General features: G+C 39.5%; 1 protein-coding gene and 1 long non-coding RNA gene across 9 annotated transcripts; one reads left to right on the top strand and one right to left on the bottom strand.

Moving 5' to 3' along the window:
• Positions 1-23,796: 23,796 nt before the first annotated feature.
• PHF14 (PHD finger protein 14) lies at positions 23,797-200,891 on the bottom strand. 8 transcript variants are annotated; one of them, XR_012088290.2, is made up of 21 exons: positions 200,642-200,891; positions 200,015-200,125; positions 189,548-190,230; positions 184,529-184,673; positions 181,936-182,095; positions 175,677-175,788; positions 174,358-174,495; positions 173,899-174,045; positions 171,029-171,299; positions 169,911-170,017; positions 168,594-168,689; positions 164,455-164,558; positions 161,703-161,834; positions 154,922-155,090; positions 128,099-128,149; positions 127,847-127,968; positions 90,787-90,904; positions 83,392-83,424; positions 64,635-64,748; positions 63,926-64,088; positions 23,797-24,695 (listed from the first exon to the last, which is right to left on the bottom strand). XR_012088290.2 is itself a non-coding variant. In XM_020781667.3 (20 exons), exons 1-20 carry the CDS (start codon positions 200,670-200,672, stop codon positions 24,621-24,623), a joined length of 2,919 nt encoding a protein of 972 aa, XP_020637326.3. In that variant the 5' UTR covers positions 200,673-200,891; the 3' UTR covers positions 23,797-24,620. The 8 variants fall into 8 exon arrangements, 7 of the variants coding, with proteins under 7 accessions (XP_020637326.3, XP_020637332.3, XP_020637339.3 ...); XM_020781667.3 differs by lacking the exon at positions 63,926-64,088; XM_020781673.3 differs by lacking the exon at positions 63,926-64,088 and having other exon boundaries at positions 200,646-200,891.
• A 369-nt stretch (positions 200,892-201,260) lies between these two features.
• On the top strand, positions 201,261-213,594 carry LOC140708132 (uncharacterized). The gene is made up of 2 exons (XR_013537190.1): positions 201,261-202,560; positions 204,992-213,594. It is a non-coding gene; the product is annotated as an uncharacterized LOC140708132 (long non-coding RNA).
• Positions 213,595-236,527: the final 22,933 nt, after the last annotated feature.

Below are 236,527 nucleotides of genomic sequence, written 5' to 3'. Positions count from 1 at the left end.
CTCATCAAAGCTGAACCGCCGTTAAAGAAATACATTCTGTCCTTCATAAGACAAATGTTAAATACTCTTCGCTCTTCTCAGAATCATCCCTTTAAATAGCATAACTATGATCTCTAATATCTCTCTGCCAGATGTTTCCCAGTTGGAGAGGAAGGTTTTGATACAGAGCTTCATTGCCTTAATCAATCTTTAAGGACGCTTCCGGTGCTTCCAGGATGTTGCAAATTATATTTCAACTAATTCCAAGAGTACATTTTTCTCTCTGATCATTATTTGTACACATAGCAAAAGAGTTTTCTAAATTTTCTTTTTTCATCTGGTTCGGTTTTGTTTTGACTTGTCTCCAAGCAAGGAACAGAAAAATTGTGCATCTGGTATGTATATTTCAGACTGATACATTCGTTCTTAAAGACAAGACTGATGCTCGTGCCAAATTATTTTGGTCTTTGAGTAGATTCTACAAGCATATTCATATCTGAAGAGAACTTTTTTTAAAAAAATCTAACATTGATAATCCAAGCCAACCGCATTGACTGTTAGCTAATACTGAGACATGATCAAGGTTTTGTTGTTGATTAACGTGGTGGTGCTGTGGGCTAAACCACAGAAGCCTGTGCTGCAGGGTCAGAAGATCCGGCAGTCGTAAGATCGAATCCACGCAACGGAATGAGCACCCGTCACTTGTCCCAGCTCCCGCCAACCTAGCGGTTCGAAAGCATGCAAATGCGAGTAGATAAATAGGGACCACCTCGGTGGGAAGGTAAACAGCGTTCCGTGTCTAAATCACACTGGCCATGTGACCACGGAAAGATTGTCTTCGGACAAAACGCTGGCTCTATGGCTTGAAGAGTGGGATGAGCGCCGCCCCCTAGAGTCGGACACGACTGGACAAAAATTGTCAAGGGGAACCTTTACCTTTACCTAACACAACTTTAAAGACCTTGAAGCCAGTATTCCTGGCAGACCACCTCCCCTCTATACAAGCCCTGGAATCATATCTTGTAACTGTCCAGGATAATGGTGACTGGTGGCTGTAAGATATCTGAACATAACCAGTACATCTGCATTCTCTATTCTGTCACCACCACCGCCACTTCTACATACAAGCCTATTTTACTCTTTAAAGCAGGCTCTCAACAAGTGACCCACATAACACTGGTAGTGTGCAGAAGCCATCTAGATGGGACACAGGATTCTCATTTCCTTCAAGCTCCACAGCCTCACTAACGGAATTATTATCCATTCTGGTAATGAGATTAGTTGAAACATATTATTAAATATGTTTATTTGTCTTCCCTCCCAGCAATGCTATAGCATTTTTAATATATTTAGAACTTACTGTAAATGAGAAATACGATATCAGAATGCCTGTACAAGTATTAACATCCTTCTCAGAAAAAGTGGCGCTTTTGATTCTATCGTAGTGGGGCCCAGGTTGTTTTGAAGGAATGACTGGTGAGATGTAAGATGCCAGAGGTTGAGAACCACTGCTTTTCAAGCATATCAATAATGTGATCGGTAGGTAGAAAATGTATTCTGTTTTTCCAATATTCATTAAAAGCCATCGGTTTTCTACAAGGAGCTACAAAATTATGTTCCTTCTTTTACATGTAAATAACTGATGAATGTAGCAGACACAGCAAGGTCATGCACCCCGTTTCTCCATTCTCCAGTGCAGTCTCATGTCAGAATTATGACAGATGGTTGTACTTACAGCCAGCTACAAGAGAAAGGTCAAAGGAAAGAATGCAGCACTTGTTTCTTCTGTTTTCACAAGATTTAAGCCGAGTTCAAGTGTTCAGCCTGGAAGTGTGCAGAACTCAAGAAGTGTTAGAGATGGGATCATGCATGTAGGACCTTCCCCCCACATTGCCACCCCACAGTAAACCCATGCCAAGTTCAGCACAAAAAGTCTGCATAGATGTTTTAAGCAGGTTGAACTAAACTTATCTGTAGTGTTTTTGTGATTGGAAGCTCTGACAAGAAAAGGACTGCTGATTACAGAAACTGTGTCAGTGGGCATGCTTACAGCTCTTAGGCAGACTTTCATGGCAAACATGAGAAAGTCTATAGGACTTCTGGGTGGGATGGACATGTGACAATGCAGAGCTCACCTGCATTCTGGCCATGGGCCCCTGTTGGGAGTAGGACACAGAAGCAAAGATTCCAATATCACACCTGTCTAACATTCCATATGCTGTCTGGCTAGCTGTGCCATCTAGCATTCAGTTATCAGCTGCAATGCATGGATGAATTGTCCTGCATGTTGCAGGAACAAATAACATTTTCAACTGGCAATGTGTTTCATCTGCTGCAGAAATTAGTAATGACCTTCTCTAACCCCCTCTCTGTCTTCTTCATTTCTTACAGCTGTGTGGTATTTTAAAGGAACCAACTTTCCTGTAGTTTATGTTTTGCCAACTTTGGCCCATTTATACACTTACTGGCCTATTATGATGCCTGAGAAATCGCATAATTTAAATGCTTTATCAACAGATGATAGATCTTTCGTACACAAAAAGAAACCCTGCGGCTTGATTACAGTGACCTAACAGTTCCCCTAATCTCAATTCTTGCATAAAAATGTAATTTTGCAAGATCAGTCCTGCTGGGTCTTAATGAAGGCGTATATTTTATTTTAGCTTTCCAAAATCCTCAGTTGTCGGACATAAAGGCGCAATGTGAAAATCGGAATGGTAGGAAAATGAATCCATAAGCTAAGACTGCCTACCGCAGAGCTTGAGCTAAACACTGCAATGGGTGATGAGACTCAATGGGTGGTCAACCAAAATTGCCTTTTGAATTAAATGGGGGGAGGGGAGAGAAAGACTCTGATATCTATTTAATGATCATGTCATTATGTGCCTGTTAAAGCCTCCAGTCAAGAAAGCACATGTGGAATGACATCAGTTTGCAGTCAGTAACCCAGAAATGAGTTTCTTTTTAAAAGAGGGACAAAAATTGAGGGTTGTCTGATTGCCTACTGGTGGCAAAAAACCCCAATGATCTGTTTTATAAAGGTGTGTGCCCCTTTTTCTTACCTTCTGATTATTCACTTGGAGTAAGGAAGAAGAGAGATGACGCTGAATTGGATATGCACGATATTCTGTTCAGAAAAAACTAGTTACTATTACTGAGCATTTGCATAAATTCGGACAGAGCATGTGCTGCTCTGAACAGCACCCTGCTAGAAAAAAAGAGAACAGTATTTTGCAAGGCTGTATGGTTCATACACATAAATGTTTTGCAGCCAGATTTCCCAACCTTAGGTTCAGACTTGACTCAACCACAAATGTGGTCATGTCCACTTGATCTCGGGTCTCTACCCTGTACAAACAAGAATTCTGTACCTACAGGAAAAAGGAGCCCAAGACTTGTAAGTTACATAACATATATGACAAATTACAAAATAACTATGATTTGCTGTGAATGCCCTCTTTATGCCTGTCCATTATGTGGAGACACGGGCAAAGGCTTTCTCAGTTTTAGCATCCAGGCTGTAGGATGCCTCCCCTTGGAGGCTTAACTGGTGCTGACACTGGGATCATTTCAGTGGCAAGTCAAAGCATCATTTAATACGGGCCATTCTTTTGCATGCAGAAAATTCCAGGTTTGATCCTGACCTCTCAAGAGAGGACCACGTGGCAGGTAATGAGAAAGACTCATTCAGGACCACAAAATGCAGTATTCACACCAGAATCAAAGAACATGAGAGACACTGCAGATTAAAACAACCGGAAAAATCAGCAGTAGCTGAACATGCCCTTAAACAAGCTGGATATGAAATTCTGTTTCAAAATACTGAAGTACTGGACAACACCAGCAATCTGTATGTTAGACTGCACAGGGAAGCCATTGAAATCCATAAACATAGACAAAACTTCAACAGGAAAGAAGAAGGCCTGAAACTAAACACGGCCTGGAGCCCCATTCTGAAAAATACAACCTGTAAAAGGTCAACGAACTCTTACCCAGCCATAAGGGCCAGAAATCATTGCACAAAAAAGAACAGCTAAGGATACCCATCAATCACAGTGACAGATAATCTCTCCTTCTCCCCCCTCTCTCATCACAACAAAAACATGCTGATCACCCTATCTCCTGAAAAAAGACAAAAAGCCGTTCCCACAGCTATAAATACTATCCAACAAACACCAAAAGAGCATGGACAGAGCTCTTACTCCAGTCCTCTGAAGATGCCGGCCACAGAGACTGGTGAAACGTCAGGAAGAACAACCTTCAGAACATGGTCAAAGAGCCCGAAAAACCCACAACAACCAAAAAGACTATTGCTTGAAAAAAACCACAGACAATCGTAGGTTGTGAGTAGGTGTACAAACCTTGTGATGCTCCATAAAACAGCTCCCTATGTTTTTGAAGAAGAAAAAATGTTGCTGTCTCAAATCTTTGGCCCAAATCCTCTTGCAAAAACCAACACAGCATAGAGCAAATGATGTCATCTATAGTGGAGTGACATGGAACCCATGAACACTCTTTCATTAGTGACTTCTGATTAGTCCTCACTGTTAAACCTCAGTGTAGCGTTCTCCATTTTTTTAGATCTATGGTTCTTGTTGTATTAAGTAATGGTTTATGAATATTCATATTGCTGAAAGGCGGAGCCGGGACAGGTGCTATAAGAGGCGGAGCCTGAGTCAACTAGGGCAGTTCAAGTCAGTGTGTGTGTATTAAGAGAGACTGAGTCAGTTAGAGAAATGTAAGAGTCAGGCAGAAGAGAAAAGCCAGACTGAGTAATAGAGTGTGTAGTTTGGGAAATGTAAATGTGATTAGCTACTGAAGATACTTATGGATCTATGTAATCAATAAACCAAAGTTTTATTTTAAAGAACTTGAAGTGTGGACCTGAACCTTTCAGAAGTAATGGTGATTTAGAGATCACCTGGTGGCAGCAAGTGTAAAAGAAGCGAGTGCTTGCCTTCGTGTGCTCGGGGGCTTGAAGGTCAAGCAAAGGGGCACGAGGGTGGACGTCACACTCAGAATTCCTAATTAGCAGCCTCTAATGAAAGCGTTGACCCCTTGAATTCTTGGCTATGCTTCTGCAAGGTGATGCTGTTTGCCTTTCTTGATACAAGTTTACACAAGGGGATTTGGGCTACTGTGTAGTGTTTGGCTCAGTCCCAGCCTACCAGCTCCTTTTGGCCTGATGTGAAACCACATCTGCCACACAACAAACTTGCCTTTCAGACCTTTCCCATCACTCTTCTTTTCCCTATATGTCAGTGGTGTCGAACTGTGGCCCTCCAGATGTTCTTGGACTTCAACTCCCAGAAGCCTTCACCACCACCTCTGCTGGCCAGGATTTCTGGGAGTTGAAGGCCAAGAATATCTGGAGGGCCACAGTTCGACACCACTGCTATATGTCATACTAAAGCTTTGTAGAAAGGCTCTTCCTTGTTGGTCTCTGTTTGTCAAAGCTTTGTGCTTTTCTGTTATTCATACAGTTGTTCAGTGTCGTCCTAACCAGCAGCAGTACGTCTGTCTGTCTGTCTGTCTGTGTTGTGCATGTGTTGAAGAGACGGAGAGAAAGAAAAAGAAGAAGAAGAGTGAAGGTTAGCTAGCAACAGACACTTCTTAATCTATTTTTGGATTTCTTAAACTTTCCCAGTATATATATTTTATATTAAAAAAACCCACACTGAGGTTACTTGAATCCTCACAAAGCTACCCATGCTCAAGTTTTCAAAAGCCATGTGATCATGCTTTGCATGTTAGAGAGATCAAATATTTTTAATTTCTTAGCACAGACTTTTCCTTAGTTAAAAGTCCTAGGCAGACCAATTTAGTTAAAGAGCCTCATATGGAGGGCCAGGAAGAGGTCATTAAAAATGCATAGACTGGCTCAGCACCCAGTAAGTCTTTCTTCTTTTTTGCAAAAACAAAGGAAGCCCATTTCTTTTGACCTTTCATCTTTTTGAAATGATTAATCTCTACAGTAAAATTGTTCTTAATCACATCTTTAATGCTAATCACAGAAAATGACTCCCCAACTTTTAGAGGCTTAATTTGGAATAATTTCTTTTTTCAAGACCTCTTTTTGAAACAGATAGATTTAAAAGTACAAATTGTTTCTGTTGGGGACACAATTTCTAGAAGGTCAAAAAAAGTGCTATTTCTACTCACCTTCTATTAGAAGATCTATCAAACTACCCATGAACGCTCATACGATATATTGTTGAACATTAATGGACCCAATGACCTGTGGAGGACAAGGTTATTGAGCAACCTTATTAGACAGGCTGACAAAAATACAATATTTGGGTCACATTATGCAACTTAAAAACAATTACTATAGAAATGTTCCACTGGGACAGCTTAAAGATACAACTCACAAAACAAATGAACTTAGTACCAAAGACCTTTGAATTCATTACATCTGGAGGTGACACAGATGGATATATGGATCCTATGAGCAGCCAAAAAAAGTTACTAGAAGTTAGGCGTCCCCAATCTGGTGCCCTCCAAGTGCATAGGATTATAGCTTCCACTATCCTTATCCATCATGGTTGCTTGTATGTTCTCAAGATGATTCTCAAGTTCTTTGTATGTTCTCAAGATTATTGGAATCATGGTTACTTTATTCTTACTTGAATAAACTTTTTCACCTATAGTTTGAGAGCCACTTTAGGTACATTGAAGAGGCAAGACATGATCGTATTTGCCCCAAACATGCACATATGCTCTCATATTTCAGAGTCAAAACTGGACATCCCCTGGGATGTTGCCTTTCCAATCCCACTCATCATAGGAACATAAGCTGCTATCCAGTTCATCCAACAGCAGCTGCCCACACCTATCTGGGCAAACAGGTCTTATAGAACTGGGAGGAATGCAGGTATTTTCCACTGTGTTTATCAGTTGATTTGATGGGTTGGAAGAAATCTTGGGAACCTCTTCTTTCTTTATCTCCCTGTTTTCAGAAACAAAGCATTAAATACCCCTTTTGGGAACCCCTTCCCCTTGGGTAATTGTTAAAAAAGAAAAATATTTTTTAAAAGGAGAATTAATTGAACAGAAAGGGCTTGATTTGAACACCCCCAGTACATTTTGCAAGTTGTTAAAAGAGAATACAAGTCATAAAAGAGAGCACCTTGGTATTACCTTACCACAAGAAACTGTTTCAGATGAAGCAAAAACCATTGAAGGCCTTGGAAAATAAGCTCATTGCCAGAAAAAGTAGAAAACAAGGGCCAGCCAAAAAGTAACCCAGACAGATTGTTCTTTATCAGTCAAACTAAGTGTGGCAGGTAGATACTGTGGAATGGTACCCTTTCTGGGAAATAGCTCCAGGAAGATGGCTGAAGGATAGACCTCTCTCCCTTAATGTCTTTTCAACACAAGGAAAGACTTCTTCACACCAGGCCTTCTAGTCTGCTCTAAATCCAATAAATGTAATCTTCAGAACTTGTTTCTGGGCTGCTTGTCAATGTTTATTGATGGGCTGTTTTATTTTATGTTTTCCATTTTCTTTCATTCTTATTCTAATCCATGCTGCAGACTTGGGATGTTTCCAGAAGGACAGCTTAGTGTGGAATTAGTGTGGGACACCTTGTTTACTCTGTTTTACAGTGGGAAAGGCAAATGGCAGGAAGCCTCCCTAGTTTTCACCCCCCTTTTTTTAATCCTCCCCCTCCTGCCCCACAATATCCAACTCCTTGCGTAAGGAATAGAACAGAAAAAACGGTTTTCTCAGATGAAGAAAAAGAAGAGGAACAATGGAAGCAGGAAGAACGGAAAGGGTTTAGGGATGACATCCATGTTTTCAGTGCTATTCTGCGGCGTCTGTTCCTCCATTACTTTTCCATGCCAGCTTAGAGAAAGTGCTGAAAGCAGAAGAGCTGCCAAAACATTTCAGCATGGCGAGTGTGGGTATTTTAAAATGCTCTTTTGGCAAACAGTGCCCAGGCCCTTTTCCAAGAAAAGGCCTGCGTGACATGCTGTTTATAAACAGTGATTGCGATTTTCTCTAACTATTTATGAGTAGGATTATTTGCATACAAATTTGTATTAGCCAAATCTGATGCACTTTCTTCACATGAATGTGAGTATGCAAATATCTCTATCTTTATCTACAGCTGTATCCACATCTCTTGCTGAGTCCGTAACTTCATAAAAGAACAATATTCCTGTTCTGCTCTGGGACTGTTTTTCTCTGCAGGTGCCAGTCCTTGAAACTGTGAGAATATGTTGTAGACTTTTCAATTTCTGATAAAATTCCCCTTTTACAGAGATCCACAGAGGAGAATAGCTACAAGTTCCCCAGAGTCTGCCTCTTCCCTTTAACTGGCACTTCACGTCTCAGTTACTCAGTTTGAGACATTTATAGGAGGAAGAATAAAAAATGTATTTACTTATAGTTGCTTGAAATTACAGACTAGTGTATGCTACTTTCTTTACTGCACACATACTAGCAACCAACTGAACAGATCAATAGCAACAAACAACTGTCACCAATAGATGAAAGAGAGGGATAGAACACTAAGCAGAAAGGCAGGGCCCTCTTTGACTTTCAAAAGCTGGAAGGAACACTTGGTTAGTAGTGGATAGATAGTCAATCGCCCAGAAATGTCTTTCCCAGTAACTCAAACTACAGACAGCGTGAGAGGTTGTAAATAAAACTCCAATAAAATAGTGGGAGAAATAAAGTCAGATCGCAAGCCCTGTTCCAGAATTTTTTAAAAAATGTCCACTAAGAGGTTTTTTTTCTGAAAAGGAAAGGAGATGTTGGCATAAGAGTGCTATAATTAATGTTTTCGAATGTTTGATTAAAGTGTTCCCTTCTCATGTTACTTAAAGGAAGGGAATCTGTCACCATCTACACACTGTGAGGCAAAGACATTGCAAAACTAAATGGTGTCATTTTCAAAGTCGTGTGGAACCTCCATTTTAATTCCCCTTCCTGAACTGATAGCATAACAACAACATTTGGGCAGAATTCAAGATGACTGGACTGTGTTCCCGCTGCAGTCTTCTGACCTCTGTTGGGCGTCCACTTGGAAGCAATGTCCTGGCTTCTCTGCTTTGCCTTTTCCAGGTGCTGCCTCTGAATGGGCACCCACTGGAAGAGGCAGGGCAGCGAAACATGGAGCACCTAATCAAACCGACACAAACCGCTGAACTGACAGTCCGTGCCCATCTCTAGTTATACAGTAAATCAAAGCAATAGACATTAAATACATTAAAACATTATCCTAATTTCCTTCCCCTTGTAGTCCTCTATGCTGTATGAAAACAGGCTTTGTTGGTCTTCTGTGTCCCAATGGATCCTGGATTATTTAGTCTCTGAACCTTCAAGCACTTCCCTTCTCAGTGCATTATCACTGTGCAAAGATACATGCAATAGCACATGAACAAAATATATTCTCTAATTTTCAAATTCTACCTCCACAAATACTTCCACTCACTCCCACCTCCCCTTCTCTCTTTTCCATTTATTTCCTTTGGTGCCTTCTTTTATAATCTCATTTTCTTCTAGAAAACTTTAGACTTTAGTTAAGATAAGCTTCAGGGGAACAGTAACAGTAATTAGCACATACAAGAGCACGTTCCTGGGGGGATTTTAAAGTAAGAGCTTTTCCTACTGAGATAAATAGTGGCAATGTGGAAATCAAAATGTTTTGGTAGCACTTGATAGAGCCTCAAAGACCCTCTAGTGAATTTTATCACATGACAATGAATGCTTATTTGGTGCTCCGCATAATAAAGAAATGTCTAATGTCAAAACAATTGCCTCAGAAACTTTAAGATAAGCCCTTTTGAGAAGTATAAAATCTTGCCACAAAAGAAAGGCCTGCCAGTTCTCTGACTGACTAAACAAATTGAAATAGGCAAGTTTTAAAAATATAATCTTTCTCTCTCTCTGATAAGTTAATTTCTTATGGGGGGTCCTAAATGTGTGCTCATGAGCAATTGTGGAAAACAAGAAATGTCAGATAACATTCTGTGTATTTATTGTTCCAGCTCCTTGCCTTTTAACTATTACACAGTTCCATTTCCCTTTCAGCAATTTTGGGAACAGTTTAAGTACAACTTGCCCTCTTCTTACACGGTGGTGACCCTATTATTCTATTATACAAATGTAGGATAGGGTAATAAAAGAGACATCCACAATCATTAATGCATGGCAATATATTCTCCCTTTAATCTTCCAGCATCTCTTTGCCTCTGTATGTGTAATTAAATGTACAGAGATAGACTGCTTTTTGGTTATGTTTGATTTATGCAATGTGGTGTAATTATAAATAAATTCAATCAACAAATATTGAATAAATCAGTTTCTTCCAAGAGAAAATTGAAACCGGTGGCCTTTTGTACAACAAAATCACTCTTTCAGTTTTGTTTTTTATGGTTGTCCTTTGATAGCTGTTAAACTTTCACTTTGTAAACATTTCTTTATAAATTAGCTGACAAGATGGAAATGTTCTTTATTCTCTAAAAAGCATACATAAACTGTTGTCGTCTCTTGCATGCATATAGTTAACAAACATAAATAATGGCACAATAAGCCTTTTAGAGCTTGCTGCTGTACTAAATGTAATTATAGTATTATTTTTTAAAAAAGAAATCTACCACTGTGGGCACCTCGTATAGTTTGCTGATGGAATGCGGGAACTGTAAAGGAAGGGGAAATTGAACAAGAAAATTGTGAAGTATGTTGCTTTTCATTAATACCAACCTATTAAAAAGTGAGAGCTGGACCATAAGGAAGGCTGACTGGCAAAGAACTGATGCTTTTGAATTGTGGTGCTGGAGGAAGCTCTTGGGAGTCCCCTGGACTGCAAGGAGAACAAACCTATCCATTCAACTTCCTACTCAGATATGGACACTCACTTAAGGATGGTGATAGTAAATGAGTTTGGGAGAGGATGTCTGGAACTTTGGAGTTCAGTCCCATCAATATGCTGATGACATCTAATTTTATCTCATCTTTTGACTTAATTCCTAGGACTAGGCCTATGCCAGTGTCTTTTGTCAGGAGGGGAGGTCTTAGCCCTTGTACTTCTGTCTTCAGAAATGGACCAACAAGTGCAATCCATTACATGCCTGCTCGAAGGGAAATCTCACTGATCTCATTGTGGTTGATCCTTCACTTAAGTGAATGCAAGTTCAGAGTCAAAATCTTCCAAAATTAAATGTAACAGTTTCTAGATCATGCATTGGAGACCTGTGTTACTAGGAAATGAATTATATCTTTGCAGTCTGTATCTGCTGTCTTAGCAAAGATTTGCCTTAAAAGGCACTTGTTTGTTTGTGCTTTTAGGTGTGTGTGTGCGCGTGTGCATGCACACGTGTGCCTTTTGTGTGTCTGTGTAATCTGGACATGATTTGGGAGACAATTATGAATGTCTCTAATTAACTGGAAAAGACCGATCTTGCAGATCAGGATTTGGATGAGAAATCAATGAGATCGGTTGAAGACACTGAATTTGTATTATCTAGGGAGAGAATGGAAAATAAATTCTTTTACTGAATTTATTTGTGGTGGGAAATTAATTGACTTATTTCTGTAAAGTTGTAGTTCTAATAATTGTTTCTAAATTTGCATATCTACATATAAATTAACATAAGAATTGTGATTAAAATTTTTGCTTTCTCTTTTGTTAGTCTGTCTCTTTAATGATGTATAAGTAGCCACTATAATAAAATCTCATTTGATCTCTCCATAGTGTAGTGATGTTATGAAGGGTTTGAATAATGAAGGAAAATTTGATGCCTTAATAAAATCCAAAGCACCTGAGCCCTACGGATTTTCCTTGAAACTTGCCAAATCTTTATTCAGATCTTCTTTAGCTGAAAAGGTGCTCATAGACGTAAAAGGGCTGCCTTAGTTGCCTTTCTGGTTGAACAACTTCCAACAACTGAGGGGGCACATCTTGATGACTGAGATCTAATTTTATGTGATATAACATTATATTCACAAATTTTACACCTGGTCTCTGCATCCTTTATGCCTTATATTTGCATCTAGAAGCACAAAAAACCGGATGTTTCAGTTGAACTTCAATAAAGTTTCAAGTCCACAGAAACGCAGCTACTCTCCTTAGCTGAGATTAGAAAAGAGCTTTGCTACCTAAAGGCATGGGGGAAAAAAAGACATATGACCCCCACAATTTTTAGAACTGCTCTGCCTTGGTGATACACTTGCCATGTCACAATAAATCTGCTTGCTCACAAAGCATAGGTGCAGAATAATTTAGACGGGGAAAACAAGAGAGTCATATAATAATCTGTCATTGGAATGGGGCTGGTGCTTGCCTTACTGGACTAGGTCACTCTTTAATGAGCACTTGGTCTTTCTAATTCTGCAGTCCCCCTGTTTTAGCTTTTATTTTCTTTAATCAAAGAGCTTCTCCAGTTATCTAATGGCTGCTGTAGCTTATCTTTTTTTTGTGGCTTCCCTCCCTCCCTCCCTCTCGCCATCCCATCCCACAATCACTTCTATTACCTGTTCTGACATAAATCACCTTGCTCCCGACAATGGGCTAAGAATGTAGAGCCTCCTCCTCATGAGGTAATCAATACACTCCCGAGATAAGCTAGCCATCCAAAGGTGGCAGGAAAGTGTCATCTCCCTGTCCCCTCAAGGAACTCCACATATGTTACCTTGGCAGTACACTTCTTTCCAATTTGAGGAAACAACAACATGAGGAAACAGCAGCAGCAGCAGCAGCAGCAACAGTAGAAACAACAAAGGAGACCCCTCAGAATGGAAGTTGAAGAGGTTAAAAGTGAAGGTTGTTATAGAAACCCTTTCTGCTGAAGAATTAGTGCCTCTTTTACTGCTTTATGGGAAAACAATGTGTTTTTTATGGTGTTATGTGCCTCTGACACCGAAGCTTGATAAGGACAGCTGCACCTATAGTCATAACAAATAATGTATGGATAGGCTCCCTCCTATACAAGAAAATACATGTATATTTAAGCAGTTGGACAAACTCATTAAGAAACGAACAAGGGTTGTAGTGTTGCTGCTTCTGTATACAGTATTTCATTCTAGAGGAGTGAATTGAAGACACTACTGACTTTGGTCTGACATACACATATAACAACATAAGGTAAGACTCAGATGCCAAGGTCTTGAGAATGTAGGATGGACTATGATGGCTTAAAACTACAATTGAAGCATTGTATTTTGAACATTCCCCTGTGAGAGAAAAACTCTACTTCCTGAAAACAGACAATTCACAAGAAACTGAAATGCTAAGGGGGAAGTGCACTGCCTGCTATTAACCTATTTTCCTTCCCATTATAGGATTTATACCAAGATCCACATCTCAGAAATCAGATATTGTGAATTTGGCTGATATTTTTTTTCCGGCCAAAATGTGCTAACTATGAGGCTTGTGGTGGTGGGGAAGTTATGTACTGTGGCATGCAGATGTCTCGACAGAACACCTCTTCTTTAAAATGTAGTAAACGTATTGTCTAGTTCACTGGTTCTTAACCTTGGGTTACTCAGGAGTTTTGGACTGCAACTCCCAGAAGCCTTCACCACCAACTGTGCTGGCTGGGGTTTCTGGGAGTTGCAGTTCAAAAACATCCAAGTAACAAAGGTTAAGAACCGCTGGTCTAGTTTGATCCTAGTACATCTGGTAGTGGTTTGAGCCTTCAGCTTTTTCCATGTATGGTATTTCTGGAGGATAAGCAGGTTAAACAGCCAAAACTTCCATCTACTTGCAGTCCAAAGTGGTACAGCTTATTTTAGCACACTACCATCTCTTTGCCAGATACCTCTTCTTTCTGTACATCAGATAGCTAAGTGGGTTTCTCGTTACTTGAATGAGAGTAGGAAGTCCCAAGTTCATATACTCCCTTCTTGTCTTGGCTGTGAGATCAGAAGTTTTAACTTCAATTTTACACATATACCACAATTCTCCGCAATATCGAAGCCATGAACAAATCAGAATTAGAAACTTTTGTCCCACTAGTTTCCACTAGTTTAACGAAACAGTTTTGAAACCAGATGGAACAGAAAACCATAGTTTAAAACTAGAAGTAGGGACCTTTGCTCTTTACTTCTGGCTCGGGAAAAAGGAGAGAACACTGGGATGTGTGAAGTGCATGAGCCCAAAGCTCACCATGCCTGGTAGCAGAAATAGTTTCTTGTTAGGCCCGAACTGAGCAATACATTCAAGAAGAGACAAGGCAGACCAAATGGAAAGAAACAAAGAAAGAAGCAGGCAGATTTGAAAGGAAAGCAGAGATGAGGCATCCTTCCTTTTTACTTACTTTTCTTTTGCAAATGATAATCTTAATTTGAACCCAACAGGCATGGAACCAGAAGCATATGGCTGGGGGAGATGCCAAAGTTCAAGTCAAAACCCTTGCTAATAAAAGAAATTCACAGGTAAAGTGTCCCACAGCAATGGCCTTCCAACTTCTGTTTAAAAACCTCCCACAAAGGAGAATCTACTCCTTTGTGGGAGGCCAGATTTCTAACTGGGGTGAAAAGGTACCAACATATTTCCCCCACGCTGGCCGCCTTGCATTGCTTGCCCATTCATTTCCGCATTGATTTCAAAGTTCTTACGATGACATATAAAGCCCTAAATGGTTTAGGACCTCTATATGTGGCAGAGCATCTTCTCCCACCCAGTTCTGCCAGAGTCACTCGTTCTAGCCAGGCTGGGCGGCTGAGGGGCCTAACGCTGAGGGAGGTCTGGAAGGAAAGAACACGGAACCGGGCCTTCTCGGCAGTGGCCCCTCGCCTCTGGAACAACTTGCTCATGGAGATCCACCTGGATCCCTCTCTGGGTGTCTTCAGAAGTAAACTTAAAAGATGGCTATTTGGGCAGGCTTTCCTTCCCGCTGTATCTTAAATTCACATTTTAGCATTTATTGCATGTTTGTTGGTTTTATTGTTTTTAAATTTGTAATGCCGCCCAGAGTAGACCTTTGGTCTAGATGGGCGGAGTATAAATCTAATAAAATAAATAAATAAATACTACTTTGTGAGATACTGTTGTAGGGAAATGCAAGATGATTCAAATGACTCTTCAAATGTAGATTCAAGATGATTCCAGGGAATAAGCGGAGAAGGTGTTTTTAAAAGCCACTTGAAAACATGGTTTTTCAGGCAGGCTTTCCCTCCAGTCAATTAAACTGTTTTTACTTTTTCTTTACTTTTTAAAAATCTTTCCATCTTGGTAAGGTTTTATATAAATTTATATAATTTTTATATAATTGTTAAATTTTTTTGATAATTTAATGTTTTAAGATACTGTTTGTTGTGTTTTATGTATGTAAGCCGCCCCGAGTAGACCTGGTCTAGAATGGCAGGGTATAAATCAAATTAAATTAAAGTAAGGTAAAGGTGTCCCCGCCCTGTAATATCATCCTTTCCTATAGACCCAAAGAAATCTGTGCAGAGATACAACATGGCTATCACCACAGAACAAAAATTCTCCATACTTCGGTCTCCTCATTTACACATATTTTAATAAGGCAGTGATATTAATTCTTTAAGGACTACCAATAGTGGTAGAAGAAGATAAGGGACAAGGAAGATAACTGTTTCTAACCAAATATATGGTAATTAATTCCAACATGTCGGCATACTACAGGTTAACGTCCTGGTAATAAATCTAAACTACTCCTCACTGCTTGCCATTATATATGCGTATTATAGACTGTTGGAGGAATGTATAGGTTTCTCACCCTCTAAGAGTTTAGTATACGAGTTGTTAAATCTATATTGTTAATTAATTGATACATACCATTTGAGAACTAGCTGAACATGCATTCTGACATGTTTAAATTCGAAAGTGTCAGTAAAAAAATAAAGGGCTCTAGTGCAAAGCTTTATTAAAATTAAAAGTGGTTTTATCAGAGGCAGATACTGGTCAGCTGTTTTTCCCCATAGTATAGATAAACTGCTGCCGCCAAAATAAATAACTAAATAAATGTAACTTGGATGCAAGTCATAAGGGAATGCTAAGTCACCACAGGTAAATTAATTTGTCTTTCTGATGGCTTTGTGTTCCTGATGAGAAAATAAATGTTAAAATCAAGAGATTCTGAAAGCAACGCTCAATCATGTTTTCCCTACAAGGCCATCTTAGGTGGGCAGCAATGCACGGCAACCCAAAGTGCTAATTAAGGTATCCAGGCAACTCTTCAATGTCAGCCTTTTTAAACACACTAAGTTAACCATTTAATTTTTAGAACTAATAAGCATGAAGTGCAGTGACATTTCTAATTGCTGATATTCAGGACTTGCTGAGCTGTTCTGGTACATTTGTAATTTACTGAAAAGCTTACTGCCAAGCAAACAGCACTTCTTGAATGAGAATTTCCTCAGACAAACAGGCAGCGCTGCAGCCAAATATCACTGAATGAGTATACATCTCCGGCATGGTGGTGATGCTGCAACCAAAGTTTTTACCAGAGTGAAATCTTGATCTGGAACCATGGCACCTGTTTATTATTGTCCTTCACGAAAAAGGTAACTGTCAAAGCAATCCATCTTGAGAGGCCAGATATGAAAAAAGACACAGCAGGTTTTGGCCATCAGTACTTGTCAGGGGTGTTGTTGTTTAGTCGTTAAGTTGTGTCCGACTCTTCGTGACCCCATGGACACAGTTCAAAAGCATCAATTCTTCGGCAGTCAGCTTTCTTTATGGTCCAGCTCTCACTTCCATACATCACTACTGGAAAAACCATAGCTTTGACTATGCAGACCTTTGTTGGCAAGGTGATGTCTCTGCTTTTTAAGATGCTGTCTAGGTTTGTCATTGCTTTCCTCCCAAGAAGCAGGCATCTTTTAACTTTGTGGCTGCTGTCACCATCTGCAGTGATCATGGAGCGCAAGAAAGTAAAATCTGTCACTGCCTCCATATCTTCCCCTTCTATATCCCAGGTGATGGGACCAGTGGCCATGATCTTAGATTTTTTTTGATGTTGAGCTTCAGACCGTTTTTTGCACTCTCCTCTTTCACAAGGTTCCTTAATTCCTTCTCACTTTCTGCCATCAGAGTGGTATCATCTGCATATCGGAGGTTGTTGATATTTCTTCCCGCAATCTTAAATCTGGCTTGGAATTCCTCCAGTCTGGCCTTTTGCATGATGTATTCTGCATATAAGTTGAATAAGTAGGGAGACAATATACAGCCTTGTCGTACTCCTTTCCCAATTTTGAACCAATCAGTTGTTCCATATCCTGTTCTAACTGTTGCTTCCTGTCCCAGGTATAGGCTTCTCAGGAGATAGATAAGATGGTGAGGTACTCCCATTTCTTTAAGGACTTGCCATAGTTTGCTGTGGTCCACACAGTCAAAGGCTTTTGCATAGTCAATGAAGCAGAAGTAGATGTTTTTCTGGAACTCTCTGGCTTTCTCCATAATCCAATGCATGTTAGCAATTTGGTCTCTGGTTCCTCTGCTCCTTTGGAATCCAGCTTGTACTTCTGGGAGTTCTCGGTCCACATACTGCTGAAGCCTACCTTGTAGGATTTTGAGCATAACTTTGCTAGCGTGTGAAATGTGGTTTAGGTCAATGTAAATGTACATCTATGTAAAATGTGCAAGACTGTAGCTTTAGTGAGACTCTGGGAAATAAAGTGCTTTATACATTTGAATAGTACTTCAACATTTTAGGTTTTAAGTTTCAGATTTCAGTGTAATATTGAAAGTCATTTCATTTGATCATCACAGATAATACTGTGCAATTTAAATTAATGAAGATTCTGTGTTTTGTCTTCATTTTTACTGCTTCACATTCATGCTAACATTCCAGTCCCCTAAAATTACCCCTTTCTCTTTTTAAATTGTTCAGTTTTCTGTGCTGCCATTTTAATTTGATTTGATTTCAGAAAGAGATTCCCTGCTCCCATAGACTTCTGCGTACTTCCCCCTTTCACACTTTTCTAAATGGCTGTTCTGCAGATGAAGGTAGAAAGACAAATTATACTCAAGGCACAGTTTCTCTGTCAGCAATTTGTGCAGTGAATCCTGCTTACAACTGCTTGTGATTAATGTTAAATGCAGACATGGCATTATAAAAGTAAAATAAAAGAGGAAGTAATTACTAGAAGCAGTCCTTGGAGATGCAAAGACTACATTTGTATCTCTGCACATTTAACTGGCAAGACTGGGCATTTTATCACATTTAGTTCATACCCTTAAAACAATGTCACAGTGAATCTATGTTTGGTTCAAACTCTAAGTCAGAAGGAATGAGCATGGAGGCATAAACTAATCTGAGCAATTTATAAACTGTAAAAAGAAAAAGAAATCTGAAAAGAAAAACAAAGAACAGCCTCACATATGATTTTGTTTCTTCTTAATAAGCATTTAAATTAACTGATTTTCAAAGAGCACCCAACTCCCTACAGAATTATACAATCAGGATCATCTGACAAAGCCCTAAAAAAGGATAGATGTGGTTGGAGTAAAATGTGAACGGACTCCATTTGCTCTCCATGATTGCTTACCAAGTGCTAGCATTACACCTGATATACAGTGTTACTTTCAACCCCCACAGTCTATGAAGTAAAGATTCAAAGTTGGATTTTGCTGAAGGCTGAATTGGTACACAAGCAGATTTGTGAAGGGATTCTGCGGGCAACAGTGGAGATAGGTGGGTGAGGCTTTCAAATCAAAGGGGGCAATTGCATATGTTGAATTCCTGGTCAGGCTTGCCAAGGGCAAAGTTGTGCTTTTCACACACACATCCTTCAAAAGAGACAGCTTAAAGTTGCCCTTATCGCTGCTGAGTTAGCACCAGGGCTGGAGAGAGGGAAGGAGTTAGCAGCAACGAAGGACATAATAATAATAATAATGTGGCATCAAGTCAGGTCTGACTTATGGTGACCGTTTTCAAGGTTTTCCAGGAAGAGAATACTCAGAAGTGGTTTACCATTCCCTTATTCTGGTGGGTGTTGTGGGACCTTGTAGCTTGTCGAAGACCACACAGGCTGGCTGTACTCATAGGAGGAACAGTGGGAAATCAAGCTCCCAACAACTGCAGCCAGATATCTAAACCACAGAACTATCCAGCCAGCTAAGGAAGGCCATAGCAGCTATTATATCGCAGAAATAAATTCTCATCCTCAAGATGTTTCCTTTATTAACCTCTGTCTCCTCATGCCACTGCTACAAAAGAGAGAGTAGAACATTGCAATGAAACCAGGACTGAGCCAGGATACTGAATATGAATGCAATGATGAAACACAGGGAAGCCCAGATTCATAGGCTGTGTTCATACTCTGGTTTCTGATTAGAGTTCTCTGTCACAAACAAGCCATTGTTAGTGATCCTAAGCTGTAACAGGAGCCAGGATTAAAAAAAGCATCCACAGGTTAACATCACATGCAAAGAAGTCCAGTGTATCCTCTTCATTTCATTGCAGTTTAAGGATTTTTGCATGGCTTTGGACTTATTTTATGAGATGGTTGGTTTAATTGGCACTTTGAGTGGTATTTTGTATTTTTAATAGCTTCCACCTTGAGAATTCCTTTACTGAAGAGCAGAATAAGAAGAACTTGAGCCTTGACTGTCTGTTTATTTCTAAGTGCCACCTTTGAGAAATTCTGGCAGATGTAATATTTTTTGTGTGTGTGTGATGACCTTTACCTCAGTTGTAGAGGTACTTCTTGTGACCATCAGTGATCAGGATCTCCCTCCTTTAAGATATGCAATGTGTGAATGGGGCCTTAGAGACCATAAACAGTGATAAAGATGATGAACAACACTTTTTGTTTTGTTTTGGACAAAGATGAAGAACATAAAACTAAGAGGATGTAAATAAAAATGAAAGACCCTAAGTGGAAGAGTATATAGTCTAAGGAAGGGGTGTCCAACCTTTCACCTTTCCTGGGCCACATTAGAAGATGAATATTTGGTTTGGGCCCCATGGGGGGGGCAGCCCTAGCCGTCCTCCACAGCCCCACTCCAAGTGCGCTTACCGGCAGCTGCGATCTCAGACAGCAGAGGCTGCCAGCTTCGACTCTGGTGGCTTTATGGGGCAGGGAAGGGGTCCACCTATTGACGGGGATGGCACAATGCAGTCACGCAGCCCCCCTCCCCTCCCCTTCCCTCCCGCTCCTTCCTCCCTTCCCTCTCTCCCCCCCCCCCTACCATTGTGACATGCCCCAGCTACATTCCAGCCACAAGTGCCAGCAGTGTAACTTGAAACTTTGGAATTTCTTTTAAAATAAAAAATTGCACTGGGCCGCATTATGAGCCGACCTGGGCCGCATGCGACCCTCGGGCCACAGGTTGGACAAGCCTGGTCTAAGGGAAGGGTTAAAGCTGTAGAATGTTCGCAAGAGTGTCTGTGTAGGCACAGAAGTAGCATCTGTGTGAACCATGCAGACCACAAAGAACCAATAGCTAGCAACCTATAGCAGTTCCTGGGCTAGAATTTTTGTGACTGGCTGACTGCATTTGTGTGTTTGTGTATCTGTGTATAACACAGACACGTATAGGCTTAAGGAATCTTATTCCTTAAAAATATTCTTTTAAATTGCTAGATGAGCCTTTTACCATTTCAATACCATCATAAAGAATATTTGTCATTGAGTTATATTTGTTTGTCTAGCCGTGGTGGAAGAACATCTCTCGACTTGCTAGATATACTGAATTTTTTAAATTCAATATTTTGGGAGTGGGTATTTGATAAAAAATAGGGTAAGTCAGAGATTTGAAATGCCACTTTTTAGACTGTAACTCCCAGAATCTCCCAGTCAGTGGCCAAGTAAACTGGAAGACCCTGGGAGGTCTAGCTCTGGTTCAAATAGATGTTAAAATGTGACTTTTGATGGTAGGAAATTCCAACATTTGAAAAATATTTTGCCAAGGAATCCCACCTGATTTAATGAAAGTAACTTAATTTATTTTCATGTATTTTCCTGTTTATTCTGTATAAAAATTAGTAAGCATGTCAATTTTATTTTGCGATGTGCTGGAAGATGAAGAATTTTGTTCAACCTCTTATGATGTGTCAAGTTGCAGAATGTGCCCTGATTGTTGTTGTCGTCATCTTTATTTATTGCAGTCTTGAATCAATCCCCATTTATTGTCATGAAATAGAATGAGGGTTTGTTGTTGTTTTTTTTTTGCGGGGAAGGGGCGGTTAGCAAAATCAAATCTATACTGATTATTCATTTGAATTATATTTCAAGTGATAGCAGCAGCCACATCAACACGTGCCAAATGAAATGTTTTAAATCATGGTATTTGACAGAAGTTTGAACAGTGGCCATAACACTTGCACTATTTCATCAGATTATCAAGAGGAAAAAGAACAGTCATCTGTCACAGGGCAATCTGTGACTTTTGGCTGGTTAAATGAATAATTAAAATTATGTAAGGATGGAAAGTTACTTACGGCAGTTGCTTAATCAAATTTTGGTGTATGTCATTCAAATATGTAAGCTTTTGGTACTTAACAACTGGCTGTAATATTAGTAAGGCTAAGTTAACTATATGAGTACAATTGTGCCCAGGAACCTGTGTTATCCACTTAGAAAGTGACAGATATAAATCTTGAATTCTCAGTCTTTATAAATGTTCATAAAACACACACTTACACAATCCTTTGAATTTATTAATTAGGAAATTTGTATAACTAAGTGGGAAGGAAATCATTTATTTATTCAAAGTCATACTGTGAACAGACTTTCAGGGAGTCAATTGTTTCGCTATTTCACTGCCCCACAAACAAACCACAACTACATGCAGTATTACATTAGAACTGCACAAAGTCTTAAACGTGTAGAGAGCAATTCAAGATCCCACCTGAGATCTTTTTTTTTTTTTGGCCTGGAAGAAGACTGGTAGATTTTGAAATAAAACTGGGTGGGTAGAAAGACTTAAACTTTCTTATCAATTTGATGGTTCCAATCTGGCCATTTCTTTTACTTTACCGTAAAATGAGATAAGGACAAATAAATTTTAAACGGTATGAAGCTGTCATTAGAATATGCCTATGATGTATACAACTGCCATTGTGCATGATCCAAGACGATCTATTCTGTCTTAGGAAGTGACATACTCAATGTACCCTTTTCTACACTGATTGCTATTTATTGGTTTAATTTTATGAAAATATTAAGACAAAACAAGGAAAAAACTGTCTTAAGCTTTAGGTCTATTCTTTGCTCAATAGCACAGCTTTTAATGTTATACTATAAGCTATCTTTTTTTTAAAAAAATCCAGCTGTTTAGTATTCTGGAGGTGTAAATAGGAGTTTTAAACTAAGTATCAACCATGAACCTTTTCAGACATTATGTGGTGATAGCTGTGTTGTTATGAGCCTAATGATATCTACTCCACACAAGAATACATAGGTGTCATGCTGAGAAACCAATGATCTGGCTCTCATTTTGACTGCAGGCAAAGAATATCTCATCAAAGCTATAAATTTCATGAGTCTGTTCCCAAATTTAAAACCCTCAAGGAAATGGCTTTTATGGTTCAATGGTTTTAAAGGGTTGTTCATACTTGGCTTTGTAACAAGGAAATTAATCGTTCTAAAACAAATCAGAATTACAGCATAGTTGCATGCATTTTCATGCAGTTGCCTTTAGCATTTTGCTTCTTTTCTCATAGAACATAGTAGCTATGGAAGGCACACTGAACTCACCACAGGGAAATATTATCTGTGATGATGTCACACCAGAGGTATTTGGGTAGGCAACAGAACCTGCTCCCTCATTGGTACATAAAAATTGTTTTCTTTAGGTCATGTGAAATGGAATCAGTTTCTAATCAACTTCACTTTTCGTAGCACGAAACCTATTCAGGCCAGTGTCAGGGAGAGTTAGTCTCCTTCAGTCTTGATGCAAAAGTAAGCTGGAAGCAGTAGAAATAGGATACAGTTTTGGCAGTGAGCCAGAATAAAGATAGAAGACACAATAAAAATGCAGATCATTCATTCTCTCTTAGCACTCAAAGCCATTTGTGAAATAACCCACGTGATTGTGAAAGACACTGATGTAACTTGAACTTGGCTATTTCATTAAAAATAAATATAACGAATGCAGTGTAATTAGTAGCACTTATGCATCATTTCTATCTCCTGGAATCCTAAAATAAGGTTATTCTGAAGACCTTTTTAGGTTTCAGAGAAAGAACAGAACCCATATTCACGTAATAACACTCACCAGGCAAAACATTTTGAACAAAGTGGCAAGAAATTATTTATATAGTAAACTGACATCTGGAGGAGAATAGTGTACACACTTGAACTTCTATACTATTTAACTGTCTTCCAACAGGTTGAGAGAATACACCTAGAGATTACCAGAGCAATGCTAGGCTGGGAAGGAAAAGAGTGGGAGGTCTACTACTGCATCTCAAGCCCTGTTGGTTTCTTGTGGCCAGAGTGCAATGTCTTGGGGTGCATGTGCAATATCAGGCTATTTAGCCCAGTAGGTCCTTGCAGTTTAGGCTTCCTCACTAGCATGGAGTTGGCAGGTCTGATCATGTAGTAAAAAAGGGATTGTTAGGAGATAGAATCTTCATGTATAGAGGCTAATCTTCCTTCTAATTTTCAGCCCTGCTGGGTGGGGCTCTGCCCCCCCCATGGGGTTCTATTGTGTCCGGAACCAAAGAGGCTGGAAACACTCGCCGTGGGTGCATGGAGGAGGAAAGCTGTGCAGAAGGGGTGGAAGCACTCATGCAGCTGCACGCCTTAGAGGGAACTTTGATAGAGCTAATATGCTTCTTAACCACCAACTGATGGTGAGAAATGGGATGACAGAAACATGAACTATAAGTGAAGATGGATGTGGATGCTATCAATATGATACATAACTTAAAAGAGAAGGAGAATAGTTTTATGGGTATGAATGTTTAATCAATAATCTAAAACAGATTAAAGTCAGATGATTAATCAATTACAATCTCTTTACAGTGAGTTACATCCCTGCTAAAAAAGCTGCACAAAGGAGATTCAGGATGTTTTGCAGACCTTGTTTTCCTTACATACATCATGGCTAAGTAAGATCAAAAGATATTTTCAAACCAGAGACAAAAAAAAAAATCTTAAGTAGCGCATTTCGAAATTTGAAGAAAAAAGTAAGCATCAAGGTCCCATTAAAAAGTGACTTCTCCACCATGGAGGATCTGCCTCATGCTGTGAAAATGCTATTTGGACTATCTCAACAAGGTTGTAGATTTGTAGGTAAATTTCCCCCAACACAATTAAAAGAATTTTATTTCATATAACTCTGTGTACTGTGCAGTCACAAATTTATTCAAATTCATAAGTATCAACAACCAACCATGCATCAATGTAGAGAAATAAAAGACATTCAGAGTGGTATATTAAGCCTTCCAGGATTCACATTAAATAATGTAATGAAGAATGTCAACACTTTGCATGGCAAAAATTAGCAGTAACGAGGACCACATTGCCCTTCTGTCCATAACTTTATACCTTTTCCACAATAAACAGATGCCGTTCTTGTTTCTGAGTGCTGGAAATTCATATTTTTATATAACCATGAATATCATCAAAAGCCAATTAAACGATTTTTCAATGCAACGTACATTTTAATTTCCAAGGACTTTTATTGATCATGTTCTATATTTTTTTTACAACAAGACACATTAATCACTGTAGTACTACTTGAAAATCTATCAGAAGAAAGTAATCTCTATTTTTTTGAATTTTTCTGTTCCACAATTGGCTCTTTAAGCAGGGTTTTGCCTTCTGCTTCACTGTTATCCTCCTGTAAAATAAACAAAAGAGAAATGTTTTATGGGTCTTTAGAAGACATATGCACATGTACATGCAAAGCCTTCCTGAGCAACTGTCTGACTTCTTTATTATATTACTCTGATCTATAGGGCAACTGTCCTAGTTCATCATTTCCAAAGCAATGTAGAGAACAAGTTAAATTATCAACATGAAATAACTATTAAAAAACAACCAACATTACAAAATCACAATGAACCTGGCATGAGAAGAATATTTCTACTGTGTTACAAAGGAACAAATGTTGCAGGTTGCATAAAAGGAGTAGCTACCATCAAGAATGTGTTATTCATACGAGGGATTAATCTGCCCTTGGAACCTGTAAATGGACCTCATCGAGATATTTGTCACAGCAGAGAGTTGCAAGAGAGAAAGTATTCCCTCAAGCAAATGATATTACAACCAGCACCTTGCATTTAGCTGGGAATTATTACAAACCTGTGAAGCCCTGGTAGAAATTAATCATCATCATCATCATCATCTTAGAACTGCAGAGTTGGAAGAGACTCTACAGTTCATCAAGTCCAGCCCTTGCTAAGGAGGCACAGTGGGCGATTGAATTCCAAACTTCTGGCTCTGCAGCCAGATACCTAAACCACCAAGTTATCCAGCAGTTCTCAGGTTATACTATATATAGTGACTGCATTTTAGACTAACTTTTGTGCATTATAGTTGGCACAAAAATGATACCAAGGCAAGCAATACAAGAAACAAGTACCTTTTCATACAAAAAGAACAAAGCTACCAAAATGTTCAAAGCTGTGAAAAATATTCCTGAGCATTCTGGAGCAAGGATGAGCAAATGGCTCTGTCCAGTTTTCCAAAACTCTCAATCAGCAATTTGTACATTTGGATTGAATGCTTCAACCCTTCCCCGGCTCCTATTGTTGTCCTTTGTATTGGAGAAGGGGTAACAGGTGGTGGAGCATTCTGGCACAGATGGCAGAGGCTCAGCATCCTCTCCTTCAGAGAAGTGGCACTCATAACAATTTTGCCGCTGGGAATCATGTGTCTTGTGATTCATGCTCATGAACTCTCATAGCATAAGATGCTTCCAAGTGCCATGTAATAAAAAAGAGACCCATATAACATTATATAGAATAACAGAAGAACTACTATGAATTGCAAGTACGTAAAAGGGAGAATCTTCCTACTCTCTGTAAATCAATAGTAGATCATCTGGGGAAATGCTAGGGAGGTGAGCTGGGAAAGTTACCTGGAGACCTGTAAGAGCTACAGCCTGGTAATAGACTCCTAGAATGGCATACCTTTTCCTTCAGATTTGTGTAGCCCCAGCAAGAACAGGTAGAACCAAAGCTTTTTTTTACCTCCAACCACAAGCAAGTCAGATGGGCTGAGTTTCAGTTTATTAACCTTCAAACAATCTATTACTGACTCTAGAAAGAACTGAGATACCTTAATGCTACATGTGTGACTAATGAAAAGAGAAAATGTTAGATATCATCAATACATTGTTGGCATCTCAGTGGTCATCAGTACATTGCCCAACTCTCAGTGGTCTCATGCTCATTTTCAACATAATAGGGAATACAGTGAATCCTCTGGCACACCCTGCCTCAATTTAAAACACTACTTCTTCACCACATCCTGGAAAACTTCCTTTAATGTAAAAGCAGATGTTATTGTTATGCGCTGTCAAGTCAGAACCAACTTATAATACCCCTAATAGGGCTTTTAAACCAAATTAGATATTTAACGATATTTTCATAGTTCCACACCCCCAGTGAGCTTTCTTGGGGACTCAAACCCAGTGGGGACTCAAACTCAGGCGTCCTAGCATTCTATCCATTTACAACACACTGGGTATCAGAAGTAGCATCACAGCAATAAAATTTATTCTACATGCAACATCTACATGTGCTTTAAAAGATAATATGATTGTTTGTTAGTACTGAAAGCTTATGGCAGGTACATAATGGGATCATACTGACCCCATCTCTTTCCCAGTAAAGAGTCCTCTAAGATGATCAAAGCAATGAGATAAAAAATCTGGTTGGAAACTAGTTTACAATGGATCCAGCAAATCCATAAGATGAGAAGTGGGTTATAGTGATTCAAACCAAAAAAGTCTGGAAAAGTTTGAAAACATGAGCCAGAATTCCCTTTGGCAGTTAAATGCACGCAACTGTCCATATTATGAGCACCTAGACTTTTTCAAAGAATGTGCAATGAGGTATCCATTAGCTCCTTGTGCAAGTGTACACCCTTTTAGCTTCAATGGGGCAATTCCCAGCTCATGTAATGGTTAACTGGAGATCTTGCAGGGCACTATGCTGATGGGAGTTATGTTCAATAACTACCGTATTTTTTGCACCATAAGACGCACTTTCCCCCCTCCAAAATGTGGGTGGGGAAGTCAGTGCGTCTAATGGTGTGAATGCAGCAATTTCGTCGCTGCTGGCCCCGTGGGGGGGAGCGTCGCAAGGGTCCGGGTGAGCCTTCCAGGACCCTTGCGAGGCTCCCCCACGCCCCCACGGGGCCAGCACCGGCGAAATCGCCAGCTTCCAGGTGGGGGGAACATCGCAAGGGTCCTGGGAGCTCACTCAGATCCTTGCGACGCTCCTCCCACCCACGCACCGGCCAGCACTGGCAAAATCGCCAGGTTCTGGGAGTGTTTTGAGGCTTCCCAAGCCTCAAAACACTCCCAGAACCTGGCGATTTTACCCCCCCCTGGTCCCATGGGGGGGTGGGTGGAGGGTGGCAAGGGTCCAAGGGAGCCTCCCAGGACCCTTGCCACCCTCCCCCCACCCCCCCACGGGGCCAGCCCTGGCGAAATCGCCAGGTTCTGGGAGTGTTTGGAAGCTTGATAAGCCTCCAAACACACTCAGAAGCTGGCGATTTTAAACCCCCCCCGCTCCGTGGGGGTGGGTGGGTGGAGGGTGGCAAGGGTCCAAGGGACCCTCCCTTGGACCCATGTCACCCTCCCCCCACCCACCCCCACGGGGCCAGGGGGGGTAAAATCGCCAGCTTCTGGGAGTGTTTGGAGGCTTGGGGAGCCTCCAAACACTCCCAGAACCTGGCGATTTTACCCCCCCCTGGTCCCATGGGGGGGTGGAGGGTGGCAAGGGTCCAAGAGAGCCTCCCAGGACCCTTGCCAGGCTCCCTCCCACCCACCCCCATGGGGCCAGGGAGGTTAAAATCGCCAGCTTCTGGGAGTGTTTGGAGGCTTGGGGAGCCTCCAAACACTCCCAGAACCTGGCAATTTTACCCCCCCCCGGGTCCCATGGGGGGTGGGTGGAGGGTGGCAAGGGTCCAAGGGACCCTCCCTTGGACCCATGCCACCCTCCCCCCCACCCACCCCCACGTGGCCAGGGGGGGTAAAATCGGGAGCTGGCGATTTTACCCCCCCTGGTCCCATGGGGGGGGTGGGAGGCTCCCTTGGACCCTTGCCAGGCTCCCACCCACCCACCCCCACGGGGACAGCGGGGGCAAAATCGGGAGCTTCCAGGACCTTTTCTGAGCCTGGAAAGGCTCAGAAAAGATCCTGGAAGCTGCCTATTTTGCCCCCTCTGTCGCCCGGGGGAGGCAGGGTGAGTCTCCAAAGGGTCCTAGGGTGTGTTCTAGGACTCTTTGGAGACTGACCCTGCCTCCCCTGGGGGCCAGAGGGGATGAAATCACCACCTTTGGGGGCTCTTCTGAGGCTTGGGAAACTTCAGAAGAGCCCCAGAAGGTGGCGATTTCACCCCCTCTCACCCCCAAGGGAGGCAGGGGGAGGCTCCAAAGGGTCCTGGAACACACCCTAGGACCCTAGGGTGTGTTCCATAAGATGGACCTCTCCATAAGGCTCACCAAATTTTAGGAGAAGAAAGCAGATAATTTTTTCCTGTTTTCTTCTCCTAAAAATTTGGTGCGTCTTATGGAAAGGTGCGTCTTATGGAGCGAAAAATACGGTATAAACAATATACTGGCCAAACAACCTTATAGTAACTCTTCTCAATGTAGATGAATATTGTCCCTCTGTCAAGGAGACATTTACACCTAGGGTTCTCACTCATGGCAAAGAGCTAGGAAAACTAGGATAGATAGGGAATGAGCAAGTACAGACTCTACTGGAAAGTGTACATATATTAATAATATTAATGACTGACTCTCCATGTAAGAAAATGTAATTGCTAATATTTAAGATGTACGTACATGTTAGTCTCCCAAGTAATTTAATTATTTCAATTTCTGTTTATGTTTAACTCATTTACTACTTGTTTTCAGAAATTTCAAAAAGAAAAAAGAAAAAAAGAGGGGGGGGGAAGACTGGCAAAACAGCAAATATAAAAAAACATTAGCATATTTCCCTAAACACTGAACTGTTGTTAAAATGCAAAACAAAACAAACAACAGCAAAACACACAAACACATACACAAAACCCCGATCATTCTACTTAAAATGTACTTTTGAACATCATCTGCCACTTAGGAAATAACTGGTTCTTTCTTTCTTTCTTTCTTTCTTTCTTTCTTTCTTTCTTTCTTTCTTTCTTTCTTTCTTTCTTTCTTTCTTTCTGAGACCTGATACGTTCTCTTCACTATTTGATAAAAGACAATAAATTTAACTTTCTAGACACTTTATGTGCTGCCGCATCATATTTTTGTCCCATCTAGCAAGGTTTCATGACAGGTCTGCCAATTTTCCAATTACTTGTATCGCCATATGTTATCTGAAGATCAGTCAGGTCTAAAATAGGAAACATGAGCATGTCAGGCAACAGCATGCTTACAATATTCTACAGCTTCAGCTCTAGGAGTCAGGCTCATAATTCATGACAAGCTTCTTTGGAACACCCTGAATAAATGAAGTGACATCACAATGCCAACAGCCATAGGAACATATAGTACCTTCTGTCCAATGCAAAACTGTGACCTCCAAAGAATTAATTATGGAAGCCAGAGTACAAAATTCAGGCCGCTTCTCATAAATACTCTCACTGTAAAGATACCTTTGCTGCATTAACTGTGTACAGAGTTTGAATCTAATGGTTGAAATTCTTTCAAAGTTTACAAATGCTTATTTCACTGCTACAATCTGATATGATACAAACTGGTCATGCTAAGCCAACATAGACTAAACAGTAAATCAAAGTATTTGATATTTCATCACCTGCAAAATTAGAATAAAACAGCTGTAAAAAGTAAGCAACTGATATTTTCCATGGAGAATCATAAAGGCTATGAAGCCTTTGTTTAGTATTGCTTTACAATCCCAATAAATTTCCAGTTCAAAATTTAAGATGAAGTGTGATACATCTGTGTAGATCTGCAATCTAAGAGTTTAAGTTGATAATACTTGCCATTCTACTTTAGAAAGTATTTGTTCTTTTGTGTATAAAATATTTAACTAATGCTGCTTCTGAAGTCATTAGCAATGTTTGAACTCTTCGCTAAATGGGCTGTTTAGGCTAATTATCAAGGAATGATGATGAACAGACTCAAGTTTAAATATGTTTAATGTATTTGCTTTACTAATTGCCATCTACATTCAATATAGCTTCACATCCTAAAAGAATTTAAAATGATATGGATTTCATATGTTGCACTGCTCACTCCCATGGCTGTATCAAGTGTAAAATAAATTTTGCCAGGGTAATACTATTACTATTTACTTAGGGAATGTACACAGGAAATCCTCTATGGAAGAACACTAATACTAGGGGAGGGGAGTTCCCAATTCGGATGACATAAAATCCAAACTAAACTCGAGAAAGGCTAGCTGGGGTATGTCATATACCATCCAACATATAACAATAAGTGGTGAAGCTCACTTATGACTGGTTCCCAGTGCATGTACACACACATGCGCATAAACACATATACGTACATGATGTTAAAGTAACACAACAAATCACTGATGTTGTCAGTAGTATTTTCTGTACTTGCAGCTGCCACTTGGGCCCTTAAAAATGGGCAGAGAATAGGCAGTATCATATATGGAGTATGTTCAATATTACTGAATAATATATATAAAGGTTAATGTATGAAACACACTGAGGTTAGAGTTTGCTGGTTAAATCACATTATGACATTCATAAGACCCTTTACAAAAAAGAGTGCAAGAGTGCCGCCTCATTCCTACCACCACTGTCACTTTGAGAATGATGGGGAATCATCCCTTCATGCCTCATCTATAAGCAAACCTGGTCTTTCAACCCACTAAGCAGCCCACCAAATATTGGAAGTTGCTTCATAGTGAGAGAGGGAATATTGGGCCATCTAGCTTCACATCATGGACAGTGATTGGTAAAGTTTCTCCAGGGTTTCAAGCAGTAATGTTCACTTCTGTACCTGGAAATGCCAGCTGTGTAATGAACTTGTGCTGTGCTTTTTTTTTTGTCTTGAGTATTCAGTTGATGTACTGTACCTCAAATTGTTTTTCATTCAATAGTTTTTAATATTTTGGTTAGCTCAATTACATTTTAACATGATAAATGTTTCTGTTTTTATCTGTATCTGGTTTGATCTTGTTGTGAGCCAGCTTGGGTTCCATCAACTGCTGCACCCACTGCCTTGTGGGTAGGACAAGGGCCATAGCTAAGGGAAGGAAAACCCTGATAGAAAACCATTGGTAACATTTGATCTGGAATGGATGATTGTCAATGGTGTTCGTTCCCAGGTTACAGGTCACTGTGTTTGGTATCTGGCTGTAAATAATAAATAACAACCTGCTTATGCACTCAATTTCAGTATTAAGTATACTGGCTTGGCTGTTATCTGGCTTAAGGGCTACATTCATGGCTTAAGAGGTAGGACATGTTCAAAAAGTTATTTGTTGTTCTCCCTGCCCTTTCATCCTCTGTCTGGAGATCTCACTGAAAGGCAAAAGATCTTTCACACAATGTATATGGATGATACTAGGTTATTAGGATATGGGCCAGAATCCAGTTGCCTAGTATAGCAAAGATAGACCCATTGACTCAATGGGGATTTGGTGATTTAACTCCTCCATATATTGCACTGATTCAACAAGCCTACTCTAGTGTAAGTTACTGTACTAAGCAACAGGATTCTGGCCACTAAGTTGTTTACAAGCTCTCCTGATAAACTGAACAGGTTCTTAAACATTGTTGAGATATCATTGTTGAAGTACAGATATTAAAATGAACTTTGGTATTGATAAATGTGCAAATATCAGAGGACAGTACTGTAACTATAAGGTTACTAATGGTAAAAGCTATAAATATCAAGGCATCCATGACAATCTCAGAATAAATAATGAGGAACTTAAGTTATTCAGGAGCAAGTACTTTGAGAGAGTGAAGGCAGTAGTCAAAACAGAGCTTGATGCGAAAGAAAAAATTATCAGTACCTTGGTAACCCCAATAGTAAATTTTTTGGGGGAACTGTGGACTAGATATACAGTGATCTTGATGATTTAGATAGTAAAACCCAATCCCTCCTGTCAAAATACTGGTGCCATCATCCAAAGTTGTATATTTATTTGCCACAGAACATGGGTGAGTGCTTGTCATCCTCAAGAATTCCTGTACGGGTCAAATAGTCAACCTTTGAAACTGCCTCCACAGGAGCACAGTTCCACATCAGGTGATAGTAGAAAGAGACAAAGGACTAACAATATTACAACTTGCAAGGGAGCACAACCTATGCTGATCCCATAGTGTAGGGATGCATGAGATGAGAAATCATTAAATAGAGAGCACCACAGTAACCTACTAGATAATGCCAAAAAGCAACAATTGAACCTGTGGTTTAAATTATGCTGAAATTGAGGGTTTCATAGACACAATCCAAGACCAAGATATCTGTACTAGATACTCAGAAAATAACTATAAACATAAAGCCATATTGCAAAGATTATCTAGCAGTTGGCTAAATCTTATAGACCAGTGGTTCCCAACTTTTTTAACACCGTGGATTGGTTGGGGAAGTGGGGCACCCCCCGGCTCGCACGCATGTGCGAAGGAGCAGGGGGGCAATCACGCAGGCACGCATACACTTGTGTGAATGCGTGAAGGTGTTGTGTGTGTGGGAGTGTGTGTGGGGTGGGTGATCTGTCTCCACGGCCCGTTATAAATCGCTCACATCTTTTTCTCTATATTATGAATTCCAGCCACCTCCAGTTTTAGAAATCAAAACAAGCAAGTTAACATGGATAAAACAGTTGATTTTAATAAGTTGGACATTATATTTCTGAATAAGCAACAAAGAAAAGTTCCAACAAATAACCTCAAAAACACAGAGATATGTTAGGTCAGAAAATCTTGAACACCCTTCCTAAGAGCGGTGTAGACCTAAAGGCTTCTAGAAAAAATCATTATAACTGATTTTATCCCTATTAGCACTTCTTTTAGAGCGAACCACATATAAATTTTGCACCCCGTACAATTAACTCTCTTCTCTTTAATATCCTTTAAGTTTCTTGCCCCATGCAAAATAGACAAACTAAATGTATTTCTCCCTTTGTATCAGATTACAATATGGGATATTGAAGAAAGGATATCAGATATTGAAGAAAGGAGTAGTAGGTAATTATTAACTCCACAGGAACTGAGAAAGAATTCTGTATGTACATAGATCATACAAAATCAATTCATAATGATAATACAAACAAAATTATAAAGATTTTTTATAATAAACCATATCCATTATTTGCTCCTATGTGTTAATCAGCATAAGGGACATATCACAGAATGCACATAACCACAAATATTAAGTGCTATTGCTTATTTAGACATATAGTGAAAGGAAAAGGTGCAGTCCAATCTATATTTCTTCCATATAACAAAAGGCAGAGATTTATGATGTGAGACCTTAATAGGGAAATTATCTACCTCTCTGTCCATCCATCTGAAAACTGGGACTCAATGGCCAGAATCCAGTTTGTCACTTTGTAATGTAAATTTATACAGGCATAATTGTCAGGCATTATGCCCAGGCAATGCAGACTGCAATTCAACTGAGGCATTGATTGCTTGGTACCTGTTGCAACAGACTGTGCAAGCCCTGGCAGAAGTGCTTCATGGGTACCATTTACACCTTGGTGCAATTGTATCTACCACTGGCGTAATGTTGAGTTATGCCCATGTAGCTATGCAACAGGATTTCAGCCACTATTAAGCTAGAAGATAGGTAACAGGACCCAACAGATGAGCACACTGTGAAAAATTGCAGAATTCTTTCATAGATTTCTCTAATCATACATATTAGCCACAATGCTTTTCCTGCAATAAAAGATCTCTTAGGCCACATAAGCTTCCACTTGTTGCTTCAGGACTTTTCTAAGTATATGATACTAGATGTTACCATACAACCATCATACAACAGACACAAATATGGTAGATATACAATGGACTTGAGGGGGTACAATAGAACCCCCCATCCCACTTTTCCTGTTCAGCTTTCATGTCTCAAAATGTAAAGACTATTAAAAGTAACAAATCAACTTCAATGGTTAAAATAAAGGCACAACTCAGAAGACAATCTGCATACCACATCTGATAGGCAAGTAGGTAGGCAGGCAGATATCTATACATGTTTTAGTAGGTTACTATCACACTATCTGGGGTAAAAAGTGTGGGGAGAAAGACATATGCTACACTATTGAGGACTCAATCTGAATAGGTTCTTAGGAATTGGAATTGTTGAAAGCCAACATGAGCATGCCATTAAGGTGATAAATTGTAGACATTTGAGTTCACTAAGGAGCTTCTTCCAATGGCTGCTGGAAAGGTTAGACCTATCCAAGGCTTGAAGCCTGCCAGCTGGACATTCTCTATAGGTAATCTCAGTTCAGGTGTCATACCTAGAAAGACACTAGCAGGTGGGACTCTCAATAGTCCAAATAATCCAAAATGCACATCAGTAGCGTCTGTAATGACACCTCAGAAATGTAAAATTTGAGAGACCGGTAGAGATGCTGAACCCTGAAGAATGACAGGTGAGGAGACAAAATTTTTCAGAAACATTCTGTGAAACATTCTGTGATTCTTTTTCTTAATCTCTGAGAAACAGAAGGCCAGTTTGCAGAATTCTTTCCAAAATACGTCCATCCTATTTTGTTGGCTGCCATCCCATCACTACTACGAGAATGCCACAGAATGACATTCAGTAAAAGGCATTATAGAGGATACAAAATGGCAACCAGGCTGGCAGCACATTTTCTATTGTGAATATTGCAAAAAACAAACATGCTTTGGGGGAAGCTGTGCTAGAACCACCATTAATGATTAACTTTATCATTAAGAATGCCTCCATCTCCCAGAGAAAACGATTCCCCAGTTTTTCTTCCTAGAAATAGGGTGGAGAATTTCAAGAGCCATCTGCGCATAGCAATAATTTGCTGCCACTGAATTCTATAATACATTTCAGTAGTTGTGCAACCACACTACAGACATCATCCTGTTAAAAACTTTGCTAAGTGTCTGCTCAGAGGACAAGGATCTTGCATTCTGTGCTGTTGTTGTTTCCTCCCTTCTCTGTCTGCCAACTTACCTGTTCAATGTTACATGACATGTTTGAAGGAAAAGGTGCTCAAGATCCAGAAATAAATCAGTCCAATAGTTTAAATCAATGAGGAAAGCACACTGAACTCTCAAAGCACACAAGTGTCTTCATGTTGTCTTCTTCAAAATGTGCTCCTGACAAACCTTATAAAGAAGCACAGAATAGGCATATGCAGCATGTCTGGAACTGTTCTTTAGAACTAGGTATTACAAGCAAATATAAATTTCTTGTGATAGATGGCAGGTTCCTGTCACTGCATCTATTTAGCGATAAGGCAGCTGTTTGTTTCCCAAGGAAAGAAGACCCTCGCTACATGGATCATTTTCATAGTGACAAGCTTGACAAGTTTGACATTTACTTCATGAAATATTCTGAACCAGCCATCAAGAAAATGTACCCTCTGGGGCCACTAGGAAACTTGACAATCTCTCCTTCCAGTGTGCATCTCCATTATTTTCTACTGTCAAAACACAGCCAATTTCCTATCGACAGCACTTCCTAGTCCTGAGGCTTTCTAATGTGGAGACTATGAATGGAACAACCTTTTAGTACAAGTAAGAATTGGCTTCAATTAAGAGATTGCTGCCACACACCTTCATTTCATTGAAGAAGGACCCAGCCTCAACTAGGAAAGGAAGCCTGAAGGGAGCATTTAAAATATGCAGTACTGATGAAGTCCTCCAGATGGCAATGTAACACTGTATCATGTTAATATTTTCAGAGTGACAAAGAACCTTTTTAGGGTCTATAAACACCTGCATGTTTATCTCAAAGCAAACTCCTTTAATTTGTACTGATACGAAAAATTGAAGGACTTTAAAAAAGAGGGGCCTGCCAGATTCTGTATTTTCAATTTCCTTGCTTCCAATGCTGATAAAAGGGATATGTGCACCGTAGAAGACTCCTCAAAGCCAAATTTCATTTACTGCTCACTACAGTGCTAGGATTTTATGCCAACTCTCAAAGTCTCCATCTGTTTCCCCCTCCTCCTGAGCTTAGGAGGAAGCCTCTCCACAGAGCAGCCCTTTTGGCTGTCTGCCACTGCAGTTGTCGTTTTTCAGCTGGGCAGTTGGTGCCTGGAACCAAGCGTTAAGTTCTGCCTTACAAACACAGCCGAATTTTGCCTTACAGAAAGAAATGCAACTTTTTTTAAAACAGGTGTTTCAGAAAACATATGCACTTGATTCACTTCTGAAACCATTATGTAAGAATATTTGTGATGATGGTACAGGAAGCCTGAAAGTCTCATAGAAGCTCCTTCCAGCATCGTAACCCTTGTGCCCTGAGACAGGAAGACAGATTAAGGCACACCAGACCAGATTTATTCAGAGGTTTAAAAAGAAGCCATATTCAAGTGAAACAACACACTGCCATCATCTTAGTTAGGCATCCTTCAGTCTTGAAAGACTATGGTAACGTGCTCTGTATGGAGGACTTGGAACAGCATCTAGTGTGGCTGAAAAGGCCAATTTGAGAGTGACAGTCCCTTCCACACTGAAGACAAATGCAATCTGTCCCCCGTCCAGCTTCCTGATTTTGTTGCTTTCGTGACTGCCTCTTTGCCTCGGCCTGCTGGACAAGGGTCTCTTCAAATTGGGAGAGGCCGTGATGCACCGCCTGCCTCCAGGCTGAACGCTCAGATGTCAAGGTTTCCCATCTATTGAGGTCCATTCCTAAGGCCTTCAGATCCAGCTTGCAGATGTCCTTGTATCACAGCTGTTGTCTCCCTCTGGGGCGATTTCCCTGCACTAATTCTCCATACAGGAGATCTTTTGGAATCCGACCATCAGCTATTCTCATAACATGCCCAAGCCAACGTAGACGTCACTCATCTTATATCCCCATAAAATATGTGTCAAGTATAAACAACATAAATGCTGTACTGCATGTACATATGAATTACAGTGGTGCCTCGCTTAGCGATGTTAATTGGTTAAAAAACCATCGCTATGGGAAATCATCGCTAAGAGAAACACCATTTCCCATAGGAATGCATTGAAAACCGGATAATCCGTTCCAATGGGAATGGATTACTGTCCTTAAGTGAAAACGCCATAGGAAACATCGCTAAGCGGAACGCGGTCCCCCCATTGGAATGCATTGAATAGGTTTCAATGCATTTCAATGGTTTTGACAGGTCTGTTTTCGCTATTTTTAAAGTGTCTTAAAATGTTCAAAAACTGTTTAAAATGCTTGGAATCGTTAGTGCACCCTGTAAAACCTTTGCAAACTTAATTTGGCTTTGTTCTGAGTCTTCGTTAATTTTTGGTGAATTTCCCCCCCATTGGAATGCATTGAACTGTAGGTTTTACAGTTGCACACAACTCCACCCTTCTGTGGGGTTCCACCACGGTCTGAACCTCAGGGCTGGAAATATTCACTGTGGGTGCCTGGAGAAGGAACACTGCATGGAGGAGTGTTGCAACTGGGCAGCTGCACACCTTAGAGGGAGCCTTGCAACAGACACTGTTTTTCATTTCAGAAGACAGAGTGGAACCAAGACCTTTCTCCACAGGAAAGAGTTCAGTGATACTGAAATAACTTACTCCAGCTCTGAAGGAGCCCCTGAAAAACAAAACATTTGAGTTTCACCTGCAGTAACATTACATTAAGAGGATTATTGAAAAGCAAATACTAGCATGAAAACTCAAGGGAGTAAGCAAACATAAGTTGTGCTAGCTGCTGTCCAACAGTGCAGGGTGCTGGTATTCAACCGGAAGACTTGTGCTTCATTCTTCAAGTGAACTAAAATCCTTATGAATGTCCTCCTGCAACTATACTGGAATGCCTGATTTCATTTACTGTATGCCTTCTGGATCACCATCACATTTAACTATTTGTTGTCTGTATTTTCTCAGTCATGGTTAGAGATGATGAACACCTTCAATGCTTATCAAAAATAGTAGCCTATGGGACTATACTGAAACTCTTGTTTCAAATAATAAAAAAGGCCATCATAGTATAACAAGGGCAAATTCCTCTCAGTGAAAATGTTGGCGATACTGGGTGAAAAAAATAATTTAGATAAAATATGCCCAATGCATGCTTATAACGAAAATTAATTAGAATTTTAATGTTTTACAATTCCACCATAATTCTTGAAATGGTGCATTTGTTTCACAGCAATAAGCACTCAGATCATTAAGTAAAGTTCAAAATCTGTGTTACGTGCTCCATTTAGCAACCTTTGGCCACTTTCTTCTGTCTTTCTTGATTCACTTTTCCAATGCATTGGATAAGCAATTGAGAAACACAATTAAATTTCCTGATGCTGCATATTTGGAATTCTTATTTCATTTAGTATAAAGGGCAATTAATTTATGATTCTACACTGAATTCCCACTTTGGTGGGCAATGATAAATACCGAAATGAACTTACAGGAAATGCTTCATTAAGTTTACTGTTAAAAAAATGAAGGGGGGGTTGTACCAGTGGGGGGAAAATCATATTTAATGAGATAAAGGTTGAAGATGTACTATAAATTTAGAGCAACTGAGAGATTATTAGCAAATCCATGAACCTGACAGCACAGCACAGATTATAAAAGACAGAAGGCGACACCAAGTATTATACATAAGCATACACAAAATCTCAGGACATGTTCCATTGTACACAAAAGCAAACACATGAAACAGTTTCTTAAAAAGTATCTAGGAATACAGCCTGCTCATGTAGAATGCAGGCAGGAGATTAAAAAACAATGTGATCAAGCTTGAACACTGAAAAATACTGAAAATCTCCAACCCAGTATATCTATTAATGCTGACTGCAAAAAGCCCACCCAAATTGATGTACCTTAAATAGTAAGAAGAAGGAAGAAACAGAACAGACAGATCTTGAGAATTAAAATTCTTTCCCCACAAACTGGAGCTTCTGTTCAGTAATCCAGTTCTTTTTTAAAAAAATGTTAGTTATAATTTCTGTTCTTCCCACTGTACCTTCTTCCACACTGAGTTACTACTATAAAGAGAATGAATTTTCAGTTATTTCTTGAAACAGACAGACCCCTTTGGAATGGGAGACTTGGTAAAATGTACAAAAATACAACAAACCCTATGGCAAGATGTGTGGTCAAAGGACCAACATACACATTGCCCTATGAGATATCTTGGAACACCTTAATCTAAGAAGTCTAGTCTGCAAAAAATATGTCACATACTGCAAAGTCAAAATAGGTAAAGGAAATGAAAGAATGGAAAGACTGCAGAGCTGTGAGGAACTGCCATTCTATAGCAGGGATTTACTGTCTCACCACAGTGTGGCAACTAACAACACAAGTGAACAGGAATAACTGATTTTGTACTCATCATTAGCTATACATTCTGTGCATGTTCACTTAGAAGTAAGTCCAAATGCATCTGAGGGTTTTTATTGCAAAAAAAAACAAACCCCACACATATACAGGATTGTCCTTTAAACCAAGATGAACTCTGAAAGTGATAACCCAAACCCTAGTAAAACAGAAAGAAATGAGGAAGAAGTAGGATCAGACTGAGATTGCTGATTTTACAGAATGACAAAAGCTGACTGCATTGATAAAATCAAAGTGAAGGCTTCTCATATTGGGATGTATTCAGCTGGCTCTTTAACCCAGAGGTGTAGTGGAGTGTGTCACAATCTTGGGTCCCCAGGTATTCTTGGAGGAAAAGCCCCAGAAGGCTGTACATGTTAGGTTAGAAAAGTAATCATGAGTACAAATCTGTAATAGAAACATGTGTGTGAAATGGCGGTCAAGGGAGGGAGGGAGGTTGGGAGGGGGAGAGAGAGAAAAAAAAACCAAAGAAAAATTCTAGTGTTAACATTTTCCCTTCTGAGGTTCTTAAGGGACGATATGCTCGGGTACCCTTTGAGCAAAGAATTTGCAACCTCTGTGTTTTAGAGCCTGACTCAGTTACACACATTCTCTATTACTGTCCTGAGTTTAAAGATCTTTGAGTTTGTACCTTAGGCCCAATTATCTCAGGCCTTTCCGGCCCTCCCCAGCTTCTGACAGGTTTCCTCCTCCGCGACTACTCACAAGAAACAACGACCTTAGTAGCCGAGTTCCTTGCAAAGGTTCTTTCCTCCCAGGTTTCTAAAAATTAACCAGATTGTCCTAAGTACCTCCTGTTGTGTTTCTTGTTACATTTCTTACATTTCTAGCTGTGTAACTATTATGCTTATGTCTATTTATTATTATTTTATTAATTTTTCTATTTGCATGCTTTTAACTTTCCTATGTCAATAAAGGTTACTTACAACAACAACTAGAATTTAATGGAATAATGTAAATATGCAAACCTTTAAAAACAGTTAGAGCCACATTTTGCAATATGTGAATAATAACTGTATGCACGCTGAAAAGACTCAGCAAGGAATTAGTACAGTAGAGAATTGTCACAGTTCCAGAGACTTCTGCCAGCATCAAAACTGAGTACAAGAGACCTGTAAGTGACCTAGGGCCAATACACACAAATGTACATTGACAAAACTGACATGGCACAGGGAGAAGTGCTTGAATAAGGCAACAACTTGAGAGTGTGGAGATGTAATGTAGCTTGATTATATTTCCACAGTATAGATTGTCACCTATAATGAGAGGGTTACTATTGATATTTTGGAAAATAAATATCAATATTTTTAAAAAATGTTCAGATTAATCAGTTATTTAAATTCTCTCTGAGTGCAGTTAAAGTTAGAATTAAATAAAATTTTGGATTTCTTATACAATATGCTTCCTCTGCGACATCCTAGAAACTTAAGTATTTCTTTTCCCTTGCTTCCTATAGCTTGAGTTTCAACAGAATATTTCACTAGACTGTCGTATAAGAATGTGTACACGTCAACCAAATGAATAGTGATCTATGAAAGAACCAAGCTCTTGTAAGCATTCTATTTTTGAAAGTGATCTCAACAATATCAAAAGTATGATGTTTATGTCAATTGATAGTGAAAAAGATGTGATCGCTAAAGGAAAAGGAAAAGAACAGAGACAGCATCTGGGTTACACAGAATTTCTTGTAGTCTAATAAATATGCATTACCTTAACCTTCAGATTATCTGATAAACGTTGTCATTCAATTTTTAAATCACAGTTGGTCATTTACAATTCTGGCTCTGATACAGTCAAGAATGTCAACACAAATTAAGATTTGCTGCATACAATGACCATCCTTTGTAATATATGATGCAACTCAATGCATTTCATGCTATGACTACCAAGTCAGTTAAAAGTCATGTAGAATAGATACCACTTGTATAATATATTACAAAAAATCAACAAAAAAGACAGGTTACTGTAACCATGGTTCTTCAAATGGACCTCTATGAATACACACCAAAGGGTAACACAGGCACTGTTCTACCCATTGGTGTGGATTCATAGAGGCCACGCTGAAGAAACAACCCTTAGTGGGTTTTCTGGCCTTCCTGGTCTCCAGGCAAAAACACTAAGGGAATCCCCTCACATTATCTATGACATAATTACTAAGAGGTTCACTGAATTTTAGACTGTTTTTCATACTCATATATCAGAACAAGAGCAAGTCAATCCACTGACAAAAATAAACATTCCAAATGTAACAGACATCTTAATTTCATTTTTATCCTACACTCCAAAATAATTTTTTTTTATGTTAGATTTCATAGGTTGCTCTTGTCCCAAACAGTGACAAAACAGATGTCGTTTGAAAAGGTCCAATTTTACTGACTATCTAGCCTATTGTTTTACAAAATCATATAATGTATAGTTCAGTTTAATCAACGGAATAAAGTTGATTTCATTCATCTTATGCCATCCTTACTAGATTGCTTTACTGGTTCCACTACTTTTCAGACTTTATTACTGTAACATTTTATATGATCTTATTATATTGTATTACTGTGCACTGTGAGCCCTCTTGGGAAGATAATCAGTCTTGCAAAATGGCTTAAAAACCACTGAATGATAACTAATTAATTCATTCACTGATTGAGTACATCATCTTATTCCTCCTATGTCAATGGTATGTTCACATACAGACATTAAGAGGAGAATTAGTGGCTCAAAAATGTTCCATTTGCATGAAAACTGTCCCAAACTGAAGTTTGCCAGTACTTCAACATCATATTTAATTTTTTAACACAAATTCAACATGCTTCCCTCCAATGCAAACTCAATATTCTAACTCTGCAAAACAAACAATGAACACATCCATCTACATGTGGGAAAAGGCCACAAGAAAGAATATACAACCCCAGAGGTATCTGTAGAGGAAAAAAAAATGGAATTTGTGCTAGCTTTCCCTTTTTCTACAGATGAGATTATGTCCCAGAATCTTGTCCATCATGGCATTCTGAAAAATGCTCCAGAGAGCAAATTGTTCAAGATGAAGAAGCCACTAAATGTGTTCTAATAAAATTTGAGTGCAATCAAACAATTCTGATTAATGGTGAATTTTTTCAGGGTTTTCTAGATAGAGAGCACTGAGAGATGGTTTACTGTTTGTTTCTTCAGGGGCATCCTGGAACCATGCAGGTTGCCCAAGGCCACACAAGCCTGGCTCCCCTGGGATGCCCAGTGGGTAATCAAACTCCCAGCCTCTGACTCCACAACTAGATACCTATCTCACTGAGCTATACTGAAGGAAGACGTCACTGTTTGTCAGTCTACTCGTGAGACTGTGAGGGGAAAAAAAGTCTGGTTGTGTAACTGAATGCAATGTGTGTATCTGTAACCAACTATACATGATATAATTATACTTTTTGCACAAGTCACTGAGTTGCAGAAATACAATGATGGAAAAATATAAAGTGTTGCATACCTACAAATTGTTAACTTTGGGAAAAATCCACCCAAGGGCTACCTTGGATTTAACTTGGAAGACAGGCCTCCTGCTGAAATGTCAAAGCCAAAGAGCAGACATTGATCTAGTCCAGACACTGGCTATGACCCAGTAAGTGAGCACTGCCAAGTACAGCTAGTGCTTTCCCACTGTTAGTAATTCAATGGCTTGTGCATGCAGCTTTTGGATTTCAATAGTAGCCAGTGAGACCTGGCTACACACAGTGTTCTCTGGCCTGCAGCCACAACAATAAACATGGCTATTTACTTTTTTACAGTTTTGAGTAAAGACGTGCAGGCATCAGCAGGCTAGTTATCAAAATTACATACTCTGGTGACTGATCATGCAGTCTAAAGTATTTGGACATAAATTCTAAATAATGCATTTTCTTTTGAATTGGAGTTATATACTTCTATAATTGAAAAACGAGAAAGAATCAGAAAGAGGGCTGGGTGACATCTGAGAATCCAGAAACCTTTTGGCTTTCTCTTGCCCTTGACAGGCTGCCTATCTCCCAAATCTTGGGCAAAGTTTTTCGCCTTGAATGACAAATCATACCACAAGAAACTTTATTGATTGAATGATTTATTTCATGTTCTTGTATACTGCCCAGTTAGTGTCAGGCACTAATCTGGATGGTTTGTAATCAATAAGAAATCGAAACAATATAATAGCAGGTCATCAGTAATAAAATACAATAAAAATAACCAAAATCTCAAAAGAGGATGTCCTTAAAAGCTTCTGTAAACAGTTCTGTCTAGAGATCCTCTTAAAAGCTTGGAGGGAGGGGATGTATTTGGCCTTGGGGAAGTATTTGTCATTTCAAAGTTATTCTGCATCCCATTGATTGTCTTAACTAAGCACAAAGGGGCTTTTTTAGCAGCAGAAAGTGCTCACCCCTCAGTTCTGTTTTTTTTTAAAAAGACATTTAAGTTGTTCCCATGTAGATTAGGTCTTGATGGACCACAATGGGGAAGGGGCCTTTGGTACACCCAGTATGTTGGTTACAGGCCCATCCCTGTGATATACAATAAAATTCCAGAAAATGAATTAAGGGAACAGTTGTTGTACTGGAGAAGGTAGCTGGTTGCATTCTGCTGAAGGCCACCATGGCCAAAATCAGCACTTTTGTCATTTACTGAAAATTAAATAATGGGGATACAAATTATGATGAGAACATGTATTCTAAAGCAGTGGTCCCCAACCTGGGGCCTCCAGATGTTCTTGGACTACAACTCCCAGAAGCCTTCACCACCACCTCTGCTGGCCAGGATTTCTGGGAGTTGAAGTCCAAGAACATCTGGAGGCCCAAGGTTGGGGACCACTGTTCTAAAGGACTAATGTATCATGAATAGGACTAATGTATTTCTACATTTTATATTTACTGTACTTCTTCATGTTTTGTTGCAGTAGGTGTATTTTCCATGTTTTTAAAAATAAATACTGACCTAAGAATTAAAAATAAACCCAAGCAACAGGGCCCATGTATTCCAAATAACATGATTAATCTGTTAATATCCAAGACTATCAAGAAGACATGCTTACTAGCGTGTTATATTGTTTGTTTTTTTGTTGCTTGTATGCATTTCCAATTCATCTAGTATTAAAAAAATAAGAGCAACAACAAATGCAGCAACAGGGCTCACACTATATTTAGTTTTTAAGTCGATAATTCTCATTGTTGTAGATCTTGATAGGCTTTAACTAACCATTATACAACTGCAGGAGGTGCCACTAAAGAGAAACATTAATTGCTTATGTCTAAAAGTTTGAAGTTTACATAATTTAAAGAGTCTAAACTATTTCGTATGAAACCTGTTCAAACCTTGTTTGTATTATAGTATGATTGTAAGCTTTAACCATCAGCAGGTAGCATTATTATTCCACTGAGCTGATACAAGAATCTTAGGGCCACATAAATTAATATTATTTGTGAAGTAATACAGCCTTCCAATGTTAATGTATATCCAGAAGTTTCAAATGGAAAGTTTGCTTGTTGGAGATTGGCTCCATGCCAGAATTACATTCCCCTAAAATAGGACCTAACCTGAAAATAAGACCTAGTATGATATTTCAGGATGCTTGTAATATAAGCCCTATCCCCAAAACAAGAGGGACGTGGTGGCACTGCGGGCTAAACTGCAGAAGCCTTTGTGTGCTGCAGGGTCAGAAGACCAGCAGTCGTAAGATCGAATCCACGCAACGGAGTGAGCTCCCGTCGCTTTGTCCCAGCTCCTTGCCAACCTAGCAGTTCGAAAGCATGTAAATGCGAGTAGATAAATAGGTACCACCTCAGTGGGAAGGTAAACAGCGTTATGTGTATAGCCGCGCTGGCCACGTGACAACGGAAACTGTCTTCGGACAAACGCTGGCTCTGCGGCTTGGAAACAGGGATGAGCACCGCCCCCTAGAGTCGAACATGACTGACTAAAATGTCAAGGGGAACCTTTACCTTTAACCCCAAAACAAGCCCCAGTTAAGTGAAACCCAGCCCTCCACCACTGTGCAGAAACCAGATGAAGATGACATGACTGTATTTGAATAAACGTAGATTGTTGTACATGAAAAAAATTAAAACATTCCCTGAAAATAAGCCCTAATGCTTTTTTGGAGCAAAAATTAATATAAGACCCTGTCTTGTTTTCTGGAAAACAGGTTATAAGGCTGACATAAAAAGGCAGAAGCATATTCTCCAAGTTGTAAGCTTTACATGCAGGAATGTAACGTTCATAAGGACCTCCATCAATCAAGCAACCACACAAGCATAGTCCCAGCTGACTGAGCACTCTATCCCACATTAGAAAATAGGAATCTGAATTAGCCTTATAATTTCCTTCTCTAAAGGGTATTATCCACATGGTGCACATTACCAAATAAACAACCAAATTAAAGCAATTTTTTTGCTTACAGGTTTTATGTTAGTATTACTTCAACAATCAAATGTTTGTATTTATACTCAGATATTTACTTGCTTAATTGTTAAACATAATTACTAAAATCAAAGAGGCTCAAACATATTTTGTCCATATAAAACCACTAAGTTAAGAGTACGGCCAAAGATCTGAATAGGTGTTTCCAATTTCATTTTCAGTGAAGAATAGCTAATGGTATATCGCCCTAAAATGTATTTATTCACAGTTACACAAACACTAACACAATGCTTATTTTGTCACAAAGAGAACTAAAAAAAATGTGTGCTGAGCAATTTAAGCGACTGATAACGTTCTATTAAATAAGTCCCATTGTTTTATCATACTAATTAATTTTTCTGTACCACATTAATTGTATTCTTATCATTATGGAAATGCTAATGCAATTTGAAAACAGAAACTAGCACATGATCTGTTATATTATTCTTGACACTGAAGAAACTGAACTTCATTTGCTAAATTACAGTGGAACTGGTGTCATTATATTAGCACCATAGCTCTGGATAGTTCAGTGGTTTACTATATACATGTGGAACCAGAGTTTGGGAGTTCAATTCCTCACTGTGCCACCTGTGAGTAAAGCCAGCCTGTGTGGCCTTGGGCAAGCAGAACTGTTCCATGGTGCTCTCAGACGAAGGGAATGGTAAACCCTGAAAAAGGTTGCCATGAATCAGAACTGACTTGATGGCTCATCATCATCATCATCATCATCATCATCATCATCATCATCATCATCATCATTATTATTATTATTATTATTATTATTATTATTATTAAAGTTTAAGAAATATCTTCCTGAACACTTTAGTGGGGCAGAAGGCCAATTGTAAAATTGGTCAGCAGCCTGAGGACAACATTCTGAAAGTGGCAGGGATAAAATGGGAGGGGAATAGTTGAAGAGGGTAATGTGCATATTTCAGTTTTTTAATAAAAGACAGTTGAAAGTAGCCATTTATAACCATTTGTAGAATATGTAAACATTTTATATAAATAATGTTCCCCTTAATAAAATGATTACAATTCCTAATTAAACCCTCCCTTCAAAATATACTCACAAGACACTAAGAAGCAAAGGATATAAAATTTGACATTTTATAAAACATTGTTTATTTCTGATAAATTAAATCTATTCACAATTCCTCAAAGTTAGTTTAAATGTGTTTTCAAAACTGTCAGTGTTTGCAATTTCTTTGCTAGCCACAGGGAAGAACCATCCATACAGCAGTAGTTTCAGATAACCCCAGCTCTGTGATTCTCTAATGCCCAAAGAGACCAAGTTAGTAAGACTAGGAGGGGAAAATGAGCAGATGTACCTCAATAAAGAGGAAGAAAGGCTCAGTCAAGTGAGACTGAAAACTTCCTTGGCTAATTAAGGCAACTTGTTTACTTTTCAGAATGTTTAAGAAACAAACACAAAAAACTTCAAACATCTAAAAACAAAATAATTTTCTAAACTGTAGCAGATGGCGAAAAATCCCAGTACACTGTGCTGTGGTGGTCCAAACCACCAATTTTCAGGTGTGATTTTTATTATTTTTACTTTTCTGGGCTTTTCAGGAGGGTGTGCAAAAACAGTGGGGAGGAGGCTCCATGTAAATCCAAATCATACACAGTCCAAGAATGCTAATTACAGTGGTGCCTCGCTAGACGATTGCCTTGTGGGATGAAAAACCCGCAAGACGATTGGTTTTTGCAATCACTATGGTGCCTCACAAGACTTTTTTTCTATGACCGTGCTTCGCAAGACTTTTTCTTTTTGAGACCGATGCTTCACAAGACTTTTTCTTTTTTGAGAATGATGCATAGGGAACCTCGCAAGATGATTTTTTCACGATGATTTTTGCGGAACGAATTAAAATAGTTTTGCAAGGCACCACTGTATATTGGTACCTTTCAGTAAAAGAAGATTTAATTATTTCAATACATAGAGGTTCAAGCATTGCCAAAATGCATTAAAAGAAGGTACAGTTTTATTAAACTAGCTAAAAAAAAATCTTAGGAGAACACTGTAAGAAAGAGGAAAATTTAAAACCATGAAACAACTCAACTGTTCTAACCCAACTTTCTTAAAATAAGAAAGCATTTTCTTATCTAGCCATTCATATAATGCACCCATGAAAATCATGCCTTAAATGTCTGGCTGGGTAATGTCTGACCCTTGGGTGTACCTATCTGAACTCGTTAAATGCCAGCCAGTGAAACGTATCAAAAACAGAAGAAAATCTAAGCATAATTAAGTGAAACATCACATCTTCAATCACCCACAGTTAAATTAAAATAAAATAATGATGCTAAGGCAGCTTATGACGCAGCTTAGAACACAGAACATGCTCTACAGCTAAACTGTAGCTAGATCCCATATCGGGACATTGAATATTTAATCTCATAAAACATATCCACTAAAATCGTAAGAGAAGAAGGCAACATATGTGAGCTTTATACAGAGCTGGTCACAATTTCCAACAAATTTCTTGTTCTGCCCTCATGGGATGTAATCAACAACTTCCCAGGTTTGCCAAAGCCTCGCTGCTGAGTCTAGCTGTTCTTTCAAATGAATTATGTTCGTTTTGCTATGTTTCATCAGTATTTATGCCACTCATCCTCTTTGTTTCCTTTCTAACTGGGCATACACTTCTCATCTGGGCGAGGACTGTTGCCTGTTGTGTTATATGCCTCTTTTCAGATGCCAATGAAGGTTCTTGACTTGACTTGAGTACTATAGCACTCCCTCACTACTAAACTACTGGGATCAGCCTTTAGACATAAAGAATTAGAAGACAGGGCTCCAGGATGACAATTTTGAGTCAGACTTTAGCACTGAAGTACTTTATTGTGAAAATTCAATGCTGGGGAAAAAAAGGGCTTTTAACCCTGAAGAAGCTGGTGTGCTGCCAGAAATACATCAAACTTTCCTTATCATGGCTAAGGAAAGGAATTCATGCTTCAGGTATTTAGTTTTTACTAACCCCCGTAAATGCAAATTTTAGCTGGATTTGGTATATTATTTTAACATAGCAACTGGAAATTCAACTATAAATCTACCTCAACTTTCATTTGACCTTTCTTTTAAAGCTATATACAGATTCGTTACCAACAAAACACATATGTGGCAATGGTGGGGTTAAACTTGTCAGAGACATTTTAATATAGATTTCATTTAATTTATGGCAGATATATTTTCAAGGAAGAAAATGCTGATGCTATCTTGGTTATAAGCTTGCCACTGAAATGATTTAGATTTTTTCCTGTCTTTCAGTGCAGTATCAGAATAAGGCTGTTCTTTGTGAGCAATGAATTATAGCTGACACTTCAAACCAATTTTGTCTGTATCTTCTACTTCAGAAAAAGGAGAAAACATAAATATTTATTCTATATACAGTATATAAAAGAAACGTAATACACTGATAAAAATGATTCATTATAAGATGATGAGTAATTGTTACCTATGCCATTGTCAGAATCACAAAGAATGTGAAACAGTTACCTGTTTTTAATTGCAGGTTACTAAAGGTTATTGAAAAACAAAACAGTAATAATTTTATAATACTGGAACGATAACTATCACATTGAATCTCAAGAAATCAGGACACATAGTTACATAATGAACATGCTGAGCAAATGACAAAGGGCAGAACACATTACAGAATAGAAAAAAAATACTGCTAGGGAATACTCTTGTGTACCAGAATATCTAGATACAGACCATTAACAGCAGTATTTATTATGAAGCATCAAGGGTAAAAATGTTACAAAACAATGTTCTTGCAATGTATTTATTTATTACATTTCCATCCCACGTTCCCAGTAAATAATACTTAAGATGACTTATAAATATAATTAAAAATAAATTAAAAACAAGTTGTACAATAAAACTGTCAAAATATCATAGTACAGTGGTGCCTCGCATAACGAGCACACCGTTTAACGATGAATTCGCATAGCGATCCGTTTTTTGGGATCGCTAATGTGATCGCATACCGATGCCTAGATAGGCAAAAACTCGCTTTGTGATGATCGGTAAGCGTTTTGCTTACCGATCTTCGCATAGCGTTTTTAAAAATCAGCTGATCGGCGGTTAGATGCAATTTGCTGTGACTAAAGGTGGCTTATTGACGAGATGCCAGGGCACGTCTTCCTCACACACAGAGACTACACAAGTGACAAGCACCCTGGCTGTGTCAAGTTACAAAGAGTGGAAAAAGATCTCACCAGACACATATGAAAAGCTCTTTCATAAAAGGTAAAAGATTTATACAATCTGAAGAGAAACCAAAGTATGAGACATATATGAAAATTTGCTACATTTATGATGACTTTTTTCCCCCTGATTTTCTCTTGTTTTTATTCATAGAAAGAGTTTTCGTCTTTGGTTTGGGGATGCTTACATTTCAGAGGCTCAGTGACTGTCAAACTAGAGATAAGATTTTGGTTGGCTTGGAGTTGCTCTTATTTCCTCACCTCTTTCACACTACCATTTCTTTGAAAGCTTCTGAAGACTAACCATCATCATCATCATCATCTTAGAACTGCAGAGCTGGAAGGGACTCTATGGATAATCGAGTCCAGCCCCTGTCAGGAGACACGATGGGGAATCAGACCTCCGGATCCACAACCAGAGACCTAAACCGCTACTGGGCTATCTTTTGCTCACAAACCTTTAACTGATTATCACATCTGCAATACTGCCCCAGGCAAGGGCTAGCTGGTAGCACCTTTGTTGACCTTCCTCTGCCAAGTGTAGCCTGGCTCATACTGTACTCTTATAGTTTTTAATGCATACACTGTGCAACGATCTTTCTACCACACATCTGTGTCCAAGTAAATCACGAATTGCATCTCCCAGCACAATTATAAAAATCTTCCACTAGAAATCAGCTCATATTTCTGCCAAGAGTGTTCCTTCTCTTCTAGTTAGCTACTAGTTAGGGAGGGGTAGAGTGTAAAGGTGGCAATAGAAAGAGAAAAAGGGTGACTTACATAATTTTGCCTTTAGCCCAGACTGCCAATAGTTTTCACCCTGCCCACTACTGACATATAACCCTCAAATGTATTACCCATGAAGATCTTTATAGTAAAAAAAGGGTATTCATATAAGTAAGTGAACAGAATTTATAATGAATAGCAGTCATGTATATCAATTCATAACTACTAAATTCATGACTACTAAAGCACAGAAGCATATACAATATATTATTAATGGAACAAACTATCACAGTACATTAAATCTTTCACCCCTAACCTAAGAACTCTCATTCCTGGGTCCCCATATGCTGAACTACAATTTTTGATCATTAGGCATGGTGGCTGGGCCTTCTGGGAGCTGAAGTCCAACAGCATCTAGAAATAAACGTTTGGGAACCGCTATCTATACAACAACACTAAAAGGACCATCAATTAGTAATCCTAAATAGAGAAGAAACAACAACAGAAAGTGTGGCATCTAACGTCTGGACTACTGGTCTCCAAACTAGGCACTGTGTGTCCCTGAGGTGTGTGATGGAATTGGGGGAAGAGACCAAGATTTTCATGCAGGAGAATATTTTCAGCAGCGCAAGCAAATTTATGTATTAGATATTGTTACTAAAACTTTAGAATTCCTTAAGGAAAAACTATTTCTGCTTGTTTTTAATAAAAATAATTTTAATTATTTTTGTCCAACAAAAAAGGAGAAAGCTGTGTGGTCCATGTACACAATCCAAAGGCAAGGGTGGATGAGTGGCTTTTTTAGACCACTAAAAACGTCATAAACAGAAGCTAGCTGTTGTCCAAGTACTTTTAATATGGCTTACCTAGAGCAGTGGTTCCCACCTTTGGTTTCCCAGATGTTTTAGGACTACAGGTTCCAGAAATCCTGGCAAGCACAGCCAATGATGGCTAACTGGAGCTAGGTAAATTGCATATAGCTGTGGTTCTCAATCTTAGGTAACTCAGGTGTTCTTGGATTGCAATTCCCAGAAGCCTTTACAACAAGCTGTGCCGGCAACGGTTTATGGGAATTTTAGTTCAAGAACACCTAAGGTTGGGAACCACTGATCTACTGTATCAAATATATCCGACTTCTGTGATATGGGGTTTGGTACGACTCTGTGTGCCATTTTTCACTGTGAAAAAGGAACCATGTGTTTCAGTGTAAAGAAATAATGCTGATTGTCCTGAGTGACTGGCAGCTCTTTGTCTACTAAGGGAAGAAGATTCTAATCTAATTTTTGCATAATTTTTTAGTGGTCTAATAAAAGACATTGCCTACTCTTGTATTTGTGTAATCCTTAGAAGTGAAATCTTAAACCTCTGACCTGCAGCCCCCATTTCGAACCTGCTTTAAACAGAGGAGCCCACCACACACACCAAATCATGATATTTGTAATGTTTATGCTTCTTCTGCTCTACCCCTAGCTTTTTAATGCCCAGCCTGATGGGGGCTCCAACAGGTTTCAAAAGGTACCTTCTCTTTGTGATATTTTTGTGGCCAAATAAAAATGTATCACCCACCTTTGTTTTTGGATGAATTTTTGGGTTTAATTTTAAATTATGAATTGACTTCTTTTTCAAAGAGGGTGTATGAGATATTAAAGCAGAGATGGGGGTATGATGCTGTAATCTTTGGAAATGAGACTAATATGGACTAATATACTTCCCCAACATCACTGCCATCAATTGACAGCCCTATGTTCTTTGAATTATTTCAGGCATTACAGGATGCTAGAGGACAACCCATGATATGTTGGTCATGATGTCTACATTATTTCCAGTATGAGAGGCAGTATTTCTTTCAATGTTGGGGCATGAGCTTTCTATTGTGCTCATATCCTGCTTATGTGGTTCCCTACAAGCATCTGGCGGCACACCGTGGAAAAGAATACTAGTGTGTTTGTATGTTTATACAAATTACAGGCAGACCTACATTGAGGTCTCTACATTTACTGTAGTAATTAGTCAAAACAATAAAGAGCCTTGTGGTACCTCAAAATCTAACCTGTTTTATTTTATGACCCGTTTTTTGATTATAGTCCACTTCAACAAATGAATTGGGCTGCAGTCTAGCAAGACATGATCAATGGAATCAAGACCCTTTGTTTACAACTTTTAATGACAGCAAGACATGACCACAGTAAGGGCTCAGCAGCATCGGCCACCTTTTCTAGCATCCTGTTTTTCACCGCAGCCAGTCACTGGCTCCCAGAAGGCAGTACATAAGGGCAACATGTTTCTGCTCTCCAGTGACCAATACTTAGAGACGCCATAATGGATGGGAGATTCTGGGATTTATAGTAAAAAAAAATAACATTACCAAGCTCTGTCACAGATATATTGCCACTGAATTTGGGGATTCAAAATAATCTATCATGACTGACAGTCACAGATAAACCTAACCTCCATAAATAGTTGAATCCCTTTTTAAAGACATCCAAGCTAGGTGCCATCAGTTCTTCCTTCACCAATGAGATGCAAACATTAATTCAATAAGTATGCAGAAACCGTGTTTTCTCTGTCCTGCATCTCCTGAGAGTCAGTTTCATTGAACAACCCTGATTGTTAATATCATGAAAAACAAAACATTCTTTATATTGATTTTCTTCTCCTCATGCATAATTTTCAATGCTTCTTACAGCATTCCAGAAGATTTGATGGAATTGCAACAATAGTAATAGACTCAGAGGCAGCACAAGGGAGTGTGTTTGTGTGTGGGGAGGGGATGAGAACTTGTTTTACACTGAACAGCTACAAAGCTTTGATAGGCATGTGCTTGGACTGGACTGGCTAGGCAGAATGTGCATATGTCTGTGTGGAGCCCATGCACACAACAGGTTTTGAAAAGTGCAGGAAGCCAAATAAAACTTGGATTGTTATCTAAATTCTCCCATTACCAGGCTTGACATAAGTAACGGCAAGATATGACTTGCAACCTTAGCGCAACATTTTCAAAACGTATTTTCATCTTATCTTGAGTAGTTTGATAAATTATGCATCAGTATAAAGAAAACAAAATTTTAGCATTTTAATTGTAATTTAGTTGTTATACAGTAGATGCTTATGTCATCTAAATAGAACATGTTATAAAATTCCATAAAATATGATTTCTAACCAATTTCTATTTGCCTTTAATTTCTTTTCAATACTAAATTCGTCAGAGTGTGACAATTAATTAACTTAATTAAGCTAACAATTATGCTCTTTCATAGGTCAATATGTAGAGTTCCACAGATTAATAGCATAGCTTGTAAAGTTAATCTTCTTGTATAATGTAAATGACACTAAGTCATGTATTAAATACCTTCTTGAGTAACAGAAAAAATAGGAGTAAATGTATTTTAAAGAAAGGCATGGACTGTGAAAAGGTCAAATAAAGAGAAATGCCTTAGATTTGTGAAAATATTTTAACTGAAGTAATTCATATTTAAACTAGCAGTCTTGTAATTCAGCTACTTCAGTTTAATAAATTAGCTTGAAAGGCAGTATTGTTTTTCTTGCTTTTTCACAATTTTTGTTATTAAATGTCTGGTATAAAACAATTGCCAGCAGCTTTTATTCATTTAAAAAGAACACAACATGACAAACGGGGAAAAGGAAAACTGATTTTTTAAGACGATATGTACAACTAATTTTCCAGGTTTTGGGGGGTGGGGAATCAAAGACATAATCTCATTAGTTACAGGCAGATGCGGGAATTATGAGATGCAAGGGGAAATGGCACACTTTCGGTAACTCATCTTTAGTCCCATCCTGCACAAAAATACCACAAGGCATGCAGTGCTGAAAAAATCGGCTTTGCTGGAAGAGAGAAAGCTATCTTTACTCATCTTACTTCATTATTTTCAAAATATATTTGCAACTTTATCAGAGTGGCCTGAAAACAAATGTACATAAGAAAAATGCTCTGATTTTAAAATCTGATTTCCATTGATGGAACACATGTGCTTGGAAGATTTATTTTGTAGCTACTAAGTTATAGTGTCATCTGAACTCAAAGATATGTCATCTTTAAAGGTTAGGATTCTGCTGGATTTCAGAGACCTTCTGATGGACTGAACTATCAATAAAAGGGCTTTGCAGGCTAAGATGCACTGGTAGAAGAGATGAAAAGTGGTTGGGGTGGGATAGACTGAAAGAAAGCCTGAGTTATGCCAGGTCCTCAGATTCTACAACTCAGGGACTATGCTGGCACAAAGTTTGGCAAAGTTGATAGTTGTCCTATGTAATTTTGGATGTCCCTACACTAGAAAGAACTTCAAAAGGACTAGTATCAGTTCGGCCAGCCCTTGGCTATTTTGGCCAGTTAGGATTGCACTGTTAGTCTTCTAGGTATGTAAAAGGTTGCAAACTATCTATTTTACTTATTTTATTTAAAATACTTCTACCCCACCTTTCCCCATGAAAAGGATCCAAGGAGGCTTACAACAATGAATGACAATATTTAAAGTTGGAAACAATGAGTATTTAATGGTAGTTAACATACAGTAATTAATCATTAATCAGACTGATTATGTTCTCTGCAGCCAAAGATGGAGAAGCTCTATACAGTCAGCAAAAACAAGACCTGGAGCTGATTGTGGCTCTGATCATCAGCTTCTAATACCAAAATTCAAGCTTAAACTGAAAAATGTAGGAAAACCACTGGGCTAGTCAGGTATAATCTAAATCAAATCCCTTATGAATACACAGTGGACGTGAAGAACAGATTTAAGGAACTAGATTTGGTGGACAGAGTGCCGGAAGAACTATGGATGGAGGCTCATGACATTGTACAGGAGGCAGCAACAAAAACCATACCAAAGAAAAAGAAAAGCAAGAAAGCAAAGTGGCTATCCAACGAGGCCTTACAAATAGCTGAAAAGGGAAACAAAATGCAAGGGAGATAGGGAAAGTTACAGAAAATTGAATGGAGACTTCCAAAGAATAGCAAGGAGAGACAAGAGGGCCTTCTTAAATGAACAGTGCAAAGGAATAGAGGAAAATAATAGAAAGCGAAAAACCAGAGATCTGTTCAAGAAAATTGGAACTATTAAAGGAACATTTTGTGCAAAGATAGACATGATAAAGGAGAAAAATGGTAGGGACATAACAGAAGCAGAAGACATCGAGAAGAGGTGGCAAGAATACACAGAGGAATAATACCAGAAAGATTTGGATGTCCCAGACAACCCAGATAGTGTGGTTGCTAATCTTGAGCCAGACATCCTGGAGAGTGAAGTCAAGTGGGCCTTAGAAAGCATGGCTAACAACAAGGCCAGTGAAGGTGATGGCATTCCAGTTGAACTATTTAAAATCTTAAAAGATGACGCTGTGAATGTGCTATACTCAATATGGCAGTAGGTTTGGAAAACTCAGTAGTAGCCAGAGGATTGGAAAAGATCAGTCTACATCCCAATCACAAAGAAGGGCAGTGCCAAAGAATGCTCCAACTACTGTACAATCGTACTCATTTCACACGCTAGCAAGGTTATGCTCAAAATCCTACAAGATAGCCTTCAGCAGTATGTGCACTGAGAACTCCCAGAAGTACAAGCTGGATTTCGAAGGGGCAGAGGAACTTGAGACCAAATTGCTAACATGCGCTGGATTATGGAGAAAGCCAGAGAGTTCCAGAAAAACATCGACTTCTGCTTCACTGACTACGCAAAAGCTTTGACTGTGTGGACCACAGCAAACTATGGCAAGTCCTTAAAGAAATGAGAGTGCCTGACCACCTTATCTATCTCCTGAGAAATCTATACGTGGGACAGGAAGCAATAGTTAGAACTGGATATGGAACAACTGATTGGTTCAAAATTGGGAAAGGAGCATGACAAGGCTATATATTTTCCCCCTGCTTATTTAACTTATATGCAGAATACATCATGCGAAAGGCTGGACTGGAGGAATCCCAAACCGGAATTAAGATTGTCGGAAGAAATATCAACAACCTCACATATGCAGATGATACCGCTCTCATGGCAGAAAGTGAGGAGGAATTAAAGAACCTCTTAATGAGGGTGAAAGAGGAGAGCGCAAAAAACGGTCTGAAGCTCAACATAAAAAAAACCCCTAAGATCATGGCCACTGGTCCCATCACCTCCTCGGAAATAGAAGGGGAAGATATGGCGGTAGTGAAAGATTTTACTTTCCTGGGCTCCATGATCAATGCAGATGGTGACAGCAGCCACGAAATTAAAAGACGCCTGCTTCTTGGGAGGAAAGCAAAGACAAACCCAGAAGTTTTCAAAAGCCAACTTGAGACCTGGCTATTCAGACAGGCCTTCCCTCCGTGTACCACTTAATTTTTCTGATTCTCCATCTTGAATGATTATTAATTGTTGTAAATTGTGGTAACATTGTCTTACATGTCAATTGTTTTTACTTTGATTGTTGTGAGCTACCCAGAGTAGACCAAGTCTAGATGGGCGGCATATAAGTCAAATAAATAAATAAATAAATAAATAAATAAATAAATAAATAAATAAATAAATAAATAAAAACCTAGAAAGCATCTTAGAAAGCACAGACGTCACCTTGCCGACAAAGGTCTGCATAGTCAAAGCTATAGTTTTTCCAGTAGCAATGTATGGATATGAGAGCTGGACCATAAAGCAGGCTGACAGCCAAATAATTGAAGCTTTTGAATTGTGGTGCTGGAGGAGACTCTTGAGAGTCCCTGGACTGCAAGGAGAACAAGCCTATCAATTTTGAAGGAAATCAACCCTGAGTGCTCACTGGAAGGACAGATCCTGAAGCTGAGGCTCCAATACTTTGGCCATCTCATGAGAAGAGAAGACTCCCTGGAAAAGACCCTGATGTTGGTTGGGAAAGTGTGAGGGCAAGAGGAGAAGGGGATGTCAGAGGATGAGATGGTTGGACAGTGTCATCAAAGCTACTAACATGAATTTGAACATACTCCAGAAGTAAGTGGAAGACAGGTGGTGGGACTGAGAGAAAGCCCTCTCCTGATTATCTTAACACTCAAGCTGGCTCATAATGGGAGATTGAGATAGTTTGGACCCAAGCCATTTACGGCTTTATAGGTTAAAACCAGCACTTTAAATTTTGACCAGTAACTGGTCAGCAGCCAGTGGAGCTGCTGTAACGGGGGTGGGTGGGTTATGTGATCTATCATTACCTATTACTTATCAAACAACTTACTAGGCACATTGTAGAGTTTTATCATTCTAACATAGATTAATGGCAAGCATCATTCTAATTAATGAAGGAAGTTTTGACTTCTCAGACAAAACATACCAAATACAAATTTCTTAGACAAGCCCTCCTTAAGAGCTTCCAGAAAACAAATGGCACAAATGCAGTGTAAAACATATTGGCTGAAAGGGAGAGAAAAGCAAAAGCGGGCAGCAATGAAGTAGTCTCCTAAAAGAGATATCATATTGTATAGCATGTATTACAGTAGACACTTATGTTGTATTAAAGATAAAATCAGATAATTGTGCGTTGCAATCCTATAAACACTTCCTTTGAGGAAAGTCGAGTTGAAATGCTTTTGACTTATTTCTTAGAAAACATGCGTAGGATTGTGCTATCATCTTTCTTTTTCATCTGTTCTTTGATCTATATACTGTATTATTAGCAACATCAAAGTTGGGTCTGCCTAATCTTTTTTGGGTACTTACCATGTATGGTTGCAGCTGCTTAGACATTATGGGATATGGTTACAGAAATTTAAAAGAGTATTAAATCCAGAACACATGTACCCTGTTTCCCTGAAAATAAGACCTAACCTGAAAATAAACCCTAGTAGGATTTTTCAGGATGCTCATAATATAAGCCCTACTCCAAAAATAAGCCCCAGTTAAGGGAAACCCCACCCTCCACTATTGTGCAGCACTGTGCAGCAACCAGAAGAAGATAACATGCCTGTATATCAATACATGTAGATTGTTGTACATTAAAAAGCATAAAACATCCTTGAAAATAAGCCATAATGAACTTTTGGAGCAAAAATTCATATGACCCTGTCTTTTTTTGGGGGGGGGGGAACATGGATATGCAGAAAAAGGGTGGCATGTTTTTCCTGAAATCAGATAAAGTTGAAAAAGAGGAAGTGCAAAAAAAAAAACGTAAGATAAACTCAGGGTCTTTGAAAACTCAAGTAGCTGTGAGAACTTTGTTGGGTTGCTACTGAACTGCAAGTGTCATATAAGTTTAGTAATGATTTATTAAGTTTATTAATGATTTGTATTTTTGTACTGTCTGCTTGAGGGCTAAAATGATAATATTCTGAATGAAATTTGTCTTCACTACCCATTGTCTCATCTCATTAAATACTACAGAATGATTGTAATTCCAATGACTGCTAAGAAATGTTTTTAAAAACTCAGTAGTTAGCATGGGAAAAAAGAAGGTGCGTGCTGTTGAAACGATACAGCTAGAGCAAGTAACAGAGAATACTACAGAACTGTTAAAGATACATGGCATATTTATGGCAGTGATGTGTGAATAATACTTGTGAGTGGTGTCTCAGTACATATTGAGAACCTGCAGATACTTAAAAATTACATCTGTGTGCATCCACATTTCCAGTTATATTTGCAAAATTATGCAGGTAGAACATTGCATGCTCTATCATCATTACTGAGTCTGCAAAAAAAAAGGGTCATATTTAGAATTTCACAGTAAAATCAAGTGTGGAAATACATTTTTTTTTCTTGCTTGACCATTCATTTCTGAAGACACAGAATCCCAGTGTTAATATTGGCACCAGAAATGTAATATTGGCACCAACAATCGTAAGCACCAACAGAATGTAGTGTTAGCTGCCAAACCCATAAATTTAGGCATACTTATTAGAGTGTGAAACAACAGCATAGTTTTTATGAAATGAGGTATCATGGAGTACAGAACACAAACGACACTGCTTACAGAACACACCCTTAGCATTATATTTATACACTAGTCTTTCCCAATACAATCCTTTCCTGTATCACTGCCAGCCAGCAATTTCCTTTTCTAGCTGTCTAATCTAGACCAGTGGTTCTTAACCTTTTTGAAAGAAACGCCCCCTTGAGCCATTGAGGAAGTTATCATCGCCCCCTCCCTGAGGTGATATCTTACCTCCCTCCCTCCCCACCCGGGTGCGAGGCAGCGCTTCATGGGGTGAGGATGAGGACCCAAGAGACCTTTTCCTTCCACCCGATCCACACTCAGTGCTCCCATAAAGGAGAAAGGCGAGATGTGGCAGGTAGAAAGAGCTGGATCATCTGGCGGCAGCAGCAGCACCAGATCTACTGCTAGCACTGCGGCTGCAGTCACCTTCTCCAGTGCCCCCCTACCGCCCCCTTCTGTTCTTTTGCCCCCACACCACCCCTTTTTGTTCTACCGCCCCCCTGAAAAATGAAATCGCCCCCTGGGGAGCATTATTGCCCACGTTAAGAACCACTGATCTAGACAATGAAATAACAAGTGCAAATATTTTAATCTGGCATTAGGAGTGGCTTGTTCTTAGTTATGAGGGACGTGGTGGTGCTGCGGGTTAAACCGCAGAAGCCTCTGTGCTGCCAGGTCAGAAGACCAGCAGTCATAAGATCAAATCCACGCAATGGAGTGAGCCCCCGTCGCTTTGTCCCAGCTCCTGCCAACCTAGCAGTTCGAAAGCATGCAAATGCGAGTAAATAGGTACCACCACAGTGGGAATGTAACAACGTTCCATGTCTAGTTGCGCTGGCCATGTGACCATGGAAACTGTCTTCGGACAAACACTGGCTCTATGGCTTGGAAATGGGCATGAGCACCGCCCCCTAGAGTCAGACATGGCTGGACTAAATATCAAGGGGAATCTTTACCTTTTTTAAGATAATGGATGATTACATGATTAAAGAAGTTCACTCATACATCAATTTCTTCACTGTCTATCTACTGCACTAATGTTTTTTAATACTGTCTCTCACTTTGAAGGAACAGAACAAAGTGACAGGACTATAATATGGAAGAAAGATCTACCCATCTCATAGAATGGATGAAACACAGGAAAGTCTAGCTCCCAGTCACACAGAGAACTGGGTCAACTAGAAGTTATTTAGTAGGCTACAGACTGGATTTGGTAGAATCATGGCTAACCTAAGAAATTAGGGCTTTTGCACCAACCCAATTCTTTGCGGGTATGGAAAAGAACAGGCTACTTCACGTCTATGTACATGTAACTCTATACCCCTCAGCATGCACTGTGGAAAATTTGATGGTAGCTGCTCCAAACGTCTGTTACTGGGGAAAAATCTATCTATATTTATCAAAACTTATTGATATTTATCAATTTTACTGTTGTTCTTCTGACACAAAGAAAGACTCTGAGAAGACTTGGCATAAACACTATGTGTAAATACTTGAATAGCTGAGGTAAAAAAATTTCTGGGCTTAGTAGATAATTTCTTGGTCATATCTGGATGCCTCTGCCATTCAGATTTCTTTTGCTTCAAGTTCTTCGGGAGGGGGTTTATCTTTCTTGTACTAGGTCTTTTTGGTACTGATCCTTTCACAGCAAAAATAATCCAGGAGAGGGAAGTGGGGGGGGGTAAATATAGACCCCCTCTCCACAAAAAAGGCAAAAAAGGACTCACAGGCATATACAGAGAGGAAATTCAAGATGGAGGGCACCAAGGGGATCAGCAGCATGCAGATGCCACTCACAACGAAAAGCCCACTGCAACAAAGGAACATTTGTAACTGGGTTCCATAACCAATCCAGTTCTATTTGCAACTAAAATCACACACACCCATGTTCTGATTGGCTGCTGACAGCTGTGCTTGCAGTGCTTTCAGACACTTCCTGGGCAAATTGATATATGAGGAGAAGGAAAGGACAAATGAAAAAAAGGAAAAGAGAAATAAGCTTCCATGATTCTCTCTTTTGTTAAAATTAAGCATTCAGATTTCAGAGGCTCACTTTCAGAATAAAACAGACAAAAAACAAAAATGAAAGTAAGGGCTACTTTCAGGGCTTGAAAATTTTTAGAATGTCTCACCAGTCAGTCAAAAATTTCACTATTCAGCATGACCAGACTATAGCCTTGCAATTTATGTTAACAAATTTAAACTAGGCACTTGGTCACTTTTATTTCTACATAACAATGCATATAAACCCAAAAATAAATTGTAATACGTACACGGGAATCACTGATTTATACCCTCAGACTTGGGTTGCTTTTATTACCTGCATGACTGTGGGGTCTTGAAGCTTGTATTTTGAATGCCTTTCTTTTGAATGTCTCCAGCAAAAATAAAACTGAAAGCAAAAGTGCCCGGTCTCTTAAGGTTCCCTCCCACCCCAGGATGTGTCTTTGTTCGGTTGAAATTGGGAGCAAGGAGTCTCCATATTCTCCAGCATGGGACTACTCTACATTATCCTGCAGAGCTATATCTCTATGTGCCGCTCAAACTCTCTTCTCACCAGAAGAGGACATTTTTTCCTTTTGCAATAGGAGGGTGGAGGGGAGGACTGCAGGATTAGAAAGAGACAGAGCTGTGATGAGAAGAACATAGCTCGGAAAATTTTGTGATGTTGCTGTGAAATTCCAGCAGTTGTCTTCCATAACAGTAACATTTCCAAGCTATGAACAATGATCTCATATTGAACCCCCATGAAAAGATGATAGCAGTAATTGCATTTGAGTGGCTTTATTTTATACAGAGCAATCCATGGCTCTAGCAGTAATAGAAAGACGTCAAGGATGACGTGGTCAACTTTGCTTGCCAGATATCTACAGAAGAAATTTATTTGGCATACTTGAGAATACTTGTATGCTCAAACACTTGCAGACCCATTAAAAAAAGTAATTTGAGCTCCAACATCCCAACAAAGATGTATCCAGTTAACCCATTCTAACCTAAAACACTAGATAAGTTTAAACTTCTGCAATTTCTTGCAATAGTTTATAGATGCACAGGGTTTTTCTTCATTAGCTGTCAAATATGGGTATTAATAGGTTCAAAGATACACATCAATACAATTTCTCCCACTATTCCTACTTCCAGTTTCTCTACCTGATAATATGTATATTCAGACAATCAGCAAAGGTTACTTCTATACCCAGAATGGACAGAGTGGATATGTAAGAATAAAAACAACACTGAGACAAAAGTTTTATATTGTAGGTGAGTTAACTAACTCAAGATGTTAGGTGAATTAAACTGGATATCATTGGGAATCAAGCTCTGGCCAACTGCCTCAATGATTTATTTATTTTATTTATTTATTCCATTTATACCCTGCCTATCTGGTCATTATGACCACTCTACTTGGGATGTGGAAGGCTTCTGAAGGCATGCTAGATGCTATGTCCTCAAGAGACCTTACAGAGGCTCCCAAGTGGGAGAGGATGAGACCACTCCACTTACCCTCTACTAAAGATCTTGCCTTCAATGCCACCCATAAGAGTTGTTCCAGGAAAAACAATTAAAGTATTGCTATGGGAAATGAAAGTCTGGGTGCTTCACTACACCAGTTATTTCCCAACTGTAAGTGATAATTGATTGCATCTATACCAAGGTGTCTTATAACTGCAGAAAACCAAGGGTTGTGGTTGTACTCAAAGATTAAAGTGGCACTAAATGGGGGCCATATTGTCAGGATTTGTTCCTAACATGTGAACAAGGGGTTAAATTTATTGTTGTAGAGAGAATGTAAAATGGATAACAAATGTAAAGTCATGCCTCTAAAGTCAAAGTGAAATGGTTGACTGATGACATGCAGCTGGAACAAGCTTAGGCCGTGCTTGTTAACCATGTTCAGCTGCATGGTCTACAGTGATAGGCTGCTCTCACTATATAAAAAGAGGAGTGAGAAGAGCACTTTGCCACTCAGTTGTGAGTCTGGTGGTCTTTACTTCTTTAAATATCTGTGTTGCTCTAAGTGATTTATGCACAAGCTATTGTATAATGCCATGTACATATGTATGATCTATGCTGATATATGAAGTCTGAGTATCTCATGTCATAAGTTTCTTATCAAACTCTCTCTGTGTTTTTCCTAAACCCTCTGCGTCTTTATTCTGCTTACGTATTAAAAGGGAGGATTTGAAGCTACCTGATAAGAGACTCTGCATAACTTGTTATCTTGGGCTCCAAGGTTTCTTTTCACCAACAGAGTGCTCTTGTAGCTTCAATATCCAAACACTGACTCCAAGCTTCTGGAGAGGCAAATGTCATGTCGTTGTTTGGAGTTGGCACCCAGCCAACACATATTTGTACTGCAGAATAAAAAAGGGAAGCCACACACCCAAGGAAATGCTGTGGTCACATGACTCTTTCCTTTTTGTTTGTGGTAACATACATAACCCATAATATTTGGATTCCTACTGAGCACTGCCTAGATAATGTAAAATTCTCTTAAGAAGCAGCATTGCATGACATCTTATCTGCACATAACTCGATTTCTCAAGTCACAATACTGCATGAATGAATTTGTGTCACCACAGTGCTCAAATAATGCTGTAGAATACAGCATTTTTGAATACAATATTATACACTATCAGATACTGGAAATTAGAATATCTGAGAAGAAAAAATAAAGAGAAAAAGAATCGTCTTAAAAGATGGAATATAAATACTAGTAACTGCAGCTTATTAACTTGGTGTAGTTTAAAAATAAATTTTGGTTGGGGTGACCAGTAATTTTAGCATTACTCTTTCTTGAACTAAAATAAATCAGTATCAAGAACAAATAATCAAATAAAACCTGAGAGCCCAACCATCAGTTTAATGACAGATGCAGTAACAGACACACAATGTCCTACCTCTTTTGGATGTTTCTGTGCCATCGGAATCAGCTGTTCAGAGCTACTTCTTGAGGTAGAGGGTACAACATTAGTTGAGGCCTCTAAGACCACCTCAATTGACGGCTCCAAGTCCTGAGGGCAACAGAGACAAATATACCCCTCAGTAGTGTGCTGAAGTGGTCCTCCATGAGAATGTTTTAACAACGCAGTATGATCTGACTGAAGGTATTGATTGACACAAGGCATCTTTGGTTTCCAAAATTTGTTTTGTGTTCTTGAAACTGAAGTCATTGAAACTCTGTTACTCAGTGGGTCAAGTATTTGACTGTGGAGCTAGAGATTGGAAGTTCAAATCCCCACTATGCTTCTGAGAAGAGTCAGCCTCTGTTGCCTTGGGCAAACTGCACAGCCCCAACATGCCCCACCATGGAATAGAAAACCACTTCTGAGTACTCTCTACCTAGAAAACCCTGAAAGAGTCGGCATAAGTCAGAAATAACTTGACAGCACATAACTATTATTATTACTGTATAGCATGCAATGGTTGAAATCTTGTTCATAGTGCAAGTCAAATTGTAACATTCCATCCATTCCTCCTTGCTGCGATTTGTGGGGGACATCCGCACACACATCAAACCAGTGTGTGTGTGCACCACTGAGAATCATGGCAAGGGCAAGGGAAAAACGTATGGCGTGTATTACAATGTTAACCCATGTTAAAACCTGTATTAATCCAGAATCACATCCACATATAAAACTAAAAAGTTAAATAAACGAATCATAAAGTGATATTAAGCCATCAAGCTATCAAAATAGGTGCCTTCAAGATTAGAAAAAGTATCCACAATAGCCTCGTCACCTCTATACATGTTAAAGTAGCAAATTCATAGTGAGAAGTAGACCTATAACAAGAAATCTAATAATGTGGAGGTGTAAAGTCATGAAACAGCCACATCCTAAATATAAAATTAAAGTTATGGAATTTATTAATGTAATTCAGTTTAGGAATGTACATTGTGTAAGGATGAATCTTCAAAAAGTATATTAAATATCCGTATACTGTCAAGGATAGTCTTGCAAACAAGCAGAAAATCTGAAATAAAATGCTACAAAATTTCTATCCATGTTCACACCCATATTTAAATATCATATGAAACATACAACTAAATAACAGGAAAATTCTTTCTCCAACATGATACATTTGAATATACTCTACTAACTTTATCAGTTTTCATACATCATCCTTTATCCTGGATTCAGCTGAACATTATGCAGGCCATAAATTAGCTTTAAACAAGCTTTGAATCAGGCTGAAGCTAGTTTTCAAATTAAAAAGCCGTCAGTATATTACAAGGTGCTGTCATTTTATTACTGCAATCAATTCCTTGTGGCCTGAGGTATAAGGAAAATGGATGCTGTCTTCATTCGCAAAGGGTTTATCTCCTGCACCAGGCTATGAACTACTTGACTACAGTAATGAATTTGGAGCCAAAGTTACTAACCAAGACTTTTAAACAGTGAAGCTGAAGACAGTAGTTCGTTCTTAGAACTCCATAATGGGGGATACAAAGTCCTTTTTTGAAAGAAAAGAAATGAAGCTATTTCTTATAAAGTGGATAGATTATGAAAAAAAAGAACTACCAATTTCTTCCTCATATTATTTCTCATTGCTGCTAGTAAGTGGCCTACATTTGAAAGGCATACATAAAAAAAATCCTTTCCTATCCGACAGCAGTATAAAATTGTTCAGACCAAAGCTTTGGTTTTCTTATATAAAGGGATGTGTAACAAAAAAGTAAGCTTCTAAGTAACATTCAGCTTAACGAGAATAATGGTACTTTCTGATTTTGGAATAAATTATCTACAGATGCATAGACTTACATTTTCTGTATTTCTACAGTCCTGACCCAAATAGTTTTTCTAAGGAGAAGTGTGTAACCTCTGTGTTTGTATAAAGCTTACATGTTATCCCAGGAATAGCCTAATATAAAACATTAAAAGTATTCAAAGATGTCTTAGTCATGCTTGTACTCGAATATATGCTAATCATCAATCTATTTTCCACCCTAAACAAATTTCTTTGGATGTTCCTTCAAGTCAGGAGAAGGGTTGTAGGTAAGTGACAGATCACCGGCAGTGTCTGAGCAGGTTCAGTACTTTAGTAAGACTGCAAAAGGCTGCTGTCAGAAATCTTGGGAGAGTGCCATCTGTAGTCAATGTTGACAATATGGATGCATGGTCTGATTCAACATAAGACATCTTTCTATATATATTTGAGCATGTATGTACAGGCTTAAAGCCATAGCTTTGAAAAATAATCTTTATCTGTAAGATAATCATTACTTTTAAACTTAATGCAAAGTTGCAGATTTAAAAGGATTTTTTCATGTCTGTTGTCAGATGATGCTGATTGCTATTACTACCACTACTACTAGTACTAAGAATGTCATGGATTAAATCATCTAAAATTTACTAAGTAAGATACTCAGCTACAATTAATTTGTATTAGAAGACTACTACTGATAAGTATATTGTGGTGCATGGAGTGAAATCAAATGTCTATCAAGTGTTGTATCCAGATATCTACAATTTTCTAGATCTTTGATTAGTTATGGATGGCCAACAAATATTGCACCATCATGTTTCATCTAAGAATTGCTTCATCATGCACTGTCTTGTTCACCAGGTGGTTGCCCATAAAGTACAGGACATGTACATATGTAATAACAATAGTAGTAAACATAAAGTGTAGTAAACACTTAAACAGCAAATACTGTGAAACTGAAAGCAGGACTTCATCTTAACCCTTTTGGCCATTGCCGACAATTCAAATACTTGTCATTCAGCTTAACATTGTACATTTTGACTATGCCTTATTGACAAAAGGAAAGGAAGAGCAACAATTTAATCTCAAAATTTATCTTTTCACCCAGAAGTAGTTTGGTGGTTGTTTTATTGTCACACTAATTGTCACATTAATTTGTGAAATCAAGCACTAAAAACAAGCACTGAAAATAAATGCTCTCTTTGTGAATAGGTTTTATAAAACATACCACTCATATCCTTTGTTTCAAACTCATTTAAAAGCAGGCTTGCCCTATAAGGTTGAAAAGTATCAGGTGTGAGTCAAGAGAAAGCCATCTTGCTATAAAATTGATTTAATGCAAGCTAGTTGAATTTTCCAATGCCATTTAGTTGTACACTGCTAATACAGATCCTATTATTAATATAGAGGAAGCCTAACACAAAGAAGATTTTATTACATCTAAGTCAGCAGCATTAAAATTGGGCCTGCTTATTAAAAAGGAATGAACAGCCCAGCTACCACAGTTTAAGGGGCAAAATTAATCAACAACCTTTTGCTGAGCTCACAGTAACTGAAAGGTCAAAACTAGTGCTGCTTCAAAAGCTGGGATATTCTTCAGTCTTCGTAAATTAAAGACATGAAGACTGTGCAGAGCATTACTCTGTTAAAGTCACTAGAGTATTTTTTAAGATGGGCTCTCCTCCCTTCATACACACATTACAGTATATAGGGTTATATCTGTGAATTAACATGCATAGTCACTTTCTTCTCTTTTCCTCTCGCTCTCCCCACCCTCCACTAGTACTCATTATCATAAATTTAAATGTGTTGTTTGCACCATTCCACTGATGCTGTTCAAGGACAGCTTTGTATTCTGTACACAAAACAGAAACAATTTCCACAACTGGCATTCTCGCAATGGCACAAAACTGTGGGCATGATCACAAGGCACTGGAGGAAAGAGCTGCCCAACATAATAACATGGGGTTCTTGCTTTCGAGAAATGTGTTTTGTTTGTTTGACTCACATATTTTGTAAAAGGTTCCTATCTCTAACAGACATGATAGTACTTACCAGATGCTCTGAATCTACACACAGGTTCTAACCAATGAAAGGGGCAAGAGCACACAAGAGCTTGAGAAGATTCCATGCTTTAGTCATATGTCCAGGACAGCACAGAGCCCACAAAGAGATGGCAATGATTCAAGTAATTAATCATTTTCCATGACATTTCTTTTATGCACCATTCTAGAATTCATCCACCTCTCCCCTCATTTCCACCTCTGAGTAAATCTTTGTCAAACTTTTTGCAGTTTATAACCTTTTCCCATTTTTAATTTGGTGCCTTTTGTTGAAATCCATCTCAGAAGTAATTCATTCAGTATAAGACTGTGGCTGAAATCCTGTTCCTTTTCACATAATCTAAAGTCATGCCAGTGTAAGCATGCCAGGCATTACAACCAGGCAGTCTGGATCGCCTAATCAGATTGTATAATTCTTTTTTAAAAAAACAAATTTTCTTTCTTATTTTTTGTTAGAACAAGGAAGACAAGTGAGCAGAGTAAAAGGGCAAGATGAATAGCTGGCCCCCATGAAGCTACTTGGCCACTACCAAGACTTGAGCATCTGGGCTCAGGGATGAATCCAAGAGAACACTGAAACTGTGAATCTGTGTTTTCAAGGAGGAGTATAACCCTACCCAGCACAGGTTGAAACTCTATTCCTTGATATTCCCCTTGGCTGACCAGGAATGCCTCTGTCTTGTTTGGATTTAGCTTCAGTTTATTCACCATCATGAAGTCCCTTATATACACCAGACACTGATTAAAAATCAAAATAATTCCCTTTGCATAAAATGGAAAAGAAAGATAGGGTTTGGTATAATTCACATATTGATTAATTTTAAGTGCCAAACCCTGGAAACCTCTCCCAGTGGTTTCATATATCAATGTGAAATAGTTTGTACTCTGGGAGACACAGCAGGTCAATGATCAGGAAGTTGAGCAGGGGTTTGCTAGGACCATCTTCTGAGTTTTCACCTCCAGGAAGGCCTAGAGCCACTGTAGAAAAATGCCTCCAAGTCCCATCCCAGAGAGACAGGATACCACAGCTGATCATATCAAAAGCTGCAGAAAGTTCCAACAAAATTAACAGAGACATGCTCTCCCTGTCCTGTTCCCGGTGGAAACCAAAACAGTCTCTGTCCCACAACTAGGCCTGAAGCCAGATTGAAATGCATATAGGTAATCCAACTCATCCAGAAATTCACGCTCCTAAACTGTGCTCTATTTTTACATAATATTATTTTCTAACTCAATTTAAAGCCAGATTTTGTTTTATTAATCCACATTTTAACCGAAGCTCTTTATCTCATGTTCCAGTCTTGTCTAAAGTGCCAAAAATATGCTGAAATTCCATTGCACAATGTAGCAATGCATAGGGCTGATTATGGCTTCAGTTATGGTGATTTTTCAGAAATTAAACATTTCTGTTCCTCCTTGTGTACTGGGAGAAGTTTTTAATTTCTAGAGATTCCTGTTGCTGGTAAAATCATTGTGGCAGCAGCAATTTTCAGAAAGTAAATACTCCCCCTTGACCTACCATGCCCAATGGCTTCCTCACAATGAAAGGGATCACAAGGAAGTCTCAAGACTTTTGCAAAGGTTTGCAATTCATTTTCTAACATTTAATTTCAAGAAAACTAGCACACTTTGCTGGTTTGCCACTGTTCCTCTTCAGCAGTTGCATCAAATACAAGCGTCTTTTCTATAGTATGGAAGCCCTATGCTTTGTATCTACTCTTTCCTAATGATGTCCTTCTATTGTTTATCACCAAACCTGAATCATCTGTACCAGAGGTAATAAAACTAAGCAACAGTTTTGGGGGCCTCTTTGGCTATTCAATTGATGGGTCTATATCTGAGGTTACACCACTTGGAGTTAGTACCTCAACTAGATTGTTCAACAAGTGGCAATTTTGCTGATGTCCAGATGCTATTAAATAAGACATAATGATTCCTTGAGATATTCTCAACTCAATAACATGAGCCTTTCAGTATTGTTGACTGAAATATTTCTTGATAAGCCAGGCGTTATTTTAATTAACTATCTGGTATAAAGTGAATATAATTACAACTAAAGTTATTAACTATAGATACTATAAGTTCATTGTGTCATCCCATTCTAATTCCTCAAGGTAATTTTCAGAAAATTTATGTCATATTAAAGAAATGTATATTTTGGCACCTACAAATAACTGACACAATCATGCCAATTCATGGACAGTCATGGAATCAATCTATTCGACCCCACTTTTTTGCTGGATTGCTTTAGGTTCTGTCCATGTAGTAGTGAAGTTATCCTCCCAAAATTTCAGCAGCCAGGCTGCCACAATGTATTCAGCTACAATTTAACAGATACACACATGATAAATTAGCTCTGCGAGACAATCCTGATTGCAAGACAGTGATTTTAATGGGGGGAAAATGGGCTGTGGGTTATACACCTTAGACCAATTGATAAAACCAGATCACACATTTTTTACCATTTTCAGTGCTACAAGCTATATATGACCTAACTTCTAGAGTAGCACTCATTATATCTGCAATTACAACATATTTTGTCATGCATATACGGACCACTGGCCTTGAGTGCCTTGGCAATCCTTGCTGCTTTAGAAACATTAATTGTATCTTTAGAGAAATTGAGACCAACAACCGTAGTTTACAGATGCCTATTAGAAAACACACAATTTGATGTTCATAAAGTTAGAATGGAGTGGAACAAAGAACTGGACTACCCAATGCAAATTAACTAATGGAAATCTGCCCTAGCTTTCATACCTAAAATTACTTTTATACATATATATGTGCTCTGGTCCATGGGGTCACGAAGATTCGAATTTCTCTGTACATATGTAAACCACGCTGAATTATATGACTCTCCTTTCTGGAAAACATAATTTTGATTAAAGAGATAAGCAATACCTACTTGTACCTAGCAGGATTTTGTTTTTATATGTTTGGCTTGACTTGATTGTCACTATGCTTCAACTATCCTTTTTAGGTCCCTTTAACACTTAATGTCACTAAAACAAATACAGTAGCTACAGCACACAATACAGAGTATACCTCACTTTGATTATTGCAGGCAATCATGAAGGGTTAGATCTCAAATATCTATTGCTTCAAGTGCATGTAAAAGTTAGCTAAGCTTGAAATTCCACTCTAAATTAAGCAAAAGCAAAATTGGCTAAATTTGTTTATAATGCTCTTATACTCAAGTAATTTATATATGGGCATATAATAAATTACTCAGATTTTTTAACATACTGTATATTTATAAATGTCTAGTTGCTGAAGCCCTTGTTGCTTCAAGCTGGTGCTCCAGTTATGATTTAAGGAAGTAGCTGCTAAGTTGGCAATTTCTGGTAAATAAACATTTTAAAGTGTATGCAGTTAAGGTAGCTTCTAATATTGTTCATTGCATGTACAGTTTTCAAGGCAGAAGATGCAAAATATGCAAGACTCTCAAAACATACCCAAAGGAATTTTCAAACCAGTGAACCACATAATCACTTTCATCCTTTACCAAATATATGTTTAGTGAAAAGCTAGAGATAAATTTAATTGCTGGCAGAATTTAACAATGCAATGTACGTCTTCAGGATTTAGGGAAGATATTTTTAAAGCCAGCTACAAAATCACAAAATATTTGTGCAATCTCTTGGGAGAGTTAATTATAATGCACTTAAAATTATATTCACATATTAACTATTTGAAGAAGCAATGTTAAGAAAGAAGAAACTTCTAGAAGTCATATTATTGGGGTGTCTTCCCATTCACACACTGATAGTAAAACACCACTGTCTTTAGCAGAGATGTTGAAAAAGATGCTGCCACTGAAATCCACAAATATCAGCACAGTTTCAACAAAAAAGAAGAAATTCTAAAAATCAACAAAGCCTGGCTGCCAGCACTGAAAAATACAGCTTGCAGAAAGGTCAGCAAACTCTACCCAGCCACAAGGACCAGTGATCACTGCACACAAAAGACCAGTTAACAACACCCATCAATCACAGTGACAGATCATCTCCCCCCTTATCACAACAATACACCCATAACAAAAAAACACCCCGATCACCATAATCACCCAATCTCCTGAAAAGAACAAAAAGCTAATCCCACAGCTACAAATACTCAACTAACACACACACTACATCCAGAACACAGACAGAGTTCTAACTCCTGTCCTCTGAAGATGCCAGCCACAGGGACTGGTGAAACATTAGGAAAACCTTCAGAACACATCCAAACAGCCCAAAAACCTACAACAACCATTGGATCACGGCCATGAAAGCCTTCAAGAATGGGAAGATGTTAAACATTGTTCTATTCTTTATTATCAACTGCAATGCTCAAATTTCACAATGACCCAAAATCATTATGAAAAGGCATATTTTCCAAATAAATAGATAAAGTGTTTAGTGGTTTGAGTCTTAAATTCAACATTAAGAAAACCAAGTTAATGACAGTAAACAGCAAGCAGCCCAAGGAAAACATTTAAAGACCCAAAATGAAAGTATGACAAACAGAAATACCTTAGAATTTGGATGAATTGACAAGCACAATATAGCCATACAACCGAAGTCAGAATAATATATTCGCGAAGTCAGAACAGATGACTCGGAAGAGTATCAATTCCTTAAGACCGAGAATTATTCATGAAAATCAAAATTTTCAATGGTTGTGTGAATGTTCATTATATAGTGCCATGTTTTCAGTTCAAATATATATAGCACACAACCATATGCAAGTGTAGCATTCACCCCGATTTATGCTTTGCAAGTTATGCATTATTCATGTTATATGTTAATGTGGTTAAGAGGCGGGGCCGAAAAAGATGCTTAAAAGGCGGAGCCTGAGAGAGGAGCCAGTCAGTCTGAGTCTGGAATCAGAGAAAGGATAGTTTGGGGGGGGGGGGGTCTGAGGAGTAATTAGTTAGAGTGTAACCTGTGATAATAAATATAGGTTAATATTGATGACTGATGAATCTTGAAGAATGTGCTTATGAATTATTCCAGAAACCTTCTGTAAGTAATAAACTTCTTCTGTTTTTTTTAATTTTAATTTTAATTTTTAACAAAGGGTGACAAAAAGGGAAAAGGGAGTTAAGAGGGAAGAGGAGAAACAATAACATACTAACATCCATCCTATACATATTGCCATATCAAAATTCCAAATTACTCTTTTTACTGTTTTCTGCCTTCCAGATTTAAGTTCTCATTTCAATGTATGCTCTTCATACGCTGTCTGTTAACTCAATCCATTTATAGAATAAGTCCCATTTTTCAGTTGCCTTTTGTAAAGGACAGTCCTTCATCACTTCTGATAAAATGTCCATTTCCGCTGTTTCCCGTATCTTCTCTATGGGATCTTCTTGTTTTGGTACGGTCAGACTTTTCCAATTTTTGGCATAAAGAATTCTGGCTGCAGTGACTATGTATATAACTATATACAGTGGTGCCTCACATTACGATGTTAATTTGTTCCAACGAAATCACTGTAGAACAAAAACATCGTAAAGCGAAATTAAAAAGCCCATAGAAACGCATTAAAACCCGATTAATGCGTTCCATGGGCTTGAAACTCACCATCCAGTGAAGATCCTCCATAGCGCGGCCATTTTTGCTGCCTGTGCAGCGAGGAATCCGTCCCAGAAAAGAGCGGGGAGCCATTTTTTTTTACCCGTTGGCCATTTTGAAACCGCCAATCAGCTGTAGGAAAATCGTTGTTTTGCGAGAATCGGTTCCCAGAGCAGGGAATCGATCATCGCAAAGCGAAATTTCCCCATAGGAAACATCATTTTGCGATCGCTCTTGCGATTGCAAAAACTTGTCGTTATGCAATTTTGACGTAAAACGGAGCGCTCTTCTTGCGAGGCACCACTGTACTCCTTTGTCTTATCTATGTTATCAGGTATCATACTCAATAAAAACAGTTCTGGGGTTAATGGCACCTTACAAAGCAATATTTGTTGCAATACAGCATGTACTCTTTTCCAATACTGTTTCGCTACTCTACATGACCACCACATAATAATAATTTATTGTCATCGTAAGTATATACACATACAACGAAATTCACATATGATAATCGCTTCCCACATGTGCTTCACATTTCCAACACACATTTGATACATCTGTATATAACTTCGACAATTTTTCTGGAGTCATATGCCACCTATAAAACATCTTCTATATATTCTCCTTAATATATGATCTTGTAAGCTTTATATTATTTTGCCATATTTTCAACCATTGATCAATATCAACATTATGCCCTATGTTTTGTGCCCACTTAATCATACATTGTTTAACCATTTCGTCTTGCATTTTGATTTCTAACAGATACATTTTCTTAACTATTTTATCTTTTGAACCTAATAAAAGCTTATCAACCATCATTTGTTCTGAGTAGAAACCTTCTATTTTGTCTTTTATATATCTAGATTCCAGCTGTGCTCTGGACCACCAGTCTATATAAATATTCTGTGTCTCTAGCTCTTCTTTAGAACTTAATTCACCATCCTTTTTTTAAATAAATCTTGATATCTTAAAAGAGTAATAAACTTCTTCTGTTGAAATGTCAGTAATGGATGGACCTTCACCTTTTCGAAGTAAACCAAGTTGATAAAAGAGATCAACTGGTGGCAGCGTATCAGAGGGTGTGCTGAGATACCTAGTGAGCTCTGTATTTGGGGAAACAAGCAGGGGCCACGGGGGCGATCGCCACAGCAAGCAACTTACAAAGAGAAGCATTTAAGATGTGGATTTTTGTGGATGCTAAGAATTTCTTGGATTGGAAAGATGTCTAGTAAAGAATTTAAGTGAATATATACGTATAAAGAAGAAGCAAATTACAGCTCTTCCTTCACTGCCTAGTAAGATGTCTGTCTTAAGAAGTGGCAGATTATTATGACAACTCTAAAATAAACATGCTTTTTAAGTTCTGTACAATAATGCCAAGTGTTGAACTGATTATCACTGAGTACCACTCTGTCCCAGTAACATGATTTGTTATTTAAACAAGAATAAAAATTGGAGATACAGCTGTACACAAACTATAGGCTCAAACTAGTGGTGGACACTTCCATAAAGCAAAATGTCACAAAACTCAACATGATGTTACTGCAAGAAATAATTGTCACTGGAAAACTTTCCTATGAATAACTACTTGAGGTAACATAGCAGAGGCCATTATATTTCATGCAAATAGAAGATCCATTTATTAAATATAATAATAGTTTTAGCTGAACAATAAATTCAACTTTTAGATCACCTGGTGTTTCAGACAGGCAGAAAAAGTAAAGGTAAAGGTTCCCCTTGACATTTAGTTCAGTCGTGTCTGACTCTAGGGTGCGGTGCTCATCCCCACCTCTAAGCCATAGAGCCAGCATTTGTCCGTAGACAGTTTCCGTGGTCATGTGGCCAGCACGACTAGACACGGAACTTCGTTACCTTCCCACCGTGGTGGTACCCATTTATCTACTCACATTTAAATGCTTTCGAACTGCTAAGTTGGCAGGAACTGGGACAAGTGACAGGAGCTCACTCGATCGCATGGATTCAATTTTACGACTGCTGGTCTTCTGACCTTGCAGCACAGAGGCTTCTGCGGTTTAACCCGCAGTGCTACCATGTCCCTTAACAGGTAGAGGGAAGTAGCAAATCCGGCCTGGATTGTTTAAAAAAAAACATATTTTATTCAGATATAACAAACATGAATTATTTATGAGCAAGTAAAGCAAGGGCCCTCCAATTCACAATCATTCAATCAGCCTGCTCTATTAAGGCTGAAGAACTGAATTTAGCCCCTAGATCAGTGGTTCTTAACCTTGGTTAAGAATTGTGACTCCCAGAAACCCCGGCCAGCACAGCTGGTGGTGAAGGCTTCTGGGAGTTGCAGTTCAAAAACACCTGAGTAACCCAAGGTTAATAGTTATTTATTTATTTATTTATTTATTTATTCAATTTCCCCCCCTCTAGACAACGTCTACTCAGGGCGGCTTACATCAGTTAAAACCACTGCCCTAGATCACTCCTCTGTATAATTTTGAATAAACAAATGGTTGAGCTCTCTGGAACAATGGATTCTCAGTCTACAGTTCTGACTGTAAACAGACAGAATCTAGTGTTATCTCCTATAGCAATGGTTCTCAACTCTGGGTAACCCAGGTATTATTGGATTCAATTCCCAGAAGCCTTCACCACCATCTGTGCTGGCAGAGGTTTCTGGGAGATGAAGTCCAAGAATACGTCAGTAACTCAAGGTTGGGAACCACTGTCCTATCCTTCCTGACATGACTCAGATATGTGAAATGGCATGAAAATACAAGTATAGTCCAAGACTGTGCTCACTCACTCAAGCATATTGTGCCCCATGCTGTTGGCACAGTTACCACCCACTCACCACAAGCTCTATGCTGCTCCAATCTGCAAGCCAGTGCTGCTCAGGGTATTTGTCCATTCCCCAGTGTGACTTCTGCTTCCTTAATGCTGCTGTCATTTCCTGCTGGCCTTCCCACTGTCCAGGGTTCAATCTGTATGCCTGTTACAATAATTTCCTAGGTATCCCTGGCAGTGGTGTGCACTCTTTTTGTTTGGCACAATCACTTGGAAGATGGTTAGAGGACCTAGGGAAATCCTTTAAAAATATTTTGCCTGCATGTGTTTATTTCAAAGGGGAAAATAATAGATATATAGCATTCATATCGAGTGTAACAAAGTTCCAGATATCCAGAAATTCTGGATTCTAAAATTCCAAATTCTGAATCCATATTCCGCATCTGAATTTTGGTGCTGATGCATATCCCTATTAAAAATGTACACAAACAATTATAGTACATGGCAGATAACTTTTGAAATAAAAGAAAACCAAAGAGTGCTAGATTTCTACATGGATACAGTTAAAATGTACACACATGTAACATTATTTCTTTGGGGAAATATCATGAATAAATTGTTCATGGCATGCATTTTGCTGGCTAAAACTTTGGAAACACCAGAACAGCGTATTTGTCTCTAGCTATTTCCCCCCCAAGTACCTGAATTCTTAAAAGCTCTCTCTCTAAATATATTTCAGCAAGTACACAAAGTTTTGTACCTATTAACAGTTTATTAGGAGGGCTGTAAGTGAAAGAGCAATATCTATTTTCCCAATAATCTTGTTCTATTAAAGTCTATATGGGTTCTTGTAATTAAGTAAATAATAACCAAACTTTGCAATCATGATATGTTAATAGAAAGTACTAATAGAGAACTACATTCTGCTAGCAAATTTCCATATAATTCTATTGTCAGCATGAGACCTTAATTATTAGTACACTAATCTAAAAGCATGGAGTCTAAAGAATCTTATGAATCCCATTAGATTAAAGAAGTGAATCAAAATGTATTTTATAACTATCAGACTTTATAAATGAAAGCCTGTTAAAGGTGCTGCTGTCTTGAGGACATTGACTTCTTTAAGTATATGACCACAGTAAAGCTCTGTTGACCACGGATTACAGAAAACTGTTCTCCACTCCCCACTGCCAATTTTTATAGACAATGACATTTCAGATAAAATAAAGATCTTACGGGAAGACAAACGGAGCCCTGTCCCATCGTCCCTCCATTGCCCAAAGAGAAAATGAGAGCCTGCTGGCCAGAGTAAAAATCCCTTCATATCCATTTGGAATTTTATACATGTCCAGCACAGTGGGAACTGAATGCAGGAAAAACTCCATGTTTGGGGGACAGAACAGGGTGCTTTCTGATGAATTCTTTCTTACCCCCAAGAGGCTTATGTGGCAGCAGACAGCAGTACAGTGGTGCCTCGCACAACGGTCGCTCCGTAGAGCGACGAATCCGCGCAACGATGCCGTTTTTGCGATCGCAAATGCGATCGCAAAACGGCACCTACATAGGGGAAAATTCACAGAGCAAAGGTCGGTAAGCGCTTCGCTTACCGACCTTCGCTTTGCGACCCGCCGATCAGCTGTTCCGAAAACCATTTTGGGGCTTCCGGCAGCGTTTTTGCACGCTCCCCTTGCTTACCAAGGGCGCGAAAACGCTGCGCCCTGCCATTTCGGCTGTTCCGGCGGCCATTTTGGACCCGCCGGACAGCTGATCGCAGCGTTTTCACGCCCTCGTTCAGCGAGGGGAGGGCGCGAAAATGGCTGCCGGCTATACCGGAACATCGCACAACGGTGAGTATTCGGCCAAATTGGAACACATTAAACCATGTTTAATGCGTTCCAATGGCTTTTTACTTTCCGTAGTGCGATGTTTCACACAGCGAGGGTTAATCCGGAACGGATTAACCTCGCTGTGCGAGGCACCACTGTATAATTTAGAGTCACTTCAATGACATCTCAATGATGTTTTCAAGCTGCCTGGTGCTAGGGATAAGGGCAAGGCAGACATTTGCACAGTGCCATCAAGTGCCAGAGAATCTGAATACTGATAAAAGGTCCGCTTAGGGTCTACCATACTTTCTCTAGAGGTCTTCTTATTTGAATTGTATGTGACACCCACAACTTCTCCAGTGGAAAAGGGAGCACTGGATTATGTCATTAGTTTAATAAAAATCAGAAAGGTAACATGAACCCGTAGAAATAGTTCAATTTACATTTATAAAGCTTGTAATAATGTTCATTTTTAAATCAGAGCAATTCATACAACTTTTCAGTTAAGTCTCATGTGGTGAGTGATTTTAAGAATATAGTACATTTTGGAATAGTTATTTTTTATTCAATCTGGAGAACGATTTGGCTCTTTTCAGAGTGGCCAACCCCTTCCTCAGATAGGACAGAGGTTGCTTTTAGAAGTAAAATTAAGAACTTTTTGTATATGTTTTGATAGTTTATCTATAAGATGGTCTTGATTTTTTTCTAGTTAAAGCAATTTTAAGAGAAGTTTATGTTCCAAGTTGTGAACCAATCACAATCATAAATCTTATATTGGTTTTATTTGTTATTCACTTTATCGTATTGGTTACTATGTGTTTGTTTACTCTACTTGATTAACAAAAACAGGAAAATATGCCCATTCATTTTTTTAACAACTCTACTTAAACAAAACTGCAATATGCACTTGCTGACTAGTCAGCTAATACCCCTGTATAACATGCAGCTTCTCTGCTCCCCCCCCCCTTTGGTAAGGAGCATAATTCTTTACCAAAAGAGCCAAGAACTTTATGTGCAACATAATGGCACTTACATACACAAAGAATATTTGGCATTTTGGCCATGATACAAACTCTTCTAATACTAGATTTCTTCACTGGTGCCCTCTCATTCAATATCACAGTTCCTAATGGTTCTTGAACCCTAGTGTTCTAATAATAAAACTTTTCAAGCACTTTTCATTTTGACAAAAGGGGTATTTTGCATACAAAGGCTGAGTTCTGGCTGCTTAGCATAGTAAGTCACAATGAAAGTAAGCCACTGAATCAAGGAAACATCCAAAGAGATAACTTGAGAAGAACAAGCCTTGCTGAGGAAAAATCAGCACGGCTTCTGTAAACCTTTTAGAATTCTTTGAAAAGGTCAACTGGTGTGTGGATGCGGGTGAATCAGTGGTTATTGTCTATCTGGATTTTCAGAAGGCTTTTGACATGGTCTTTCACCAAAGGCTGCTGAGAAAACTCTGAGGTCAGGGGATAAGAGAACAGGTCCTCTGGATTGAGAATTGGTTGAGAACCAGGAAACAGAGAGTAGGTGTCAATGGGCAATTTTCACAATGGAGAGAGGCGAAAAGTGGTGTGTCCCAGGGATCTGTCCTCAGACCAGTGTTTTTCAACCTGTTCATAAATGAACTGGAGACAAGGATAAGCAGTGAGGTGGCCAAGTCTGCAGATGACATGAAACCTTTTTGGGTGGTGAAGACCAGAAGGGATTGTGAAGAGTTCCAGAAGTATATCTCCAAACTGAGAGAATGGGCAGCAAAATGGCAAATGTGTTTCAATATAGGAAAATGTAAAGTAATGCACATTGGGGCAAAAAAAAAAAATCCAAAACTTTAGTTATCAGTTAATGGGTTCTGAGCTGTCCATGACGGATCAGGAAAGAGATCTTGGTATGCTGGTGGACAGCTCGATAAAAGTGCCAACCCAGTGTGCGGTGGCAGTGAAGAAGGCAAATTCCATGTTAGGTATCATTAAAAGGGGGATTAAAAATAAAACAGCCAACACTGTAATGCCATTGTACAAAATGCTGCTAAGGCCACACCTGTAGTATTGCGTACAGTTCTGGTCGCTGCACCTCAGAAAAGACATACTGGAACTGGAAAAGGTGCAGAAGAGAGTGACTAAAATGATGACTGGGCTAGGGCACCTCCCTTATGAGGAAAGGCTACAGTGTTGGGGCTCTTTAGACTAGAGAAAAGGTGCCAGATGGGGGACATGATGATGTATAAAATTATGCAGGGGATGGATAAAGTTGATAAGGAGAAGCTCTTTTCCTTCTCACACAATACTAGAAGCAGGGGACATCTACTTAAATTGAGTGTTGGGAGAGTGAGAAAAGACAAAATAAATTATTTCTTTACCCAGTGTGTTGTTAGTCTGTGGAACTCCTTGCCAAAGGATGTGGTGATGGCATCTGGCCTAGATGCCTTTAAAAGAGGATTGGACAGATTTCTGGAGGAAAAGTCCATCACAGTTTATAAGCCATGATGGGGATGTACAATCTCCAGGCTTAGAAGGAAGGTATCTCCAAATGCCAGATGCAGGGGAGGGGTATCAGGAGATAGCTATCTAGTTTTCTCGGGTGCTGCAAGAGGCATCTGGTGGGGCAACTCTGCGATACAGGGAGCTGGACTAGATGGGCCCTTGGTCTGATCCAGCAGGGCTCTTCTTGTGTTCTTATGTAACTCCCTAAGTCTCTGCTGATTCAATGGTGCCCATTCTCGTTGCAATTTACTGTGCTAAGCAATAGGATTTCAAGAATTACATTGCTTACTGATAGTTGCACATATCGGTTGATAATAATCCTCCTTGTTATATAAAATATTGCATAAAATATCTCAAATGCTAAATATTTCACATTTCAAATTCACATTGTAAAACAAAGACAGAGAATGGAAGGCTATTGCAGTGTTGCCTCAACAACAGTTGCATCTATGCCATTAGTATGCTTTAAGCACAATAATGGAAGTTTTAGAGCTTGGAAAGTTGCTTTAAAAAGTAATTAGTAGCAGTTATAGTTTTACATAAACACACTGACAGACACTTATTATTATAGCTGCAGTTTAAAAAATTAACGCTCAATTTTCTCCACTTCTCAAAAACACCTAAAGGAGAGCATAAGGCAACAGTACAAGGCATGGTATGAGCCAGCACTTGACTCCTTATTTCTCTTGCACTGTTTAGTGTAACTGCACACCTATTACTATAAAACTAACCAAGAAGTTTATGTTTATATTACAAAAGTAAACTTATTTTTTTGCCAACTGTAAGAACAGATTGTTCTGTATGTAAATTCGCTGAGTGAAGTTATCAATGCATTCACACTAACAGACTTACGCCTACAAAGAACCATCTGTGCACATATACAGATCCACTACTGTAACTGCACAAAGACCACAAACTAGAATTACGTTACATAGTTTTACCTCCATTATTGGAACAAACAAATTACAATTAATTAGACTTAACTAGTTATTTGAAACTTATAATTCCCAAGCTTGGAAATGTTTCCCTATGAATGTGCAACACAGCTGAATGCCTCTCCAACTGTCTCCTGCCATTAATTTCACAGTCTTCTCCATAGCAATGAACTCCCAAGCCTGGAAAAAAGACAAGTTAATTCACTGTTCTTAAGGCTCTTGAATGAACAGCAAAAGTGATCTAAATATTGTTAACTCTGGTATGATCCATTTGCTGTGTGTTTTGTTTTGAAAGCCTGAGCAATTTTTGCAACACTTAGTTGGAATGTTGACCAAGAGTAGGAAACACATAATCCATGTGTGCCCCCTCACCAGCAGTCATTTCTCTATTACTGGGTCTCTGCTGGCACTGAAGGTTCAGCCACTGCCCAAATCCTAGTGATTCTTTTGGAAAATAGTGGCATGTGGGCAGCAGGCACAAAAGAATCTTGCTCCACAAAAGAATCTTGCTCCCACAGTTCTGGGATGTACCTGTAGCAACTTTCTTCCCAGATCTCAATGTACACTTTGGAGTACATGAGACAATGGTGCATAATTCCCAGCTAAAGTTTATAAAACATGATGCCATATCATAATGCTGTTAAAGTGATTAGGTGATTCAGTGAAGGCGCCATCATCAGCAGGCTCTGAAGTGACACAAACTATACAGACACATAAGTACACATCTTTGGGGTACAGGGAATTACATCCAGTTGAAGAAACTGAGCTCATGGTTACAAGTGTGCTTTGGGACTTGGCCTGCTTTAGAGGTAGGACTGGACTAGTTAATTGGATACCAATTCTTGCAAGTGATTTATCAAATGGCAGGAATTCGGTAACAGCTGCTACATATGCATTTTAGACCAACCATGAATCTCAAAATGACCTCAATGTAAGGTTCAAGGCACTTTTTGAAGACTAACAGTGTCTTACAATCTTAAGACAAAAATCTCAAGGTTTACCTAAGCAAAGAAGACAAGGACTATGAGCTTGTGTAAGTTCTTTCTTTTCGTTCCTTGCAAAAGGCTCCTTTCTACTATAAAATGCAGCTGTTTGTACTGATAATAAAACCTGTCCAAGTTGAGTATAACTGTTCTTTAGCTCCACACTACATTCCATATATAATTTCATTAAGACTCTGAACTTACAGAGTACATATACATCACTGTAATGCAAAATCGTTAGAATTATCATAAAAGTTCTTTTAAGTATTCATGCTAATGTCAATGTATATGTATATGCGCACAACAGATACTAATTTTACATGTTTTAACAGTTACCTGATACTTGTTTTTCATTCCAGCCACTTCACCCTATATTTAACACATAAGGTATTTTGCAGTTAGTAGAAGTAAAAAGCAGAGGGTAAGATCCAGTTAAGCATTGATTATTGTGGAAGAGAGGTTAAGTACACACTTCATTAGCTCCAAGCAAAACATAAAGCCCCTAAAGTTGTGGAGGATTACTTGAAAGAATAATAGGAAGAGAATAAATCCTCCATCCTAATATACTTTATAATTTATGCAAGAAAAAATGAAGACTCTTCTTTCTCAACCTATATGAGAATAAGGTAGACGTGAACAAAGGAAGCGGTATTTTTGTCAAAAGTCAAATGCCAAAGACTAAATAAAAGCTAGGTGTTGCTGTGGTACACAACTAAATACTTGGCTGGTGTATGTGAAGATGACAACAGGCTTCCCTTGGCCAGGAAAGAAAAGAATAGTACCGGTAAGTAAATATTTTCCTTGTGAGGGTACCTATATTGGCTACTACTCAACATGCACACCTAGTAGGTTTCTATATCTTAATTAAAATGTTGATTCCTCTTAGATGTTCCATTAACAGGATAAATCAGGAACACTAAGGGTTCCGTCAAATGGCATCATTCCACAAAGTACAGTATTTCTACTATTTACCGAAACATTACTTTAATCCTTGAGTACATATCAAATCCAACAATATAATTCCACTTGTTCAAGCCCTTGTGGAAAGAGCTACCCAAGCAGTCTCACAACACATTACAAATTGATCATATTGCATTGTGCCAGTTTTCTTAGACTTGCACAACCACTAACAAAATATTGATACTTTCTGCAGTTTTTCTTCTACCATAATGCTGGACACAACCCTATTAACAATACTTGTGGAAAGTGAGAATCTTCAACAGAGAATTTTAACTAAGTAATTATGTATTTGGGACAAGTAATATCATTAACTACACAAACCCTACAACAATACTTTCTCTTTATATTCCAGGACATGACTCATTTTTTAAAATGATTAATGTCCTGTGATATTTTTCTATGGTTCTTCTACGGTTACAAATATTCTTAGCAGTCTTCCAACATGGGAAAATTTGGGAAAAATCTGAGTCACTGGAGAAATATCCAGTTTTTACATCCAGTTCTATTACATGAGTGTTATAAAAATGCACAAAGCAAAAATAGCTTCAGATTCCCTATCTCAGACTTTTGTCTGCTTCACATTTCCGATATAACTTGTTGATATAAGTACATACAAAAATAAGAATCTGGAATGGATCCCATAGGGAAAAATGGTAATGCTATATAGCTATTTATTTTATTTATTTATTTTATTTATTTTTGGACTTATATACCGCCCCATAGTGCTACAAGCACTCTCCGGGCGGTTTTTTTTACAATTTCATTATACAGGCTACACATTGCCCCCCCAGCAAGCTGGGTACTCATTTTACCGACCTTGGAAGGATGGAAGGCTGAGTCAACCTTGAGCCGGCTACCTGGGATTTGAACCCCAGGTCGTGAGCAGTTTTAGCTGCAGTACAGCGTTTTAACCACTGCGCCATGAGGCTTCCTTCCTATGATAGTCTGTCACCATGCAAACTTCTCTATCTGGGACAAGTCAGAATACAGTGGTGCCTCGCTTAACGGGCGCCTCAATTAACGACGAATCTGCATAGCGACAAATTTTTTGCGATAGCTTTTGTGATCGCACTGCAATGATTTAGATAGGGAAAAATCGCTTTGTGATTATCGGTACCCTATTTCGAATACCGATCATTGCATAGCGATGATTTCCCAACAGCTGATCGCGGTTCCAAAATGGCCACTGGGTTGAAAAAATGGCCGCCCGCTGTGTTTTCGCCCGGATTCCTCGCTTACCGGGCAGCGAAAATGGCGGCCATATGGAGGATTTTCGCTTAAAGGTGAGTTTACAGACCATAGGAATGCATTGAAGGGGTTTCAATGCATTCCTATGGGCTTTTTAAAACCACACAGTGACGAAATCGCTTTGCAGCGATTTTTGCTGCATGGATTATCGTCGCTATGCGGGGCACCACTGTACTGAAAATGATTCATGCACCTTTTCCCAGGTACCTGGTTGTCATCATCCAGCTCTTTGTACAGTAGAAAAGAGACCATTTCAAAATAAGTGACTGAAGTGAATGCAGTGTTGCCTCATCAACTCATTCTGTGGACAGATGGGGGACATTTGTGCTATTCATATTTCTCATGAGAAGTATATTTACATTAATTCCACGGCTTCCTTGCCATGTGGTACTCAAAGCAACATAATTTGTTCCTCTTTTCCAACATCATCACCATCTTCTTTTGTAATATGTATCAATAGAATATAGTATAACTCATTATATCCAGCATACCAGCACAACTCTGGGGACCAAGAACATGCTTCAGAACTCCCCAATCTAATAAGCAGGATGCTTCATTCCTCAGTTGTCCTCACTGATGCATGAAGCTGGCAGAAACTAGAACATACTAAAGTGTCCACATACATGGCTTTACTAAAAAGTGTGTCTTCGGGGTGGCTGGAATGGGTCATTTCCTCCACTCAGTTTTGTCCTGATTGTACACTTTAGCATCTGCCCCACAACTCATGAGTCACCTCTCTGGACAAGTGAAGTGACTAAGTACTGCTCCTTTGAATTGGCAGTCTTTACGCCATGATGATGTCTGAACTATTTACTGATTATTTATTTAATTTCTATACTGCCCCATTAGTGCAACGCACTATTCTGGGTGGTTTACAACAAGCTAAAACATATATCAGTGCAACACAAATAATCAATAAAAATATGACAATTAAACTAAATGACAATTGAACTGACAATTGAACTAAATACTTTCAGCTGAACAAATAATCACATAACCTAGGAAAAGTAGAATATATTTGACAAATGCATTCTATTCCAATATTAAGTTCCATCACTTGGTCTTCTGGTGCAACTACAGCCTTAGGCCAGGGTTACATTCATTTAAGTCTAGGATGTTAAATCTTCTGCTGCAGCATAGGAGAGCTAATGCAACTGGCTTCTGCAACTAAAAAGTTGTGTTAAACAAGTTGTGTTGGGTTTAGCTTGGCAATAATAGAAAGAAGTTCTATCTAATGCCCATCTTTGTTAATTGGGCTTCACCTGAACAGGGAAGATATTTAGGGCACATTACCAAGAAATCTGTAGCTTTCAGAAAAAAATGAGGTGCCTGCTCTGAATTAATATGAGATCTTTTCTTGGAATATTCTCACTTTTACAACATTAAATTGGGTAGAGAATACACCTCTTCCACAGAACCCCACTTTCTCTCTTCACTGTTTTTCCATTATTTTCCTGTGTGCACCTAAGAGAAACATGGATCCTGCCTTATTGTTAAGATATATCAGAGTATGGAAAGTTACTTCCTGATATGAAAACTAAATATGTAGTTCAATTCAGGAAGATTATTTTTGAACTTTTAACAGAATAACAAACACTATTGATATGAAAGCATGATATCTGAATACACTCACAATATGTTTTCTAGAATTCTACCTTTTAACCGTCTTGTGAAATATATGGTGTGTTGAGTAGCTCCATAGTGGCAAAATATGGTTGGGCAGACAATTGGCATTTTGTGAGTTTAAAAGGTTTGCACAGCTAAGTGTTTTCAACTTAGACTGCAACTGTGAAGCATAATCATATAAACTATAATAATCCAAATATGGCAAAGCCCTTATAAAACAAATAGTATAAAATATGAAAACATCGAATTAAAACTATTTTAAGACATTGATCAATGTAATATGTAGTCTATTGATTCATAATATTGCAGTATTTAATCTATTTAGTGTGAATGTTATAATACTTAATCTACCCATTTCCTGTCACAGCTCAACACTCTAAGCATTATACTACCAAAATAATCAAATGTGTACTTAGACTTTACTAAAGGAATCTATGCCATATGTATATTGCATTTGTCAATACTAAGCAGGAAGTAAAATCTTTTACATATGCTTTTTTGGCATAAAAATGAATGCAAAACTCTAACTGAACTCTTGTTCACGCAGCTACACCATGTAAACTTGTTGCTATCATTGGTCACAGGGATTTTTCAGAAAAAACATGTTTTCAATTCCCCCGAAGCTCCTGTAGGATCCCTTTCATTGTGGGGAAGCTGTTGGGGGTCAATGGCATGATGGGAAGTCTTTGATTTCCAAAATTCATCTTCCATCCATCCTGATTTGTTTTAATCTGAACACTGCTACTATCCTTTCCTGCTGACTTTGCACAATTGCAAGCTGAAAGGTCTCAGAAGGACCATACTGCTTGGGATTTAATTTTCCTCTCAGCAAAACATATATTTATATGTATATATGTGTATTTGTTCTTTGTTAAAGTTTCACAAATGGAACTAGGTATCAATGTGTATGTGTGTGTTCTACTACAGTGAACTGTGGCATTAATGACTGAAGGAGAGGGGCAATCCCTAATTATTGGCCAGAATCTTATCAAAGTGAAACATTAATACAATGGATGGAGCGTGAGTTGTCTAACTTTTTTGCTTCCGGCATAAAGACTTCCCCACAAGGTGAAATTCTGCTTTTGTACTGATAATGCTCAACTGCTACCCAACTGGATTCTTCCCATTGAGCATACCTAAGCTGCTTTGACTTAGATTTATCAGAATCCCTGGTCCTTCAAAGAACAGTAGCTATTGGGGGTGGGGCGGGGAAGAAAGCTTCTTTTTGCAAGTTCCCTTCCCTACACATTTACCTGGATCAAATCATAAAAGTTAGCAACTTTGTAAAAACAGGTTACTCTTTCATTTGAAAGAAAATAGGAAAATTCATAGAAGTAACTGTATTCAGCTTTCGTATTATATTAAAGAAAGCCATTTCCTCCCTCCCCACTCAAGTTGTTGAGACGAGAAAGCTTGTCAGACCTCTATGATACATATCACCTATTCCGTAAAAGTAACCAGCAAAGACGATGCTGCCCTTGTGCCCTGAAGCAAAGTCACTGTCATTATTTGACAGCTATGGTAATATAAGAATATGTTACATTGGTAGGGAAATAGCACGACAAGATTGCAGGATGGCTGCATAGTGTATCACGAACAAAAATTAACTACTTTATATTAGAAAGTCATGTATGTTAATTGTCTTTACTGCATTCATATAAAAACATTTGTCCTAGTGAGAAAAATCACATAGCTGTTAGCTCTACCAAAATATGAGCAACAATCAACGTACCATTAATAAGGAATATCAGAGCACAGACTACATACACAAGGGCCACTAATATTGCTAAAGAATATAATTACTTTCCTGCTTTTAGGAAAAAAAGCATTTCAATAGGGCAGCCTGAGGTTATTTTCGATATATAATATACAGAATATTATCTATTAGCTGAATATATTACTCTAAAATTTATATAAATATACGTTTAATTTTTTTCTTGAATGACCGAAGAACAGTACACATTTCAATTCACAAGGAAATTACATACAACACTATTTAAATAATATTGTTGTTTATATACTACATACAATATTTGTGAATTTATACTGAGTTGAGGCTGGTGTTTAAAAAATGAAAGAAGATACACTTGCTTTCCCTTATTAATTTGCATCTGAAATTGGGAGTTGCCAAATCTGATTTCTCTGTTGGAAAGAAGAATCTTGTTTTTGCAACTAATCATAAGGCAATGCTATTTCACTGTTCACCTAAATGGAACTGGCTAAGATTCAGCAGTGTACAGAAGCTGAAGGAACTGGCAACTGAACGCTGCAATATATTCCTAGTCAAAGAGTTCATCAGTTGGGGCACATTTCCTACCATACTATTCCAAAAAACCTTTCTTTGGAACCACTTCATTTGCTATGTGCGCATGTCAATAAGTTTATATTAAGGCCATAATCAGAGAAGTGCCAGAAATACAGAAGGTTACCTGCATAGTGCCGTTTTTGCTTTCTCACACAAACTCAAGGGGCTAGTAATCAGTTCACAGCAGTGACCCACAATAGAATGGGAAAGAGTTGTGCCATCTGCAGTGAGAAAGACGGCCAGATGCAGAGTTCCCTCCCCAATCCCATAGATGGCTTCCCCCCCCAGTACACTTTGTGTGTTTCTGTGATATTGGCATTTTCTGGACTGAGCCCAGGTATCTACAAAATTCACAAGCAGTGATAAGATATTAAACATAACCTCTTCTAACTGCCTTGTAAAACAAACATCACTATGTGTTGGGAAAACAAGTATCTCCTGAAGCAAGGTGTTGTTCAGCTGGATGGATTCAGACACTGTGACTAAAATATTAGCTTCAACTGAGAAACCCTGATGTAACTAAACAGAGCCACAAGGAGTCCTCATAAGACAATTTTTCTGATAGTATTTGCTCATTCAAATGTCATTAAACTGCACCATGCTGAAAACAATGCAAGTTAATCAATCAATCTAAGATTCTGTCATACCAAAACCTGCTGTTTCCAACTAGTAAAGTGGTTGCCAAAATGTTCTCAGTAACTAGCATACCATTTTCATTCATGGTAAAGAGAAAATGTTTTAGTTTAAAGGGCAGCCTGGAATTCTACATCCAATTTAATTGTCAAAAAAATAACACATTTCTTTTGAGTGGTTTGAAAAATGTAAGTATCCTAGCCACTATTGGTGGCAATGTTTGATTTTATTTTATGCAAAGTTTCTTCCTAAGGATGTATGGTTTCATTAATAACTAAGTTTGCAGCACATGGCTTACTCTTCAATGTGTATAGAAAAAATGTGACTAAAGAAAACCTTGTGAATTTTCTACAGCTACACATTTATATACATTTACAAAATGGCTCATTTAGCAACATACTGATGAATTCTCTTGGCATACATACTGTTTTGAAACCACAGCATAAATAACCTGTCTAATATTTATCAGTGTGTATATGGATTTTAAAAAATCAAATATAACAGCAATAACAGACAATATTCATAAATTTACAGTTAAACTTCCAGTGTCTCTTTATTTGTCTCTAAAGATTAGCATAAAACAGACCCAACTGTAAACTGAAATATATGAGCTACAGGTGTTTGTACTGAAAATAATTAATCAGATCAGCAGTGAGATCTGATTCAGAGTATATTCCAAACATATCACAATTAAGCCAGAAAAATGTAAGACATTCTGCAGCTAAACTGATCAGAATATAGCAAAGCTTATAAAAACACACGAATAAAATATTTAAGGAATATTAAACACTACTTTATAAAGCAATTAACTTTGTGGCTTCAAACTAGTAAGATGCAACAGAATAGAGAAACTCCTTTTAATTAAAACACACATCCCAACAAATTCAATATGTCCTTCTGTGAATCAGTTTCTAAAATATTCACTTCCTCTGCATTTTTTAAAGATGTCTTAAACTTACTTTTGAGGAAGTAGAATCACACTCTTGACAAATCCACCCATAGCCAGTTTGTTTGGGAGACTTTTTCAAAGGAGGGTCCAAGCAACCAAAATGATAGCAGAGCCTGCACTCATCACACCTGCATTAGAAACATGTGCATTTCATTAATACAACATAACACACCTGTAATATTAAAACATGGACATCAGCACAATTTGAGTATAACAATTCCTGAATTGTGGTTTTATTAAGAATTTCATACAGTGGTACTTTGGTTTACGAACGCCTTGGTTAACGTAATTTTCTGTTTACGAAGGAAAATCCATTGAAAATAATGCCTCGGTTTACGTTTTATTTTTTCACTGTACGAAGCAGGTTTCCCCAGGATGCATTGTGCCTGGAGGTTTATAGTGCTGCCCCCATTCCTATGGCAATCCGTGTTTCGGTTTACAATTTTTTTTGCATTTTGTAACGTCCTGGAGAACTCATTAAATTCCTAAACTGAGGTACGCCTGTAGTAGCTAAAATCTTGCATGCAACTGCACATCATACTCTTGTTCAATAAATGTTTGTAAAGATGGGAAATAATATTTTTGTGTACATCTGACTATGCATTTAGAGGAGTAACATGGACACAATACAGCCTGAGTCAACTGCAGTGTTCGCTATTAACATACTTAACTATAATGGCAAATTGATATTGACGGCAGTCTACAAATGGAGTGTTTTAAAAATAATATAAATAAAACATGCCACCCTGATTATACCAACTGAATGTGCAAAACATTATGGCATCAGTTGACAGGGATTATGACCAACCATGTGGCTGCTGCAGCATTCATGCTGCTATAGGCTTCCTATTGGCATCTGACTGGCCATTGTGTGAACAGAAAGCTAGACTAGATAGGCCTCTGCTATCAGCACAGATCTTATGTTCTTACATGTATATTACAATACACATGGATAATGAACAATAGGATAAGTATTTCCATCTCTGTTTTGCATTAGTAATTTAGTAGCAGTCCCTAAACTTTTAAATAAACATTTGTCAATAAATATAATCCAGATTTGGTTAGTTTTTTTAGTAGATACACCGAAACCACCAAACGTGAGTTAGTCAAGACTAAATGAAGCACCAATAATTTCAATGAGTACATGGTAAGTATAAGATAAGTATGGATCCATCCAAGAATCTGTACTCTTAAATTTGTACTCTTTCTATGTTTTTAGACCTGAATACGACATTGGATATTTTCCAGTCCAACTTCAACAAACCAAACCTAAATACCTATATTCTGAATAGTTGTTCTGACTCTGAAAATACATTTTACAGGGTCATAGAATAATGGAGTTGGAAGGGGGCTATAAGGCCATCAGGTTCAATCCCCTGCACAATGAACCAAAATTAGAATTTATCTATAGAAGCAGAATTCCCTATACTGCTTATTTTTTATTTCCTTTCCTTTTCTTTTTGTCAAACACTATAATATGCTTACTTTAGGGATTCCATGGTGCTCACAAACTGACATCCAAGCAAACATGCACTAATCAATGCAAAATTCGCATTAGAATACAAGATAGTGATTAAAATTAAAAGTACATTGACAATAATTTAGTGCTAAGAGAATTCACAATTTCAGTCCATTCTTAGTGTGCAAATAAGTCTTTGCTGTGATCCTTTGCATGTGCACTCCTGAGAATTGTAGCAAATAATTATTTGCAGGTTTTTAAAAGTACAGAAAGGAATTTTCTTATTCTAAGCAACAGGATACAAGCCAGTGAGTCCTTAATTTTGTTAAAAAACTGAAGTTTATGTGGTTTGTTTTTTCATGCTTACAAATATTATGAGAGCACTCTAATTATTTCTCATTTTGAGAAGAAATTAATGAAAAAGTGCTATCAAAAAGATGCCTAGAGAATAAATGGCCCACAGGCGAGTCAAGAAAGGGTCATACTGTCAAAGGGTTAGTAGTCTAATGATAAACACAATCTGCCTATCCATCTGCAAGTAAATGTGCCCCTTCATATCTGATATCTGCTTTTAAAATAAAATAAAAGGGTCAAGGAAAACTCCCCCCTCCGCCCCAGTTGTGGTGATTCCTGAGGCAGAAAAGAGGTATATGTATTGTATATGGGCCTAGATTACTGGTTCCACAATGAGAGATATGTCTCTCAGGGATGTGTGAAGATATTCCAGGGGAAATGGAAAGGTAAGGTAGCATGAGTTGCATAAGGGAAAAATATTAATTTAAATTTCTGTGACATACATCATTACAAGAGTTTAGTTTTTTTCCAGAAAATTGTTTGTGCTTTTAAAAATATAATTTGTATTATTTTCTTTCATTTATTTCTAATTTTAAAATTATGAATTGATTTTTTTTTTTGTTAAAAGGGGGCTGGATATTGGTAAAGGTGAGTGAGGAGGTGTGAGGATTTCTCAAAAATAAAAAGGGGGACATGATGCTAAAACACTCTAGAACTTCAGTCTAAATTTACCAAATAGTCCTCTAGCACAGGAATCCTCCTTCCTCAGATAAATGGAAAACACTAGGAAAAACATTTTTTGTTGGATTAACCATCAGTAATGAGTCTGGGAACAAGAAGCTATCCATGGTGGACCATGATCTAATACTCAGTGAAATACTGTACATGTATTTGCATATACTATATGTAACATTTAGCTATAACATAGAAGATTAAATGGCCAGAAATCTTATTGGGCATTTGTAATTACATAAATAATTAGAATGAATTGTCACTAATTAAAAACTTGCCACTTGCATTCTCAGTTGCATGATTTTGAATGATCAGAAATGTGAGCTGTTAGTGACAGTTTACCATCACAATTTATACAATTATATATGTCACCCTAAAGTTCCTACAGAACACAGAAGAAAGCTAGATACAAGTGAAATTCGTTTGTAAAGGGAAAGACAAAAAATTAGTATCTATTCGAGATTTAATGTCATATATCATACTATTTCAACATTATATGTTCAAGTGCACATAAAAAAACTAACTATGCAGTACAAGTTTGTAAAGCACTGACTAACAGAAACTTTCCTAGGCCAATGTAGATTCTCTGGAAAATTTCTGAATTCAGAGTCTCAAAATCCATGTTATGTAGTTTAGGTTCCTAAAATGCACAATTTCCCCAAAATAGAACTTTTTATTTTTTTTAAATGATTCATGTATTTCCTAATTGTGTCTTTATACTGTTTTGCAGAGTCATGTTTACCAGTGTCTTTTATATGCAGAACATAGTGACATCTGAAGAAAACAGGAAGCAAGAAAAAGTAAAAGGCTCGAGACAAATGACAGTATTAGGAATATTTCACCTAAAACAGAAGACTGAATGATATTACCAACGGTATGCAAATTATATTTCTTTTCACCCCATTATCATCTCAGGTGAGACTGTTTATCAAACTATTCTTTAAAGGAGGTAAGAGGGACGGCTTGTAGACAAAGGGCCTTTTCGGCAGCTGCCCCCAGACTATGGAATGCCCTCCCGACTGAGATTCGTCTGGCGCCGACACTGATGACATTTCGGCGCCAGGTCAAAACCTTCCTGTTCCAGAAGGCTTTTAACTGAAATAATATTAGCTGTGGGTCCGATGGCAATTTTATATATATTTTAATTGTATTTTAATTGTTACATATCTTTATTATATTTTAAATGCTGTAAGCCGCCCAGAGACCTTTGGGTAGTGTGGGCGGCATATAAATTAAATAAATAAATAAATAAATAAATAAATAATATAGAAATTTTCTAGTCTGAAAATGATGGTTCTTTTTACCATCTTCAGCTGTTAAGATTCCCTATTCAGATAACCATTAGTTCTAATAAACCATGATTTTCAGGCTAAAAACATGTATGGTGCCAGGATTTTCCATCCTCCCCCTCCTTTGCATGCTACAGTGTAAGACTTCCAGAGTTTATCCAATCAGTTTCCTGTTATACTGTATCTGAACCAACTGTGGCTTAATCTGTGAGTACAAATCAAAATCCATTTCTGCTTGATACCTGGGTTTGTAGTAGAAATTAAACCACAATATTCTGGTTTGTAGTCAAGAGATTATACTACTGTGTCCTCTTTCAGATGTAATAGAGTGTGGTTTAAATAAACCTCAGAGATGGTGCATGAGAGAAGGGCAAGTGACTCTCTGGGCATCAAGTTTGTTTTCAATATAATAATAATAATAATTATGTGCCATCAAGCCAAGTCTGATATGGTAACTCTTCAGATTTTTCTAGATTCAGACCACTCAGAAGTGGTTTATCAAACTGTGGTTTATCAGGCCACAGTCAGTATGACAGAATCAAGCCTTAAGCCCCATTGCCTGTGTTCAGTGGACACTAACAACATAAACCGAGTAATAATGTGCAATAAATAAGAAATGCCTGTACTATATATGGATTACTTAAAAGCCTAATAATTTTTAAAACATAAACCCAATTAAGTTTATGGAATGAACTCAATTAAGAGTTTATGGTGCCCATCACTTCTAAACATAGGAAATGAAGAGATGTTAAGATTCAGTCTTCTTTCACATACTTCAGATCTATGTGCTTTAAGGCAAACTGCCAATCATTTAGGGTGCTGACATTTCGATGGAGGGGTTCAAAATTCTTTTGTAAGTGTGGCTAGGGGAACTAGGATTGAATTTTTGGAGTTCATTAAGACCCCCCTTCATTTCTCCCTTGTTGTTTGATTTATGCTCAGAAGCAATCAAGCTGAGGATGAAACATAAGTGTACAATAGTGGGGACTAGATGAAGGAGAAAGATGGGGCCAATGAGACATTTCAAGAGTGCCTGAGTGATACACACCACTAGCTGTATGGGAATGTTTTCCTGACAACTTTACTTCAAAGAACTTTTGTGTTTGACTGCAAATGGCAGCATCATAATATGCGATACTTCTGCTGCTGTACCAATTTAGTAATTAGAATGCATACTGCACCCAAGGCATCTTTGCTGATGTTCTAAGTGTTAAAATGAGGTCAAATAATTTAAGCCCTCCATATGTTGCCTTAAAAACCAAAATAGCCAGAATCCTATTGTCAATCTATGCCTCTGCAAGGGAAACTACAGAAGCATAGATTGGCAAACTGTAGCTCACTAATAAGGTGCTGGCTGCATTTTTGGGTCATGTACCCAACAGCAATTTAATTTATGCAACTGTAAATCAGCAATAGGATGTTGGAGAATGAGTTCCAACTCAAGCAAACTGAAACAAGGCATTTTCAAATATTAAAACAGCAGGCTTGGTTGAATGACAACCGAAACCTGAATATTCTGTGAGACCATGAGCCAAAATTAAATCAGTTTTGTCCTATAGTTTGGTTAACTAAGCAGCAAGATTCAAGTTTTAAGGTATGCAAAAAAGTCATACTTCTGCTATTTGTCACAATCAGGTTGAGAGGCTAAATAATAATTTTAAAAATCAGCAGCTGATAGAAAACATATTTGAACAAACATACAGAACTAAGGTCAAATATCTTAGCACAGCAAGAGATGTTGACTAGACACTACCTGAAATATGTCTGTTTTGTTCTTTAATAAAGTGATCTCCATCTGCTCATGCCCTTGGAAATCTTTCAGCAGTTCAACCTGCTGTGTTCAAACCCTTCCTAACTCTCTATTTTCCTGTTCATAATTAGGTAATTATATTCTAATCAATACTGTAGATCCTGATTTTACAATGTAAATAAGATAAATGAGATAATGGCTGGGGGTCAATCTCATTCTATTTACAAAGCCTAGCACGTACGTCCAATTTCATTACATTGAGCCTACCTGCACAGAAGGGAGTCTTATCAGCTGGCCTGCAGAAGCCTTAGAATATCAACACTGGGGGAATAGAGAGAGAAGGACCAGGGCTAGTTTAAATGAAGAGTGGAAGAAAAATGTGGCTATAGTTGGCCTATTCGTATGCCACTGTAGTAATTTGCAAAATCAAAACTCCAAATAACTAGAAATTTATTCTGCATTCATAAGACAGATGCAGCACTCTTTGGCTGTAAAAATTATCACCTTAAATTTTTTATAACTACACCCATCCTTAAAGACAACTTCATAATCACTGCTTTAGAAATTGCAAAAACCCTCTCTCCTTTAAATATGTGGCTCCAAATACTCCTCACAATGGTATTCACAAAAGGCATGATTTATATAACACACACTTAAATTCTGAGTATATGCTGGAGTGATACCTATTATAACAACTTCATATGTTACCTGGCAACTGAATTAACCCATCAGGAATCTATATACCACAGAAGGAAAGTGAGGAAATATTGTGTGCCATCAAGCCAATCCCAACATACGGAACCAACCCCTTCCCAGTGGTTTCTACCCTGTTTCCCTGAAAATAAGACCTAACCTGAGAATAAGCCCTAGTATGATTTTTTCAGGATGCTCGTAATATAAGCCCTGCTCCAAAAATAAGCCCTAGTTAAGTGAAACTCCGCCCTCCACCATTGTGCAGCAACCAGAAGATGACATGACTGTATTTAAATAAATGTAGATTGTTGTACATGGAAAAAATATAATATCTCCTGAAAATAAGCCCTATTGCATTTTGGAGCAAAAGATTAATATAAGACCCTGTCTTATTTTCATAGAACCGTGGTGGGTATAAAGTACTCAGAAACAGTGTACCACTCTTTCCTTCTGGAGGCACTCCGAGACTGAGCAGCTTGCCCAAGATTGTGCAGTTGGCAGGCACTTCGTCTCATCATCTGCATTGGGTAGTCTTGCCTGGTCCCTCTCTCTGAAAGGAGTTGAACTCCTAGCACTTGCCTGCACAGCTGTATATTCCTACCAACTGAGCTATACCAGTTCTGGTATAGCAAAGCTTCTCTTCAAATGAAGCAACATTTTAGCAGCAGTTCCTAAGAGAACTGCTCTTTCCCTCCTATCTTTGAGGCCTACAGCTCATACGCAGATAATTGGCACAGCTATGATGTCAGTTATATATATACAGTGGTGCCTCGCTTAACGATTTTAATTGGTTCCAAAAAATTCATCGCTATGGGAAAACATCGCTAAGCGAAACGCGTTTTCCCATAGAGATGCATTAAAAACTGGATAATCCGTTCCAATGGGAATGGATTGCCGTCCTTAAGCGAAAATTGCCATAGGAAACATCGCTAAGTGAAACGTGGTTCCCCCATTTCAATGGGGAGAAAAAAAATCACCAAAAATTCAAAAAGAGTCAGAATGAAGCCAAATTTGGTTAACAAAGGGTTTATTAAGTGCACTAACGATTTCAAACACTCTAAACCCTTTTTAAACAATTTAACACCTTTTAAAAATAGCAAAAATGGAGCTGTCAAAACCATCGTTAAGCAAAACAGGGGGACCTAAACTGTCATCGCTAAGCGAAGCAAGGTCCCGAACATCGCTATGCGAAATTCCCCCATTGGTAACATCACTAACCGGAGCACAAGATCGCCCCAAAAACATCATCGCTAAGCGAATACATCATTAAACGAGGCAATAGCTAAGTGAGGCACCACTGTATCTAATCTTAGTCCTTGCATTAGATGTATTATACTGTACTACTTTTTATTATAACACTTATTACACAGTCCTTGAAGACTTGTTTTCATGTGAACTGATTTAATATTGTTGCCTAAGTGACTAAAGTTTAACACGGCAACAATACAAAGGTTTGTTATTTATTTAATTTTTTAGTGGTTTAAGAAAAGGTATCACCTATTCACATTTGTGTAATATTTGGGACGACACCGGCCCTTTCCTTGTTTTTTCATGGCAACAAAATTGAACTTAAAAAACCTTTTGATCCAAAACACAAATATACCCACTTGAAAATGGAACTGTACTTAAATATTGCAGCAGACATCTTTATTAATATTTTGTTTAAGCAATAAGCAAGATGTGGAACAATGTTAAGGTCACACATAACCTGAGGAGACACAGTTCAGTGGATTATTAGAGCGCATCTTTACCATTTATCTTTTATGATTTAGCTGTGGTCAAATAATTATCTTTGAACTGAATGGGTAACATCTTCATTGGAACATAAAAATAAGCAAAGAAACATAAAACTTAATGAAGAATGTGTTAAATTTGAAAGCAAAAGGAACAGTCTTCTGTTCACCAGAATACAAGGTACATGGGTCTCTGCATTTATTACGTAGTCTCCTCCAATCTTGATTTCTTAAATTAAATTTGTAAATAGCACACGAGAGTGGAGGAGTCACACACCCAAACCCACACATGAAAATGTGAAGAAATACCTCTTATAGAAGCCATGTTTAATTTGTTCTAGTTTCATAGACTCTTCAAGTAACCTGCAAAATTACCACATTTTTCTGTGTATAAGACTATACTTTTATCTAAAATCATTAGACTAAAAATTGAGGGTCGTCCTATTTATAAACGTTAGTAAGCCGAGGAGAAAAAAATCCAAGTGGAGGGGAAAGCAGGGATCACAGTGATCCTGCAGGGCTTTTATCCCTGCTTTCCCCTCCACTTGCTAAGCCTCAGCAAAAGGAAAGCAGGGATCAAAGTGCTGCAGGATCGCTTTGATCCCTACTCCCCTCTCTGCTTGCTAAGTCCCATGGGGCTTAGCAAAAGGAGGGGGGATCAAAGCAATCCCGTGGCTGTATAAGAGATTAAAATGGGATTAAAATGATTGTGCAGTCGTGGAATTGCTTTGATCCCTTTCCCCCTCCTTTTGCTAAGCCACGTGTGGCTTAGAACAAAGGCAAAAAACAGGGATCAAAGCCATCCTGCAGCACTTTGATCCTTTTTACCCTACATTTGCTAAGCCCAACCTAGATTTCTTAATTTTGGGTTAGAAAAGTGGGGGTGTCTTATACATGGATATGTCTTATATACAGAAAAATATGGTAAGTGGTGGTGTTATGCATTTTGTCACTGAAGAGAACTTCCTAATGAACCAGTTCTAAACATAGGAAGTATAACATTTCTATCTATAGCTGAGACTCATTCATATTGTAATAGAGTAGTATTTGATTGTTCAGTTCCACTTTCATAAATAACACTACTACATTCACTGAGAATTTTAAATATTTGTTATAACTACTCTGATATTTTGAACTCATGAGGCCATTTTGCAAAGTGGCTCTATTGTCTGTGTTCTAAATGCAGTCATGCATTTCTTGAAAGTATATGTTATTTTCAATTTAACACTTTATGGTTCCTTAACTATCACATTAAATGTGCTCAATTCTATCTATTCTTTATCAAAGGATATACAGTACTGGAACTAGCACTTGTGATAATTCAGTCTAATTCCCCCCTACATCTACTCGCTACCAATGTTAGGTCATAAGCTGGACAGAAAATATTATGACATAAATTTAACTACACATATTAGGGAGTAACATGTATGGAGCTACACAGGCATTGCACTGTTGCAACACAATTCTTTTCATATATTTAGTTTGAGAAGAGTTTCCAGTTGATTAATTTATATGGAAAAGTATCAATAATATTTCTCAGAAAGAAAAAAATATTAAAGCCATTTCAATTACAGAAACAACCTACTGTTATATAAGCTAATGTTAAATCTGAAGAATGCAAAATTAAAAATAAGCAAGAACACATAAAATGAACAGTATATGAACTATAGAACATAAATGCAATCCCCATGCCACTCTAATTACAGTTTTCACTTCTACGCAAATTAAGAGTTCTTCATGCTAACCAAATAATGAAACCTACCCCATCTACTTCACCCCTTACAGGCACACAGCTGTTCTTTCACCCAAAGTAGAATCTACATTAAAAAAAAGCCAACCTAGAACTATCAACTGCCTTCGTACAGAAACCACCCAGGGCAACAAAATAATCAAGGTTACCAAAAACCTTGCATCTTGCAAACAGTGCTCAACCAAGGCACAGACACACATAAGATATACACAAACATTAGTAAGTAGTGGTTACTAAATAGTTAATAACATCTCCCTCCTAATAAAAAGGACCATGTTACTTAAATTCTACTCAACTACTGCCTAATATAAATGTATTAATGTATTTTACTTTTTATGTTTTGTTTTTAAAACCCTTTAAAACAAAGAAGTGAACATGTGAAGAGTACACTACAATTACACACATAATGAAATTAATGTCCATACTTAGCATAATTCATGCCAACTTTTACAACAAATCCTACCTAAATGATTGATGCATTTAGCATCCTTTCAGTTGATCTTAATGTGCATTCTGAACCCATGTTAATAATATTAGTCTCAACAAAATGCTTATTTCAAACAGTATAACTGAGATTAAATTTTTATTGAACATCTCCAGAGACAATACAGCCTGTAGCCATCCATAGCCATAAGAATACACTAATTCATTATATCCTGTTATTTTATACATCTTATTATTAGTCTGTTTTCCGTTTTTATACTTCAATTATAAAATCTGTTTTAACAGGAAATACTGTATGCATCTTTTTCAGTGCACTAAGATCCTACCATATGCCAAGAATTTCCAGTATTATGGCTGTGATCCAACAAAGTGACAAGTGCATTTGAGTAAATTCACCCAGTGGCAGGCCTCTTTGACTTTTTTTTGGTTAAAGAGCCAAGTCATATCTCAGTTTAAAAACTACAGGTTACTTTTTCATCAAGATGGGTAGATGAGTACCCCAAAGAAATCTCATAGCTTTCCCCACATGAGTCAATACCTTTGTTGGATCGCAACATACATACTTAAACACTACAGGTACATATGCACAAACAGCTTCTTTCAAACAAGGACAAAATGCAAAGTATTATATGTATAATTTATGTCATATTTTGAAAAAGTCATACAAATCCTATGCTGAGAAACAAACATAATTAGCACCTTTTTCTCTGCTATACTAAACAAATACTTGTGTTGTTTTTTTAACTTCTCTCAAAATGATATAGGGATTATTACTGCATTTTGAAGAACATATCACCACTGCAGAACACACAGACTCACTCAGTAAATTTGAAATGAAATAAGAACAAAATCAATTCTATTTCATTATGAGAACGGGTGAAATAATTTACAGATATCTGATTGCCACTACACTGAACATTTTTACAGAAAGCAAGCCTTTAACATATAGCTCCTCAACACATTAGTTTATATAAAATTTTGGTTACTAAGAAGCACAGAAAACAGAGCAACCAACAAATGACAAAGCATTGCTTTTCCCATTCAATAATATCACATTAAGTATTTAAATCCCATAGGTTCCTGTCACTCTTCAGTGAGTCCAAGTACTGTACATCATTTGCCAAGGAATCGCAATGGGAGATGATATTACTTCATAGAACAATTCAGACAAGACATTCATCTGGTATTTTCAGCAATGCACAGAGTAAATGTGCCTGATTAGTGCAATGGAAAAAATCAAGTAAATTAACTGCCTTGCCAGTTCAAGGAACATACCCATTGGTTACATTCTATAAAACCTGGCAAGCAAACCCAACACTAAGAATATGGCAAGGGTAATACAGTATTTTCCTTTAGTTTGGGTCCTACTGAAAGTCTTATCCACAGCTTAAAATCACATTTATAAAAGTAGTTTCCAGGACTGCCTCCGAGGACGAGTTGTGGCAGAGTAGTGTCTCATGAAGAGTATCTATACAGTAAAGTGATAAGAGAAAAAAGATTAACATTTACCATTCTTAACAGTTCTACTGACTTATGAAACATTTCAACATCATAGTAGATTCAGACTGAAAAGAGGCAATGTAGGATTAGTGTTACATTTCTAAATGCATATGGAGGTAAACTAGCTGTTAAGAATCATCCATTTTCCCCTCATTGACTATGCACATTTTAAAAAGAGAGGTGCTGTCATAAATGTGTGAGAAATGGAAGGTGGAGACTCTTTGGCTATATATAAAAAATCAATGAAAACAAACATAACTATATAAAGAGAAGAAGCTTCTCTTAGAACTCTTTACTATACAGCATGATGACACACAAGATCAGCTCCACTTCATATGACCAGAAAGGGAGGGCAGGAAATGACTGACAAATACAAAGCGGCACTTTTCTGCAGCAACTATTTTAAAGCACTCAATAGGCCATCTACAAGTTCTGACATGTATATAAACACACACACATTCACACAAAAAGTGTGTATGTGTGCTACATTACTAGAAAACAATTTTGCTGACTTGGGGGAGCTTTGAGTTTTATACGGTAGTACTACCATGCATCAATCATTCTATTTTCAGTTAACTGCATTAAGTTTCATATTTAAGTCTAACTAAACACAGTAGGAAAACTTGGAAAACGGTTTGCGAGGCACAGACCCAAACATCGTCCAGCGAAAATCACCGATTGGAAACAGTTTTGCGAATTGCTATAGCAATCGCAAAACCTCATCATGATGTGGATTCGTTGTTTTGCGAGGTCATCACCTAGCGGGGCACCACTGTAACCTAGATTAAATGTTCAATTTTATAAGGCAAATACAAATGTCTGCAATAAGTACCCTGTTTCCCTGAAAATAAGACCTAACCTGAAAATAAGCGCTAGTATGATTTCTCCGGATGCTCATAATATAAGCCCTACTCCAAAAATAAGCCCCAGTTAAGTGAAACCCCGCCCTCCACCATTGTGCAGCATTGTGCAGCAACCAGAAGAAGATAACATGACTGTAAAATAAAACATCCCCTGAAGATAAGCCCTAATGATTTTTTTGGAGCAAAAATTAATATAAGACCCTGTCTTATTTTTGGGGAAACAGGATAGATGTGTGTACTAAAGAAGTTTGATTGTTAACCATTTCTCTATACAGTGGTACCTCGACTTGAGATCGTCCCTACATAAGAACGATTCGAGTTAAGAACGGTTCTGTTCACAAAAAGTTGCTTCAACTTGAGAACGGAGCCTTGACTTAAGAACCAAAAAAAGAAAAAAGAAACCTTTCCTGCCCATTTTTGACCTAAATTTACCTTAGGTCAAAAGAAAAAAAAATCACCCCCTAGTGATTAACCAGCTTTGCATTAGTTCCTATGGGAACTAATGCTTCAACTTAAGAACAGCACCTTGACTTAAGAACAAAAGACAGCAGATACGGATTAAATGGTTTTCAGTGCATTCCTATGGGAAATGGTGCTTCGACTTAAGAACGCAGTCCCAACATGGATTAAGTTCTTAAATTGAGGTACCACTGTATTTTATACTTGATTTAGAACTGAAACTGGGAAACAGTATAATGGAACTTAGAGTCAGGCTGAATCTGGAGGTTTTAGATTTATTAATCATATTTACAAATTTACAGTTTAATTTGATCACATATTTTTTATTGGTAAGTCTTGGCTATTTTTCTTGTTTACACTATTCTGGTGGGCTTGGGTTATAAAGAACAAATATTAACTGATCAAAAGAAAAGCCTAATAAACAATTATTTGGGCATGATATTTCACACCCGAAAAGGATATGTTAAAATATTTGAAAAAGAAAGCAAAATCAGTGAGAACAAGAGTATGTACATTTATGTAGTAAACATTCAACCAACTGGCAAATAAATGCTAAGATCTATTTTCCATATTACACAGCACAACCTTGTATTTTTGTTATTTCAGCTACTATACTATATGTTGATGAAATGTGAGCATACCCTGTATATGTGTTCTTTTTCATTTCACTTCTAAATATTAATTAAGCCCCTGATATATTAAAATATCATAACCGTAGCATAAACATAAAATTAGTATACAGAAAGTTGATAGGAATCTGCTTTTTGCACACCTTTTTGATGCCGTTTAGACATGAACATTGTGTCTATATATATTATAGTCTCTAGTTCTGTTCACTTCAGTTAAAACATATTGAAAACGTATTTGTGGGGTTTCAACTTTTTATTTTTTATTTTTCAGGCAGCGGATAACTGGAACTGTGGGTACTGATCTTATGGATATGGAAGTCCTACTGTATAAATTTATGGACCAGAATCCAATTGAAAAATTAAATTTATGGCATAAATTTCAGCAGTTAATCATTGTTACTCATGTAGTTTGTATTTCTTGCCATGCAGCTGGTGAGCAACACGAAATACAAGCCAATTTCTTAACTAGTGCCAGTTAAGAAGTTGCTCCTATATTAACAATTCCTTCTGATTTAACTCAAGATGGTTCTAGAACGATTAAGTGTATACAATTTTGTATGGCACAGAACTAATCTCCTTCTCTGAAATTGAATCATGGCAGATGCAGGACATGTAAAATAATGTAAGAGTGGATCATACAAAAAACCTTCTGTATTCTGTGCTATCTAAAGAAGTGCAAGAGTTAAACAATTGAATTTACCTGCCTAGGATAAAGTGACTGATTCCCAGTAAGGTGTAGTGGATAGAGAGATGGATAAGGATTCTGGAGAACAGGATTCCAATTATCACTCATCCGTGGAAAGGGATAATTAAAAAGGGACAATGGTCGCTTAACCTGGATTTCTTTTTAGATATTGAGGTTTCATTAAAATCATTTAAAAAATTCACACCCTTTCAACAGTAACAAGCTGTTCACTGGTATTAGCTGTGCTAAGAGATTTAAGTTTGGTCATGCTTCAGTTGATTGTAAGGGAATTCTCTCCAGAAGGAGGGAAAAATACATTCCTTTCATTGTGAATAAGCAGTTATCACTGTGAATAAACAATAATCTTGCAGATAGCGGTTTCTGTACCCAGTGTGGTATAGTGGATAGAGTGATGGACTAGGATTCAGGAGACTTAAGTTTGAGTCCCCACTCAGCCATGGAAAGTGAACAGGAGAGTGGAACTGGTAAAACCACTCCTTAAATATCTCACTTGCCTTGAAAGCCCTATTGGGGTCGCTATAAATTGGTTCTGACTTGATAGCACAGACCACACACAGGATGAAGTAAAAGTACAAACTTGGGAGAGTTTTAAAAGAATCTTAGGAAATTAATGAAAATATTGTTACCCACAACTTTTTGTCATGATGGCTATACACCACTGATAGTATTACAGCATAAAAGATATGACACTCAGCTGTTGGGAAACTCAAGCTGGGAGAAGTAATTGGGTGCTGCTTACAGTCATTCTATAGGCATCTGGTTCTGTAGGCATCCTTCAGTCTCGAAAGACTATGGTGGCGTGCTCTGTATGGAGGACTTGGAATAGCGTCTGGTGTGGCTGAGGAGGCCAATTCGAGAGTTACAATCTCTTCCACACTGAAGACAAATCCAATCTGTCCCCTGTCCAGCTCCCTGGTTTTGCCTCCTTTGTGACTTCCTCTTTGCCTCGGCCTACTGGACAAGGGTCTCTTCAAATTGGGAGAGGCCGTGATGTACCGCCTACCTCCAGGCTGAACAATCAGATGTCAGAGTTTTCCATCTGTTGAGGTCTATTCCTAAGGCCTTCAGATCCCGCTTGCAGATATCCTTGTATCGCAGCTGTGGTCTCCCTCTGGGGCGCTTTCCCTGCACTAATTCTCCATATAGGAGATCCTTTGGAATCCGACCATCAGCCATTCTCACAACGTGCCCAAGCCAGCGTAGACGTCGCTGTTTCAGTAATGTATGCATGCTGAAAATTCCAGCTCATTCTAGGACTACTGTATTTGGAACTCTGTCCTGTCAGGTGATACAAAAAATCCGTCGGAGGCAACGCATATGGAAGGTGTTCAGCTTCCTCTCCTGCCGGGCACAAAGTGTCCAGGACTCACTGCAGTACAGGAGTGTGCTCAGGACACAGGCTCTATAGACATGGATCTTGGTATGTGTTGTCAGTTTCTTATTGAGCCATACTCTCTTTGTGAGTCTAGAGAACATGGTAGCTGCTTTCCCAATGTGTTTATCCAGCTCGACATCTAGAGAGAGGGTGTCAGAGATGGTTGAGCCAAGGTACACAAAGTCATGAACAACCTCCAATTCTTGTGTGGAGATGGTAATAGAGGGAGGTGAGTCCACACCCTGGCCCATGACTTGTGTTTTCTTCAGGCTGATTGTTAGTCCAAAGTCTTGGCAGGCCTTGCCGAAACGATTCATGAGGCATCTGGTTCACCACTACTGAAATACAGAAGCCTTTGGTATGATCTGCTAGTTGTCATCGTACATTCTTATGGTAAGATTATCAGGATGACAGTTATTTTATATAATATGGTATTTTCAAGACATTTTTTCTTACACTATAAATACAGTGGTGCCTCGCTTAACGATTGCCTCGTTTAGCGATGAATTCGCATAACGATGTGTTTTTTTAGAAAATAATATGCACCGCATAACGATGTTTCCTATGGGCGATTTTCGCTTAGCGAAGTTTGGGACCATGCTTCGCATAACGAATGCGAATTTAGGTCCCCTGCTTAACGATGTTTTTTTTTTCAATTAAAAAAGTGTATTAGAAGGGTCAAAAATGGTTCTAAATGCTTGGATTCGTTAGAGGACCCCCTAAGTCATGTGCAAACCTGATTTGGCTTTGATCTGACTTTTCGTTAATTTATGGTTAATTTTTTTTTTCGGCCCATAGGAATCAATGGACCTGTCAAAATCTGACAGTTCCATGCTTTCCTATGGGGGAGAAAACAATTCGCCATAAATTAACGAAAGTTCAGATCAAAGCCAAATCAGGTTTGCACATGACTTAGGGGGTCCTCTAACGAACCCAAGCATTTAGAACAGTTGCTGAGTCTTCGCTAATTTTTTGTGAATTTTTTCTTCCCCCATAGGAAATAATGGAGCTGTCAGATTTTGACAGCTGTCAAAAGTTGGGGGGAAAAATTCACCATTAACGAAAAGTCAGATCAAAGCCAAATTACATTTGCACCCGTTTTAGAAGGTGCAGAAGCTATTCCAAGCATTTAAAACCATTTTTGCCCCTTGTATGACACATTTAAAATTGCAAAAATTGACTTCGCAAAGCCATTGAAATGTATTGAGTCAGCTACAATACATTCTAATGGAGGAAACATTGTTTCGCTTAGCGATGTTTCCTATGGGTTTTTTCGCTTAACCATGGCAATCCGTTCCAATTGGAACGGATTAACCGGTTTCCAATGCATTCCTATGGAAAATGGTGTTTCGCATAGCGATGATTTCACATAGCGATGTTTTTTTGGAACGAATTAACATCGCTATGCGAGGCACCACTGTACAATATACTATATAAACAGTGTTTATGTTCACTTTGTCCCTATGTATAAGTATGGTCTAGAACAGTGTTCCCAGCCTTGGGTGCCCAGATGTTCTTGGACTACAACTCCCAGAAATTCTGGCCAGTACAGCTATTGATGAAGACTTCTGGGAGTTTTAGTCCAAGAACATTTGGGGACTCAAGACTGGGAACCCAGCCAGGATCCAACTGCAGTGTACACAGAAAGAGGTTATCATACCTTATTTTTCAATTATTCCATGAGCAACTGAGCACTAGCATTTGTTAATGCTAGCCTTAGAAGAATAAGATATAGAAGTTCACATCCTATATTGAGCCCTTCTGACATAGTTGCTTGCAGTGTAATACTTATATGACTATGGATAAATGCAGATATACTGTATGTGGTACAGAATTTTTCCACAGACATTTTTCATGGAAAATGTTCTATCCTACATCTCTGATCCAGCCAAGACTGAAAATAAAGAGTAATTTAATTCATCCCCTGTTCAAGAGGTACAACCTCCCACATACAATGATATACAAAGAGACGTAATCTCTTATGGGACCCAGATTATTATGTGCCACAAGGCGAACAACAATCAGGTGATACTGACACAAACTTACATAAATGTAAACTAAGGTTCTGTCTTAAACCAGGGATTAAAAACATGGTTTAAATTTACAAACCAGCCTTTCAAGGGAATCTCATTTGCATACTGTAAAATGATGGTTAATATATTACAAGTGAGGGGATGACAAAACAATAAATGACATAGAGTAACAAATAACTAAAACAACTAAAGTAGACCGACTGAATCCACCGAATGTACGTAGATACTGATTTCCAAAGTTCCCACTGATTCAGTGGTCTAATTTAATTGCAACGTTCAACTTCTTAATTAAGAAATTGCTCCAACAAGGTCTGCAATGAGTCTATGACATTTCATGAATCAGAATATTAATGGATATATGCAGCTAATGCCACCATCACCACAACCACCAAGTACTCAGTGTAATTAAGAGAAATCAAAACTGCACAAATCTACACTTTATTGTTGTTTAGTCGTTAAGTCATGTCCAACTCTTCGTGACCCCATGGACCAGAGCACACCAGGCTGCCTCCCGGAGTTAGGTCAAATTCATGTTGGTCACTTCGGTGACACTGTCCAACCATCTCGTCCTCTGTCATCCCCTTCTCCTCTTGCTTTCACACTTTCCCAACATCAGGGTTTTTTTTCCAGGGAGTCTTCTCTTCTCATGAGATGGCCAAAGTATTGGAGCCTCAGCTTCAGGATCTGTCCTTCCAATGAGCACTCAGGATTGATTTCCTTCAAAATTGATAGGTTTGTTCTCTCTGCAGTCTAGGGGACTCTCAGGAGTCTCCAACAGTACCAAAATTCAAAAACATCAATTCCTCGGTGGTCAGTCTTCTTTATGGTCCAGCTCTCACTTCCATCCATTGCTACTGGAAATAGCTTTGACTATGCAGACCTTTGTCGGCAAGGTGATGTCTCTGCTTTTTAAGATGGTTTCTAGGTTTGTCATCACTTTCCGCCCAAGAAGCAGGCATCTTTTAATTTCATGGCTGCTGTCACCATCTGCAGTGATTATGGAGCCCAAGAAAGTAAATTCTGTCACTGCCTCCATATGTTCCCTTTCTGTTTGCCAGGTGATGGGACCAGTGGCCATGATCTTAGTTTTTTTGATGTTGAACTTCAGACCATTTTTTTTTTTTTGCTCTCCACTTTCACCCTCATTGAGAGGTTCTAGATACTTTATTTCTGTTGAATTCCTAGAATCGTATTAGTTTTGCTGCCACATCACACTGTGTTTAGCTTATAGTGTACCAAGGAGCCTTAAAATCTTATTTTCCCATATATTCCTGCTACAGATAACACCCATCCTATACTGATGCATCTGATATTATAAATGTAGAAGGATACATTTTTCTTAGTTGAAATTCATGTTCATTTTTTGGACCTTGTCAAAAGCCTTGCTGAAATCAATGTGCACTGCATTCGCAGCATTGCCCTGGTCTATCAATCTTGTACTTATCTGAAAGAGGTAAGAACATTTGTCATGACATGTTTTTGAAAAAACCCACACTATTCTTACTAACAGCTATGATCTTTTCTAAGTACCCACAGACCAACTGTTTATCTGTTCTAGAACCTTTCCCAGTACTGATGTTAAGCTGCTCATTTAGTAGCTGTCTAGTTCCTTTTTTAAAAACACATGGTGAAAATATTTGTCAGTCTCCAGTTTTCACAGACCTCACTTACTCTCAACAAATTCTCAAAGATTATAGAGAGAGGTTCTGAGATGACATCTCCAAGTTATTTTCGTATCCTGGGATGCAGTTCACCTGGTTGTGGAAATCTGAATTTGTTTAACATAGCTAGGTGCTCTGTCTCCTTACTTTACTTGGGACTGTATCTCTCTCACTGCTTCAGTGGTTCTTTTTCCGTCAGGTTGAGCACTATTTTCCTTTTGGCAAAAGACTTAGGCAAAGTAGGTATGGAGTGCTTCTAGCTTCTATCATCCATTAACATCCCTTTATCTTTCAGACACAGAGGACCTATCACTTTCTTGTTCTTCCTGTTGCTCTGAGCACATCTTGGAGCAATGTCCATGGGAGTGGGATTTAACTTTAATATACAATAATTTATATAGTTCAAATTATATAAAATATATAATTTAAAATACATTTCAAAAGTTTAGACATACACAGATACAAATGTATAAAAGCAAGAGATTATAAAGAGCCCTTTAAAGTGAAACTTCCTATATGTCTGTAATAAATGTAACACAATGAACTATAATGCCACTCATCTTTCTCTTTAGCCCTTCACTTGTCTCTAAACATGTATTTTGTTTGCATTTAGAGATGCTTTACACAGCTTCAGTCAGATACATCCATTGATATGAATATTTCATCCTTAATTAACAAGTCAGTTTTTCTTTGCTATGCTGTTTTACAGTTGAATTTTTATTGTTTAATGTTCCGAGCTAGCTTGCCTATGGCACTAAGGAACAGGAGTTGTTTCCTTCCTTCATTTCAAACACCGCCTGGACTTAATCCCTCTTTTGTTACTAGCACAACATTTTGTATGTTTAAGTTCTAATATTTGAGGTTCACTAGCTAATCCAACGGTAGTTTCTCCCAGGAGGATGACCCTGCTCTGACATCTTCTTCAATAAGATGTAGCTGTGGGGATGGTGGAAATTCATCCTGACAAGTGTCAGGCTCCCTTTCTTTTGCTCTATAGCTTTGTCATGGAAATGTCTTTTTCTCATTTCTTCAAATTGTTGACATCTATTTCTGACAGCTCCCACATGGGTTCTGTGACTTCTGGTGGTCTGTGGTTTTTCATCTGAATTGTTATCTGTCACATATGGAGACCAGCAGCCATGCAACTAACTTCTTTACAGCATTTTTATTAGAATATAACTCTTCCATTTTGGCTTGCCTGTCTTGCTGCTTCCATATTACTGCCATTCCTTCTGGTTTTCCTTCTCTTGGCTACACTATACGGCAAGCTCACATGTATTTGTTTCTCCCTCCCCCCAACAATTTCAGTTAGAAAATGTTGAATTGTGCCTAGTTTTTCCTTGTTTATCCTATTTTCACAACTGAAAGGTGGTAGAACTCCCCAATCATTGTCAAGAGCTTAGAATCAGTAGGAAAGAAGCTAGGTCCAATTGAGAAACAGTGAAATGGGTAGCAATCAGAGGAAACCTGCGTAATAATAAATATATTTGACTTTAAATTACTACATGATTCTGTTATTCTTCCGTATTGCAAATATTTAAACATTCAATTTTTTGAAAGCAAAACAGAACAACCTATCATCAAACAAATAAGTTCCAATGCACGGAAGTCTAGCCACCTTTATCTGACATCTGTAACACAAACAACCATAGCTAAACAGGAGAGATTATGTTACCATGAAAAATTTAAAAGTGCCCTTCTCTGACAATTATGAAAAGAAAACAGAGAGTGCACCATGTCATCTTCTTGCCATACTGGGATAATGCATCTTTCTAAACTTGGAGAACATGCCAGGAGTATTTGAATAAAATATGCTGACAAGTCACAAAATAGTTTTCATGATAAAGAAACCACACAAACCCTATTCAGGCATTTTTTAAAAAAGGGTTAATTGGGAAGGGGGAGCATATTTTTATTTCGCTGGCTATTTGTCTATTTCCAGGCTCACGTCAAAGAGCTGATTATCTCCTTTATCCCTCTCATCCACTCTCAGATCAGTTGGAAACAGTTTTACACAACACCACAACATCTGATGTGTAAAGTACTTGAGATGGTCGATGGCCTGGAACTCCATGTCCTACAATATTCATCTCACTCCCGCTGTGCAAGTATCCTGATTACACAGAAAAAATTGTGTATATTCCAGTGAGCTTTGGACCTCAATAGTTCATTGTTTTTTGAAACATTTATCTGTTCCTGTAACTCATGTTTTGTTCTTTTAATGATGCATTGTTTTTAAATTGCTGCTATTAGCTGCTCTGAGTCCTCCCAGGGATATAGAAAGGCAAATCATATAATAAATTTTAAAACCATATTTTCCTGCTTTGAGCCTCCAAAGAAGTCTTGCCTTGTCAAAGGGGACTGGCAGATTTATAGGGGGCCAAACTGGACTTTTGTCTGCAGGGAGAGGTAAGCATGTAAGCTGATATGTCTGACACAGATGTCTCCTGGAATTTGCAAACTAAATTTTGCTTTACTGGCAGTCTACTTTCATGGGCACCATATTTGTTTCAATTGGGGGGGTCTTTACCCCAAATTCTGTACGACATTTGCCTGATAAAGAGTCTGGGGAACTCAACAGCTTGCCTTAAGTGTCACTTTTTCATGACCCACTATCAACCACCCCAGAACTTTTCTCTTATGAACAGACTCCAAAGCTACTTTTTCTACCAGAAAAAACTGTAGCTTTTAAAACATCATTTACTAATCCACACTAGTCTGTTTTTTCTGTCTGAATTTGAAATAGCAGAAGTCATTCTATGGGATGGCCTACACCAGGAACTAGACAAAGGAAGACTGCTCTTGCTGGATCGCAGCATCTCTCAGGAACTTGAGATACCTTTGAACACAGTATCTTTTGGGACTGTTTGTGCTGGGGCAAAAAGCATCACTTCATGGTGATTCTGGTCATTCCTGAATAATAGATTTCAAGAAGCGTTATTGAGAATCTACTCACTGACTTTATAACTTCTAGCCTCCTGCAAATTTCAACTGTGCATCTTCTGCCTTTTAATATCGTCATGAAACCATGCAGGTATGGCACATGAGTTATCTTGCGAATGAAGAAAAATATTGTTCTTGGTTCATCATACTATTTCATATGCCATTTCTACAAAAGATAAAACAATAATATAAAATTAAACTTCAGCTCTTCCATATAGAATAGGGCTTACACCTGAATACCTAGGCAAAGGATTGTGCTATTAGAAGAACTAGTAGCTTTTACTGTTTGGAAATAGATGCAAGATTCACTTTCTGAGCCCATCAATTTAACTGGTTCATTATTTTGGCCTACCCAAGAACAATCCAGTCCAGGACATTGCCGTCGGACGTGGCCAGGGCGGCCGCAGTCGAAACACACGGGTTTGCCGTCCTTGCCTTCCTTCAACCCGGTGCCTGGCTCGAACAACCTCTGGTCATAAGTGATGGGGCGGGTCGGTTTAGGACGCACCGGCTCGAAGTTTGGCGGTCTGCCCCTGCCGATCGCGGAGAAGGACATCGGACCACGCGGTGGGTTGCTGCCTCCGGTCGCCATCTTGTCTTGTGGGCGTGCCTTATCGGATGTTCCGCCCGTATATTCTTTGCCTCCCTCTTCCGCTGCGCAATAATTCTCTATGAGGTGAATCGCCTCTTCCAACTTTTTTGGCCTATTTCTTTGAACCCAACTTCTCATATTGTTAGATAACGTTGAAATTAAATTAAATTAAATGTTCCATCACCACTGTCTCAATAATTTCGTCTTTTGTTTTATCTTCGGGCTTTATCCATCTAATTACGTTGGCTTTCATGCGTTGGCTTACTGGGCGCGGATGCATCCCTGGCTTGAATTTTAACTCACGGAACTTTTTCCTATAAGCTTCTTCAGTTAAGTTTAAAGTCTGTAAAATGGCGCCTTTTACTATTTCATATTGTGTGGCTTCTTGGACCGATAATGTGTCTATAACTTCCTGCAACACTCCTGTTAAACAAGGAATTAATATTAACGTCCACTGTTCTTTAGGCCATCCGGCTGCTGTGGCTACCCTTTCAAAAGTATGTAAATATGCCTCAGGGTCGTCAGTATTACTCATCTTCTGCACACGAATTGGAGTTGGACTTGCCACCCAGGGGTTTCTTGCCTCTTTCCACTCGCTCTTAACCCTTTCTTCTCCAGAATTCAACTGCAATAACTGCCGCGTTAATAAAGTTTGTTGCTCCGCTAAATTCTCTATTAATTTTGCTTGACGCTGTACTGTCCGGCGTAGCTCGCTCATTTCTGTATTCTCCGCCATAGGGGCTGCCCCATGTTGGGCGCCACTGCAAGATTGTTGGTTCTTTCCCTCAGGCAGCCCCTCAGTTTCGGCGGGAAATAAGACAGGTTGAGTCTGTATAACATTAACATTGGAACTTTTATTTAACTCCACTTCCACCAGCACATCTTTAAACGGGTTCAACGGTTTCAAACTGGGCAACAAGCCATCTTCAACAACATTTAAGCTCTGGTCAAACTCCCAAGGAGTTACAGGCGGCGGATCCCATATGATCCCCGCGGCTCCTTCTGAGGAGGTGGGAGACTCCTCATTGCGCAAATGGTCCCACAACATTTGTGTCTGTACCACCCTCTTTCGTCGGGACCCTTGTGTTCTTCAGCTGTCAACCATGCGCGTTCGCATTGTAGCTCTAGCTCTCTGGGCGCCACGATTACATTCCACTCTTTTACCAATTTGCGCAGGAAAGTCTCGGTTACACTAGGCGGATCGGGCAGCAGGCCACCTTCTTTCAAGTGGGGAAAATCTCTCAATAACCCCTGGGTGCGGACCCTTTCAAAAGCCCTCCGTCTCTCCTCTCTCTTCTTCCTCTCATAACCTTCCACTACTGAACTGAACCACACCACCCCCTCCTCGTTCTTATACCCCCCTCCAACTGTCACTTCAGACTCCTCCCACTCTTCGTCTGCCAAACACACCTCTATCTTCACCCCCCCCTCTTTCTCTTCTGATTCCTTTCCCTTTTCTTCTTTACTTTCGCCACTATCTCGTTGACTCTTTTTTCCATCCTCTTTTTCCATTTTTACTTCTGCGGACGGCACACTCTTATTCTCCGCACCTTCACAATAGATTTGTGTTTTTAAAATACAGTAAAATAAGATGCAAGACAGCTGACATGTGATCATCTTGCAACACACGATTTCTGTAACACAATTCAAAGTGCCTGGTCACTCATTGCTTTTCACACCAACTTTTGTTTCTTTTTAATGAGAAAAGGGGAAAGTCAGCAAAACAAAATGTCACCATTAAATCATCTGGCAGCATTTTGTGTCAAAAATGTAATGGAAAAGGCACACATCATAGAAAAGGTTACTGTTCTTCCAGAACATCTTTTCATTTGGTTGAGGGCCCATCCCTCTCCACAGCAGTGCAGGCACTACTGCTGCTTGCTCTCCCCGGGCTTAATGTGGCAGATGAAGGATGATGGCATTTTCAGTAGACCACAGTGCAGTGATTTTAGTGGTTATCTGACTGAAACCGATGCTATGATTTAGAATAACTGCTCTGTTTATGTGCAGTGGTAAAAGTCACTTACTACACAATCTTGCAATGTCAACTCATTGCTCCCATTATATATTCTCTTAGCATGGTTTCATTTCAGATACAGAAGTCAGCAGGAATTAGAGAACCTGCTTATTCCTTTTGCAGCTTTAGAAGAAAAGTATGTAAGTTCATGACAGGAAACAAAAGAAAAATGCCTTAATAAAACTATAAAACACAGCAACATTATTCAAGATACAACATAATTGTCTGTTAAGCTAGATTTTCAAATTCTACTGTTGGTATTAAAAAGGCGTCTCCCAGATATCTTGAAATCACCATGTTAATATTCTAGCAAAATCTGCCTGTCATTATTTCTTGATTTCATTGATTTTAATCATAAATACACATATTTTGGCATAGTACCTGAATCTATGCCCTGTCATGAACATTCATGTAACATACACTTGTGCCTTAATATATTTATTAGTCCTTGAGGAGCCATATAATGCTAGGTTTCACTTGATGGCTTATTTTATGTTTATTACAACTCTTAATTTAAAACTTATTTATTTGACTCATGGAGCATTCCACTAAGACTGTAGTCTCAAGAGACATTATAAATATTCCAGTCTTTAACAACCAGTACTTGAAAATTCAAAAATCTCCTCACCAGACTACTAATTTTGCAGCAACAACTAGATTTATAGTAGTAAACTTGATTTGTTTGTTCTGTCTGTTGATATGACTCAAATCCTGCCTCCTGCCATCACAAGTGTAAGCAGTAACGTATGACAGAAAATTATAGCTCATAGGAACATAGATTACAGTGGTGCCTCGCGTAGCGACATTAATCCGTTCCAGGAAAAACATTGCTAAGCAATTTCAAAAAGCCCATAGAAACGCATTAAAACGCGTTTAATGCGTTCCTATGGGTTTAAAAACTTACCTTTCTGTGAAAATCCTCCATTCCGCCGCCATTTTTGCTGCCTCTTAAGTGAGGCAAAACAGCGGGTGGCCATTTTGTTTTTCTGGCAGCCATTTTGAAACTGCCGATCAGCTGTTTAAAAAGGGTCACTTTGCCATGATCGCTCCCCCGTGACCATCACAAAGCAAATTTTCTCCATAGAGACCATTGCTAAACAATTGGTTCTGCGATGGCCAAAACCCCATCGCTAAGCAATTTCGTCGCTCAACAGAGTGATCGCTAAGCAAGGCACCACTGTAATGGAAGGGGCCTATAAGGCCCTCAAGTCCAATCTCCTGCTCACTGGAGGAATCTAATTCAAAGTATCTCAGACAAATGGTTTTCGAATTTTCTTTTGAATGCTTCCAGGTCTGGAGCATCTACCACCTACTGAGGTAATTGATTCCATTGTCATGCTGCTCCAACAAGATGGTTTTCCTGATATTCAACTGTAATCTGACTTCCTGTAACCTGAGTCCATTATTGTATGTCTTGCCTCTCCTCTGTGTGATCATCTTTCAAGTATTTAAAAAGTGCTATCATATCTCCACTCAATCTTCTTTTCTCAAGGCTAAACATGCCATGTTCTTTCAGTTTTTCCCTCATGGGGCTTAGTTTAAAGTCCCCTGATAATCCTTGTAGCCCTGCTCTGAACTTGCTCGAGTTTGTTGGCATTCTTCTTAAAGTATAGTGTCCAGTACTGGACATATTACACAAGATGTGCCTAAACAATGCCGAATAAAGGGAAATTGGTACTTTATGGGATTTGGAGACTATGCAGCCTAAAATAACATTTGTCTATTTTGCAGCCACATTATACTGCTGGCTCACATTCAGCGTGTTGAAATGTTTATGCCATAGTATTCTATTAGCTCCCCTTCACGGATTGCTGCCTTGTGAGAACAAGCTGGTAATCACAAACACTCTTTTCCAACAACACAAGAGGCGACTCTACACATGGACATCACCAGATGGGAAATACCAAAATCAGATTGATTATGTTTTCTGCAGCCAAAGATAGAGAAGCTCTATAGTCAGCAAAAACGAGACCTGGAGCTGATTGTGACTCTGATCATCAGCTTCTTATAGCAAAACTCAAGCTTCAACTGAAGAAAGTAGGAAAAACAACTGGGGTAGTTATGTATAATCTAAAACAAATCCCTTATGAATACACAGTGGAAGTGAAGAACAGATTTAAGGAACTAGATTTGGTGGACAGAGTGCCTGAAGAACTATGGATGGAGGCTCGTAACATTGTACAGGAGGCAGCAACAAAAACCATCCCAAAGAAAAGGAAATGCAAGAAAGCAAAGCGGCTGTCCAACGAGGCCTTAGAAATAGCAGAGAAGAGAAGGGAAACAAAATGCAAAGGAGATAGGGAAAGTTACAGAAAATTGAATGCTGATTTCCAAAGAATAGCAAGGAGAGACAAAAGGGCCTTCTTAAATGAACAGTGCAAAGATACAGAGGAAAATAATAGAAAGGGAAAAACCAGAGATCTGTTCAAGAAAATTGGAGATATCAAAGGAACCTTTTGTGCAAAGATGGACATGATAAAGTACAAAAATGGAAGGGACATAACAGAAGCAGAAGACATCAAGAAGAGGTGGCAAGAATACACAGAGGAATTATACCAGAAAGATCTGAATGTCCCAGACAACCCAGATGGCGTGGTTGCTGACCTTGAGCCAGACATCCTGGAGAGTGAAGTCAAGTGGGCCTTAGAAAGCATGGCTAACAACAAGGGCAGTGAAGGTGACGGCATTCCAGTGGAAATATTTAAAATCTTAAAAGATGACTCTGTAAAGGTGCTACACTTAATATGCCAGCAAGTTTTGAAAAGTCAGCGGTGGCCAGAGGATTGGAAAAGATCAGTCTACATCCCAATCCCAAAGAAGGGCAGTGCCAAAGAATGCTCCAACTACTGTACAATTGCACTCATTTCACACGCTAGCAAGGTAATGAAATATTTCAAAATACTGAAATACTGGACAACACCAGCAATCATTATGTCAGACTGCACAGAGAAGCCACTGAAATCCACAAGCACCAGCAGAACTTCAACAAAAAAAGAGGAAAGTTTGAAACTCAACAAAACATGGCTCCCAGATCTGAAAATACAGTGTGCAAAAGGTCAACGAACTCTACCCAGCCACAAGGCCTGGAGATCACTACACACAAAAGACCAGCTAATGACATCCATCAATCACAGTGACAAATAATCTCTCCTCCTTATCACAACAATACACCCACAACAAGACACACTAATTACCCATCTCCTGAAAAGGACAAAAGCCTATCTCATAGCCATAAATATTCGACTCCCAAGCAAACTACACCAGAGCACAGAGTGCTGTCTTCTGAAGATGCTGGCCACAGAGACTGGTGAAATGTTAGGAAGAACAACCTTCAGAACATGGCCAAAGAGCCCGAAAAACCCTCAACAACTATTAGATCTTGGCCATGAAAGCCTTCACGAATACAATGTCTTGGCACGCCTGAATTTTACATATACATGCTTGCAAAGTTATTTAAAATGGGTAATCTTGCTTCCCAAAAAAGTTTGCTATCTTAAGCATTTAGAATAACTAATGTTTTGAAAACACACTGCCTGTTTATTCTCTTTATCTATTCTTTATTAATTTTTTTAAATCATAAATTTCCTGTTAGCATGCTACAGTGAAATTCTGGGACCTTCTCAGGTTAAATATAAAGCTGTGAACACATTAAGAGGGTGAGCCACAGACGGGAGGGAACACTTACTTATCGTCAGTGAGTAACATATTCATGCATGCAGAGAAAGAAATCAAACAGCTTTGTCAATGGTTATCATGTCCTCCATATCTCATTGAACCTGACACTCTGATTTATTTCTCTACTAACAAACCAGAGATGGGACACACAATTTGTCCCAGACGCCTTGATTTCATCTTGGGTTTGTTGGGAGAGAAACATACCAAAGTGTAGATGCACCTAGGCTTAGAATATATTCTTTTAAAAGCCATGGAGTGAAGTCACTGCAATCAGAAGCAGGCAAGCAGTATGTACTGTCCACAGTAATCCAGTATTTCTTGACTTGCCATATAATAAGAACCAGGCCCATGCGTGCATATATTAAAGAATGACACCTTTTCATAAATACAGGAAACTCAGATAGCATAGACAGCTTAAATTCAGGTGGTCAGCAGACTACAAATAATATTAGAAGCCAGAACTGATTATTGTGATACTCAGCACTGACAGATCAATATTTCAAATTAAACTTTTAAAAAACAAACCACATGGTTAGGATTCAAAGAACCAGGCCATCAGTTTGTGCATCCAATAGTTTCTTTCATATAGCAACCCACTTATCTGTTGTCACATGCCAGATGATCACCACAATTAAGTTTTTTAAAAAGTTTGTGATGCAGCATTAGAGCAGGTCAAACTTAACAGAAGTAAAGCACAGTCAACAAGCACTAAAGTACTTGGGCCATCTGTTGTTAATTTCTAAAGATAATCCCAATACACACTCATAATAGTTAGTACTGATACAGAATGAAATCTCCATTAGAGCAGGGGTCTCAGACTTAATTTACCTGGGGGCCGCTGGAAGCAGAGTCTGGCTGAGGCTGGGCTGCATCAGATTTTCTGCCAAGTGGAGCAAGAGCCCGAGGAAGCCGCCCAGGAGCTTCCTTAGCCCGGCTGGGGCTCCGAGGAGGAGGAGGAGGGGCGCGTGAGCCCTCATCGCTGGCCACGACTCCCTCCGGCTCCTTCTTCAATACCACCACCACCACTACCACCAGGAGGACGAAGAAGCGGAGAAGGGAAGGAGTGGGCAACCACCTAGCCGGGGGGGAGGAGGGCACAATATAAAATTTAAAAAAAAATCCTCACAGAATTTGCCTTGCCAAAGGAGAAAAGCTCCCACTGATATCGCGCTGCAGCAGCTCGGGGAAAACGGCCGGCAGCGCACCTCGCTTGCTGGCTCTCCCCCAAGACAGCGCCTCTTGCACCCTCCATCCAGAACGGCAGCATGCCAGCCAGCAGACAGACAGGCTAGCTGTAGTTCCGGATGGAGGGTGCAAGAAGCGCTGTCTTTGGAGAGAGCCGGCGAGCGAGGTGAGGCTTTTTTGACTTTTGACAGCAGTGGAAGTGTGGGGACTTCAGGGGGCAGGCAAGGCGGGGGCCACAAACTATCATCCGGCGGGCTGCGAATGGCCCCCGGGGCGCATGTTTGAGACCCCTGCATTAGAGGTTACCTGTAGAGCAGGGGTCTCAAACTCAATTTACCTGGGGGCCACTGGAAGCAGAGTCTGGGTGAGACTGGGCCGCATCAGATTTTCCGCCAAGCGGTGCAAGAGCCCGAGGAAGCTGCCCAGGAGTTTCCTTAGTCCAGCTGGGGCTCCGAGGAAGAGGAGGACGAGGGGCGCGCGAGCCCTTGTCACCAGCCACAACCCCCTCTGGCTCCTTCTTCACTACCACCACCACCAGCAGCAGCAGGATGAAGAAACGGAGGGGGGGGGAGGACACAACATAAAATCCCAAAAAAATCCCTCACAGAATCGCCTGGCCAAAGGAGAAAAGACCCCATCGGTACCTGCAAAATTAAACAGAACAGGGCCCCCCCACAGGTGCGCACACGCACATGCACACGCACACGCGCGCACACACACACAGTCTGGCAACCTTCCTCTGAAGGTTCCCCTCAAAAAAAGGCGCACTCAGCAGCAGCAGCAGCTACCCCACCACGACCGGGGAGTAAACTTTGCGAGGCAAGCCCAGGCAGCCTCCAGAGCTGAGGCAACTGAAGCAGGAGGAGCAGGAGGAAGAGGAAGCACCATCGGGCGCTGAGGCGGCTACTGGCCGGGCTGGTGCTGGGGATGCCGAGAAAGAGAGCCAGAGAGCCGCTTCCCTGGAAGCGGCGGCGGCAGCTACTGTTGGCGGCTTGGAGGCGCTCTCTGCAGACGAGACAGGAGCGAGCTCTGCTCTCAGACATCACTCAGCGGTGGCTCGGGAGTTCGGGGAAAAGGGCCAGCAGTGCACCTCACTCGCTGGATCTCCCCTAAGAGAACGCCTCTTGCACCCTCCATCGGGAACTGCAGCCGGCAGACAGGTGGGCTGGCTGGCAGGCTGCAGTTCTGAATGGAGGGTGCAAGAGGTGCTGTCTTGGGAGAGAGTCGGTGAGCGAGTCGAGGCTTTTTTTGGACTCTTGACAGCAGAGGCCGCGTGGGCGCTTCGGGGGGGGGCAGGCAAAGTGGGGGCCACAAACTATCATCTGGTGGGCTACAAATGGCCCCCGTGCCGCATGTTTGAGACCCCTGCTGTAGAGAAAGGGGAACTTTATATGTTGTTAAAATAAACATTGACATTGGTACACATAAAAAGAATACATTTTTTCTTTACTAAATTTAAGCCATAGTATATATAGCACTTATGGATCCTGAAGGATTCCTGAATGCTCTAGGGAAGTTTCCAGCTGATATGATCGGTGCTCCTGTCGAAGCCCAGGTGGCTTTGTGGTACAAGTAGATGGCCTGGGTGGCTGACACGATCACACCTAGGCGTCCTCTCCCTGCCTGCAGAGCCTATATGGCTCCATGGTACACAGAGGAGATTCTGGCTATGACATGGTTGGGGAGATGGCTTAAGCACCGATGGAGGAACTAACGCTATGATTATTACCAAACACAGCTCAGAGCTTATTATTGGCCTTACTCTGTGGCAATACGCCTGGTGAAAGGCCAGCATTTCTCCAGTCATATTGCTTCCTTGGCGTGTTGTCCAGCAGAGCTATTCTGAGTGGTCCAGCCTAATAGTTCAGTGGAGGTCCTGGACTGATCAGTGGCTCACTGTAACAAGTTTGTTATACACTTTTGAGGGAAAAATTGCTTAGATTTGCACAGAGTTGGACTCCACTGTTGATGCAGAGCCTATGGTTGTGTCCAGTGCTCCGGACTTATGTCATATTTTATTGGATGAGTTTCAGTTGTTACAACCCGAGGATGTGGACAGGGTGCTTGGATCGGTTTGTGCCACCACTACGCAACTTGACCCTTGCCCATCATGGCTAATAAAGGAATCTGCCAGGGGAGTTCGCACTTGGATCCTGGAGGTCATCAACTCCTCATTAAGAGAGGGAGTGGTCTCCGCCCTATTAAAGGAGGCACTGATTCGCCCACTCCTAAAGAAACCTAATCTGGATCCAGGTCTAGTAATCAACTTCCGACCAGTAGTGAACCTCCCTTTTCTGGGCAAGATGTTGGAACGTGTGGTGGCTGAGCAGCTCCAGGCTCTCTTGTATGAAACGGATTATCTAGATCCATTTCAATTGGGTTTCAGTCCAGGTTATGGGACGGAGACTGCCTTGGTCGCCCTGTTTGAAGACCTTTGCTGGGAGAAAGACAGGGGGAATGCATCCCTGTTGATTCTCCTGGACCTCTCAGCGGCTTTCAACACCATCGACCATGGTGTCCTTCTGGACAGATTTGCTGGGATGTGAATGGGAGGCACTGTTTTACGATGGTTCCACTCCTACCTGGCTGATCAAGTCCGGAAGGTGGTGCTGGGGGACAGTAGTTCTGATCTATGGTGGTTGTGTCATGGGGTTCCTCAGGGATCCATACTGTCCCCCAGGCTATTCAATAGCTACATGAAACCACTGGAGGGTTGTTAGGAGGTCTGGGCTGAGGAGTTAGCAATATGCTGACAACATCCATCTCATTCTTTACCAATCCAGGTGTGGCAGTCGCCATTCTGAACTCATGCCTGGACTCAATCATGGACTGGATGAGGGTCAATAAACTGAGATTCAATCCAGACAGGTCAGAAGTGCTGCTGGTAGGTGCTCCGCCAGACAAATTAAAGGGCAATTTCCTGCCTTAGACGGGGTTACACTCCCCCTAAAGGACAGGGGCCACAGCTTGGGGGTGCTCCTTGACCCAGGTCTGACCTTGGAAGCCCAGGTGGATTCAGTGTCCAGGGGTGCCTTCCTACAGCTGCAGAGAATATATCAACTTTGCCCTTACCAGGATGAGGAGACTGGCAACAATCACACATGCACTGGTAACAACCAGACTGGACTACTGCAATGAGCTATACTTGGGGCAGCCTTTGAAGATGGTCCAGCGACTGCAACTGGCACAGAACTGGGCTGTGCAGCTGGTAAGTGGTACTGCCCCACAGCTGCATATCATGCTGGTTCTGAAAATTTACACTGGCTGACAGATGCTGCTCGGGCCCAGTTCAAAGTGCTTACTTTGACATATAGAGCCCTAAACAGTTTAGGACTTGGTTGCCTAAAGGACTGCCTTCTTCAATACAAGTCTGCCGGTCCTCTAAGATCAGGCCAGGAGGCCCTTCTGAAGGTGCCATTCCTGAAAGAAGTGAGAGGAATGGTATGTTGAAATAGGGCCTTCTCAGCTGTTTTCCCCAACTTTGGAACACCCTCCCTATAGAGAGCCACATGGCTCCAACACTTTTGGATTTCGGTGCCAGGCAAAGACCTTTCTGTTTAGCCAGCATTTTAATTAAATAGTATTCTTTAGCTGGCCATATAAGCAGCAGGATTTATTAATATCAATGTTTTAATGATTGTTTTAAATATAAGATATTATTATAATATTGCCTATTTTTAATGTTTTTAAAGTTTATATATTGCTGTACGGTGCTCAGAGACCACTGGTAACTGCGTGGCTAAAAAAATCTTGGAAATAAATAAATAAATAAATAAATAAATAAATAAATAAATAAATAAATAAATGATTTAAAATGTGAGTCACTAACAGTTCAATTTAATGAAGAAATCTTACAGAAGTTGTTGGCCTGTGATACACATGTTCCTAACATCCATCTGACCACTGATTCAACACCTACAATAGAGCAGTGCAGGAAGCATAGCAACATTTTAAACTATGTGATATTCTTTCTCCAATGGTTAGTAAGGCCACACGCCCATAACTATAATGCTAACTAAATTAACCATACCACAGCAAAGTGAATTTAGCGTTCATTAAGTTGCAATCATAGTATAATATAATATAATATAATATAATAACACTTTAGGTTTTGATTAAAGGTATTAATTACATGTAACTAGTTCCTCCTAAGCTGCAGCGTAGACTTTGAAGCCTGGAAAATCTCAGCAAGAAAAGTGAGAAAATTATCAATAATAACTTCTGGTGGGTTCACTTTGTATAACTGCTTATGAAGACTATAACAAGTGAGGCATTGATATTATGCTCAAATTACAAAATCCAGCACCTTTTTAAGCCTACAGAGATAGCAAAAGCATTTGCTTGCTTTCTTCCAGCTTTTAAGAACCACCAGCCATAATTAAATCTTGTCTCGGTTAAGATCCACTTACCCTCTGCTGTACTTAAACACTAAATATTACTAGATATCTACGTAAACTGATTAGTAACTGGATTGCTAAATAAATGGAAATAACACAGTACTCTACTAAACTTAATATTTTACATGAACATATATGCTGCTATGAACTCATCTGAGAAGTTCACAAATCTCAAGCTGGTAGATGCTGGTTAAGTTAAGCTTTTAAAGGAGGGAAAGGGAAACATTAGAATTCTTTGTTTTATGAAAGCCACCTCCAGAATCCTTTACTAGATAAGCTTCAATAATGCTGAGAAGTTTTCACAAGCTTAGAGAGTCTCTACAAGGAAATGGCTTCAATTGATCATATACAATACAACCTTTAGTAGAAAAGTCAGATCAGTACAATCAATAACACTTCTAGGCACTGTCAAGAGACAGAACAGAAGCTGTTCTTGTGACCCTTGAACAAAAGCAAAACCCCAAAGGGGGCATTCTTAAAACAAAAGCACTATACTGACCGAACAGGGAACAATTTTAACTGGTGGACAAAAGAGGTGTATTTAATAACAGACTTAGTTAGAATGAGGAAACTATTTAAAAACAACAATTATTCACAACAGGCATTCTTGCAGTACTAATCAGTATCCATTAAATTCACTGCTGATGAAAAGTTGCTTCAAAGTAAAAGCTGTAAGGAATGAGTCTAATGTTTTCCATTATAAAGTGCTATTAGTTTTTAGACCAGTTTAAAAGGGGGGGGGGACTTCATCTAAACAAAAAGCTAAGTGAGCAAGATCAGTAAGAATCTGCTTCTGCACATTCTTCACATTTATTATGATTTAAACAAATCTATTTTTAGATGTCACATATGGGAGTATATTTACTGGGAGAAAGGCAGGATATAAATAAGATAATTGATAAAATAAATAAATCAGACATTCATGTTCCACCAGCATACCACTACAAACTAAGGTGTTACAGCAAAGTTACACTGAGACCACAATATTCTTAGAGTCACCTATATAGGAACAATTTTAGGCTGCACGCTCCTATAAGCATATAGCTATGTAAAAGATGCAAACCACACTTTTTTTTACTCTGTCTTTTCATGAACACCCAAAAAACAGTACGAAATACACACACTGAATAATGGATTACCAACAATATAATAACAATTACTTGGGAGTCTGCAGGCTGCTAGTGATGCTTTCCTTTTAAACCACACTGAGAAGAAATGCTGACTTTCAGAACCACAGCATTCTTAAGGTAATGGCTGTAAACTGCCTCATAATGTACACAGAAAGCCTTACTTTTCAGAGGAACACCATAGTTCAGAAAGGGCATGTCTGCCTTCTGAGTGTGACAGCCATTTGTACCATTAATCTATATGTTACAAAAGAAGTATTGAACCTAACCTCACTCTAGTTTCAAAACCCTTGAGGGAAGGAAACGCCAACATGGTTCAGAAGTGTTTTATTCTCAGTGCGTAACTGCACATCATCTGTGACAAATTCTATACGCCAAACTGAATTTTAGTCCAAAATAGAGCAGGCCAATTGAAATGAATGGGTTTTGCCATTTTATGCTTACATCAATCCCATTGATTTCCATGTGCTTAGTTAGGATTAAATCTGAATATTGCTCTTTAAACTTTTATGTCTTAATAAAATTCTGCATTCTTGTTACTTAACCACACCCTCCTGCCAAAAGCCACCAGCAAACCATGCTTTATCTGGTGAGTATGTAGTTTCACATATCAAATTGAGAAATACATTGGGTGTGTATGTGAACAACTGCATCACACTGAATAGGTTGCCATAAATTTCTTCAGATGCTGAAACACTATCATACCATTTCACTCATTTGGGACTACATTATCTCTTGAGCTGCCTTGGGTTCCAACCTAAATAAACCATCAAATAAACAAATTAATCGGCCTATTCCTTGCTTGTTTTTCATCACTCACACACTTTGCAGACTATGTTTATCACTTATATACCATTTAATGGCCTGACCAAATTCTGACCATCATATAAGTTTATTAAAAATCCAGTTATTGTTCCCAAAAAAAATTAAAAGGTGGTTTTGTTTTGGGTTGCTTTTTGTTTGCTTGCTTTTTTTTTACAAAGAAGACCAAATGCAATTCTCTTTTTAATTCTATTGACCAAATGAAAACATAAATGTAAATTTTCTCAAATGAAATTGAAATATTTATCTGGTTTACTTTTATTTGACAACAAAAGTCAAGCCAACATTTTTTGGATGATTTTTCCCCCCATAGGGCAGACAATAGACCAGTTAAAAGGCCAAGAATAAAATACTGATTTGGACATTTGCAGCAAACAGACACAATTAATAATCTGTTCGCCACGTTTTTTTTCATTTGAATTCCGAATCACAGAATCACCTTCTAACATCTTAGCAGGTTGGATCATTACTGTTGATCATCAAAGAAAACAGATAATCAAGAGGCATTCCTCGGACTGCCCTGAGATAAAGCACTTGGACATATTGAAGAAAAGTTTATAGCAGTCTTAGAAGAAACGTTATGTTACACAAAGGATTCTTCAGTAAAGCAGCAACAGATAACTGCAGTAAGCTGCCCCAATAGCTAGCTTGTATATCTTATGATCTCTTATAAAACCCTGCCTACTCAACCTGACAATAAAGAACTAATTCTCTGTTACAAAAACATTACTTTGCTTAGCTGCATCTAGATCCACAGGTCAAATATATGTGGAAAGTTAAGAAATGGACCAAATCACTGGTTCAGAAGTAACATTCCCCCTAAACCAGACGTTTCCTTAAAGAGTTCTGTTTTTTAAGAGTTCACTCATTATAGCAATGATACAAAAGTGATGAAGATGGAACTTTAAGCCCCTTAGGAAAAAGTCACACCATTAAACCTACCTGACTAGATTTTCATTGTCTCCAGTTCCTTTACATGTGGCACATTCAGTTCTTAAATCCTCAGACTTGGGCTTCTTTTGTACTACAGACTGTCTTTGTCTTCTTTCTCTAGGAATGCGTTCCTATCAATACAGGAAAACAGAAAAGGCAGAAGGGAAAATCAAGCCTTTTAGCTAAAGCGACACTATTCATCTAGATGTCAATTTTTTTAATCAATTTAAATTACAAAAAATTAAATTATAATATTCCAACCTCAGCTTTTTCTTCTTCAGGAAGGTAGCTTCGTTTTCGTCCTCTAGTTCTCTAAAAGCAAATATTTGTTTCAAAATTAATACCAGTGAAACTGAAGAGAAGAAACCACACCATTGTGCATATAAGGCATGTTTATTGTTCCCAGCATTTGGACAGCGTGAGTGGTATTCTTACATAGTTGAAAAAACATCTACACACATGAAAGAAGTACCGGTAAAGCTTGGGAAAATGTCAAGATTTTCAGGAGTATAAGGGAATCTTAATGAAAAGCAATGTGGGTTTTGGAAGGGGAACAAAAACAGCTAAATAGAGACCAATAATGTTTAGCAGTCACAAAACCCGTAACAGGTCATTGGGGCAGGGAGAATGGAATTGGCCAACTGGCTAGCACCTAAAAAAAATGAAAATTGGGGCCACAGCAGCCCAGGGAGCCATTAAATTTTGCTGACAGAACAGCATAGGAGGTGACAAAGAAGCACAAAAGGAGAATGCAAAAAAGAAGAAAAAGAAAGAAAGAAAGAAAGAAAGAAAGAAAGAAAGAAAGAAAGAAAGAAAGAAAGAAAGAAAGAAAGAAAGAAAGAAAGAAAGAAAGAAAGAAAGAAAGAAAGAAAGAAAGAAAGAAAAGAAATTTGGGTTGCTACATCTCTGTGTTATCCTCCATATTTCCTTGCTCCATTTTTCTCCTTTTCTCCCCACCTCTAACAGAACTCAGACAATGAATAATAGCCAAAGAGTTACACTGCTATAAAAAGGCCAAGAGAAGTATTGCTTTCCTGGATAGGTCATTTTTGGGTGCACTGTGAGAAGCTGTTCCTTTAAATTTCCTCACAGATGTTGTCCATAAAAATCACTGCAGAAATGCAAGATTTTAATGTAGCCAGGATTGGACAATAGCATGCCCTCTTCTACTATCCCAACCCAATCCTCCACATGGTAGTTTTTTCTAGTTTAGTGTGAAGTTTTAAAGCAGCCATGAAATGCTAATCCTAAAGCGAACATTCATTGTGCCATATTTTGGGTCTGGAGGGATTGTGGCTGAGAACGACAGGTTACCCACCTGTAATAGTAGATCTTTGAGTGGACCTCTGTGATTCACACTGTGGGTGATTCGCATCTGTGTGGAGCCTCATCAGAACATTCTAGAGCTTCTGTGATAGCAATGAACACATTAGAATATGCCCCTCCCCACCCGTATAAATACCTTGGCACCAAGCGTTTCAGTTGTGTCAACCGCTGCTTAATAGTAAGCAAACAATGGCGTGACAGAGGGGAAGACAAGTGGGATGTGTGAATCACAGAAATCCACTCAAAGAACTACAATTACAGGTGGGTAACCTGTCGTTTTTCTTCATGGCCTCTGTGAATCACACTGTGGGTGACTAATAAGCTGTCTTACCCAGAGGCAGGGTGTCACACCAAGATAGGGGCTAGAACAGCACATCCAAATGCTGCATCAGACTTCTGCCGGAGGTCGAGTCTATAATGAGAGACACATATGGAGGGCTGTGCCCAAGTGGCAGAGGTGCAGATGTCCGGAAGAGGCACGCCAGGGAGAAAGGCTGTAGAGGCAGCCACTGCCCTGGTGGAGTGAGGACGAACCACTCTAGGGGCTGGTTGTTGATGTAGGAGGAAGCGGAGAACAGTGGAAAGTTATGGATTGTTGGAAGATGATGAGGAAGATTTGGTAAAGGATTGAAATTTCTTCCATTCGTACAGGTAGGCTTTTCTTGTGGATTTTTTTTGGCATGATGAAGAACGTTCATTAATGAGGAAGAATCCTCCACACTGCCAGGTGTAGAACAGGTAAGTCCGGGTGTAGAGCTTGGGAGTTGTTCTGTGTGAGAAGGTGTGGCAGGCAGGAGAAATGGTGGATGTCTGATGAGAGACTGTGGAGAATAGGAAACAAAGTCTGTTTTGGCCACCAAGGAGCTATAATGATGGCATTGGTTTTGTCTTGTTCTAGATGGACGACAACTTTGTGGAGGAGAGGGAACGGTGGAAAAAGGTAGGTAAGAGTCTTGGGCCAACAGCCGACAAATACGTCTCCCTGGGAATGTTTTCCTATTCCTGCTCGGGAGCAATATAGTTGCCATTTCCGATTTGGACGAGAGGCAAAGAGATTGAGAGTCGTTGTGCCCCATTTCCGGCATAGTTGGGAAAATACTGATTAATCTGGTTCCCACTCGTGAGCTTGGGCATTTGTACGGCTGAGCGAGTCTGCTAGGTCATTGTCTTCAGCAGCGATGTGCAAGGCAGTGAGGCAGAAGTGATGTTGCAGACACCACTTCCAGAGGTCAACCACTAGGTAGAGGATACCTGGGAGTGTGTGTTGCCTTGTTTGAGGATATAGTACATTGCCATGGTGTTGTCGGTAGCGATCTATACCATTTTTCCTACAAGAACGTTTCTGAAAGCCCTGCAGGCCTTTATGGTGGCTAGTAGCTCCAACTCATTTATGTGGAGCAGCTTTTCTTTGTGAGACCATTTAGCGTGGACTGTGAGGGATTTGCAATGAGCCCCCAAGCTGGTGTAACTGGTGTCAGTAGTGACTTGTGTTCGCAGGCAAGGTTGTTGGAACGGCCGTCTGATAGAAAGGCTGGTATGGGAATGCTACAATTGAAGTTGAGAGGCCAATTCTGGAGTGATTCTTAGGAGAGTGTGGGGAGAGTCTGTTAGGGGATCGAATAGGGCCAGAAACCAGGACTGGAGAGATCTCATTTTGAGATGCACATGCTGTATAACTGACGTCATAGAGGCCATAGTGCCTAGAACTCGTTGCACCATTAAGGCAGGCATCAAGGCATGCGGAGTGAAGCCGCAAAATAAGGTGAAGAGATTTTGTCTCTTTTCTGCGGAGAGGAACACGCAAGCTCATGTGAAGTCTATGAGCACACCTATGTAATGTATAGTCACTGTAGGTTTTAATGTTGATTTTTGTTCGTTGATAGCTAGACTGAGATCGCGAAGAAGGGCGAGGGTGAAACTGGTGTCTCGTTGAGCCTTGCGACAGGAGTGTGCTACAATGAACCAGTCGTCAATATATGGAAAGATGAGAATGTTTTGAAGCCTGAGGTAGGCGGCTACCGGCGCCATGCACTTGGTGAACACTCTCAGAGCTGTTGCAAGGCCCAATGGGAGTCTTTGGAATTAGTATGCTTGTGATCCAAGTTGGAAAGGAAGGAATTTTCTGTGTGAGGGATGTATTGCAATATGAAAGCAAGCATCTCTTAAGTCTATGTCGGTGAACCAGTCGTTTTTTTGAAGTAAGGGAAGAAGTGATTCTAGAGTAACCATGTGGAATGTTGTGGTGATGATGTAATTATTAATCTTAAATCTAGAACAGGGCAAAGGCCCCTGTTTTTCTTGGGGACAGTGGAATAGTGACAGGAAAACTGTGTTGTTTTGATAGTCAGGTTGTATGGCATCTTTGAGAAGTAAATTCGTTATTTCCTCTTGCAGGGTTGTGACGAGGAGTAATGATGTGTGTTGTCGGAGGAAGTTCAAAAAAGTGGATGCAGTAGCTTTTTTTTAATGATGGAGGGTACCCAGGAATCTGTGGTGATGGTTTCCCATGCAGGTAAGTGTTTCCAGAGGGCAGGGTTGGTGGGATGGGTGGCAATCTCAGTCAGAGGAATGTCAAACATGGTGTTTGGGTTTCTGGTCATTCCACCTAATGGCAGGTTGTTGCTGGGTTTTGGATCTTTGGTTTTTGAAGTATGGATTGTAAGAGGTTTGTCATGGAGGATCTTGTTGGAACCTCTAGTACGAGTTATAGGGTCATTTCCATTGATTTTGCTGAGGACGTTGCTGGTAGGAAGGGTAAACACCCCAACGTCTGGCTGTTGAACATTTCTTTTGTACGTTCTCTAGTATATCATCAGTTTCAGCATGGAAAAGACCTGCTCCATCTAAGGGGAGGTCTTTGATACGTGTCCGAGCATCTTCGGCTAAGCCAGCTGTTCTGAGCTAGGAAAAATGGCGTAGGGCTACTGAAGTGGCCATGGACTTGGCTGTAGCATCTACGGTGTGGCAGGTGGAAAGCATCTGTTGTTTAGCAACGGAGAGACCTTCTTGTTGGAAGGTTTGAGGTAGTATCTTTTTATCCTCTGGCAGGGACTCAATAAAGGTGAACATGTCACAGAAGAAGTGTTGGTAAGCTCCCATGGCTCCTTGATAATCAGCGACTCACATGGTGAAGGCTGCGGAAGAGTCAAGCCATCTACCCATGGAGTCTATTCGTTGGCTGCCTTTATTTGGTGGTATGAAAGATTGTCAGTGTCGAGATCTCGATTGAGAGGCTTCGACAAATATAGAATTTGGAGCTGGTTGTTTTTGGTGGAAAATGGCTCCTGGGTCATGGATTCTACAGAGGTTATCAATCTGCTTAGGCATGATATGGGGGAAACTGGTTTTGTCCAAGATCTCTGCGCAGTATTAAGGAGAAATGATAACACTGATATGTGCACAGGAGTGGTTGTATTTTTAGAGATCAGATCATATGATCGGCTGGTTCTATTGATGATTGGTGTACTTGCAGATCAGGGGATTTAGCCATGCAAATCGTAAGTTGGGCATAAGTCTGAAAATCCTCTGCTGGTGATGGTGAGTCCGTATCCAGAATGTCCGGCTCTGGAGAGGTAAGTAACACCGATGGAGTCTGTGGCCAAGATCCATGGTCAGAGCCATCAAGGTTGCTTCTGGAGTCGAGAGGCTGAGCCTCGTAGTATTGCCAGTTATAAGTCGGAAAAGATGGAGGTGGTATGTCCATGGACATCGAAAGATGGTGGTTGAGTGTCGATGGATCTCGATTGGTAGGATGGACCTTGGTGTCGAGCTCAGTGTCGTAACAGTGCCAGGGTCAATGACTTGGATTTACAGGAGGACAGGAACTGTGTTGATGTAACGGAATGGAGCGAGTGTCCATGGACCAGGATGAATATTGAGGATAGTCGATATCAGAGCCTGTGTCTCTGTGATGTTGAAACGGAGGTTGCTGATGCGATGGCATAGCAGTAGAATAAATTGATGCTGCCGATGCCGAACATGAAGAGTGATTTCCGTCATCTAATGTAGTAGGAAAATATCAGGAGGCTGGGGCTGCAAAAGCCTCACGTGTGGATGAAATCTGCTTGACCGTCTGAGGTTTTTTCAATACCAAGTGGGGAGCAGGTTGAGGTACAGTCACCTCTCGGTGATGTGGTCGCTTCAACACCAATGGTTGTCGAGAGGTAGGCCAACTATTAGATGGTATTATCGAACCAAGTAAAACACTTGGTCGACTAGTTGGTGCAGTTTGTCAAGCAGAGCATTGGTTGGGGCAAACTGAGCGTGAGTTTGAAGCACACGTGATGAAGTGAGCTGTTGAGATTGTTGATGTCAATGGTCCTTGTTAGGGAGTGGTGGGCAATCCGAGGGCATCGAATATGGAATGGTGTCCAGCTGCCTGGGATGGGAATCCTCGGGCAATGGAATAACCGAAGGATTGATGAAAGGAATGGAAGGTTGTGGACTGGAGGAGAGGATGTTAGTTGGTCGACTATCATCCCATTCAGGAGATTGAGAACAGGGTTGAGGAGACGGAAATCTGTCATCATCTGAGGGAGATCTGACCGAAATTGATTCAGAGAGTTGTGGTTGTGGTGGGATGTTTGTAGGCTTAGACTGTTTAGCTCGTTTAGGAGGAACAGGTTCTGGAGTTGGAGCAGCTTCAGTAGGTCTCTGGCGTTTAGAAGTTATTTTCGAAGTCGAGGACTTCGGTATGGAGGGTTTCAATTTGTGTGTCTTCGAGGTCTTAGACGATGCAGATGGAGAATCGGAATGAGATGGTGTAGCCGATGGACATTGTTTCAATGATTCAGTAACAGCTTTTTCCATTGCTTTGGTTTGGGAAGTGGCCCTACAGGGATGTTGGGCCATTTGAACTGGTTGTAAGAATTGTTCCCAAAGTCAGAGTTTTAGCCTTGAGAGGCGAAATGGAAGAACTCCACTCTTAAAATTTTTGCAATGGGTACAGGAGGAAGTTTGATGTTGTTCTCCCAAACAGAAAAGGCATTTAGCATGTCCTTTGGAAAGTGGGATCTTATTATCACAGACAACACAGTACTTAAATGGGCCCAAAGGGGCCATGAATGGGAGAAAATAATTGAGGAGAAAAACCAATGATTGGGGGGAGGGGTGCTGCAGCCAAAGACCGAGCGAGGGGAAAGGAAAAATCTCTGATGATAAAGAGTTTGATCTAATAGCTTAAAAGAAAAAGATTGATAACAGGAAGGAATCAAGAATAAGCTCTCTTTCTCTTTTACTCACAGAAGCAGAATTACGAGGCTCTCAACACGGTGGTTGAAAGAAACTGAAAGGGGACACTTGGCGCCAAGGTACTTATACGGGTGGGGAGGGGCATATTCTGATGTGTTCATTGCTACCACAGAAGCTCTAGAATCTTCCGATGAGGCTCTGCACAGGTGCGAATCACCCACAGTGTGATTCACAGAGGCCACGAATAAGAAAGTGTGGTTCATGATAAGTCCACAGTGTGGGACAAGCTCTTAGTGGTTTACAGTAACCTTGCAATGTTTGTTGTCCAGAACTATTACATTCTATTGTAAAACCTCCAATAGAGCTAGATGATGGCAATATCTATAAATTAATTCAAGGTAAGTCCTGGTTCCAAGAAAATGACTTTGGGAGCTTTCTTGCAAATAGTATAACATAGACAGGTGAACTATTCAGTATGAGAGTGCTTATGTATCGGTACAAGAAAACTGAATTCCCACCCTTATCTTATTCATGTGTGTCAAAGATAAACTTGAGAAATCAATATATTATGGATTTTACAGATGCACTATTAATTCTGCCAGTTACCAAGAAAACAAAAACAAAACAAAACAAAATCAATCTATAGATATTACTGCTGTCCAAGATGCTTATTATTTACATAGGCATATACTATAGAGTACATATACTAGCTGGATATCTCAGTTAGTTTGGCATCTGGATGGGAGTTTGATTGCCTACTGTGGCACCTAGAAGAAGAGCCAACCCATGTAGCCCTGGGCAAGCTGCATATTCCCAGGGCACCCCTAGAAGAAGGGAATGGTAAAGCACTTCTGAATATTCTCTACCTAGAAAACTTTGGAAAGGATAGCCATAAGCCAGAACTGATTTGATAAAACATGATTATTATTTACACAGTGCACATAATATATAAGCATATACTGTAACTTTTAAGAACAGTAGTTAATTTCATCTTTGTGCCAACATCAAAGGGTATACAAAGATGCACAAAAAGAGTGTCTCACAGGATTCCTACATAAAATCTTTCCAAAATATTTGAACAAATATGAAATACATAAGAAATGCAATCAGGCAGTTAGTGGGTGCCTACGGAAATACAATCATAGTTATTCACAAGAAGCACATCTGAATTTGTGAAACTCCAGTTGTTCAATGTTAACTAGGGCAATTAACTCACTCCTTTTGTCAAATTACAGAGTTTTAGATTAATGTGCACTGAAATTCATGAACACACTACTGCCAACAGCTACTGGCAGACAATCCTGAAGCTACAATACTAATGATATATCAGCATTCACAGACATATGGAAATACCAAAACTATTTTTTTAACTATGAAACAAGCGAGCGTGGAAAACAAATAGTAGATTCAAGCGCTTCATTTATAAAAATGGAAATCCGCAACATATTTCTGCAGAGTGCAACACCATCTGCTTTTATTGGCTGCTAGTATACAGCAGATGGAATGGTTATCATACCAGAAGTGGCAACTACTTCAGTATTGCCAATTGGTAGTGCAACATAATTTAATTTAGTTTCCACTCACAAAGTCATGGAAAGGAAACCAACTAAAGCATTAAAAAACTCAGTGAACCACAACATCTTTTCGTTTGCATATGAAGCAAACAAGACACATTCAGAAGTCCAGATTGAGATAAATGAATGATCTTTTTATGTGGTGGTATTAATTCCCCCATTTAGGTAAATTTAATTCAAAATGTTATAAAAAGCACAATTAAATCTGGTCAACAATCCATCTACTCCAGCATCTTGTCTGCCAGTGACTATTTTTGGATACTGAAGAAAATGTTTGTTGGGGACTTTATTATGGTACTCCAATTTTTATCAATCACTTACATAATTTAGCAATTTATTTTTTGGGGAATGTTTTTCAGTAAAATGTTGTCCCTTGGTATCTCAGCTGATAAAGTTTCCTATTAGACCAGCTTGACTAGCCCTTTCTAGAATTTATTTGTTTGTTCGTCATTATTACAACCTATAACAGTCATAACCTTTCACTGTAGTAAAATAAAAAAAGTTTAAACCAGGGACACATTTACTGAATTATTTCTCAGATTTGCAGCAGCTAATGGGATACACTCTTTAATTTGCATATTCAGTTCTTAAATAATTATTTTTTAAATGAATGTAGTGGTTATACATTGTAAAGATAATTAAGAGGTATATTTTAAACTGGAAAAGGGGTGTACATTTTATTTTATTTTTTAATGGAAGAAGCCCCCTTGTATCCTCTTGTTACCAAATATTTTAACGGCTTTTTTAAGGAGTATGGGGACTTTTTGAGAAAAAAAATCCTGATGACCATGGATGCATTGAGGTCTGGCATAAGATTTGACCATACTGCCCTGAGCACTTCTGCTAAGAAACAAGACTTATTACAGTCTGGATTCATGTTGGTTTTATTCTCAGCTTCACTGACATATTAAAAACACTCACCATGCTATGGTGTATCACAGGCCTTAGTAGATGCTTTTTTTATTATTTGTACTTTCCATATGTATATATTAACCCTCTGTATAAGAAAATATGTTTAGCAGCAAAGCAACAGAAACTCATTTTACAGCTATAACTCCAGGGTGTGCAAAATGTGAAACTGCACATGCCTAAGATATTTCTTTATCAGGAATGGAAAATTGTTTGGTGTTGTTATAATGTAGAAGTGATTAAAAAGTACAGTAAGGCAGGGGAGTGCATGGGGGGGGAGAGAAATGTATGTTTCAAATGTGATGACATAAACCAGGGAGATAATGCCATTATGTTTAGGTTATAAAATCATGAAGTGCACCACTGATTGGCTTACAAAACAGAACATATCAGACAATGCTGCAATTTTTATACTGATCTGCCATTTGCTTCAGCACATCAAGCAGCACTACTGAAGAACTAGGCAGTGCAAATGAAACATTACATTTTGATTACCAAACACACAAAACACACAAGAAAAAGTCCCTGGGTGTCAGTAAGTTAAGGGCATCAAATACAATCTTAATATTTAGGATTCAGATGTCTCTGGTGATGATAAAACTTTCACAGCAAGCTGCTAAAAGTTTTAACCCTTGTAAAAAAAACTCTTCAGTCACAGAGAAAACTCAGAAAAATAAAGACATAAATGATAGCAGGGAAGCAAGATTTGTCTGCTACTATCAGTACTATGGAAATGAGACATAAGAGGTTTTCTTTTGTTTGGTCTTGACGCTAGATGGCCTCCATTATGTCGAGAGAGAATACTGAAATTTCTTGAATGAGTAATGGATGAATAAAAAGATACTGTGTTAACTACCCAGGATAACTCACATTTTCCTTCTAGAAACTGAGGTTTCAACAGGGCCATCAACCAGAAAGAACATAAAGAACCCCCAAGTACACTTTCTGTATACTTGTGTATAGCGAACATTTGTTAAGCATCGCTACATTTTCTTTGCAGTACATGTATGTACCAACTGCTGCTGTTTTCTTCTAATTTACATTACTGCCATTACTTAAATTGAAATCAGTTTTTCTACTAAAACTCATCAGTCTGATTTTTTTCCACTATGTAGGTTTTAGCTCTAGGGTCACAGTTTCAGCACCTGGTACTTTTATATTTCTTTCTAATTAAAACTAGATGTAATTAAGTCAAACTTGCAACATGAACACTTTGACCATCTGCAGAGAGGTTTTCATCTACCACTGTCCTTGGGATTACATCCTAAAGACAGTATCTACACTGTTTGGTCTTGTTCTGACATCCTGCTGGAGACCGGCACATTGCTTACACCTGAGGGTGAACTCTGTGAAGGTGTAGAGAGAGAGAGTGTGCCGTCCGCAGAGAAGACAGAGGAAAAAGAGGATGGAAAGAAAGAACAGCTGGATAGCAGTGAAAGTAATAAAGAAGAGAGGAAAGGGTTAACAGAGAGAGAGGGGGAGGTAAAGGTGGAAGTGTGCTTGGCTGAAGGGGAGTGGGAGGAGCCAGAAGTGACAGTTGGAGGCAAGGAGAAGGAGAGAGAGGGTGTTGTGTGGTTTAGTGCAGTGGTAGAGGAATATGAGAGGAAAAAGAAAGATGAGAAAAGACAGGCATTTGAGAAAGTTCGTACCCAGGGTTTATTGAGAGACTTCCCAAACCTACGCGTGGGCGGACTTTTGCCTGATCCCGCACCTCACCAGTACTCACCTGCGCCTATACCAACCCATGAATGGAAAGTGACCGTAACCCCGTGGAAAGGAGAAGAGCGGCAAGAACAAGGTGGGAGGAGGGAAGAGTTTGAAGAAGGTCCGGATGAGAGGGGGTTGATCAGGCACAAATGCTGTGGGACAATCTGTGCCAAGAGGAGTCCCCCACCCCCTCACTGGGGCTACAAGAAACCCTATGGGGCCCATCGCCGTTAACCCCTTGGGACTATGTTCAATGTTTGGAACATGTTGATGAGGCTTTGTTGCCAAGTTGTAAACCGTTGGAACCGTTAAGAAACGTGCTGGAGGGTGAAAGAAGCAATAAAAGTTCTGTTGTTTAAGTTATAAAGACTCAACCTTTATTATTTCCTGCTGATATGGAGGGGCCGCCTGAAGGGAAAGGCGAACCTTTTGACAGTGGCGCCCAACGTGGGGCGGCCCCTATGGCAGGAAACGAAGAGATAAAAGAGTTGAGGCAAACCGTTCAACGCCAAGCGAAATTGATCGAAAATTTAGCGGAGCAGCAAACGTTATTAACACGTCAGTTGGTACAATTAAATGTAGGAGAAGATAAAGCCAAAAGCGAACAGAAAGAGGTGAAAAACCCATGGGTAGCCAGTCCCACACCAATACGGATGCAGAAGATGAGTGCCTCAGATGACCCAGAAGCTTATCTGCATACCTTTGAAAGAGTAGCCACCGCAGCTGGGTGGCCGAAAGAGCAATGGACATTAATTTTAATACCCTGCTTAACCGGAGTATTACAAGAAGTAGTAGATACGTTATCTACACAAGAAGCAACTCAGTATGAAATAGTCAAAGGCGCCATTTTACAAACTTTAAATTTGACAGAGGAAGCATATCGCAAAAAGTTCCGAGAGCTCAAGTTCAAAACGGGGATGCATCCGCGCCCTGTAAGCCAGCGTATGAAAGCTAATGTTATTAGATGGCTAAAACCAGAAGAAAAAACGAAAGACGAAATAATAGAAATGTTTGTTATGGAACATTTAATATCTACGCTATCGGTGAACATGCGCAGTTGGGTGCAAAGAAACAGACCAAAGCGGTTAGAGGAAGCAGTTTGCCTGATTGAGAATTATTGTGCGGCCGAGGAAGGAGCGAAAGAATACGCCGGAACTACTTTTGAGAAGACACGCCCGCAAGACAAGATGGCGACCGGGAGCAGCCACGCGCCACGCGGTCCGTCCTCATTTTCGGTTATCGGCAGGGGAAGACCTCAGCATTTCGAACCGATGCGCCCTAAACCAACGCACCCTATCACATACGACCAAAGGCTGTTCGAACCGGGCACCGGGCTGAAAGAAGGGAAGGACGGTAAACCCGTGTGTTTCGATTGCGGCCGCGTCGGCCACGTGAAGAGGCAATGCCCCGGACTGGACTGTTCTTGGGTAGGACAGAACGACGAACGAATTAAGATATTGGGATCAGAACAAGAGGGTTGGGAAGTGATGGCTACTGTAAACGGACACGAAAAGAGGGCATTGATTGATACGGGGTGTAGCAAGACATTGGTTCGGCAGCTGGAGGGAGTGGTTATACCAGATGATTTAACTGTAAGGTGTATACATGGAGATTCAAAAAAATACGCGACTACTTGGGTAGACGTGCAAATCGGTAAAGAGTGTAGAAGAATGAAAGTGGGAATTGTGCCGGGGCTTTCGAGAGAGATGCTGTTGGGACGCGATTGGGAGGGGGCGAGTGAATTGCTTAAGAGTAAAGAAGGGCTAGCCGGAGATTGTGACATTAATGAAATTGAAACTGACTTTTTAAAAGGGGGCTCACGGGATCAAATGAGACTATGGCAACAAGACGACCCGACCTTGCAAAAAATATTAGATGAAGCCCAACCTACAGGATCCGTCATGCCTGGGAATACAGGATTTGAGATAGAGGAAGGCTTATTATATCGAGTAAACCAAGAAGGGGAAAAACAGTTAGTGGTGCCCATGAAATGGAGAAAAGATATATTAAGAATTGCTCATGATATACCCACTGCTGGCCATTTAGCTGTCGATAAAATGAGTGCTCGCATAACTAAAAGATTCTGGTGGCCAGCGTGCAATAGTGATATACAACAATTTTGTAAAACGTGTAAGGAATGCCAAATGACTCAAACTAAACCCAGACCAGGTGCGCCGTTAATGCCAATGCCTCTGATAGACCGCCCATTCGACAGAATAGGAGTTGACATTGTAGGACCCCTAACGAAATCAGCGGGCGGACACACCCATATCTTGGTATTAATTGATTATGCAACAAGATATCCAGAGGCAATACCATTGAGATCCACGAGTGCTAAAATAATAGCAAGAGAATTAATGCAGGTTTTCACTAGGTTAGGGTTTCCCAAAGAAATATTAACAGATCAGGGGAGAAATTTTATGAGTTTGACGTTGAAAGAAATGTGGAAGCTTTTAGATGTAGAACCAATTCATGCTTCAGTCTATCATCCTCAAACAAATGGATTAGTGGAACGATTTAACAAAACGTTGAAAGGCATGTTACGTAAATTAGTGATAGACAAACCCCGAAAGTGGCACCTACTGGTGGCACCACTCATGTTCGCAATCAGAGAAGTGCCACAAGCTTCCACGGGATTCTCACCATTCGAAATGATGTATGGTTGGAACCCTCGAGGGATTTTAGATCTAATTAAGGAAAAATGGGAAAGCGGAACAGATAATTCCCAGATGACGGTACAGCATGTTTTAGAAATGAGGGATCACTTAAAGAAAGTAGCAGAAATGGCTAAAGGTAATTTAGAACAAGCTCAAGCCGGGCAAAAGAAAAGATATGATACAAAATTGTCTCCAAGGTCGTTTGTAGCAGGTCAGAAGGTCTTACTATTATTACCTGCTGACAATGCTAAATTGTTTGCACGGTGGCAAGGACCTTATGAAGTCATCAGGCAAGTAGGTAAGGTAGATTATGAGATAAAAACACCTGATAAGAAGAAGAAGACAGGTATTTACCATGTCAATCTATTGAAAGAATGGCATGAGAGAGAAGCTTTGTGGGGTGAAAGTATGGAAGAGGACTTAGGGCCAGAATCATCCCTGTATCAAGAGGAACGAATGGAGATTCCTTTGGGGGAAAGTTTAGATGAAGTACAGAAAGCACAAATAAAAGAGATAGAGAAAGAGTTCCAAGATGTCTTTTCCACCAAACCGGGACATACCCGGATGGCAGAACATCGTATTAATACCAGAGAAGGAATGGTGGCCCGTAGCGGAAGTCGAAATTGGCCCTTCCACCTAAAAGATGTTATCAACAAAGAAGTGGATGAAATGTTAAAATTAGGGATAATTGAACCCTCGAATAGTCCATGGAGAAGTTATCCAGTAGTAGTCCCAAAACCCGATGGGAAAATAAGATTATGTATTGACTTTAGAAAACTCAATGAGGTATCAAAATTTGATGCATATCCAATGCCACGCATTGAAGACTTATTAGAAAAGCTAGGGGGCGCTAGATACCTCAGTTCGCTAGATCTTACGAAGGGTTATTGGCAAATTCCTGTGAGGGCTGAAGATAAAGAAAAAACAGCATTTGTCACCCCAAAGGGGTTGTACCAATTTATAAAAATGCCATTTGGGTTACATGGAGCAGGGGCCACATTCCAACGCTTAATGGATAGAGTTCTGGAACCAGTTAGCACGTTTGCGGGAGCCTATATTGATGATATACTTATTTTTAGTAAGAGCTGGGAAGAACATATACTGCACATTAGACGAGTATTAGAAGAACTCAAAAAGGCAGGATTAACGGTGAATCCCTCCAAGTGTAAGGTTGCCCAAGAGAAGGTGAAATTCCTAGGTCATGTTGTAAGTAAAGGGGAGATATGCCCCTCAGAAGAAAAAATTGACAAGCTATCTGATTGGCATGTTCCCAGAACAAAGAAAGAAGTACAACAATTTTTGGGATTGGCTGGGTATTACCGCCAATTCGTACCTAACTTTTCTGGTATTGCGGCCCCACTAACTGACCTCACCAAAAAGAAAGTGAACAGGTATATTAAATGGGGTAAGTTAGAACAAGAGGCTTTCGATAGGTTAAAATTTATTTTGAATGAGTTACCTAAGAGATATGCCCCTGATTTTTCTCTCCCTTTCATAGTACAGACAGATGCGTCAGACAGAGGTATCGGGGCGGTGTTGGCTCAAGAAAAATCTGGAATAGAGTACCCAATTATGTATCTCAGCAAAAAGTTGAGCCCTCGGGAACAAAAATATGCAACTATTGAAAAAGAAGCTTTAGCAGTGAAATGGGCTATTTTGACGTTGAAATATTATTTGTTGGGAGCGCCTTTTACATTAGTAACTGATCATGCACCCCTTCAATGGTTAAATAGAATGAAAGATGCCAACCCACGCTTGACACGATGGTACTTGAGTTTACAACCATATGCATTTCAGGTGAAATATAAAAAAGGGGTCAACCATGCTAACGCTGATTATTTTTCGCGACAGGGAGAAGGAAGTATGCGCGGTGATGAAGAGCGGACGGCCCACTCCTCCGGGGGGGCGTGTGAAGGTGTAGAGAGAGAGAGTGTGCCGTCCGCAGAGAAGACAGAGGAAAAAGAGGATGGAAAGAAAGAACAGCTGGATAGCAGTGAAAGTAATAAAGAAGAGAGGAAAGGGTTAACAGAGAGAGAGGGGGAGGTAAAGGTGGAAGTGTGCTTGGCTGAAGGGGAGTGGGAGGAGCCAGAAGTGACAGTTGGAGGCAAGGAGAAGGAGAGAGAGGGTGTTGTGTGGTTTAGTGCAGTGGTAGAGGAATATGAGAGGAAAAAGAAAGATGAGAAAAGACAGGCATTTGAGAAAGTTCGTACCCAGGGTTTATTGAGAGACTTCCCAAACCTACGCGTGGGCGGACTTTTGCCTGATCCCGCACCTCACCAGTACTCACCTGCGCCTATACCAACCCATGAATGGAAAGTGACCGTAACCCCGTGGAAAGGAGAAGAGCGGCAAGAACAAGGTGGGAGGAGGGAAGAGTTTGAAGAAGGTCCGGATGAGAGGGGGTTGATCAGGCACAAATGCTGTGGGACAATCTGTGCCAAGAGGAGTCCCCCACCCCCTCACTGGGGCTACAAGAAACCCTATGGGGCCCATCGCCGTTAACCCCTTGGGACTATGTTCAATGTTTGGAACATGTTGATGAGGCTTTGTTGCCAAGTTGTAAACCGTTGGAACCGTTAAGAAACGTGCTGGAGGGTGAAAGAAGCAATAAAAGTTCTGTTGTTAAAGTTATAAAGACTCAACCTTTATTATTTCCTGCTGATATGGAGGGGCCGCCTGAAGGGAAAGGCGAACCTTTTGACAAACTCCTAGAAGGGTCACTTTAAAGTCTGAGCTGAGCAGAATGCAAACCAAAGGAAAGAGACATATGACTATAGTCATAGCATATATTACGGAGACCTTTATATATACGCAGAAACCTCCGAATGTCTGGCCCATTTCTTTCAACATGGAAAACTGCTGTTATCTCATAACTGTTGGTATTTATACTCATCCTTAGCAGGGAAAACAAATGAAACATATTTAGACATGGAGGATAAATTACATGAAAGATTACAGCAATTAAAGCTTGCTAGCAAGGTTCCCTCTAAGGCAGTGATGGCGAACCTATGGCATGCGTGCCACAGCTGGCACGTGACAAACCTTTTGAAGTGACTGCAGCTGGGATTCCCCCCTTCTCTTCCTGTTCTGGGTCCTTTAACTTCCTGTCCATCCCCATGATTCCCGCTTTAACTTCCTGTCTGTCCCCATGATTCCCCCTGAAACTGCCACTTCCTGTTCCAGTTCTGGTCTTCCGGGTGGCATGGCAGCCACTGGTTTCTTCCCCAACCCCTCATTTTTGGGCACTTGAGTCGAAAAAGGTTTGCCTCCACTGCTCTAAGGTGTATCCCTGCGTGCATGTGACTGCCCCCTCTGTGCAGAGCTCCTCCTCTTCCAAGCACCAACAACTATCATTTTCAGACCCTTTGGTTCCAATTGTGACAGAACCCTGTGAAGGGAAGCACACGAGCAGGTGAAATTGCGCTCGCAAGGGGCAGGTGAGGCTGGAAATTAGAGAGAACGTTGCTTTGAAGTCTTTAAAGTGCCATTAGACTTTGCTGTTTTTGCTACAACAGATTAATATAACTATCCCTCCCCCCCCCAATTAAGAGTGTATGTTCTTAACAACACTGACAAATAGCTTAGTTTTCATGAGGTAGGGGTACTTTTCCTTAAGAAAATCACTGTTAAGTCCTAAGGATAGGAGGAACTATGGTCAGACATGAACACTGAGAAGTGAGAGGCTATGGGAAGGAGGTGGTGTATGTTTTGCTCGTGTGTGGGTATGTGGGTGGTTTATGTATTTATTTCTTTTTAGTTGCCCAGGGTAGTAGCTTGTGACTAAGTGGGCAGGATATAAAAGTAATTAATAAATAAAATAAATAAATTTTACTGGAAAATAAAATCAATCACAAAAGGGTGATTGAGTGAGTACTAACAAGTGCAAGCAATGAGTATTACTGAGTATGCATGTGTTTATTGGAAAATTTTATTTTAGTGGAAAGGCTGTTGGGCAAGAAGAAACGCTGGGAGCTGGAACACTTGAGTTCCCTGACTGTGTTTGTTGCTCCTCCCATTGTAGGCATATGAAGCCAGGCACCTTGCCAGAGGCAGTACTTCTTGTTGCAGGACGAGTTGTGTGTCAACAGGTTCAGCAGAACTTCCACGAGAACTGTTGCTACAATTCACTTTTTGTATTTCCCCATCCCCTACACTTAGTACAGTGGTGCCTTACAAGACGATGTTAATTCATTCCGCGAAAATCGCTGTCTTGCAAAAACATCGTCTTGCGAAATGCGGTTCCGCATTGGAATGCACTGAAATCTACTTAATGGGTTCCAATGGGAAAATCGTTGTCTTGCGAAAATCGTCCATAGAAAACATCATCTTGCGGAACACAGTTCCCCTTGGAATGCATTGAAATCTATTTAATGCGTTCCAATGGGGAAAAAAGAAAGGTTACTTACCTGTAACGATGGTTCTTCAAGTGGTCATTCTGTGAATTCACACAAAGGGTTAATACCAGCGCCAGCGTTGGGCCTCTCGGAACATTTTCTAGCTGCAAGAGAAAAGTAACAATGTTTAGGACTACCCCTACTGCGCACGCCCAGCCTAACCGTCCCTCAGTTCCATTTGTCCGCCATAGGCCCTCGAGTCATAGAGATGCCAGTGACAGACAGACAGAGGGGAGGCCGGGCGGGATTGTGTGAATTCACAGAATGACCACTTGAAGAACCATCGTTACAGGTAAGTAACCTTTCTTTCTTCATCGTGGTCTTCTGTGAATGCACACAAAGGGTGATTAGCACGCTTACTAACCGGATGGTGGGCTGTCACTGAAGAGCCGATGCTAGCACTGCCCTCCCGAATCTGGTCTCCTCTTTTGCCCTCACGTCCAATCTGTAGTGGGTTATGAAGGTAGAGGCATTGGACCATGTAGCGGACCGGCAGATGTCAGGCAGGTCAACGCCACGGAGTAAGGCAGTCGATGAGGCAACAGCCCGGGTGGAATGGGCTTTAAGTCCCTGTGGAGGATCTCTGTGGTTGAGCTCGTAGGCAAGGGCGATGGTAGATACGAGCCACCGAGAGAGCGTGGACGGCGAGGCCGGGCAGCCCTTCTTTGGGCCAAAGTAACAAAGAAAGAGTCTGTTGGCCAGGCGAAAATCCTTGGTCCTGGACACATAAAAAGCTAAGGAGCGTCGAACATCGAGCATGTGGAGCATGCGTTCAACATCAGTAGTCGGAGACGGAAACAAAGTCGGCAGAATAAGTGGCTGATTGACGTGGAAGTCGGAGACCACCTTCGGAAGGAAAGACACGTCCAGGTAAAGCATAACCTTGTCCTTAAAGAATTGAAGAAAAGGTTGGTCATGGCGGAGAGCTGCCAACTCGCTAGCTCGACGAGCAGAGGTGATAGCCACTAGGAACAGCGTTTTCAAAGAAAGCATCTTGAGGTCACAGGTAGCCATGGGTTCAAATGGGGGTCTGGATAGGGCATGCAGAACCAAGTGGAGGGACCACTGAGGGAGTGGAGGACGAACGGGAGGTCGGAGGTTAGAGAGACCCCTCAAAAACATCCTGACGGTAGGATGGGAGAAAAAACGGGAAGAGGGAGAAGCTCTGGGCTGGAAGAAGACAACCGCAGCAAGGTACACCTTGATAGTAGAGATAGACAGGTGGAAATCAAACAGGTAACGGAGATACTGCAGAAGTGTAGAAAGAGATACAGGGGAGGAGACGAGATCCCTCTGCTGGGTAAATTTCAAAAAGCTTTTCCACTTGTAGGCATACAAGCGAGACGTGGAGGGCTTGATGGCGTTGGTCAAGACCTCTTGGATTTCTGGACGATCCTCCACGCCGTCAGATGGAGCGTGTCGAGGTCGGGGTGAAGGACTTTGCCTGCTTCCTGGGTCAGCAGGTCCGGCCACAACGGAAGGGTTACGGAGTCCACAGCCATGCTGACTAGAGTGGGAAACCACACTTGGCGAGGCCAAAAAGGTGCAATGAAAATGGCCGGAGTCATTGAACGTTGGAGTTTGATCAGGGACCTCTGTATCAACGGAATTGGTGGAAATATGTACAAGAGACCCTGGTTCCAGGGGATCATGAATGCGTCGCCGAGCGAGTGGAGACCGAGACCTGCCCGGGACGTGTACCGGGAGCATTTCGCGTTGAGAGGGGATGCGAACAAGTCCAGCACTGGGGTCCCCCATTGGCGGCAAAGGTCCTGGAAGACCAGAGGGTTCAACTCCCATTCGTGTGTCTGATGTTGAAGCCTGCTCAGAGTGTCCGCAACTGTGTTGTCCTCTGTGGCTACATGGATGGCCACCGGGTAGATATGGTGACGGTAACACCACTCCCAAAGGAGGATGGAGAGATACAGGAGTGAGTGAGAGCGGGTTCCTCCCTGCTTGTTGACATAATGCATTGTGGTCGTGTTGTCCGTCACCAGCTGAACTCCGCGGCCGCGTAGCAGAGGAAGGAAGGACCTGAAGGCCTTGATAACTGCAAGCAGTTCCAGGTGATTGATGTGGAACATGGCTTCCTGTGGTGTCCAGAGGGCGTGAATGGTGTGACGGCCGCAGTGCGCCCCCCAGCCGGACGGACTGGCGTCCGTTGTGACCTGAACGGTGAGACGGAGTGGACGAAAGGGCCGGCCAACCGTGAGATGGGGTGTGTACATCCACCACTGGAGCTGTCTGGTGAGCTCCGGGGTGACACGAAGGCGCTTCCTCTGGCTGTCCATCATAGGGTCGAAAAGGGTGAGGAACCATGATTGGAGTGACCGGAGTTTGAGGCGAGCGTGAGCTAGCGCCGGTGTTGTAGAAGACATCAGGCCGAGAAGGTGTTGGGCGTGATGGGCTGTCACCCGAGCACGGGGAAGAAATTTCCTGATGGCTCGTTGAATCTTGCGTACCCTCTCTGGGGGGAGAAAGACTCGACCCCTTACAGCGTCCAAACAGACCCCTATGTATTGAACTGTTTTGGAGGGGGTGAGCTGAGACTTCTGTTTGTTGACAGTGAGACCAAGATTGTGAAGGAGATACAGGATAAATTTTGTGTCCTTCAGAGATCGACTTCGTGAGGTGGAGACTACGAGCCAATCGTCCAGGTAAGGGTAAACATGGATGCCCCTGAGACGAAGGTAAGCTGCCACTGGGGCCATGACCTTGGTGAAGGTCCGGGGAGCTGTGGACAGGCCGAATGGCAGGGCCTGGAATTCGTAGATTGTGTCCTGAAAGATGAACCGAAGAAACTTGCGGTGGTCGGGGTGGATAGTGACGTGAAAGTAAGCGTCCTTCAGATCTATGAGGACGAACCAATTGTTTTTCTTCAGCAGGTGCATGATGGACTCTAAGGTGAGCATCCGAAAACGTCTGGGTCGCAGGTAAGTGTTTAGGAGTCTTAGATCGAGGATGGGCCTTATGCCTCCTCCTCTTTTTGACACCGCGAAGTAGCGGGAGTAAAAACCGCAGTGTATGTCGCGGGGTGGTACTGTAGAGGTGGCATCTTTTCGTAATAGAGATAATATTTCTTCTTCGAGCGAGGAGTCGAATGGGGAATGATTTATGAACCCGAGCGGAGGAGATTTTATAAATTCCAGCTGGTAACCGTGCTGAATAATTTTTAGAGCCCAAGCGTCGGATGTGATGGCAGACCAGTTGTGGAGAAACGGTTGAAGACGGGTGGCAGGAGGTGAACGGGTAAAAATGGGGGGCCGAAAGTCAAAGATACTGTTTTTGTTTCCTGCCAGGTGGCTTAAAGGGTTGGCGGCGATGAGGCGGACGAGGCCGGTATCCTTGATAGCCCTGGACAGAAGAAGAGGACTGGCCAGAGCGCTGCTGAGGTAGGTGTTTGTAAGGACGGTACTGTTGAGAAGACTGATACTGACCATAAGATTTACGCCATTGGGGGCGTCGCTGTCTAGATTGAGTCTGAACAGAATAGGACTTGGCAGTCCTCTTAGCCTTGTGGAGGTCTTCTAAATGGGAGTCGGTTTTTTCGTTGAACAGCCCGGTAGCGTCGAAGGCGAGGCTTTCAACCTTTGACTTGACGTCCTCCATTATGTCTGCAGAACGGAGCCAAGCGTGGCGCCGTATAGAGATGGCAGACATGAGAACTCTGGCAGAGATCTCTGCTGCATGTCTGATGGAAAGACGTTCATACTTGGATACCGTCTGAGCTTCCTCATATGAGTTAAGGAAAGCTTGCCGGGTGTCTTCAGGTATCATTTTTAGCCCTGGCAAAAGCTTGAGCCATAGTTGTTTGTGATAGGCCCCTAGAACAGTCTGATAGTTTATGATTCGAAGTAGCAAGGTGACAAGGGAGTAGATTTTCCTGCCGATGATTTCCAGCTTTTTACCCTCCTTGTCAACTGGAGTAACGTGGGCCTTGGCCGACGGCCTTGAACAGCTTGTTTCAACAATGAGTGAGTTTGGAATGGGGTGATTGAGTAAAAAGTGAGTATCAGCCCCATGAATCTTGTAAAAGTGCTCTGTGCGACGAGGGACATTAGGTGTAGTCGCAGGCTGAGCCCAGAACTCTTTAATGGCCTCCATAACCACAGGCACAAAGGCTATACTGGGGGGAGCGGTACTGTCCTTCTTGATGTCCCCGAAGAACAAGTCCTCACCCGGAGGCGAAGGGAGATTCAAGTCCAGCTTCAGAGTCTTGGCAAGTCTGGACATCATCTGAGAATAGGAAGAAAAATCCTCAGATGGAGAAGGGGCGTGAGGATCACCTGTATCTGAAAGCACCAGATCACCCGGGGGTAAATCGTGTGGTGGCCTGGGTGGGGGTTGTTCCTGATCGGAGTCAGAAGATTGCTCCGTGGACACCTCATCTGGATCAGAGGAGAAGACATCCCTCTTCTTTTTTGGAGGGGGTTTCTCGATGCCGACCTGCGCTGTCGGGGGTCGAATAGGGACTGCAGTCGGCGCCGAGGTGGAAGGAACCGGTTGCGGTGGAGGGGCAACAGGTATCGTAGGAGGCCGTTCTCCGGCTCGAATAGCTCGGCGTCGACGTCGAGGTCGGTTCGACTCCGAGGAAGAAGACAAATATATGTACCGGATCTTTTTTCGGTACCGGTCTCGAGATGCGGACGTCGAAGACGAAGAAAGAGACCTCGAACGGTCGCGTCGGCGTCGAGGGCGCTTACGACGCTTAGCGTGGTCGGAGTCTGCCGAGCAAGAAGAGAGGAACAACGTCGATGCTTGCTACGACGTCGATGGGAGCGGCGCTTCTTCTTAGAGCGTTTGCGCTTAGAGGATTTCGAGTCCGAACGATGGGAAGAGTCGGACTGAGTGGAAGCTCGATGTCTCTTCTTCGACCGTTTCCGTCGAGGAGACTTCGACCTCGAGCGGCCGGAGGAAGGGGACCGACTCGGGGAGCGATGCTTCTCCGTGCGGGAACGTTTGCCTCGAGGAGATTTTGACCTGGAACGCACAGGTGATCGAGGTACCTTCTCTCGAGGAGATCTCGAGTCCGAGTGCACGGACGAGATCGACACGGGAGGCGACCCCTGGCCCGCAGGAAAAGGGCTATGTGGGGCGGAAGCGAGACCAGTAGTGACACCAACTAACTGGCTCGGCGTCGGGGAAGACATTCCCGATGGTGGTATGACTTCGGTACGTCGAGCCGGAGGAGGAGCGGGTGCCTCGGACGAGGCCTCGAAGCGTCTCGACAACTCCTCGAGAATCGGAGATGGAATGGAACCCGAGCTCGGAGAAAGTCGAATGGATGTCATTTTAAGCTGGGCGGCCGCCTTCGCTTTGGATGACTTCGACGGCTTAGCTTTCGGAGCCGGAGGCTCGGGGTTCGAAGCAGGAACGGCAGATTTCGACGACGCGGATTTCTTCGACATTTTGGAAACTTTAGAGACGACCGACTGAACAGGAGCTGCTCGAGAAGTGGAAGCCATTTCCCCCTCCGAGGGCGCCGTGGAAGACAACGTTGACTCCCACAGATGAAGTTTAAGGCGCTGCTGGCGAGCCTTAAGAGCGGCTTTAGTGAAGGCTTTGCAGTGTGGGCAAGTTTTGGGATTGTGCGATTCCCCCAAACAATACAGGCAAGTATCGTGGCCGTCCTGGTGGGGAATTTTGCGGTCGCACACCACACACCTGCTGAATGGCCCGGAAGGGGACATAGGGCGGTAAGCAAACCGAAGCGACAAGTCCAAGGGATAAGGCAGAGCAGTCCGAAATCAGTCCGAGTAAAGCCAAAAAAATACACCGAGTCGTCAAGTTGAAGGGAAAAAGCGCTAGGGTAGTCCGTGAGCGAAGCTTAGGTCAAAACCAAAGAATCAAATAGATCGCAATAACGCAGCTAAGACGAGAGGCTCCAAACCGCTAGGCGGAAAAATGGAACTGAGGGACGGTTAGGCTGGGCGTGCGCAGTAGGGGTAGTCCTAAACATTGTTACTTTTCTCTTGCAGCTAGAAAATGTTCCGAGAGGCCCAACGCTGGCGCTGGTATTAACCCTTTGTGTGCATTCACAGAAGACCACGATGAAGAATCACCATCTTGCAAAAATCGTCCATAGAAAACATTGTCTTACGAAGCACAAAAATGATCGCAAAAACTAATCATCTTGCGGATTAATTGTCTTGTGAGGCAATCGTCTAGCGAGGCACCACTGTACATTGTTACCTTCCCTTAATTGTCCCCTCTGCCTGCATATTAACTCTCATTTTCTTGCCAGTTATAGTGAGCACTCTTCTATGTACTTGAGGAAGAATTTTTAATTTAGGGTCTTTGCTTAAGAAGGGATGTATTTTCATGAGAAGGAGAGTTGTGAGGGGGGTCGGGGGGTAGCTATTAGAATTGTACAGGGCAGGGAGAGATACAGTGGAGACAACAGGTGCTTGCTCATGTAAGAGCAGAAATATCCTCTTTGGCTTTTCACATGCACAAAACAACAATGGACAGGGTAGGGGCTTGACATTCCCAAAGAAGCAAGGTGATTCTATCCATGAAGATAAAATATGGTCTACAGAGACTATGAAGGAGAATAAATCTGTCCATTCCTGCTCTGGCAGCTCACTTTCCTTCAGTGTTAATCTCGAAGAAAAATCTTTCCCTGCTGAATATGCATGGAAAGATAAATGGAAGGTAAGTGAATGTGTGGGATAGGAGGCGACGAATGTACAAAAGGGTGATTGAGTGAGTACTAACAAGTGCAAGCAGTGAGTAGCTCTTGAGCAAAACGATGGCCCACATCTTGACTAAAGGCATGATTAATTTATTGTCAATCTAGTCTAACATACTGAAAGGGAAAACAGACCGAAAACAGAACTGATTTATATACAATTTGTATAAAGAATTGCCAGTATAACAGAATAAAAACAATAATACAAAGTTAATTACATTTCTGTTCAATTGAAACTACAGTATTGTGAAAAGTCAGTTACAGTGGGGTCTTGACTTGAGAACTTAATCCGTATTAGAAGGCGGTCCTCAAGTCAAAAAGTTCTCAGGTCAAATCTGCATTTCCCATAGGAATGCACTGAAAACCATTTAATCCGTATCTGCTCTTTTCCGTCCATAGAAACTAATGGGAAGCTGCTATTCCGCCTTCGACCACTAGAGGGGGATATTTTGTTTCTTTTTTTCTTAGGTCATAAAAGGTTCAGGGAAGGCAGGGAAAATACAGTCCAGGCAGTACAGTACCAGGCAGTCTGAAGACTGTCTCCCAATCCACTCTCTAAACGCTGGGAAGAGTGAGGAAGCAGACAGGCACCCTTTTCACTGGACAACAGTTAACTGAAAGTTCAAATTTTGCACTTTCCCTGCCTCCCAGGTGGTTTTTTTTTCAGTTCTTAACTCAAATCTAAGTATGTAAGTCAAGTCAATATTTTCCTATGAGAGTGGTTCTTAAGTCAAAATGTTCTTAACTCAAGCCGTTCTTAAGTCAAGATCCCACTGTATTACTAACACAAGTCCTGTTGGTTTTAAAGGGACATTAGTGTGACTCAGTTATTCTGGACCCTATTCCATGTAATTCCATTCTAGCAATTTACCACACAACAGAAATTAAAATTAAGCCAAGGACTTTTATTGAATCTGCTAATCAGGAACATGCTGCAGTTACCCTAGGTAAATTGCAATCTGGCCAAACTCCTATGTAGTCAAGGAATGGTGTAGCACTCTTTTTAAAAAAATATATTTTTCTAAGAACAAAAGATGGAGAAAGTACCACAGAAGCATCTACTGTTCAAGTGTGCTTCTCATAACTCCACAAAATCTATCTCTTTTGTTATTTCTAGCATGAGGGACAGTAGACAGGTGAGGGGAGACTAAAGCGAGGAACCACATATTGTGATAAAATAACCGTTAGCAAATATGCTGTGGTCATGGGTGAAATGTGGATTTATCTATCTCATTTGCCCTATCTGTCAGGTCTGCTTTGATTTGGATTTCTCCAACGAGCAGGGGGTTAGACTCGATGGCCTTACAGGCCCCTTCCAACTTATTTCATGATTCTATGATTTTATTTAAATTCATTTAACATCTCATCCATTGAAAAGTGTTAATCATTGGTTGACATTTCTGAAAATATTCATAAATATTATTATTTAAGCTAACAAAATGTGCTCCTGAATCGCAGTTCTTTGTACGTGTTTTTGAAGATGCAAATGTGAATAGCTTCTTCTTGTACAGAATTCCCCCTTCTAAAACTGTAACACAACATGCTGTCATGCACTAATAAAGGCACTATAAGACAGCATTACACAGAGAACATTTTCTATAAAATAGCACTTAATCACCCACAGCAGGCCACAGTCTACAAGAGAAGGTTAATCTTGTCAAGGCAGCAAACCACACAAGTATCCTAGAATGAGGGATTTAAGTGACTCAAGTTTGTTGTCTAACTTTGACAAGGAACAGCAGCAAGACCTCATTAAAAATCGATTAGTTACAACATACATATCATGTTGCCACAAGACAAAATTACTGGATAAATTTAAAAACTCTCTCTTGCACTTTGCTTCTGAGGATCGGAATAAAGTTTGGAACTGTCAGGCAACTGAACTTTACAGAGAGAGAAAAATATCTGCTTCCTAAAATACTAAGGTTCAAGCAAAAAGGTCATCAATTGGGAGAGCAGAAGGAAAATATCCTCCTAAAATCATTCTCAAGAAATGTTTCTACCAATACCTGAAGCAATCTGTTTCTTCAGAGAAGAAGCAGAGACAGAAAAGACTCAGCTAAATCAAATTAAAGCATAAAAACATTTTGTCAGCAAAAAGGATTCCTAAAAGCTTTCCACATTAATTGGAGTAAGAGATTAACTTTCAAGCCAAATACTGAGAAGAGAACATGTTCCCATAGCATAGTTCTGATGTGTAACCTTGCCTCTTGCCATGCCAGAATGCACAGTAGGGAACTCTGTCTGAAAGCGTTCACCTATCAAAGTGTATCTCTACCTGGAGAGAGGAAGTTTGGACATGCAATAGGAAAATGCTATTTAATTCTTACTGCTCAAATTTACAGGCAATAGTTTCATAAGCTGAAAGATTTAAATTATGTTATGCTTATCTGCACAAAAAGAAAACGGCAGAATACTAAAGGATATGTGAAACAATCCTATAGGGGACAAACAGAAACGTATTTCATCATTCACTGTTAAAGCAAACCGCAGATATCTATAATGTGCTTAACATTTCTTAAGAAAACTAGAACGTATCCTGTTCATTTTATACTGCTATACGAAGGAATCTGGCACTTTTAAAATGTTCGCTTTAAAGTAAGAGACTGTAATGTGTGTAGTTTTGTGCTATTTACCGTGTTTCTGATAGGCATCTTCTTTGGTTCTGGGGGTACATCCTGTGGAACAAATTTCACTGGTTCCTTAATCTGTCTCCTTGATCGCTTGGTTCCATCTGGCAAAGTTTCCATGGCAATGTCTGTTTCCATGTCACTACTACCAGCTTGGTCGCACTCTGAACACTGCCTAGGAAGAAAAAAAATTGAAACTGAAGATAAAAGATTCCAAGAAGAAAAGAATGTGCAAGTTGAAAAATAAGTTAAAAGCACTTAAAAGGGTATTTTTTTTATAATATGAAAGAACCCTCAAACACAGAAAGGTAGATTTCAGTATGTAACAGGACGTTTTTGGTTTCTTGTCACCCATGACACTACAAACTATTCCTTCACTCTCAGGTTTAAAAAGAAAGTTGTACAGAGGCATTTTGGAGGGGTAGTTATTTGGGAAAAGTGCAGCATGGAAAGAGAACAGCAACCATTCATTTGTAGCTCAACATCTTTCTTGTGCTTTTTCACATTCAGAACATGACATACTTATGAAACAGTTTTGCCCATAATACTAGTCAAACACTAGCTTCCAGCCCCAGCTGGAGAAGATCCCACAAAACAGCTGTCAAATGACAAAAATATATATTAAATGTATATTTATATAAATTCAATGCTAGTTTGGACTAGCAACTGGATGTAGCCTATAGTCTCCAGAAAATATATACACTCTCCAGTTTCATAAGTTTCTTTTCTTCTAATTTTTGTCAGTGACATCACATGCTGAGTATGCTTTTTTCTCTGAGAGAAAGATTTCTAGCTGGGAAAGAGTTTGGGGGAGTCAATCATTTCAAAAATGGTGAGTGACTAAATCCCAATTCATACAGACATATGGTTAAATAAAAAGATTTCATAAGAGGCCATTCAACATAAATCCAAAGCTTGCTGAAAAAAATGGGGAGAGAGTGGTTATCAAAAACACTTTGATGAACAAACATTTCCTAGTGTATTTCAGAAAAATTAACAACTCATGCAGAAATGTTTTTGAAACACTTTTTATTAGAACTGTAGAGGAGGTTTAACAAGGCTAATCAAATAATGTTTGTGTATAAGGACATCTTCAGCAGACACTGATATTGTATCTTTTGTAGGTAGGCTCAGGCATCTTATATACCTAGCACATAATGTATCCATTAACTAAAGTATTTCTTAATGAGACACCAAATTCTGTACTCATGGGGTGATAACAACAAATTCCTACAGTTTGCTGCACATATTTTGTTCAGTTATAAATTTAGATATTTTCATTTTCTTTCACTACAGGACTGTTATTATTATAAATATATACAGAATCTTCTATCACAGACATCCAGTTAGGAAATGAACTACATAAGCTCACTTTGTGAACTGTCACCAACCACCATCATTGTTAACTTCAAACCAAATTCCACTGACTATAAAATTTGGATGAAGTGAGGGCGACTTAGGATTGCATGCACACTATTCAGAGCAGAGTAGATATTCCAAGGGTTAATGGGAGAAGTATCTGAAATAGCAAGTATACCACAAACAGCAGGGAGATTGTTTCGTTGAACTTCACATTTATAAGGGTCTTATTCCATATCCTTTCTCCTGATCTTGAAAAGAATTTACAAAGACACATCTAAAGATGAAAAGGAAGCAATCAATAAGGCTCCATTTCTCTGTTATAATCCTATCCCTCTGAATATACCCGAGCTAAATTAAAAGTGAAAGCTAAGTTTGTGATCAGAAGTGTAGCTGAAGCATGAAATTCATAGCAAAGACATGGCAGCTTTTTGAAAGAAAGACCTTGCTGTCCCTCTGACCTACTACCACTGAGATGTGTAGTTCATGTCCTATTAATCTGATAACTTTGAAGGAACCTTTTCAATATCATTAAAAAGCAAAATAAAACTACCAAGTTACTACAGAATTTATTTTGATCACTGAAAGTCCATTTTACCTGATTTACCTCCAGGCTCAAATGTGTACTGCTGCTGATGGAAGTAGCTCCATCAATGGAACCAGGAGAAGGCAATCTCAAATTGTACCCTACCCTCTACCCCGACAGCTGCACGTAGCCTCAAGATTATTTGGAGTAGATTTTCAGGTGTTGCCTCCCCTAATCGCCGCTTTCAGAGGCTTCCCCGGGGGCAGGGGGAAAGCACAATTTTTTATTTCCAGCTCTTTTCCGGTGCTGGGCAAACCCAGGGAAGCTTCTAAGAACCAGTGCCAATCAGCTGTGAGGCAGGGGTGGGTGGGAGCAGAGAAGAGCACAAAATGGCTGCCGCCTCCCTGCTGGGTCCGGGCTCTCAGTTGTTTGGCGCTCTTTTTCCAGCTTTTCGGGGCTACCAAGGCACTGTGAGGAGCCGGGCTCAGTCTACAGTACCTGGTAAGTGACTTTATTTTAATTTTTGTTTGTTTCTGACTTCCCCCCCCCCACAAAGAAATGCATTGGTTAAATTTCAATGCATTCCTATGGGAAAACTCGCTTCGCAAGACAAAGTTTTCGCTAGACAGCATTAACCGTGGAACGGATTAATTTCATCTTGCGAGGCACCACTGTATACCATTGGATCCTGGCCAATACATTTTAAGCAGTGCAAGCAAAAACATAAATTGTCATGTCCAGCGCAATCTTGTGTATACTTATTCAAAAAAGAATATCCACTGAATTCAGTGAAGCTTGCTTCTATGCAAGCACATACAGGACTGCAACCTTAGAAATGTAATTGTACTAGAAACAACTTAAGGGAGCTAGTTCTAAACTAATTGTAAAGTTACCTCTTTTAATTTCTAACCACCCAATGAAGGAGGGGCACAAAATTAGGGGTGTGCGCGCTCATGGACACATGCATTCATGTTGGGCCTACATATACTCACACCTGCCCAGCTTTGTGTCTATCTTTGCTGTGGGAACACTCTGGGAGAGTGAGAGGAGCAGCCAGCTGTGCACCTCTTAGAAACCCCACTCTCAAGAGTACCAAGAATGGCAGTGGTGGTGGGAATACCTGATCATAAAAATGCTGCATTATCCTCAATTATGCCCCACCCCCAATCCTAATTAGCTTTGCAGAAGTACCAAGTGACAGAAAAGGAAAGGCATGAGATGAGGACATGTTGAGATAATAACAAATATATAGTGGTGCCTCAACTTACGAACATAATCCGTTCCAGAAGATGGGCGTAACTCGAAATGGTTGTAAGTCAAAGCACCATTTCCCATATGAATGCACTGAAATGTGATTAATCCGTTCCAGCCAAAGAAAAAACGCACAAAAAATCACTGCAAGACTCATTGGAAACGTGATTAATCCCTTCCAGCCAAAGGGGGGGGGGAGAGAAAAGCAATCAAGCGTGCAAGACCCATTGGAAATGCACAGAAAACAAACAGAGCAGATCAGAAATGCAAAGAGAGCAAAGGAAAAAGCAAGGGAAGTATGCAGGACCCATTGGAAATGGGCAAAAAAACCTCAAAAAGCAACCAACCCCCCCACGACCCATTGGAAATGGGGGAAATCCAAAAAACAAACAAACCCTCCAAGACCCATCGGAAATAGGGGGAAAAACCAAAAAACAAACCCCCCAAGACCCATCAGAAATGGGAAAAAACACCAAAAAGCAACAAGAACCCCCAAGACCCATCGGAAATGTGGGGAACCCAAAAAACGAACAACCCCCCCAAGACCCATCACAGCACAGAAACATAACCCCCCAAGCCCAAAGCCACACTGCAAAAACACCCAGAACAATTTTTAAAAAGCAGAAAACAGCACCATTTATTTATTTATTTATTTATTTATTTATTTGTTTGTTTGTTTGTTTGTTTGTTTGTTTGTTTGTTTGCATTTATACCCCGCTTATCTAGTCGAATGACCACTCTAGGCGGCTACCAACATATATAACCACATATAAAATATAACAAAAATTTTAAACATCAATAGACAAGTTATTCAAGATTTTAAAAAAGGGAAAAAAAATAAAAAGTATAAGAAAAAAAAAAGAAATCAAGCATTAGCTGGAGGGAAGGCCTGCATAAACATCCAAATTTTCAGTTGGTTTTTAAAGATGCCCAGCGAAGGGGCCACACAAATCTCTGGAGGAAGGTTATTCCAGAGGCGAGGAGCTACCGCCCTGATGGCCCGATTTCTTGTTTTTTCCTTCCGGGCTTCCCTTGGTGTCAGGCTCCTCAGCCTCACCTCCTGACTCGATCGGGTAATACGGGTAGATTTTCCGTCAAATATCCAGGCCCTAAACCGTTTAGGGCTTTATACGTAAGCATTAAAACTTTGAAGTCAATGCAGAACCAAATGGGCAGCCAATGCAAAGCAGCCAGAGTGGGAGATATGCTGATATTTCCTCACTCCACTAAGGAGTCTGGCTGCCAAACTTTACCAGGCAGCCCGAAGCCTCCCTGCAAATACACATACACGCTCACTCAGGAGCAGAAGCGAGGCAGTCCCAAGCCTTCTCTGATGCACACTCTGTAACTGATGAGTGAAAGAGCTACAAAGAAGCAGTCTCGTCACCACCTACAGTTAGAAATTTGAATTTCCTGCCTTTTTTCTCTGTCTTTTTCTGTTAGTAAGTTGAAGCTCCAGTCACAAGTAGAAGCAAAATTTTGCAGCCGGAGCTGGTCGCAAATCAAAATGGTCATAAGTAGGGACGTTCATAAGTTGCGGCGCCACTGTACAGATATTGCACACAATGTTTATTTTATTATTTCTAAAGATAACTGTAACTTTGATAGAAGACACACAGATGGAAAAAATTAACTTCCTATCACAGTGAACATTTAGGATACAGTATAAAATAATCTTGTCTATTACATGGTACTACTACAGAAGGAAAATGGATGTGATGGTGCTGCGGGTTAAACCACAGAGGCCTCTGTGCTGCAAGGTCAGAAGACCAGCAGTCGTAAGATCGAGTCCACGTGACGGAGTGAGCTCCCATTGCTTGTCCCAGCTCCTGCCAACCTAGCAGTTCGAAAGCATGTAAAAATGCAAGTACATAAATAGGTACCACCTTGGTGGGAAGGTAGCAGTGTTCCCTGTCTAGTCGTGCTGGCCACGTGACCATGGAAACTGTCTTCAGACAAACACTGGCTCTATGGCTTGGAAATGAGGATGAGCACTGAGCCCTGGAGTCGGACACAACTGAACTAAATGGGGAACCTTTACCTTACTACAGAAGGAGAGTGCATATGTTACATAGATACACAGTGCATTCCCATACAAGGAAGGCGACACTCCTCTGTAGGAGTAAGAAGCCTTCATCCTAATGGCGTGCTCAACTGAAGTACGTTACTTAGTGAATACTCATGTTTATTAGTGGGAAAGAGTAAAGATGTGCCATCTGTTCTTGACAATATCGGTGTGCGGGTCCACTGCCAAATGTCCTAGACAGCAGGTCATTTGCCTTATTCCATACAGAATATGGAAGTCACTGGTAATAACATTATTTCGCATATTAGCTCAATTTCTCTGGTAGCACAGCCTGATCTTGTCCCCGCCCCTCTCCCAATCATTCTATAGTGCAATAACGTTAAACACAGGGAGTGAATGTTTTAGTGACAATATGATTGCTAATATCAGGCAACGTTAGTAACATGATGATGATGATGATGATGATGATGATGATGATGATAATAATGATAATAATAATAATGATGATGATGATGATGATGATGATGATAATAATAATAATAATAATAATAATAATAATAATAATAATAATAATAATAATAATAATAATAATAATAATAATAATAATAATAATAATAATAATAATAATAATAATAATAATAATAATAATAATAATAATAATAATAATAATAATTTTGGTCATTAACCAGGAAGTGTACTGTAACTGACAAAATTCAAAAGATTCTTCAAAGCATGTCAGCCACAAAAAGGCTTGGGAAAAACACTCATCCTGCAGTTCTGGAGAAAAAACTGTTTCCTTGTATTGCTAATCTAATCTACAAAACAGTTTGTCCAAGTAAAACTGCAAGCCATTTTTGGCATTTTTTACTACTGATTTTTGGCATAAGTGTGTCTTTATTGTACAACACTGGTTATATGGAACCTCCCCCAACAAAAAGGGAAAGAATAATGCAAAATTTGGGTGTTTGACTTAAAGACATTTTGCAACCTGCTTGCGGTCAACTCAGAATTATTTGATGGCTAATAGGAATATGGCAAAACACTACTTACATCAATAAAATCGCAGTCAAGTAAAACTTTATAATCCTTTTTATAGGCTATATAGCAGTCTTAAATAATGATGCCAAAGTCTTAGAACAATTGCAGACACAACACTGCTCCCTCACATTGAGATTTTTAAGTTAGGGTCCAACTGTCAGAATAGGCAGAACTTTAATATAATGCACACTGCAGCCCTTTTAAATGCAAGAACCTTTGTAACATTAAGTATGGTTGTGCTAAGTGCTGTTTCTCTCAATCAGACAAAAGGCAGAATGTTTAATTTACTTCCAAGAACGTACAGTAAGCGTATGATGCATTTGCAATAGTCAATAGCAAACTTGTGAAGAATTGTTTTTTTTAAAAATCAACACAATAAAAGAAAAGAAGCCAAAGAGAAATTTGTTTGAAGAATGTATAAAAGCAAGCACTGATATCAAAATCAAATACACATTTAAAAAGGTCAAAAAAATACAGAACAAGCTAAGATAATCTTCCCTTCCCTAAAGATGCAGGTCCTCATACTTGCAGATTCTTTTTTTAAAAAAGTTTTAATAAGTAGTATAATGCATATATAATATTCTTACCAGTAACTGTTTTTAGTCTTCCTTGGCATCCGTGACAGTGGAGGATCCAGACATCCAAGATGATAATGGAGTTTACAAGTATCACACAGCAAAAGGAGGTGTTGATCATGGTTCTTCTTGCAAATCCCACAACTTGGGAAATACAGGAGGAAAGTTTCATATGAAATAATGCACAGACCTTACTGATTCATTTCAATATTTACATGGAATGGGATTTACAGAACCTCTTGAGAAAGCAGAAGCCATTTCTGCTTGTCTAAATGGTGTTCCTCATTTCTTTCTGATTATCCTGTCCTGTTTTAGAGAGATTCTTGACTCCCAGAAGAAGCTTTTGGAGGGTCAGAAGATATTGCAGGATAGAAGGGAAAGGGAAGTCCTATTGCGTAAGTGGATCCAAATCAATGTTTTCCCCTATTGGCTTTTGGGTATTTATGACTTCTCATATATGTCTTTGCATCTGACATTACGTGCCCAACAAGTCAGTTTGGTGTGAAATCCAACAATCCTAAGACTTGGGAGATCTGAATTTAAATACCTAATTAGCTATTAAGGACTTTAAAGGATCTGTAGATGAAATCTTTAAAATTCAGATACTTATCTGGGTCCTTTTAAAGGAGAAAGGCAAGATGAAAAAATTAAATAAATACTGTACATTCATAAATTTTCTCTAAATTAGCCTTCAATCTGAACTGGATCTGTGAAAATGAAAAGATCTCTGCATATTACAGGGGATGTAAGTTATTATTATTATTATTATTATTATTATTATTATTATTATTATTATTATTATTATTATTATTATTATTATTATTATTATTATTATTATTATTATTAAATGAGAAAATGCAGAAAGCTATTTTCAGTCAGAATCAAAAACTTCAGTGCTGGATAAAGACTTAGTTATGCTCAGCACAAACAAATAGAAATCAATGAAACATGTCGCTTATGACTTTCTGATTTCAATGGGTTCATTTTAAGCACGTAAAGTGAAAAACTGTTGTGATAGATCCTTTTTCTAGGATAAGGCAATAATGCAAAATGTCCAATAAGCAATAGTAATTATTTTGGAGATACTACTACTATAGAAGATAAATAAACATTCAATAGAGCTAATTCAGCAATTTATAAAATTACGAATGAAGGAAATCCGCATAGGAAGGAAGGTAATACTTCGGTCAAGTAATGAAATAATCTATTAGATGATTCACAAGAAAAAGTATTCCTTTGCATGTATATAATTAATGTTGAATTTTTTACAAGCCAGGTGACAACCACTAGTTTAAATTGCCTTTTAAAGATCCAATTTAAAGTGATAATCACCTTTAATTTTCTAAATTACTGTACTTGGGTCCAATAACAAAAAGAATGCATTCCTATCCACACCCCATATCATGCTGTCTCTGGATTAATATTTTCAGAGAAGACCCTTTCAATTAAATTTAACTGGAAACAGTGCATTACATATTTACAAAAGAGAATCTTCTTTAAGCTATAATCTTTTCTCTGGTGGCACTGCAATTCTGGAATATCCCTCAGAAGGACCATTGGTTGTATCAACTCTATATTCTTTGTGAACTCATATTACATTATACTTATCTGTCCAGGGGTTCTAAAAGATTTTCATTATCCTGATGTTTTCAAACTGTAATTTCATTTTCATTCTAATATGATACCATAGTCACATGCTGTCAAGTCAATTCTGACTTACAGCTACCCTTTTCAAGGTTTTCCAGGTAAAGAATACTAAGTAGTGAGTTACCATTCCCTTCTTCTGGGGCCTGGGACAATGCAGCTTCCCCATGGCCAGAGGCTGGCTTTACTCACAAGAAGTACAGACCTCTAGCTCCATAGCCAGGTAAATACCTAAACCACCGAGCTATCCAGACAGCTTTCAATCTAGACTGATTCTAAATTACCAAATTTAGATATTGCTGATTTAGAACTTTTATACTATTTGATCTTAAAAAATCTGTTTTCCTATATTCCTTTGCTACTATTCTGGATATAAAATTTATATTCTTGGTGATCAAGTACGGTACAGAAAAACAAATTAAATAAATACAGACATATAAGGTTATGAAGATCCAGAAAGGATAAGTGAGTCAAAGCAATTCAAAATTTTTTAGCCATGATAACTGAGTTGGTACTTCAGTGACCAGGAGCTATATACTTCTGATTGCTGGGAACTGCCAGCAAGGGATGTTTTTCATTACTGCACTCATGAGAATGTCTGGCAAGCAACTGATGGAGACAGATTGCTGAACAAAATGACCTTTGGTCTGATCAAACAAGCCATATTTTATGTTCCCAGAAACTGTTTGTGATTGATAGAAATGGTATATTTAATATATAAAATCTTGACTTCTCAAAAAATAAGATCAGATTTAAAGATCCACAACAATTTTGTTCAGAATTTTCTGAATGATCTGCACTAATACTGTATTCAAAGGATCTCAGCTGTCTGTCACAAAATAATGAAGATATTAGACATAAAGTGAATTTCCTTTTGAAGTGTTGCCAGCGGATGGAGAAAACCCTAGTACTGATATTTTCCTCGTGGAAATAGTTATAATGAAGGAAGAAATATTTAAAACTGATGAGGTTAAGCAGCACACTATTGGTGATATCTAGCAATAAAAAGGAAAGGATGAATAAATGTTACTAAGTTGTTTGAAATTCACTCTTGCACTATATATACACATTTTATCCTTTTTATCATCAATGTCTACTGCAGTGTGTTGCTACTACTTGCCTATATAGTACTGCTGGAAGTGTCGTGGTCTTTTGGGTTCCACCTTCTTTTTTACTTGGCTTTCTCTCCTTAGGTGCACGTAGAATTGCTGGTATATTCAGTTTCTATCAGGTTTGGAAAAATACAAAAACACTGGTAAGAGATGTATGTCATATACTGCTCCCCTCATCTACTACAAATCAGTCATAAAACCTGGCCAAACTGCTGCTAAAAATTAAGAGAAAACTGCTTAGTCAGGTTGTAGAAATGACTATGGAATATATCCTGATCCAATGCAAGCTTCTCCAAAAATGAAATTGCATCCCAATATTTTTCATTGAAAAAAAGAAAGCCAGAGACATTAAAGCCCTGGCTTTTTAACTTTCCCCCTTAACAGAGGAAGCTTTAACAGAGACAGACAAGGACAAGCTGGTTTAGAAGGTTAAAAGAAAAAAGAAAAATCCACTACACTTCACAAAAGAATATTGAGGCAGTTTATTTTCCTCAGCATCCCTGCTACAGTGGTGCTCCATAGGTTAATTAGAAAAATTATCTTATTGGACCAAACACTCCACAAAGCAGGAGACATTCTCTTCGGGTTTCTACTAATCTGCAGTATGCTAGCTTCACAGACAGCAACCATCTATCAAAGTCATTTCTCAGTGGCCCTGTAGGCCTGCATCTGTTCAACCAACTGGAAAAAAGTGTCATGCAAGCTGTGCAAATGAAACTACTACTTTTTAATATTATTAAATGGTTGCATCAGGAAATACATTTGTGAATATTCTATTTTTTTTTTTTAAAGGGAGCAACTAAATACTGGCAAACTTATATTCATGAAGACCGATTCTTGTACGTATAAAAGGCCCACATTAACTTTTTTAAATTATACACTCAGCTAGTTTAGCATGACCTATCAAATATTTTAGATGCATGGTTAATTCAAGATTGTCAACACAAACCAAATATATTTATAAAACCGTTACTGATCTTGGTCTGGTTTCACACAACATTATTTTTATAATCTTAAAAGATTAAGTATAAATTGCACAAAAAGCCAATAGCTTGTTTATATTAAGATAAAAATAAAAATAAAGAAGACAAAAATGTTGTGGCACCTTAAAGACTAAATGCTGTATTTTAATGTGAGCCTTCATGGACAAGTCCACTTCTTCGGACAAAATAAAAGCTCACATGAAAACATAATGTTTTTGTCTTCTTATTTTATTTATTTATTTATTGCTTTGTTTTGCTTCATATTGGGAGACAATGTGTAAAAGACATCAGCATCAATGAGAAATCTGTGTAACTGTAATGGACATCAGTTATAAGCCTTTTGGGAAAGCCAAGATAAAAAAAATCATTGCCATTCATCAATGTTTCCAACAAGCCAGCTAGGGAGTGGCATACATAACTTCTACAGTACAGAAGATGGGAAAATCAGGGTAAGAACAGGCACTAAATGAGGGTAAATCATTTTGTGCCATCTTCAAAGACAGCTAAAAATACAATCAAATTAAAATACTGGATTCTGCTGATTTATACATGAAATATTCAGTGAATACAAAAACTGAGAAGCTGCAGCATTCACCTTTAACAACTAACAAAATATTACTACTATCAAGAAATAATCAGTTGTGTTCTAGGATCTTTCGTTTCTGAAAGCCTTATTAATTTAAACCACCACCACCAACAACAAAAAACATATCTGCTTTTAGCCATGGACATATTATGCATAAGGGGCTGAAGAACAATACATCTCAACAAACCCTGCTGTTTGAATGCTACACCTGTTAGCGAAAAACCAGTAAGAAATGCAGTTAGATTCCCTATGCTTCAGATTTAGCTTCATTATAAAAGACAGGTCAATCAGTTTGTGGCAAATGAAAGATTTTTCCAAACAAGATAGCAAATGCAAGAACAACATTAAACTACAGATTCCCTGTAATAGCTTGCAGATCCCTAGATATTTTTCAATCTGAAATCATTATCCTGAGAGAAAGGCCAGAGATTTCTTAAATACATCTTTCCAGGCTCAAAGTGCAACCAACACTAATAGCATACTCCTTTGAACTGAATCATATAAACAAAAGTTTGGACCCAAATTGGTGGAGAGGCTGTAAAGAAATTGGTACCTATTTACATTCCTGGTGATCAAAGCATGTGCTTTGGCCCACATGTTTAATTACTGGTTGAAATTTGCTTTTGCTTCCACAGGTTTGGCACCCTTGATATTAACAGACTTCCAGTCAACTTGGAAGAGGAATGTATCTGCTGAATTACTGAGGTTGGGCTTCTCCCCAGGTGTCCACTTAATGATGGGCCATGCTAATGCCAAGGCAGCCATGAAAAAGAGGATCCGGAATGTTGAGCTCCAAGAACATTTAGAGGGTCTGGACAAACTTAGTGTATTTAGGAATAGTACATTTAGAATGCCCAATTATCTATTTAAAATAACAACCCCCAAATTTAGGAAAGCTTTTATGTCAGCTAGGTTTAACGTACTTATGTCGAAATTACTAGAAGGTATATATCAGGGTTTGCCGGTTGCTAATTGAGCATGCCCTTGCAATGAGGAGGAAACTGAAAGTGCTGATCATGTCCTCTTAAAGAGCTCCTTCTATGGAAATATTCGGAAGGATCTCCTCCAGCCCATACTGCAATAATTTAAAGGGAGGTCCAGACAATTTTGTGTTGTCCTCGTACTCTCAAGAAATCTGATAAAACTAAAGCAGTGGCAAAGTTTTGTATGGCAGCAATGAAGTGTTGCTGTTCCCTCCTTGCACCAATTAAAGCAATGTCTGATGTTTAGTAATGGTGTTTATTGGCCACCATATACTTTATATGTCACACTATATGGGACGATGAGATTGGAGGTGGTACGAAATTTCCTGAATTGATTTACTGATCTCCTGAATCCTGTGAAACTATGGAGATTCTATAAAATTTAGTCATATTGTAATAGACTGTATATTTTAATTGTATTTTTGTGTTATACTAATATACCGTTTCCCCGAAAATAAGACCTAACCTGAAAATAAGCCCTAGTATGATTTTTCAGGATGCTCATAATATAAGCCCTACCCCAAAAATAAGCCCCAGTTAAGTGAAGCCCCACCCTCCACCATTGTGCAGCAACCAGAAGATGGCATGCCTGTATTTGAATAAATGTAGATTGTTGTACATGAAAAAAATCCCTTGAAAATAAGCCCTAATGTGTGCTTTTTGGATCAAAAATTAATATAAGACCCTGTCTTATTTTTGGGGAAACACGGTATATAATAATAATATTGGATTATATCTGCTGGTCAGTGACCCTAATAAAGAATCAGAATCATTCCTGGTGGCAGTGCCCTAGAATATACAATTTCTGGGTTGAAAAAATTAGAAATATAACACCACAAAGTATTATAGATGAAAACAAAATAAAAATAAGGAGTAAAAAAAAAAAAGAGACAAAAACGTGGTGGCTCTTCAAATACCACTTATGTCTGATGAAGTAGACTTGTCCACAAAAGCTCACATTAAAGAACATAAGAACCAGTTTTTAAAGTGCCACCACATTTTTGTCTTTTTTTTACTCTTTATTTTGCTTGCACAGACTGACATGGCTACCCCTTCTACAACTATCACAAAGTATCAATTTATTCTTAGATTCCAATGCACCACTACACCATAAAGAGGTAACTATTTGTGTGTAGCGGCTAGACAACAATTGCTCAGTGTTGGAAGACAGCTGTAGAAATTTCAATGCATGTTTGGGAATCTACGGAAAAACTTACTGCTGACTCACAACTGAGGTACCAGAACTCTACTATAGACTAGTTTCATAAAACCTGGCTTCCTTTTATTCAATAATGTAATAATCATAATGATTCTCTTAGCAATCCACAAGCCACTCATTCTGATTTATGAAAATATGTTTTATGTTAACTAGTAATATTATTTTATATGTTTATTATGTGGAGTCTGATGCTTTATAACTATTTTATGGGTTTCTGTATTGTAGCTTATTAAATATTATTAAATTTAAAAAATACATCCTTTCAGGCACAAAAGGTGACAATCAGATACAGAAAAATCTATTACAAACCATACGATCTGCAAGATGTTTAAAGGGAACAATAACCATGCCTCTTAAGGAATGGGGGGAAACCAACCTGCCCAATAATTCTGCCTAGCACGGCCCATATTCCTTGTCCTTCATTACGAAGTTTTGCATTCATGTTCTGAAGTTCTTCTAAAGATTCACACAACTGGAAAAAAAAGAAGTGAAAACCACTGTGAATGTTATTTAGCACCTCTTTTCCAGGAGGAGGCATTCTTTACTCACAATACCTGTTTAAGGGAGCTAATTAAATAATAAAAATTGTTCAGTCATGTCAATGCAACTGAAATCAGTAAAGTTAATCAGCCATTCAATAATACCAGAAAGAAAACATGGGCATCCATCTGGTTAGTAACAGAGAACCTAAAGCAATTTTGTCTGACAATAAGGCTATAATGGCAGTCAAGAAACATCACAACAGTTCCACTTTATTTCTTTCTGCAACTACATGATATGTACTTCTGCACAAGGAATTCAGATTTCAATGTGATACATCTGCAAACTCTGAATAAGATGAGAAAATATAAAATCACACTATGTCGCATAAGTTTCTCTAGCTCCTTATTTCTTGTACACGTTTTTTGTTTCTGTTTGAAAGGAAGTTTTAAAAAAAGCAACATCTGCACAGTTTCAATTTTTATAGTATTGTCTTCTATTCATCTTAAACAATTTAAGTATATACGTACTTGTGAGCTACAACAATCAATCTTCGGTATTTTTGCACTACATATCTTCTGTATTACGGAACTGATTTTTCTGTAATTAACTGCTTCCCTCAAATATCCGAAAATGAAGCCACTTCAAGCCAAGACTTTCACTTTATGTCAGCATAACAGGAGAAAAACTGTCTTGCATACTGTGGTAGTCTGTGGTTTGTGATATGAAGTAGAAGGCATCTAAGTGAGCAATATGCAACTGCATGGAATTGAATGAATAGCCCCCCCTTTGCAGGTGTGTAGAGCTGATGTCAACAGAAGCAACTATCCCATCAACAGTTTTATGCTGTACAGCATTGAATGAAATGCCCCCGAACTCTGTTATGACTCTATGTTGAAAGGTAAAGACAGAAATTCTCTGTGGCAGTTACCATACACTGGCTGACAGAGGTCTGCATTAATGAGATGCTGCTTCAGCATTTATAGGGAGCAAATCTAGAGAAAGCACGGTAAGAGTGCTACCAGACTGTATGCATGAGGATCTCTTTGCACCAAGTTAATTCATTACCAACTGTTAAAAGATCTAATATATTTGATTTTAAGATTTCATCTAATGTAGGATTTGGTAGGGGGAAGGATCAATGTTTCTATATCTAATCATGCTTCAGTTTTACTTTCAAGATTCACTGTGTTGTTACAATCATATATTTTACCTTATTATATTCCACATGGAGTTTTTCCTGTTCATTCTCCAGTTTATCCTTAATTTTCTTCTGTTCTGCCATATTCTCCTGGATCTGGATCATGCGCATGTTTCTCTCTAAAAAGAAGAGTCAGCACCTTTACAATTTATTTGGTTTCACAGTGCTACTATAACCTCAGAAGTGCTCAGGGAAAAAGTAGCAAAATATTATCATTGTTCAAAAATACCAGGCACAGTCAATCAAAATTATTTAAACATTGACTGGTACAGTACAATATAACAGATACAGGTTGTTGTTGTTGTTGTCGTCATTATTATTAATTAACAACAACAACATCCAGTCAGAAAGACCATGAGGTGGAACCCATATACACGTCCTCTAATATGTCAGCAGCCAATTATTTATCTAAGTGTGCCAACCCAGACACCAGAGTTGATAAATGCAAATAAAGTGTTTGGTGCTCCATCTAGTTTGGTTATTATCTCACTTTTGAGATTTAGAAGTACAAGAATGCAGATGAGAGACCTTGAACACTGCATCCAACTGCACGCCCTCTTTACCCTTGGTCCTCATGCTTTATTTCATCCTTTTAGTATTGTATAATTATTAGCTTAAATACTATATTTCAATTATTGTAAGCCACCTTGAGTCCTTTTTAAGGAGAAATGAATATAGTTTAAATAAATAATACAAAAACAATTAGTTTTCTGCATTAGTCCCTATTTTGATTGAATTTAAGTATACATAAGGTTTCCCTTGTTTCTATTTTACTGGAAGATTATAGTATTTATTGAATTTTATTACTATTGTATGCTGTTTTGAGATTATTTCTATCATAAAAAGCAGGTAATATATTTTATAAATAAAAAAGAGCTGTTGTTACATTTTCCCATAGAATATCACTCATTGCTTCAAAGTGTTATATAGATTTTTTTTACTTGCATAACTAATGGCTGCTACATTTGTTAAAACCTGAAACTAAGAGATTACACGGATCATGCATAGATACACAATTGGCTAGCATAACCCAGCTCTTTTATATATAAGACATCCTTCCAGTTTACAGAAGGATCTATTAGGTGACTACTGAAAGCTCTTTAAGAAAACTTCAACATCTTTCCTCTTACCAAGATAATAATTCACAAAATCAGCAGTTAGGGCTGGTTGTTTGTGCTTTCGTCTTCCATCAACACTGGAACTGGTATCTGAAGTATCCACTGGAAATATGTCTGTACTAATTCCCATCAATTCTGCTTTGCGCATTAGCTTCCGTATTGCAGAAGCGCTGCTAGTGAGCGGCCGTGGCAGCTTCTCTCTTGGTACCCAGGCCTGTGGCCTTGTGGTACGTGCTAGTTCTGCCTTAGCACGATACTGTTGTAGTCTGGCATTAATTCGGGCCTACAGATTTTTAAAAGCATATAAAAACAGACAAATGAACATATTAATACTTTTACTGTACACATATATTTTAAGTGGGAGGAAATGAATTTTGATATTCCAAAATGATGGTTTAATAATATGCTTCCATACTGAACCTATGACAAGAAGACATAATGTTTAGAGAAGACCTTAAACATCTTTAAAGTCATATACTTAAGTCTTCAGTATTCCCAAAGCAATTTGGTAATGATGTTATTTCAGTATTTTGTTTTTATTCCATCATGGAAATTCAAAATCCTTATGGAGAGCTTCACTGGATCGGACCAAAGGCCTATTTACACAGGCATTCCGATCCCACAGTGGTCAACTAGATGCCAACAGAAGATTCACATGCAAACAGATTCAGTAGCTCTCACAGAGTCATATTCCTCATGAACTGGCATTCATAGAAATGTGTGCTGCTTATATACTGCCCCATAGAGCTTAAAACACTCGCTAGGTGGGTTACAATTTAATAATGAAGGCTACACATTGCCCCCCTCCCTCCCGAGATGGACGCTCAATTTACTGACCTCAAAAGGATGGAAGGCTGAGTTTAACTACTGTGCCACAAGGCTACAGTTGATGTAAAAATCCATACTCCAAACACTCATACTCATACACTGATCATTTATACTCCATGAATTGGTCCATCTCCCTTTAAGGCATCCAATTAGGCAGCATCACCTGATTCTGGGCTAACAAATGCCACAGCTGAACTATGCACAGCGCAAAGAAAATACTTTGCTTTGCTGTTCTTAATCAACATGGTAAGAGAGGGTGAAAAGCCTCTTCCTATATAGACTTGCCCCATATTTTGCATAATTTTATACATCTCCTGTAATATGGTCCATGTGGCCTTCAAAGACATTTTGGAATCTTCAGTCGGTTCAAAATGCTGTAGCCAGCTTGCTAACTGAAGCTTGTTACAGGGACCATATAACTCCCTTGCCGAAACAACTTCACTGGCTGCTAGTCCATTTCTAAGCCCAATTCAAAGCGATGGTTATGATCCCTAAAGGCCTTATATGGCTTGGGTCCAGGCTATATGTTTTGATCCTGACACCATTGCAGGCATGTTTGGTGAGAGTCAAGAAAGGACATTTTTGGTGGCTGTTTATGGAAGCTAGATGGGCCCTTTCTTTGTGGTCCTTCCGTTGGCAAGAAAAAAACCTTCCTGTTTAAACTTGCTTTTAATTTCTAAATACCCTAGCAGGATTGGAGGTTTCAGTAGAGGATGCAGAATGTTCGATTTTTATTATGTGTTTAAAATGTATTTGAAATTGTTTTGAACTAATGATGTTTTTAATAGTTATAGGTAGAGATGGGGGTATTTGTATTCATATATGGGCACCCCCACACAGCTGGACTTAACAAGGGTCTGGACCCCCAGGGCCAGACAGTCCACTCACTCTTCCTTCCAATTACTCCCAGAGTTCTGCTCGGCTAGCCTCTCCTGGAAATTTATTTATTTATTTATTTATTTATTTATTTATTTATTTATTTATTTATTTATTTATTTATTTATTTATTGGACTTATATACCGCCCCATAGCGCAACAAGCACTCTCCGGGCGGTTTACAATTTTAATTATACAGGCTACACATTGTCCCCCCTGCAAGCTGGGTATTCATTTTACCGACCTCGGAAGGATGGAAGGCTGAGTCAACCTTGAGCCGGCTACCTGGGATTTGAACTCCAGGTCGTGAGCACAGTTTTAGCTGCAGTACAGCGTTTTAACCACTGCGCCACGAGGCTCATGGGAGGGAAATGGGAGGGAGAATGAGTCTCTCTGCAAGTATTCTGAGTTGCTAGCTGAGTGGCACTCTGGGAGCGATTGAAAGGTTGACTGAGGCCACCAGTGCTGGCGGATGAATGAGTGGACGGTCTGGCCCCAGGGGGCTGGACCCTTGTTAAGTCTATTCATATTCATATACAGGCTATTCATATTCTTATATGAATACCCCCCATCTCTAAGTATAGGTTTAACTGTTCAGTAACTGCCAGTAACACCCATTCCCAATTTGGACAGATATTTCTGGAATTCTCTGAATTCCTTTCTTGTTTTAGTTATTGCCCAAAAGGATCACCAAAAGTCAGAACTGATCTGATGGCACACAATCATTATACTCCATAAGGAATGAATCCATCTGTCACTTATTTCCCAAGGAGGCATCTGTTCCTAACTGCTTTCCTAAGTCTAACCAGAGCTACTTCCAGTTAGCTGATAACAGCACAAACCACAGGGAAGCAAAAAAGTTATACTAAGTAAAGTACTGGGATAATAGTAAAGAAGTAATTAAACTGAAACTTAGTCAGGACCAAGAAAGCTAATCAGGGTTGAGATTTGGAGAGGCAGGGTGTAATTAGATGAAAGAAGAATGGGGCCATGAGTAGATTACTTGATGATCACTTTATAAAGACTCATATGGCCTGAGAATACATGTTGGACTGTTTGAAAGCAAGTATAGCACCAAAACTTGTTTAAGAATTACTGTTTGAAGAATACTGAAAACTGCAACTTGTGCAGCTCTGGCCTTTCTTTCCTATCCTGCAAGCTTACTGTGGGTATATTACCTGAGCTTCTGGTGAGAGCTGTTTTTCTCTCTCTTGCAAAGACATTTTGCAATAAGACTGTAAAGCTAAATAGTTCTTGCGTTTCCATTTTCTATCCATCCTGTCCGCATGTTGCTTACAGTAAGCAAAAAAGGGGTCTGCAATATCCTGTTCCAAAAGAAGGCAAGAAAGTATAAAACAGTTCCAGTCAGAAGAAGAAAACAGTTTGAAATATGCTACACAAATTCATATACATAGAGTCTGAAGAGAATAGGATTTCTATATTACTTGAACTAACCAGAGACATTTCAACACAAAATAGACAAAGAAGAAAAACATTTGTTTTGATCTAGTTCTCAGTTTCAGGAATAGGTTGTCAAATGGTACAGGTGTATGCCTCAGCCCATTTTCCTGCATGGTAAATAAAATAAAATAAAATAAAATAAAATAAAATAAGTAAAAATAGTATTGTATATCTACCTCTTCTGCTGCAGCTTCTGACAACAGACCTTCCTTCTGAGCACAGGTCACATGGAAATAAGCTCGACACATCCCAGCATCACAACTGATGCAAACTCCAGTTCTAGCAAAACGAGGATCTTCACAAAAACTACATTCCTGTATCAGAACAGTGAGAAAGCTAACAGTTACAAAAGAGAGCCCAAGTACTAACTGCATATAGTATCTAAAAATGTCCTAGAAGATGCTTTCACAAAAGTTAAAATCAAATTTGGAAAACAAATGCCTTCTTATCCATAACACAAGCAAGAAACAAAAACAGTGGGAGAGAAAACCAAAGTATATAAAACTTGATGCACCCTCACACTGAATTGCAGCATTCACTACTCTCACATAGTTTTCACATACATTACGTTTTGTATGTGAACACACATAAACATGTTTGATCCCAAAATCTGATTGGAATGGGCTAATGATTTATTTAGAATATTTCTATCCCACCTTTCAAATACAAGGTCAAGACAGGTTACATGTGATGATTGGTAAAAATCATTGTAGCTAAGTAATAATATACACAAAACCAAACATGGAATATTGCACCATCAAACAACTTCGCTTACCAAACTTCACATATTTAAGTTTAACATTAACGCAAGTTAAAAAATACAGTACCAGAGGATTATTCCCCTCCTGAGAGTCAAATCTGAGGAAATTCTGATTGATGCCAAACTGAGACCTATTCTAAACCTACTCAAGCATTTACTTTTTCAAATCTCATGTATTGTCAAATCAACATTAGTGTGTTATAGTGAAGGATTAATTAGGCTGGCTGCATTAACACTGCCCTGTGATTAATTCTATTCTAACCAAAGCCCAGTGAAGAAACATAAAACTGGGACCCAAATGTGGTTCCTAGCATTACTGAGGCCCTTCGTCATGCTGCCCCAAATTTTTTTTTTTTTTTTAAAGCTCAAAATATCCCTTTAACTACTCTGGAAGGTGTGGGCGTCATTTTGTCATGTTTTAGGACCTCCAAACATCCCTGAGTCTGCCACTCCCTGAAATTACATCATTTATTTTTCAAAAATTGAAGGAAAGGACAGTCTTAAAAAGTCTGGGGTAGGCAAACTTTTGGGGATTTTCTGCACCAGTATTAATACACATGAAATACAGTAGATTGAACTTTTATCTCCACGCAACACAGTTTATATGTAGAGAAAAAAGAGCTTGTCTATATTCTGTCTTCCATATATTTTGAGAGTTAGTACAACACACTACAAAGGAAAACAAAAGAAACAAGGAAACAGTCAACTAAGTTCTCATCTAAAATAAATGTTTACCTTAGCACCATATTTAGAATAGTTCATTTCCGTAAGCGTGACGGGTCTCAATTTGTCAATATCTCCAAATGCTACTCCTGGAACGTAGAGTGCACAAACAATATGGACCCATCTACAACAGAAGAAGAAACTATTTACAATAATTTCAAAAAATAGTGGCTGAAATCCTGTTGTTTTTGCCATGTAAGGCTGACAATGTTATCATGCATAGCAGTTTTTCAGAAATTTAATATTTACGAAGGTCCCAATGCTCCCCCCTCGCATGGGGGGGAGGGTCATGAAATGGTTGTGTGCATCTTTAAGTTCTGAAAATCACCACCAGCTGCAGATTTCAGAAGCAAAGACTTCCTACCACCATCCCACAATCCTGCAGAGACTTTCTTACAACAAAAGGGGTCCCAAGAGATGTTTGGGCCCTTTGGGGTTTGGGTCAGAAATTTTTAATTACTGAAAAATCGCTTTGGCTGATGCCATCATCAACCTTAGGTGGTGTAAGTTTAAACTTTGGATTTCAGTGACTGATTTAGCTGATTCACAGCAAGAAATGTATTAGTGTATTTGCATAGAGAATGTAAAGAATTACATATGTGTAATTGTCACATTTAAATCAAAAAGGAACTACTGAAAAGAACAGTGTTCCCTCAGCCCAGCTTGCTGGCAAAAATAAGAGGAAAGGGGAAGGGGGGAACAACAACAAAATACTGTACTATAGTACTTTAAAAACTAACAGGTTTGTTTCAGTGTGAGCTCTGGGAACAAAATCTATTTATTCAGAAATATTCTATTTTTCAACAAGATCAGCTGAACTATCATGGGTTTATTTACTTCTTCATCTCTAATTTGCCTTATGGCATCTTCTGCCAACAGTGTCCTCTTGCATTCCACACAGGACAAACAAGACAATGTCTGCACAAAAGAAAGGACACAAATCTGACATCAGTAACAGCAAAACAGAGAAACCAGTTTTTAAATGCTTCAACCTCATAGGAGACTCTGTTGTGGATGTTAAAGTGGTTCTTGTAGGGGGAAAATGGAATTACAATAAGAGAGTGAGACAGCAATTTACAAAGGAGTTTATTTTCCCTCTTTAATTTTGCCAACATGCTGAGACAGACTTAAATGACTACTTCTTTGGAAACTGATCTAGCTTGCTAATGACACCTTCTTCAAATAATAGAAACACAATTCTGAAGTGACAAATTACAGCACGGGGGAAAATACCTTTTAAAAATCACAGCAATATTTAATGTGAACTTCAATGACATCTCATATATCCCCTCAAAATACCTTAGACTGATATTTTAAAAGGTACCGTAGCCTCCCTAATATTCCACCAAATTAGAAAATGGACAGCCGAACTCTACTGAGGACCAGTTCGCAAATGGCACACTTCCATACAGTGGTTTCCATTTTAATGAGGAACTGTATATGCAAGAGTTAATGATGGAGCCAACAGCTGGGGTTGTACTAGATGAGCTCTTTCATAAAAGTTAACAAAACACAGCTCAACTATTAAGCAAGGGAGACTAGACAAATTCTTTCCCTTTCCCTGCAACAACTGATCACCAAGACTTCATCCTTTTTCAAAGAGCTTCCACATGTACTACCCATTGCTTTGCATTTCTAGTTTTCGGTGGATGATATGTATAATGGGCTGTATGTTGTGCATTTCATATCAATTGGATTCCAAAGGAAATCAGCTTATAGGACCTCTTGTACATCTTTGTATATTTTTCTTTCGTATTTGCTTGCTTTGCTACAATTTCTTAAGCAGTAACATTGTCAATCTATACACAATTGACCAACTTTCCCCAACCTGGGGCTCTCTCAATGTACTGAACTACAATACCATCATTCTATGAAAATGGAAAAGCTTGCCTTTCTTAATCTGAAGTTACCTCAATGCTTTTAAATATATATATATATATTATTGGGTTTTTTCCCGACTTCTCTATATGTTGTTGCAATCAAAGGTTTATTACAGTATATACAATTCATTTCAGAGGAAAAACTGATTAAATGTTAATATAATATTTTGATGGAACAAAAATGGAAGATGAAATTGTGAATGCCTGTATGATAAAATGGGCTCAAAACATTGGTTATAATATTAAATTAAGTGCCTGGTCACAACTATGGGAACAAAACATCAAAATGACTAAATTTATAAGCTTAAAATAAAACGTTTATAAAATGTTTTATAGATGGTACATAACACCAGAGAAACTAATCAAAATGTATAAAAATGTATCCAATGAGTGCTGGAAATGCAAAGAGAAAGTAGGGAGTTTTTTTCACATGGGGTGGATGTGTAATAGAGCTAAGGACTTCTAGAAAATGATGCATGAAATTGTAGAGAACATTTTATGGGTTAAAATTGCTTTAACACCAGAGGTTTTTCTATTGAACATGATACCATCCAAAATCGGGGGGGGGGGACCACAAGGTTTATTTGATTTTACATCTGATAACTGCAACAAGAATTTTGTACGCTAGCAATTGGAAGACCACAAAGTTACTGACAAAAGAGGAATTTCTTGAGAAGATTCCAGAACTGGCAGAAATCTTGACACACACTAAATGACAGAATAGCAGGAATGGAGAAAAACAAATGGGAACTGCTTTACACATGGGTAACAGATTAGATCAGTACTATATTAGTTAGAATAGGATGAGACCTCAATGCTTTTTGAAAGAACATTCTGAAATGAAGTATGAAATGATTCATGAGAACTGCTGGATAGCTCAGTGGCTTAGGCATCTGGTTGCGGAACCAGAGGTTGGGAGTTTGATTCCCCACTATGCCTCCTTTATAGGGACTTGAATTGATGATCCATAGGGTCCCTTCCAGCTCTGCAGTTCTAATATTCTTAGTATTATTCAAATATGTACAGAGAAGTCAAAACATCAGGCCTATAACTAAGACATGCCTTGCGGTTTTTAAAATCTAAGAAAGTTATCCTTTCTGTGAAATGCCACTGGTGTGTCACACTGGGAGCAATTTTACCAGGGAAATGGGGGGAAATAGTTGCACACTTTCACATTCTCGTCTATTTTTTCTTTTTAAAAGCCAAGGTTTTGGCTGGAGATTTTTGATAGTAAGTTTTAATGCATCCACCCCACTGCACCCTGCAGAGTTCAATATAAAGATACACATCTTCAACAAGCAGCTGCTTCTAAATTTAATTTGCACAGTTTTTTCATGCTCCACTGGTGTATTAAATGCTGCTGCACTCTGTAGGAGTTTATCTATGATAAACCCAACAGCTGGCTGCTTGCTTCACACTGACCTTCTCAAAATGTTTTAGTACATGTCACACAAGTACTGTAGTATTACAGATTTAAACTGCCATTTCAGTATGATTGGCACACAAGTGTCTCATTTCCTTAACCACCTATGTGTGAACTCCATCCTGAATCTTTATTAAAATACACAGAAGTCAGTCAAGTTCACAGCTGAGGCTGCTTCAGCTGCCTTTAATACCAGTGCCTAATTTTTCCCCTGCTCATTTGTTTAGCTGCACATGTTTGAGAACCTTGTAATTAAGACAAATTGGGTAATCAAAGAAGAATAATCTTTCATGTTAGTTCCCCATCCATTTTGCTCTGAGCAACGATGACAGATGTTGGTGATGGGAAAGGAAAAAACCTGAATCACAATAGAGACAATAATGTTACTCCAGTCAGGAATGTAGCATCTAGCAAAATAGATGATTTCCTTATTTCTGCACTAGTGTTTGTGAAACTAAGGGGTACATGCAAAAAGTTGACTAGTTACAAATTAACCATCTCATTACCTATTTAGTCTCTCAAATGGGGAGATCAGAGGAAATCATCCCTCATTACAGAGGGAATTTTAATCGGTTTAGTTTTCATTCAGAAAGGAAAGTCAGGTAATTTTGTTTGCAGCATATGGACGTGGTCTCCTGGCTTTACAGGAGGTCTGACTGGAGTTTGCAAAACACTGTCTTGATACCGTATAGATGGAAGTGGTGACCTGTAATCAAAATGTCACAGCATATTTCTGTCCCTAACATGGTTCCATATCACCTGGAAAAGCATGTGCACAGCATTCTTTGGAACTTACTCATGGTGGCAGGTAAGGAAGATTTCCAAGGACACAAAACAGGCTATCTTTCTTCCTTCCCCACCCTCCTCCACCACTGTGCTATGCCTGAATTGAACCCTTTTCATACTATATCACAATGGGGCAAAAGCAGAATGGAGAGTATGAAATGAAAAAAGTTATTCCTTTTCACCCACAAACCTCTCTGTATCAAAACAAAAAAAGGCTTTAATCTCTAATTCCCCCTTCATAGTTCTAATTTCTATTACAGGGTAGCATGGCTGAAATCCTGCTGCTTAGTGTCATGACTCACAACTAAAGTACACTCACTGAATCAGTGTCAATCTGATGAGTCAACCTCTGTGTAAGTTGCATTAATTCAAAGGGGCAACTTACTCTAGCTGCAACTTACTATGCTAGGCAACAGGATTTCAGCCTGTGACTCCCTTTCTGAACATGATCAACCATTTACAGAACATAAAAGCAGCTGTAATTCCTACCTTTCTTTTCCTTTTTTTCTCTCTCTCTCTGGCTATCCTTAGCATTTTATATTTATCTGTTCTAAGCATTTTGTAAGCCCTAAGAGCCAGCAAGGGTATTTTGTTATTTCAATCACTCAGCTAATGAGGGCCATCTTATAGACCAAAGATCTAGGGGCACTGTATTTTATCATTTATAAGCCAATATACTTTTAAGCTACCTAGGAAACTGTTGAAGTATGCACTAAATGCTACCTTTGGGTTCAGCTGCCTTACAATCTTTCAATCTAACAGGCATATTCAGTGTCAAAGAGAACAAGTGTTACCAGCTACCTAATTCTTCTGAGCAGGAATGTTTCTGTTCAGGGTTCCGATCTCCATCCACCATACAATATCACACTCCTTATTTTCCACTGCTTTTTGTTCTTCCATCAACAGGCATTCAAAATGGCTGAAGAGCACACCCAGTCACCCTAGTACTTCAGAGGAGGAGGTTTGTTTTCAGTTTTAACTTTTCCAGTGTTACTAAATATCTTGGATGGATAGTTGCTAGGTTGCTTATTGTTGCTGCTGTTTCTTAAATTTTTGCAAACCTCAGAGTCCCTCTAAGCATATTGAAACCTCTTGTTCCCTAGTGGTCCTATTTTGGCTCCATTTTTATCAGCACAAATGCCCTGAATTTTCTCTCAAGAGGAAACAGTCATAATAAAACCTTCACCATTTATCAATACTGTTAGTAAGCACTTCCACACAGCTGAACTAGGTACTTTAAAAAATCCAGCCCTATGACAATCTTGGTTTGTTTTCTTTAAACATCTTTATTAATGTATAGTATGACAATATGTTTTTTAAGAACACCAGGACAGCTTACAAAATAAATTGTGTTCTTGTACTCTGACTTATTTACAGAACAGAAAATTAACAGTGGTTGTTGTGGGTTTTTCGGGCTCTTTGGCTGTGTTCTGAACACGGCCAAAGAGCCCGAAAAACCACCAACAACCATTAGATCCCGGCTGTGAAAGCCTTCACAAATACAGAAAATTAACAGTTAAGCAAGATATAGGTGCCAAGATTCTTAAAACTGAAGTGTTATGTTTTTAAATGGAAACACTCAAACTGCAGCCTGCTGACAATGGTTTTGTATGCCAACATAATTTTCAATAAATGTTAAACAGAGGGCCAAAATGAAAATAATGCATCTAAACCATGCATATATGAAATTTATAAATGATTTAACACTTCTAGGACTTCCGATTGCCTATACACAGCATACTGAATACAGAAAAGGGAACAGAACCATGTTCATTCTGACACTGGTGGATGTCCTGCTAAGTCTCAGAGATGCTGTATTAATAAAAGGAGTAATGGCAATGATTAAACTTGCAGGCACCACCATTACAGTTGGCAAGATGGTTGATGCCAGAAAATTATTCCTGTGGCTTGAATAACTGAATGGCATGCTTTGAGTCTCTCTCAACTACTTAGAGTGGTCCGGGCCAGATAGGCGGGGTATAAATCAAATAAATAAATAAATAAACAAACAAACAAACAAATACTTTCGAAGGGTCAGGAAAATCTATTTTCTAACTTGACAGTAACAAAAGAGAGAAAAGTTATGTCTTGAATGGTCTTGGTGATGAGATCAGACCGTAAGATTTATCACAGGTTCACACTTAGAAAAGTATCCCAATGACAACTGTTCTCCTCAACCAACCTGCCAGCATCCGTCTCTTTGAAGATTCCGTCTTGGTTGGGGCACAGCTCACAGCTTGGAGAGACCCCACATTTGCAGGCATCACAAAACCATGGTTCTGTGGAGTTTTCTGAAGCAGAGCTCATTATAGAATCACTCTCGCCATCTACGCCGTAACAACCTAGAAGCATGAGGGAGCACATCAAATCAAACAAAGGAAAGGCCTGTCAAATGACATGTTAACAAATCATGGGGAGGTATGGAATGCCAATAAGTAAAAAGAGATTTAGGGGAGAGCTTCTCTTATTCCCCAAATTGTTTGAAGTACTGTATATAATGCATAAGAGAGAGCTCTATGAATGAAAGGAACTATTTGGCCACACATCCCCATGATCTCAAATGGAAGGAAGCTGAAACCATCTCAGTTCCTAATCTTCTCTGGTAGTAAAATGGAATATTCCCACAATATCAAGCTAAAAACAACTGTTCCTCCTCCTTCTGTTTGCTCAACTCCAGTTATTCTTATCTGGAAACAAGCCAGGATTGGCAAGAAGGCTATAAAGGCAACACTCTTTTTTTGAGGTAAAAGACAGAAGCTCCTATTGCTGTTGCAGGAGATCATCTTGCCGCCACCCCCAAACCTAGAAATGGGCATCATAATCAGAAAAATGGATGAACTGCCTTATTTCTATTTGTAGTGGAGTAACACTGCTAGATAGCTCAGTGGTTTAGGTCTCTTGCTATGGAGCCAGAGACTGGGAGCTGGATTCCCCACTGTGCCTCTTTGACAAGAGCTGGACTCAATGATCCATAGAGTCCCTTCTAGCTCTGCACTTCTAAGATGGTGATGGTGAGTGGGAAAATAACAAGGGGACTAGAACAAGCAATGTGAGACATCAGAAAATGCTCTAGTATTCTACATCACTTGATTATTTTCTGTTTCTAAATGAATAAAAATCCCTGAAGAAAGAGCAAGAAAGTGCTTATAGGAACATGGCTTGGAAGGGTTTATTCAGAGGCTTCAGGCAGTGATTATTTTATTACTTGCCCTGGAAACATACTGTACTGTGTAGCATGTAAATATGAAACAAAGAATTTTTTTTTCAGATAATGGTGCTATGTCTTTAATTCATAGCAAAAATGCAACAGCAATTTCCAGCAAGAGAATTACCTACACTTATACTGTGTACTATATGTTGCAGACATTTTTCTTAAGAAACTCTGCAATCAGTACATCAGAAGAACTGACAACACAGCTGGGGGTATTCTGCTATTATAAACCAGTTAGTGGATCTTAGCACAAAAACAGTTATCAAGAGCGGCAGAACAGAACTTAAGGATTTTATTTTAAAAAAACAAAACAACTGGAATTGTTTGTGGAAGGACATGCCTATACATAAAGGAACATTTTAAAATAGCATTTTTTCAGAAACAGTAAAGAACTTTTGCCCAAAGTTCTACTAGAATATTTGTAAACTCTCATGAGAAACAAAGTGGTATACCTAGTTAAATGTTTATTACAAGCACAGAATGGGAGAAATATACTGATAAAGAGATCTACAGCCTTATAAGAATCCAGTTTAAGAGTCACAGAGCAATTAAGAAAGGCAGAATAATGAGAACATAGAACAGGTAATTAGTCTTAAACACCAAATTTTATTTGGCATAAGCCTCATAGACTATAGCCATTTCTTCAGATATATACACAGTAGCAGTAAATCAAACAAAGTTTTAAAGGGCTATCTCATATGAAAACAAGCTGGATTGAATCTAGAGTTCTATAACTGAAGTTTCATTCACATAACACATTCCTTTAGATACTTGTCTTCCACTTTACCCTAGAGTCTTAGTAAATCTGCTCTGTAAAGGCATTATGGAGTTATGGTGGCAAATCATCACCTACACCAATTTCAAGATTCTTTCAGGAACAGAAGTATTCTTTGGGATTCTACAGATTCAGCCTAATGGAGCTACAAATATTATTATTATTACCGCTACAATTACTGTAGAGAACCCTTATCTGCAGGATGAGTATCTCCCGATTCACTTATCCACGGTCTGAAAATATTTAAAATATTACAGTAAAAGGAAAATCCCCTAAATTATATATTTTAGCCATAAAATCACCAGGACTGGCCACTAGAGGGAGAAAGAGATCATGCTATGCATAGTATTTGCTAGAGAAACAGATTTCCATGATGTCATTATCAAAACTGGCCACCAGATGAACCCAGCGGTATAACGTTTACTATCGAAATAGTGTTCCGCATTTTTCAGCATCTGCAAAGGAGCTTGGAAACAAGCCTCTATAGATATGGGGGCCCTACTGTGCTACATTTTTTATCAGCTGCACTATACCTTAAGACAACTCTATTGGCCAGATATTTTGCAACCATGACACTAAATTATAATGCTGATAGCTTAATGTTTACACACACACACACACACACACACACACAAAGAGTATATGTACACATAAGTTAGGATTCTGTAATATTAGCTATCAATTCTTTAAAAAAAACCCCATCAATTTAAACTGAGCACAAATTCACTGTAGTTTACTCTGGGAAAAATAAAAATTACTTGTCCCAATTTAAAGGCATCTTAGAATTACCTTCATGTACTGTTATTCCACAGTTGTCACACTGGATTATTTCATCAGCATCTTCACTATTATCTCCAAGACAAACACAGCAAATCATAATATGGTCCATTTTCTGGGAACTCCAGTTTTGAGGTTTCTCAAGAATCAGCGAGTCCTATCATTAAAAAGTGAAAATGTACTTGTTATATTGGAAGAGGCATTTTAATGATTTATTGGACAGAATCCTACTGCTGTTAATATAACTTGCTCTGGCTCATTGCAGCTAACTGATGAGGTGCCAGGGTGCATCTCATTAAGTGCAATCAGGGACATGACCATGTACGTGAATGAGCCATTCTCTGACATCATCAATTAGCTGCAGTTGGCTGTAACAAATTATGCAGACTTTACATGAACACCAACAGGATTCTGGCCTTATCATGTTTGCAGCCTATGTTTGCAAATTATAGGTGTGTTTGTTAACTGGGTTCCTCAGTGGTGCTGTTTCTCTACTGCTACGTGAACTGGGCAGATAGATGAATGATGGAGATATGGCACCTGCTTTGGCCCTAAACATATTCAGCCTTGTTATTTCTTCTCTTATCCTTTTCCAGGTCCTCCTCTTTCACCCAGCATCCTGTTGCTTTTAATCCAGGGGTGGGTAACATTTGGCCTTCCAGCTGTTTGGACTACGATCTTCATAGTCCCTTATCATGAATATGGTGGCTGAGGTATCTGAAAGCTGAAGTCCAAAACATCTGGAAGATCAAAGATTCTCTGCCTATTTTCATTGTTGCAAATCCTGCATGTCATATACCTTGAACAGCACCTCCAACTGATGAGGAAAAAAGTCACTCTAGTATTTTTTTTTCTGCATTATTTTTCTAACCACCATGGACAGGGTCCCTAAACCAGTTACCTCCATCATATATTCCTCTACCTGTCCGCCACATTTGAAGATTCATATTACTTACTGAGTAACTCTCTCTCAGGCCAAACTACCTCATACATACATTTGTAATGCTACAATGCCAGAATTTCTTGACAAAAAAGCAAGATACAAATGTAGTAACTGCAATTAGTGAATTTCCATGAAATACTATTCACAGACTATAAAAGAATTGAAATACCAGTTTTTAATCAACATATATCTTTTCCATAGCACAAAGCAGAAATGAACTCATTTCAGATACTGTGCATTGGATACTAAGATCATACACTAAACTCAGGAGGCAAAAGTACCTTCAGGTTTCTTCTGTTCTACCCCTTTAAAAAAGCCCCATTGCACATTGCAAACTAGATCTAAAGCTGAAGGAAATTTAAAATTTGGTTTGCAAAGACATTCCATTGACTGCACAGAACTCTTTGTATCTGCCTCATGCAATTACTGACATTCTAGAAAATGAAATGCATACAGACAGTCGTAGCTAAAGAGGACCACTCAAATTGGGTTTAGGTTTGTCCATTGATCTGAATTATTCTACTCTAGGAAAAACTAAGTAGATCTAATGTCACGTTATCCAATGCTCAGATTCTAGTTCTATAACAAACTATCTAAGATGATTTTTTCTGCCACTTCCTCAATGGGCTCTCCTAGGTTTTAGCCAGTTGTTTAGACAACTGAGTCAGTTGAAGCACATGGTGAGAAAGTGGTTGCAGAGCTAGGAATAAGGGGCTTGATTTCCCACTGTGCCTTGTAGGAAAAGAGCCAACTTGTGTGGTTCTGGGCAAGCTACACAGTCCCAGAGCTCCCCTAGAAGAATGGATTTATAAACCACTTCTCAGTATGCTACATCTAGAAAACCCTTGAAAGAATTGTCATAAGTTGGAATTGACTTGATGGCACATAATTAATTAGGTTTCATCCACTGCTCCTTTTTTGGTATAAAACTATTATCTAACGTTTAGCAATATATCTTTAAAGATTAGCTCCTTACAGATATCAGTAAAATCAGTGTCACCACACACTGAAAACAATGAAAAACTGCTGAAGATTAGGAAAATCTATGAGTCACAAAAATGTTTGATAATTTCAACTTTAACATCTGCAACCCATGGTTCTTAGAGCATTTTAACTCAGAACACAGTATTATACAACTGCAGTCAACAGTTAGTCCCAACAAGTTCAGTGGAGCATATGACTACTCAATTGCAGCATCAATTAAAATTTTACTTTGATAAACACAGAGGATGACAAGGGTTATATACACCTTATTTTGTATTGAGTAAACATAAATGAGAGTAGGAACTATTTTAAAGAATAATTTAACCTGCCTTTCCCCTTTGATAATTGTTAAGAAACATAAAATGTAATGAAAACCAAGGATAACTGTTCTTAATATTATACGGATGTATCTTATTCTAGATGAATGTAGGATAGGAATGTCAAGGAATAAAACACACTCATACCAAGTAAATACAATTTAATAGTATTTATCATTCTTTCAAATACTGATTCAAGTTTTAAATATAGTCTAAAACGCCTAGATGAATCTTCAAGGCCATTATGAAGAGTCTACAGACTATATAATTATGAAGAATCTACAGACTATATAATTAAATTTTTGAGGATGTAGTTATTAATCAACATTTTGGCATCTGGATAAACTACACTACATGCATTTTGATAGTCTAAAAAGATGCCCTCAATTAGTTAATAAAAGCACCACCTTAGAGCATTCTCTCCTGTGAGAAAAAAAGGCAAATGCTTCTTTTAAGGGGTGGCCTGCTGTGACAAATGTATATCAGCTGAAGGAGAATAACTATGCCTTTTGTCTTTGTAACCATTGTTCTCCCTTACACGCATGTGCATGCTGATTATGGCTGCAATTATATGCAGACATATGTGGGAGTCTCATCTAACTCAATGATACTTTAACTTATGAACTGACAAATACTGTTATTGTTGTTGTTTCAACTTATATACCATCCCATTGTGCTATATCATTCTCTGGGCAGTTACAACATAATTATGCAAGTAATGTTTTTAGATTGCGCAAAAAACCTAAAATTCATATGAATAAATTGGTTTATTTCACTGTATGCTAGCATGGATTTATAATATAGCTAACTATTTCTAACTTACCAACCATACATAGATGCTAAGGCTGTACACAATCTGGGGATAAAGAATGAACTGGTCTTCTGTCTTTCAACACACCTAAGTGTTTATATACTCATTGAAATAGTACAGGAACCTTCATAATGACAGACACTGGACATATTTTGAGATCAGCTCACCAACACTATTTTTCATGAAGGTCCAGGTCCAGGGAAAATTATCTACAACTAAGGCCTCTGAAATGAGTGGGACATATTGGTCACAGCTATATTATGCAGGAATAACATATTGTTAAAGCTTCTGTTATTCAGAGTATATTTAAGAAAACAAATAAGAACAGCAAAAGGCAACATTAGCTAAGAAACATGTTATACACAAATTTATTAACTGCTACAGTAGAAAATTGCTATACAATATATTACATTCAGAACCTGAATGTAACATATAAAAGTCTAGAAGCCACATAATTATTAGGTATCTGGCTGCCAGAAGGCACAGGAAGAAATAATGCCTATGCTTTAAAAAAATCATTATATGTACTCCAAACTAGACAATAAATTAGTAATGTGTGTAAGTCTTTAATGCAGGACTTATCTGATCTGTTCATCTTAATAATTTCAGTTGCAATAAACAGATGTACTATTATTTATTTATTTAGTACATTTACATTCTGTCCTTTTCCATTATGGAACTCAAACTAAGCTGTATGACTCCCCAAAAGTCTGCCTATTAAGGCCCTAACGAAACCCAAACCTGGTTAAGCAATAGCAGGATGCCTAAGCATAATTAAATTAGCATAATGCTTAACTCTGGTGTTCTTCTTAGCTTGGATCATACTGAAACAATGAAACCATGATTAAGGTCTTCTTCAAGTTTTAAGAGCTCTAGAAGCTGGTTGTATAATTCAGTAAGTTAGGTATGTGGCAGCAGAGTCAGTGGCTGGAAGTTCAATTCCCCACTCTGCATCTCACGAGAAGAGCTAACTTGTATAGCTGTGGGCAAGTTACACAGTCCCAGGGTAACCTCAGAAGAAGGGAATGATAAACTGCTTCTGAGTACTCTATACATAGAAAGGGCTGCCATAAGTCCAAACTGGCTTGAAAGCACATCATCATCATTAGGCCATAAATAATATTTCATGGAAGAGGAGTATCAATTAGATGAAGTATTCTGTTCTGGACAAAAAGAAATATAATCTGTGATAAAGGACCAAGACTGAGAACTGAAGAGAACTTGGATAGCAATGTTCTCTGCACCCTCCACTAAGGTTTTCTCTTTCAGGATAAAACACTGACTGCATACAACATTTAACAAGTTGATAAAGCACATTCATTTCTTTGCCCTTAATTTTTCTTATTTCTATCAAATATATCTCAGTAAAAGACACCATATTTTAGTACTCAGTATGAGCCTTGTAAAATTAAAGCTTTAACACCAACTCTCTCTGTTTTACCTCTGCTAGTTCACAATTTAAAATGTATTCATTACAATCCTTGCGTTTTAACATACACAAGAAATTCACATTGCTTTGCAGCCTGTCTTTTAACATTTTCTCAAATCACTAAGAATGTATTGTTTTCAGAATTAGTCAGAGACTTAGACTACAAAAGCATGTTCCCTGACCTTTCAATACCATTGTTACATGTTCACTGCAATACATCCTAAGTAGAATACTGACCTGTGCTCAGTGTGATACAGGCACTTACCAAAAATTAGTCTCTTGCAAGAGCTTGAAATAGGTCTAAAATAAAAATACAAAATGTACTGAAGCCAATGGAAGATTACCACTGGAATTCAATGGGTGCTGGATTCAGGCATGAAGCTGATGCAAATTTATCTTAATGAGCATTCAGCACAACTCTGCAGCTCATTAATGCAATTACTGTCCAGTAACTCTGCCTAGCTTTAGGGAGCAATTTCAAAACAATTACACTTCACAGTATTTTCCATTTTTCATCAGAGGTATTATAGAAAGTTGGCATTTCTACCTCATTGCTCTTGCTTTGTGAAAGGGCCAGGCTATCATTTGTCAGCTCCTCATCATCAGCACTATTTCTGTTAAGAGCTTTTGCTTTTTTCTTCTTGGGTCCACCATCGCTAGCAGCACTGCTATCATCGTCATCATTGCCTTCTTCTTCATTATCATCCTCATCACTTCCACTTCCATCATCTTCATCATCCTCATTATCCACATCACTTCCTTCTCTCCGTAATGTGTTTTTTCCCTTCTTCTTCCCTGCAGTTGGACGCCAGTCATTGTCATCCTCACTGTCATAATCATCTATGTCATTTAGCTCCTCCATGGATACAAAATCTAGTAGAGGACGGTTTCTTCTTAAGTTCCACTTTTTTGGTTCATTAGTCTGCTCATCAATGCCAGCATCTGCCTCTGAAGGCTTCTCTCGCTCTTTTTCTTTCTCCTTTTTCTTTCTTGGTTTCTCTTCTCCTTCTCCATCCTCCTCCTCCTCCTCCTCTTTATTTTCTGTCTTAATTACCGCCTTCTCTGCTACTGGCAGCTCTTCACCACCTGAAGTTTTAGGTTGCTCTCCCTCTGTTTTTAATTCTTCTTCTGCCAGCTCTTCTTCCAAGATATTTTCTTCTGATTCACTACAGGAGCCTTCTCCGCTATCCTTAGATCCATCTTCACTGCCATGTCCACTGCCTTCAGAATCTGTTGAGCATATGAAAATTTAAAAAAGGAGTTCCAAAGAACAGTGAACCAAAAAGAGAAAAAAAGAATTTTAAAAGGCTTGAGGCAACCAGCTTAGTTATACTAAATATTCTTCCCTTAACGGCCCCTTAGCCTATTTTTCATCTGGCCCAATTGTTTTTACTTGCCATAGCTGTTTTAGCATAGTCAACCTACTGATGAAGAATGTTTTGTATTTATGCAAACTAAATATCAGCAGGAAACAAAAATGTTAAATATACTGCCTGATAGCCAAAGTGCTCCACTAAAGCATGCTACAGTAAACTGCACAGCTGTTAAAAAAGTAAGCAATTTATTTCAGAATTTTTGACCTAAACATAATTCTGACAATAGGAGCCTAAAATTTTGATCCTGGTGATTTAAAAAACTCAATATTTTTCCAGCCTTGAATGGAGTAAGTGAATAAGTCAAGCATCGTGACTGCAAAATCCTGCTGCTTAGCATAGTACATCCCACTAGAGTAGGCAACCCAAATCAGTAGGAATTTGGTGAGTCAACTCCTTTCTAGGTTCTATTAACTTAAATGGCCCTGCTCTAATTACAACTTACTATGCTAAGCAACAGGATTTCAGCCACTATAAAACTTATTTGATTACTACTGGTACTTTATGCAAAAACAGTAATTGAAGAAGTTTATAGCTGAAATAAACTCCATGGATATGAACTAGTACCAATGCAAGTAACAGCTCTCAGGCAATTTTAATATTACCATTCCAGGTACACCACAGCACTAGTACAGTGGTACATTTCTTACCATGAGTCAATATTTTACCTTTCTCAGAAATCATAATGTCTTCTTTAAATTGTTCAAGTTCATTGGCATGAGTACTGTTATTTTACAGCATATTGATATCAGATTTCACTATGTACATTTTACTTTACATATCATCCTGCTCCCAAAGATACACTACATTTCCTTGAATGGGATTCTTCTATTATAGATAGCTGCGTTCTGCAAAGATCACTGGTTCTTCCTAAGCCCATTAAAACTCTTGGAAATACAGTGGTGCCTCGCTTGACGAGGATAATCCATTCCAGCAAAATCGCTGTAGAACGAAATCGTCATCAAGCAAAAGCAAAAAACCCATTAAAATGCATTGAAAACCGGTTCAATGCGTTCCAATGGGCGAAATACCTCAGCATCCAGCGAAGATCCTCCATAGGGCAGCCATTTTCCGGTGCCTGTAAAGTGAAAAAGCCTTCCTAAACACAGCAGGGAGCCATTTTGAAACAGCGGGTGGCCATTCAGCTGTTTTGATCGTTGTAAAGCAAAAAATCAGTCCCCAAAGCAGGGAACTGATCATCATCAAGCGATTTTTTCCTATTAAAACATTGTTTTGTTAAGTGATTTCCTCGTCTAACGAGGTAATCGTCAAGCGGGGCACCACTGTATTAAAATCATTCTACCAAGATTGGTTTTTCATTGCCTGAACTTAGTCAATAACAGAAATCTGTCATGATGATGTCTAGTTATTAAAGTTGGTATAAATCAGAAAAAATGTCATTTTTTTTAAAAAAAAATGTGATTTGTCAAGGTCAACTAATCACAGATTATTCATTTACAATTTATCTGGTAAAACGATTTGTCAATTCATTTTTTTTTTACTTTAAAACCCCATAAAATGCACCCCAAGCACCTAGAGACACCAAATTCACAGGGAAGCTTCCACTGACATTCCCCTACAAGGCCTTCAAGTTTGGTGAAGTTTGGGTTTAGACCCAAACTTCTGAGTTATAAACCCACAAAATTGGTTCCCTCAGGAAAATGCCATTTAGCAGCTGGCTTGGGAAACCCAGTCTTCATCAAACCTGGAGGAATTGTAGAGGACAGTCAGAGGAAGCTTTTGTGCAGTTTTGGTGTTTCTAGGTGCCTTGGAGGCCATTTTAAAGCCAACCAAATCAATGAATCAAAAATCACTAAAAATTCATTGATTCATATTTGTCAGGGGCACTGATTTGTACGAATACAAATTGACAAATTAGCAATTTTAAAATGAATCTTGATTTTTTTTTGTGCCCATCTCTACTAATGATAAAAACAACACTCCATTCAACGGATCTGTTGGCCAAAATCCTCTTGCACAATGTAAGGAAAGTTATAAGTTCTGATCCATTTCTTACTGGTAAATAAAAAGGCCCTGCTGTGATTCTCAGGGCTGCTCAAGCATACTGCCTTTGTGTGTGCTCCTGAGCACAATGTGAGGAATCTTTATTTACTGGTGCGGAAGGGACTGAAACATATGTTTGCTAACATTATACAACAGGATTCTGAATGTTAATTTGTACTTTATTGATTTATTTAAACTGTCTTGAAAGGTCCTCTGAATTAAAAGGAAAAAGAAAATCAAAAACAGAAACAGTGCCACAACATCCTTGCTGTGTGCCTTGTTTACTCTTTTGTATCTGGTCAAAGCTATCTGTGGTACATATAATTTTTTAAGAAGTCTCACATAATGCAAGTAACAAAGCTGATTCTCATTTATTGAAATAATTGATTGGCATTTCTAAATTCTGTTTCTGCTTTTGCAGCTTAAGTCCATTCAGATATCCCCATCTTCCCCTACATGATAAGCCAACCCACCTGTTTTTTCACTTGTGTGAAAAACCAAGTGTGTGACCTAAAATCTTCATATACAGTGGTGCCCCGCTTGACAAGAATAATCTGTTCCAGCGAAATTGCTGTAGAGCAAAATCCTCGTCAAGCGAAATAAAAAGCCCATTGAAACGCATTGAAAACCGTTCAATGCATTCCAATAGGCGAAATACCTGCTCGTCCAGCGAAAAACCTCCATAGGATGACCATTTTCGGGTGCCTGTGCAGCAAAAAATGCCTCCTAAAAACAGCGGGGAGCCATTTCGAGCAGCCGGCACCCATTTTTAAAACCCAACTATCAGCTGTTTTGATCGCCGTAATGTGAAGAATCAGTTCCTGAAGCAGGGAACCAATAGTCGGGAAGCAAAAAAAAGCCAATTAAAACATCGTTTTGCGATCGCAAAAACATTGTCGTGAAGCGGATTCATCGTCAAGTGGGCTAATCGTTAAGCAGGGAACCACTGTATATAGCCACAACCTCCTAGATGCAAGATGCACTCATAAGTAACATTTCCAGAAGACTCAGGGCACACGCTTCGTTTTCTACATTAATTCACTCAAAATGGGCATTTACACACTGCTCAGAGAATGTCACACTGCACATTGACTTATATACTATGGAGAAAATTCTAGTAATCTCAATTAGCTCCTATTTGTGAAACAGAACTACACCTTCCACCACCACGACCCAATTAAAAAAAACTGTTTATGAGAAATACCTCAATCTATATGAAGGAGAAATGGAATATAGGAAGGGTCTGAAGAATCACATAGCCTAGAAAATTTCAAGCTGGAAGACATCATAGCTTTAGACACTTTAGAATTCCAACATTGAAAGCAAGGACAAGAAGATTGAAGGCCAGCTTTAAAAGAGGATTAGATGAATTCATGGAGATTAGGGCCATAGTGGGTGCTTGCCAGAATGGCTGTGAATCAACTGTAATATGACAGTCACTATGCCTCTACATATCAGTAGCTGGAGATTGCAATATGCAGGGAGTATCTGCATTCATGGCCTACTGGTGGGCTTGCCATAGACAACTGGTTGACCACTATTATTCCTTGTGTGTGTCTCTGTATGTGTGTGTGTTTGTGTGTGTGTGTATGTGTTTAAAAGTAACATGAATGTTATTTCTTAATTTCTATTGATGCCCTAGCATCTAAGTTGATGGATATATAAATATCTTCCTCCTGTATTGCAAACTGGCAAGTGCTATGCAGGGCACAATCAAGTAAAAGAACTTTCCTCTAAACAAGGAACTAACACAAAACAAATGCCTAGAATATTCAGATCAGGGCTTGAAAGCTTTTAGAATGTCTCACCAGTCAGTCAAAAATTTCACCAGTCAGCATGACCAGACTATACCCTTGCAATTTATTGGGATTGGGAATCACTGATTTTTACCTTCAGACTTGGGTTGCTTTATTAACTGCACGCCTGTGGGGTCATGAAACTTGTATTTTGAATGTCTGCAGCAAAAATAAAACTGAAAGCAAACGTCTCTTAAGGAGCCACAGTTCCCTCCCACCCCAGGATGAGTCCTCGTTTGGTTGAAATTGGGAGCAGGGAATCTCCATATTCTCCAGCATGGGACTGCTCTACATTCTCCTGCAAAGCTATATCTCTATGTGCCACTCAAACTCTCTTCTCACGAGGGCAGTTTTCCTTTTGCAATGGGAAGGGGAGGGGAGGACTGAAGGATTAGAGAGAGAGAGAGAGAGAGGCAGAAGGGAAGGAGGCAGGGAGGGAGGGAACTGTGACTCGTCACAGACGAGTGGATGAGTGCATTTTTCAAGCCCTGATTCTGATAATACAAATGTTTATAAAGTTTTGAAAGTACACAGTAATAACATATTTATGAATCAATGAACAAGTACCCTATTCTTTACTTTTCATCGATCCACAAATATTATGTTATTTAATGCAACTGAGGTATGTAACCTGCAGACTTGACTGGGTGCATCTCTTCTCCTAGTTTCAAAGGATCATGGTAAGGGATCAGTTCAGGCCTCTACCAAAGCAATCTGTCCTTTTCCCAACAGTTCATTATATGGGAAGGTAAAGAAAAGAGAGAAAATATTGGCAGGAAGAAATAAAAGAGGAAGGAAAGTGGTGGGCTTATCCACTTTTTGCTTTAACCCAATCCACCACTAGTTCTAATCCACCCATTGAGGAGTATGCCCCCCAAGTTTACTCCCAAGGAAATCAGCAGAAGATCAGCTCTAACAAGTTGTATTGACTACATATTTGAGCTATCAAAGCATTTAGCCAATTTTAATTTTTATATTTCCATCTAAATTTTAAAGGAGGCAGTAGAATGGGGCAGTTCAGTTGACTAGTGGTAACATAAAAAGATTACATTTTAATTGCCATGGAAACTGAAGATAAAAAAAATCATTAAGCTGAACTAACTGTCAATAATTTTACTCAAGATATTGAAATAAACATGACTTAAAATTTAAAATGTATAAATTTTTTAAACTTATGTCTTCAATTAGCATTACTGTTGAGTCAAATACTATCCACATTGTTCAACCAATCTCTATGACAGTTTATTAAAACACTATATTTTAACAGTCAATATGTGTACACACAGAGAAATGATTTCAACATTTCCACAACCCATATGTAGAGTACTACGGTGTTTCCCAGAAAATAAGACAGGGTCTTATATTAATTTTTGCTATAAAAAACACATTAAGCCTTATTTTCAGGGGATTTTTCATGTATAATAATCTACATTTATTCAAATACAGTCATGCCATCTTCTTCTGCTTGCTCCACAATGGTAGAGGGCAGGGTTTCACTTAATTGGGGCTTATTTTTGGGGTAGGGCTTATATTATAAGTATCCTGAAAAATCATACTAAGGCTTATTTTCAGGTTAGGTCTTATTTTTGGGGAAACGGGGACTACACGGGAGTTTCCAGCCAATTACCCTTTCCCACACCAGTATCTTCTCCAATGAAAAGAAAACTGCATTTGCGGGAAGGCAGAGACCTAACTGTACATTCATGACATTAATTAGATTAAACTCTCTACTCTGTAGAGCAGACAGAAAGAATCCCCACAAAAATTATCACATTAGCAGCTTCTTTAAAGGGAAAATGTATATAATACCAAGATTAAACACAGAAGACTTTGAAGTTATTTTGATTTATAATTTGTTCATATGGTCAAATGAAAAATTGACAATTCAAAAGTAAGGTGGACAAGAATGAGAGAGAAAATGAGAAAAAACACTAGTAAAATCTTGGGCTTTTCACCTGCCTCTCTTACATCTCATGGGAAGTGATTACTGTATGTGACTTCCAATATGCAACAGGTTGAAACAAAGTTTCAGATGAACAAAAGTTTCATACAAATACGTGGATGACATGAAAATAGTATGCAAGAGGTACATCTGAAAGAGCCATGGAAATTAATTTAGAATGAATTCTAAAATAATATATGCAACCTAAGTTGCATAAACTAATAAGAATCACTGATATTTGCTGTGATCAGTTCCAGTTGAAGACTCTAGTAAAATACAGACTTTCATCCCATATTACGAGCAAAACTGTTGCAATGCTACAAGCTTCTCAAAATTTTGACAAATTGGACTGCTTGAATGATTCTTAACATTTATAAGATACAAAATTTGCAAACATCAATATCTATTACCTTTATTTATTAACGAGAATTTGGTTATTCCCAAACTACAAATGAGGTAAAAAAAAAATGCTAAATTTGAGTCACTTTATTTTAAAAAATACAAATAAATACTAGAAAAGTGCTGAGACAAGAGCATTTTATCAGAATAAAGGGGGACTAGTAAATATATATGTAAAGGTAAGTTTCTGAAAGTAAAGAAAAGAAGACAGATATTTATTAAAGGTCCTTACACTTTTAATTTGACTTGCTTCCATTATTGCTGTGTTATGAATTTATTTACCTCATAAAAGTGCTACAAATCAAACTTACAATGGCTGAAATCCATTATAATTAGAGTATGCCCACTGAACCTCTGTAAATTCTCCTAATTCCCCTAATTGTGTTTTACCACTGGATTTTAGTCAGTGACTAGCACAGGACCACTAAGCAATATTTGTGGGTAATCTGGAATTTGGTCTTCCATACTGATGAATAGCATTCTGCCCACAAGTAAATGTGAAAATATGACATTAATGTTAAGAAATGAGTAGTTAAATTAGTAGGAGGTCCTACAAAATCCAGGGCAGGGCTATTAACAACATTCTGATCAGTTAAGGCAACACTACCTCTATGCTTCCATTATCTTCTGTATCTGTATACCTATATTTTGTTCCTCCGTCCAACCAACTCCCTAAACATTTGAACATGTCAAGCTGAAGTATCTATTCCTTGAAATGATCTCCATCTAAACTTCTGGAATAGGTCTTCTTTGGCTAGCTGTGCACCTAGAGGCAAAACTCAAGTTACTCAAGGTTATGCCAAAACAGTGCCAGTGCAAAGTAACCACACACACCCCAGCTCCAAAGGAAAAACAAGCTTAGCTATTAGCATCTTACTTCCCTTAAGCTTTTACAGTGGTTCCTCGCAAGATGAATTTAATTCGTTCCGCGGTTAATGTTGTCCTGCGAAAAATTCGTCTTGCGAAATGCGTTTTCTCATAGGAATGCATTGAAATCTAATTAATGCATTCCTATGGGCAAAAAAAGTCAAAACAAAGTCAAATTTGGTTTACAAAGGGTTTATTAAGTGCTCTTTAAAGCCATACATATTATGCAGATGATTTTAAAAATTTCAATCAAAAAACTTTAACTTTTTAAACATCATAGAAAAACATTTAAAAATCAGCAAACATGAGGCAAGAACAAGAAACAGAAAACATTTGTCTTGCGAAGCACGGCCATAGGAAAATTTGTCTTGCAAGTCATCAAACACACACCCATTGCCAAAACCATTTGTTTTGCAAGTTTTTTTGTCCTGCGAGGCATCTGTCTTGCGAGGCACCACTGTACAAGTGAGAGTTCTAGTCTTCAAAAATATATCCATGTAAAACTAACCTATCCTAATATATGCAAAATCTTTAATTTCAAACAGTCATTTAAAATGTGTTTGTCCATTGTTGAATACATTTTGTGAGAATGACAGACTATAGTTTGAGCATATGCACTGAAGTATTTCAGTTAAAATATCTTTAATGAATCAAATGTAGTTATTTCTTTATGCTATGAAAGACTGTGCATGTACAGCTTATCAGACTTTAATTAGATTCAACTCTATTTTCATATTATTAAATACCTCTGTACATTATATAGTTACATTTATATACTGGATACAAACAACTGATTACCATAAAGATTTAACAGTCTTATGGTTGGTTCTCTGTTAAAGTCAATAGACATTGAAAAAGTGCTGAAGAAAACTTCAAATGCCATCCACAATTATTTCTCGTAACAGGTCCATAGAATATTAAGATGGGACAAAAAGGAGAGAAGGGGCAGAAACAGGAAGAAGAAGAAAAAGGATTGTGCTTGAATAGTTATTTATATATGGCCAATTCCTTTTAGCAACAAAGACACGACCTTAATGAACAGAGACTTTCAGAAATTCAGCACCAAATTTGTTGGGCATTAATTATGTCTTGAGAAACTTGTGTTTGTGTGTATATGTCTGTGTGCTTGTGTGTTTTAATTATCAGGCAGTAAATATTTGATAACGAATTCCTCAAAAGTCTCAGTTCACGAAGCAGTATTTCATTTCAATTTCAGATGCAACCACTCATCGACTCTTTAAATGAATTTAGTGATTGCTTAGCTGGGGAGTCCATGGGTACCATTATTCTCTTTGTTGAGCTCAGAGTGGTCCACCAACACAAGTCTAGTCCTCCTTCTTTCACTGGACTGAGGAAGTGGACTTGTCCACAAATGCTCAATTTTTAAAAAAGTTAGTCTTTAAGGTGCCACAACAGTTTTGTCTTTTTTTATTTTTTATTCTTCTTTCGTTTTTGCCTGATATGCTAGCACAGACTAGCATGACTACCCTTCTAAAAATGTTAGATTACTGTGAACCAGGGCAGCTCATGGCTCCAGCAGGGGTGCTCCCATGCATACTCTAAAATTCCACAAATTAAAATTGTCTTTCACTTAGTCTTTTAAATATTCCAGCTATGTTTCTCTTTGTGCTTCATGAAATGTGAACCCTGGAAATGGTTTTTTGGGCTGGGGGGAGGGGAATGCAACTTCCAGAAGCCTGCCAAAACATGGAAACTTCTGGGAACTGTGGCCTAAGAAATGACTTCTCCAAAGTGATTATTGAATTTATGTCTTGCTACCAGGTTTCCCATAGCCATTAGGTTGACTACTATGAGAAAAGAATGCTGGAGTACACCATACTGGAGTACATAGCCTTTACTATGATCCACTATGGTTCTCCTCAGGACCCAATTTTCTATGGCACAGTCCACAGTCTTACTTACGCTAGCAGCTCCTTGCACTGTAGCTTTGCAGGTTTAGCAACATGTCAATAACTAGACAGGTAAACTGCTGGAGCAAGGCTTTACAAAATAAACATTAACTAGCAATGATGGGAGCTATTCCACTGGAGAGCTAGAAGAGAAAAGAGAAATTGGCTAACACAAGGCCAGAAAACAACAGGGAAACCAGCTGGCAGAGTACTAGGTGTGGGTCAGAGAGATCTGAGACAGTGATGATACACCAGTATGAGAGGAAAGTAGGGACACAAAACAGGATAGAAAGAAGGAGCCGTAGTTGGAGGAAAGGCCAGAATTGGGGACCTGTTCAGACAGCCAGATAAATAGACACATGAACTACCAAATTCAAACAGAGGAAGTGGACTAGCTGGAAAAAAAATACACCACAAGGAGCTCTGGGTGACCAGCGCAGCCCACATGCCCATTTTCCCACAAGCTTCTAGCACACCCCATGTTGCAAGTAATTTCTGCAGAAGTTGTTGGATAGCTTTTGATTACGAAACAAAAACAAGCTTCTACTGTACACCTGGGAAGCGGGCAGGGCCAAGACTCTCAGAGGCTACATTTCGGTAGGTAAGGAATAAAACTATAAGAGACTTAACATTGAACAGCATAAACATTTAACTAAAAAGAAAACAGTGGGGAGGGGTACCTAGGGGGACTGTTAAACATATGAAGCAGGGCAAAGTATTTACCTGATGCATCTCCAACCTTAAAGTCACTGTCATCTGAACTGTCATAATCTAGAGCTTCCAGCAGGGAAGCAGCCAAAGGCTTCACCTGCCTCCTCTTCGAGCTACGATCCACTGTGGAAAAAGAAAAGAGAAACAGAACTACTGGACAGCTCAATGGTTCGGGTGTGTTTCTTTGGAGACTGCAAAAGAATGCAATAGGGAGAGATGGTCAAAAATGTTTAGAGAGAGCACTTTCAAAACCCCTAGAACTCGTTTGATTTCTACACGCGTCAGAAGGGTAGGTCGTGGGAACGGACCGCTTCTCTTGCATGGCTCCCGGTCTCCGCAGAAGGTGGGGGGTGGGGAAAGCAGCCGAGCCCCTCCCCCCGCCATGACCAGCCCTCACCACAAAATAACGGCACGGGAGGAACGAGGGGCCACCCGCAGCCGTTACACCGCGCTTGAGTGGACGGGTGTGGACGTCAGGGAATCGGAGGCTGGAGGCGTCCGCAGCCCCGGGAAGATTCCCGTCGCTGCATTGGATAGGGAACTGAAAAAGCAAAAGGAGGAAAAGAAAAAGGCGGGCAGCGGCTTGGGCAAAGGGACGAGGGCGGGAACGGGTCCCCTCCGGGACTCTGGAGGACTTACTCACTGGAGCCGAGCAGCCGCTGCCGGGCATAGGGGAAGGCGGCCTGTGCCCGGCAGGGCGCTTCGCTCCCCCTTCAGAAAGCAACGGCGCTACTGCTGGCAAAAAGAGGCTTCGGCGTCTCCTAGGCCAGTTCCCGTCGCCCAGACAATAGGCGAAACCGCGCTCCGGATGCACTTCCCTCCCCCACGTCTCCCAAAACAGGAACCGACTTGCCGGGCCTCGGGACGGGGTTTTCGCGCAGGCGCATGTGCGGGATCTCTCCGCGCAGACGCGTTAGGAGGGACTGAAGGCTTTGTCCGGGCTTCGCTCGGGAGGGATGGAGTGAGCGGTGGCCGCGCGCTTTCCTATTCAGCACCACAGAAGTCCGAGGGTGGCCGCGGGAGGGTGGCGGGGTCTCATTCTGGCCATGGCCCAGCTTATCCCGGAAATTGTATATATCGTTCTTGAATGCAGAGCTGTTCTTGTTTTTTATTATTATTATTATTATTATTATTATTATTATTATTATTATTATTATTATTATTATTATTATTATTATTATTATTATTATTATTATTCTTATTCTTCTTATTCTTATTCTTATTCTTATTCTTATTCCTATTATTCTTATTCTTATTATTCTTATTCTTATTCTTATTCTTATTCTTACTTGCACCGGGAAGAGAAGGCACATATCTAGGGTTTTGGAAGGAGACTTCAGTAAGCCATCATAAAATATGTGTATTGTATGATGATTTTTTTTTTTTAGTGGTCTATAACACTGGTTCTTAACCTTGAGTTACTCAGGAGTTTTGGACTGCAACTCCCAGAAGCCTTCACAACCAACGGTGCTGGCTGGGGTTTCTGGGAGTTGCAGTTCAAAAACATCCGAGTAACAAAGGTTAAGAACCACTGGTCTATAACGTTATTGCCTACTTTTGCATTTGTGTTTCATTTTGTATTGACCACACAGCTCCTTTTTATTTCAGCAAGCCAGTATCCACTTGGGATGGTCTTCCACCGTTATTATATAAATTGATAAAAGATTTTGGGTGCTGAGAACAAGGGGAAAGGTTTCATTTATTTCATTTTACTTCATGTTGTTTTGTTTCATACAAATGTTCTTCCAGTTTTTCCATCACCTGGGTCAAGTGTTTTACTTGGGACCTATGGCCATTACTCCTGTGAGCACAGGCCGTGTCTCCTCATTAATTTTGGAGTTTCTCATCTTTGTTTCCCCCCCACACACAATCATGCACCCAAAGACAGTCCAAAAATTTAAGGAACTGCCCTGATCCAAGTCAGCAAACCAGTTCTAGCAGTTATCATCTCATGTAGAAGCATACTTCTTGTAAAGCTTATGGATCTCAGTGGTGCATCCAAGACCAAACTATGTGAAAACACTCTGCAGTACAACATTATGATGCTGAGAAAATCCACTACCCACCTCCTGCTACTGTGAAGACTCCAGCTAAACCTGGGGGTGGGGGAAACAGGATAGTCAGTGAAGTGACACCATTTCTGTTAATTAAAGAACTCCCAGCACGTGTACCCTGCAAATACTGACTCCACTATCCCATTGATCTCATTAGTTTTAGTAAGACCGCTGCATCATGTGTCCTCAGATTAAGGTCCCATTGCTTCAAGAAAATACAGCTTTCTGAATGGTAATGGAGCATGTTGTTTACAGTGGTTTGTGAAAAGTTAAACACAGCAAGTCAGCAAATGGCTATTTTCCATGGTGTTATTTAAAGGGGACCTTAAACTGTATTATCATCTGCAATCTATAGATTTCATATTTTCATGCAAATATATGATTTCTCTCTTGCAGTTGAGAGCAGATGGGCTTGCAAAAGTGTACCTTCCCACCCTCTTCCCTGTGGCATATTCTTCAGAATCCTTAAAATGCTGCACAAGTGGGTGAATCCTGCTGTATGAGGTGAGTTTTCCTTCTGTGGAAAATGTCACAGCAGGAAAGTGGTCAGTGCAGCTCTCCATAGTAGCAGTGCCACATTCTGTGTCTTCAGAGTGAGGCACTGAGCTCACCAAATGCCTTATTCTGAGGAAGGCGCTCTTGAACAAACACTGGCAGGCTTAGATTGCCCATACAATGTACTGCTGCTTATACAGGAAGACAGAAGAAGAATAAAATGGAAGACCAGAGAGAAGAGTATAATGGCAGCACTTCCTCTTAGCTCAGACAGTGGGGCCTCTTGAGATGATGTTGTCTGAACTAGTATATGACATATCCACAATTGTAACTGGAGAAATGGCATTCATTGACTTACTTATCTATCTGCTTCTGCCAAAAGACTTGACCCTTGGTGACAAAAAGGATGTTCATACATTATATTCAATGTGTCTGACATCTGTATGCATATGTAGACAGATTATCAATCTGTACACTCTCAAATACCACTCAACTGCACATGCATTGCTGATTTGTAAAAGCACACAAGTTTTTCTTACCATGTTTATGAGAACGCAAGCTAAAAGAAGCAATTAGTTTTGGCTCCTGATGTAGCACATATTATGTGATTTCAGGGTGCTTCATTTTACAAATGGAGCAATGTACAGAGTATCTATTTTAATTGTATTTTAATGATTTTATCTTTTATTGTATTTTAATTGAATTTTAATTGTTGTAAGTTGCCCAGAGACCTTTGTGTAGAGTGGGCGGCATATAGGTTAAATGAATGAATGAATGAATGAATGAATGAATGAATGAATGAATGAATGAATGAATAAATAAATAAATAAATAAATAAATAAATAAATAAATAAATAAATAAATAAATTACATAGCTATACCACAATCTTCATGTATGTGGCACAAACATCTATAAAAGGGAGGCCTTTTGCATACAGTTGTGCACATGTAGGCATCCACATGATCCACAACCACACTCACATCTGCAATTCTACAGACATTGCCTTGTGCCATATAGAGGAATACCAGGGGTGACCAACATAATGGGGAAAGTAAAAAAATAATTTATTTACAGGACTACATTTGTACAATTATTCCCATGCAGTGAAGAGTATGCATCCATGGAGAAATTTCTGAGTTATGGCCTGGTATTCCTTGGCTCTTAGAAGTGTATTCTTTCACATGGAAGACCAAATAATTAGAGGATACAACAGTACTTTTTAAAAGGAATTCATTTTGTTATTCACTACTTTGAATCAGCAGCACATCATTAGTATTAGTTTCATGCAGAAGCAATTCATGCCCTTTTTACTAGCACATTGCCATCCAGTATTGTTACTAGAGCAACCATTAAGAAAATGTTTTTTGGTTTCCTCGAGTGGACAATTTTGTTTATTGAAACACACATCAGAAAGTAAAGCTGCCCATGGCACTGTCTTCCCAAATGACTTCCAAACACTCTCATGCACTATCCAAATGGAGATGCAATGAGATTTGACTCTGACCTCTAAGATCGGCTTTACTATTAATTGCCCTATAACTCTCTCTTGTCACATGTCTAATTCTCACCTGTTGCACAGCATGTAATCCAAAAGAGAGACCAGCAAGGCAGCAGCACAAGTGGAGCCATGCCTGTGATTTTTCCACCTTTCATTACTCTCCAGCCTCAAACATTTCTTGAATACAAATGTGGAAGTCTAAAAAATACAGATTTGAATATGAAGCCCACTGGCACAGGTGGCTAGCTTCATTACCTCCTGCCCCTAGTCCGCGCTGGACCATTTACCACACGGCGCACGGTGTGTATCATCTCCTGCGCCCCTATCACGGCGGTAGCTTGGCTGCCATAGACCCGCCTCCCTGCCACTCGGGCAAGGGGGCGGGAGGACGAGTCTCTCTGGTCAGCCACGGAATGGCTGGGTGAGCAGGGAGGTGGGGCTGCAGCAGCTGAGCTAGTGCTGTAATTGGGGCACAGGAGATGATGCTGGGCATACGTGCCATGTAGTACGTGGTCCAGTGGCGTATGGGAGTGGGAGGGTAATCAGGCTGGCCACCTGTGACAGCTGGTTTCATATTCGTATTTGAATACAAAGCCCCTATCTCTACTGAAAAAGACAGAAGTGAACACGTTATGGACAGTCTCCTATTAGCTGCATTCACCCTGTATGTGCACTTAATCAGGTATTAATGCTGCAAGAATCTACAGGTATTAATACCTGATTTGTACCCATACATTTGACTCCAGTTTAATCAGGTTACAGAGGAAGTGCATGACCGTACTTCACTGGACTGAACAAGACTTCTTAATTGCTGATACATGGTATGTGGTAATTCAATTTTTATGTATTTTATATAGAAAGTAAAAGGTATGCCAACATTTAGGAATGCAACAGACATTTATTAAAGGGATTTTCCACTGGTTGTTTTGATTATGTATCAGTAAACAGAGTGGCAGCCTGGAGGAGTTCTTTCTTAAGGGGCAAGTCCCAGAGAAGCAAAGCAGATGGGTAGAGACAGCATCAGTGGAGCAATGTACAAAATGGTGAGTTGTTTAGACAAGTATGTTTTATGAAAGGCAGGAGGTCTCCTGCTGTCTACTTCAAGGCTGGCAACAACAACGACAAAAACCCAAACTCTCAGATACAAGTAAACATTCTGATTTTTTTCTCTCTCTCCTGCTTCCTCTTGATTATCATATTGCTGTATAACGTATATCTACTATTTCGCACAGTAACACCTAAGTCCTTTATCAACAGTTTTTCTCTTAGTGGACATGCGTGTGTGATGAGCCCAGGCTCAAAGGAGCTATTTGATGCCTTTGCTCCACGCAGGAAAATGAAGACTCAAAATATGCTGTATGTTCCTTATCACATAATTTACACCTCAATCTTCGCTCTGCTGATCAAATAAAGTAAGATAAGAATTTCTATCTCTGAGGTCTTATCACAGCTATATATTACATACAATCATACAATGTGATTTGCACAGGCATATTGTATATATGATTCAAAGAGAGAAGGCAGGCCTCAGTGCTCACATCAAAACATCTCATTTTCCATCCCTCAGAAATGTACTAATGCAGCCTTCTGTACTTAAATGGAAATGTATTTAAGAACAAAGATATTATGCTAAGAAAAAGGAAATATCTCCTCCCCCCCCCCCCCCCCAGTAATTGGCAGAGCACAGAAAATAGAGAAGTTTCCAAAAGCTGCCATCCGAAAGGAAGATTGTAACCCTGGCAATTCTTTTCAGTTGCCTCCCCCGTCTTGTCCCCAAGCTCTGCCACAGTTTTCTTTTTATAAGCTACACCATAAAGCTATCAGATTGTACAAACCTGCCACCCACTTTTGTACATATTATTAAATCTAGCTGTATTGCTGAACAGCTTTGGCACACCAAAGCTTTGATCCTGGAGCACACATTTATTCATATGTAAATTCCTTTCATTTTAGTGGTACTCATTCATAAAGCGCTCAGAGGCACCATTATTCACAAGAGTCACTGTGGAGGCAAACATGTGGTGGACTGTCTGCATTAAAAAGTATCCTTATCAGGGAAGCAACTCAGGGTTTGAAGCATGGTGTAAAGTAGAGAACAAGGAGAGCTGATTGCTAAGTCCAGTCACTCCCATATGAATCACAGAAACAAGTTAGGACACCAGTATTTTGGGGGGTGCCAGTGAAATAGCATGCTGGACCATCCTTTTTGGGCTACATGCAGGAAAGAATAATATTTGAAGGCAGAGATTGGTCTCTGAATGGGGGAGCAAAAATACATTAGTGCTGATCCTAGTAATGATAGAGGACTTTGGGCTCTACTTGGGACAGCAAAATATTTTGTAGTGATCCAAATAGTCCACAGAATATTCCTACTCAAGGATTCCTACCCACCCCTTTTTGTGCTCTTCTCAGGGGCATCTTTCTTTTTCTTTCTTTCTTTCTTTCTTTCTTTCTTTCTTTCTTTCTTTCTTTCTTTCTTTCTTTCTTCCCCCCCCCTTTTTTTGTGCCTAGGATTGCTCTAGTCTGGTCTGTTTCCAGCATATGTGGTTGCTGGGATTGGACCCATAGTGAGCCTTCTCACTGTTAAGGGTCTTTCTGGTTTGAATTTCCGATATCGTGCAGTGGCTTAACAAGTGAGCCAGTTCACTTACTTACTTACTTACTTACTTACTTACTTACTTACTTACTTACTTACTTACTTACTTACTTACTTACTTGTTTGTTTGTTTGTTTGTTTGTTTGTTTGTTTGTTTGTTTGTTTATTTATTTATTTATTTATTTATTTATTTATTTATTTATTTATTTATTGGATTTATATACCGCCCATCTAGAACATGTCTACTCTGAGCGGTTTACATATAACATAAAAATAAACTGAGGTAAAATCCAAATTAATAACAAAGTCGAAGATGGGGAAAGGAAAAAAGAAGAAAAAGAAGATAGAGAAAAAGGAAAAGGAGGGTAGGCTAGGTAATGGCTGTAGGGAAGGCCTGCCTGTATAGCCATGTCTTCAAGCTAGTCTTGAAGGCTCTCAGCGAGGGAGCCAGGTGGATCTCTACAGCTAAGTTGTTCCATAGGCGAAAGGCCACTGCCGAGAAGGCCATGATTTCTAGGTTTTTCCCACAGAGTGTCTCTTGGTGTTAGGCCCCTCAGCTGCCAAGCCTGACTGGAGCGGTTGATACGGGTAGAACTGGGTGGAAGAAGACGCTCTGCCAGGTATCGAGGGCCTAAACCATTAAGGGTTTTGTATGTAATGGTTAGCACCTTGAAATCAATGCGGAAGTGGATAGGTAGCCAGTGTAAGGAGGCCAAGGTGGGGGAAATATGGTGAAATCTTTTCACCCCTGTTAATAGCCTGGCCACTGTGTTCTGGATCATCTGGAGTTTCTACATCAGTCTGAAAGGCAGCCCAACATAGAGAGTATTGCAGTAGTCTATTCTTGAGACTACGAGTGCATGGATCAGCATGGTGAGCACCCCTGCATCTAGATAGGACGATCTGCTGAAGATGCAAATGGGTTGACCGAACCATGGACGCTACCTGGGTTTCCATGGTAAGCACCGAGTCAAGATGGACCCCCAGACTGCAAACACACCCCAAAATAGAGGGACTTCTCCAATCCACTGACATCTGGCCTCCCCACTCACTGGACCTCCATCTTTTCCAGGTTCAACCTTAGTCCATTCAACTGCATCCCTTGCAGAACAGCTTCCAGGCAGCACCCAAGGGACAAAACGGCATTCACTGCAGATGGAAAAAAAGAGATGTGTCACCAATATGCTGGGTGTTATCAGCATATTGGTGACACAAAGCTTCAAATCCCCAGATGACCACCCACACAGCCTCATATAGATGTTAAACAGCATTGGGGAGATGATCAAACCCTGCAGGACCCTACAACTAAGGGACCATGGGGCCAATACATTTCCCCCAAGCTGAATTCTCTGGGGACAGCCCTCCAAGAAGGACCAGAGACAAGCAAGAGCAAGGCCACCAATTCCCCAACTTGCAGAACCTCTCCAGGAGGATACCGTGGTGGACAGTATCAAAGGCGGCTGAGATATCAAGGAGGACAAGCAAGGACATTTTGCCCCTGTCGGCCTCCCTGAGTAGGTCATCCAACAGGGCGACCAATGCCGGTTCTGTGCCATGGAATATTTCAAATATTATTTTTAATATTTCAAATATTAGTAAATTGAACATTTCCTCTGCTCCTCAGGAGAGGAGCAGGGAACGTGAATTTTTTTTTAAAATATTTTTTTTATTTATTTATAACTATAACAAAAACAAATCATATATATAAAACATATACACTTACAACACAATAACAGTGTTCCCCACCACCATATACGGGACCTCTTGCCATATTCTTCTTTTTCTTCTTCTTCTCATTCTTCTTCTTCTATTGTCCTCCTCTCCAGAACTGCACAGATTCTTGATCTGGAGCTCTCCCTTTTCCCCTTATTAACACATATTCCAAAAATTTGCCCCATATTACATAAAAATGTAATAGACCATCACCAAGTAGGGTTAGACCAAATTGGGTCGCTTGAGCTCCAATAACACATTTGGATGTGAGGATCACACTAGGGCATATCGCTCTCCCACTTGACCTCAAGTGACCCTATTTAGCCCACTCCAAAATCATAACTGTAGACAAACCCTCACTTAAGAGGACAATCCAAGCGTTGGGTAACTTCAACAGTGAGTGAAAAACAGTCCCATTTTTTGTTGAGAATGAGGTGGATTTCTGGACTTGCGCTTTAAAGTCTGTGGTTTCTGGAAACCTTGTATAGCAGAGCATGATGCACACACCTCCCCCACATGGAGAGGGAGCTTTTTTTATGTAGAACTTCATTCACTGTGTTTATTTCATTCTGTTCTGATCTCTCTCATCTTGTGCCATAATGTAGATCAGTGGTTCTCCAAAGGTTCTTCGACTAAAACTCCCCAAAGCCTTCACCACTAGCTGTGCTAGCCAGGATTTCAGGCAGCTGTAGGCCAAGAACATCTGGAGACCTTACGTTGAGAACTGCTAGTGTAACAATTGTGGACATGCAGATGTTCTCCTCCAATACAAAAATTCAATCAGCCTAAGCCAGGATAGCCAAATGGGAGTTGATGCCACAAAATGTCTGGAGGGCCACAGTTGCTCACCCCTGCTGTTACTCGTCTCTTGATTTCAGAAGGAGTAATTGGAGTGATTTCTTGCTCCTGTATGATGGCAGCTTTCTTAAACCTATTCTTCTCTATGATAGTCCCCTTAGGCTATTGGGTAAGCAAATGTGCAAATGCCAGGCAGCTGAAATCTTTACTCTTGTCCCCCAAAAGTCAAAGATTTCCATTTTGTAGAGCACCCTTTTGAGAATTCTCTTAACCCTGATTGCTTTTCTCATTTGAATCTTGGTTTGAAAAGTGTAGTGCTGAAATAGTTGCTGCTGTTTCTAGGTTACTTGTTGGTGGCCTTTCTATTTTGTATCTCTCTGCTCTAGAGCTGTGTGCTTCCAAAAGATTTTAAGACTGCCCTGAGATCGGAGTACCACTGTCTTCAAAGGAAATAATAGGTGGATACGAGCAGAGCAGAAGGAAATGTCTGATAGTTCAAAATGCAACATATGCTTATGACTATAACAATAATATTTGTCTTTTGTATCATCTCCTATTGTAGCAAGGCAGAGTATTCAGATGGCAAAATGGCATACAGTAATCCTATTGGCAGAGTCATCTGTTGTATTTGACAGCACCATTAGGTTTCAAAATATTTCTGGGACAGCAAGAGTTGAAGATTGTTACGTATTTTGTGCGGTAGACTGGGATCCTTGTATGTTTGCATATACTTTCATGTTTGACCTTAGATGGTTTGGATCTGGTGAAGCAAAAGCATTTCAAAATGCAATAAATGAAGCACTGGATCCAATGATAACTAAAACTCTTTATAAATTCTGTTTGTATAAGCCAAAGGTAACTAGGAGAACTGTGCTTACGGAGATTTTAAAATCGGAATATTTTATTTTCTTACTTCGATCTACTCTCTCACTATCTCTTTTATTTCTTTTCTTTTCTGTAATTGAGTAAACATAGCAGCATCCTAGTCACTTCCATTGTCTCTTGACTCTACCTTTAAAATAGCTCAGAAATCTTAGCATCAGATATTATTGTATGTATTGGAGGAATTATGTAGAATGTGTGGGTGTGTATAGAATTGTAGAATTATAAGATTAACTAGCTGTACAGAGCTTTTAGGTGGCTGATGAGTTTCTTACAATCAAGCTCTTTTTCTTCATTAAGGCATTGATTTCCAGGTACATTATATTTGGTTATAAGACCAATGTTACTGTAAATGCCTGCTGTTCTTGCATTACAAGGATCCCAATGTCTCTGTCAAAGAAAGCTGAGATTTCTTTCTTCCATATTTGATTTTGTATAAAAGCTGCCATCTGGCTGCATTAGTAAAAGAAATCACAGGCATGTGAAAATGAGAAGGATATAGATGTGGTGATTTAAATGACTTCAGGTGTCCAGTAATCTTTTTAAGATACACTCTTACAATCTAAACTTTACTAGTGATCCAAGAAAGTAACTAGAAGGGTGCGTCTCTGCACTGGGAAGGTCAGCTTTCCAAGAAAATATGAAATTAGAAGCACTGCACTTTGCTTCTGTTCCTAATCAGTTTTTATAATCATCCTAGCAACTTTCCCCTTTTCTAGTTCTATGTAACCATTGTGGATTACAACAAACTAAAAAAAAAGAATGCCTAAATATCTAAAAACAAGACCCACAGATGCTATGGTTGAAATCCAGTTACTTGGCTTAGCAAGTTGCATTAGAGTAGGCCCAAAGAATCAGTGAGATCCTCCATAAGTTCCATTGATTCAAATGGGTCTACAGTACTTTGGTCATGAGTTACTATTCTAAGCAACAGGATTTTAGCCTGTAAGATGTATGAAATGAAGGTTTTAAAGTCTTCTAGAAGCCATCAACACAAGTGGATCCTTTTAAGGAGAAAGGCAGGTTAAATAAATTAAAAAAACCCACATGCCTAATCATTCCAGGAAATTCTCTCTACCCTCCCCCCCCCCATTGCAGTTCAATCACTTGTTTGAAAGAGCTTGTTCGGATATACAGTAATAACTTTTGAAGCTTGGAACATTAACGTTTTCTTTATTATGCGAAACAAGCCTCAGATATGGGTAGTTATGAACTAAAAGTTATGGCCTATTCAGAACTGATTGTTTCATGAGAGAAATATAACCTTTCTGTAATGTTGAAATCCAGATCCAAAATAATATCTATTCTTCATTATTACTCTAACTTTTTCTGCCTTTTCCCCCTGAAATACATTTAGTAGGGGAGATTTCTGTGTCATACCGCTTCGTCATGTGCAATTTCCTGATGAAAAGAGAGGAACCATCCGGAATCCATCTAAACTTCACTGCTCTCAAATGTAAAGAATGGACCATGTCATTATATTTTTGCATGACTGCACAGTTTGTGTAATTTATTCCTCGGCAGTTATGTGTATACTAGGTTTTGTATAAGATGATGATTTTATAGACCCTGTAATGCACATGATCAGTTTGTATGTCCAGAGACATTCCCTGTCTCTGTTCTATGTGAGGCTCTGAGAAGCTTTTAGTTGCACTGACAGTTTTGTCTGATGTTAGAAGCTTGAGCCAGTGTGGGTGTAGTGGGCAGAGTATTGAACTAGGATAGGGTTTTCCAGTCTTGGGTAACCCAGGTGTTCTTGTACTGCAACTCTCAGAAACCCTGGCCAACCTCTGGGAGATGCAGTCCAAGAACACCTGAGTTACTCAAGGTTGGGAACCACCTTACTAGAACACAAAAAAACCTAGACTTGAATCTTTGCTGGGGAGGTTCACTGGGTTCAGGGGTGGAGGGTGACGGCAATGCTAAGCCACTCTGAAAAAATCTCACATATCTTGAAAATCCTGCTAGGGTCACCTTAAGGGTGAACTGACTTAACAATAGTATATAATAGCAACATAACAACCTGTTTTTCAAATTCTTTTCTCTTATTTTACCCCAACCCACCCTGATGGAGTTCTGTTCCAGAACTCTGGAATACTTTCCTGTGAAATCTCTAGACTTCCACCAGAGAGAATATTAAAGGAAAGTATAACAGTTAATTGTGTTTGTTTTGTTATTTGTTTGTTTGCACTATCTTCATGCCTGTAAACCTGTGGCTGTTTTTTTTTTTGCTCACCTGTTTTGTTTTGTTTTTTGCCTCTGACCCCTCCCCCACCCCACTTTTTTGAAGATGAAAGCAGAAGAAGATTAAAATCTGGTTCGTTGTGCTCCGTTCAACTACCAGGCGCCTGAAGAGACTGAAGAAAACCTTTTTATAGAAATCAAAACATCATAATCATTGTCAAAATGCAGGCAGAGCTTATTTTGTGAATTTCAAAGACAGCTGTCATATGTGAAACCCAGGAAATATGCTCCTAACCCTTTCAGTTCACGGCTACTCGGCTCTTGCTAACGCAGTAATGAAAATGTGTCTTTTCCCATTGTACACAAAGAGCTTTGCATGCTTTGTTCTGTGATCCAGGAAATGTCATTGTAGTCAGATCAGAGGAGAACTTTCAACCAGAAAAACGAACCTGTCAGCTTGGTGAGCGAGGCTGAAGAGTCATATTATACATCAGGGGCAGTGAGTGTTGTGACTACTTTCATCATATCTTCAGAAGGAGAAAAATGATTAACAACCAGTTAAAAATAAAGACCAGTATCCTACTGAGCTGCTGCTGAGCGGAACAATCCTGCCAACACAGTAACGCTAGATCACATCACTTGTGCGCGCCTTGCTGTGACACTAGAAGACCTTGTTTCTGTCCATGTGTAAAGCTACTCAGCTGTGATCATCTCTTTTGCTTTCCTCTCCCAGCACTATCATTCTCCTGGAACAATTTAAACGAATCAATAACACAATTAAATATCAATTAAGATGGTCTTAAGGCATCCATTGCTAATGGGAACTGTAGCTTTCAGTTTCTCCCTGCAAAAGGACAATTCCGACTGTCGATAAGCTCTTCTTCTTAAAATATTGGGAGCTTCTTTTTGCTATGACAAAGCTCAGGAATTCATGGATGAGGCCTTTGCTGTTTGCCAGCTGTCTAAGCTGCCTTCTACTTGGTGGTTCTTCGAAACAATGGTGGGAGAAAACACATGGGGGGGATTTGAAGCTTGTTTGGAGAGTACCATGCTAAAACTTGAAAAGATGTGCCTGATTGTAAATGGAGCTAGGGAAGCTCAATCTGTCATTAGTGATGCCACCAGTAATGCTAGGGGGCTTCCTGATAGTGCATGTAGCCCAATGCAACAGTGGTTATTAATCACAGCTGTAACCACTTTAATGCATGGGAGGGCATGTTATACCAGCAGTGGTGTACAGACAGCACTAAATACAGTACAAAGCTTAATGCCAGTTGTACTGCAGAATGAGCTCAACATTGTCTTCCATTCACTCTGTGTAATTACCAGCGGTCTACTCCTATAAGTGTATTTCAATAAATTTTAATCTTATTTTCAGTTGCTATTAATTTACTGTTGTTAGGATTTAGGTGCTGGGGGTGCTGAAATCAAGGCAACTACAGTGGTGCCTCACATAACGAGCGCACCGTTTAACGACGAATTCGCATAGTGATCCGTTTTTTGGGATCGCTAATGCGATCGCATACCGATGGTTCCAATGGGCAAAAATCGCTTCGCGACAATTGGTAAGTGTTTCGCTTACCGATCTTCGCATTGCGATGTCGGGGGAACAGCTGTTCGGCGGTTCCAAAATGGCCACCGGAAGACCCAAAATGGCCACGCGCAGCATTTTCGCGCCCTGCCCTCGCTTACTGAGGGCACGAAAATGCCTGCGCTATGGAGGAACATCGCTGAACGGTGAGTTTGGGGCCCATTGGAACGCATTAAACAAAGTTTAATGCGTTCCACTGGGTTTTTCTATTCCGTTTAGCGATGTTTCCGAATAGCGATGGTTAATCCGGAACGGATTAACCTCGCTATGCAGGGCACCACTGTATAATGGAAGGAGCAGTGGAAAAATTCTGTTATCAATAACAAGCAATCAAGTCAATAACTCTATGATAAATACATGTAGTTTGCGTAAAGCAGAGACAAGGCCAGTGGGTGGAACTTGGAAGTTAGAAGTGGTGAATAGTCTGCTCTAGAGGAATTTAGTAAAACTGTCCTTTGTGGCAAGACCTGCTCAACAGTGGAATGGGTCACTTTGGAAGACCATCAATGACCAAATGGTTTCTCAAGGCACCAAGAGCTTCACATTGGCGATCTTGCACTTGCTGCTTAACTGGACAGCTTCCAGATAGTAATACATTTTCTAACATGTGCATTAGAACATGTAGGCACATATCCTGATAGCAATCAACTGAAACCCAATTGTGCTAAGACTCGTGTATGTACCCTGCATCATTTGGACCCTTTAGGCAAACTAACAAAGTTGCACAACCTTGCATAGAGTGAAAGAATAGTAAAGAAGGCTATGATATAGCTTTTCAAAATTGTTTATTAAAAGATCTAGAATTGTGATGGGCAATCTCTAGAGGTCCAGGAGCCACACCTGCTCATCCCTGACCTTACAGGGCTGGTCCCAGGATTCCTTCCCCATTTTTTTCATAGCGGTTTCTTTGTACTGAAAACTTCCTGTTGACTTCTCGTAATTTTGGGAGTGTGTCAGGAACAGGAGTACAAAGGGGCCTCTTAAAATATGGTTAAATTGACTTCATATTATTTAGACAGCATAAGGGAACTTTTAGAAACATTTTTTGAATTTTGAGGGCATAGGGAGTGGAAGGCGCTACATCTGGACTCCTCACTCCACATGCAGCCCATAAGTCATATCTTGACTGCCGTGATCTAGAGATTTCTTGTAGCAGAACCTAGGCATGCAGTTCCCAGTTCTGGGAATAAAGTTGACATTGTATCCTATCTTTCGGGATTTCTGAAACCAATAAAAGAAATTATTATACTTGAAACCTTGGGTTTTAAAACCGGCAAAGTGCTAACTTAACCCTTATTATATATTTTTGAATTTTTATTATGAATTTTAGTTAGAGCTTGGACAATTATTTTTCAAAAGTTATTTTTCCCCATTACTAATTACAGTGGATGGGGAAAATGTTAATTCACTGTCATTACATATTAGGATCTGTTGCTCATTCTTTTTTACATTTTTTTAAATTAAACGTTATTTTCATTAAAATGTGATTAATAATATAATGCGATAAAACTGGAAAAATCTGACAAAATGCCTTAAAGCAGCCTTTAAAAGTAACTTTCAAAACTGAATAGAAAAAGTTTCTCATTAAATAAGCACATTATTTCCATTTCCTCTGATACTTTCAAATATAACCTGGATACCCCCAATATAACTCATTACTAGTAATCAGTTACAGTGGTGCCTCACTTAATGACGATAATCCATTCCAGGAAAATCGTCGCTAAGCGAAAACATTGTAAAGTGAAAATAAAAACCCCATTGAAACGCATTGAAACCTGTTCAATGTGTTCCAATGGGGTAAAAACTCACAGTCCATCGAAGATACTCCATACGGCGGCCATTTTCGCTGCCTGGATAACGAGGAATCCGTCCCTAGAAAACAGCAGGGGGCCATTTTGAAGCCGCCGATCAGGTGTTAAAAAAAACATCGTTTTGCGAAGAATTGGTTCCCGAAGCAGCGAACTGATCATCACAAAGTGAAATTCCCCCATTTAGACCATTGGTTTATGATCGCAATTGCGATCACAAAAAGATCGTCGTAAAGCAGATTCGTCGTAATGCGGGGCAATCGTTAAGTGAGGCACCACTTATATGCAAGCGTTGGTTTTCGTCTAATGTTACTATAATAGCTTTTCCTTGACTTCTTCTATCCATGTAAACTACTCCAAGACCTTTGACAAGAGAAGCATATATGCATTTAAACAATATCATCTCTTTAAAATAGTGGTTTCCAACCTGGGTCCCTAGATGTTATTTGAATTAAACTTCTCAAAGACTTTATTGTGCTGGCAAGGATTTCTGGGAGTTGTAGTCCAAGAACATATGGGGACCCAAAGTTCAGAATCATTGCTTTAAAACAACCAGTTGTTAACTTGGCCTCTAGGGTGTCTAACATGTTGCAGATACCCAGTGACGTGTAATGGAGAGAGTGACAAACTCAGGAGACAAAGGTTCAAAGCTCTGCTTGGCCATGGAAATTCACTGAGAGTGTGGAATTGGTAAAGCTACTTGTTAAATATCTCACTTACCTTGAAAACCCTAGTAGACTTACTATAGACTGATTTTGAATTGATATCATAACAACAAGTTTCAGGAAAATCTATCTGCATTTTTGTTCAGATAAAGAGCACCTACTGGGAATTAATCAAAGGGACAATTCTTTACTTTCTGTCTCACAAATCTTAAAAGAAGAGACAGATAAGTTGCATATTTAATTCTGTTGATTTAGGATCCAACCAACACAACCTTTCCAAGCGATCACATCTGAAACAATGGAACAAAGGGCATGCTATAGTGCCTAGTATATTTATAGAATCGCACAAAAGAGTAGGTATAAAATTCTATCATGAATTTCAGACAGTAGGAAGTTAAAATGAATTAATCTGTGCCTGGTATTTAATTGAAGGAAATGATGTTTAATTTTGCATAGGTTCCTTTGTCAAATATAATCTAAGAAGTCATATCACAGATATGTTTCCTAACTCGTCTTGTCTTTAAAAAGGTGACTGGGAAGAATGGCTGTATAATGACCTATAAAACTGAGTAATTGCCCTATCGAAGCTGGATTGAAGTGTCATATTTCTCAGAAGTCAAAGGTGAGGGTTTCTAAAGGCGGGCAGCATACTTTAACAAGTTATGAATAATTTCAAATGGGAAGAGAAGTCAAAGCAGTTTATCCTTTTCAATATTCTAACCATGACTTTGAATTCAACTGAGAGAGAGAGAGAGAGAAAATGAGAAACACAGAGAGAACCTCCCTTCTAGACAATGAGAACTAATGGATATTCCTTGAATGATAATTTGAAAAAGGGAGATGATTCTTTCCATCCCTGGCATGCTAGACCAATTCAGCCCTTATGCTTTCCCCCTTAAAACAATAATTGTATTTACAAATGGGGAATTCTCTTCTCCAAGTGGTTCCTCCTAGTTGATAGCATCAACTACAGGAAGGCAAATTTCTGTTTTTACACTACGGCCTGGGGAATTTGGGGAGTCACAGCCCAAAAACCTGAATTTGTACTCTTTCAGCACCAAGCATACCTTAACAAGGATATACCAGCAGGTTAGCTAAACTCTATGGTTTGTAGTAGTACATACCCGACTTTGGAACTACCTCCCACCAGAGGACAGGATGGTACCATCTTTGCTGTCTTTCCTTTAGTGACTAGCTGCCTGAGTGGGGTTTGTTAAATGTATCGCTGACCTTTTGTGCTTTGAATGTATTTTGGTGTAGCCTTTGTTTACCATTTTTAGTGTGGTATTTGTTTGAACATTTCAGTATTGTATACTCACTGTTGAGGAGGGACCGAAAAGCTCAATGGTTCAGGTATCAACATTGGGACCAGCGACACTATGACCGGTTTGCTGTTTCATCTGTAGTCCTGAGGTTTGATGAGCCAAGCTTGTTTGTTTGTTTGTTTGTTTGTTTGTTTTATTTATATCCCGCCTATCTGGTTGGTTAAGACCACTCTAGGCGGCTAACAGCATAAAATAGTATAAAAAATTTTAAATAGAGGAAACGTTGCTGCTTGGATGCCTTGTTGTCCATTGGGAAGGCTGTTTGAAGGCAGCTTGAGCTTCGAGCTTTGAGCTCCGTTGCTGGTCCCATCATTGCTGGCCCATGGTCTTTGCGGCACAACTTCGTGGACAGCGATATCATTGCTCCAAGCCCCCAGTGCTATCGAGGAGCAGCGTGCCGGACGGAACGACAAACTTCCAACGGAATGCTGTGCCACCAACAGAACCCTGAGTTCTGGAGGAGAGTGGTTGAGATATGGTGGTAACAATAACAGAAATGAGAGGAAGTGAGAGGAATGAGCATCAGTCATGCTCTTTTGTCTTGTGTACCACCTCAGGTGCCTGTTGCCTCGGCCGCCATTTCTACATTACGCCATCACCTTGACCCCGATCGCCTCAGACTTTTCTTCCTCAACTCCAACTTCCATCTGTCCCCCAACTGCCACGCAGGCTGGCCTTGGCCAAAAGGAGCTTCAATTTATCTGGCAGTAGGAACAGCAGGGGAACAGGACCCCAGGGGTAACAACTGTAGATGTCAGCTCAGCTGTGAGGCCTGGAACTGTCTCTGGACATGACCAAAGCATGTCTGATCTGGGTGAGGGGTATTTTGTTTTGTCTCTCCCCTTTTCTAAGTGTTGATTTTTAGTCAATTATGTTATTAATTTAATTTCATTGTGTTTATTATGTTATGGTTTGTTTGTTTGATTGTTTATGTGATTTGATTTGTTAATCCTTGTCATTATTTATGGGTTACTTTTAATTTGTTAATTTTTGCTTCTTTTTTCTCCTTTTCTTTGACATGGAGTGGAAGGCTTGCCCCCCCCCCCCCGAGGGGTCTCTCCAACATCAGGGTGATCTTTGGCAGAGGAAGATATGGTATAGGTGCAGTAGCCATTCATTCCAGAAGAACGGTGAACAGATGGTTGAAATCTGTTCACTGTTCAGCCACTGTGACCTGCCAGACTCAAGGTAGTCAATTCAGACGGCCCTCCACTCTAATCCTGTGGTGGTTGAATGCCAGATTATAAAAGACCTGATCCTGGAGGAGGATGCAGATCTGGCATGCATAACCAAAACATGGATGGGCAGGGAAGGGGGTGTTCCCCTGACTCTTGCCTGTCCTTCCAGCGATGCAGTCCAACACCAGGGTAGACTGGAGGGTTGGGTGCGGGGAGTAGCCATTGTGTACAAGAACACCCTGGAAGTTGTTAGGTGCTCTGCGGCGGCAACGACAGGTGTGGAGGTCCTCCACGTATCGATTGGGGCCAGGGATTGCATTGAGATCTGGCTGTGTTACTGTGCTCCCCACGACCCAGCCATTTCCTTACTGGAGCTGGTGGACTGTGGCACTGTTGGGGTCCCCGAGGCTTCTGGTCTTGGGTGACTTCAATGTACATGTGGAGGCTTCTGGTCTGGCTCTTGAGTTCTTGGAGACCATGGCCTCCTTGGACATGTCCCAACATGTCAAGGGCCCCACCCACGTAGGTGTCCATACACTGGACCTGGTGTGCTCCACCGAGTGTGGTCTGATGGTGACTGGCCTAGTGTCTGTCTCTTTTTCATGGTTGGATCACTGCCTGATTAAATGCAACCTTACAGTGGCTCTTCCCCCCGCCCCCGCAGGGAGCAAGGACCTGTTTTAATGGTTTGCCCTCAAAGGTTACTGGATCCTATAGGATTCCAGGATACCATGAGAGGGATTCCAGCTGATTTGACTACCACTCCTGTTCAGGCTCTGGTTGATAGCTGGCTTGCTGTTGCCACCAGGGCTGTTGACACGATCACACCTAAACGCCCTCTCTGGCGCAGAGATTGTCCTTCTCCCTGGTTCAACCAGGAGCTGCCATCAATGAAGTGAAGTAGGAGAAGGCTAGAACGCATGTGGAGGCGGAACCTGATGGAAAATAAATAGCTGTCAGGATCGCAACTAACTTTTACCAATCTAAGGTGAAGGCTGCTAGTCGATCTTATGTTGCTGTCCAGATAAGCAAAGCTTCTAATCAGCAGGCGGAACTCTTCCATATAGTTCGCAATCTATCCAGAGTTGGTCATAGTGCCTGGCCTCCCACTAGCATCTCACCTGACCAATTTGCATCCTTTTTAAAATCAAAAGCGGAGGCCATCCACCAGGATCTTACCCCCTATTTGAAAACAGTAGATTGAGCAGAGACGTCCAGTGCTCTGTCTTGCCCGATGAGACTTAATCACTTTCAGCCAGTGATGTCAGACATGGTGGACAGAGTGCTTGATCACTGTCGTGCCACCACCTCCTCCCTTGACCCTTCCCCGACCTGGCTAATCAAAGCAGCTAGGCCTATAACATCTGAAATAATTAATGGGTCTCTCCAGGAGGGTGAGGTTCCCCTTGCCCTCAAGGAGACACTCATTAGGCCCATTAGGAAGAAACCAAGCTTGGCGGTGAATGATATTGGTAATTATAAGCCCATTGCCAATGTTTATTTCCTTAGCAAGGTAGTTGAGAGGGTGGTGGCCGACCAATTGCAGGCTCTTCTGGATGAAACCAATGCCCTGGATCTGTTCCAGTTGGGCTTCAGGCTGCACCATGGCATGGAAACAGCATTGGTCATCCTGTTTGATGACCTGCTGAGGGAGGCCGCCAGGGGCAAAATGTCTCTGCTGGTCCTCCTCGACATCTCAGCTGACTTTGATACCGTTGACCACAGTATCCTCCTGGGGAGGCTCTCTGAGTTGGGAATTGGTGGCCTGGTTCTTACCTGGCTCTGTTCCTTCTTGGAAGACCGTCCCCAGAGTGCAGATTGGAGAGAGCTTCTCAGCCCCATGGCTCCTCAATTGTGGGGGTTCCGCAGGGCTCGATCATCTCTCCAATGCTGTTTAACATCTATATGAGGCCACTGGGAGGGGTCATCAGGGGACATGGGGCTTTGTGTCATCAGTATGCTGATGATACTCAGCTCTACATCTCCTTTTTTTCCAACAGCAGTGGATAGAAATCCAATAAAATAAATTAAAATAAATAAATAACTTTATTTGTTGATTTGGGGGGAGGGTTCCTTAAAAAAGCCCTGACCTTAGCCTGCATTAAGGGAATCCAGGCTGCCCTTTGCAAAGATGGCAGCTTGTCACATTCCCGGGGGTTACAACAGCAGAGTCTGATAAGCCAGTCCTATATCAGAAATTCAGAGAATGCAGAGCCGATATCCAAATACCAAAGCCAACTCACACAACGTGGTCCAGGGTCAGAGTCCAAAGCCAAAATGCACAATGTAGTCCAGGGTAGAGTTCAAAGCCAAGGGTCCAAAGAACAAGGTTCAAGGTAGTCAGGACTGTGGATGCAAGCCAGAGGCCTGACTTGTTGCTTCCACAAACTTCCAGCCGGCTGGGAGCTGCTTATATAGTAAAAGCAGTCCTTGAACTGCTGGAAGCCTTTTCATCCTGTCAGAACTCAGGGCTAGTTGATGGGATGTTTCTGCGGGCAGCCTTCAAGCGATCCTCTGACTTTTTCGTCATAAGTCTTCCCTGAAGCCTGGCCCTCAGCCTGTCAACTGGGGGAGGAGAATCTGGAGGCAATTCAGCTGTTTGTGTTTCTAATCGCTCAGCATTCTCCTCAGCTACAGTTAACCCCTCAGGTTCTGGATCTTCCGCTGCACTCATGACACAGCTGCAGCTTCCCTACCCTAAATGAAGCTGCAGCCACCATCTTTGCAAAGGGCAGCCAATCTCCCTTTTTACACGCCATAGCCGTGGAGGCCAAATGGAGACCTCAGGAGTGATGGCAGCAGGGACAATTACGGTGTGGGGGGCATCAGTGGGGTGGGGGGGCTAAAGTAGGGAGAGGAAGATGGCAGTGGATAGGCTGTGTGGGTGGGTGGCTGCCTATTGGCTGGTAGGCAGAATGGAAAAGCCATACAATGGCTTTTTTTTTCTTTGTATGGGGGATGAAAAAAATGGGGAAATATTCATCCCTTTGTATTCGTGGGGGTCTCTGAAACCCACGAATATGAAGGGATAAGTATTTAACAAATCAACAATTTCTGACGAATATTGCAATCTGTTTTTTTATTCGTCCCCATGTCTACTCTCCACATTTGGTGACGATTGGATTTGGACATCCGAATTATAGTCCCCTCCCCCCAAAAAAGGTCATTCCAGCAGCTGGCTAAATAGCCTTTTCCTGGGATGATCTGCTTTTGGGAGCTATAACTGGGATGTCCCAAATCCAGTCCTTGTCAAACATGGAGGAGGAGAGTCATCTGAAGACTTGCTGCATATTTGGCATCTGTAGCTCATGCAGGGGCCATTGTACTATTCTCAGAATACCTAATCACACAAACCACGAAATTGTTCGTCAGGAAGTTTGTGAAAGTTTGTGGTTCATGAATAGCAACAAACCAGAGAGCACAAACCATCATGGACTGCCATTTTCCCAGTTTGTGCCCATCTCTATTCCATACTTTTTTTATTTCTTTATCTTTTTGGCAGTCCTTTCTACAGCGAAATTGAAGGTGCTGCTGTCATTGCTCTAGAGGAGAATAAAAAAGAGAACTGATCCTTTTTTGAGCAATGGCATCTGAAGGTGCATTACAATTGGATGGTTGCATCTGTCTTACATCCAAACACTAAAGAGTTCAACACTGAAGATTTAGGAGTTTTAAAGTGCAGAAAGAAATCGCAGTCATTGTAAGTTTCAAAATGAGTACTAATGCAGTCCCTATGTCTCTACTCGGCAGTAAGATATTCTCATGTAACTGTGTACAGGACTGCAACTTTATCGTCCCCCACCCTCCTTTTCCTTCTTTTTCTTAAAAGGCTTAAGGAAGTATATATTATAAAGTCAAATAGTAACATAATTCTATGGAAATATTCATAAGTACCAGCAGTAGTTTTACATTTCTGCCACCTCATCCAATATTTCAAGGTTCATTACTTTGAATTTTCTTGGCATAATAACATACCACCATTTACACTTAATCACTATGGAGTAGAAGACATTAAATCCAGGACTGCAATTCAGAGAGACAAATATAAAGGCCTATTTTCCATATTGAATGCAAGCAATGAAAATGGAAGACCTTAACCCTGATTGGTCTGTGCATAAAGTATTTAAAGTCCTGCTGATTTCAGGGAGAGAGTCGAGCTCATTCTTAATCTTAACTTTACTGACTGGTATTGCCTATCATGACCTGGGAAGCTACCAATACATTTACAATTCTTTAATATTTACTTTAAGATATATGCACCACCTTTTGAGACTAAAGCCTCCCAGTAAATAGTAATAAATCAAACAGGTTATGTAAATCAACCTTTATCATTAGTTCTCACATGTGAAATTCTGCAGGGATTCCTTAGCATTGTAATTCCGTAGATCTACATTACTTAGTAGAATCAAGAACAAAAGTGGAATCCACCATTTGTTCTAACTTTTTCATCAAATATGGGTGAGACTGTTATACTGAAGGTCTCCATCTGAGTCCCTAGATCAGAGATATAGGGCATTAAAGACATAGGCTCTTCAGTATTTCTGGGTGACCCCAGATCTACCAAACCCATGACTGAGAGAATAAAGAAGGAGCTTTTCAAAGAATGTGGAGAATGTGGACACATTCAGGTATAACCTAATCAACAACAGCACCATGTTGACTAATTCTTCAGCTCTGGAAACACCATTGAATGAACTGCACAATATTCTCTGTTCAAAAACTGCTTCATTCAACCTTTTTCTGTAAAACCCCTGACAATTTTCATTACCAAACAATAAATTTTATACTCAAATATTTAAATAGTCACAGTAGTATCTGGGGATATGCACTTGGTGACTGATAACAATAGAGAAATAGTGCTAAAATGGACAGGAACCTTCCAATTAGCCCCTAATCATGACAGCAAATTTCCTCCATTATTAAGTAGCAGGAGATCTCAATGTGCTTAAAACCCAGACTTGGTGTTTGTTAGTGGTTTTATAGTGAAACAGTGTGTGATGTCAGTCTGTACTCAAATTCCTAATACCTAGCACCAGCCATAATGTGCCAATGCATGGTGGTGGTCTGACCATCAACAGTGCCATTTTGCAGGAGATACAGTTTTCAAAAAGCCTATTGGCAGACTTCAATGCAACATAGGATGGTATTCTTTTGAACATCTGTCTGGTTCAGAGGTCTATGGTTAGTTCATTGAGGCAGTCAAAATCATCCTAACTGTTCATACCCCAAGTATGGAGAACCAGCTTCTCCAAGGCCTAACATCAGAAAAAAATGAATAATTATTTGTTACTGTTTAAACAAAACTCCTTAAGTGTAATCACTGCCCATTTTGACTGGGCAGGGATTATTTTCATCAGTCTTTGTAAAGATAATTGCATTAAATTCATGGAAGAAATATGCAGGACATGAAATGGTCAAAAGGCCTAGAGATTATCAAAACAGTCTAATAACAACCCAGCTAAAGGCCTGACTCATGAAAAGATTTCAGCAAATCAAATAGCCCATCAATTCTTCAGTAATGGCAGATCTGAACATTCCTGTAGAAAATTAGAAAGTAAATTTGAAAGAAAAAAAGCAACTGGAGACCAATGACCTCAGAAGACCCACAGTTTAAGCAAACTTGAAAAAGTCATCTGTAGCTGCAATAATGACAAAGCTGTAGGCCTGGATAACATCTGTTTAGAATAGATAAATGTTTTGGCTCAGTAACAAAAACTGAAAAGTGAAAGCATCACCTGAGATTTTTTTAAAAAAAATTATATTAAAAATGAAATCCAGGCAGTGGTATTAATTCAGTAAAATAAGAAAAAAACAGATGATGAACCTACACTATTGGTTAAAAAAATAAGTACAGTAGGACTATATCCACGTGGGACCAGGTCAAAGCCCCCCTGTGGATGCTGAAAAATGTGGATTATAGTGAACACTATTTTAATAGTGAACGGTATACATAGCATGGTCTCTGGCTTCCTTTAGTAGCCACTTCTGGTAACTTCATCTTTGGAGATATATATTTATAGGATTTTTCTTTTAATATTTTAAGACTGCAGGTAAATGATCTTGATCCTGTGGATAAAAGGGCTCTACTATATTTCTTTAGCAATAGAACATAGATTTTTTTTTGCATAGAAAGACTCTGAAGAGAACCGAAAGTCTCAGATGACCACTTAGCACATCACCTGAAAGATGGCAAAGGAAGACATGGATTTGCCTAAAATGTCCATGTTCTGATTTGTAAATACAAACTGAGAAATACTAGGCTAAAACCAATTTTTTGTTTGAGCCAGTGACAATGCACAAAATGGGAGAAACATGAGTGCTCACTTTACAAGTCGCATCCATTCAGTGAGTCTACTCTGTTTCAAATTAAAAATTGGATTGAGTGTGATTATTCCATTTCAATAGAAATATAATATCTTGTGCTATAGTTAGCAAGCATGCTCAGTCTGCTTCATAAATGTTATCTGTAAATTGGTGACTTTAAAGGCTCTATTTCCCTTCTTACTTTTTGTTTTTGAAACTGGACTTAAAACTAGATAGTTTCCAGACAAAAGAGGCCTTCAAATGCAGCAGTATTCTCCATAAAGTAGGTCACATGGCTATAATTTCACAACTATGGCTATGATAACTGTATCCTCAGACTAACATACAGTCAAAGTTGCTCCCCATTATCACCGCCTTGACCACAGACCACACTCCCTTATTCCCTGACCTGTCCTGGGTTCAATACAAATTTCTTCACTTAAATCTAAAACAAGGTAGGGCATTTTGGTGAGGCTGGGTGTGCAGGATTTTTTTTTTCTGGATATGATGATCCATGGGGTCCTTTCCAGCACTACAGTTCTAAGATAAGATAATGATAATAAGTGCTTATTATCCCACCACGTCTTATGACTGATCAGCTTGGCTGACAGAAATTGCAGTTCAACAAGACGTGTTTTCTGTCCCGTTCTCCGTGGGTAATAATACTGTGCCATCAACTCAATTCCCACTTATGGCAACTCCATCCCATGGTTTTCAAAGTAGAGATTGCCAGAAGTGGTTCACCATTCTCTTTTTCTGAGGGCACCCTGGGATTATGAAGCTTGCCCAGGACCAAGCTCCCAACCTCTGGCTCTGCAGCCTGAACCACTGAGCTAACAAGATGTAGTGTTCTCCTTTTATTAGGTCTATGGTTCTTGTTGTATTATGTAATGATTTATGAATATTCATGTTGCTGAGAGGCGGAGTCAAGAGAGATGCTATAAGAGGCGGAGTTAGAGAGTCAGAGGGAGAGATGGAGTCAGTGAGAGAAATGTAAGAGTCAGGCAGGAGAGAAAAGCCAGACAGAGTAATAGAGTGTGTAGTTTGGGATATTTAGGTGTGATTAGCTACTGAAGATATTAATGAATCTCTGTAATCAATAAACCAAAGTTTTATTTAAAAGACCTTGGAGTGTGGACTTGAAACTTTCTGATGTAATGGTGATTTAGAGGTCACCTGGTGGCAGCAAGAGAGTGTTTGCCTTCGTGTGCCCTGAGGCTTGATGGTCAAACCAGGGGCACGAGGGTGGACGCCACACAAGACAATTCATAAGCCTAAATAAATACATACACAAATAAACATTTGTAGTTAAAAATCAGTTGAACCTTGCTTGTAATAAGATGTAAATCAGGCAGTTTTTGTCGGGGGGGCGGGTTGTGCTTAGAGTGATCTTAAAATTATATCCACACTAAAAAAATTAAGATCACCAAAAAAAGGAAAAACATATATGAAAAAGGACTGCAGTTTGATTTCTTTCCATGTTCTAAGGGCGAGAAGAACGGAAAAGGTATTTGCCAATATTGAGGAAGAGGTGAAGACTGTTTTCTGAAGTGTGTCCTTGTGCACTCTTAGATGGAAAATGCAAATGTCGGCTCAGTGTGCACACAATAATTAGATAGAAATGTGATTCATTTACTTTTTTACTATTAGGATGCAGCGTGAATTAGGTCATGAAGAAAGGAAGAATGAATCTGCCAACAGTTTTAAATTACTTTTTGAAATAAAAGGAGGGGGGAGAACCAAGAAGATGAAGTTTGCATAGTCTGAGGGGCCAATTTAGGGGCAAGGTAAATGTTACAGTAGCGGGAGCGAGAATCAGATGGTTGCCAAATTCATATAATGGAAATTCATATAATTCAAAGTGCAGGATGGCCAGAAGTGGAAAATCCCTAATTCAGAAAAACTCATTCTGCTGCATCTCCTTCAGCGGTGCTACACCTAGGAGGAAAATAGCTAGGAAAATGTTTTTTTTGAGGGGAGAGAGTACAGGTAAAGGATAGGTTCACTATCTTAACTAGGTTAACACTGGCATTGTACAAATCTGGGGGTATTTTCTGACTTCAGTAAATATTGCATTGTACTGTAGAGAATTAGAACAATTAGTACATATTTACACATGGCAAAGACAAATTGGAATGAAGTGCAATAAAATCTGATATAAGACGTGTGTTATATTGCTGGATAGTTCAGTGTTTTAAGTATCTAGCTGAGGAGCCAGAGGTCAGGGATTCAATTCTCCACTGTGCTTGCTGGGAGAAGAGCTAGCTTGTGTGGCCTTGGGCAAGCTGCATAGTCCCAGGGCTCCCTCAGAAGAAAATAATAATAAACCATTTCTGAGTATTCTCTACCTGAAAAGGGTTTCTATAAGTCAGAATCAATTTTATGGCACATGATTATTATCCTAACCCCAGAGAATTCTGCTGCTACTCACCTTTAGAAGAGATTTTTATTACCCGTGAGTGGGACAAAGCTATGGATTACCACAGCATGTCATTTCTGGTTCTCCACATAATTCTCTCTCTGTCTCTGTCTCTGTCTCTGTCTCTCTCTCTCTCTCTCTCTCTTTCATACACATACACACACACACACACACAAATCCATCAATATTTTTATCTCATTATCTCATTCCCTCAGTGACTAGCTACCTGTGTATGATTTTTTAGATAGATTGTTATGCATTACTACTTTGACTGGATTTTTAGTACTACTTGTGTTTTCCTTCTTAGTGTTTTCCATTTCTCACAGTGGCAATTTTTTAAAATTTTGTATTTATTTTTCTTACCTTTAATATTACCTTTTAATAATGTCAGGTGGCGCTGCGGGTTAAACCGCTGAAGCCTCTGTGCTGCAAGGTCAGAAGACCTGCAGTCGTAAGATCGAATCCATGCGACTGAGTGAGCCCCCGTGGGTTGTCCCAGCTCCCACCAACCTAGTGGTTCGAAAGCATGCAAAATGCAAACATGCAAGTAAATACATAGGTACCACCTTGGTGGGAAGGTAAATGGTGTTCCATGTCTAGTCACACTGGCCATGTGACCATGGAGGATTGTCTGTGGATGAACGCTAGCTCTATGGGTTGGAAACGGAGATAAGCACTGCCCCCTAGAGTCGGACACGACTGGACAAAATTGTCAAGGGGTACCTTTACCTTTATCTTTTGCCTCTTTACTCATTGTTCTTAGCTTTAAATATTGTCTTTTAATTATGTTAACCACCATTGTGTACTCTTGTTTTCAACTTTAAATATTGTCTTTCACTGTTGTAAGCTGTCTCAGATCCTTTTCAAGGAGAAAGGTGAGGTAAATAATAAACAAACAAACAAACAAACAAATCCCTTGGCAAAGGCAATAAGGTTAATAGAACCCCCTCCTCGTCTTCCTCCAGTCCCCACTTTAAGCAGCTTCGTATCCAAAGTCAATCCTACCATTGAGCCACCATCCCTAGACAGCAGATATTTAGTGTTATAAAAAGAGCAATTTGTCAGTTATACTTCCCCCCTTCAAAACAAAACAAAACAAAACAAAAAACAAAAACAAAAAACAAAAAAACCTTTCTATTTTTCCTTCCAGGGAGTGGGATATGCATTTGGAATCAAAATAATTTGGTAGGCCTTGATAGATACTTTTAGGGTATGAGATCAACCACATTTCTTGCTCCATCACAGGCAGAACAGCTTCCCAGGCCAACTTTGCTTCCACTACGAAGCTGGCACACTCCAAAATGAGCACTCATTTCACACGCTAGCAAGGTTATGCTCAAAATCCTCCAAGGTAGGCTTCAGCAGTATGTGGACCAAGAACTCCCAGAAGTACAAGCTGGATTTCAAAGGGGCAGAGGAACTAGAGACCAAATTGCTAACATCTGCTGGATTATGGAGAAAGCCAGAGAGTTCCAGAAAAACGTCTACTTCTGCTTCATTGACTACGCAAAAGCCTTTGACTGTGTGTACCACAGGAAACTATGGCAAATCCTTAAAGAAATGGGAGTGTCTGATCATCTTATCTGTCTCTGGAAAAATCTATATGTGGGACAGAAAGCAATAGTTAGAACTGGATATGGAATAACTGTTTGGTTCAAAATTAGGAAAGGAGTACGACAAGCCTGTATATTGTCACCCTGCATATTTAACTTATATGCAGAATACATCATGAGAAAGGCAGGACTGCATGAATCCCAAGCTGGAATTAAGATTGCCGGAAGAAATATCAACAACCTCAGATATGCAGATGATACCACATTGATGGCAGAAAGTGAGGAGGAATTAAGGAACCTTGTAATGAGGGTGAAAGAGGAGAGTGCAAAAAACGGTCTGAAACTGAACATCAAAAAAACTAAGATCATGGCCACTGGTCCCATCACCTCCTGGCAAATAGAAGGGAAAGATATGGAGGTAGTGACAGATTTTACTTTCCTGGGCTCCATGATCACTGCAGATGGTGACAGGAGCCATAAAATTAAAAGACACCTTCTTCTTGGGAGGAAAGTGACGACAAACCTAGACAGCATCTTAAAAAGCAGAGACATCAGCTTGCTGACAAAGGTCTGCATAATCAAAGCTATGGTTTTTCCAGTAGTGATATTTGGAAGTGAGAGCTGGACCATAAAGAAGGCCAACCGCCGAAGAATTGATGCTTTTGAACTGTAGTGCTGGAGGAGGCTCTTGAGAATCCCCTGGACTGCAAGGAGAACAAACCTATCCATTTTGAAGGAAATCAACCCTGAGTGCTCGCTGGAAGGACAGATCCTGAAGCTGAGGTTCCAATACTTTGGCCATCTCATGAGAAGATAGGACTCCCTGGAAAAGACCCTGATGTTGGGAAAGTGTGAAGGTGAGAGGAGAAGGGGACGACAGAGGACAAGATGGCTGGACAGTGTCATCGAAGCTACCAACATGAATTTGACCCAAATCTGGGAGGCAGTGGAAGACAGGAGGGCCTGGCGTGCTCTGGTCCATGGGGTCACGAAGAATCAGACTTAATGACTAAACAACAACGAAAGAGAACAAATGCTGACTGGCATTTTGCAGAGTCTCTTCTGCTCCAAACTGGAACTAAAAATGTCCTCACAGCAATATAGCTTAACTTTCAGTTTGAAGTATTATAACACTCAGGATGAGGCAATTAATTGAGTGCTCTTGAGATCTTTACATGAGGATATGTGCATAGCGGTAAACAGAAACATTGCTTAAAGTCTCAGTTTCTTTCCAGACATCATTCCCTCCTTCTTTCCTCAGATACATTTCTGGGCTTTTAGCTGATTAGTCTGGGAAATCATCCTGCTTCATGAATCTTCCACTTGTCAGTAGGATACTTGAGGCTATCCCATGCTGTTTCCTGATTTCCTGACAAGTAAAGACCACTGGCTCTTTTTGTGTGAATGATGCCTTACTTTTTCTATTATTACTGAATTGCTTGACCTCATCTTGCTAGGTATAGACAGTGTGAGTGCCTGAGGGGAAAATGCTATTTGTTCCATATTGGCATCTTTCATTTTTACTAGAAGGACATGTACAATTAAGACTTACTTTCGTACTAACTTGCATCTTCTACATTATATTTATATTTTCCAGTTATAGAAAACAAAAAATTAGGTACGATTTCACAGACAAGAATATTGACAATCAGAAACCAAGGTTCTGCAAAGCCACTTATCATTAGTCTTAGTTATATACAATACATTTATTTTACTTTCTATATATTTCATCTCAAGCCATAAACGTACTTCAGGTTAGATTATGTGTGTATTATGCTATGGTTATTTGTTCCACAAGAGTGCTGTGTGAAATTAATTAGAAAGTGGTTTAAAATAGAAGTAGGTTAGCTCATGGGGTGGGGTGATATTTGTGTCCCCCCAAATGGCACAATTTTTCTATTTTAAATTGTTTTATTTGGGGGCTGTGGTTGGGCCTTAAGGATCCCCAAGCCTAGTGGTCCCCAACCGTTTTTGGGACCATGGAATGGCTGAGCTTCTGAGGAAGGTGGGGCAGCCCCCGCGCACAGGTGCACTCTCTCGCTCAGGCGCATGTGTGTTTGCTTTTGGGCACATGCACAAAGTGGTGGGGGAGCACACCACACCTGCCAGAGCCACTGTGAGTGCTCTCCACCCCTTCACACATGCACAGGAGCACCTGTACAGCCCCTGTACAGATGCATGCGTGAAGGGGTGGGGGAGTGCTCATGCCGGCACTGGCATCTGCATGCGCATGCATGCGCAAAGCAGCTGTGGGGATGGGAGTGCATGCGGGGGGGCCTCTGGAGGGTTGTCTCCGCAGCCCGGTCTGGCTCAGGCCACGAACTGGCACCGGGTCATGGACTGGGGGTTGACGACCTCTGCCTGAGTCCATACAGTGAAAGTTGCTCACAGTTCTTTTTGTAATAATAACAACAGCAACAGTAATAATAAAAATAAAACCATTTTTTTTTCCTATGAGGGGCTCTTAGGAGTCCTTTGTGGGATTACAAAATGGCCCTTAGGGGCTGCATGCTGCCCAGGGGACATACTTTGCCAAAAAAACCCCCAATAAATCAGTAATTCCAGTAAGATTTTTTTAACAGGCTTAGCAGCATTTAATATTACAACACCTTTCTGAGTCAAAAGTCTTTCACAATATGCACTTATTTTCACACAGTCTTACAGGATGGGGCTATAAATCAGTCACTTCCAAAAATTATCTTTCATTTGTATACATCTTCAGTCTTTTAAAATCTAACACCTGCAATATATTACTCCAACTAACATATTCAGCCCTAAATCTGGAGTATTGACAGCCATGGAATTGAATTGTCAAATGGGATTTAAACTCAGCATGGGGTTCAAATTAAATTCTTAGTCCTGACCACACTAGACTTGCTGAATCAATGCTAATGGCTGACTTAACAAGTCTCATCCATTCAATAGATCTTCTGCAGTTGATCCTACTAGCTGGATTTAACACCCATATATGCAGTGCATCTATGTGGGTGAGAACATAGTTCTGATCTACATCTGTTAATTTGTCATCCTCTGGAGAGACATCAGAACTTGAGCCTTTGAACAACATAACAGTGCTTCACGTGTTTTGTTGGGATGTATGTCCATATAGATGCACATTTTTGTATATGGGAAAAAGTGTTACAACAGGTCTCATCAACTAACCATTATTAATTAAATCCTCTGGAGCAAAACAACAACAGCTGACTCTTAATAAACATAACCAAACTGAAACAGGTTTGGCATTTCTTGGCATTGGAAGAGGAGGCATGGATCCCTATTGCAGTTATGTAGCAATCCAGAATATATGGATCAGACCATATAATTCTGGGGTTAATGTTTGGCACAGCACACTCACAGCAGATAACAAAGTGGGGGAAATAGCTCTGTCTTTTTCTTGTTGCTTCCTAACCAGAGCTGTGCAGGTATGTGTTTTCGGGCTGTAGTTCCCAGAATATTTCAGGAAATCTGGGATTTTTATCCAAAATGCAAATCTGCATAGCTGGGATTGGGGGACAGCTTTAGTCCCCACTTAACCCTTCAAACTTCACCATTGGGCGGGATCATTCTCAGGTGTGTGTGGCACAATTTCTCTCTCTCTCTCTCTCTCTCTCTCTCTCTCTCTCTCTCTCACACACACACACACACACACACACACACACACACACACACACACACACACACACACACACACACACACTTTTGAGTATACACGAACAGCTAACATACAAACGTGTATCCTATATCCATGCACCAACCATCCTCTCTCTGTTGCAAACACACAAACTGTGTGGATCTGTTTCTCTGCCACCATTATGAGTGAAATAGTTGCTTTAATCAGGATTGCTGACAAACAGAAGTTTAAAGACTGTTCCCATTGATTCACTCCCGCTTTACTGGGATGAACAATAGGATTTGGGTCCCTAGCTCTCATACATTATCTTAAAACTTTGAGCAGACTATAAATTCTGCACATTTTACAAGTGGGTCTTCAGCACACTAGTAAAAAGGACAGAATGTCATGGGCAAAAGAAAATGTTCCAGCTGCTCTCCACTGAAAAGAACTGCCGCTGTGGCAAAAATAAAAGTTGCACATTTTCAAGAGACTGATAGTTTCCCTCTCTCTGCAGTCATTTTGCTGCAGGGGCAAAATGAGAGTATCGGAATCTTTGTCTTACCTCATTTAGAAGCCAGTCTAAAGGGAGAGTGAATACTGTTTTCAAGGTAGATGGAGCTGCTGTCAGTGACATATATCCCTTTTTAGTCAACAGGGCTGTAATATACTTTGTCTTTTCTGGTAATATTTGGTAACCCTTATGCAAAAATGTTGTCCTAGTTTTATCATGATAGTGTTACTCTTTATATATCTTCAGGACAAATTTCAGAAGTGGCATTGGATGCAGCTTTTGATATTATTTAGCAGCTTCTTCTGTCTTTTTCCGAGTTTGAGGGGTTGCTTTACAAGGCAAGAGCACAATAATACAAAGGACTGAGAATTCCCCAAATCCCAAATTTCCCAGAATAAAAGTTTTTTTGCACTGCCCATGCAGAGTTCTGCCTTTGCCACTCTTTTAAAGTTCCCCTTTAACTCCTTTGCCTTTGATTTCTATTGGCGTTCTCTTGCCTTGACTCTCGGTGTGCTCACCTGTTTCGTGCTGATGATCTCCAACTTCAACGAGAAGCGTGTCAGGTCCCTTATGTGCCATTATCTCAAAATCTTTCAGCTGGCTGAATTAACTGAGACCTGGCTAAAGCACAAAATCAAACTGGGAGTCAAGGGAGGGAGCTCCCATCCACCAGTACTAAGAGACCCTCATTGCTATTGGTGGAGGCAGGAAACAAGTTCTATAGGCAGCAGATGAATACTTTCTTATAGCAGGCAGGCACAACCTGTGGCCCTTGGCTGCTTTTCATGTGGCCTATGCCCATGTTTCCTAAGCACCTGATAGATCAGCGGGAGTCTGGGAGAAAAAGATTTCCCCATCACTTCTCTTAGCAGTGCTGGGGTATCAATCTCAAATTAGAATTGCTGGGGGGTAGGGAGGAGAAGTGACACTTTCTCCCAGCCTTCAAAGATTCTGCTACCTAGACGACTGTCTTTCTATTGCTAGCCATGGAGAAGGAGTCACTGCACCCGATATTGCTGAGCAATGGACACAATGAAAACTTATTCCAACCCTCAGCAATCCTGTTCCTAGGATATTCTCATTGCTTGTAGCATCTACTTGTTTGTGCTTGTGCACCGGGTGTGCAGGTATGGTGTCGGTTCTTTAGCCCATCTCAGATGAAGTTGTTGGACTGAAAAAGTTTCACAGCCCTGGCTTAAAGGCATGAAGGCAACATCTCCTTATGGTATGGCACTTGTTTTGGGTACATAAGATCCACCTAGCTGGATTAGGTTTGAACAAAATGTGGCCCTCCAAAGTTTGTTGGGTTGCAAGCCCATCTGTCTTGAGGAAGGTAACCAATGGTAAGGGATGATGGGAATTATTGTCCAGCAACATCAGAAAGGTTCCCCTATGTCCATCTCTGAATTTACATGATGGATAAATCCCCTGTCTACTTTGTAAATGTGTGTGTGTACAGTATTTGAGTTCACTATACAAAAACTAGAACCATCCAAAAATTATTTGTGTGCAGATGCATGTTATTATAGTTGTGTATTGCTACGACCCTGCTAGTGAGAAAACAATGGCATATAGACGGCAATTTTTAGAGTATCTATTTTAATTATATTTTAATTGTTTTATATTTTTATTGTATTTTAATTGTTGTAAGCCGCCCAGAGACCTTTGGGTAGAGTGGGCGGCATATAAGTTGAATAAATAAATAAATAAAATATACATCTATTCTATTCCTTTTCTTGTATAGGATTTGGATCCAATAATCAAACTCACTTAAATGCAAACTTCCTTGAATCTGTTCTTATTCAGTCTAATTCCCTTTTGAAAAAAAACCCAGAAATACACCAGAGCTCAGCTCCATTGAGTTTTTAAAAACTAAAGTGCTTCCTTCAGAATAAGACATTTTGTTTGTGTTTAACATGTAAATTGATTTTTAAAAAAACAACAAGGTTTTTTAATGCCTAGTTGTAAATACAGATGACCCAATCAAGATGATTTTAGAAATTATTTAATCAGTGGAAGACAAACTGTGTATGAAAAAGTCAGCTTGTACACATTCATTTTCAGCCTTAGAAGGTTTGCCACGTAAAGATCTCTGAATGGCTAAAATGTGGTAGTAACTCACAACAAGAGTTGTTACCTGCTGTCAAGTCACCTCTGACTTATGGCAACCCCGTGAATGAGTGAACGCCCAATGTCCTATCCTCAACTGCCTTGCTCAACTATTGCAAACTCAAGCTTGTGGCTTCCTTTAGGGATTCAGTCCATCTCATATTTTCTCTTCCTCTTTTCCTGCCGCCTTCTACCTTTTCCAGCATTTAGAACTAGAGAAGGCCCATTGAATCAATTGAACATACAGAGCAGTTAACTCACCAAATAAATCTTCACTGATGGGTATATTCTAGTTGTTACTTCCTATTAAATATCAGTCATTGTCTCACTGATTTCTGGTGATATAACAAGATATCCTGTTATTTGTGCATAGTGTTTACATGTTTACATATCTTTGTTCAACATAGCACTGTATTAGCATTTCTTTTTGGGAGGAATTATAATAGTGTAAATGGGTTTTAAACTGTCCTTTCTTCAACACAACACAAAATGTCATGGAACAGTCTTAGTTCATGTCATAGGTCTAAGTTTGAAAAACATATACCCAGTTTTCAAAATTATAGCTACTAAAGAAATTTAACCGTGGCTTTTCACATATATAATCCATGCTGGTTTATTAAAGCAATGTAACACATTCAAAGCTGCCTGCTTGCATTTCACGCTTGTAATGTATAAGAGCTTGAGAATTTTTCTTTCCAAGAATTTGGAAATTTCATCATATTCTAACCCTTCATAGTAACAAAGGTTTTTTTAAGGATGTATTTTTTAAGGATGGTGGCATTTCATGTACTGTATTACCTGTGCCATTTATTTGTGCAAAACAAAGTTCCAGCATTCTCATATGAATGCCTGTTTGTTTGAGAAGTGTCACACAATGTTAACATGGTAATAGATCTTGCAGCAGCATTTTCTATGAATGCTTATCTCCATATCTCCGTTTTCAAAATATTGTTATTAAAACTGTATAATCAGTAACAACAGAAAGTTTGATTCGAGGCGCTTTCTAACCTTTGCTCATTGTTACATAACAATCTATATTTTTTTCAATTGATGTTTCAATCTATTGTGGTCTTCAAATGTTAAGGAGCTTATAATGTCTTTCATTCTTTCATGTTCCTCGTAACATTTGGCTTCTGGTCCTGCTCAGCTCTTTCCTGACTTTTTGAAATCTCCTGAGCAAAGAAACTTGTAATCCTGTGCAGTATATTGAAGTAGTTACAGGAAGGATA

The sequence above is a fragment of the Pogona vitticeps genome, chromosome 6 (assembly GCF_051106095.1).
Source record: "Pogona vitticeps strain Pit_001003342236 chromosome 6, PviZW2.1, whole genome shotgun sequence".
Classification (NCBI taxonomy): Eukaryota; Metazoa; Chordata; class Lepidosauria; order Squamata; family Agamidae; genus Pogona; species Pogona vitticeps.
Note: the sequence above shows the minus strand (reverse complement) of the source record. Positions and strands in the feature narration are given on the sequence as shown.

Coding starts and splice junctions, on each gene's coding strand:
- PHF14 (XM_020781667.3), bottom strand. CDS start 200,672: ATGCCCGGCAGCGGCTGCTCGGCTCCAGTGA. Junction 161,835..164,454: donor CTTCCAGCAGTACTATATAG/GCAAGTAGTAGC, acceptor GTATTTCCCAAG/TTGTGGGATTTGCAAGAAGA. Junction 127,969..128,098: donor CTGAAGAAGAAAAAGCTGAG/GTTGGAATATTA, acceptor CTGTATTGATAG/GAACGCATTCCTAGAGAAAG.